This window comes from Hyperolius riggenbachi, chromosome 5 (assembly GCF_040937935.1).
Source record: "Hyperolius riggenbachi isolate aHypRig1 chromosome 5, aHypRig1.pri, whole genome shotgun sequence".
NCBI classification, from domain to species: Eukaryota; Metazoa; Chordata; class Amphibia; order Anura; family Hyperoliidae; genus Hyperolius; species Hyperolius riggenbachi.
Window position 1 is genome coordinate 376,548,737 of NC_090650.1, and position 288,358 is coordinate 376,837,094.

Sequence of the window (288,358 nt, forward strand, 5' to 3'; positions counted from 1 at the left end):
CAAATTCAAAATTAAAAAACAAAAACAAATTTGCACTAAAACAGCAGGGAACAACAACATCAGAAATCCCATCATGCTTTGCACAGCATCAGGGGAAAAATGCCCGGGCAGTTTTCTTGTGTGCAGCTACAAATGAGGCTTGGGTAAGAAAAACTAAGTTCTGATGTGTGAAACAGCAACAACAAAAGAAACACCAAGCCTTTTCAGTGCTGCTGAGTAGATTTTTAGTCTGGAGGTTCACTTTAAAAACTGGTATGTCTTCTGTTAGGGCTGGTGCACACCGAGCGGCTTTTTCAGCGTTTCTGCAGCCGCTTGCGGCTGCGGATACGCTTGGTCAATGTATCTCAATGGGGTGGTTCACACCAGAGCAGGAGATATTTTGCAGAAACGCATACTCCCGGGGTGAGGCATTTTTTGGATTGTGGATGCGTTTCTGCCTCAATGTTAAGTATAGGAAAAACGCAAACCGCTCTGAAAAACGGCAGTTCAGAGCGGTTTTGCAGGCGTTTTTGTTACAGAAGCTGTTCAGTAACAGCTTTACTGTAACAATATCTGAACTCTACTACACCAAAAACGCTTCACAAAACCGCAAAATGCTAGCTGGAACGCTACAGAAAAATAACAAAAAGCGTTTCAAAATCTGCTAGCATTTTGCGGATCTGCTAGCGTTTTTTGGTGTGTACCAGGCCTTAGAGAAGGATTAAAAAAAATATATATATAAAAAACGAGTGACATTTTTCTGTAAAGTACTTGTTAGTATAAAGATCTGCTATGGCTGCACATTTACAGTGTCAATTACTGTGGCAGTGCACATGGTAGAATGCAAACAATAGTTTTGAGTATACATACTCAGTTATCTCCCCGGGCTCTTTTAGCTGGGTGCTCCACCCAGCTAAAAGAGTATCATGGAAGTTTGATACCAAACTTTCATGAGTTACAGTACATTCTGACGTTTATAACTGGTGGTAACATCTTTAGGCCTGCCAGGTGCAATGTTCCCCCAGGCTCTTTTAGCCAGGTGTTGCACCCGGTTAGTTTTGGTGAGCACCCGGCTGTCATCAGCTCACCACCTCCTATGCTGTAAGCAGAATTGCACAGAGAAAAACCAGCCCTGCATTCTCTCATCGTGCCCCCGTGCCACCAGTCTACTTTTTCATGCCACTCGGCTTGGCAGTCCTGCTGATCGTCTGCCTCTAATGCTGGATACACACGGTGCGTTCCCACACTTGATGCGCCGCTCGATTCGCGGCGAATCGATTATTTCCGACATGTCCAATTCGGGTTTCGATGGATCGTTAGGTCAATTTGGCATACTTTACATGTGAATTGACCTAACAATCATCAAAATGCTCTCGGAGATGCTCGGAAATAATCGAGTCAACGCGAATCGAGCGGCGCATCGAGTGCGGGAACGCACCATGTGTATCCAGCATAAAGCTGCGTACACACACACACGACTGAGGCTGCCAATAATAACCACCTCAGTCAATAATCCAGCATGTGTACACCAGCCTCCGACAAACAACTGCCGCTTGGCTAGTGATCCTTCCTGCAGATTGCTTTGTCCGCAGCCCGCGCCGCACGTCACATGTGTGCACTTCATTGTCCCTTAGGCTCCCCCACACAGCAACAGAAAGCGTCGCCAGCTGTACAACTGACACAGGTCTGTATAGTCCGGCCCAGCTATGTTGCCCAGGGGTTTGGGGCCTGATCCCTGATGGGCAAGAACAGTCAGCCCATGTGTATGGGCCTTAAAGAGAACCCGAGGTGGGCAGATGGGACACAGAGGCATGTTCTCTGCCTCATGACATGCCTCTCTGCCCCCCCACTGCCACGCTATAGCACCCCAAGATTAGAAACAATATTTGTCGCCATCTTGGAGGTAAACACAAGGAGAGGGATTCCCTGTTCAAAATGCCCGCCAGGAGCATTCTTACAGGATTTCTCTCTCCCTGGCCGCGCCCCCTGCTGCTTCCCCGCCTCCATGCACGCTGTGAATGACAGAGTGAAGCTCTCATCCCAGCGTCATGACCCAGAGGTCACAAAAGTGAAAGTGGGACATTTTTTGAGCCCACGTCGAGCTCTCTTTAACCTCCTGAGCATTACGCCGCTCAGGAGGTTTTGCAGCTAGAGTCCCCCACAAAGATTCTAAAAGATTTAATGCCCCCAAAAGCTTTAGCTAGCATTAGGCTAGCTAGCAAAAGTAGCCTGCACCCTCCGATTGCCGCCGATCACCCCCCGATTATACTTTACCCAGCCTGGATCCAGCGATCAGTGCAGCCTCCCCGCACAGCTCCGGTCTCTCTATGGGGAGGATCATACATGACGTCATGACCCGATCCTCCCCATAGAGAGGCCGGAGCTGTCTGGGGAGGCTGCACCGATTGCTGGAGCCAGGCTGGGTAATGTATAAGTGGCTGGATCGGCAGCGATCGGAGAGTGCCGGCTACTTATACTAGCTTGCCTAGTGCTAGCTACAGCTTGTGAGGGCATTAAATCTTTTAGAATCTTTGTGGGGGACTTGTAATTCTAGCAAGCGGTATGCCCGACACAGTATCGGGCATACCGCTCAGGTGGTTAATAAATATCGGACAAGATTAGCTGCATGCTTGTTTCAGATGTGTGACTCAGACACTACTAATACTAAAGTGATCAGCAGGACTGCTAGGCACCTGGTATTTTTAAAAATAAATAAATATATTAGCCTTCATTTTCCTCTCGCTTCAGGTTTACTTGCATTTATCAACCCTTATGATTGTGAACTTTAGAAAAAGAAGCGCTAAAAAAAATAATAAAAAAAAAATACTAATATAAACAAAAAATAAATGTATCTGAAACAAGAAATGCTGTAATTTAAAGGGATACTGTAGGAGGTCGGGGGAAAAGGAGTTGAACTTACCTGGGGCTTCTAATGGTCCCCCGCAGACATCCTGTGCCCGCGCAGCCACTCACCGATGCTCTGGCCCCGCCTCCGGTTCACTTCTGGAATTTCAGACTTTAAAGTCGGAAAACCACTGCGCCTGCGTTGCCGTGTCCTCGCTTCCCCTGATGTCACCAGGTGCGTACGGCTCAGGCCCAGTATGGTCTGTGCCTGCGCAGTACGCTCCTGGTGACATTAGCAGGAGCGAGGACACGGCAACGCAGGCGCAGTGGTTTTCCGACTTTAAAGTCTGAAATTCCAGAAGTGAACCGGAGGCGGGGCTGGAGCATCGGTGAGTGGCTGCGCGGGCACAGGATGTCTGCGGGGGACCATTAGAAACCCCGGGTAAGTTCAACTTATTTTCCCCCGACCACCTACAGTATCCCTTTAAAGGGTGGACATAAAGTTTAAGGAATTATAAGTACTTTTCTACTTAGAAAATGCATTAAATCAGATGCACGGACCAGACCTAAGAGAGGGACAACTGAGGGGGACAGAAGCCCACATGGGGAACTGTTGCTCCAAAAAGGGACAAATAGGAACTACGATTAAACCTGGTCATTCAGAGAAGTAGGGGAGTTGCCTGCTGCAACCAAAGCCAGATGTTCACCTAGTGCAACCAAACATCTTAATAACTTACTTTCAATACCCTTAGCCATTTACATTTCATAAAAAAACAGAGTAATTGAACAGGTTTCACAAAACAATTTCAGAGTTGAAAGTAGCTAAAGAAAAAGAAAAATCAATAAAAATGCATGACTGTAACAATGCTGCCACCCAGTGGAAATAAATGACTGCTTTGAACTTAAAGGCTAAACCCGAGCTAAAAGAAAAAAAATAATAAATAAATAAAATAAAATTTAGAGATCTACTGGCAGCCTATCAGTCCCTCACCCCAGCTCCGGTGTCTTGGGAACCCTTTCATTGCAGATGCAAACCTCGCCATGTTGGCATCTACTGCGTCTGCGCTCACTTGTGGCTGCGCCACTCATGATCACACTCACGTGGTCTCATGGTTTTGTTTGTTTCAAAATCACTTAGGCCTGGTGCACACCAAAAACCGCTAGCAGATCCGCAAAATGCTAGCAGATCCGCAAAATGTTAGCAGATTTTGAAACGCTTTTTCTTCTTTTTCTGTAGCGTTTCAGCTAACATTTTGCGGTTTTGGTGTAGTAGATTTCATGTATTGTTACAGTAAAGCTGTTACTGAACAGCTACTGTAACAAAAAACGCCTGGCAAACCGCTCTGAAGTGCCGTTTTTCAGAGCGGTTTCCTGTTTTCCTATACTTAACATTGAGGCAGAAACGCATCCGCAATCCAAAATCTGCAGCAGCCCGGGAGTATGCGTTTCTGCAAAACGCCTCCCGCTCTGGTGTGCACCAGCCCATTGAAATACATTACCCTAGCGGATCCGCACCCGCAAGCGGATCGCAAACCGCAGCAGAACCGCTCTGGTGTGCACTAGGCCTTAGTGAATAGCAGTTTCTCTGTCTAGCTGCCAAAATAGTGTGCACCGTGCAGGGAGGATGGCCAGCAACACTGTATAAATGCTTTTTAGGTAGAGTGACCAGACGACCCGGATTGCTGGGGACGTGTCCCGGATTCGGGGTCCGCTGTCCCAGGCAGCATGAGGTCCCGGGAAACGTCCCGCTTTCAGCAGCGGGACGTCCAGGCCTCGGGACTCTGGCCACTCTATACTCATGAACTGGCAGCGGCGTCTATAGACGCCGTGCCAGTTCATTTCCCGCAGCCCCGCTCCAGCCTAACTGTCTTCCGGTGTTCCGACACCGGCAGGCGAGCAGGGCTACGGCAAGATGGCTGCTGGAGCCGTGTACTGGAGACTATTTGTGTCTCCAGTACAGGGCTTCGGGCGCCATCTTGCCGTAGCCCTGTCAGCGCGAGAGAGAAGATCAGCAGCAAGATGGTCCCGGGAGCAGCGCGCCAGAGGCCAGAGACTTCTGCCAGGTGAGTAAATGCTTTCTTTTCCAGGTGAAATGTTTGCCCGCATTGCGTTTTTTTTTTCCAGGTGAAATGTTTGCCCGCATTGCGTTTCTTTTCCGGTAAAATGTTTGCCCGCATTGCGTTTCTTTTCCGGTGAAATGTTTGCCCGCATTGCGTTTCTTTTCCGGTTAAATGTTTGCCCGCATTGCGGTTTTTTTTCCAGGTGAAATGTTTGCCCGTATTGCGTTTCTTTTCTGGTGAAATGTTTGCCCGCATTGCGTTTCTTTTCTGGTGAAATGTTTGCCCGCATTGCGTTTCTTTTCCAGGTGAAATGTTTGCCCGCATTGCGTTTCTTTTCCAGGTGAAATGTTTGCCCGCATTGCGTTTCTTTTCTGGTGAAAGGTTTGCCCGCATTGCGTTTCTTTTCCGGTGAAATGTTTGCCCGCATTGCGTTTCTTTTCCAGGTGGAATGTTTGCCCGCATTGCGTTTCTTTTCCAGGTGGAATGTTTGCCCGCATTGCGTTTCTTTTCCAGGTGAAATGTTTGCCCGCATTGCGTTTCTTTTCTGGTGAAAGGTTTGCCCGCATTGCGTTTCTTTTCCAGGTGAAATGTTTGCCCGCATTGCGTTTCTTTTCCAGGTGAAATGTTTGCCCGCATTGCGTTTATTTTGTACTGACATGTTGGCCGCATTGCGTTTATTTTGTACTGACATGTTGGCCGCATTGCGTTTATTTTGTACTGACATGTTGGCCGCATTGTGTTTATTTTGTACTGACATGTTGGCCGCATTGTGTTTATTTTGTACTGACATGTTTGCCCGCATTGCATTTATTTTATACTGACATGTTGCCCATTGCGTTTATTTTCTGGTGTCCGGGGTAACTGTTACTGCATTTATTATTTAAAGGGATACTGTAGGGGGGTCGGGGGAAAATGAGCTGAACTTACCCGGGGCTTCTAATGGTCCCCTGCAGACATCCTGTGCCTGCGCAGCCACTCCCCAATGCTCCGGCCCCCGCCTCCGGTGCACTTCTGGATTTTCAGACTTTAAAGTCTGAAAACCACTGCGCCTGCATTGCCGTGTTCTCTCTCTCGCTGATGTCAGCAGGAGCGTACTGCGCAGTCGCAGACCATACTGGGCCTGCACAGTACGCTCCTGGTGCCATCAGCGGGAGCGAGAACATGGCAATGCAGGTGCAGTGGTTTTCAGACTTTAAAATCTGAAATTCCAGAAGTGAACCAGAGGCGGGGCCGGAGCATTGGGGAGTGGCTGCGCGGGCACAGGATGTCTGCAGGGGACCATTAGAAGCCCCGGGTAAGTTCAGCTCATTTTCCCCCGACCCCCCTACAGTATCCCTTTAATGGTCATAGATGGCTATGTTTGCTGCTTTGTGGTTACAGTATACAATTAGCATCACGCAGTTTCTGCACACCCATGATGCAAAGTCTCGTTTGTCTTATGCCTCGCTGTTACATCAATACGTTAGCTCCGCCCATACAATGTCATGGCCATGCCCATTTTCAGTCTTCGTTGCTGCGCACTCCTCAGTCCTCCCCACTTTTCGTCGCGGCGTCGCCCCCGTTTGCGCAGGCGCAGTAGAGGACGGCCTCACTAGGTCAGCGTCTGCACCGGCGGGGAACCCGGGCTGGCAGCTGAGAGCGGAGCTGCGGCATGGGACATGTCAGCTGCCAGGGACTAGAGGAAGCCCCGGGTAATTTTTTTTTTTTTTTTTTTTAATCAAGCCTGGACATTCCCTTTAATGTTCAGCACAGCTAAATATGTTGGTGCTTTATAAACACAATAAATAAATAAACTAAAAATATGAAGATAAGGCTTTTCTTTGTCTGAAAAACAATGGACTTAAAGAGACGCCGTAACAAAAATTGCATCCTGTTTTTTATCATCCTACAAGTTCCAAAAGCTATTCTAATGTGTTCTGGCTTACTGCAGCACTTTCTACTATCACAGTCTCTGTAATAAATCAATGTATCTTTCCCCTGTCAGACTTGTCGGCCTGTGTCTGGAAGGCTGCCAAGTTCTTCAGTGTTGTGGTTCTGCTATGAACTCCCCCTTCCAGGCCCCTCTATGCACACTGCCTGTGTATTATTTAGATTAGGGCAGCTTCTCTCTTCTCTCTTATCTTTTACAAGCTGGATAAATCATCCTCTGAGCTGGCTGGGCTTTCACATACTGAGGAATTACAGACAAAGGCAAAGCTGTTTGCAGGAAGAAACGAGCAGCCTGAAACTTCAGTGCATGAGAACTGCAGGGGGAAAGAAACACACAAATGATCTCTTGAGATTCAAAAGGAAGGGTGTATACAGCCTGCTTGTGTATGGATGTATTTTCTATGTGTGGACATACTGTACATCAACCTACTTCCTGTTTTGGTGGCCATTTTGTTTGTTTATAAACAAACGTTTTAAAACTGTTTTTAACCACTTTGAATGCGGCGAGGAGCGGCGAAATTGTGACAGAGGGTAATAGGAGATGTCCCCTAACGCACTGGTATATTTACTTTTGTGCGATTTTAACAATACAGATTCTCTTTAAGTTGTGATTACACAAATTGAATTTGGACTTTTAGCGCACATTATTTTCTATTGTGTATTAGCGCTGTGATCTATTGCTATAGGGGAGTGATCAGTAATGATCGGGCATCAGGGGTTGTTAAGCATTCAACAGTGCTAAGTGGCCATACTGCGCCTTCACGACTATGGGCTCTATTCATAAAACTTTACCGCAAGTTTTCCTCTCAAAACAGCGGACTTTCCCGACCATTTAGCAAAGTAGGCATTCATAAAAGCTGTTTCCGCATGAAAATCTACAATCCCCCAGCAATTTCCGCCTTCTGCAGTGTTTTTCTAGATTTATCTAGAAAAAAAGTAACAAAATGGCCATTCATAAAGATTAGAGGAAGCGGTATGTGGACGGGAAATACTGCTTCCTCAAAGCCTGCGGATTACATACAAGTGAATGGGACAGACCTCCCAGAGAGAGCAGCGCACGGAGGGACTCTGCCGGCTTAAGTGTTTCCGCATGCCTTCCGACAGCCTTCAGCGGGAGATCTCCGCACTTGCATCGCAGCTGGCTAGATTTTTATGAATGACCACCCAGAAGTCTAAAATACCGCTGCGGTATTTTCCCATTTTTTATGAATAGAGCCCCTATGTGGGCAATCACTTTCAGCTTACTGTGCAGGTGTAGCTGAGCTCGTGTGTGAAGAGGAGTGCGGCCACGATTACATATCCGACAAGTTTTTGTCGGACATGTCATGAGGGTCTGTTCATGGCAATAGTGGTGGTGAGGGGGACAAGGTAAGTATAAAATTGCATTGGTATCAATCATCAGATTCTGTTATTAGATAAAGTACAGTAGCCATGCAGACAAGGGATCAGCATTTCATTCTTCAGCAGAAAAGTAAAAATCTATTAGCGTCCCAATGTCCCCTCTTATAGTTAAAGGACTTTTCAGAAAACGTTTCATCCTGCCTTCTTCCAAATGACTAAATTAATGAATCCACTTTAGGGCACCACCAGTTCTTTCGCTATGCCCAAAGTAATGATGGCGGCTGGGAACCCACATATACTACTGACAGCCTGTTGGTGATTGGTCGCCTTCCAGTCACGTGACGCAAGTTTTCCTTCGCCCTCCAAAGTTCCTCGTCAAACAGTTGCGGTTTTTTTTTTTTTTTGCGTGAAATTAGAGAATAACGCTGCAGATACAGCACAGGCTTATGTCTTACCCTGAGCCCACTCACTGCTCCTCCGCTCCGCAAGAAAGCCTTCCAGCCTAGCCCTGCCAGCAAACCCGCCATCTGCCCGTGACAGCTTCTCAATGATACGCCGATTCAAGAGCGGAGAACTTTATTAACACCAGTGTTTGCACTGACAGTGCTGATTTGAACTCACACTGTAGAGAGAAGTCCAAAGAGCAAGTTGCTTATTTTGCATAGTTTACCATTTTTTTCAGTGTTTGCATTTCTACATAAATAGGTGCCGCTGCCTAAATCTATATATTTTGGGTACACAAATCAGTCAGTAACGTTTGATATACAAACTAAAAAGAAAAAAAAATGAAGTTTAATATAAATGAACTCCTGGTGTGGTTAACCCTCCTGGCGGTCTATTAGACAAGGCTGTGGAGTCGGAGTCGTGGAGTCGGAGTCGGGGCAATTTTGGGTGCCTGGAGTCGGAGTTGGGAAAAAATGCTCCGACTCCTAATGAATTTAAACTGTAATTAAAATAGAAAATATGATAAAATATTCTATTTCTCAGATAATAGTTATCATACATAATTTATATATATCAGTGCAGTTTCTAGGCTAAAATGCACCCAGGGCGAGGGTGTAAAAATTGCGCCCCCCCCTAGGTTAGATAGGTAGGTGCCTCTCAGTATAGGTTAGATTAGGTAGGTGCCCCCTAGTATAGGCTAGATTAGACAGGTGCCCCCCAGAATAGGTTAGATTAGGTAGCTGCCCCCCAGTATAGGTTAGATAAGGTAGCTGCCCCCCCAGTATAGGTTAGGTAGGTGCCCCCCAGTATAGGTTAGGTAGGTGCCCCCCAGTATAGGTTAGATAGGTAGCTGCCCCCCAGTATAGGTTAGATTAGGTAGCTGCCCCCCAGTGTAGGTTAGATAGGTAGCTGCCCCCCCAGTGTTGGTTATATTAGGTAGCTGCCCCCCAGTGTAGGTTAGATAGGTAGCTGCCCCCCAGTGTAGGTTAGATAGGTAGCTGCCCCCCAGCGTAGGTTAGATTAGGTAGGTGCCCCCCAGTGTAGGTTAGATAGGTAACTGCCCCCCAGCGTAGGTTAGATTAGGTAGCTGCCCCCAGTATAGGTTAGATAGGTAGCTGCCCCCCAGCGTAGGTTAGATTAGGTAGCTGCCCCCAGTATAGGTTAGATAGGTAGCTGCCCCCCAGTGTAGGTTAGATAAGGTAGCTGCCCCCCCAGTATAGGTTAGGTAGGTGCCCCCCAGTATAGGTTAGGTATGTGCCCCCCAGTATAGGTTAGATAGGTAGCTGCCCCCCAGTATAGGTTAGATTAGGTAGCTGCCCCCCAGTGTAGGTTAGATAGGTAGCTGCCCCCCAGTGTTGGTTATATTAGGTAGCTGCCCCCCAGTGTAGGTTAGATAGGTAGCTGCCCCCCAGTGTAGGTTAGATAGGTAGCTGCCCCCCAGCGTAGGTTAGATTAGGTAGGTGCCCCCCAGTGTAGGTTAGATAGGTAACTGCCCCCCAGCGTAGGTTAGATTAGGTAGCTGCCCCCAGTATAGGTTAGATAGGTAGCTGCCCCCCAGCGTAGGTTAGATTAGGTAGCTTCCCCCAGTATAGGTTAGATAGGTAGCTGCCCCCCAGTGTAGGTTAGATTAGGTAGGTGCCCCCCAGTGTAGGTTAGATAGGTAGGTGCCCCCCAGCGTAGGTTAGATTAGCAGCTGCCCCCCAGCGTAGGTTAGATTAGGTAGGTGCCCCCAGAATAGGTTAGATAGGTAGATGCCCCCAATAATGGAGGGGGGAGCCGCAGGGAGGGCAGCCCGACCTCTCCCTCCCTCTCCTCTCCCGGGCGCCCTCCGTGCTCCCCCCTCAGATGCAGAGTCCGTGAGCAGCAGGGAAGCGCTGTTTACAACTCACCGGCTGCCTGGCTCCAAGCGCTGCTCTCTCGCCGCTGGTCTCCTCTCTCTGTATACATACTGATACACGCTGCTTCCGGCTACAGGAAGCAGCGTGTATCAGTACGTATACAGAGTGAGGGCTGGTGCACACCGAGCGGCTTTTTGGGCGTTTTCAGATCCGCTTGCGGCTGCGGATCTGCTTGGTCAATGTATCTCAATGGGGTGGTGCACACCAGAGCGGCAGGCGTTTTGCAGAAACGAAAAATGCCTGGGTGAGGCATTTTTTGGATTGCGGGTGCGTTTCTGCCTCAATGTTAAGTATAGGAAAAACGCAAACCGCTCTGAAAAACGCCTGTTCAGAGCGGTTTTGCAGGCGTTTTTGTTACAGAAGCTGTTCAGTAACAGCTTTACTGTAACAATATATGAAATCTACTATACTGAAAACCGCAGCAGCAATCCGCAAAACGCTAGCAAAACGCCTCATAAAAATAAAAAAAAGCGTTTAAAAATCTGCTAGCATTTTGCGGATCTGCTAGCGGGTTTTGGTGTGCACCAGCCCAGAGAGAGGAGACCAGCGGCGAGAGAGCAGCGCTTGGAGCCAGGCAGCCGGTGAGTTGTAAACAGCGCTTCCCTGCTGCTCACGAACTCTGCATCTGAGGGGGAGCACGGAGGGCACCCGGGAGAGGAGAGGGAGGGAGAGGTCGGGCTGCCCTCCCCGCGGCTCCGGCTCCCCCCTCCATTATAGCGCCCCCCTCCCAACAGCGCCCCGGGCGGCGGCACGCTCCGCACGGGGCAAGAAACGGGGCTGATATATATATATATATATATATATATATATATATATATATATATATATATACACACACACACAGTAAAAGCCGTGCTTAGTCCACAAAAATGAAATAAACCAAGCAAAATTAGTTACTTGTGCTGCTTCAACAAAGCAGTCCCCGTATTTTTAAAGTCAGATATACATATCTGATTGTGACAGTATATATGATGTGTACACAGGAATCTCTTATATATACTAAATAACACCTATGCTGTAAGAATAAAGCCTGATGTGTAGCCGTGTCACTAATAGAGATGGTCAATGAGATGGAAATAATTCTGCGTTGATGCTGATTTATACAAATGTATGCACTCCCTTTGCTCATGAAATCAAATACTTTGATATGTTGTTAAAATTTGGTTTGGTGACTACGAATTAAATGATACCTGAGACGGATGAAAAGAAAAGTTTTATACATACCTGGGGCTTCCTCCAGCCCCCTTCAGGCTAATCCAGTCACTGTCCTCCTCCGCCACCTGGATCTTCTGCTATGAGTCCTGGTAATTCAGCCAGTCAGCGCAGTCCGGCTACGTGCCGCTCCTACAGCCAGGTACATTCTGCACCTGCGCAATAGTGCTGCGCAGGTGTAGTACGCTCCCGGCGATGGAGTGTGTACATGCGCACTACGCCAGACTGGCTCAAGTACCTGGATTCATACCTGGATTCATAGCAGAAGATCCAGGTGGCTGAGGAGGACAGCGAGGGACTGATTAGCCTGAAGGGGGCTAGACTAGAGGAAGCACCTGGTATGTATAAAACTTTAATTTCATCTGTCTCAGGTTTACTTTGTTACACAGTAGTACTATACATATGCACTCCCCACAGAGCTGCAGGGAATCCACTGAAAATGTTGTGCACATTGAACAGAGGTGTTGTCTATCACCCATAAACCTGGTTCAGATTGTGCATGAAGAATGTGTAATAGAGGAAGAATCTCCTCATTCCCCTGCAGAGTACCTGCACATCATTCTTACATGTACCCACAGTCACATTGCCTAGGGCCTGATCCATGTTCAGATGTGTAATAGAGGAAGAATCTCCTCATTCCCCTGCAGAGTACCTGCACATCACTCTTACATGTACCCACAGTCACATTGCCTAGCGCCTGATAGATGTTCTTTGTTCCAGTCTGTACCTTTTACAAGTACTCTTACCAAGGACTAGTTTTAGTCTATGACTAAAGGGAATAAATATGGCAGTCTCCATATCCTTCTCACTTCAGTTGTCTTTTAACCACTTGAGGACCGTGGGCTTTACCCCCCTTAAGGACCGGCCACTTTTTTTCCATTCAGACCACTGCAGCTTTCACGGTTTATTGCTCGCTCATACAACCTACCACCTAAATGAATTTTGGCTCCTTTTCTTGTCACTAATAAAGCTTTCTTTTGGTGCTATTTGATGGCTGCTGCGATTTTTACTTTTTATTATATTCATCAAAGAAGACATGAATTTTGGCAAAAAAATGATTTTTTTAACTTTCTGTGCTGACATTTTTCAAATAAAGTAAAATTTCTGTATACATGCAGCGCGAAAAATGTGGACAAACATGTTTTTGATAAAAAAAAACCCCATTCAGTGTATATTTATTTGTTTGGGTAAAAGTTATAGCGTTTACAAACTATGGTGCAAAAAGTGAATTTTCCCATTTTCAAGCATCTATGACTTTTCTGACCCCCTGTCATGTTTCATGAGGGGCTAGAATTCCAGGATAGTATAAATACCCCCCAAATGACCCCATTTTGGAAAGAAGACATCCCAAAGTATTCACTGAGAGGCATAGTGAGTTCATAGAAGATATTATTTTTTGTCACAAGTAAGCAGAAAATGACACTTTGTGACAAAAAAAAAAAAAAAAAAAGTTTCCATTTCTTCTAACTTGCGACAAAAAAAAAAAAAAAAATCTGCCACGGACTCACCATGCCCCTCTCTGAATACCTTGAAGTGTCTACTTTCCAAAATGGGGTCATTTGTGGGGTGTGTTTACTGTCCTGGCATTTTGGGGGGTGCCTAATTGTAAGCACCCCTGTGAAGCCTAAAGGTGCTCATTGGACTTTGGACCCCTTAGCGCAGTTAGGCTGCAAAAAAGTGCCACACATGTGGTATTGCCGTACTCAGGAAAAGTAGTACAATGTGTTTTGAGGTGTATTTTTACACATACCCATGCTGGGTGGGAGAAATATCTCTGTAAATGACCATTTTTTTATTTTTTTTACACACAATTGTCCATATACAGAGAGATTTCTCCCACCCAGCATGGGTATGTGTAAAAATACACCCCAAAACACATTGTACTACTTCTCCCGAGTACGGAGATACCACATGTGTGGCACTTTTTTGCACCCTAACTGTGCTAAGGGGCCCAAAGTCCAATGAGTACCTTTAGGATTTCACAGGTCATTTTTGTTTCAAGACTACTCCTCACGGTTTAGGGCCCCTAAAATGCCAGGGCAGTATAGGAACCCCACTAATGACCCCATTTTAGAAAGAAGACACCCCAAGGTATTCCGTTAGGAGTATGGTGAGTTCATAGAAGATTTTATTTTTGTCACAAGTTAGCGGAAATTGATTTTAATTGTTTTATTTTCACAAAGTGTCATTTTCCGCTAACTTGTGACAAAAAATAAAATCTTCTATGAAATCACCATACTCCTAAAGGAATACCCTTGGGTGTCTTCTATCTAGAATGGGGTCATTTGTGGGGTTCCTATACTGCCCTGGCATTTTAGGGGCCCTACACCGTGAGGAGTAGTCTTGAAAACAACAATGTTGCAAAATGACCTGTGAAATCCTAAAGGTACTCATTGGACTTTGGGCCCCTTAGCGCACTTAGGGTGTAAAAAAAGTGCCACACGTGGTACCGCCGTACTCAGGAGAAGTAGTATAATGTGTTTTGTGGTGTATTTTTACACATACCCATGCTGGGTGGGAGAAATGTCTCTGTAAATGACAATCTTGATTTTTTTTACACACAATTGTCCATTTACAGAGAGATTTCTCCCACCCAGCATGGGTATGTGTAAAAATACACCCCAAAACACATTGTACTACTTGTCCTGAGTACGGCGATACCACATGTGTGACACTTTTTTGCAGCCTAGGTGCGCTAAGGGGCCCAACGTCCTATTCACAGGTCATTTCGAGGCATTTGTTTTGTAGACTACTCCTCACGGTTTAGGGCCCCTAAAATGCCAGGGCAGTATAGGAACCCCACAAGTGACCCCATTTTAGAAAGAAGACACCCCAAGGTATTCCGTTAGGAGTATGGTGAGTTCATAGAAGATTTTATTTTTTGTCACAAGTTAGTTAAAAATGACACTTTGTGAAAAAAAACAATAAAAATCAATTTCCGCTAACTTTTGACAAAAAATAAAATCTTCTATGAACTCGTCATACACCTAACAGAATACCTTGGGGTGTCTTTTTTTTCTAAAATGGGGTCACTTGTGGGGTTCCTATACCGCCCTGGCATTTTACGGGCCCAAAACCGTGAGTAGTCTGGAAACCAAATGTCTCAAAATGACTGTTCAGGGGTATAAGCATCTGAAAATTTTGATGACAGGTGGTCTATGAGGGAGCGAATTTTGTGGAACCGGTCATAAGCAGGGTGGCCTTTTAGATGACAGGTTGTATTGGGCCTGATCTGATGGATAGGAGTGCTAGGGGGTGACAGGAGGTGATTGATGGGTGTCTCAGGGGGTGGTATGAGGGGAAAATAGATGCAATGAATGCACTGGGGAGGTGATCGGAAGGGGGTCTGAGGGGGATCTGAGGGTTTGGTCAAGTGATCAGGAGCCCACACGGGGCAAATTAGGGCCTGATCTGATGGGTAGGTGTGCTAGGGGGTGACAGGAGGTGATTGATGGGTATCTCAAGATGTGATTAGAGGGGGAAATAGATGCAAGCAATGCACTGGCGAGGTGATCAGGGCTGGGGTCTGAGGGCATTCTGAGGGTATGGGCGGGTGATTGAGTGCCCTAGGGGCAGATAGGGGTCTAATCTGATGGGTAACAGTGACAGGGGGTGATTGATGGGTAATTAGTGGGTGGGAGAACAGATGTAAACACTGCACTTGGGAGGTGATCTGATGTCTTATCTGCGGGCGATCTATTGGTGTGGGTGGGTGATCAGATTGCCCGCAAGGGGCAGGTTAGGGGCTGATTGATGGGTGGTAGTGACAGGGGGTGATTGATGGGTGGCAGTGACAGGGGGTGATTGATGGGTGATTGACAGGTGATCAGTGGGTTATTACAGGGAAGGACAGATGTAAATAATGCCCTGGCGAATTGATAAGGGGGGGTCTGAGGGCAATCTGAGCGTGTAGGCGGGTGATTGGGTGCCCGCAAGGGGCAGATTAGGGTCTGATCTGATGGGTAACAGTGACAGGTGGTGATAGGGGGTGATTGATGGGTGATTGATGGGTAATTAGTGGGTGTTTAGAGGAGAGAATAGATGTAAACACTGCGCTTGGGTGGTGATCTGATGTCGGATCTGCGGGCGATCTATTGGTGTGGGTGGGTGATCAGATTGCCCGCAAGGGGCAGGTTAGGGGCTGATTGATGGGTGGCAGTGACCGGGGGTGATTGACAGGTGATCAGTGGGTTATTACAGGGAAGGACAGATGTAAATAATGCCCTGGCGAATTGATAAGGGGGGGTCTGAGGGCAATCTGAGCGTGTAGGCGGGTGATTGGGTGCCCGCAAGGGGCAGATTAGGGTCTGATCTGATGGGTAACAGTGACAGGTGGTGATAGGGGGTGATTGATGGGTGATTGATGGGTAATTAGTGGGTGTTTAGAGGAGAGAATAGATGTAAACACTGCGCTTGGGTGGTGATCTGATGTCGGATCTGCGGGCGATCTATTGGTGTGGGTGGGTGATAAGATTGCCCGCAAGGGGCAGGTTAGGGGCTGATTGATGGGTGGCAGTGACAGGGGGTGATTGATGGGTGATTGACAGGAGATTGACAGGTGATCAGGGGGGATAGATGCATACAGTACATGGGGGGGTGGGGGGGGTCTGGGGGGGGGGGGTCTGGGGAGAATCTGAGGGGTGGGGGGTGATCAGGAGGGAGCAGGGGCCAGGGGGGGATTAAAAAAAATAGCGTTGACATATAGTGACAGGGAGTGATTGATGGGTGATTAGGGGGGTGATTGGGTGTAAACATGGGTCTGGGGGTGGGCAGGGGGGGGGTCTGAGGGGTGCTGTGGGCGATCAGGGGGCAGGGGGGGGGTAAAATCAGTGTGCTTGGTGCAGACTAGGGTGGCTGCAGCCTGCCCTGGTGGTCCCTCGGACACTGGGACCACCAGGTCAGGAGGCAGCCTGTATAATACACTTTGTAAACATTACAAAGTGTATTATACACTTTGTATGCGGCGATCGTCGGTTTAACATACCGCCGGCGCTTCCGTATAGCCGGCGGGATGTTGCGGCGGGTGAGCGGCGTCAGGAGCCGGCGGAGGATCGCGTCACGGATGACGCGATCGCTCCGCCCATGCCCTTACAAGGACCGCCGCCTCTGTGGGTGAGCCGGTCCTTGCAGGGTACACTTCCCGGCCGCCGCTGTGTGTTAGGCGGTCGGGAAGTGGTTAAAATTCCTTGGCAGTTGGCAGTTAAGAGACGAATTTCATGTTACATACTTTCAATCAACAAGATTGTAATATGCAAATTAGAGGAGTCGGAGAAGAGGAGTCGGAGTCGGTGGAATCCTAAACTGAGGAGTCGGAGTCGGTGGATTTTTGTACCGACTCCACAGCCCTGCTATTAGAAACCGCCAGGGGGCAGCGCAGCAGTGTTTTTTAATTTTATTTTCCTGTTAAATCATGTAGCGAGCCTAGGGCTCGCTACATGATAGCCGCTGTGCAGCGGCATCCCCCCACCCGCTTCGATCACCTCCGGCGATCTTTGATCAGGAAATCCCGTTCAAAGAACGGGATTTCTTGGAGGGCTTCCCCCGTCGCCATGGCGACGGGCGGGATGACATCATCGGGGGGCGGCGCGGCGATCGGAATGCACACGCAGCTAGCAAAGTGCTAGCTGCGTGTTGCAAAAAAAAAAAATTATGCAAATCGGCCCAGCAGGGCCTGAGAAATCCTCCTGCGCGGCATAGCCAGAGCTCAGCTCGGGCTTACCACCAGGAAGGTTAACAATCAGTGGCGGCTCCAGGATTTTTTTTAGCGGGTGCTATGCAGGTGCTGGACCAATTTCCGGGGTAGCTGATCTGATGACCAGCATAAAAAATGGGTGTGGATACAACCTGCGACGCGGCAAAAAATGGCCGGATAAAGGCGGAGCTAACTAATTTAAAGTAAACCCGAGGTGAGAGTGATATGGAGGCTGCCATATTTATTTCCTTTTAAACAATACTAGTTGCCTGGCAGCCCTGCTGATCTATTTGGCTGCAGTAGTGAAGTGAATTACACCAGAAATAAGCATGCAGCTAATCTTGTCAGTTCTGACAATATTGTCAGAAACCCCTGATCTGCTGCATGCTTGTTCAGGGTCTATGGTTGAAAGAATTAGAGGCAGAGGACCAGCACAGCAGCCAGACAACTGGTATTGCTTAAAAGGAGATAAATATGGCAGCCTCAATATTATTCTCACCTCGGGTTCCCTTTAAAAGTGCAACACAAAGACAGTGGGCTCAAGTTTTGGTGACCCTTTCCCCAGAAAATTCACATAATTGTGCAGGTTTTCTCAAGAAAATACACGTAATGTGAGCAGATTTGCCCAGAAAATACGTTCAATCCTGTCGGCAGATTTGGCCAAAAAAAACTTTCAATCATGTGGCAGATTCGACCAGGAAACATGTTTAATCATGTCGGCAGATTTGACCAGAAAATACGTGCAATCATGTGGCAGGCGGACCTGGCCAGAAAACACTTCAATCATGTAACAGAGTTGCCCAGAACATACATCTGGCTGGCTGCCTGTCTGTAATAGAAAAAAAACCATTTACTCACCTGAGGAACTCCTGTCCCGCCCGGCCTCCGTCCGGCGCGCAGCTCCCACGATCCTCTGCGGCCAGCAACTGAAACTCCCGCGCTGAGCAGGGCTACGGGAAAATGGCGCCCGAAGCCCTGCACTGCAGACTCGAAGTCTCCAGAGCAGGGCTTCGGACGCCATTTCCCCCTAGCCCTGCTCTGCCGGAGCTGCAGGCTGCTGCGGCCGGTGATCATGGCCGGTGACCATGGCGTCCGGTTTTCAGCTGCGATCATATCTCCTAGAGGCTTAAAGCGGACCCAAACCAAACATTTTTCTAATTCAAAATATTTAGTTGCACCACTCTGACACATACACAGATAAATAAACACTCCTCAAGCCTATGAGCATTTCAGTGCATGCTTTTCACCCCTCTCTTTTCATAACTAGGGTTATACAGGTGGCAGCCATTAGTAATTCCTCCATTGCCGGACACCACCTACTCCAGCATTTTGCCGGATTCTGTCCCGGCAATTTGAAAGGAAGGGAGGGGTTTCTCCAATAAATGTAAAATATTTTATATTTGTCATCATGCAGCTGAAAAAAGGCTGCTATTTATTATTATAATTTAACATTTTATTTCTGAAATCTTGTATTTTTAATTTGGGTCCACTTTAATTGTATGTATTTCCCAGAGGAGGAATGTGGCAGACCCTCATGTCTATGGAGCTGCATAGTGTCAAACAAGTCATGGTGCCCAGCAACCCAAGCTGTGGGTCAGAGCAAGCCAACAGCAGGGCCGTGCTGAGGGTCCTTAGCGGTATGGACGAGCTCAGCTCGTCCATTACCGCCAGAGGGTGCCGCTCAGGCCCTGCTGGGCCGATTTTGATCAAATAAAGAGCAGCACACGCAGCCGGCACTTTGCCAGCCGCGTGTGCTGCCCGATCGCCGCCGCTCTGCGGCGATCCGCCGCGAGCAGCGGCGAAAGAGGGTCCCCCCAGCCGCCTGAGCCCTGCGCAGCCGGAACAAATAGTTCCGGCCAGCGCTAAGGGCTGGATCGGAGGCGGCAGACGTCAGGACGTCGGCTGACGTCCATGACGTCACTCCGCTCGTCGCTATGGCGACGATCTAAGCAAAACAAGGAAGGCCGCTCATTGCGGCCTTCCTTGTTTATTCTGGGCGCCGGAGGCGATCAGAAGAACGCCTTCGGAGCGCCATCTAGTGGGCTTTCATGCAGCCAACTTTCAGTTGGCTGCATGAAATAGTTTTTTTTTTATTTAAAAAAAACCCTCATGCAGCTGCCCTGGCGATCTTAATAGAACGCCAGGGTGGTTAAGTGGGAGGTGCTCAAATTTTAAAAAGGCCCTGATGCCCCCTGGAAATGCACAGTAGTACCTACAAGAGGTCAGGGAGCTTCCCGCCAACCCCCTTACCCTGCACTGACATGTGACCTTCCCTGAGACCCTCTGCTTTACACATACATTCAATCACAGGAGCGCTGGCTGCATTCAATGGTGTGGAGTACGTCGGACCTGTCACCGGATGTTGGAAGAAGTAGAAGTCAATGTGGGTGCTCCAGGGAGGGGGAAGTCATTGGGGGTGCTGGGGGAGAAAAGAGGTCACTGGGGGTGCTGGGAAAGGGAGGGGTCAGTTTAGGTGCTGACCTCTTCCTGGGTGCTGATGGGGACAGGATGGGTGCCGCTGGGGAAGGGAAAGGTCAATGTGGGTGCTGGGGGAGACAGGACAGGATCACTGCAGCGCTAATGCTGGGGAGGGAGAGGTCAGAATGGGTCCTAGGTGGAGGGAGAGGTCACTATGGATGCTGAGGGAGGGAGAGGTCACTGCTGTCAAGGAGACACAATCTTACCTGCTCCTGCACAGCTGCAGGGATAGTTACACTAGTGTTGTCCGGATCATGACCGATTCGGATCTTTGATCCGAATCTATTTTGTGAGTCGAATCATCCGAATCATCAAAATGAGTGATTCGGATCGCAAAAGGGGCGGGACCAGGAGCGACACGCCCCCTCTCAGCGGGCAGTGGGGTCCTGGAAGCAGAGCAGAGATGGATCGCTCTGTTGGAGGGGACTCAGGGGAGCCAGCCTTGCAGGGACAGGTAGAGAGGACATGGGTGCCACTGCCAGATATGTGTAGAGCACACATACTGGCTGCAATATGCTGCTCATTATAGGCTGTCTGTTCCGTAGTTGTGCACAGTGAACACATTGGAAGCAGGGATGCTCGGATGTGCCTCATCCACGAATTCGGCAATCCGCGTGGTTGCAAAAAAAAATCCGCATTCGGCCCCGCCGCATGCGGATTTTCGTCCGCATCCACGCAACCACGCGGATTTTTTCCCGTGAACGTTCCAGTCAAAATAGCAGCGCCAACAGGGTCCACTTGTAACCTTCACAGGACCTTTAAACATAAGCAGAGACAGAGAGGGGAGCCCTCATAGATAGTAACGCCTTATCACAACACCCTTGTGCTCAAAAGGTTAGCTGAAGTGATCAAGGCTATCACCAATAGGTCAGGAGGAAATCACACTCCCCCCCGTTTTACCCTGCTCACCAGATAACTGCTTGGGTATGTGGCATATCAAATCTCAGACGGTTTCTAGAGAGTGTAGACAAAACAACCTTGCATAGTGTAAAACAGTTTAATAAGGCGCCCAAGGCCCCCCTTTAAAATCCACGTACATAAAAGATTCTTGTATCAAAACATATCATAGTTACACATCCAGGAACAGCTCCGGTCGCCTCCTCCGCGTCCCTGGCCAGTCTCCTGTATACAGCGTGCGTGCGTCTCCTAAGCTCCGCCCTACGCGTTTCGTCACGGCTTGTGACTCATCAGAGCCCCTGATGAGTCACAAGCCGTGACGAAACGCGTAGGGCGGAGCTTAGGAGACGCACGCACGCTGTATACAGGAGACTGGCCGGGGACGCGGAGGAGGCGACCGGAGCTGTTCCTGGATGTGTAACTATGATATGTTTTGATACAAGAATCTTTTATGTACGTCACTACGTGGATTTTAAAGGGGGGCCTTGAGCGCCTTATTAAACTGTTTTACACTATGCAAGGTTGTTTTGTCTACACTCTCTAGAAACCGTCTGAGATTTGATATGCCACATACCCAAGCAGTTATCTGGTGAGCAGGGTAAAACGGGAGGGAGTGTGATTTCCTCCTGACCTATTGGTGATAGCCTTGATCACTTCAGCTAACCTTTTGAGCACAAGGGTGTTGTGATAAGGCGTTAGTATCTATGAGGGCTCCCCTCTCTGTCTCTGCTTATGTTTAAAGGTCCTGTGAAGGTTACAAGTGGACCCTGTTGGCGCTGCTATTTTGACTGGAACTTTGTGGGAATCATCTTTCTCTTTTATAGTGTGCCACCCGGAGCAGTGGTGATTATAGGACACTGAGCGCAATCTCATTTTGATAAGTAATCACGCGTGGATTCACGACCGGAGGCGGATTTTCTTTTAACGTTAATAACAAAGCCCCCATACATGCTACAGTCCCCCAAATAGCATGGATTATCGAGGTGATAAGGGGCAACATAACTTCAACATAAAAAATTCCCAAAATATTTTTTTTTCTAGAGAAAATGGATTTTAAAGTGAAATCAACACTTTAAATGGGGCTATTAATTGGTAATAAGTGGTTTTAAAAAGGGATATACGCGTTAAGCAGTCAAAGAGGTGAAGGCGAGTTCCAATGGCACTTGGCGGCGAAGGTACCGCTGGAGGAGGATGAGTGGCTGACGGCAAAAAGGCTCCAGAGAGGTTTTTGTAAAAAATTATTTTTTTTTTTTTTTTGCAGCAATTAGCAATGACATCGCAGCAGAGTTGTCAGTGGACACGGACAGTGTGAACGCAGAGTGCAGTGGTGGTAGCGACTGAGTCAGGAGAAGGACTATGCGGGCGGTCAGTTCAGCAGCACAGAAGGACCACGGCAACATACTGGTGGTAGTAGTAGCAGCACAGCGTCATAGTGCTGGCCAAAAAATTAAATGCACCCGGTGACCCGGGCAGTGTGAACGCAGAGTGTAGTAGCAACTGAGTCAGGAGGACAAAGCGGGCGGTCAGTTCAGCAGCAGCAGCACAGTAGTAGTAGCACAGCGTCATAGTGCTGGCCAAAAAATTAAATGCACCCGGCGACCCGGGCAGTGTGAACGCAGAGTGTAGTAGCGACTGAGTCAGGAGGACAAAGCGGGCGGTCAGTTCAGCAGCAGCAGCACAGTAGTAGTAGCACAGCGTTATAGTGCTGGCCAAAAAATTAAATGCACCCGGCGACCCGGGCAGTGTGAACGCAGAGTGTAGTAGCGACTGAGTCAGGAGGACAAAGCGGGTGGTCAGTTCAGCAGCAGCAGCACAGTAGTAGTAGCACAGCGTCATAGTGCTGGCCAAAAAATTAAATGCACCCGGTGACCCGGGCAGTGTGAACGCAGAGTGTAGTAGCGACTGAGTCAGGAGGACAAAGCGGGCGGTCAGTTCAGCAGCAGCAGCACAGTAGTAGTAGCACAGCGTCATAGTGCTGGCCAAAAAATTAAATGCACCCGGCGACCCGGGCAGTGTGAACGCAGAGTGTAGTAGCGACTGAGTCAGGAGGACAAAGCGGGCGGTCAGTTCAGCAGCAGCAGCACAGTAGTAGTAGCACAGCGTCATAGTGCTGGCCAAAAAATTAAATGCACCCGGCGACCCGGGCAGTGTGAACGCAGAGTGTAGTAGCGACTGAGTCAGGAGGACAAAGCGGGCGGTCAGTTCAGCAGCAGCAGCACAGTAGTAGTAGCACAGCGTCATAGTGCTGGCCAAAAAATTAAATGCACCCGGTGACCCGGGCAGTGTGAACGCAGAGTGTAGTAGCGACTGAGTCAGGAGGACAAAGCGGGCGGTCAGTTCAGCAGCTCAGAAGGAGGACCATGGCAACTTACTGGTAGTAGTACCATAACACCAAAAAATTAACCAAGGTAGGCACTAGGCAGGTAGTAAATGTCTTTATAAAGGCAGGCATAGTTAACAACAGCACATGCAGCAGCCACTTCATGTCCCCCTGTGTCCGACAATAGGGGCCAGGAACTCACCTTCCACCCAAGCCTGGTTGATTTTCAGGAAGGTGAGTTTGTCCACAGAGGCATGGGAGAGCCGAGAGCGCTTCTCTGTGACCACGCCACCGGCCGCACTAAAGCATCTCTCTGAGAGGACACTGGAAGGAGGGCAGGATAGGAGTTCCAGGGCGTACTGGGAAAGCTCGCTCCAGATGTCCAGTCTCTTGACCCAGTACTCCAAGGGGTCCATGGGGCTGTCGGTGTCATTGAGCCCGCTGGATGACCCCATATAGTCAAACACCATGGTGGTCAGTCGTTGCTTGTGCTGGTTGGTGGTGGATGCTGTGGCGGGCACCTCTGTTCTGGGCTGCTGCACTGCATACAGGCTCTTGCTTAGGCTCTTCAGGTCACCGGGGCGACAGTTGCTGCTGCTGCTGCTGGTGGTTGTTGTTGTGCTGCTAGTGGCAATGGCAGGCACCTCTTGCTGGCTTGGCAGAGCAGTTACAGTGGGGGTGGAAGGCTGGGGGAATGCTTCCAGTAGTCTGCGCACAAGGGCCTCCTTCAACTCCCTTGTGCGTTGCTCGGTGGTGGATGGCGTCATTAAGTCTCCCAGCTTCCCCTTCAGACGGGGATCAAGCATCAAGGTAATCCAGATGTCCTCCCTTGAACGCATCTGGATCACCCGGGGGTCCCTGCGAAGGCAGCGCAACATGTGCACAGCCATGGGAAACAAGTGGGCCCTGCCAGCAAGATCTTCCTCGTCCTCGCCATTGTCCCATAACGCATGCCTGTCCTCTTCCTGTGCCATGTCGTTGTCCTCCTCAAACCGCCATCCACGTACAACGCCTGCTGCACTCTGCTCCTCCTCCTCCTCTTCATTCAGGTTAGGGACCTCCAACTCTTCCACTACCTGCTGTGAGCCCTCCTCTGAGCTGGACTGTGCTGCCATCTGCTCCTGTTCTTTCAACTGCCTCAGGGCTTCATCCCCACGCTCAATTACATTGTCCATTGCCTGCTCCAGTAGACAAACCAAGGGCACCCACTGGCACACAGAGGCCCGCTCCTCACTGACCATCTTGGTTGCCTCCAGGAAGGGACTCAGCACCAGGCATACTTGCTGCATCAGTGTCCACTGAGTGACAGTAATCATGGGGACTTGCTGGTTGCTGGGGACACTTGGGTCTAGCATGTAGGCCCTAAGAGCCAGCCTGTGCTGACACAGCCGCTCCAACATGGCCAGAGTCGAATTCCAGCAAACTGGCATGTCGATGATCATCCGGTGTTGTGGCCTTCCATACTGCTGCTGTAAGGTGGACAAGAGTGCAGAGGCAGTGGCTGACAGGCGGAAAAAGCGTACCACCGCCCGGGCATCCTGCAGCAACTCGCTCATCCCCTGGTAGGTGCGCAAGAAGCGCTGCACCACAAGATTGAGCACGTGGGCCAAGCAGGGGATGTGCTGGAGGTTTCCCTGCTGCACTGCTGCCACCAGGTTGGCCCCGTTATCGGCTGCCACATACCCCACTTCCAGGCCTCTGGGGGTCAGCCACCTCCGCTCCTGCTTCTTGAGGGCGGCCAGGACGTTGGTCGCCGTAAGCCTCTCCTTCCCCAGGGTCACCAATTTTAAAAGGGCTTGGCAGTGCCGAGGCTTGGCGCTGCTGCTGCCGAGGCGGGCTTGCTTTCCGGGTGCTGAGGGAGTGTCGTGACAGGACCCTTCTGCATCCCCCCTGATCCCGCGTGGTGGCACCACTAGCTGGGCTGATGCGCTCTTGTCCTCCCTCCCTTCCATCAGTGTCACCCAGTGGGCCGTAAAGGACAGGTAGCGACCTGTCCCAAATCTGCTACTCCACGAGTCCATGGTCACGTGGACCCGCTTGCCCACAGAGTAGTCCAGGGAACGGGCCACGTTTTCCACCGCAAACTTGTGGAGTGCTGGGATCGCGCTCCTGCTGAAATAGTGGCGACTGGGGACTTGCCACTCGGGGATGCCAAATTGGAACAGCATCCGCATGGCGCTCCCCTCCTGCACCAGGGAGTAGGGAAGCAGCTGTGATGCCATGGCCCGGGCCAGCAAGCCATTTAGTTTGCGGATCCGCCTGTGGCTTGGAGGCAGAGGCTTGGTCAGACCCTGAAAGGTGTCGCTCAGCAGGGTCTGACGACGCTGGGATGCAGGGGAGACAGAGGAGAGAGACGAACACTGGCTGCCAGCCTCAATGTCTGTGTCCTGAGTAGCCGAGGTGGAAGAGCGCTTGCGTGCTACTACTGCTGCTGCTGTGGGGGATTCACGACCCTGAGGGAGGGATGATGCTGCTGCGCTGGTGGGCCTTCTGCTCTCAGGAACCCCTGCCAGCAGCGCCTGCTTCCTCTTAAACTCCGCATACTCGCGGCAGTGGCGGCTTCTCAGGTGGCCCTGGAGGGATGAGGTACCCATCTTGCTCAGACTTTTCCCACGGCTCAATCTTTTGCTGCATAACCTGCACACAGCATACCTTTTGTCATCAGTACATTCCTCAAAGCAATCCCACACTGGTGACTTTAATTTACTGCGGCCCCCACTAGCAGAGGGTGCAGCGGAACAATGTGTGGTAGTAGTTGCCGGGGGTTGCATGGTGGTGGTGCCAGCTGAAGCAGTGTCCTGTCTACTTCCTCCACGCCCACTGCTGCCGATGCCCCTGCCCCTGCCTGACATATGGCGATATCCTTGCCTAGGCCGAGGTGACTCGTCATCCTGCTCTGCCTCTGACCATTCTTCCACGGACTCAGCAGGCTGCACATAGTTAGGGTCCACAACGTCGTCATCAACAGCAGTATCTTCATAATCCAGCTCTTCCTCTGACTCCCCTGCCTCCTCTTCTGTCCCTACATCCCCAGACACAGACCCCTCTTCTTCATCATCAGAACTCAACAACGCTTGTGATTGTGGCCCGATCTCAATCTCTGCCACATCAGTCCCCAGTAAGTCCTGAGCTTCTTGCATCAGCAGGTTCCCAGAAGCCGGACTGAGGGACAGAACGCTGTCATCCTGGGAGGGCTGCTGACCAGTGGGTGCTGGGGTGGATGTCACAACAAGCGTGGGACATTGGCTGCTGCTGCTTGGAGTGGTGCTCACAGTAGAGGTCTGGGAGGAAGTCATGATGTCCATGAGTACGTCAAGTTCCATTTGCTCAACCACCACACGGGGACCAGAAACTTTAAAATATTTGGACAATGGCGTCCGCTGACTCGGCCCAGGCTTTGCTGCCCCCCTTTCTGCTGCATCACGACCACGTACAGCTGGGCGTCCTCTCCCTGGACGTGGAGCAGTCCCAGAAGTGGCTGAGGCAATTGAACTCCCTTTCCTCTCACCCCGCGAAACCCTGCCAGACATGTTGCTAGTAATGAATCACTGGATGCAGTGGGCACAGTACAAGGTCACTGAAGGATGCAGTGGGCACAGCAGTGGGCACTGGATATACAACTAGGTCACTGAAGGATGCAGTGGCCACAGTACAAGGTCACTGAAGGATGCAGTGGGCACAGCAGTGGGCACTGGATATACAACTAGGTCACTGAAGGATGCAGTGGGCACAGTACAAGGTCACTGAAGGATGCAGTGGGCACAGCAGTGGCCACTGGATATATAACTAGGTCACTGAAGGATGCAGTGGCCACAGTACAAGGTCACTGAAGGATGCAGTGGGCACAGTACAAGGTCACTGAAGGATGCAGTGGGCACAGCAGTGGGCACTGGATATACAACTAGGTCACTGAAGGATGCAGTGGCCACAGTACAAGGTCACTGAAGGATGCAGTGGGCACAGCAGTGGGCACTGGATATACAACTAGGTCACTGAAGGATGCAGTGGGCACAGTACAAGGTCACTGAAGGATGCAGTGGGCACAGTACAAGGTCACTGAAGGATGCAGTGGGCACAGCAGTGGCCACTGGATATACAACTAGGTCACTGAAGGATGCAGTGGCCACAGTACAAGGTCACTGAAGGATGCAGTGGGCACAGCAGTGGGCACTGGATATACAACTAGGTCACTGAAGGATGCAGTGGCCACAGTACAAGGTCACTGAAGGATGCAGTGGGCACAGCAGTGGGCACTGGATATACAACTAGGTCACTGAAGGATGCAGTGGGCACAGCACAAGGTCACTGAAGGATGCAGTGGGCACAGTACAAGGTCACTGAAGGATGCAGTGGGCACAGCAGTGGCCACTGGATATACAACTAGGTCACTGAAGGATGCAGTGGCCACAGTACAAGGTCACTGAAGGATGCACTGGGCACAGCAGTGGGCACTGGATATACAACTAGGTCACTGAAGGATGCAGTGGGCACAGTACAAGGTCACTGAAGGATGCAGTGGGCACAGTACAAGGTCACTGAATGATGCAGTGGGCACAGCAGTGGCCACTGGATATACAACTAGGTCACTGAAGGATGCAGTGGCCACAGTACAAGGTCACTGAAGGATGCAGTGGGCACAGCAGTGGGCACTGGATATACAACTAGGTCACTGAAGGATGCAGTGGGCACACAAGGATGTCACACTGTGTAATGAGATGCTCATATGCCAGCGAGCGAGCGAGCAGTGGGCACTGGGCACGGCACAAGGTCACTGACAGAATGAATGAACAGCGCTGGCAGAGAGTGGCGGCGCCGGCGGTGAGACTGGCTGCCTGCAAATAGTACAAGTGTATAACTGTCACTGGAATATACAAGTGAACACTGCAGCTGCACTAACCTGCCTGCCTGCACTCTACACACAGATAATCCCCACTCCCACTAGACTGCAGCACTGAACCTGCCTGCACAGCACTACACACAGTTAAATAATCACTAGACTCCCAAACTCCCACTACACTACACTGACTACAACTAACTACAGCAATCACTCATTGACTAGCTAACTGTGTACAGTATAAGAGCAGTGTTAGCAAAAAAACCGCTTTGTTTTTAACACAATAAATGCACTTGCTCAAACAACAATGGCCTGGAGATAATCCTCTCAGCACCACAGTCTAGCAAGGACAGAGCTTTTCCATCATGGCCGCCGCTTTATATTCAGGAGGGGAGGGCATAGCTCCCCTCCTGTGATTGGTTGCTAGGGCCTGGCTGGGGCACTCTGATTGGCCTGCAATGTGTCACTTCCGCATAGTTTGACGCATTTCCGCAAACCACGACTTCAGCGCCGTATTTCACGAGCGTGAATGCGGATTTCTGTCCGCATTCACGCGTAGCCGAAGCAGATTTTCGTGGTTGAAAATCTATTCACGGCTTCGCGTGTCCGAGGCGGAATGCGTCAAAATGGTCGTGAATCCACGCGTAAGCGTGATCACGACCTGGCGGTGAGCACCACTGGCCATGGCATTTTCCTGCATGAAATAGTGCAATGATCCTATTATTGAAGAAAAGTTACCTACAAATGTACTTGGCTAGTTTGCTGGCATGCTTTAATTTTTACATGTGTGGACAGATCACATACAAATCATTCCAGCCCCGAGCCTGCGTCTCACGACTCTACAAGCAAGGGGAGGTGAAAGAGGCAGGAAGGAGAGGAACACTGTGTGTGTAATTTCTTATATTAGTAGCTAAGCATTGCTATAGACTAGAGTTTGTATTTTACAGACAGGAAGTTTTGAATCAGGATTATTATCCTGATTGGCTAATTTAAGGGCCTGTTTCCACTTGTGCCACACGTGGCTGTGAGACATGCGGCGGCACTTTCTGGTCTGCGGGTATGCAGACGAATCCTATCAGCCATGCACGGCTATGGGATTTGCTGCCTCCCGCATGGAAATGGATGGCAATGTCGGCCAAATTGCTAGCAGAAGCGGTTCAGCCGGCGTAAACCGCGCTAGTGGAAACAGGCCCTAAAGGACAAACAGTAATCTTTCAGCTTGTACACCTTTTTCAGACTATTCCTGTTGAAATGACAATGTTAGAACAAACAAACAGAAGGAGGTAGAGAGGTGTTTTTTTTTTGCACATATAAGAGTCGTCCAGATACATTACAATCAGCCAGGATGTCTGGTCAAATGTAGGCAGTGGGCATGAGGACTGCTGCCCATACATGCCTGATCCCTCCATTTGTGCAAAGCAAGTCGTCTCGGGTATCCTTTAAAGGATATAAATATGGCAGCATATGTCTCTCACTTCAGTCTCCTTTTAACTTGTGTAGGATTATTAGGTCCAATGACAATTGATCAATGTACCCATTAAAACACTAAGGAAAATGTCAACATTATTTACATACATAAGAATAAATGATAATTCTAAAAAGATGACGAGAAAAAAATGCAAATAAGAAGATAAATGACAGGCAGAATTCAATTTTAAACTTTTTTTTTTTGTAATAACGGCGTCAATTCTCCTTTTATCTTTTCTAACTACAGTCAGAAAGAATTGCAATTGTAAGTTCATTCCATCTATGGCCACTATAGTGCACTGTTGTCTATGGTAATGTTCATGGGAGAGTTGGGCGGGAGAGAAGCGCTTACGTCATGGTTGTGCGCCTGCTTATACAGACCAGGAGACAGCTGTGCAATGTGGAAGTTGGTGAGGGAGATTGGTGGAGGAGGTAACGCACATGATAGCATGATAGTGTTATTATAGAGCAGCGCCAGTGTCCGCCATCCTCGTGCTTTAGGAAGTGATGATCTCCTCTGCTGCCCCTAAGCCTCAGTCTGCAAGTGCAGCAAAACCTTCACTGCTGTACTTACTGCTGCCCCGTTATTTACTTAAAAATAACTGTACTCTCTGCCCTGTATTTGAGTTACTGTGTGTCCTGCAGAAAGTGTGGCATGTTTATAAGCTTAATACTGTTGAGAAATTTGTCCTGTAATGGAATTTTGCACTTCTACATCTGGGAAACTTTTCATGTGTCATATATATCAATATATAGTCAAAAAAAAAAAAAAAAGTTAGCTAAGTAGAGGAAAGCCTCTGGATGTTCCAGAGACTTCCATGATCTTCCTACACACCTCCATTCTGCTGGGGCCCTCTGATAATACCCACTGCTAAGTATTGTGCATTAGGCTGCGTTTCCCATTATTGATGAGTGCTGCTGCATTGAATAGTTGCAAAGTATGGCCCGTGCCTGCGCATGAGTACAGAGCTGCTTGTGTAAGGCTTTTTCTTATGTGCATGAACAGCTCTGTACTACTGTGCAGGCGTGAACTGTATTGGCAGCAAAGCGCAGCCACAAAGAGGAATAGGGTCCCAGCTGGCACTCGAGGGGCTGTGGGCACCAGAGGATGCCTCTTAAGCCTCCAGAGGCTCACCTCTGCAGTAATTAGGACAGCGAAGTCCCAGTTATTCAGAATTCAGGCAACCAGAAGTCTCCACTAACTGGCATGCCGGTGGGATAATGGGGACTGCATTTTTGGGGTGTTTCATTGGGGGGGTGTGGAGGCATTTTAAATAGATACTGGGACTCGAGTGATGTCTGGCAGTCTCCCCGTACCTCCCTGTGTGGTCCTAGGGGCTTTCTGGCACGGTGCACAGAAGCCGGCTTGGCACATGACTGGATGCAGGACATGTGACTTGTCTTGCGTGTACGGAGGAAGCCAGAAAGCTGCTCTGAGCCCGTGAAGAGGTATGGTGAGACTGCCAGGCATTGATTGAGGCTTAGTATTTGCAGGGGAGGTTTGTGGCCTTTTTTTTTTTTTTTTTTTTTTTTTTTTTTTTAAGCCGGTTGCTCAGGCAACTGGCAAGCACATGTATCCGGCATCAGGTGATCCCCGCTAGTGCTGGATTGTTCATTTTCAACCTTTCAGAATTTCAGGAATCAGGAGTAGTTTATTTCGCCAAGCATGACTGGGTCATGCCCGGAATTGGGTTTGGCACAGTACATTTGGCTCAGAAGAGACATCAATCTATAGCATAGAGCAACAGGAGCAGAAATGCAGAAATTTACAATTACACATGTCAGTAGCAGACGGTTACATTTCAATTTCATTTACATTGTACATTACATTTCATTTGCATTTCCATTTTACATACTAGAGCAGCCGTTGGCTCTGTCCGTGACAGTTCTATATGTCATGGGGGTGCCCTGATGGGAGTATGTGGAGGGAGTTCAGGAGGCTGACAGCTGAGGGGAAGAAGGAATTACTGTGCCTAGCCGTCTTGGTGTAGATGGCCCGAAGCCTCCGTCCCAATGGCATCGGACTGAAGTAGCAGTGGCCCGGGTGAGAGGGGTCGTTAGCGATCTTCAGGGCCCTCGATCTCAGTCTTTTGTTGTGTAGGAGGGCAAGTGAGGGGAGAGATCTCCCAATGACCCTCTCCGCCGCCCTGATGACCCTCTGAAGTAGGTGCCTGTCGCTGGCGGTTGCGCCAGCGTACCAGACCAGAATGGATGAGCAGAGGATCGACTCAATGGTAGCGGAGTAGAAATTGGTCAGAATCTCTTGGGCCATGCCAAATTTCCTCAGCTGGCGGAGGAAGTACAGTCTCTGCTGGGCTTTTCTCTGTATCGCCGTGATATTGGGCCTCCAGGTGAGGTCACTGGAGATTGTGGTGCCCAGGAGGCGAGCGCAGGGTACTCTTGCCAACTTCGTACCATCGATGTGAATTGGGGGTGGGGTGGAAGCAGACCTTCTGAAGTCAACAAGAATTTCTTCAAAGAGTACCCAAGCCAAAGCTCGGGTACAAAATTAGATACTTACCTAAAGCTGCATTGTCACTAATCCTGTCAGGACCACACAGCTCTTCTTCCTTCAGCGTGGCTGCGCAATAGCTGACCCTCACATGGCTCTGTGCTATTGCGCACACGTAAGCATGTTCACATGGGTGCAGAGATTGTTCGCACATGGTCAAGATGTGCAGGAGGTTCTTGGGCAGTGTTGGAGAATGGTGTTTGAAGCCTCTGGAAGGTCCAGGGTCCCCTCTCCTTAGGTAAGTATTTATTTAATTTTTGACCTGGGATTCACCTTGAGTCGTGCAGGGGTGGCAGTGTAAAGACCTGCCCTTTCCTATAGGCATAGGGGATTTTTTAATTATTGTTCCAGTGCTGCACTTTATCATTCCTAAAATGCTCTTGTGTGGAATCCTAATTTATGGCAAAGTATCAGTATATAGGGGAGATGTTCTATTGTGAAAGCATCAAAGTAAATGCAAAGTGCTGCATCAAGGCATGTTTACTGGTAACAACTATGAATGGTCAATGTAGGATGCGCACAGCCAAGCCTGACTCCGGCGACCTGGGAGAGATGGGCTTTTAGGCATAATGTGGGGGCAGAAAGGAGAATGAGGGAGTGACAGGCATCAGGACAGGTAAGAGTGTATGCCTGCTCCACATGTTTTTGTTAATATTTTCACATCTGGGCCCCTTTGCAATTCACTTTTTCTCCTGAGTTTTCATTTGCATTTGAAGCCACCAGCAATCAAGACAATACTTAAAATACATTTTGTGGCACTTTCTCGCCAATTTTTGGGTACTTTTTTCAATTGTAAAATGCTGAAAAGTTAAATTAAAGAGAAGATGAAAATTATCTCCTGGGAGATAACTCAGGTGAAAAAGCTAATTGCATATGGGCCTTGGTATCCTTTAAGTTGGAAATGGTGTCTGAGCCAATCTTTTCCTGACACCTACCTCTGCTAGTTAGAGATTAACTCTTTATTTTGATAGTGCTGCAGTTACAGCAGTGCCTCATTGGTAAAAAAAAAAAAAAAAACCCTGTCATAGCTGCAGTGCTGCTCACAAAGAGGTAAACTGTAAGCAGAGGTAGCAGATGGGTAGAGTTGTTCTGTTCTTATCAGTGACAGCTGCTCTCTAGCTTGTTGAAAAACCCCTATCTTTGCAGCTGCAAGCTTTTGTGAATGGATCCTGGGACACAGAAATGCAGTAAATGGATCCTATGTGAAAAATAAGATCTGCTTTCACTTGCATTTTAAAACTGATGCGTTTGCTGTTTTTGGCAAATGGCTCGCCCTGCTGTGACAAATTTCCCAGTGGTGTTAATTACTATTCCCCCTCAAAGGAGCCATACAGTGAAGGTAAGATGCAATTCCGTTTCCAGCTATTGCTGGCGACCCAATTGTGCTGTCTTTCTTGTAATTTGGCCTCCATCTTTTGCTGGCACTGTAATTGCTCATTGAGCGCCACTTTAGCGTAATTCACATTACGGCCTATGGTGGCGCCCAAATGTCCTTGAAATGCACTGCACTTTTTGTATCTGACTTACTAAAATACAGCTTTGGCTGCAGGTTCATTCACTCATCTGCAATACAACAAACACAATCCTCTCTGTGGTCTGATTTGACCCAGGGGAGGCCAGTGAATAATGGATCTCCTATTTCTCTTTCGGGTTTTTAGAGATCGTTTATGTTCTGCATTTTAGTAAAAGATTCATAGATTGTCAGCCCATCTGTCCCGCAGATGATCTGTATCGGCGTTGTCAGACGTGATCTTCTTGTTAGGTGGAAATCTTAGGTAATTCCATTATAGCATTAGGCAGTCCGCAGATAAAAGGCTGCCTAGCCAGCTGATCATAACGCAGCTATATTTGTGTTCTTTATATTGCAGTGTTTATCTGTGTGAAATTGGTTTTGTGACAACAGAAGGTGGAGGTTATCCAATTTGCTTGACAAATGGAAAGAGGGAATATATAGTGTACTACTTTTTTTTTTTTTTTGTTGTATGTTTTATATAGTTAGATGAGGGGTAATACTCAACGGGGGTTACCTCAAACAGGGTGACTCTCTAGAGTGATTACTTGTGATTCAAATGAGGCTTAAAGAGACTCTGAAGCGAGAATAAATCTCGCTTCAGAGCTCATAGTTAGCAGGGGCATGCGTGCCCCTGCTAAACCGCCGCTATCCCGTGGCTAAACGGGGGTCCCTTCACCCCCAAACCCCCCCCCCCCCTGCAAAATCAACGACCAACTTGGTCGTAAATTTTGCTCTTCCTGGAGGCAGGGCTAACGGCTGCAGCCCTGCCTCTCAGCGCATCGCCGCCTCTCCCGCGGGAAGTGAAGGAAGACTGAGAGAGGCGGGGGAGAGGCGGAGGTACGCGTCTGATAGACGCGCGGGAGGCAGGGCTGCGGCGGTTAGCCCTGCCCCAATGCGGAAGCGCTCCCCGGCTGCACGGAGGGGATTTGGGGGGTAAGGGACCCCCGTTAAGCCGCGGGATAGCGGCGGTTTAGCAGGGGCACACATCTGCTATCTATGAGGTCTGAAGCGAGATTTATTCTCGCTTCAGACTCTCTTTAATTGGTGCAGGTGTGCGGCGGGGATAGAAGGGGTTAGTTACCCATAATTTCACTGTCCGTCCTGCGTTCCAAACAGCTTGCATGCGTCCTGTTGGTCGCGTTGCAAACACTACTACGTGCACTTCCTCCTTCAAGCCGGAAGAAGGAAGTGTGCCGGTGTGAGGCTTGCAACGCGACCAATAGAAATCGTGCAAGCTGTTTGGAACGCAGGGGGACGGCGGAATTATGGGTAACTAACCCCTGGTATCCCCGCCGCACACATGCACCAATTAAGCCTCATTTGAATCACGGGTAATTACTTGTGAGAGCAACCCTGACCTCAAAGGCAACTATTGTGTGGGGAGAACAAACACGACCACACTCAGGTTAAAAAGTTGCTCTTTGTAGAATCAGGAAAACGGGGTAGCACTCCTTCACCAAGGGTGGATAATACAATTCAAAGGAAAGTAGATAAAAAAAAGAGCTGCCACTTAGGATAAAATATACAAATCCAGTTAAAATGGATGTATCAGAAGACTTGCCTCTTGGTATATGATACAGGTACAGTAGAATCTTGTTATAGTAAACCTCTGGATATATAAACTCAGTCCTCAGGTCCCAGCAAATGCATCTCTATATAATATACAATGGATGACCAATTCTGATATAGAAAGCTACTTGTCCTGGTCCCTTGGAGTTTACTACGGTATAAAGGGATTCTTCTGTCAGATTTCTAGAATAGCTTTAATAAAGAACCATGATCGTAAAAAATTGTAAAATATAAAATGCATGTAAAGACATATAAATAAGAAGTATGTTTCTTCCAGAGTAAAATGAGGTATACATTTATTTTCTCCTATGTTGCTGTTACTCGCAGTAATTAGTAGAAATATCATGGAACTGACAAGTTTTGGACTAGCCCATCTCTTCATGGGGGATTCTCTATATTTTATTCATCACAAAAGTATTGCCTAGAAAGAATCTATACAAAGATGCCAGCAGACCTCCCTACCTGTTTGCACACTGTTGTGGCAGTTGGACTGAGCAACTGCCATTCACTTAGTGCTTTTGAAAATAAAGTCCTGAGAATCCCCATGAGGAGATGGGCTAGTTCAAAAACTGTCAGTTCTGTCAGATTTCTGATACCTACTGTAAGTGACAGCGACATAGCAGAAAAGTAATTTATAGCACATATTCATGAATTTTAAATTTTACAATTTTTAGTGATAGTAGTCCATTAAGACATGAAACACTCCAACTAAAACACATTTCACAGGAAATTTCCAGCGTTTTCTGGCAAAAATGTTAGTGTCTGTTGCCCAATAGGAGTAGGCTTGGTGCCTTGAAATGCGTTGGTATATTTAATGTCTTAATTAAAGGACACCCAAGGCGAAAATTAACTGATGTGATAAACAGTTGCATCTATTTGTTAGATATACCACAGATTTATTTTATATTTAAATCTACTTTTTTAAATTTTTAATTGTTTCTGCTCAATGACACATTCATCGAAGTATACCAGAGCTCAAATCTATGAACTATTGACCAGGGCTGTGGAGTCGGTACAAAAATCTTCCGAATCCAACTCCGACTCCTCAGTTTATGAAACCACCGACTCCGGGGTACCCAAAATGGCTCAGACTCCTCGACTCCAACTTTGACTCCATAGTCCTGCTATTGACCCCCTTTATCTCTTTTCTGCTCTCAGAAGCCATTTTCTGCTAGGAAAGTGTTTTATGGTTGTATTTCCTTATCCGTGAGGGATATGCTGTAGTCTGACCCAGACAGAAACTGTCACTTGCATACCTGATTTTTTTAAAATACCGTTCAGGCAGAGAAAGAATAAAAGCAGCACAGCATAGTTATTAGTGCGCTCGGCACTGAACATACCCATGTCTAGCTATGTTACACCTTGGTCACGTAACACCTTGGTCAAACTTCAAAGAAATTGATGAAGAAGTCACATCAAGCATCCTCCTTCACCTCCGCCTAACTACCTGTGACCTGGATCCTGGCCCAATACAGTTCATGTTAAACTGCCCCGACCTGTTCGTACCAGTATTCCCTTAAAATTGTTAACTGTTCCTTACAATCAGGGATATTTCCTGCTTTACTGAAGGAAGCAATCATCAGGCCTCTCCTCAAAAAACCCTCCCTGGACCCAGATGCAATGACCAGCTACAGACCTGTCTCTAACCTCCCCTTTCTGGGAAAGCTAATTGAAAAAGCTGTTTACCTCCAGCTACAAGCCAAAATCCTACAAAACAACAGTTATGACCCATTCCAGTCTGGCTTCAAGAAACACCACAGCACTGAAACTGCCCTCATCCAAATATGAAACCACCTGCTCATGGCAAGAGACAGAGGAGAGTGCTCGATCCTCATAGGCCTAGTGCACACCAAAAACCGCTAGCAGATCCGCAAAATGCTAGCAGATTTTGAAACGCTTTTTCTTATTTTTCTGCAGCGTTTCAGCTAGGGTTTTACGGTTTTGTGTAGCGGTTTTGGTATAGTAGATTTCATGTATTGTTACAGTAAAGCTGTTACTGAACAGCTACTGTAACAAAAAACGCCTGGCAAACCGCTCTGAAGTGCCGTTTTTCAGAGCGGTTTGCGGTTTTCCTATACTTAACATTGAGGCAGAAACGCATCCGCAATCCAAAATCTGCAGCAGCCCGGGAGTATGCGTTTCTGCAAAACGCCTCCCGCTCTGGTGTGCACCAGCCCATTGAAATACATTACCCTAGCGGATCCGCACCCGCAAGCAGATCGCAAACCGCAGCGGAACCGCTCTGGTGTGCACTAGGCCATACTGCTAGACCTTTCTGCAGCCTTTGATACAGTTGACCATGACATCTTGATAAACAGGCTACAGGAATACTGCGGCATTGATGGCATAGTTCTTCAGTGGTTCCAATCCTTCTTGAGTGGCAGAACCCACAAAGTCTATGGGGCCCTTCCTGTCCACCCCTGTATCACTTAAGTATGGGGTGCCCCAGAGCTCAATCCTCTCTCCCCTGCTTTTCACGATTTACATGTTACCGCTTGGAAAACGAATCCAAAAACATGGCCTGACATACCACTGCTATGCAGACGACACCCAACTATATCTTTCCTTCAAGCCTGGTGTGACAGACCCAACTCTAACTATAAACGCCTGCTTACGTGAACTACAGCGATGGATGAATGACAACTGGCTGAAACTAAATGCAGACAAAACTGAAGTCCTTCTGATTGGAGGGCAGAGCATGATAACAAAACAACTTAACTTGCAGTCTTCACCACTGGGAATAGGAGGCACGGATCTACGCAGCTCGGACCATGTGCGTAGCCTGGGAGTTCTAATTGATGGAGAGTTAAACTTCAGAACTCAAATCTCCGCTGTGGTGAAATCATCCTATTTTCACCTGAAGAACATTGCAAAAATCAAGCACCTCATTCCCCCCCCCCCCCCCCCCACCCCGAAGATCTGCCAACCTTAGTCCATGCCTTAATCACATCCCGACTGGACTACTGCAATGCTCTCTACACTGGCCTTTCCAAAAAAAGGTCTTGCACCGCTTACAGCTGATACAGAATACTGCTGCCAGACTGCTAACCAACCCCGTCATTGCCACATAACGCCAGTCCTGCCCTCCCTTCACTGGCTACCTATAGAATGGAGGGTCCTATTCAAGATCGGCCTACTGACATTTAAATCCCTGAATAATCTAGGCCCTGGATACATGAAAGATGTGTTGCAGCTACGTAGCAATCCCCGCATTCTCAGATCCACAGGTTCTAATAATCTAGTCATACCCAGAGTCCACTTGGAATCTTTTGGTCCCAGAGCCTTCTGTCCTGCTGCCCCTACGTTTTGGAACTCCTTACCTCAACAGATCAGGACAGCTCCATCCCTGGACGTGTTTAAATCCAGACTGAAAACCCACCTGTTCAGTTTGGCATTTGCAGAAATATAACTTTTGTTGTGTGAATACTTCATCCTACTACCAATTACTGAATCTGAGAGAGCCTAAGTGCTTTGAGTCCTATGGGAGAAAAACGCTATAGAAATGTTATTGTATTGTATTGTATTACATGTCACCTCAGGTATCCTTTAAAGCTGTTTTAGAAATCTGACTACACTTGTCATATACCCAGAGATAGGTTCACCTCTATGGGCTGGTGCACACCGAGAGGCTTTTTCAGCGTTTCTGCAGCCGCTTGCGTTGGTCAATGTATCTCAATGGGGTGGTGCACACCAGAGCGGGAGGCGTTTTGCAGAAACGAAAAATGCCGGGGTGAGGCATTTTTTTGGATTGCGGGTGCGTTTCTGCCTCAATGTTAAGTATAGGAAAAACGCAAACCGCTCTGAAAAACGGCACTTCAGAGCGGTTTTGCAGGCGTTTTTGTTACAGAAGCTGTTCAGTAACAGCTTTACTGTAACAATATCTGAAATCTACTATACTGAAAACCGCAGCAGCAATCCGCAAAACGCCATAGAAAAATAAAAAAAAGCGTTTCAAAATCTGCTAGCATTTTGCGGATCTGCTAGCGGTTTTTGGTGTGCACCGGGCCTTACTCCCTTTTTTAACTAGATTTAAGTGTATGTTATTGTTTGTGGCACCACTGTTTTACCTGCGTTCCTTGAAAAGGTTATCAATGATGTACTATTCATGAGTCATGCTGACCATGCTCTGCTTGTGGGAGGGTTTCTCTGGGGAATGCTTTCTTGTGTTTCCCGGTGCGATTCAGCTTATGGGATACAATAATTCCTGCCTGACTGACGTTCGTAATGGCGGCTCAGTGCTGTGAATTCTGATTGTGCTATCCTTTCTTGTCTTCCACAGGACAGTCTTATCACTTCCTTAGTGATACCGATTATGTAGTTGGGCGCAAGAACTGCTCCATATTGATTGAAGATGATCAGTCCATTAGCAGATCCCATGCGACTTTCTCCATCAGTCACCCCCTCTCCAGCCTGGTGAGTCTCCTCTGCTCTGCAGGACAGTATGGTGCTGGAGGTTTAACTGCTCATTAGCAGGGTCTCTTTTGTGTAAGGCCTCATTCACACCTTAAATCGAAAACTTTTTGTGGGCTTTTCTGCCCTAGCCCCCACCCCCTCCCGGCGCTCCACTGCGTGCTGCATTTCTCTTAAAATCGCTTTTCTAAGCGCTTTTCCAGAGCGGTTTTGTAATTCACTCCCTGACGCAAGTCAGGAAATGAACTCTTTGATCCGGAAAATAATAAATACAATGTATTTATTCTGAAAAAACTGAACGCAAGCACTGCGCAAAGCGATTTTTGTGAGCGTTTAGCATTTTCCTATACCTTCCATTGAGGCAAAATTACCCCAAAAATGGTACAGGCACCGCTTTGCTGCACGCACAGCGCACGAACCGCGTTGATATGATCCTTCTCATGGAGATTCATTGCACAAGCGTTTTGTGGGCGGTTTTAAAAAAAATCTCCTTCGCTTGGAAAAAGGCTGAAAACATAAGGCTGAAACCCATAGTCCCCTTCCCCAAACCTCGTTACAAAGTACTTTTATCCTAAATGTCCCCTTGTGAATGCCTTCAACTCCTCAATCCCCCCCATTTCACACACACTAGACAAGACACCACATTTATATTGTACGTTTCTTCTGGAGGATTCACAGCGTCCAGTAGGCCTGCACGATTTTAGGAAAACAATTAAATTGTGATTAATTTTTTTTTTTGATCAGGATTTTCTACAAATCAAGCTTTAGCCTTAAATGCACAATGTACAGTAACATTTACAAACATGCATTGACAGAAAATTACATCATACTATCAAATTTGACAGTATGATGTACATTTCTGTCATGTTTATACATTTTACTGCATTGTGAATGTATCAAAATGAATAGCAACTATTAATACATGCAAAGCTGAGTACCACAGCAGATCCTGGGCAGCGGCCACTCACTGGGCAGCGGTGGTGATCCAAGTTTTTTGCTCGACAGGATAGTGGAGAGATAACAGATCCTGGGCAATCAGCAAATGTACATTACACTGTGTGACCATGAGAGACAGGGTGCAGAACAGGAGTGCCTGATGTGTGGATCCTTCTCCTCCACAAGCAACGTGCTGGCCGCATTACACTACTTACTACCGCTCTGACTCCTTCCGGTGCCAACACAAACAAATTTACGCATAGAATGCTTAAAATGGTAAAAAGCCTGCAAGCTTGCTTAAAATTGTACGCATGGAAAAATTGCCACTTTGACAATTAGGAAATCTTCTTGCCGCAAAAAGCGATATCGATTTTAAAATATATCGTGCAGCCCTAGCGTCCAGGATAATTGGGGAGCCTTGCACAAAGACTACTTACTGTTTTATGTACTTGCTCGAGCTGAGATTTGAGCCCTGGTTAAAGGCTTAAAGGGAAGGTCCAAGCAAAATAAAAAAATGAGTTTCACTTACCTGGGGCTTCTACCAGCCCCATGCAGGCATCCTGTGCCCTCGTAGTCACTCACTGCTGCTCCAGTCCCCCGCTGGCAGCTTGCCGACCTCGGAGGTCGGCGGGACGCATTGCGTACATTTTTACGCATTCCCGCTAGTGCTGGAACATTAACACATACATTTTTACGCGTTAGTGGTTCAATGCGCAAATTTTTACGCATTGAACCACTAACGCGTAAAAATGTATGTGTTAATGTTCCTGCACTAGCGGGAATGCGTAAAAATGTACGCATTGCGACCTCCGAGGTCGGCATGCTGCCAGCGGGGGACTGGTGCAGCAGTGAGTCACTACGAGGGCACAGGATGGCTGCATGGGGCTGGTAGAAGCCCCAGGTAAGTGAAACTCATTTTTTTATTTTGCTTGGACCTTCCCTTTAAAGTGGACCTGAACTCTTGCACAGGACACAAGGGAAACAACAGAAATGCACCTTATATGTATTTAAAGTGAACCAGAGACGAAGCATTAGAGAAAACACCTACCCTGCTCTCTGTTTCATTCTTCACTGCTCTGACTGCTCGTTATCAGCCCTGATAAAATCCCCGACTAATCATTCAGGCCTGGTGCACACCAAAACACGCTAGCAGATCTGCAAAATGCTAGCAGATTTTGAAACGCTTTTTCTTACTTTTCTGTAGCGTTTCACCTAGCATTTTGCGGTTTTGTGAAGCGTTTTTTGGTGTAGTAGATTTTAGATATTGTTACAGTAAAACTGTTACTGAACAGCTTCTGTAACAAAAACGCCTGCAAAACTGCTCTGAACTGCCGTTTTTCAGAGCAGTTTGCGTTTTTCCTATACTTTACATTGGAGGCAGAAACGCATCCACAATCCAAAAAATGCCTCACCCCGAGATTATGCGTTTTTCCAAAACGCCTCCCGCTCTGGTGTGACCCACCCCATTGAGATACATTGACCAACGTATCCGCAGCCGCAAGCGGCTGCAGAAACGCTGAAAAAGCAGCTCGGTGTGCACCAGCCCTCAGTCTGGCTTTGCTCAGGAATCATTATAGCAGAGCCAGAAGGGGGCAGGCTTGGACTTGAAAAGACATCAGAGAAGACAGACTCAGCTGCATTCAGTCTAGCTTTGCTCAGGAGTCATTATAGCGCTGTCTTCTCTGAAGTCTTTTCAAGCCCAAGCCTGCCCTCTTCTGGCTCTGCTATGACTCAGCTATAATGATTCCTGAGCAAAGCCAGACTGAATGCTCAGTCGGGGATTTTATCAGGGCTGATAACAAGCAGGCTGAGCAGTGAAGAATGAAACAGAGCAGGGTAGGTATTTTCTCTAATATTCCCACTGATATATACTGTATGGTAAAATACATGAGGGTGCTTTGACTTTGGTTCACTTTAAGTCCGCTTTAAGACGATGCTGCAGGCATTGAGTGTTGTACAGACATGTCACACGCTATAGTCGAGAGGCATGTTCTGTTTCTATGGCTACCATTACCTGGTTAATAACTAATAATATTTATAATATATTTTAGAGCAGAGAGGAAGTTCTGAATTCATGTTCACTTTAAGCTATAAGATCAACATGACAGCCATGCTGTTGACATTTTAAAAAATAAACATGGCGGCCTCCATATTCCTCCCTATGTTGGTTTCCTATACCAGCCCTGATGCTTCTCAGCCTTCTACCACCTCCAAAAATGATCTCCCTAAAGTGTTCATGTAGATATTTGTAGCCTTTCTCTGTGTCTAACCAGGGCCAGCCAGACACGCTTCCTGTCCTGTCTGTTAAGGATTCCTCAAAGTATGGCACTTTTGTTAATGGAGAAAAGATGGAGAGTGCTACGCCCAGAAATCTGAAACCAGGTGACCAGATCACATTCGGAGTGTACACCAGCAAATTCAGGTAAGTCACTGCTTTATATTCTACCACATGAAATGAGTGCAAAAGAACCACTGCAGCATATAATTGCATATAGCAAAGTCCCAGTTGCTTTAGCTGTTTAGCCCATTTGTCATTCTGTTAATTTGCTTGCCATTTTTTATTGGTGTTTATTTACGGAGATTAAAAAAAGTAATTTTGTTGCCCATCCCAGTAGACTAATTTGATGCAGCGCTTGCAAATCTCTCCTGTGGTGATCCTAGTGGAAGTTCCACTATGCATCCAGAAGGTGTCAGTGGAGAACCAGTGTTGGTTTCTGCAAACCCCTAATCAGAAATACCGTAAAATAATTTTCGAGCAATGAGTAAGGTGCAGTTTTCATAGAAACAGTTAACCCAATTTGGTGTTTTTACACATTCAGGTAGACTAGCGCTTACTATTAGTCAGTCAATGTTTAAAGTACTGAATGTAATTTAACAATTAAAAATGTTTCTATTTTACAATATCTCACTAATATTATAAATGCGAAAGTTTGGATGTTAGTTAATAACGCAACAATGACTGAAAGGATTCGAATGATATTTGGCACACACATAGTACATTACCTGAAATAACATACCCCCCCCCCATAATCGAAAAGTGGTCAGCGACAAATACAAATTTCACTGGGGAAATGTAAACTGCAGCCATTCATACACTGTTTATGGTAGGGTTCTCATACTTGGCACAGTTGGTCACTGGTGATTAATATTCAGAAAAGTGGGTGGAGCCTACAAAAGTCAGTAAAAATTCACCTATTGATTTTCAAGGGGAATATTTAATTGCTGCCATTCTTGCACTGTTAATGGCACAAGCCTCAAACCTGGTACAGTTGGTCATTGGGTGACTGGGGTTCAAATTTAGAGAAGGGAGTGGAGCCACAAACCGCTAATCAGATTTGTTTCATTTCATTGCACATTATTGATGCCAAAGACCGCAAAGCTCACAAACTTGGTCATTGAGTAATTGTGTGTTAGGGCTAGAAAAAGTGGGCGGAGCCAACGCCAGCCAAATACATACCCGGGCAATGCCAGGCCATCATCTAGTTCATTTATAAATGATTTAGTCAGTGTTTGCTCATTGTAAAATCTTTCCTCACCCTGATTTACCTTCTCAACTGAAGTGTGAAGTATATGGGGCTGCCATGTTTATGAACTTTTAAACAATACCAGTTGCCTGGCAACCTTGCTGGGCTGCAGTAGTGTCTGAATAACTCCTGAAACAAGCATGCAGCTAATCTTGTCAGATCTGACAATAATGCCAGAAACACCTGATCTGCTGCATGTTTGTTCAGGGTCTATAGCTAAAAGTATTAGAGGCAAAGGATCAGCAGGACAGCCAGGTAACTGGTATTGCTTTAAAGCAGGGGTAAGGAACCTATGGCTCGGAAGCCAGATGTGGCTCTTTTGATGGCTACATATGGCTCACATACAAATCAGTAGAGGTTGATTCACTAAGCTACACTGCTCAAGCAGCGCAGCTTAGTGTGACAGCGCAAGTAACATTTTCAAAGTAGGCATGCTACTGATGTAGTGTGCACTACTAACTTGCTCACATTCCCCCCAAAACTAACGGCCACTCCATTTGTCCCACCCTGGATCCTGTCAGGTCCAGTGACTTTGTAGGACGAGGTCCCCACACTTTGATTGGCCCAATTGGCTGTCTGTTACTTGACAGGCAGCCTACTGGGCCAAAGTGCTGGGATCTCATCCTACAAAGTGAATCAACCTTCAAGTCAGCTAGCTAATTGTACGAGCTGTTAGTCGGTATTTCTCCTGTCTGGCTCTTGGGGAAATTGCTGATGTTGCTGAAACCCAGGAGAAGCTGAAGACGTGTCTGACACTTCCACTGCCTGGTGGCTCAAATGTGTACACATCACCATGGCAACAGGGACGTGAGCCCTCTGCTGCGCATGCACACTGTCTGTTTGAAACCTATTGTATTGAATTACATTTTTAAATAATTTAGCTCAGCCAAAAGGTTCCTGACCCCTGCTTTAAAGGAAATCAATATGGCAGCCTCCATATCCCTCTTTCTCCAGTTGCCCTATAAATCTATCACAAATGGTTACAGCTTTGCTGCTGGCAAGGTGTATCTGCAGAATGTTTGTTGTGCGTTCCATAGTGAGCAGAAACACCTGGTTTCCCAGAGTGCACTGGGAGGAGAAGACTGCATAATTAACCACTTCAGCCTACAGCTTCGAAAATCTTATGCATCCGAGCAATGTTCACCTCCCATTCATTCGCTAATAACTTTATCGCTACTTATCAAAATTAATTGATCTATATCTCGTTTTTTCCGCCACTAATTAGGCTTTCTTTAGGTAGTACATTTTGCTAAGAGCCACTTTACTGTAAATACATTTTAACAGGAAGATTAAGATAGAAGTGAAAAAAAATCATTATTTCTCAGTTTTTGGCCATTATAGTTTAAAATTAATACATGCTACAGTAATTAAAACCCATGCATTTTATGTGCCCATTTGTCCCGCTTATTACACCATTTAAATTACATCCCTATCACAATTTATGGCGCCGATATTTTATTTAGAAATAAAGGTGCATTTTTTCAATTTGCGTCCATCACTATTTACAAGCTTATAATTTTAAAAAATGTAATAAGATACTCTCTTGACATGTATATTTAAAAAGTTCAGACCCTTAGGTAACTATTTATGTAGTTTGTTTTTTTTTATTGTAATTTTTTTAATTTTTTTTTTAATACAAAACTGTATTTGGGTAATTTTAGTTTGGGAGGTAAATAGCCAATTTTAGATGTAATGTAATGTATTTTTTTTATTCAGTACAGGTATGTGGGTGCAGTTTACTATTTGGCCACAAGATGGCCACATTCAAAAAATTCCTAGATGCGAACGATGTCGCATCTAGGAACTAAAAAGAAGAGAAGAAGTTTCCTGGGGGCAGAAATACCACGCTCTCTGATGAGAAAGCGTCGGTATTTCTGCCGGGGATTTAGATCGGTGAATGGGAATTATATTTCCATTCACTGATCGGGGGGGGGCAGCGGGAGGCAGCGGGAGCGTGCGCACCACATGGCTGCAGCACCACTGCCTATCTGGACGGATATATGCGTCCAGATATGGCGAAGTGGTTAAATAGCGTAGGCTACACATCACTGGAAGGGTGGGACTACATACGAATATACAGCATAATATAGGTACAGGAAGTGCTTTTGATGCTGAAACCAAGATCATGAATGTAAAATTGGGTATCCTGAATACTGTAGCGTATTTTACTATACGTTGCTAAAGTGCCTCTTTTTAAAGTGGATCTGAGATAAACTTTTACTCATTGCATAGTTGTGTTCCTTTCATATAGTTTATAGGGCATTCCTCAAGCCAAATGTTTTTGTTTTAATACTCAAATTCCCTATACACTAAACAAGCCTCGCCCACAGCTCCTTTTGTGCCTTGGCACTCTTAGAGCAATGTAGCAAGGGCTTATGGGAGCTCAGTCTGGGCAGGAGGGGGAGATGTTACTAGCCAGAGATTTCAGAGACAGAGGAGGAGGAGGAGAGGGGATTGAGCTGAGGGCTGGAGATGCTATCAGCTTGCCTGTGTAATGTGACAAGCAGAACATGGCTGCTGTCATTGTATCACAGGGAGAAATAATCATATACAGTTGAAGCTGTTTGCAGCTAGATTTGCTGTGCAGACTATATACATTTTAGATAAGCTATATAGACAAGTTACTTGTTATAGTTAGTTTTTCACCTCGGATCCACTTTAATTTTTTTTATTTCTAGGTGCTACCAAACCATGGATATGAAGAGACAGTTGTTTTAGACCAGTGGTCCTCAAACTAAGGCCCGCGGGCCGAATGTGGCCCCCTGAGGCTTTTTTATTGAGCCCCACACACAAAATGTATTACTTATAGATGCGATCAGCTACATCTTTAAATATTGGTGGTCCGCATATAGAATAGCAGTGCTGGCACCACCCATCCACATGGAAGCCAGAAAGCAGTAATTTGCTGGTTTCCAATCAAATTCAATATCAGGTGACACTGCTGTCCAATTGGACTGCAGGTTGTCACCTGGGTATGCTTCACTGTCTGGCCCGCAAAGACTTCTACATCATTTTATGTATACTCCGGCCCCCCAGCAGTCTGAAGTATGTTGACCCGGCCCTCGACCTAAAACGTTTGGGGACCCCTGTTTTAGACAGTTGTTTTAGAGTTTTTGACCGTAGAAGGATGTTCTGTAGCAGACATTCACAAAACTCTTGGAAATGTGTTGGAGAGAACGACTGATGAGAGTGATAAGTAAAGATGAGTGAAAAAGTTTGACATTGAATCCATTGTTGAAGAGAGACAGTGTAGTAGAAGGCCATTGACAGCGGTCACTGAGGGACCATACTGTAGCATTCTTCGGGCAAGAAGTCAATGACTGCTGTTTCTGCTTCATATCCAGAACACAGAGAAATACAGGCATTCTCAGTACTGCAGTAAAGCTGGCCATACACTTACAGAATTCAACCAAATGTTCCAAAATGATTGATTCCTTTTTGAAAAGAATTGATTCCTTCCATGCACTTCACATCAGTTTCCAATAGATTCTGGCAGGGAATCTATTGAAAAATCGATGGAACTGCAGAGTTGGATGCAGTGTATAGCTATAGGCCATTGATCTGCCAATGCTCTTGCTCCGCCCCAAACTGTTTTTAAATTTTCCCTCCCATCCAATTAATTTTTTAGACAAAATTGATCAACAATTGATTGATCTGATATTTTGGGGAATCTATTCCCAGCAGATGAATTAAATCAAATAGGACCATTGATGATTTGTATGGCCACCTTAAAGGACAACTGTAGTGAGAGTTATGTGGAGGCTGCCATATTTATTTTTAAACCATACCAGTTGCCTGCCAGGCCTTGCTGATCTATTTGGCTGCAGTCGTGTCTGAATAACACCAGAAACAAGCATGCAGCTAATCTTGTCAGATCTGACAATGTCAGAAACGCCTGATCTGCTGCATGCTTGTTCAGGGTTTATGGCTAAATGTATTAGAGACAGAGAATCGACTGGCTAGCCAGGCAACTGGTATCGCTTAAAAGTAAATAAATATGGTAGGCTCCACACACCTCTTGTCACAGTTGTCCTTTAAAGGAATAGTATCAAACTTCATCAATTTCTGGCAGTAGCATAAATCAAAATTCAATCAACAGTCTGACGGAACACAGTATATCTTTTTGCTGTGCAGTGTCTCGGGCTGCCGCCGCCGCCGCATCGTCATTGCTGTTTGCTACAAAACGGCAAACACAGCTGGAGGAGGGCGTGTCATTGCTCCTGAAAGCATTGGAAGCAGGAGCGGAAGGGGAGGAAGGCTCATGACACGCCCTCCTCCAGCTAATGTGTTTGCCGTTCCGTAGCAAACAGCAATGACGATGCGGCGGCGGTAGCCCGAGCCCGACACACAGAAGCCTCCTGGGGCAGATTGGCTGGGCAGAGTAGGAGCGAGAGAGGTTGTCTTGTCTCTCGCTCCTCATAGCAGGCTACTTAGGCGGGTCATGCGCTGAATAATGCGCTATGATGTGGGGAAAGTAGGATAGGCACTGCTACACTGTCATAGAGGAATCCCCTCTCATATAATGAGCTGCCCCATTCCCCGTCGTTGTCAGTTTCTCAGGGGACGCAATCTATATGGTAAAATAAATAAAATAAGACACTGCACAGCAAAAAGATATGCTGTGTTCCATCAGACTGTTGATTGAATTTTGATTTATGCTACTGCCAGAAATTGATGAAGTTTGATAGTATTCCTTTAAGAGTTACTCTATCAGAAAAAAATCACAGTTAGATTGATGTTTTGAGGAAATGGTAAATTGGTTATTATTTTCAGTACAACTAGAATATGCATATGTATGTTTGTGTGTATAAGTCTGTATATATGTCTTGTACTGCAGACTTGTGCTTTCTCCCCACCAGGGTGCAATATGAACCGTTAGTGATTTGCTCATCCTGTTTAAATGGCTCAGAGAAGAGTTCTTTAACCAAAGCACTTCAGCTGCTAGGCGGCCATATTGTCAACAACTGGACAGAGAAATGTACTCATCTGGTTATGACTTCAGTTAAAGTGACTATTAAGGTATGTGATCTGCGCAGGTATCAATGGAGAGATGCCTCTAAATGGTTTGCTTGTAATCTTCAATTGCAGTTCACCCCAGAAAGACATTTTTCCAGCAAGGAATCCTTTGACCATTGCTAAGGCAATCTTGGTTGGGATCTTGACATTTAGGTAGGCTCTGCTTAGACATTACCATTATTGGATTTTTTTTTTCTAAGTTAGGCCTAGTGCACACCAAAAACCACTAGCAGATCCGCAAAACGCTAGCGGTTTTTGAAGCAGTTTTTCTTATTAAGAAGCGTTTTGCGGTTTTGTGTAGCGGTTTTACTTAACGTGAAGCCTTCTTGGTAGCGTTTTTGTGTAGCAGATTACAGATATTGTTACAGTAAAGCTGTTACTGAACAGCTACTGTAACAAAATCAGCTGGAAAACCGCTCTGATCTGGCGTTTTTATCAAGCGTTTTGCGGTTTTCCTATACTTAACATTGGAGGCAGAAACGCCTCCGAAATCCAAAAAATGCTGCAGCCCGGGAGTATGCGTTTCTGCAAAACGCTTACCGCTCTGGTGTGCACCAGCCCATTGAAATACATTACCCAAGCGTTTCCACATCCGCAAGCGGTTCTAAAAATGCTACCAAGACCGCTCGGTGTGCACTAGGCCTTACTGAGCAGAGACAACAGTTAAGGATTTAGCTCTTTTCAATGGTCTCTGGGATTCATGTGAATTGTACCTCTCTCTTTTCAGGCTGGCTGAAGGGCAGGGCCACAGAAGAGGGGAAAAGTGTAAGCCAACCTAGTATGATTTTTGTCAGCAGCAAACAGGCGAGAGGCAGACATGTGGGACCTTAGCTAGAAGCTTACTGTCAGCATGTCTAGCAGGTTGGCATTTTGTGTCTATAATGTGGATCTGCTCTCAGAACTTCCTCTCTGTTCTAAAAGATAAGCAACTGGATAATGACCTTAAGTCTATTTCTCCCAGAGAAAAATGAGCCATACATTACTTTTCTCCCATGATCCTGTCACTTACAGTAAGTAGTATAAATCTGTCATTACCAACAGATTTTGGACTAGCCCATCTTCTCATGGGGTTCTTAGGGCTTTCCTTATTTTAAAAGCACTTTGTGAATGGCAGTTGGTCCGACCAACTGCCAAAATAGTGTGCAGCGAGCAGGGAGGCTGGCCAGCATCTTTGTATAAATCTTTTTCAGGGAGTGTCTTTCTAAAGAATAAAGGCCATGCTGAGAATCCCCTATGGAGAGTTGGACTATCCCAAAACCTGTCAGTAATGTCAGATTTCTACTACCTTTTGTGACAGCAACACAGGAGAGAAGTAATTTATGGCTCATTTTACTTCTTATTTGTATGTTTTTTAAATTGTAAGATTTTCGCAACAGTTCCTCTTTAAAAGGAAGGTCCAAGCAAAATAAAAAAACGAGTTTCGCTTACCTGGGGCTTCTACCAGCCCCATGCAGCCATCCTGTGCCCTTGTAGTCACTCACTGCTGCTCCAGTCCCCCGCTGTCAGCTTGCCGACCTCGGAGGTCGGCGGGTCGCATTGCGTACATTTTTACGGATTCCCGCTAGTGCAGGAACATTAATACATACATTTTTACGCGTTAGTGGATCAATACGTAAATCACGGGGATTGGACAGTGGGGAAAGGGAGGGAGGAGGGAATATAAACAGATTAAAAAAAACAGCAAAATTTTAAAAATAAACAATCTAACAATAAATAAATAAACATCCGGGGGGCGATCAGACCACACCAACACAGAGCCCTGTTGGTGGGGGGGAATCACTCGTGTGCTGTGTTGTGCGGCCCTGCAGCTTGGCCTTAAAGGGATACTGTAGGGGGGTCGGGGGAAAATGAGCTGAACTTACCCGGGGCTTCTAAAGGTCCCCCGCAGACATCCTGTGTTGGCGCAGCCACTCACCGATGCTCTGGCCCCGCCTCCAGTTCACTTCTGGAATTTCTGACTTTAAAGTCAGAAAACCACTGCGCCTGCACGCCCGTGTCCTCGCTCCCGCTGATGTCACCAGGAGTGTACTGCGCAGACACAGACCATACTGGGCCTGTGCTGTGCGCTCTTGATGACATCAGCGGGATCGAGGACACGGCAACGCAGGCGCAGGGGTTTTCTGACTTTAGAGTCTGAAATTCCAGAGGTGAACCGGAGGCGGGGCCGAAGCATCGGTGAGTGGCTGCGCCAACACAGGATGTCTGCGGGGGACCATTAGAAGCCCCGGGTAAGTTCAACTCATTTTCCCCCGACCCCCCTACAGTATCCCTTTAAAGAGAACCCGAGGTGTGTTTAAAGAATGTTATCTGCATACAGAGGCTGGATCTGCCTATACAGCCCAGCCTCTGTTGCTATCCCAAACCCCACTAAGGTCCCCCTGCACTCTGCAATCCCTCATAAATCACAGCCGTGCTGTGAGGCTGTGTTTACATCTGGAGTGTCAGTCTCAGCTGCTCCCCCGCCTCCTGCATAGCTCCAGTCCATGCCCCCGTCCCTTCCCTCCAATCAGCAGGGAGGGAAGGGATGCAGGCGGGGACTGGAGTTCTGCAGGAGGCGGGGAGAGCAGCAGACTGACACTATAGAGATAAACACAGCCAGCTCTGACAAGCTGTTTGTCAGCAGCGTGGCTGTGATTTATGAGGGATTGCAGAGTGCAGCGGGACCTTCGGGGGATTTGGGATAGCAACAGAGGCTGGGCTGTATAGGCAGATCCAGCCTCTGTATGCAGATAATAATCTTCAAACCCACCTCGGGTTCTCTTTAAAGCTGCAGTGGCCATTTTTACAATAATGTGCCTGGTCTTTAGGGGGGTTAATCGCTGCATTCCTCAAGTGGTTAAAGTGGACCCAAATTTAAAAATACAAGATTTCAGAAATAAAATCTATTTTCTAAATTGCAACAATAAATGGCAGCCTTTTTTCAGCTGCATGATGATAAATATAAAATGTTTTACTTTTATTGGAGGAACCCCTCCCTTCATTTCATATTGCCGGGACAGAATCCGGCAGACTGGTGGAGTAGGAGGTGCCCGGCAAAGGAGGAATTGCTAATGGCTGCCACCTGTATAACCCTAGTTATGAAAAGAGAAGGGTGAAAAGCATGCACTGAAATGCTCATAGGCTTGAAGGAGTGTTTATTTATCTTTGTATGTGTCAGAGTGGTGCAACTAAATTATTTTCACTTCTGTTTACAAATGTTATGTTGACATTATACAGGGTTTTACAAAATTCAATAAACATTTTATTGGAAACTTCCTGTACTGGAAACAATATTCGACTTCTAGCTCTGCTCCTAATGTTTTATTTCTTAGCTGTACTACATAGAAAAATCCTACCATAATTTTTTTTTTCGCTTCAGTGTCTCTTTAAGGGGCCAGAGACTGCTGGTACGGAAGTGGTTAATATGTTTTGCACTGTACATAAATGCAGCGTTTCGTTTTCCACTTTTTTTTTTTTTTCCTTGTTTTCCTAGCATCCAGTGAAGATCGCATCAAAATCACAGTATGATTTGCAATGTAAAAGAAGCCTTAAACTGAATTGATCAATCAATCTTTTGTAGACCACAGTAGCAGTTCCCACACTTTGTCTCATGACAGGGATTCTTTATGAAGTGTGTGTCTGTGCAGCATGCCTGTGCCTTGTTTCATCGTGTGCGGCTTGTAGTACATCATGCAGCCATGTACAGCCGTGCCCAGTGTTGGAAGTCTCCTCTCCATTGAAAGCCTCTCATTGTGGCACTGTGCTTGTCTGCAGGCAGTGACATAATTATGAATGCACAATCCCCACAATCCTTCAGGGCAAGGTGAGACGTCGCCCCTCCCAGACGCAGGAACAGACAGCACTTCCCCTATAAAAGAATCAAATGGTTAGTCCACCCTCAGTGCTGTTTGTTCCTGCGTCCAGGCAGGTCGGCATCTCCCCTTGGGATTGAGCCTGTGTGCTGGGCTGCAGGTGTCATTTCCTAGGGTGGCGGAGACGACGGTACTGAGGTCGTCTCGCCTTCACCTCACACTGGGCTGTGTCTTTGAGGTTGCCTACCTTTCTCAGCCGAATGTGGTGGAGCAAGAGTGAAAGGCACGGCTTTCCTTTCCGCCTACGGAGGAGTCGGAGCGGGAGAGGACCGGACGCTGGTGAGTCACGCGTGTGTTGGATGCGGAGGTAGATTCGCATGAGGCTGGTGGATGCGTAGTTTCCGGCGGGTATGCCGGAGACTGCCTCTTGAGCCTGTTGGTCCGGGTCTTCTGTCACTTCCGGTTCCGGCTCCAGTTCCGCCTTGCGTGACGTCCGTGGGCGGAAGTGTTTAAAGGAAAGAGCGCGTGCAGGCTGGTGGCGGCGGTTTTTTGTTACTCTGCAGTGGACAGACTGCAGTCCTTGGGCAGGATATCGTTGCATAATGTCTGCCTCAGATAAGACTGAGGGTAATCCAGCCGCCCAGAAGGTGAGGCAGAGGGTCTCTTTCTGGGGATTGCATGCATATTTATTGGGCTATCTGTATCTTATACTGCTTTGTATGTTATTGCAGGCCAAAACAACTGAAGCAGTGAGGCCTCCTCCTACTTATAAGAGATGCCCTGTATGTAATGTGAAATTGCCATTGCCCTATGCCAAAACTTTATGTCAACAATGCACTGAAAAGATTTTGGGGGAACAAGGTGGGCCTTCGGTCCAAGAGACCTTGCAAGCTTTTAGGGAAGAGATAAATTCCTCATTAGCTTCATTTAAATCCTCTTTGTCTGTAGCTGCAGCTCCTACATCTCAGAGTACTGTATCTGTGACTCCAGCGATTGAGGGGGAAGGTCAGGAGCAGTTGGATGTGAATGAAAGTTCAGCTGATTCAGATTCAAAAGAGGTAGAAATTGATACGCCGTCCCGGTTCAGGTTTCGGGTGGAAGATACCGAAGCTCTGATCGCGGCGATTAATGAAACACTGGAATTAAACAATGAGGCAGCGGTTTCTTTATCCCTTCATGACCAATTATATAAAGGTATGGAGGAAAAGAAAGGTCTCACGTTTCCGGTGCATAATGCTATCAAACAGACAATTCTGAAAGAGTGGAAGGATCCAGAAAAGAGGCTGTTTATTTCCAAAGCATTGAAACGCAGATTTCCTTTTACGGGTGAGGATTCGGCTTTATGGGACAAATGTCCAAAGTTGGACTCTCCTTTTTCGCAGGTGTCGAAACAGGGTGATTTAGCATTTGAGGATCTAGGGGATCTTAAAGATCCTGCAGACAAAAAGATTGATGCCTACCTTAAAAGAACATGGGAAGCGAATGCGGCTACCTTTAGACCAGCTATAGCTTCAACATGTGTGGCTAGAACATTGGAGCTGTGGATTAACCAGCTCAAGGCAAATATTTTAGCAGGAGCTTCAGTAGAGCAGCTGTTGGAATCAATTACGATTCTGAATAAGGCGGCAAATTATCTGGCGGATGCTTCTGCAGAGACTATTAGATTTACAGCCAGGTCTACTGCCCTGGTAAATGTTTCTCGGAGAGCTTTGTGGCTCAAGACTTGGGATGGTAATTTAGCATCCAAAAATAGATTATGTGGAGTCCCCTTCTCAGGAGATCTGTTATTTGGGCCGGATTTAGATCTAGCGTTGGAAAGAACTTCTAATAAGAAGAAGACATTTCCAAAGAAACAAAAAGTGTCTAATAAAAAATATTTTCGCAAGCCAGTGGCAAACCAAAGAGAGTCATACAAAGATCAAAAAGGGAATAAAAGGTGGTTTAGTGATAAATCCAGAAGAGGAGGATTCAGATCGAAGCCATCAGAGGGGCAGTCAAAACCACAATGACTTGTGTCTGGCGGTCGGGGGAAGACTAAAATATTTTTGCCACACTTGGTCAAAGTGGGTGAAAAGTCCATTTATTCGGCAAACAATCAGATTTGGTTACCAAATCGAGTTTGCCTCACCCCCTCCCTCAAGGTTTGTGATCTCAAGACCGCCAAAAGACTCAAGTTTAGTTCCAGAAATGTTGAACATTATAGAGAACATGTTAAAGCAAAATGTAATTGGCAGGGTTCCAAAGAAGGAACAAAGAGAAGGGTTTTATTCAACGATTTTTCTGGTGAAAAAGCAATCAGGGAAATATCGTTTGATTCTAAATTTAAAGAAACTGAACCCGTTTATCAGGAAGAAGAAGTTCCGGATGGAATCAATATTCACCATAAGGGAACTATTATTTCCGGAGGCATTCATGGTCTCATTAGACCTCAGGGATGCTTATTGGCATGTGCCAATTCACAAACGATCCCAAAAATTCTTAAGGTTTGCCCTTCAGGTAAATGGAATACTGATGCAGTTTCAATTCCTATGCCTCCCGTTTGGGATCACTTCCGCACCAAGAATGTTCACAAAAATTCTGGGGGAAGCTTTGATTCCTCTAAGAGAAAGGTCGATCATGGTAATTCCTTATCTAGACGACCTTTTGATAATGGGCAATTCAGTGGCAGAATTAAAGAATCACCTGCAGGCGGTTTCAGATCATCTGCAGTCATTAGGTTGGATAATAAATCAAGAAAAATCATGCCTACTACCAAACCAAAGAATGTTGTTCTTGGGCATTTCAATAGATGCGCTGGATCAAAAGTTCTATCTTCCAAAGGAAAAAGGGGAAAAATTAAAAAATGCAATTCTGACCCTTCAAAAAGAATGGCAACCTTCATTAAGAATGATTTCACAGGTGTTGGGAATAATGTCATCAACAATGGTGGCTGTACCATGGGCATTGTCGCTTCTCAGGAAGCTTCAAATTTCCTGTTGGAAAATTGGGATGGACAACCTCGGAGTCTGGACTTCAGGGTGTCCATTCCAACACTAGTGAAGTCATCACTGCAGTGGTGGTTGGAGGACTCCAATCTACTGAAAGGCAATCTGTGGAAATATCCAACAGAGAAAATTCTAACCACGGACGCAAGTTCGTGGGGATGGGGGGCCTCATGTGGACCATGCAGCATTTCAGGGCACATGGTCAAGGCAGGAGTCCCAGAGCTCTTCGAATTGGAGAGAATTGAAAGCTGTGGGTTTGGCACTGACTCAGGCAAAAGAGATAATATTCAAGACACATGTATTAGTGCAGTCAGACAATGTTACGACAGTAGCATTCATAAACAAACAGGGAGGCACGAGGTCCCGGTTATTACAGGAAGCTGCGGCAGAGATTTTATTCTGGGCAGAAGAGAATGTGTTGTCCTTGAGAGCGGTTCATCTCAGGGGCACTTTGAATTTAGATGCGGACAAGATGAGCAGAAACAAAATTCTAGCCTCAGAATGGTCACTGAACAAACAAGTCTTTCTGCTGATCACGGAAAGATGGGGTGTTCCGTCAGTAGACCTGCTAGCATCTCAAGAGAATGCACAGACACAAAGCTATTTCTCGTTGAATCCAATGGACAATGCATTAGGGATAAATGCGTTCAATTACCAGTGGGACTTTCCGCTGATTTATGTTTTTCCTCCCCTGAACATGATCCCGGCAGTGCTGGGGAAGTGGAGGAAGGACCGAAGGAAAATGATTCTGATAGCTCCTGTGTGGCCAAGAAGATCTTGGTTTGCGGTAATGAAAAGGTTCACGGTGGGACAACCGTGGTTACTGCCCCTCAGACCAGATTTATTGGTCCAAGGAGATCTTTGGCATCCACATCCAGATCGACTGAATCTGGCGGTATGGATCCTGAACTGACTTGGTTAAAGAGCATGGGGGTGTCAGATAAAGCAGCCTCAACATTGATTGGAAGTTGCAAGGAGGTAACAAGGAAAATTTTTTTAAAGTATTGGAAAGTTTTCCATGTCTGGCTGAAGAAGTCTAAGTTTGATAGCATGTCTATCCCAGCAATTCTGGATTTTCTCCAGGAAGATTGGGAAAAGAACGTGTCGGTCAGTACTCTGAGTACAAATGGCAGCGCTTACCGCGTTCTCTGGTGTGCCTATTTCTACCTCTCCTTTAATTGTAAGATTTATGAAAGCAGTTTCAAGAAAACTTCCCGTTTTCAAACCATACGTGTCTCCTTGGGATCTGTCTGTGGTTCTGCAGGGTCTAGTCAAGGCTCCTTTTGAACCACTAAGAGATTGTACGCTTAAAGTTCTTACTTATAAGGTAGTTTTCTTAATAGCAATTACTACGGCGAGGCGAGTTAGTGAGATTCAGTCCCTGTCAGTTAAAAGTCCTTACTTTCAAGATTTTCGGGACAGGTTGGTACTTCAGACAGATCCAAAATTCTGTCCTAAGGTGATGTCAAAATTTCACAGGTCCCAGGATATTGTGTTACCAACCTTTTGTGTGAATCTGAGGAATGAAAAAGAACAGAGTTTCCATTACTTAGATGTTAGAAGATGTGTATTAGAATATCTGGCCAGAACGGCGGATATCAGAAAGTCAGATGCATTATTCATTTTACATACAGGTAAAAATTCAGGCCAGGCAGCTTCTAAATCGACTATAGCTAATTGGATTAAATTAGCAATTATTGAGGCTTATAAGGTTATGAATGTTGATCCGCCAGCTTCCTTTAAGGCACATTCGACTAGGGCCATGGCGGCTTCATGGGCAAATAGAGCAGGGGCATCTCCTGAACAGATTTGCAAGGCGGCAACATGGTCAACGTTCTCTACGTTCATTCGCCACTACCGGATTGACGCATTATCTGCTCATGACCAAGCGTTTGGGAGAAAAATTCTTCAAGCGGTGGTCCCACCCTAAGGTTATATTACTTGTTTATCGTCTCACCTTGCCCTGAAGGATTGTGGGGAAAAAGCAGAGTTAGTACCTGCTAACGATGTTTTCAACAATCCTTCAGGGCAACGATCCCACCCGGGTGTTGTTGTCTTGTCAGATAGTAGCACTGATTGTGGGTTAGTGGATTGTTCACCTGTCGGGTACTTGTCTAAACGCACTGAGGGTGGACTAACCATTTGATTCTTTTATAGGGGAAGTGCTGTCTGTTCCTGCGTCTGGGAGGGGCGACGTCTCACCTTGCCCTGAAGGATTGTTGAAAACATCGTTAGCAGGTACTAACTCTGCTTTTTTCCTTGCTATAATTAACTCTCAAGGAATGCTCTGGAGCAGAGAGCCAACAGACTTCAGTACAGAACAGAACCAAAAGGGGTGCTCTGACTTGTTTAACCTCCCTGGCGGTACGCAGTTTGAGGCTGCATCCGCGGGAGGGAATTTTAGAATAAAAGTCGTTTTAAAGCTTGTAGCTAGCTCTAGGCTAGCTACCTGTGTCCCCTGGCACCTATCTGCTCCCCCCGATCGCTGCCGGCAATAATTACGCAGCCGTGATCCCGCGAGAGCCGCAGCTTCACCATCTAGCTTCAGTCGTCGCTATGACGTCATGCGCAGTCCCGATCCTCCCCATAGCGAACCCTGGAGCTGATGGGGAGGCTGCGCCATTGCAGGATCCCTGGGGGGTATGTATTACGGCGGTGATCGGGGGGAGAGCAGAGGCACTTGGGGGGCATAGTTAGCCAAGTGCTAGCTGAAGAACATTCAGCAAATTTTATTTTAAAAAAAATCCTCCCGGGGCCATGCGGTCCCCTGCGGCGGGTAGCCCGACAATGTATCGGGCTTACCGCCAGGGAGGTTAAAGAGAACCTGTCGCCTATATAAGTTTTTTTTTTTTATTTTTTTTTTTTTTATTTATTTATTTTCAGTTATTCAGATTTTCTCATCTTCAGCAAATAAAAAGTGTGTCTGTTGATATGAACACTCAGGCCTCTTGCACACTGCAAGTGATTCAGATTCCGCTTTTTAATCAGTTTTTATATGCGATTCAGATTCCGATTTGCAGTGTGCAGGGAGCAAACTGCAAATCGGAATCTGATGTAAAAACTGATTAAAAAGCGGAATCGGAATCACTTGCAGTGTGCAAGAGGCCTATATGTGGAGATATGTTTGCTTTCTATGCTGTGTTGTAAAGTTAGGTATTAAAAGGCCAAGCACAACTGCAAGGGTTTGTTTGTCTGTTTATTGCTGAAGATACTATTTAGATGGCAGTATTGGTATTGCTTTAGGGCTCATTCACACTATGTGCGGTGAGTCATGACAGACAGCACCACACATAATGCCTGCAATGCAGGAAGCAGGAATGTCTATAGACTTTCATGTTACCATTCACACTACAGTTTGTGTTACCGTGTACTGCGTTGTAACTTAGCCAGGAACATCATAGCACAGAACGCATGCATTGTCGTCATGCATTTTTTTTAATAGAATGGAAGCTGCCGACCTATGCAATTTAGCACATTGCAATGCATGTATGAAATTGCGTTCATGCATGCGTTGCCTAGTGTGAATGAGCCCTTTGTATCACTTTGAAAGTTTTGTAAAAACTGGGTACTAGCTGTTCCTTTTACAGAGGAACGGGTCTTTAGATGCCAAATTCTTTTGTCCCTTTTCAAGCCTTGGAACTGATGTACTGATCTATATACTGACAATATACAGTGGCTTGCAAAAGTATTCGGCCCCCTTGAAGTTTTCCACATTTTGTCATATTACTGCCACAAACATGAATCAATTTTATTGGAATTCCACATGAAAGACCAATACAAAGTGATGTACACGTGAGAAGTGGAACGAAAATCATACGTGATTCCAAACATTTTTTGCAAATAAATAACTGCAAAGTGGTGTGTGCATAATTATTTGGTCCCCTTTGATCTGAGTGCAGTCAGTTGCCTATAGACATTGCCTGATGAGTGCTAATGACTAAATAGAGTGCACCTGTGTGTAATCTAATGTCAGTACAAATACAGCTGCTCTGTGAGGGCCTCAGAGGTTGTCTAAGAGAATATTGGGAGCAACAACACCGTGAAGTCCAAAGAACACACAAGACAGTTCAGAAATAAAATGATTGAGAAATTTAAAGCAGGCTTAGGCTACAAAAAGATTTCCAAAGCCTTGAACATCCCACAGAGCACTGTTCAAGCGATCATTCAGAAATGGAAGGAGTATGGCACAACTGTAAACCTACCAAGACAAGACCATCCACCTAAACTCACAGGCCGAACAAGGAGAGCGCTGATCAGAAATGCAGTCAAGAGGCCCATGGTGACTCTGGACGAGCTGCAGAGATCTACAGCTCAGGTGGGAGACTCTGTCCATAGGACAACTATTAGTCATGCACTGTACAAAGTTTGCCTTTATAGAAGAGTGGCAAGAAGAAAGGCATTGTTAACAGAAAGCATAAGAAGTCCTGTTTGCAGTTTGCCACAAGCCATGTGGGGGACACAGCAACCATGTGGAAGAAGGTGTTTTGGTCAGATGAGACCAAAATAGAACTTTTTGGCCAAAATGCAAAACGCTGTGTGTGGCGGAAAACTAACACTGCACATCACTCTGAACACACCATCCTCACTGTCAAATATGGTGGTGGCATCATGCTCGGGGGGTGCATCTCTTCAGCAGGGACAGGGAAGCTGGTCAGAGTTGATGGGAAGATGGATGGAGCCAAATACAGGGCAAACTTGGAAGAAAACCTCTTAGAGACTGGGGCGGAGGTTCACCTTCCAGCAGGACAATGATCCTAAACATAAAGCCAGGGCAACAATGGAATGATTCAAAACAAAACATATCTGTGTTAGAATGGCCCAGTCAAAGTCAAGATCTAAATCCAATCGAGAATCTGTGGCAAGATCTGAAAACTGCTGTTCACAAACGCTGTCCATCTAATCTGACTGAGCTGGAGCTGTTTTGCAAAGAAGAATGGGCAAGGATTTCAGTCTCTAGATGTGCAAAGCTGGTAGAGACATACCCTAAAAGACTGGCAGCTGTAATTGCAGCAAAAGGTGGTTCTACAAAGTATTGACTCAGGGGGCTGAATAATTATGCACACCTCACTTTGCAGTTATTTATTTGTAAAAAATGTTTGGAATCATGTATGATTTTCGATCCACTTCTCACGTGTACACCACTTTGTATTGGTCTTTCACGTGGAATTCCAATAAAATTGATGCATGTTTGTGGCAGTAATGTGACAAAATGTGGAAAACTTCAAGAGGACCGTATACTTTTGAAACCCACTATACATACATACATACATACATACATACATACATACATACATACATACATACATACATACATACATACATACATACATACATACATACATACATACATACACACATACACACATACATACATACACACATACATACATACATACACACATACATACATACACACATACATACATACACACATACATACATACACACATACATACATACACACATACATACACACATACATACATACATACATACAGTGATGTGAAAAACTATTTGCCCCCTTCCTGATTTCTTATTCTTTTGCATGTTTGTCACACTTAAATGTTTCTGCTCATCAAAAACCGTTAACTATTAGTCAAAGATAACATAATTGAACACAAAATGCAGTTTTAAATGATGGTTTTTATTATTTAGTGAGGAAAAAAACCTCAAAACCTACATGGCCCTGTGTGAAAAAGTGATTGCCCCCCTTGTTAAAAAATAACTTAACTGTGGTTTATCACACCTGAGTTCAATTTCTGTAGTCACCCCCAGGCCTGATTACTGCCACACCTGTTTCAATCAAGAAATCACTTAAATAGGAGCTATCTGACACACAGAAGTAGACCAAAAGCACCTCAAAAGCTAGACATCATGCCAAGATCCAAAGAAATTCAGGAACAAATGAGAACAAAAGTACTGTAATTGAGATTTATCAGTCTGGTAAAGGTTATAAAGCCATTTCTAAAGCTTTGGGACTCCAGCGAACCACAGTGAGAGCCATTATCCACAAATGGCAAAAACATGGAACAACGATGAACCTTCCCAGGAGTGGCTGGCCGACCAAAATTACCCCAAGAGCGCAGAGAAAACTCATCCGAGAGGTCACAAAAGACCCCAGGACAACATCTAAAGAACTGCAGGCCTCACTTGCCTCAATTAAGGTCAGTGTTCACAACTCCACCATAAGAAAGAGACTGGGCAAAAACGGCCTGCGTGGCAGATATCCAAGGCGCAAACCACTTTTAAGCAAAAAGAACATTAAGGCTTGTCTCAATTTTGCTAAAAAAAATCTCAATGATTGCCAAGACTTGTGGGAAAATACCCTGTGGACCGCCGAGAAAAAAGTTGAACTTTTTGGAAGGTGCGTGTCCTGTTAAATCTGTCGTAGAAGTAACACAGCATTTCAGCAAAAGAACATCATACCAATAGTAAAATATGGTGGTGGTAGTGTGATGGTCTGGGGTTGTTTTGCTGCTTCAGGACCTGGAAGGCTTGCTGTGATAGATGGAACCATGAATTCTACTGTCTACCAAAAAATCCTGAAGGAGAATGTCCGGCCATCTGTTCGTCAACTCAAGCTGAAGCGATCTTGGGTGCTGCAGCAGGACAATGACCCAAAAGACAGCAAATCCACCTCTGAATGGGTGAAGAAAAACAAAATGAAGACTTTGGAGTGGCCTAGTCAAAGCCCTGACCTGAATCCTATTGAGATGTTGTGGCATGACCTTAAAAAGGCAGTTCATGCTAGAAAATCCTCAAATAAAGCTGAATTACAATTCTGCAAAGATGAGTGGGCCAAAATTCCTCCAGAGCGCTGTAAAAGACTTGTTGCAAGTTATCGCAAACGCTTGATTGCAGTTATTGCTGCTAAGGGTGGCCCAACCAGTTACTAGGTTCAGGGGGCAATTTTTTTTCACACAGGGCCATGTAGGTTTTGAGTTTTTTTTTCTAACTAAATAATAAAAACCATCATTTAAAACTGCATTTTGTGTTCAATTATTTTATCTTTGACTAATAGTTAACGGTTTTTGATGAGCAGAAACATTTAAGTGTGACAAACATGCAAAAGAATAAGAAATCAGGAAGGGGGCAAATAGTTTTATACATACATACATACATACAATATTTTTCGGACTAAGACGCTCCTGACCATAAGATGCACCTAGGTTTAGGAAACAAAAATCAGGAGAAAAATGTATATACTAAACCTGATATCTTGTGGATTGTGCCCCCTTGTACCTTTTGTGTCCTCCAGTGCCCTTCTCTGTCCCCCTTGGGTCCTCCTTATGCCCCTTTGTGTCCCCCCTGCGTCCTCTGCATAGGTACAGTACAGGGAGTCCCCGACATTGTGGCGGATTGGAGGTTCGGATTGGCAGGCTTTCACAAGTCAGGAACTCCCTGCATTTGGGCTATAAGATACAGTGACTTTTCCCCTATTTTTTGGGGAGAAAAAGTGAGTCTTAGAGTCCAACAAATACTATAGATAGAGATATATATCTCTATCTGGTGGCTGATTTAAAGGTGCCCATTAATGATACCATGTGGATTGTACTATCTTACCAAATATATTTGATAGAAGAGTAAACTGAATAATTATGCTTTGAATGGCTGCAGTCCCTCATATTGCACAGATGTGGTGAGATTGTGTCATTGATGGCCATTAGCCACTTCAGGACCATAGGCTTACACCCACCTAGTGACCAGGTTATTTTTTACAATTCAGGGCTCTACAGCTTTAAAAGCTTGCTGCAGAGCCATACAACAGAGCACACAAGCGAATCCCCCCCTTTTCTGCCCACCAACAGAGCTTTCTGTTAGTGGTCTCTGATCACTCCTGCAGGCGCAGGACACTATTGCGGACAGGAACACATAGAAGGCTACGCATGGCCAGACCTGTCAGCGAAGTGAAAGTAGCTGGCGGCGGAGACAGGATGATCCGATCGTGACTGTGAGGGCACAGGACAGCTGCAGGGGGCTGGTAGAAGCCCCAGGTGAGTAAAACTGATTTTTTTTTTTCTTTAAAGAGTAACTGTCGCAAAAATCTTAACATTTAAAACACATACAAATAAGAAGTACGTTTCTTCCTGAGTAAAATGAGCCATAAATTACTTTTTTTCCTATGTTGCTTCCATTTACAGTAAGTAGTAGAAATCTGACATTACCGACAGCTTTGTGGAGCAGTGCTTTTCAGCGCAGGAAGACGGCGCCACCATAGACCGTAATAGGAATTACGGCTATACCGACGCTCAGTGAGTAACTTCGGCGCCGGCGAAAACACTAATTCAGCCGCCAGCAATAGCTGGAAGCCAAATTACATCATTCTCCTCCCCCCCCCATCCATGTGGACCTAGAGGGGGAATTGTAATTAACGTCGCCGGGAACTTATGCAGAAGCAGGGTAAGCCATATACTGGCTGTATCCTGCGCCCAGGTCTCCCGGCGCCGATTTTAAATGCCAGGTTTTGGGCTGGTTCATCTCTCCATAGGGGATTCTCAGCATGGCTTTTATTCTTTATAAAGACATTCCCTGACAAAGATGTATACATGCTGGCCAACCTCCCGGCTGACCGTCCACTTTTTTGGCAATTGGATGGAGCAACTGCCATTCACTAAGTGCATTTTGAAAATAAAGAAATTCCTGTGAACTCCCCATGAGGTGATGGGCTAGTCCAAAACCTGTCGGTTCTGTCAGATTTCTACTACTTACTGTAAGTGACAGCAACATAGGAGAAAACTAACTTATGGCTCATATTATTCTGGATGAAACGTACTTCTTAATTGTATATGTTTACATATATTTTAAAATGTTAAGATTTCCGCGACAGAGGCCCTTTTCTTAACCCAAGATGTAGCCTGATGTCAGAGGAAGGGATTCGCTAGGCCTTGCCCAGCTTCTTGTGCAATCTTCTGTATCATCTGCCTTTCAGTACCAACTAAAAGTTTCTGTACAACACAGAGCAACCTATTATGTATTTACCAGTAATCCTCTGATTCTTGAAATAATCCTTCACTGCACAGCCGTCCATGTGTGCCCCCCCCCCCCCCGTTGGCAGTTGGAATATGTGTGTGCAGCTCTGCACCACACCATGCATATTACAACTGAAAACCTTTTTTATAGCTTCTGTATCCAACAGTAAAAATGAAACTTAAAGAAAACCTGAACTGAAAATAAAAGTCAAAATAAACATACACAAGTCATACTTACCTCCTGTGTAGTCTACTGCTCAATCTATTTTTCCTCTCCTGCCTCCTGTTTGTCCACTGTGATCAAGAGAATTCTCCGTCCTCCATTTTGAAAATGGCTATTACCCTATAACAGCTTCCTGGTCAGCACACTGTTAAACTGTAACATCGCCCACTTCAGCCATAGGGAAACATGCACACATCAGTTCTCCTCTCAGCTGTAACTGACAGCAACTGATACATAACTGACAGCAACTGATATATTTCAGTTCTGACAAAATGTTGTCAGAACTGGAAGGGATCATTGTCAGAAGAAAATGGTGAGCTTCTGAGAGGAACTGATGGCAAGGTAACTATGTAATGTTCATTTGAAGTTACCTCATGTGTTTATTTTAAATAATTTTACTCAGTACAGGTTCTCTTTAAAGAGGAACTCCAGTGAAAATAATGTAATAAAAAAAAGTGCTTCATTTTTACAATAATTATGTGTAAATGATTTAGTCAGCGTTTGCCCATTGTAAAATCTTTTAAATCCCTGATTTACATTCTGACATTTATTACATGGTGACATTTTTACTGTTGGCAGGTGATGTAGCTGCTGCTTGCTGTTTTGGTAGTTGGAAACAGCTGTAAACAGCTATTTCCCACAATGTAACAGGGTTCACAGACAGGAAACTGCCAAGAGTACGAACTCAGATTTTCTTTCTGGGAAGGATTTCACCACAATATCAGTCATACAGCGCCCCCTGATGGTCTGTTTGTGAAAAGGAATAGATTTTTCATGTAAAAGGGGGTATGGGCTACTTATTTGTTCAATTCTTGGTCAGAGTTTCTCCTTAAATGAAAATGGGAAGTGGCTGTGATCCACTGATAAGACACTGTACTGATGGTCATTTAGAGCACATTTGCACATGCAAGTGTACTGATCTTCACCTCCTTGTTTTTGGCTGTAAGGGGTTAACGAGGACTCCCTCCTGTATCAGCGGCACCCATTGTGTACAGCTATACATTGCATTTTCCTGACCGGATATCAGCCACTGTGTGTTATAATGCAAGTTTCCTCTGTCATTATTTCCCTTCCCAGCTGAGCATATAGGGTATTTCACAGCAGATAACCAGAAGTTCCTCATCTGTTCAGTCTCTGACCTCATTCACACATTCATGGCAGCTGTAACATACAGTCTTCAGAATGAATGTACTGCTACATCTCAACATCAACAACTCTTATTTAAAGGGACTTTATAGTACATTTTCAGTTCTTATTAGGTTTAGTACTATATTGTCTTTATTTCTGTGTTTTATCATGAGGTGTTTTTTTTTTTTTTTTTTTTTTTTTTTTTTTTTTAATCCGACCAACACACACTGCCTCCCCCACCTCCCTTTTTTTCCATGCTTGGCAACAATTGCTATGATTCCATAATACTATATAATGGCACCTCATTTCATCTACTAGCTGGTAAGCTATTATTACTCAAAAAGCAGTAGCCAAACTATTGCCAATCCATTACCACTAGCCTATTGGGTGCCAAATTCATCTCCTTGGCCCCATAGGAACCGGTCTATTGAACACCTGCCGAGACCGATGCCCTAGCCAAGTGATCCCGGTCATTGCCGTGTCCTCTCTGTGCTATCCAGGCTGTATGATTTGACATGGGAAGACCAACAAGCAATGAATGAGTATATTGTATTCATACTTACCTTTTTGATTGTATTCATGCTCTTTTGGTGCATTTTTGCGCATGCATGTTGTGTATGTGACTGAATTCTGTTGTTACCCCACAACATAAAATGGTTGGTATTTCTGAAAAAAAAAAACACACGGAAAAAATACATAGCACTGCTATTGTAGTGGAAATGGTTTAACATGATTTACATTATGGAGAATGTTTTTGGTCCTTTGCAGAAGGTATACATTCAAGAAATTGAATTGAATCATGTACAGAATGAACAGGGCATGACCTTTTTGTTTAATAATGAAGAATAGTGGCTGGATAGTGTAATGGTTAGTAGCTCTGCCTCTTACACAGGAGACTGGGGTTCAAATCTTGGCTCTTCCTGTTCAATAAGCCAGCACCTATTCAATAGGAGACATTGGGCAAGACTCACTAAGGCCCAGTGCACACCAAAAACCTCTAGCAGATCCACCCACAAAACGCTAGTGATTTATTATTATTATTATTAATTTTTTTTTAAGCAGATCTTCAGAGCGGTTTTCGTCATGTTTAGAGAGATTTTCTAAACATGCCTAGCGTTTTTTGGAGAGTTTTTTTTTGTAGCAGATTGCATAAATTGTTACAGTAAAGCTGTTACAGAACAGCTACGGTAACAAAAACGCCTGGAAAACTGCTCTGATCTAGCGTTTTTCAGAGCGGTTTGAGCTTATCCTATACTTTATCTTGAGGAAGAAACGCATCTGCCCACCGCAAAAATGCTGCAGGAGCCACGTTTGTGGTGTGCTAAAAACCTCAAACCGCCAGTGTGCACCATCCCGTAGAGATACATTAGCCAAGCGTTTTCACAGGCGGCAGCGGTTTTGAAAAACTACCAAAAATGCTTGGTGTGCACCAGGCCTAACACTGCTGCTACCTATAGATTGCGCCCTAGTGGCTGCCTTGCAAGCACTTTGAGTCTGACAGGAGACTCAAAGTATACAAATACTGGAATTATTATTAGCTGTAGGTCTTAGCTTATCAATGCTTTTTTACTGTGCGTTTAACATCACTGTGAACCCCTGAATCAGTGTTTTCTTATTCCTTTCTAGACAATATGTGCGCTGATTTGCTGCAGGTCCATTGTGAAGCCAGAGTACTTCAGTGATATGATTAAGGCCATCCAGAACAAGCAAGCTCTCCCCGCTGCCGCAAGGTAAGTTCCTGACACACACACACACACACACACACACACACACACACACACACACACACACACACACACACACACACACACACACACACACACACACACACACACACACACACACACACACACACACACACACACACACACACACACACACACACACACACACACACACACACACACACACACACACACACACGTGTTTTAAGTGAGTGGAATATGGAGGCTGTCATCTTCATTCCATTATAAGCAATGCCAGCTGTTTGACTTTCATGCTGAGAGCTTTAGTTTTTTGAGTCACGCTGCACCAAATCACACCAGAGTCAAAGCACCTGATATGCATGCACATTCTGGGCCAGTGACTTAAAGAAGAACTGCAAACAAGGATTGAACGTCATCCCAATCCGTAGCCGATGTCGCCTTTCCCACAAGAAATCTTTATTTTCTCAAACGGATCATCAGGGGGGTCTGTATGGCTGATATTGTGGTGAAACCCCTCCCACAGTGTGATGTCAGCACCTAGGTACTGACATCACACTGTGGGAGCCTTGTTGCATTGTGGGAAATAACAGCTGTTTCCAACTGCCAAAAATGCAGCATTTCCTTCCACAAACATCACCTGCCAGCAGTTAAGATGTCGCCATGTGATCTGTGCACGCGATCCTCGCTAATCTCCTCCCCTAGGACTTGCGCCTTTCGGCATTAGGCCCCGTTCGTTAGGCCTTGCGTTTTGGCATGCAAACGGACCGGATCCGGATCGGATTAGGACCTGATCTGGATCGGAACCATACGGTTCCGATCCGGATGCGGTCCGTTTGCATCAGGCATGCATCAGGCTGCCATCCGGATCCGTGTGGTTAAAAACAGCGAAATATAATAAAAAATTGTTGGGGTCAGCAGAAGGTGCACCTGTAGAATCAGGTCCTCCGCTGTTAGGCCTCACCTCCACCTCCGACATACTGCCAAACAGATCCAGCACGTAAGGTCATTGCTGCTCCACTGCTGCCCATGTGTCCCCATCCAAAATGACCGCTAGAATACGCTTAGGAAGTGGGGTAGAACGTCAGGTGTTTGTATCATGTGTGTTCTGTGCTTTCCGTTCCCCATAGGTTTCTATTTCCGGATGGTGCAGTCAGGCTCCGGTCCGGGTGCGTGGGCCGGATGATCCGGACCCGAAAAATAGCGCATGTTGGAAAAGTGTCCGGATCCGATCCGGCTCCGTTCTGTACGGAACGTACGCGTGTGAGCGTCCGCATAGACTTTGCATTGCTATGCAGAATGTACGTTCCGTTTGTACAGTATACGGTCTGGATCCGATCAGGCGGATCCAGACAGGGAACGCTAATGTGAACCGGGCCTTAGGCGGTCCTGGGGGAGCCACAGCCAATCGGTGTTAGACGGTCTTAAGGTGGTTAAAGTAGGAGAGGCAGAGCAACAGCATAGAAGTCAGGCAACTGTATTGTTTATTAGGGAATGAAGATGGCAGCCTCTGTATTCCTCTCACTCCAGGTTCCCTTTAACACAGAGAAGGATGTCGGAAGGAATTCCAGTTTCAGAAAGTTTATAAAATGAAGCAAAGTGTAGCACTTTCATGTTATCTTCTCATGTGGATTTCCTGGTTCTGTTTCTGCTGAGTTGAATACACATGGCTACAGGAATATGAGTGCATCTCCAGGGGAATGGAGTGACTGCTGTATATTCCTCCTAGCGGAAATGGAGATCAAACAAGTAAAATTGTTTCTTGTTTGGCTTGTTCTCTCAGTACATTGGTAGGATGATGGAGACACTGACTGACAGCTGCTATTCATAGCTCTGTGTGATTGATGACTTTCCAATGCACTAAGGAGCTACTACAAGGAGCAACATCAGCTTGTTTATACTTGTATCTAAATACGTAACAAAAGTCTTAGGGCTCTTTCACATCAGACAATGCGAACAGGAGCCGTTCTTCTGCACGCGTTGTCTGCCTGCGGCGTGTCGTCGGGTATCTGCGGTGCGAAGCAATCAGCGGCGGTAGCTGGTAATTAAACCCGACGGAAAACGCCGGCTCGCGGGTGCGTTGGAGGAAAAACTGCGCCCGGGTGCGTCGGAACCGCAACGCATCGAAACGCAGCGTTGAGTGTGAAAGGTAAAATGAAAGTCTATGGACTTTCATCTTACCTTGGTTAACGCAAACAGCTTCCGTTTGCGTTAACGCACAAAGTCTGCCCTAATGTGAAAGAGCCCTTACAGTACCCCTGAACTGCTTTATTATAAACATACCTTTAATGTTTTATGTGTGGTGCTATGACATGCACACTATCGTTCTGCACTCAGTTACCACAAGCCCACACACGGTGCAGCTCCTCAGCACGCTGTGTACTGCAACAGCACATTAGCAGTTAGTGGAGGGGGCGGGACTAAGGATGCGCAGAGAGGAGGAAGGACTGACACTTCCTCCCCGCCCATCATCGATGTTCTGCTCAGTGAAATATTTCAGCTGAGCAGAACGTGGAGCGCTGGAGAGGGAGGATGAACACACATAAAACCGCATTAAAAGTATGTTTGCAATAAAGTGGTTCAGGGGTACTTTTAAAGCATACGTATGAAATCGGCGCCGGTAGACTTGGGGGCAGGATAGAGCGGTATATGGCTGATCCTGCTTCTGCACAAGTCTGGGCCGTGTTAATTACTATTTCCCCTCCAGGTCGCCATGGCTAGTGGGGGAATGATATAATTCGGCTTCCAGCGATTGCTGTAGGCCGAATTATTGTGTTTTTTAAGCAACCTCAGCTCCGTCTTCTGACGGTGCCGTCGTTACTCACTGAGCTCTGCTCGGTTGTGATTCCCATTATAGTCTATGGAGGCGCCGGCTGCGCCCAAATCTAGCAGCGCCGAAAAAGCACTGCTCTGACTTTAAAGGATAGGTGTGATTGTAAAAAACGCTATCCAAAATATATCTTGTCAATACCCACACTGGCACATGGTACCTGCTTCCACTTATCTGCATCTTTGCTTTGACGCCATCCAGCCACTAAGTGGTGCTGTACATGAGATGGGATCCTCAGCAGTTTGATTGGAAAGATAATCTACAGTCCAGAAGCACAGCAGTTTAATAGAGCAGTGACAATGAGAGAATTCAAACTCTGCCCTGGCCACTTTGAGTCTGAGGCCTCTGATGTGAACAGTCTGCGGGTGGGAACTGATACTACAAGCCTTTGTCATTTAAATAATGATTTAAAAATGATTAGCAGAGCTCTCCCGGGGCCACGGGAGTGTAATCGAGGCTGATACGCAGCAGGGGCCGCACATGTGCAGTTGAGTGCGACTAGGTCACTATGGAATTTTACTGGAGAAGACTGGGAGAATGGATCGGTTTGAGAGAACGGCGAGGGAGTCCACAGACTACAGGGGGCTGGAGGAAGCCCTAGGTAGGTAGAAATGCTTGTGCTACGTTAAGGCTGAGACACACTGCAGAGCGCTTTACTGACCGTCAAGCGCTGCGTCTGCGTTTAACAAAAGGCTCCCATTGAGTTGCATTAAGATCACGGCAAAAATCGATTTACTGGGGTTTTAATGTAAGTCAGTGGGTGCGTTTTTAAAAGGCGCAGTGCTGACGATCAGCAAAGCGCTCTGCCCTAAATCTCAGGTAAACTTTTATCCTCTTTGGAATTACAGTATATATTTTTTTTATTTAACACTTTTTTTATGTTGGACTTCCTCTGCATGCTGGAGTTAGATGCCAGGCAGTGCTTACCAAAGCTCTTTGTTCTATAATTAAAATCTTTCTCCTTCTACATATTTTAACGTGGTCTGCCTATAACAGCACTGAGTGGCTTTACGTTTCTGAAGCTCTACAGAATTATTAAACCTGTTTCCCATTTATTTCCCCCCAGCTTTCTTCCAATAATTGATGAGCCCTCTCTGCAGTCTGAGTCATTAGAAATCTCACCAAACGCAAAAAGGAAAACTATCTTCAAAGACAAGACTTTTCTGTTTCTGAGTGCCAAGCAGGTGCGTGATTCATTTTACATGCAGGATTTATTCCGTATCTGTTCCTAGACTCGCATTACACTGACTGTTGGATGACATCTGCTGAGTGCTCCCCAGACTGAACAGCATTCGCACTGCGTGCTCATAGCTATAAGCGGAAAACAGATTATGTACAGTGTAAAAGGTATGGCATCTGGACAAAGGCTCATTCATGAAACGGTTTGCAGTGGTACACGTTGTGCTGCAGCAATTAGATCAGAGCGAATGATCAGGTAGCAGCATCTTCCGAGTACAGACCTGATACTGTTGCCTGTACAGCACCCATTTGTCGCCTCATGTCTGTTGGAAGCCTAATGGGAAAGGTGGATGACCCAATACTCATCCAAGAATCGGATTGATCATTCGTTTTAACTGTTCATTTTCTAGCAGGTTATAACCTTATGAGAAAAATAATTGTATCTGTAGAAGTAATCCTCTATAGAACTTTGCGGGAGTCCCATATTTTTATTTTTGGTTTAAAAGAAAGTACACCAGAGCTGCAGCATATAGTAAAAACAGAGGGAGCAGGCATGTATATGAAGCAGTCTTCATGGCCCCCGCTTCACCCCCCCCCATCCCATCTTTTCTCTGGCAAATGCCCCCCTCAGCTACTTCCTGGTCGGCTGGGTTGGGCATTAGTGCGCTGGCTTGGCTGCGTGTGTGATCCTGCGGCCAGGAGCGTTACGCACATGTCACGACCATGTCCTTCTTTTGCTCATGGACTTTGTCTTAGGGCAAGTACACAGCAAAAAGCGCTAGCATAAAAGCAAACGCTAAGCGTTTGTTTTTAGTGATTTTTCTAAGCGATTCTAGGCATGTACCTAGCGATTTTCTAGTTTTGCCTAGCGATTTTTGGAGCGTTTCGGTGTAGCAATTTTTTTTCTTTTGTACAGTAGAGCTGGAAGTGTACAGCTTTTGTAAAAAAATAAAAATAAATAAAAAACCTGTAAAATTGCTGTTATAGCGCTTTTTTGAGCGATTTTCCACTTTCCTATACTTAACATTGAAGCTGAATCGCCTCAGAAATGCTGCAGGACCCGCGTTTGCGTTTAGGGAAAAAAATCGCATCACTCTGGTGTGATCCATCCCATACAAATCCAAGCATTTTTCAAAGCGCTAGCGGTTTATAGAAAGTGCTCAGAAGTGCTCTTGGTGTGCACCGGCTCTTACAGTGCTTTCATCTGTTAATTTCATAACCTGCACATTTATTCAGGGTCCTACTATATCATAGGATTAATATATTCTGCAGCTCTGCTCACTTCTGGTATTGCTATTCTGGCCCTTCAGTGAAAGGTGTTTTTTTGTTTTTTTTTTTGTTCTGTTTTCCAGCACAAGAAATTAAGTTCAGCTGTTCAGTTTGGAGGTGGTAAAGCCAGATTGCTCACCGGAGAGTTGGATGACCATTCCCTGCTGGAAAATCCCACTACTTGTGTGATCGATGTGGGGACAACAGACTCTCAGCAGTCTGAATCTCAGACTCCAGCCTGGATCACGTCTTTACTGGATACTGTTCAGAGGTGAATCTGTCTCATGTCACTACATGTATTTTCTTAAAGGGAAATGCCAGTCAAATGATTTTGCTTTGGGTAGAAGGGGGAAGTTAGACCATCGGCCAGGATTGTGTTATTGATACTCATAGGGAGGTTCTCTTGTACCCGATGACATTCTAGGAAATTGTGAGAATCTGTCAGGGAGGACTCAGACCAGCAAAATCCTGAACATTTGGGAACCTGTCCCCACACTATTACTGGAGTGTGTGTCCTGGTTGAAGCGTTCCCGTTACTTCTGTCTCTGAGACCTTAACCACTTGAGGACCCAGCCTTTACCTCCCCCCCCCCTTAAGGACCAGCGCTGTTTTTTATGATCTGTGCTGGGTGGGCTCTGCAGCCCCCAGCACAGATCAGGGTGCATGCTGAGCGATCAGATCGCCCCCCCCCTTTTTCCCCCCCTATGCGGATGATGTGCAGGGGGGGTCTGTTCGCTCAGGCCTGCCTCGGTGTTGCGGGGGGGGGGGGGGGGGCGGGCACCTCAAAGCCCCCCTCCGCGGCGAATTTCCCCCCTCCCTCTCCTACCTGTCCCCCCTGGTGATCGGGGCTGCACAGGACGCTATCCGTCCTGTGCAGCCTGTGACAGGATGTCCTCTGTCACATGGCGGCGATCCCCGGCCGCTGATTGGCCGGGGATCGCCGATCTGCCTTGCGGCGCTGCTGCGTAGCAGCGCCGTTCAATGTAAACAAAGGAGACATACGTCTCCTGCGTTTACATTTCGTCTGCGAGCTGCGATCAGCGGCTCGCAGGCTATTCACGGAGACCCGCTCCGTGCTCTAACAGGAAACAGCAGCTCGCGCGAGTGGCCTTTCCTGATTAATTAGGGAGGCACCTGGCGACGCAAATCTGCGACGCTGGTCCTCCAGCTACCACTTTGCCGCCGCACGGTATGAGTGTGCGGTCGGCAAGTGGTTAAAGCAGAAAAGTCAGCCATACTATCCCAGGAAAAAAAAAAAACACATATATAAGTAGATAAATGCTTGTTCTACTTGCATAACATGTATTGTACTGTCCATGTTTTTGATTTCAGTGAATTTTCTACAGTAGAGAGAAAACTGTTCCAGGCATTTTCCATCTTTACTACCTCTGACTGAAGCCAATCCTGATGTAATTTCCTCCCTTAATGTTTTTTTTCCCCCTCCTAGAAACTGCACTATTATATCTAGCTTGCTTTGTAAACACATGTGAGCACAGCATACAGTGGAGGAAATAATTATTTGACCCCTCACTGATTTTGTAAGTTTGTCCAATGACAAAGAAATGAAAAGTCTCAGAACAGTATCATTTCAATGGTAGGTTTATTTTAACAGTGGCAGATAGCACATCAAAAGGAAAATCGAAAAAATAACCTTAAATAAAAGATAGCAACTGATTTGCATTTCATTGAGTGAAATAAGTTTTTGAACCCCTACCAACCATTAAGAGTTCTGGCTCCCACAGAGTGGTTAGACACTTCTACTCAATTAGTCACCCTCATTAACCACCCTGGCGTTCTGATTAAATCGCCAGGGTGGCTGCGGGAGGGTTTTTTTTAAATAAAAAAAAAACTATTTCATGCAGCCAACTGAAAGTTGGCTGCATGAAAGCCCACTAGAGGCGCTCCGGAGGCGTTCTTCCGATCGCCTCCGGCGCCCAGAATAAACAAGGAAGGCCGCAATGAGCGGCGTTCCTTGTTTTGCTTACATCGTCACCATAGCGACGAGCGGAGTGACGTCATCGACGTCCTGACGTCAGCCGCCTCCGATCCAGCCCTTAGCGCTGGCCGGAACTTTTTGTTCCGGCTACGCTGGGCTCAGGCGGCTGGGGGGACCCTCTTTCGCCGCTGCTCGCGGCGGATCGCCGCAGAGCGGCGGCGATCAGGCAGCACACGCGGCTGGCAAAGTGCCGGCTGCGTGTGCTGCTTTTTATTTGACGAAAATCGGCCCAGCAGGGCCTGAGCGGCAGCCTCTGGCGGTGTTGGACGAGCTGAGCTCGTCCAGACCGCTCAGCAGGTTAAGGACACCTGTCTTAACTAGTCACCTGTATAAAAGACACCTGTCCACAGAATCAATCAATCAAGCAGACTCCAAACTCTCCAACATGGGAAAGACCAAAGAGCTGTCCAAGGATGTCAGAGACAAAATTGTAGACCTGCACAAGGCTGGAATGGGCTACAAAACCATTAGCAAAGAAGCTGGGAGAGAAGGTGACAACTGTTGGTGCGATTGTTCGAAAATGGAAGGAGCACAAAATGACCATCAATCGACCTTGCTCTAGGGCTCCACGCAAGATCTCACCTCGTGGGGTGTCAATGGTTCTGAGAAAGGTGAAAAAGCATCCTAGAACTACACGGGAGGAGTTAGTGAATGACCTCAAATTAGCAGGGACCACAGTCACCAAGAAAACCATTGGAAACACATTACACCGCAATGGATCAAAATCCTGCAGGGCTCGCAAGGTCCCCCTGCTCAAGAAGGCACATGTGCAGGCCCGTCTGAAGTTTGCCAATGAACACCTGAATGATTCTGTGAGTGACTGGGAGAAGGTCCTGTGGTCTGATGAGACCAAAATAGAGCTCTTTGGCATTAACTCAACTCGCTGTGTTTAGAGGAAGAAAAATGCTGCCTATGACCCCCAAAACACCGTTCCCACCGTCAAGCATGGGGGTGGAATCATTTTGCTTTGGGAGTGTTTTTCTGCTAAGGGCACAGGACAACTTAATCGCATTAACTGGAAAATGGACGGAGCCATGTATCGTGAAATCCTGAACGACAACTTCCTTCCCTCTGCCAGGAAACTGAAAATGGGTCGTGGATGGGTGTTCCAGCACGACAATGACCCAAAACATACAGCAAAGGCAACAAAGGAGTGGCTCAAGAAGAAGCACATTAAGGTCATGGAGTGGCCTAGTCAGTCTCCGGACCTTAATCCAATAGAAAACCTATGGAGGGAGCTCAAGCTCAGAGTTGCACAGAGACAGCCTCGAAACCTTAGGGATTTAGAGATGATCTGCAAAGAGGAGTGAACCAACATTCCTCCTAAAATGTGTGCAAACTTGGTCATCAATTACAAGAAACGTTTGACCTCTGTGCTTGCAAACAAGGGTTTTTCCACTAAGTATTAAGTCTTTTATTGTTAGAGGGTTCAAAAACTTATTTCACTCAATGAAATGCAAATCAGTTGCTATCTTTTATTTAAGGTTATTTTTTCGATTTTCCTTTTGATGTGCTATCTGCCACTGTTAAAATAAACCTACCATTGAAATGATACTGTTCTGAGACTTTTCATTTCTTTGTCATTGGACAAACTTACAAAATCAGTGAGGGGTCAAATAATTATTTCCTCCACTGTATATCATTTTACAGCAGCTTTTGCAAAGGGGTGACGTGTATTTCCCTTCTTAGACTCCCATCACACTGAACTGCCCTCAGCAAAGCAATGAGGAGCAGGAATGTGGGAGCGGAGATAAGCTTCCATCATCTCAGCAATGTATTAAAGAGCCAGGCTGACGGAGATAACATTCATTACAGCTGAAACATTTATGATTGTGTTGGAATGTTTGCAATGCATGGTCAGGATTTAAACTGCATAATAAACGCAGAGCAGTGGGTAAATGGAATTTGATTTTGGGGCTGACAATCCCTCTTCAATAAAACGGATGTCCTCACTATGATCTAGCCATAATGTAAGGACAGATTTCCTCTCTAGCGGCATGACTAGTATTTCCAATGTGCTGTGGGTGTTTGGAGGCTGGTTGTTTTTCTCTGTGGTGAGGCTTGCGTAAATTTATATCCACATACGTCAGGAAATGTTTCTAGAATGCGTTGAGCTGCTGTTTCCCTGGCTAGTGGCTGCCTTCTTGCATCTATTTGTACATGTCTTTATGAAAGCACTTTGCCCTAAGGCCCTTACTCTATTCACTTTTTCTCCTAAGTTTTCTCCTAGGTGATCTTTTTACACCTTACTAATAAAATGCCTTTTAACCCCCTTGGCGTTCTGATTCTTTCTGGATTTTACGGTATAAATGCAATGCAATTTTTTTTGCATGCGTTCAGACCCTAAAACCTGGAAAAAAAAAATCATGCTCCTATGGAGATCTGCAGCAGCCCCAGCAATCACTCGCCTCTCTGGGATCCAGTGCTGCAGTTTTCCCTCCATCCTCTGGGTGGCGCTGTAACCCTATAGTGAGATTGCTGGCTGTCATCATGACGACAGACTACGATCTCACCAGGGCGAAGCAGAGCCTCAGAGGAGAGGAAAAAGAATGGCGGCCGACATCGAGATCCCCGGGAGGTGAGTTAAAACGTCTGCTGCAGGTTTCCTGGCTGCCCTGCTGATCCTCTGCCTCCAGTATATATGGCCATAGACCCTGAACAAGCGTGCAGATCAGATGTTTCTGACTGAAGTCTGACTGGATTAGCTACATGCTTGTTTCAGGTGTGTGATTCAGATAGTACTGCAGCTCAAGAGATCAGAAGTACTTCCAAGCAACTGGTATTGTTTAACTTCTCTGGCGGTACGATTATTTCTGGATTTTAGGGTCTTTTCAGCACGTTTCATACCCTAAAATCAGAAAAAAAAATCAGGCCGCCAGAATGCCTGCAGCAGCCCCAGCACTTACTCACCTCCCTGGAATTCAGCAATTTTCCCTCCATCCTCCGGGTGGTGCTGTAACTCTGCAGTGAGATAGACTAGACCAGTGGTTCCCAACCGGGTGGGCGATTTGGGTTCTAAGGGGGGCGGTAAATTTGTGGGGGGCGACAGGGGGGCGATCAGTATGAAAAGGCAGAAAAAATAAAGTGTCGCAGTGTCACTCGTTTTTAAGAACATCATGGGCAAAAAATATGATCTGTATAAAATATGCAAGTGTGCATGATAGAGTTGTGTAATTCCTCAGGGCTCGTTGGTCACGCGCCGGTGTAATGTCAGATATTGCAGCCCGGAAGCAACCTTTCTCACTGAGTATCGCGCATGCTCAGTGGGAAGTTAGATATTATTTACCTGAAATATCTCCGCTTCCGCACCACGTACACTCCCAAAATCTTCAGGGGAGGGAGGGGACCCCCAGATCTAGCTCTGTGTCGAATTGCAGCCCCTGAGCCCTGCTAGTTCCCGAGGTAGGTTTGCTGCAATCAGTCTCGGGAACCAGCGGGGCTCGGGGGCTGCAATTCGGCACAGAACTAGATCTGGGGGTCACCTCCCTCCCCTGAAAATTTCGGGAGTGTACGTGGTGCGGAAGCGGAGATATTTAGGATGTTTTAAGTGGCTGCACAACTTAATGGGATGCAGGCTCCTCCTGCGCATGCGGGGCTGCACAACGTGCGGGGCTGCAATAGCTGACATTACACCGGTAAGGGAATTGGCGCAAAGTAGTTGAGTCACCGGCTATTTTTAGCTGGCAAGGTCACAGCGCTACCCCCTCCACTGACACCACCACCTGGCGTAAGGGTATACCGTACTAAGAGAAGGGGGGCGACAGGGGTGAGTCATCTTCCCCTAAGGGGCGATACTTCATAAAAGGTTGGGAACCACTGGACTAGACGCAGTGATCTGCAAACTTGGCTCTCCAGCTGTTAAGGAACTACAAATCCCCCAATGCATTAGCCTTTTTGAATCATGCCTGTGGCTGTCAGATTCCTGCAATGCATTGTGGGACTTGTAGTTCCTTAAAGGGAACCTTAACTGAACGGGGGGTATAGAGTTTTACTTACCTGGGGCTATTACCAGCCCCCTGCAGCAGTCCTGTGCCCTCGGCGCCGCTCTGGAATCCTCTGGTCCCCCGCTGTCACTTAGTTTCGTTTTTGACGACTCACCAGTCGCCGGCCGCCATGCGTATTATTGGACGCATTCACCAATGCAATTAGTGCTATTGCGGACCGCAACGCGTACAAAAATACGCGTGCGGAATGCGGCAACGCGTATTTTTGTACGCGTTGCGGTCCGCAATAGCGCTAATTGCATTGGTGAATGCGTCCAATAATACGCATGGCGGCCGGCGACTGGTGAGTCGTCAAAAACGAAACTAAGTGACAGCGGGGGACCAGAGGATTCCAGAGCGGCGCCGAGGGCACAGGACTGCTGCAGGGGGGCTGGTAATAGCCCCAGGTAAGTAAAACTCTATACCCCCCGTTCAGTTAAGGTTCCCTTTAACAGCTGGAGAGTTAAGTTTGCAGATCACTGGACTAGAGCGATCCCATCAGAGTGATTCAGAGCCTCCAAGGACAGGAAGGAGAATGACTGCTGGCGTGTGGATCCTCTGGTAGGTGAGTAAATAGGCCCGCTGTGCGCCATTGCTCTGCATTAAGTGTAGTTCGGGCTTACCGCCACGGAGGTTAAAGGGGGATAAATATGGCAGCCTCCATATCCCTCTTAGTTCAGATGTACCTTAAAGAGAACCCGAGGTGGGTTTGAAGAATATTATCTGCATACAAAGGCTGGATCTGCCTATACAGCCCAGCCTCTGTTGCTATCCCAAACCCCCCTAAGGTCCCCCTGCACTCTGCAATTCCTCATAAATCACAGCCACGTTGCTGACAAACAGCTTGTCAGAGCTGGCTGTTTATCTCTATAGTGTCAGTCTGCTGCTCTCCCCGCCTCCTGCAGAATTCCAGTCCCCGCCTGCATCCCTTCCCTCCCTGCTGATTGGAGGGAAGGGACGGGGGCAGGGACCGGAGCTATGCAGGAGGCGGGGGAGCAGCTGAGACTGACACTACAGATGTAAACACAGCCTCACAGCATGGCTGTGATTTATGAGGGATTGCAGAGTGCAGGGGTTTGGGATAGCAACAGAGGCTGGGCTGTATAGGCAGATCCAGCCTCTGTATGCAGATAACATTCTTTAAACACACCTCGGGTTCTCTTTAAAGAGACTCTGAAGCGAGAATAAATCTCGCTTCAGAGCTCAAAGTTAGCAGGGGCATGTGTGCCCCTGCTAAACCGCCGCTATCGCGCCGCACAAAGGGGGTCCCTTCACCCCCAAACCCACCCCAGCACGACTTGGTCGAGCATTTGGTCGCTCCTGGAGGCAGGGCTAACGGCTGCAGCCCTGCCTCCAGTCACGTCTGTCAGCGGCGCATCGCCGCCTCTCCCCCGCCCCTCTCAGTGAAGGAAGACTGAGAGGGGCGGGGGAGAGGCGGAGATACGCACTGACAGACGCGCGTGGGGCAGGGCTGCGGCGGTTAGCCCTGCCCCAACCAGGAAGCGCTCCCCCGCATTACGGAGGGGGATTTGGGGGTGAAGGGACCCCCGTTAAGCCGCACTATAGCGGCGTTTTAGCAGGGGCACACATGCCCCTGCTAACTCTGAGGTCTGAAGCGAGATTTATTCTCGCTTCAGTCTCTCTTTAAAGCGAGTCTGAAGCCATTAATTTTAACTTTTTTTTTTTTTTTTTTTTTTTATTGCGCAGTTACCTTAAGCATTAAGATTCAAGCTGAATCGCCGCATCCCCGGGGCAAAACGAGGTATTTAACCCCCTGAAATACCAGAGCAAATTTCCACTACTTTACAAGTGGCAGATTTTGCTGCTTGGGGGAGGCAGAGCTGTGCGCAGTAACTCTGCCTCTTATCCAGTCAATCTCTGCTGATCTCCGCCTCTCCCAACCCCTCTCAGTGAAAGAAGACTGAGAGGGGTGGAGATTGACTGGAGAAGAGGCAGAATTACTGCGCACAGTTTGCCTAATCCAGGAAGCAAATTTCTGCAAAAGCAGAATTTTGCCCCGGGATTTCAGGAGTATAAATACCTCGTTCTGCCACGGGGATGCGGCGGATCAGCTTGGATCTTAATGCTTAAGGTAACTGCTCAATAAAGAGAGAGAAAATAAATGGCTTCAGACTCTTTAAAGAGGAACATCAACGAAAAGGGGAAAAAATAAATGAATACATTGCAAAGTGAGAAGCAAAAAAATAGGAGAGATCAATAAAATGATATTCCCCATGTAATTTGTTAATGTTCTTTGATGAACAATGAGCCAACACGTCATCATCTTTACTACTGGCAGACAAGAAAAAACAGACAGCACCAATTGCCATTAGCTATAACCACACACCCTAACAATGAGAGAGGGTAAAAGGTTTATTTATTTTATAGATCTACATATGTACAGAGGGAGATACTGCTTGCTTGGCAGTCGGAAACCGCTGTTATTTCCCACAATGCAACAAGCTTCACAGACAGGAATCTGTCAAAACCTAGTTTCTGACCTCATAGTTTAGGAGTGGTTTCACCACAATATCAGCCATGCATATTCCCTGGTGATCTATTTCAGAAAAGGTAAAGATTTCCCATGAGAAAGGGAGTATCAGCTACTGATTGGGATAAAGTTCAATCCTTGGTTACAGTTCCTCTTTGAGATAAATCTATTTTCCTTCTCTGAACTCCAAAATGAAAATATGCATACATTTCCAGATTTGTCCAGGAGGAAGAAGATTGGCGTTGCATGCAGTACTTTTCCTTGACTAAATAAGCACATTTTTTGAAGGAAGCTTTGGCTGAAGAAGTGAACTTAGTTCTTGAACTCCAACTTCCAAAAATATATTTTAGTTAGCCAAGTTAAGCCATGGCTTCTGTCTTCTGTAATCTGCATCTGACACCTTCTACTAGAGATCCTTTGGCTGCCCCGGTTTGCATTGCTCACTTGGAACAAGCAGCAGATCACTTGTTCCAGCTTTCCTGATCTGCAAAGATATTCCAGCTGTTTTATGCAGAACACATTACAGACCTGCAACTAAAATTCTCTAAAGTAAGCCAGCAGAGGCAGCCTCAATAGCTGACAAGTTTGCTTTATTTGAACTCCCTTTAAGGACAACTGTAACGAGAGATATGGAGGCTACCATATTTATTTCCTTTTAAACAATACCAGTTTCCTGGCTATCCTGCTGAACCTTTGCCTCTAATATGTTTAGCCATAGACCCTGAACCAGCATGCAGCAAATCAGGTGCTATTGTCAGATCTGACAATATTAGCTGCATGCTTGTTTCTGGTGGTGTTCAGACACTACTGCAGCAAAATAGACCAGCAGGCCTGCGAGGCAACTGGTATTGTTTAACCCTCCTGGCGGTAACCCCGCGAAGTAACGTAGCTCGGGGTAAGCCGCGCAGCAGGATTTCTCAGGTCCTGCTGGGCCGATTTGCATAATATTTTTTTTTTTTTTGCAACACGCAGCTAGCACGTTGCTAGCTGCGTGTGCACTCCGATCGCCGCCGCTCCACGCCGATTAGTCGCCGTGGTTCCGCCCTCCTCTTCCTCCCCCCCCGCTCTGAGGCAAGAGGCCTCAGAGCGATATAGATGCTGAATTACGGTATTTATTTCCTTTTAAACCATGCACATTTCCTGGCGGTCCATGTGCCTCCAATACTTTTTTAGCCATAAACCCTGAAAAAGCATGCAGGTCTGATGTTTCTGACTAGATTAGCTGCATGCTTGTTTCAGGTATGTGAATCAGACACTACTGCAGTTGAAGAGATCAGCAGGATGCCAGGCAACTGGTATTGCTTAAAAGGATATAAATATGCAGCCTCCATATCCCTCTTCCCTCGGGTTCCATTGAAAGCTTGGCACTATGTATTTGCTGCATTGAGTGTCTCAGGCTTGCAGTGTACATTGAAGGTACAGCTTACTAGGTTCTTGTTCAATTGAAAGCATAGCAGAAATACTCTTGAAATTCTGCTTGTGACATTAACATTTGCAAAGTGTTACAAGAAATCCTAAACCTAGCTCTTGTTTTACAGTAAAGGTCTGCGAGCGATTCCAGAAGCTGAAATTGGTTTAGCGGTTATGTACATGTCAACAGAAACCTGCTGCAACCCTCAGCACCGTGCAGCGACTAGGAATGAGAACGGTATGGCAGTACTTCATCTACTTTATGTGATGGGAAAGTCAGTAAATGATGATTTATAATGCAGAGAATCTGGGCTATTGGCAGCCATGCTATTTTTAGTTCTGATTTTCTAGCTTGTAAAATTCCAGCTCCAGCTCTAAATATTCAATGTAATTTGTATAAAGCCTCGTGTACACACCTGACTTAAAGAGGAACACCAGTAAAAAATAATGTAATAAATAAGTGCTTCATTTTCACAAGAATTCTGTATAAATGATTTAGTCAGTGTTGGCCCATTGTAAAATCTTTCCTCTTCCTGATTTACAGTCTGACATTTATCACATGGTGACATTTTTACTGCTGCTGCTTGCTTTTTTGGCAGCTGTAAACCGTTATTTCCCACAATGCAACAAGGTTCTCAGACCGGAAACTGCCAGGACCACGGTCCTCAGAGTTTCTTGTAGGAGGGGTTTCACCACAATGTCATACAGCGACCCCTTATGGTCTGTTTGTGAAAAGGAATAGATTTCTCACATAAATGGGAGTATCAACTACTGATTGGGATAAAGTTTAATTCTTGGTCACAGTTTCTCTTTGTCTACTAAGGCGGCTGATAATCACCGCCTCAGCTGGCAATCAGGTGTGTACGGCGACGCCCAACCCGCGAGTAATCCACTGGATGTATCTATTCATGTCCAGCAACGTCGATCCCGTTGTTTGTGTCTTTACCCCAGCCACCATGTGATGTCAAAATGCGCCACTTGTTGTTCCTTATTCAGCTATACAGCTGACATGCGTGCATGCAGCCCGGCCCAGCGATGTTGTCCATGAGGATCAGCGCCTGATCCCCGACAGGCGACATCCGTTGGGCATGTATACACCACTTAAGAAGGATGCTGCAGTTAAATATCCAGTCTTAACGTTTCCTGCAGCTGAGCGGGAGTTAAAGAGGAACTCCAGTGAGAATAACATAATAACCAGAAGTGCTTAATTTATACAAGAATTATATATAAATGATTTAGTCAGTGTTTGCCCATTGTAAATTCTTTCCTCTCCCCCTTATTTACATTCTGACCTTTATCACATGGTGACATTTTTACTGCTGGCAGGTGATGTCACTGGAAGGAGATGCTGCTTGCATTTCTGGCAGTTGGAAACAGCTGTTATTTCCCACAATGCAACAAGGCTCCCACAGTGTGATGTCAGGACCTCAGAGCTGTGAGGTGCTGACATCATTTGTGGGAGAGGTTTCACCACAAAATCGGCCATACAGATGGCTGGAGATGGAGCACAAAGTTGAGCACATCGGCCTGAGGTGGTGACAAGGGGGAGTTGATCTTTGGAATCCACCAGTATGACCTTGGCTGCCATGTGCCTGATTAGATGAAGCCCTATGGTGACTAGTCACCAGAATGTCAGGTATGAGTTCCAGCAGCCAGGATGAAGCTTATATGGTGTTGGTGTGTTCTGTGTATTTTTCCTGCAGAGACACTGATTACATGCCACAGTCTAAAGCCCCATCTACACGATACGATTCTTTGTGCGATTCGATTACGATTCTATTTACGATCTGAATAAATCCGACATGTCTGATCGGGATTTGATTTGCCATTGTTTTGCAATGGCAAATCGAATTGAATCGAATCCTGGTCGGACATGTCGGATTTAATCGGATCATAATCGAATCGCACAAAGAATTGTATTGTGTAGATTGGGCCTAAAGGCAAGTACACACAGACAAACCTGCAGCCTGATTGTCGTCTGAATTTAGTCTGTTGGACGATAATCAGGTGTGTGTGTGTGTGTGTGTGTGTGTGTGTGTGTGTGTGTGTGTGTGTGTGTGTGTGTGTGTGTGTGTGTGTGTGTGTGTGTGTGTGCGCAAACGACTTGACGAGCGACTGATAACAAGTAGTTTGCCCAATCCAACTATCGGATCTATTTACACGACTGTCAGTCTGATATTGTGCAATTGATGCGTGTGTACAAGTCATTTGAACGACTTGTACTTGTTTTGAATGCATAGACCGTCATTCCGCTTGCGTGCACAATATGTAAATGAGTTGGTCGTTTAACCGTCTAGACATGTGGACATAAAGGTTGTGTGGTTGGTCATTTGCATGTTGTGTGCTTGTTGGATTTGTGTACACCAGAGACGAAGCACCCTCATGTATTTTACCATATATATCAGTGGGGACATGACAGTAAACACCTACTCTGCTCTTTGTTTCCCTTTTAACTGCTCAGTTTGCCTGTTATCAGCTCTGATAAGAATCCTCGACTGAGCATTCAGTCTAGCTTTGCCCCATAATGATTATAGCTGAGTCAGTCTTCTGTGATGTCTTTTCAAGCCCAAGCCTGCCCCCTCCTGGCTCTGCTTTCTTGCTACAAGGATACATAGCAGGATGTGGAGGGGAAATGACATTTAATTTTCACTTAGCAAAAGTTTTTTTTTTTTTTTTCCCCCTTAGAAAATGTCAGCCATGTATAAATGAGTAATCGTTATTTTTATTTATTTCTATTTTAATTCAGTGAATGCTGCACGAAGCAGTATAATTGGATCTACACTTTCCTGCAGCCTGGCTGTCAATGAGACTGTACTTCCACCAACCACATTCAATACAACGGCTTATGTGGCAAATACAGAACAACTGGACCCGCCTGATAACTGGTATGTTGACACTAGTGACTTTGCACTGTAGTTTGTAATACGTGTGAAATGTGTTTTTTTTTTTTTTTTCCATAAGAGTGTTCATTCTGCCTAGCCGGTCATGTGATTTCAGGTTATTGCAGACCTGACCTGACCTGATCGTTGGCTGGTACACTACAGACAATGTGAAGTCAGGGCATGCAGGTTGGTACACGCTATACAAACACTCCTGACAATGAAAAGTCAGGGTATGCAGGTTGGTACACTCTATACACACACTCCTGACAATGAGAAGTCAGGGCATGCAGGTTGGTACACTCTATACAAACACTCCTGACAATGTGAAGTCGGGGCATGCAGGTTGGTACACTCTATACAAACACTCCTGGCAATGAGAAGTCAGGGCATGCAGGTTGGTACACTCTATACAAACACTCCTGACAATGTGAAGTCAGGGCATGCAGGTTGGTAAAAGCTATACAAACACTCCTGACAATGAGAAGTCAGGGCATGCAGGTTAGTACACTCTATACAAACACTCCTGACAATGTGAAGTCAGGGCATGCAGGTTGGTACACTCTATACAAACACTCTTAACAATGAGAAGTCAGGGTATGCAGGTTGGTACACTCTATATAAACACTCCTGACAATGAGAAGTCAGGGTATGCAGGTTGGTACACTCTATATAAACACTCCTGACAATGAGAAGTCAGGGTATGCAGTTTGGTACACTCTATACAAACACTCCAGACAATGAGAAGTCAGGGTATGCAGGTTGGTACACTCTATATAAACACTCCTGACAATGAGAAGTCAGGGTATGCAGTTTGGTACACTCTATACAAACACTCCAGACAATGAGAAGTCAGGGTATGCAGGTTGGTACACTCTATATAAACACTCCTGACAATGTGAAGTCAGGGTATGCAGGTTGGTACACTCTATACAAACACTATAGACAATGAGAAGTCAGGGTATGCAGGTTGGTACACTCTATATAAACACTCCTGACAATGAGAAGTCAGGGTATGCAGGTTGGTACACTCTATACAAACACTCCAGACAATGAGAAGTCAGGGTATGCAGGTTGGTACACTCTATATAAACACTCCTGACAATGTGAAGTCAGGGAATGCAGGTTGGTACACTCTATAGAAACACTCCTGACAATGTGAAGTCAGGGCATGCAGGTTGGTACACTCTATACAAACACTCCTGACAATGTGAAGTCAGGACATGCAGGTTGGTACACTCTATACAAACACTCCTGACAATGTGAAGTCAGGGCATGCAGGTTGGTACACTCTATACAAACACTCCTGACAATGAGAAGCCAGGGCATGCAGGTGGGTACACTCTATACAAACACTCCTGACAATGAGAAGTCAGGGCATGCAGGTTAGTACACACTATACAAACACTCCTGACAATGTGAAGTCAGGGCATGCAGGTTGGTAAAAGCTATACAAACACTCCTGACAATGAGAAGTCAGGGCATGCAGGTTAGTACACTCTATACAAACACTCCTGACAATGTGAAGTCAGGGCATGCAGGTTGGTACACTCTATACAAACACTCTTAACAATGAGAAGTCAGGGTATGCAGGTTGGTACACTCTATACAAACACTCCAGACAATGAGAAGTCAGGGTATGCAGGTTGGTACACTCTATATAAACAATCCTGACAATGAGAAGTCAGGGTATGCAGTTTGGTACACTCTATACAAACACTCCAGACAATGAGAAGTCAGGGTATGCAGGTTGGTACACTCTATATAAACACTCCTGACAATGAGAAGTCAGGGTATGCAGTTTGGTACACTCTATACAAACACTCCAGACAATGAGAAGTCAGGGTATGCAGGTTGGTACACTCTATACAAACACTCCAGACAATGAGAAGTCAGGGTATGCAGGTTGGTACACTCTATATAAACACTCCTGACAATGAGAAGTCAGGGTATGCAGGTTGGTACACTCTATATAAACACTCCTGACAATGTGTAGTCAGGGCATGCAGGTTGGTGCACGCTATACAAACACTCCTGACAATGTGAAGTCAGGGCATGCAGGTTGGTACACTCTATACACACACTGCTGACAATGTGAAGTCAGGGCATGCAGGTTGGTACACGCTATACAAACACTCCTGACAATGAGAAGTCAGGGCATGCAGGTTGGTACACTCTATACAAACACTCCTGACAATGAGAAGTCAGGGCATGCAGGTTGGTACACTCTATACAAACACTCCAGACAATGAGAAGTCAGGGTATGCAGGTTGGTACACTCTATATAAACACTCCTGACAATGTGAAGTCAGGGCATGCAGGTTGGTGCACGCTATATAAACACTCCTGACAATGTGAAGTCAGGGCATGCAGGTTGGTACACTCTATACACACACTGCTGACAATGTGAAGTCAGGGCATGCAGGTTGGTACACGCTATACAAACACTCCTGACAATGAGAAGTCAGGGCATGCAGGTTGGTACACTCTATACAAACACTCCTGACAATGAGAAGTCAGGGCATGCAGGTTGGTACACTCTATACAAACACTCCTGACAATGAGAAGTCAGGGCATGCAGGTTAGTACACTCTATACAAACACTCCTGACAATGTGAAGTCAGGGCATGCAGGTTGGTGCACGCTATACAAACACTCCTGACAATGAGAAGTCAGGGTATGCAGGTTGGACAAAAGGAGTCCAGTGAATGTAATTCTTATCAAACTTTTACCTTTAGTATTACCACTTCTTACAATATAGACCTTTATAAACGTCCTATTTGCGCACCTTTAGTGCAAATAGGCCATTTTTATAGTTACACGCGCTGGGGGAGCGCACATTCACGTGCTTGCGCACTTGTTCCCTTCCACTCAGGGCATGAAGTGGTTAAAGGGTACCTGAACCGACAGGTGACATACAAAATGTCTATGTACAGTGCCAAGCCTAGATAGAGCTTCAGTGCCGAGTGTTGTACAAAGGTGTCATGCGCTGCAGCCTCGTTATGCATTCTGTTTTTACTGGGGGGGGTTCCACAGTGCACGACAGAGCGACTTCCGGTTCCAGCTATCTGTAAGAACAGTGTGCCTGGCTAAGACGATCCAGCACTCCAGATCTTTCATGTCATGACAGGCCCTGTCTAAATGATGATGGGGGGATAGCTAGGGCTAAATACTCACCAGGTCCAACGTCTTTTGGTCAAAGGCGATGCTCCACCCGCTCCTTGCCAGTGCGGTCACAGCCATGTTTACGAGGACTGCCAAAACTCTTCCAAGGCCTCTGCTTGCGCGGCCACAGCCTGACACCAATCAAGCTGCATCTGCTGAGCTGGGGACCAGCCACGGTCACGCTGGTGGCTGTGGGCAGAGCCTTGGTGGTTAGTTTAAAGAAAAAAATTGCCCGGGCCCAACTCCGGGGAGAAGCAGCGCACCGCCTGCTTGGAGGGATAACCCAAGGACAGGTAAGTATTTAAAGAGAACCAGAGATGAAGCAACCTCATGTATTTTACCTTATAAATCAGTGGGAACATGACAGTAAACACCTAATCTGCTCTTTGTTACATTGTTCTCTGTTTAATTTGCCTGTTATCACCTCTAAGATAAGAATCCCGACTAAGCAGTCGGTCTGGCTTTGCTACAGAATAATTATAGCTGAGACTGTGTTCTTTGCTGTCTTCAAGTCCAAGCCTGCCCCCTGCTGGCTTTGCTCAGGAATCATTATAGCTGAGTCATTATAGCAAAGCCAGACTCAATGCTCAGTCCGGGATTCTTATCTCAGCTAGATAACAGACACTTTTAGCAGTGAGGATGGAACAGAGAGCATGGTAAATGTTTTCTCTAATGTTCCCACTGATTTCTATGGTAAAATACACAAGGGTGCTTCGTCTCTGGTTCACTTTAACCCTGCAATAATCCTCTATCATTTTGATAGACTTTGTCAGTTTTACCGCAGGTAGGCCTAGTTCACACTACAAGTCGCAAGCCCTGAGCACATTTGTGAGTGATTATGTTAAGCGATTTCTGGCATTTTTAGTTTGATTTGCGGTTTTTTTTAATCGATTTTGTATGCTTTTTTGCTTGAAAAAAAAAGCTCACAAAATCGCGGTACAAAATGCTTTTAAAGCGATTTGCAATTTTTCTATGCCTTGCTTTCAAGCAATATCGCCCAGAAAATACCGTAATTTTTGCCTTATAAGACACACCGAGAAATGCCTCTTTTCCATGCATTTTCATTTTGCGATCACGTAAACGCATACGCATTTTTTTTTCAATCGATCCACAAACTGCAACACACACACCACACACACTTTTGGGGATGAAAAAGTGTGCAATTGGAAAAAAACACTCACATTGGATTTCATTACACAAGCGCTTTTACAGCTAGCGATAATAAAAAAATAAACCTCAAAACACTGTGTGAACCAGCATGCACGGTTTAAGGCAAAAGTAGTGCAAACTGAAGAAACTCTGTGGCTAGGGTGAACTTGTGACTACCGTAGTTACTTTTATGCTTTTGTTTTTTAATTATTGATTTTTATACTTGATAAAGTAATTTGAACAATTTGTTTTTATGGTACCGGTATTTTTTTTTTATGGTTTTCCGATTTAGAAAAACCTGTTTAACAGCATAGTGTAGGGCCAGTGGCACAGTTGTATGGCATGACAAACTTGTAATTTTGTTTGTCATTTGTTTTACGTGATTTTTCAGGATGGAGATCAGTGGAGTTCGTGAAGTAAAAGAGACTCCTAAGAGCTTGGTTAGAAATGGCAGTAAACAGGATGCAGGTGCCTCTGGTGACTCGCCGTCTGGCATCAGTGGTGACTGCAGAGCTGCTTTGTTTCCGGAGGACCCAAAGACAACAGAGGTGAAGAGACCCCGAGTCCCGCCCACAGACACAACTACCTCACAAAAGGAGAAATCCTCACAGAAGATGGGTTCCTCTAATAAGATCCAGAATTATTTCCAGCCAGTCACCAAGAAACGGTACGTGCAAAATATGGTCCAGTTAATAAGTAGAGCAATCTGGAATAAGACTATAGAACAGGTCGAGTCAGGCAAAATCGGGGCTGGAAGTTTGGGACGCACCAGGCGCCGCCATAGGCTGTAATGTGAATTACGGGTATAGCTGCACATAGTCAGTAATTTGGGCTCTGTCAAGAGACTGAGCCCAAATTATGTTAAAAACAGAGTAATTCGGCAACCAGCAATATAGCTGGCAGCCGAATTACATCTTACCATAGAGTCCACAGTGGCCGGGAGGGGGGGAATAGTAATTAACACCACCGGGACTTTTGCAGGAGCAGGGTGAGCCATTTTTCGGCTTTGCCCTGCACCCAAATTTCCTGTTGCCTTAATTACAAGTACAAGGACATGTAGCTCTTATAATATAGTAGACAATATACGAATTTGGACCTATGGCCAAAAGTTTTTAAACCTAGGTGTTAAATAGCTGAAGCAACAAATGTGACCTCTGTCAGGTCTTTTATTGCTAACTTAACAAATTGCTAAATAAAAAGATTTCCTTCATTTCATGTCATCTGTGACTTATGTGCTTTTTCCCTGCCTCTAATACTTGCCAGTTGAAAACTGACCCGGACTAGTAGAAAACCTGGAAAAAAAAAAAAGTACTACTTGATCAGGGGGTTCCCGGAGCCAATTACCATCTAACATGCCTCTGTGTCCTGATTGGTGTGACTACACTGGCTGCATGGTTGTTGCAGGAGTGTGACTCAAGAAAAAAAAACAACTAAAGCTAAAAGCTCAGCATGACAGCCAGGCAACTGGCATTGTTTATTAGGCTCGGTCCACATTAGTGCGGTTGCAGAACGCAATCTGTGCTCCTGGCTCCGGTTTTCAAAAACCGGAACGCAAACAGATCTGTGCTGCCCTGTTTGCATTTTTAAAAATGTGCCCCCAGCTCTGTCCATGGAGGAGCCGCTGATCTGAAGAGGGGCAGCGGGCACAGCGGATGGGGAGAAGGAAGCATTGCAGGAAGTCACGCGGCGAGCAGAGGGAGGAAGGTAATTGCTTCCCTGTTCACTGATTACCTTTGCAGATTACCATAGCGGACATAGCTGAATGGGGACCAGGGATGGGGGGGGGACCCCCCCTCCCCACCGCTGTGTCCATTGCCCCCCTTCTTGGCTGCTACCCCCTCAGGCTACATGGGGACACCTATGGGGCTGACGTTAAAGGGGAGGAGCAAGCAGTAGGCAATCCGGATCTCTCTCCGTTTCTGTGTGCAAAATAGCCTGTGTAGAGGGAGATCCGTTCTTGTATTGCCTTTCATTGCCCCTGCGTGTATCCGGGGTCCATGAAAAACCTGCAAATCTGGACTCTCCATTCAGTTTTCTAAACAGGATCCGGTTTTTGAAGTGTGTGAAGATGGCCGCTATTTTAAACATTGGTATCCGTGGATCTTGTTTTGATCTGGGCCAAAAAAATAAGTGTGAACCGATTCTCAGGGCCTGAGCCCACTAACAGTTGTGCGCTGTGTCCGCTTTTCAGCAACACATCAATGTTACAGATGCTGAAAAGCGCACACAACTGCGTTAGTGGGCTCAGGCCCTAAGGGAATGAAGACGTAGCCTCTGCATTCTCCTCACTTTAGGTTCCCATTAAAGCCTATAACTGCTCATGGTCACTTGCGTAAATGTATTTGTTCCTGATTGTAGTTGTGCTTATACAGTGCCACTCCCATACTGTGATATTGGATATAACGCTCACCATTTCACTGGCAACTTATTTACAACAGTCATTTCAAAATGATTCAAGTTTAAAAACCCTTCTTATAGAGCCCGTGTTTACTGCTGCCATCCTTGTTTGGCTTTAGTTCTGCTGTCGTTTGTGTAGTTTTGTCTGAAGTTGCCACTAGCCATATTGCCGAGAAGAAACACACTTCCTTTTTCTGTGGTCAAAACAAATGAATGGTGGGAATGTTTTCATGTATTTATTCATTCACGAAAATTTTCAGAGAAAAGAATGTGCGCTGGTCTACACACTAAAAATAAAAACGTAGAATAATGGAATAATCAGTTTGACCTAAAAGGAATCATCTGACACAATCCAATACAAAATATTTGCCTGTAACGTAAAGTGAACCAGAGACGAAGCACCCTTGTGTATTTTACCATAGAAATCAGTGGGAACATTAGAGAAAACATTTACCATGCTCTCTGTTCCATCCTCACTGCTAAAAGTGTGTTATCTAGCTGAGATAAGAATCCCGGACTGAGCATTGATTCTGGCTTTGCTATAATGACTCAGCTATAATGATTCCTGAGCAAAGCCAGCAGGGGGCAGGCTTGGACTTGAAGACAGCAAAGAACACAGTCTCAGCTATAATTATTCTGTAGCAAAGCCAGACCGACTGCTTAGTCGGGATTCTTATCTTAGAGGTGATAACAGGCAAATTAAACAGAGAACAATGTAACAAAGAGCAGATTAGGTGTTTACTGTCATGTTCCCACTGATTTATAAGGTAAAATACATGAGGTTGCTTCATCTCTGGTTCTCTTAAAGATTGACATTGAAGGGCCTGTATGTATTGCTGGAACAGTTCAAGTCTCACACTCTGATCACCCAACCTTGTGTTTTTATGCCATGCAGAGGGAGGGGGTGGGGCGAGTCAAAATCTCTGTTTTGCTCCGTGTGAGAATTTTATTTAACTGCTAAGTTCTGACACATTCCAGAAAGTTACATTCTTTCCATTGTGAGAGGAAATGCAACCTTGATAGTTGCCACTGCAGTGGTTTGTGGTGCCCTTTTTTTTTAAATAGTACCTAAATTATAAATGACAGTTTTCTTTAAACCTAGTAAGTTGCCAAGATATATAAAATCACACATGCTAAAGTGTGATTTTCTGACCCCCACATATGGTTTTTAAATCCCTGCCCCCAGTATGAAATTGGGCCCTGGCATTTTTTTTCCCTTTCCAAACCATAGGTGCAAAGGATGTTGGGGGATTGATGTCATAACTCCATCCCTCATTTCCATGTAATCTAGGCAGGCAGACAGACATCTGAAATAAGAATTCTAGCAAACAGGCATGCTAAGACAGACTGCAGCAGTTTTCCGGTGTCTCCTCTCTGTTACACACTGTGAAAAGATCCAGGCTTGATCCAGGCAGACAGACAGCAGGGGAGGGAGGGGCAGGGGACTTAACCAGGCTGAAGAGGTGGGCACAATGCTTTCAGCTTTCGGAGGAATCGGTAAGTGCAACTTACAGATATCATTGTGAGTCTGTTCTATCCAATATGGTGTACCAGATGTAAACTTTATATGTTCATCTAACTCTACACAGTGAATAGACTAAATATTTATTACAAAAATAAACACGGGGGAGGGGGGCTTGCAAACAGACCCCACCAACAGAGAGCTCTGTTGGTAGGGAGAAAAGGGGGGGGTGGGTGGGATCACTAGTGGGCTGTGTTGTGCGGCCCTGCAGCAAGGCCTTAAAGCTGCAGTGGCCAATTTTAACAAAAAGTAGCCTGGTCTTTAGGGGGGGGGGGGGGGGGGGTAGCACTGTGGTCCTGAAGTGATTAAAGATCTAGCTTTAACATATGTTTATATATACAGTAAAACCTCCATTATCCGGCACAAACTGAGATTGGCTGATGCTGGGGAAGTGTAGTTTCTGGTTGCCTGAGAGTCAATGTTAAAAATAGGCCTAGCTTAAAAAAGAAAGGAAAAAAAAAAAAGTACCCCACTGTATACTTTATACTTACCATAAACTCCGTATTAATGTTACAATAATTAAAACAAAGGACAAGCTTAACTCACTGTAACAGAGGTTTATTACTGAATAAAGAAGTGTAAAAGTAGATGTAAACATCCCGCAAGACTAGGACTTATGGTTATGGTTGCTTGAGATTTCTGGTAAACTGAGTTCTGGATAAGGGGAGATGTATATGTATATGTATATGTGTGTATACATAATTTTTTTTTTGATGCAGATATTTAGCTGGTGTTTCGGAACTCACAGGTCCCTTCCTCAGGACAAAACAAGGTCTGCTGTCAGATTAATCAATGGTAATTACAGCCATCACTTTTGCCATTCCACTCGCTAAAAGCGTTGTGTCCACTGGCTGCAAAGGCAAAAGTGCCGGGCTTAATTGCTTGGACAGACCTGTTTTGCACTTAGGAAGGGCCCTGTGTGTCCTGAAACGTTGGCTGTTTGCTTCAATAACAATTCTCTGAACATTAAAGAGAACCCGAGGTGGGTTTCTGACATGAATATGTGGATACAGAGGCTGGTTCTGCATACTATCACCAGCCTCTGTGTCCGTATAGTGCGCCCCCAGCCCCCGCGCTCTGCTGTCCCCCAATATAAAAACCGCCATGCTAGCGACATACAGCTTGTCGCTAGCTGGCTGTTTACCTTCTGCTGCCATTCACCCGCCGCTCCCCCGCCTCCTGTATAACACCGCTCCCCGCCTGCGTCCCTTCCCTCCCCGGTGGGGGCAGCAGGGGTTAGTGTAGTGTAGCCTAGCTGGTGGGGCAGTAGGGATTGGTGTATGGTAACTGGTGGGGGCAGCAGGGGTTAGTGTAGTGTAACTGGGCTGAATAGCTTAAAGAAAACTTGGGCGGGGGGGGGGGGGGGGGAGTTTAAGGTCCATAAGACGACCCTGCATCATGGACACGTCAGGTTTAGGTTTTTTTTTTTTTTTATTCCCTGTGATTTCTGCCCTCTAAACCTAAGTGTTTCTTATAGTCTGGAGCATCTTTTAGTCTGAAAAATACGGTACGTCATGGTTTCCTTTAAAGCAAATCTGAAGTGATAGTGGTGGCTAGGGATTGGGGTTCTTGCTTGTCAGGGAGGGTTTGCCGTATCACAGCCATAGACTGCCATTGCCCCGCTCCCTTCTCTACCTCCTGGTTTCATTACATAAGCGACCAACACTTGCAAAAGTGTCAGACAATGCAGAACTAGCAGCTGCATGGGTGCAGTTGATACTGGGAAGAATTTTAGCTCAAATCTTTCCTAATATCTAGTTACTATGGATGTGCATACAGCCTAATAAATCTATCTATTCTGCACTTAAAGGGACAGAGAAGATGAGAGTGAGCTGTTTACTGCCAAGGTAGCCAGAAGGGAAAATGGCCACTCCCAACGTTCAAATACAGCCGTGGATCTCTTTTCAGGAAAGCAGAAGAAAACAGACAAGATGTCTTCTATAGACATGGATTTTGATACAGAGCCTAATGATGTATCTAAGGACAAATCAGATTTCTCCAGCAAGTGGTCTAGTGATAAAGAGGAGGCCGCTACATCCACTGCACTGAAGGAGGTGTCTATGAAGAGGAAGGAGCCTGATGATGATGTGGTGGAAGAGTCTGATTTAGAAAGTGACAGAGAAGTCGCTGATCAGGACCAAAGAAAACAAAAAGATACTTCAGTAACTATGAAAAGAAGAAGAGTTGATTTAGAGGGAGATTTTGAAAGCGGAAAATCAGAATCGCAAGAGAAGAAAAATGACACTAAAGTAAGAAATCTATTTAAGTGGTGTTGTCATCATTATTTTTTTCCCTCTAAAACATTAAAGGATATCCAAGGCGAGCCATTATATCTTTCCTTACCTTGGGCTTCTTCCAGCCCCTAGAAGTCATTTGTATCCCTCGCCACAGCGCCAGTCTTCTCCAGGGTCATGATGGCAGCCTCCAAGGATCTTCTGTGCATGCCTGCCCAGCGTGAGAACGTGTCCTTGTCACCAGGAGCATACTGCGCCGTATGTTCCTGATGAAGTGGGCGTGCTTGTGTGCACCAAAGACGCTGATTCATCAGGGGTTGGCAATCCTTACAGGCTGCCAACGGGACCCCAGTGAAGAATGGAGCTGCGGCGAGGGACAATAATGACTTCTAGGGGCTAAAAGAAGCCCCAGGTAAGTAAAGATATGCTTTAAACACACTAAAATATGAATATAAAAACTGAGACTGCTCTGATGTCTTTTGAATGCCTCTTCGCACCTCACTGAAGCTGACTGATATAATTGCTGGCTGTAGGACAAATTATCACATGCACTCCTAGAAGTAATTAGTGAGCAAATAAAGGGAATAAAGTTCTCTACTAAAGCTTTACTAAATCAGGGAAAGGAATAAGTGAGGAAAGATTTTACATTGGGCAAACACTGACTAAATAATTACATAATTTACAAATAAATATTGTGGATAAATAAAATTTTTTATGAATTACGTTTTAAATAAATAAAAAAAAAATGCACATTTATTTAAAAAAAACAAACAAAAAAAATAATAAACAAACACAGGCGCAGCGATCAGAGCCCACCAACAGCTCAGTTGGTGGGCAGAAAGGGGGGGGGGGGAATCACTTGTGTGCTGCGTTGTACGGCCCTGCAGCGAGCCATTAAAGCTGCAGTGGCCTGAATTGTAAAAAATAGCCTGGTCATTAGGGGGTGTAAGCCTACGGTCCTGAACTGGTTAAAGAGGAATCGTAATCAAGGATTGAACTTGATCTCAAATCAAGCGGATCATCAGGGGGCTCTGTATTGCTGACATTGTGGTGAAACCCCTCCCACAGTGTGATGTCAGCACCTAGGTACTGACTTTACACTGTTGGAGCCTTGTTGCATTGTGGGAAATAACAGCTATGTCCAACTGCCAAAAAGGAGCATCTCCTTCCACAGACATCACTTTTGCTGAAGAAATACAAGCACTGATCCAACTATAAACCAGGGATTTGCATCCACCAGCAGCTCAGGTCACCACATCCACAATGGCATCAGAAGTATGTAAAAAGATCCTTAGTGCTGGACATTATCTGTACTATCACCACAGTGCTCAGAGAAGCATAGCGTAAGTGACCGTCACCAGGACAAAACAAGCATAGTGGTCACTACTAGCTTCACATAATAAAATCACTTCATTCTATTAAAACAAGAGGAACACATATACAATGACGGTATACCGAAAACAGTCTGGACTGGAGACTGGGCATTGGTATTTACATCTGAAACAAATTGTGTACTGTGTATAGTATACACGATATGCGCTATTGCACTTAAGTGTCCCTGTTGTAAGAACCCAGAAAGTAAGTCATTGTATATCTGTTCCTCTTTTAAAGAGAATCTGTACTGTGAAAATCTTACATAAATAAATGTACTAGCCTGTTTGTTGACTTCTCCTAGCCCCCTCCGTGACATTTTTGCTGCTCCCTGCTGCTTTCTTGTTGATAAAATCACTGTTTTATTCATTGTTTTCGTAAACCATGAAGATGGCCACCAAACAGGAAATACATCATCAGAGCAGGTGCCTGTTTGCAGAGGCTCCTTGACTGCTGGAATGTTACTCTACTTGTTGCCTTAGCTGCTTGTATGTGCTCTGCAATGATCCTCTGCACTCACAGCTGTTTGAAATGTCACAACTCCATGAGCCTGCAGACAGGCTGGCTGTGAACAGAGACCTTGCCTGTGACTCATACACGCAGGAGAGCAGAGGGGGGCATGGAGGGAGTGTGCATAACATCTCCCTATCACAGCAGAGGCAGCACATTCCTCCCTGAGTTGACAAAGAAAAGAAGATTAGCTATATTACAGAGAGAGTGCAACTAGAAAAGGCTGCAGTAAGCCAGACCACATTAGAACAGGTATAGGAACTTATAGGATAGAAGAAATAAGGCTTAAAATTTTGATACAGTCTCTTTAATAGAATAAAGTGATTTTATTATGTGAAGTTAGTAGTGACCACTATGCGTGTTTTGTCATAGTGACGGTCACTTGCTATGCTTTTCTGAGCACTGTGGTGATACTACAGATACTGTCCAGTGCTAAGAATCTTTTTACATACTTGCAGACCTCACCTGCCAGCAGTAGAGATGGCACCATGCAATATACATAATGTAAATCGGGGAGAGGAAAGATTTTACAATGGGCAAACACTGACTAAATCATTTATAAATAATTATTGTAAACATTAAGCACTTTTTCATTACATTATTTTCACTGCAGTTCATCTTTAGCTAAACCTGCTGTTTAAAAATATCTTTATTGTCAGTACAGTTCAGCGTCAAGCTGTGGAGTAAAAGTTAATTGGCAGGAACCCTGATCAGACTTAAGTAGTTTTATTGTCCTGGAACATTTAATATTAAAAACATCAATCAGTGTTTGTCCCAGAGTCTCAGGTCATTGTGACCCAGTTATGCTGCTGAGGGATTAAGATGGAAGAGAGAACAGTGAGGCGGCTGTGCTATGGAAAAGCACAGGCGGCATAGAGAAAGACATCATATCACTTCTGCAGGGAGGAGAGAGTCATCCACTCAAGCTGACCACAGTATTACTGTAACTACAGCTAACCTAGTGCTAACACTGCCCATTACATAGTCTTATATAACCCTCCCAAGGCTCACTTCTCCCAGGCTTTGTTTGTGTACTATGAAAAGCAGATTGTCCTTATCTAAAGGCGGCACTGTTTTTTCTTCATGTGACAACTATATCCTCACTTTCACACATCTAGTTCATAGGAAACATTCAGGCTAAGGGCCGGGTCGCTCTGCAAGTGCTTTTAAAGGGCCAGTGATTTAAAAAAAGGTATGCTAATGTAATGCTATGGGTGATTTAAAAAATAATCACATCCCCACACATAGCATTACATTAGCAAGAGCTTTTTAAATCCCTGCTGCTTAGAAAATTCACTTGCTGTGTGAACCAGCCCTAAAAATTGTGTAAAACTCAAACTTCAACTATTGTTTAAAACATTAAACACCGCATAAAACAAATTGCAGGGAAAAAAAAGGTAAACATTTTTTCCAAGTTACTGGAAGGGTTAATATGCAAACTACCTTTTCACTTAGAAGCTAATTAATAAGATTGCCTTACCTGACAAATTATTTTGGTTGACTTGAGCTACACTAAGCTGAGTAAACCATGCGGCGTGGCTGCTGGATCCAGGGGGGGCGCCCACAGCTTTTATTGCATAGAAAGGAGTTGCAAGGTGACATGTATTTTATTTAATTTTTTTTACATAGCTTGGGCTTCTTCCAGCTCCTAGAAGTGTCTGTGTCCCTCGCTGCAGCTGTGGTCTCCTCCTGCGTCCTGCTGTCAGCCTGTAAAGGATTGTCGACCCATTGGGGTCGGTGGCTTCTGTGCATGTGCTGACACCGATGGGTCAGTGGTCCATTACAGGACACAGGAGGAGATCGCAGCTGCAGCGAGGGACACAGACACTTCTAGAGGCTGGAAGAAGTCCAAGGTAAGTAACAAAAAAAAAAAAAGCTTATACCGTATTTTTCAGACTATAAGACGCTCCTGACCATAAGACGCACCTGGGTTTAGAGGACAAAAACCGGGGGGGGGGGGAATATATACTAAACCTGGTGTATCCATGGTGAAGGTGCATCTTGTGGATTATGTCTCCTTTGTACCTCATGCCCCCTTTTACCTCCTGTGTCTCCCTGTGTCCCCCATGTGTCTGCCTCTGTCCTCCTTGTGTCTCCTCAATGCCTCTGTGTCCTCCTCTGCATGGGCACAGTACAGGGAGTCCCGACATTGCAGCGGGTTGGAGGTTCGTATTAGCAGGCGATCACAAGTCAGGAACTCTCTGCATTTAGACTAAGATGCAGTAACTTTTTCCCCCCACTTTTGGGGGAGGAAAAGTGAGTCTTATAGTCCAAAAAATACAGAAATGATTTCACCTTGCAACTCCTTTGAAGTCTACCCAAGCCAAAGCTTAGGTCTATTGCTTGCCACAGTTCCCCCTGCTGCTATTGTGTGTGTATAATAGCAGTACTATAGTAGAATGTTGTCATACGTTTAGAGCTCTTTTACACTACATAATAATAAAAATAAAATAACTACATGTGATTCCAAATTTTGATGTGATTAAAAAGAGTTCTGCATGCTGTTTTTTTTTTTTTTTTTTTTCGTTTTTTTTCCTGCATTTTTCTTCTGGTGTTGCCAACATCCAGTGAAAATCGCAAATCACACATCTGAATTGTGATTTGCAGTGTAAAAGAAGCTTTGCAGTGTCTGCCTACCTGCCCACCAACATCAGGAACTGGCAGCTACTGGACTGTTTTGCTCTACAATAAGCTCTGTGGCTTTTGCTTCACCTCATAAGGTCAGCTCATAATGAGTCTGTCTGTGTCCTGCTTTCTTGGCTCCGGCCTCACATGCCAGCCCATTTCTAACTGATTTCATGGTCCTGTCCATTCTCACAAGCTCCGAATGAATAGCGGGGAAAACAAGCTGCCAGCTTTACATTCCAGCCATTGTTGGGGGATGTTTCAGAGGATTAATTATTTCCAATTAATGTGGCATATTTTGTTCTCCATTGATTGAAAATTCCACACTTAGATTAGCCCCATTCACTGGCCAGCAGAGGAATCCTGTGCAGGGTGCAGTTTACTTTTGTCTTCCGCCCTCCTCTAATTTTCCTTTTTTCCCTTCTTTAGAAAAGTGATCCAAAGATGAAAACAGAGCTTGTTATAAAACAGGAACCAGAGTCTTCATTTAAGGACAAAAAGGTAATAAGCACAGCCCCCCCCCCCTCCTTATTCCAGCAATGCAATAAATATTTTTTTCTTTAATATCTGTAGTACAAGTTTTAATCAAGCATATTACCTTCAAAGTCAGGGCTAGTGTACACCAAAGATCGCTAGGTGTAATCGCAAACGCTCAGCGATTTTTGTAGAGATTTGCAGTAGCGATTCTGGGCATGTGCCTAGCGATTTCCTATTTATGCCTAGCAATTTTGGAGAATTTTGTTGTAGTGATTTTGTAATTTTTGTAGACTTTGACCTGAAAGTGATCAGCCATTAATTTAAAAAAAAAAACACTTTGAATGTGGTTTTGTTAAGCGCTTTTTAGAGCGATTTTCCACTTACTATACTTTGAGGCGTAATGCCTCCAAAATGCTGCAGGATCTGCATTTGTGAAAAAAATCACATCACTCTGGTGTGAACAAGCCCGTGGCAACACATTAGCAAAGTGTTTTTCACTGGGCTCAGAAGCGCTCTTGGTGTGCACCAGCCCTCAGGGTTCTTTCACATCAGAGCTTGCATTTGGGAAAGCTAAAAACATGCGTTTTGCCGTTTGAATTTTGCTGCGTTTTCAATGCGTTTTCTAACCGTTACAGCACATGGGAAAAGGCAGGTGAAGTTATTGGTTTTTGACTTTCAACTGTAACTGTGTGTTGACACATTTTTTAAAAATGTGTGCTCTTCTTGGAGCTTGCGTTTTACATTGATTTACATTGTAACGCAAGCATCGGACAATTAAAAGCTCCTGGGAGCGTTGAAATGCAAAACACAAAAATGCAGCGTTAGATATGAAAGTCTACGGAATTTCATTTTACCTTGGAAAACGTAAACTATCGACATTGCATCAAAATGTCCAAAACCAGCTCAGATGTGAAAGAGCCAACGCACTGTACACTGATTTTCAATCGATTTCATCATGAAATTGATTCAAAATGTTTGGAGCCACCTGCTGGGCCACCCAAGTCTCCACCCTCATCTGTGCTCCCCCCAGGTGTTTGCAGCAGAGCTCTCACCTTTCCCAATAGTGTGTTTCCTCCTGTGTCCAGTGTCTTTTCTCACTGTGCTTGATTCAAAAAGGCATGCCTTATCAAAGTTAACACACCTTATCAGAGTAGCATAGCGAGCGCTACGAACCCGCAGGGGCTCAGGGCAGGACGAGTGGAGCTCTCGTCATTGCCAATTAGCAGGCATAAGTTCGCTATGCTATGCTGATAAGGTGTGTTAACATTGATAAGGTGTGTTATCTCTGATAAGGCATGCTATATGTCTTAGTGAATCAAGCCCACTGAGTCATGTGACAAAAGCTGGAGCTCAAAAACTAGAGGTCCAGGGTGTATGTAGCCGGACCTTTAGTGTTTGACCGCTAGCTTTTGTCACATGATACAGGGAGGGGAGACACTGAGGAGAAGCACCACGGCATGGAGAAAAGACACCGGACATGAGAAGAGCCACGGTGGCAGGATTGATTAAAACTGGCTCGTCATTTGCAGCATCGGTTTCTAGCAGATTCAAAGTAAAAGTACATATAAACGTAGGAACACATTTTATTGTCTGAGATAAAGCTGAGTTGAGTTTTTGGGAAATGCTTACAGCCAAAATATATACAGTGCATTAAAGACCCCAGTGTCTGGCACAGGCATGATACTGGATATGCCAGATATGTGTTCCTTCCGGTTGCTAACCCTAACCTCCACCCACAGAGCAAGATACAGAGCAGTACGCAATGGAAACTACTTACAAAAGCTTGCCTGTGCTCTTCACGCCTTGCAGTTCTGAGCTGCTTTGCTGCAACTGCTCTGTATGGTTCCCGATAAGTCACGTTACCCGATGTGGGTCAGGCGACATATTGGGAGCCGTTTGAGGAGACAGTCAGCAAAGCTACCAGAAGAGCTCTCTCTGCTTTGTATTCACAGCGGGAGCAGCAACGGAGAACAACTCATTGCGCTAGTGTGAAAGGGACCTTAAAAAGAAAATAAATATGGCAGCCTCCATATCCCTATCACTTTAGGTGTGGTTTAAGGTATGCCATACATTTTTACTCTCAACTCCCATCCTATTGAGATGCTGAGGAGATGGTTTAGAGTTTGACTTTTATGATCCTTTTACAAACTGCCTGAAACTAGTTATTCCAGAAAGTGATTTAGTCTTTAACCACTTTATCCACCACTACAGTATATCTATGTCCTCTGTAACTTCATCTAAGCCACAAGTCAGTAGATATACGTCTTGTAGCAGAAGCAGTGCTGTGCAGGATTGGGCTTGCGCCTGTGCACATTTCTGGCAGTATTTGTTACAGCAATTGATGAACGGGAATATATGTTTCCTGAGCTAATGAGATTTTTGCCATTAAAAATACTTTTATTTTCCCAGTTCATAGTGAAAAATACACACTGTAGCATTATTTCAGAATCCAATATCTTCACCATAAATTGAGAAAAGAACATAATCTAAGTTTTGTGATGTGGTAAGAATAGCCAAACAATTTGTGTTTATCTACAGTAGCACTTTTCATTTTTAAACTGAAATTAGTAAAACTGAGAAATGTGTTTTTCTATTTTTTTTTCTTTGTTTTCCCATTAAAATTCATAAAGAAAATTGTTTGAGGGAAAAAAGGCATACAATGAAAGCCTAGTTTGTCTTGTAAAAAAAAACAAAAACAATATATATTTAATTTGTGTCATAAGTAGGGTTAGTTATTTCTGATTAAATAAGGACATAGCTAAACTGTCAAAATTGCTCTGGTCCATAAGTGGGAAACCAGGTCTGGATGCAAAGTGGTTAAAAAAAACTATTGTGTTTTTCTGTGTGTCCATCGTATATCTATATGTACTTCTGTCAATTCAAACTTTCTTTCCCCACAGACTCCACTGGCGATCGGTCACTTAAAAGAAGAAACTGACGATGGAATTCCTAGAAGACTTTTGCTGTCAGAGTTTCGGTCACTAGTTGTCAGTCGGCCAGTAAGAGACAATCCTCGCACAGCCAACGCTAACCATGGAAATGGACCTAACTTCAAGAAATTCAGAAAGGTAAACCATGCCTGGGGTTCTGACTTGATATTTTACTTTGGTGGCTATGGAGGCCCATAACATGTACAGTACAATCGTGCTGAGTGATGGACCTGGAGAAGAGTTCTTATTATATCTACTATTATTCCGGTTACAAAATAGGCCAGATATACTCCTAGCCTCGAGAACAGAGGTAAACCGAAGTGACTTAATACTTTATTTTTTCTGGACTCCTTATTATCCTCAACTTTTTTTTTTGAGTTTTTCCCTCCCCTTCCCCAAGAGGTTTAAATACTTGATCCCTCTCCTCCCTATGCCAGTTTATAGACTGTTGAGTGGCATGTAGAAAAAGTGTGACTAGAGAGCTGATGGTGTATTGTAAAACCACCGAAACTACTTGGCTTCCTAAAACTAGAATGCTGTGTTGTCGCAAAAAAAGTATGTAATTAGATAACGCCCCTATTATCGAGACACTAACTTTACTCTATCCTACAGGAGGGCGTATTGCGAGGTCTAGTTGGTCTGTAAGGTATTCTGTAATGTACTGTTTAATGATGTGTTTAGTTTTGTGTTTGTTTCATTCTAATTATACATTTCGCTCAAGATATATTCCTTGACATAGGAAACAATCATGCCCTATTGGGCACAACATAACATTATTAGGAAATATATCCAAGGTTCTCTATATGGACATCATTCTTTTTATGACTTTGATCATACTAGAATTATATCTTTGTATAAGAAATGTTTTAGTCAACTGTTGACTGTTCTTATGTAAGATGTTACTACTTTTTTTGCCTCATTGTTAAATAAAGAATATTTAAAGAGACACTGAAGAATCTTTTTATTTAATAAATTTGTTTAGCCTAATAGCCCTAACTAAACCGCCGCATTCCCGCGGCTGTAAGCTATCTAAATCTTCCCTAACTCCCCCCTCCCTCTCCCCTGCAAAATCCATGACTTTGTTGGTCGTGGATTTTGCTGCCCTGTGCACTTCTGTGTGAGGCAGGGCTATGAGCTGCAGTCCTGCCTCACACGCGTCTGTCAGCGGCAGATCTCCGCCTCTCCCCCGCCCCTCTCAGTGAAGGAAGACTGAGAGGGGCAGGGGAGAGGCGGCGATCCGGGCTGACAGACGCGTGTGAGGCAGGGCTGCAGCTCATAGCTCTGCCTCACACGGAAGCGCTGCCTGGATTGCCCCCCGGGGAGTTTGGGGGGATTTAGTTAGATTAGAGCAGTGGGAATGCGGCGGTTTAGTTAGGGCTATTAGGTTAACACTTTTATTAAATAAAAAGAAGCTTTTTTTGAGACTTCAGAGTCTCTTTAAAAAAAAAAAAGAAAGTGTGACTGGCTATTGTTGACCACAGCCGGTGAGGGGGAGGACTGAAGGTTTTTTTTTGTACCCCTGGAGTCCTATCAGTGGTCGCCCAAATACAGAAAAACTGAGTTCAATATACCGATAAACTGAGCTTCTATGTTTTGTGATGAACACAGAGCCAAGCAGCTCGGTGTGACCCAAAACCACAAGTAGAGTATAGGGGACTTGAAGAGACCGAAAAGCCCTCCTACTAAAAAGCAATGCTTAGCGTGGTTTGCCTTCTTAAAACAGAAGGAATTTGCGATAATTCAGCTTAAAGTGTACATCTGTGGTTACCCACAATGCACCACTGCTAATTATGCAAATTATCTCTTTATGCCCCTGAAGCCAGGCTTGCATCCAGAACCGCTGGTGTCTAGCAAGCCTATAGCTTTAAATTTTACAGAACCACAACAACCCCACATGCAGACAGCCTGTTTCAGACTTTCGGTCCTCATCCGTGCATAGCAGGGATTGATATGGCTCTATGGGATAGGGCTTGAACCGGTACAACATTTATTTTTATTTTATTTTTTTGTGATAAGCGTAACCAAGCCACAAGCATCGACTGATGTTAAATATTGTTCAGAGTTTGTCTTAAATCATTTATATGATAGTTATCATGAAAAAAAGTATTCATTTTTCTATATTATCAGGTTGCTTTTCCAGGAGCTGGAAACTTTCCTCGCATCATTGGAGGCTCTGACTTGTTTGCTCACAACAAGAAGAAGAATTCCGAACTGGAACAGTGGTTACGCCAGGAAATGGAGGTACAGTCAGAAAGACTGATATACATAAGCATGCACATATACATATGCATGCATGCATACACATATACACGTATACATATATACAGTGGGATGCGAAAGTTTGGGCAACCTTGCTAATCGTCATGATTTTCCTGTATAAATCGTTGGTTGTTATGATAAAAAATTAAATATATCATATAGGAGACATACACAGTGATATTTGTGAAGTGAAATGAAGTTTATTGGATTAACAGTGTGCAATAATTGTTTCAATAAAATTAGGCAGGTGTATAAATTTGGGCACTGTTGTAATTTTGATTCCAAAACCTTTAGAACTAATTATTGGAACTCAAATTGGCTTGGTAAGCTTGGTGACCCCTTACCTACATACACAGGTATATTTAGTTATGAGTAAGAGTACTTAAAGGGGTCATTTGCAAGTTTCCCTCCTACTTTTAATCTTCTCTGAAGAGTAGCAATATGGGGGTCTCAAAACAACTCTCAAATTATCTGAAGACAAAGATTGTTCGCCATCATGGTTTAGGGGAAGGATACAGAAAGCTGTCTCAAAGATTTCAGCAGTCAGTTTCCACAGTTAGGTACATATTGAGGAAATGGAAGACCACAGGTTCAGTTCAAGTTAAGGCTCGAAGTGGCAGACCAAGAAAAATCTTGGATAGACAGAAGCGTTGAATGATGAGAACAGTCAGTCAACCTACAGACCAGCACCAAAGACCTACAACATCATCTTACTGCTAATAGTCACTGTGCATCGTTCAACCATTCGGCGCACTTTACACAAAAAAACAATAATTTAAAAAGGGGGAAATTTAAAGAGGAACTGTCGCGAAAATCTTAAAATTTAAAACCCATACAAATAAGAAGTGCATTTCTCCCAGAGTAAAATGAGCCATAAATTACTTCACTCCTATGTTGCTGTCACTTACAGTAGGTAATAGAAATCTGACATTACCAACAGGTTTTGGGCTAGTCCATCTCTCCATAGGGGATTCTCAGCATGGCCTTTATTCTTTATAAAGACACTCCCTGAAAAAGATTTATATAAATATGCTGGCCAGCCTCCCTGCTCGCTGTACATTATTTTGGCAGTTGGATGGAGCAACTGCCATTCACTAAGTGCATTTAAAAATAAAGAAAACCCTGAGAACCCCTCTATGAGAAGATGGGCTAGTCCATAATCTGTCGGTAATGTCAGATTTCTACTTCTTATTGTAAGTGACAGCAACATAGAAGAAATGGCTCATTTTACTCTGAGAGAAATGTACTTCTTATTTGTATGTGTTTTAAATTTTAAGATTTTCACGACCATTCCTCTTTAAAAAATGTCAAATACATAAAAAAACCATGCCCACAATGATCAGAGCCCACCAACAGACAGCTCTGTTGGTGGGTAGCAAAGGGACAGGGGAATCACTTGTGTGCTGAGCTGTATGGCCCTGAAGCGAGGCCTTAAAGCTGCAGTGGCCTAAATTGTAAAAAAAAAATAGCCTGGTCACTAGGGGGGTGTAATACTATGGTTCTCAAGAGGTTAAGGATATACTAAATAGATTTCGCTTAGATTTTAGACACACGCACCTCTGCATTGGTAATCTATTTGTTTTTATTATGTAAGTGAATGCTGATTGGCCATTTTAGCTGTGAAATTGGCACTTTTTGTGAAGTTTCGCATGTGCAAGGGTTCAGGAGGATATTGCAAATGTGTATTTCAGAACTCTCTTCTTGCATTTCCCAGAAGATTCTCTTCTTGCCTTCCCCATGATTTTTGTGGTTGCACAGATTCTGGTAAAGTAACACGTAGTGGGTGGTCAATGAGATGCTTATAATTTTGAGTTGAGGCAGATCTTATGCAGCTCTGTATTATTAGCAACCTATTGAGCATCTCCAGTAAGGAGCAGCCTGCTGTGTGATGTGAGTGTGACGTCTCCCTCTCTCCACAGGAGCAGACACAGCAAGCCAGAGAGCAGTCCCTGGCCGAGGATCTGTTCAGGTCAGTATACACAGGAGGGAAAACCATCTAATGGCAACGTGTGTCACAGGTTGTGGTTTCTCCATCTTATGCTGCACTGACTCGTGAAATGATTTATACTGCAGTCAAGAGTCTGGAAGTGCTTCTTTGGTACTGGTTGATGCATGTTATAGATCCAGCAGTGGCTGGATAGTGTAATGCAGGGGTCTCAAACTCGCGGCCCGCGGGCCATTTGCGGCCCTCGATACAATATTTTGTGGCCCTCGCCGGCAAAAGCTTCCTTATAGTTCGCTTCAGTGCTCCCAAGTAATCCGCCGCATCCCCGCCGCTAAACGAGGGCTGCAGAGCCCCCAAATCTCCCGGTGGGCAATCCGCCGGCATTTCCTGGAAGGGGCAGAGCTTTCAGCTTCAGCTCTGCCCCTCCTGACATCAATCGCCGCACGGATTGGCGCCTCTCCCCGCCCCTCTCTGTGAACGAAGAGTGAGAGGGGCGGGCAGAGGCGGCGATGCGCCGCGATTGTAAAATTCTTTATGCGGCCCAGCCTCATCCTGACTTTGCCTCCTGCGGCCCCCCAGGTAAATTGAGTTTGAGACCCCTGGATGGTTAAAGGCTCTGTCTCTGCCACAGGAGACCTGGGTTCAAATCTCGGCTCTTCCTAATTCAGTAAGCCTATTCTGTAAGGAGTTCTTGGGTGAGACTCCCTAACGTTGCTACTGCCTACTGAGTACGCTCTAGTGAATGTCGCTCTAGCGAAGTCATTTCCCTTCCAGCGCCGGTTGCCATGCCCGCTCATCTTCCTCACTCGCACTGCGTCATGTGACTTCGGGAGCTGGCGGTACGCTAATGCACGTACAGCCGGCTCCCGAAGTCACATGGCGCGGTGCGAGTGAGGAAGATGAGCGGGCATGGCAACCGGCGCTGGAAGGGAAATGACTTTGCTTCTGCTGTGATATTTCGCTGCATTCAAGTACACACGGGGAGGTTAGTGAGAGGCGGCTGCACTTTGGGTGATGAAGGGAGGGAGGATTAAAGTCCCCGGCAACCACTTCACTTCTGCTGCGGGGATTACAGAGGACTTCAATACCCGGCCACTAGTGCACTGCAGGGAGGGAGAGCGAGAAAGGTGCCCTCTCATTTTGGTTATAAGTTGTTAAATTTAGGACTACTCATGTATAAGTCCACCCCCCACTTTTATACTATGAGCTAGTCCTAAATTTCTCTACTTGTATCCTAGTATATACGTTATATAGCTGGCGATTTAAAACAGAACATTCCCCCATTAACCACTTAAGGACTGCAGTCATAAAACCCCTTAAGGACCAGAGCCTTTTTTTCCATTCGGACCACTGCAGCTTTCACGGTTTATTGCTCAGTCATACAACCTACCACCTAAATGAATTTTACCTCCTTTTCTTGTCACTAATACAGCTTTCTTTTGCTGCTATTTGATTGCTGCTGCGAGTTTTACTTTTTATTATATTCATCAAAAAAGACATGAATTTTGTCAAAAAAATGACTTTTTTAACTTTCTGTGCTGACATTTTTCAAATAAAGTAAAATTTCCTATACATTTGAGCGCGAAAGTTATTCTGCTACATGTCTTTGATAAAAAAAAAAACCATTCAGTGTATATTTATTGGATTGGGTAAAAGTTATAGCGTTTACAAACTATGGTGCAAAAAGTGAATTTTCCCATTTTCAAGCATCTCTGACTTTTCTGCGCACCTGTCAGGTTTCATGAGGGGCTAAAATTCCAGGATAGTACAAATACCCCCCAAATGACCCCATTTTGGAAAGAAGACATCCCAAAGTATTCAGTGAGAGGCATGGTGAGTTCATTGAAGATTTTATTTTTTGTCACAAGTTAGCGGAAAATGACAGTTTGTGACAGAAAAAAAAAAAAAAAAAGTTTCCATTTCTTCTAACTTGCGACAAAAAAAAATGAAATCTGCCACGGACTCACTATGCTCCTCTCTGAATACCTTGAAGTGTCTACTTTCCAAAATGGTGTCATTTGTGGGGTGTGTTCACTGTCCTGGCATTTTGGGGGGTGCCTAATTGTAAGCACCCCTGTAAAGCCTAAAGATGCTCATTGGACTTTGGGCCCCTTAGCGCAGTTAGGCTGCAAAAAAGTGCCACACATGTGGTATTGCCGTACTCAGGAGAAATAGTATAATGTGTTTTGGGGTGTATTTTTACACATACCCATGCTGGGTGGGAGAAATATCTTCATAAATGACAATTTTTTTATTTTTTTTACACACAATTGTCAATTTATAGAGATATTTCTCCCACTCAGCATGGGTATGTGGAAAAATACACCCCAAAACACATTATACTACTTCTCCTGAGTACGGCGATACCACATGTGTGGCACTTTTTTGCACCCTAACTGCGCTAAGGGGCCCAAAGTCCAATGAGTACCTTTAGGATTTCACAGGTCATTTTGAGAAATTTCGTTTCAAGACTGCTCCTCACGGTTTAGGGCCCCTAAAATGCCAGGACAGTATAGGAATCCCACAAATTACCCCATTTTAGAAAGAAGACACCCCAAGGTATTCCATTAGGAGTATGGTGAGTTCATAGAAGATTTTTTTTTTTTTTGTCACAAGTTAGCGGAAATTGATTTTAATTGTTTTTTTTCACAAAGTGTCATTTTCCGCTAACTTGTGACAAAAATAAAATCTTCTATGAACTCACCATACTCCTAACGGAATACCTTGGGGTGTCTTCTTTCTAAAATGGGGTCATTTGTGGGGTTCCTATACTGCCCTGGCATTTTAGGGGCCCTAAACCGTGAGGAGTAGTCTTGAAACCAAATGTCGCAAAATGACCTGTGAAATCCTAAAGGTACTCATTGGACTTTGGGCCCCTTAGCGCACTTAGGGTGCAAAAAAGTGCCACACATGTGGTACCGACGTACTCAGGAGAAGTAGTATAATGTGTTTTGGGGTGTATTTTTACACATACAGATGCTAGGTGGGAGAAATATCTCTGTAAATGACAATTTGATTTTTTTTACACACAATTGTCCATTTACAGAGAGATTTCTCCCACCCAGCATGGGTATGTATAAAAATACACCCCAAAACACATTATACTACTTCTTCTGAGTACGGCGATACCACATGTGTGACACTTTTTTGCAACCTAGGTGCGCTAAGGGGCCTAACGTCCTATTCACAGGTCATTTTGAGGCATTTGGATTCTAGACTACTCCTCACGGTTTAGGGCCCCTAAAATGCCAGGGCAGTATAGGAACCCCACAAGTGACCCCATTTTAGAAAGAAGACACCCCAAGGTATTCCGTTAGGGGTATGGTGAGTTCATAGAAGATTTTATTTTTTGTCACAAGTTAGTGAAAAATGACACTTTGTGAAAAAAACAACAAAAATCCAATTTCCGCTAACTTTTGACAAAAAATAAAATCTTCTATGAACTCATCATACACCTAACAGAATACCTTGGGGTGTCTTCTTTCTAGAATGGGGTCATTTGTGGGGTTCCAATACTGCCCCGGCATTTTAGGGGCCCTAAACCGTGAGGAGTAGTCTTGAACCCAAATGTCTCAAAATGACCTGTGAAATCCTAAAGGTACTCATTGGACTTTGGGCCCCTTAGCACAGTTAGGCTGCAAAAAAGTGTCACACATGTGGTATCGCCGTACTCAGAAGAAGTAGTATAATGTGTTTTGTGGTGTATTTTTACATATAACCATGCTGGGTGGGAGAAATATCTCTGTAAATAACACATTTTTGATTTTTTTTTTACACACAATTGTCCATTTACAGAGAGATTTCTCCCACCCAGCATGGGTATGTGTAAAAATACACCACAAAACACATTATACTACTTCTCCTGAGTATGGCGATACTACATGTGTGACACTTTTTTGCAGCCTAGGTGCGCTAAGGGGCCCAACATCCTATTCACAGGTCATTTTGAGGCATTTGTTTTCTAGACTACTCCCCACGGTTTAGGGCCCCTAAAATGCCAGGGCAGTATAGGAACCCCACAAGTGACCCCATTTTAGAAAGAAGACACCCCAAGGTATTCCGTTAGGGGTATGGTGAGTTCATAGAAGATTTTATTTTTTGTCACAAGTTAGTGAAAAATGACACTTTGTGAAAAAAACAATAAAAATCCAATTTCCACTAACTTTTGAAAAAAAAAAAAAATCTTCTATGAACTCATCATACACCTAACAGAATACCTTGGGGTGTCTTCTTTCTAAAATGGGGTCACTTGTGGGGTTCCTATACTGCCCAGGCATTTTACAGGCCCAAAACTGTGAGTAGTCTGGAAACCAAATTTCTCAAAATGACTGTTCAGGGGTATAAGCATCTGCAAATTTTGATGACAGGTGGTCTATGAGGGGGCAAATTTTGTGGAAACGGTCATAAGCAGGGTGGCCTCTTAGATGACAGGATGTATTGGGCCTGATCTGATGGATAGGAGTGCTAGGGGGGTGACAGGAGGTGATTGATGGGTGTCTCAGGGGGCGGTTAGAGGGGAAAATAGATGCAATCAATGCACTGGGGAGGTGATCGGAAGGGGGTCTGAGGGGGATCTGAGGGTTTGGCCGAGTGATCAGGAGCCCACACGGGGCAAATTAGGGCCTGATCTGATGGGTAGGTGTGCTAGGGGGTGACAGGAGGTGATTTATGGGTGTCTCAAGGTGTGATTAGAGGGGGGAAATAGATGCAAGCAATGCACTAGCGAGGTGATCAGGGCTGGGGTCTGAGGGCGTTCTGAGGTGTGGGCGGTGATTGGGTGCCCGCAAGGGGCAGATTAGGGTCTAATCTGATGGGTGACAGGTGGTGATAGGGGGTGATTGATGGGTAATTAGTGGGTGTTTAGAGGAGAGAAGAGATGTAAACACTGCACTTGGGAGGTGATCTGATGTCGGATCTGCGGGCGATCTATTGGTGTGGGTGGGTGATCAGATTGCCCGCAAGGGGCAGGTTAGGGGCTGATTGATGGGTGGCAGTGACAGGGGGTGATTGATGGGTGGCAATGACAGGGGGTGATTGATAGGTGATTGACAGGTGATCAGTGGGTTATTACAGGGAATAACAGATGTAAATATTGCACTGGCGAATTGATAAGGCGGGGGTCTGAGGGCAATCTGAGCGTGTGGGCGAGTGATTGGGTGCCCGCAAGGGTCTAATCTGATGGGTAACAGTGACAGGTGGTGATAGGGGGTGATTGATGGGTGATTGATGGGTAATTAGTGGGTGTTTAGAGGAGAGAATAGATGTAAACAATGGATTTGGGAGGTGATCTGATGTCGGATCTGCGGGCGATCTATTGGTGTGGGTGGGTGATCAGATTGCCCGCAAGGGGCAGGTTAGGGGCTGATTGATGGGTGGCAGTGACAGGGGGTGATTGACGGGTGATTGACGGGTGATTGACAGGTGATTGACAGGTGATCAGGGGGGATAGATGCATACAGTACACAGGGGGGGAGGGTCTGGGGGGGTCTGGGGAGAATCTGAGGGGTGGGGGGGGGTGATCAGGAGGGAGCAGGGGGCAGTTTAGGGACTAAAAAAAAAAATAGCGTTGACAGATAGTGACAGGGAGTGATTGATGGGTGATTAGGGGGGTGATTGTGTGCAAACGGTGGTCTGGGGGGTGGGCAGGGGGGGGTCTGAGGGGTACTGTGGGCGATCAGGGGGCAGGGGGGGGCAGATCAGTGTGTTTGGGTGCAGACTAGGGTGGCTGCAGCCTGCCCTGGTGGTCCCTCGGACACTGGGACCACCAGGGCAGGAGGCAGCCTGTATAATACACTTTGTAAACATTACAAAGCGTATTATACGCTTCCTATCCGGCGATCGTCGGGTTAACAACCCGCCGGCGCTTCCGATTGGCCGGCGGGTTGACGTCGCGGGTGGGCGGAGCCTATTGCCGGCGGATGCGCGCGCATCCCAGCGCGCGATCCCCGGCCAGAGAGTGCCCCAGGACCTGACGCCAATCTGCGTTACGTGGTCCTGGGGCTGCCACTTTGCCGCCGCCAATATGAAGTAGGCGGTCGGCAAGTGGTTAAAGGGAATCCGAGGTGAGAATAAAAAAAAAAAAAAAAAGTTACCTGGTCCGTGGGCTGGCCGGATCAGGTAGCCACAATTCCTGCCGCTCTGCGCTGCTCCTGTGGCCAGATAACAGCCACCCTCACTTTCTGTGACCTCGGTGGTCACACCTGAAGCACTGCTCTGTGTGTCTCATCGCTAGATGACATGTTTGTTTCATTTTAAATAATACACATCTCCTGCCTGTCCTGCTGATCATCTCATGCTTTAAGCCATAGAACCTGAACAAGCATGCAGATCAGATGTCTGATGAGATCAGCTGCATGCTTGTTTCAGGTGTGTGGTTTTAGTCCCTACTGACCAGAAAGATCAGCAACACTGCCAGGCAACTGGTATTGTTTAAAAGGAAACAAAGGTGGCAGCTTCCATAGGTCTCTCACCTCAGGTTCCTTTTAAGGGCCCAGAATTGTCCAGTCCCGAAAGGGTTAAAAAGCACAGGAACCCAGTCACCTTGGCACCCCTTTTACAATACAGCTGTATTCTAGTGATGAACATGCTCTTTATCTTGCATTTGTGCTTTGCAGTGTGGGCTGCCTTCCACTGCAATGCACATTGATTTCTGGGCCTTCTTCCTATAAATCTGGTCTCTCTGACATCTCCATAATGAATATTGTTGCAGATAGCAGTATATATGCGATGCATACGGGAGCTGAGAAATGATACATTGTTCTGTGTAACTAGGCACAGAGCTACGGCAATGTGTACTTTTAGGGTTGGCCTTCCATGTTATTTTCAGTCGTTTGTGTGCTTTTTTCCTTCCTGTCTTCTATGAAGGATAATCAAGAGTTGCCTGGAAACAGCAGCCATCTGCAATTATATTCCCAGCTAAGTGATGATGCAATTTGGCTGCAGCATTTGCCTGCCTAAGCAAATAGGGCTCAGTAAACGTGATTTAAGGGGAGTGAAGCATGTTTAACCACCCTGGTGTTTCTGAAGCATTTAGAAATCCAAGCATTTTCTTTTTTTCTTCTACTTTTTACATTTTACTATTTACAGTTCATGAGACGAAGCAGTTGTTTTATTATTTTACGTATACTAAAATATAGAGTACTTTTAGTATTGCTGGTCATATTCTGAGGCAGATAAAGGTAACATGGGTTCTTAAAGTGTACCTCAGACTTTAAACACTGAAGCATTTATACTTAACCCGGGGCTTCCTCCGGTCCCTTGTAGGACATAGGCTCCCACGCCGTCCTCCCAGGCTGCTCTCTTGTCCTGCAGGGAGCCCCGATAAATTCTTCAGTCACCTCGATCGCAATCCTGTGGCCGGGAGCCAGGGCTGTGTACTCGCTTCAAAAATCATCCAACTCCTCAGTTTATGAAACCTCTGACTCCAGGTACCCAAAATTGGTCAGACTCTGACTCCTTAGTCTAATACTTACCAGGGCTGTAGAGTTGCTGCAAAAATCATCTGACTCCCCAAGTTAATGAAACCACCGATTTCTCAGGTACCCAAAATTGCTTTGAGCTGCGTCTTATTAGTTGTTGGTCGCCTCTTATCAGTGATAACGCCTTGACAAAAGTTGTCCAACTTCTTCAAGTTGTTTGATAATTTTGCATTTAAAAGACTGTTGTTGAGTGTGTGTATGAGCCGAAGTGTCCCAGAGTTAAAATACATGAACTATCAAACTTTCTCTATCTCTCCCCTGAGCTCAGGAGTTGTATTCTGCCAGAAAAACTTTTATGGCTGTAATTTGCTGATCAGTGATATATTAGCAACAAGGTACCAACAAGACAGAAGCTGTCAGTTCCATGCCTAGAAATGAACTCTTTCAGGCAGCAAAGTAAACAAGTAAAACAGCCTGGTTATTAATGTTTTGCACTGTACATAAACATGTTTATCTCATAATGTCACATGTTGCCTCGGGTACACTTTAAGGTACATCTGAGTTTATATTCCATTTCAAGAAATATTTGCACCTGTCAACTCTCCCATGATGAAACACAGTAAATTGACTCGATTCACAAAGCGGTGCTAACCCAGTTAGAGACTTTAGGCGTGATAACCATTGCACCACGCTGGTGAAAAGCCAGTTTAGGCGTGATAAGTTTAGATAAGTTTAGATCGCGCGCAAAGTCCCGCACGCAAAGCAGCGCCATTAAACTCTATGCGAAGTGCACCAGACTTTGCTAGCGAAAAACTTTTCATCAGCTGTGCACTGCGGTGCTAACCCAGTTGGTGCTATAGTTATGACGCCTAAACTTATCACACCTAAACTTATCACGCCTAAACTGAGTTTAGGCGTGATAAGTTTAGGTGTTTACTTGAAAGCCGATTTACTTACCTGGGGCTTTCTCCAGTACCTTGCAGCTGACATGTCCCATGCCGTAGCTACGCTCTCTGCCGCCAGCCCAGGGCCTGCGCACGGTGTCTCGCCAGGCATCCTCTATTGCGCCACTGTCAATCAAGCACATGTTGTCCGTGACATACTGCGCAGGCATAGAACTGCTGTGCTTGCGCAGTACGCCGCGTACAACATGAGCTTGATTGACAGCGACACTTCACGCAGGCACAGTAAGGACGACCTCGAGGTCGTCCCCTTCACCGTGCGGGGACCCCGGGCCGGCAGCTGCGAACGGAACTGTCAGCATGGGACAGTCAGCTGCAAGGGGCTGGTGAAAGCCCCAGGTAAGTAAATCGGCTTTTAAGTACTTTGCCTGATGATTCCTTTAACGCAAACCTGCTATCTACCTTCCTGCATGTAATGCTTTTATGATCAAGATATATACCAACAAGAAACGGTGTGTTTTATTAGAATGCAGCAGTCTGGTGCTTCCATCAGAGGCTTTTTCCTGATGCAGGGAACAGATAATGCATACAATTATTTTTAAATAAGACTATGGGATTCCAGGAAAGTTTTATTTAGGAGAAAGACTGTAGTTCTATTTAATATCATGTTTTTTTGTTTTTTCACTTCAGCTGTTCTTCAAAGGGGGCTTCTTCCAGCCCCCTGGACTCCTACTGTGTCCACGACATCCTCCTAATCCCCTCCGGGCAGCTTGGCTGGACTTTGTGGGGGCCACCGCCGCTGCCCGGAGGGGATCAGGAGGACGTCGTGGGCACAGTAGGAGTCCAGGGGGTTGGAAGAAGCCCCAGGTAAATATATATGTGTGTGTGTGTATGTGTATGTATATACCGTAATTTTTTTTTCACTTAGACCGTGACCAAGACTTAAACCTTATCCCAATCAGGAGCTGATATCCCTTTTTGCATAAGAAATCTATTCCTTTTCACAAACTGATCATCGGGGGCTTTGTATGGCTGATATTGTGGTGAAACCCCTCCCACAGTGTGATGTCAGGACCATGGTCCTGACACTTTCCTGTCTGTGAACCTCATTGCATTGTGGGACATAACAGATGTTTACAGCTGGGTCCAACTGCCAAAAAAGCAAGCAGCATCTCCTTCCACTGACATCAACCCTCTGGGAGATACAATTACATTGCCCAGGAGGGGGCAAGTCACTTTTAAAAAAAAATAAAACATTTTTTAAATCATGTAGCTAGCCTAGCGCTAGCTACATGATAGCCGCTGTGCAGTGGCATCCCCCCACCACCTCCGATCGCCTCTGGCGATCAGCGCAAGCAGGGGATCCCGTTCAGAACGGGATCTCCTGCTTGGCTTCCCCCGTCGCCATGGCGACGCTCGCGATGACGTCATCGACGTCGTGACGTCAGAGGGAGTCCCGATCCACCCCTCAGCGCTGCCTGGCACTGATTGGCCAGGCTGCGCAAGGGGTCTGGGGGGCTGCGCGGCGGATCGGCGGCGATCGGAAGTTACACGCAGCTAGCAAAGTGCTAGCTGCGTGTAACAAAAAAAAATTATGCAAATCGGCCCACCAGGGCCTGAGAAATCCTCCTGCGCGACATACCCCGAGCTCAGCTCGGGATTATCGCCCAGGAGGTTAATGTCAGAATGCATATCAGGGAGAGGAAATATTTTACAACGAGAAAACACTGACTAAATCATTTATACATAATTATTGTGAAAATGAATAACCTTATTACATTATTTTCACTGGAGTTCCTCCTTTAAGATTCCCTTTAATGACAAATGCACAAACCCTTTTCTTTTTTTATTACAGGTATAATCCAAAGACCATGAAAAGGAGACGATAAGAAGTTATTGAAAGGAATGTTTCAGTTCTGTATATAAAAGCACCTAGTTGATTATGTGTATTGTAGAAGTTATCATTGAAATACTGTAGCTTTATCTACAGCAGACAAGAAATATGCAATGGTCGATGTAATACTGAGCACTACAACCGCTGGGCGAAGGAGGGGTCCATTCACTCACTTGGCCTGAAAAGGATTAAAGCACACTTGAACTGTCCACCTTAGTGTAAAATGTGCCCCCCGGTGCCTGTGTGTGAATACTTTACCTGTGACTGTCCATCTCTGGCTTCGTTTTCTTCCTCACACACATGCATCCTACGTGGATGCCGGTGTAGCGTGGGCACCTGTGTGAGGACAGATAAGGTATTCATGCATGGGCTCCAGGGGCACATTGTATACTAGGGGGACAGCTCCGGGGGTTCTGTCATGTTTGTCGCGTGTCCCGATGTTGCACGCCATTACCATCGCACACCCAATTGGGCATACTCTTGGTGTCACCGATTTTTCATCCAAATCTATTACTATCATGGAATTGAATGGTCCATCGGCCACCAAGCCGTCTGAAGTATGGGCAAGATAAGGGACTTTTTTTTTTTATAAAGCTGTAGAGATCTGCTAACAGCCTGCCATATTTATAGAGGGATTATGTGGTTTGTTATAGTGGCAATCTGTTCTTTGATTGCTGTATTTACCCCGGTGTGGGGATCTGCTGCCCCATCACGTTATTGGAGCCTCTGATCGGAAGTGGCAAGTCGCTCTCCTCCATCTTCCTGTAGCCTTGGCATTACACGTTACATTTCTTACTAACTTCATGTTTCATGTTTATGAAAAAAAATAAATATGTATATATGTTTTGTTCTTGACTAAATATTGTTTGTTCCAATTCTTCTATGTTATATTGTGATCTGACTCTTCAGCGGCCGTAGATAGTCCACAACAAACAGTCTTGAAGCCAGAGTTCATAGTCTAAAGCCTGGTACACACCATACAATTTCTCTTCAGATAGATTGGTCGAATAGATTATTTCCAGGTGCGATCTAATTTCTGATCATTTTTCTGATCACTTCGATACAAAATTGATCAGAAAAACGATTGGAAATCAGATCGGACCTGTTGGAAATGATCTATTCAACCCATCTATCTGAAGGGAAATTGTATGGTGTGTACCAGGCAGGCATAAGTGCTCATTTCCACAGGCAGTTGACCGGTGTGCTCATTGGGCAGCAGCCAGCAGTTGTGAGAGTTTGAGAGGCTTTTCACTGCCTATCAACTGCTTGTGGAAAAGAGGCCTAAGAGGGCATCTAAGGGCTCTGTAAGGCCTCTTCTCCATGGACAGTTGAACTATGTGCTCAGCAGTTACCAGACAGCAGTGAGCAGTTACCAGGCTTCAGCCAGTAGTTGTGAGAGTTTGAGAGGCATTTCACAGCCTATCAACTGTCCATGGAAACTTTCATAGCTAGCTTGCTTAGTAAACACATGAAAGCACAGGATAAATCAAGTTTCAGTTTCACACTGCACTGCCCTAGGCCAATCGGTGAGGTGCAGGAATGTGGTGGGGGAGATGACCAGCTTCCTTCTCGTTGGCAATGTACCAGATAGAGCCAGGCTGACTGAGATAAGATTTATTACAGCAGAAACACTTATGATTAGATTGGAATGCTTGCAATACAGGGTAAGGTTGCAGACTGCATAATAAACACAGAGCAGTGGGTAAATAGAATTCGATTTTGTGGATGACAATCCCTATTTAAATGCAAAATAGCATCTACTCATCAACCTGTGTGTGTTTGCAGAGAACACCGTCCAAAGCCTCATACCCATGCATGACTAAAGTCAGGCTGAGGAGGCCGATAACGACCGCCTCAGCAGATAGGTGTGTGTACAGTAGCCAAGCAACGCCAACTCCTTCGGGCATGCCGCTCCCCTACCCACCGCGTGACATCACATATGCTCTAGGAATGGCCTAGAGCAGTGATGGCTAACCTTGGCATCCCAGCTGTGACAAAACTACAAATCCCATCATGCCTCTGCCTCCCCAAGTTATGCTTAGAGCTGTCAGAGCATTGCAATGCCTAATGGGACTTGTAGTTCCACCACAGCTGGATTGCCAAGGTTAGCCATTACTGACCTTGTATAACTCCTCACCTATCAGTGCAGAGCATGACAATTGCCAAACATTGCTGCTATGTCACGCTGTATTTTGCCTTGCCTCGCAGGCTTGTACATTGTGCTTTGTGATCATCTGATGCTGCTTGGTATGAGGCCAGAGGTGTCAGCGTAGCTATAGAGAGAAATTGTCTGTGGGTCTTCATCAAAAGATCCCACAAGCCAGAAGAGTGTAGAGTATATCGGTGGTTAGATGAAACTAGAGTAAAGAGTAACGTTTTTGCGGTGGCTCCATGCAATGTGTGGTTGGTGACTTTAACCATAAGTTTATTTTATAAATGGGATGACCAAGATCTATAACATTGTATAACTCCTCACCCATCATAGCAGTACACATGACAATTGGCAAACATTGCTGCTATGTCATGGTGTGTTGTTTCTTGCCTCCAGTACTTCTTGTGTTGCTTCCCTGTGGTGCAGTAGTCCTGCATGTGGAGCTGTCTTCCTTCGCAGACTTGTACATCGTGCTCTGTGATTATCTGATGATGCTTGGTATACACTGTATATGGGGATGTAAAATTGCAGCAACCCCCTTTTTTTTTTTTTTAAATCGCTGCAGTTTTAATTCTCAGAAAGCTCTGATGGTCAGAAAAGCTCTCGGAAAGTGCTCATAGTGTGTGCACAGGGGCCTTAGATTGTAATTTCATTTTGCTGAGCTTCACTCCCTTGGCACCAGTGCTTGTTGTGTTTACTAAACATGGAGAGCATTACTTGAATGCCTCCTATGGAAAACCAGAAACGCATGCATTATTTAAAAAAAATATATATATACATATTTTCAGTTATTGGAAATGAAAATTCATTAAAGACTGAAACGCACAGCAGGGTGAGTGAACTGCGGCAGGTGCAGAGATGCGAGATCGGTGTTAGCGGCGGGACCACGCAGCATACTAGTTGAAATCTATGTCCTGTTAGAGCCGTGCAGCCACCTGCTGGACGTAGATGTCAACGAATGTGGTACGGAAGCAGTTAAGATACCGCCTGATCCCTACTCAGGACAGCCAGGTAACTGGTATTGCTTTAAAGGAAATAAATATGGCAGCCTCCATGTCCCTCTCGTTACAGTTGTCCTTTAAAGAGACTCTGAAGCCTCTTAAAAATCCTTTTTTTATTACACAATCCTGTTTAACACATTAGCCCTACCTAAACCGCCGCATCCCCGCCGCTGTAATCTATCTAACTCCCCGGGGGGCAAATCGGGCAGCGCCTCCGTGAGAGGCAGAGCTATGAGCCGCAGCTCTGCCTCTCAGGGCGTCTATCAGCCCGGATAGCCGCCTCTCCCCCACCCCTCTCAGTCTTCCTTCACTGAGAGAGGGGGAAATCTGCCGCTGATAGACAGCGCATGGAGGCAGAGCTGCTGCTCATAGCTCTGCCTCCTAGAGCACCAAAATCCACGACCAAGACAGTTGTGGATTTAGCGGGGGATTTAGATAAGTACAGCGGCGGGGAAGCAGCGTTTTAGGTAGGGCTAACGTGTTAAACAGGATTGTGTAATAAAAAAAAGATTTTTAAGAGGCTTCAGAGTCTCTTTAAGGCCCGGTTCACACTTGCGGTGGCCCTCCGGAATCGCCGTGCCGGAGCCGCACCGCCTGCAGAACGGACGGAACGGACGCACGGCATAGCAATTAAAGCCTATGCGTCCGTTCACATGGGTCCGTTCTGCAGAGCCGGATCCGGACTCCGGCCTCCGTTCCAACATGCGCTATTTTTTCATCCGGCCCCTCCGGCAGCCGTATCCGGGGCGGAGCCGGACTGCACCATCCGGCCAATACAAACAAATGGGAACCGGAGGCCGCACAACACACTGGCTGAGAAATCCGGATGTTCTACCCCACTTCCTATGCGGATTTTTGCGGCGATATTGGCTGGGGACACATGGGCAAGCATTTTGGAGTGGAGCAGCACGAGCTGGAGGTGTTGGCAGCATGTTGGCAGCATGTCGGAGGTGGAGGTGAGTGCTAAACAGCAGAGGGCCTGATTCCACAGGTCCCCCTTCTGCTGACCTCCCAGACCCCAACATTTTTTTTTTTTTTTTACGTTAACTTTGCCAAACGGATCCGGATCGCATCCTGATTACCACCTGATGCAACCTGACCGGATCCGGATCAGAACCGTACGGTTCCGATCCGGATCCGGTCAGGTCATCCGGTCCGTTTGGCAAACAACCGCTAATGTGAACCGGGCCTAAAGCTTTGAAATTGCAGATGTGATTAGCTTTCTGCTGAATGGAGATATAATGAACCAACTGTGATTGCTTGTGGTAGTGTATAGGAATCTTGGTTTTCTAGGGTGCCTGATCACTAATGAACAGTCAGTGGACAATGCTACACAGCACACACAAGGCTTCCTGTCATTGTGCAGCAGCGCCCCTCTCATTCATGTGTAACATCCATTTACTGTAGCTCCTTTCTTTCACATACACCACCCTTGGGCATCATCTCTCCTTTTTCATGTGTTAATGTTCTATTTCTTAGCTGTACTACACCAACAGATCATTATCTCATAAGTTTATTTTTGTTTCAGGTTTGATTGTACTAAATCTGAGTATCCAGACTGCACAATGCTACATTTCTTCAAAAGGAGGTGAAAGCGACACTCGCTGGATAAGCAGTAGCGTATTGTACGGTGTTAGCCATCAGCAAAAGCAGACGTTTTGAATCTGGATGATACTATATATTGGTTACTTAAAAGAAAAAGAGTAAGCTTTTGACTAATAAGCCTTCTTCACACTCTGGAACTGGATACTGGAATTCATTTTGAGGCCCCGTTTCCACTATCGCGAATCCACATGCGTATGCGGATTCGCATAGACCATATAAGTGAATGGGCCTGTTTCCACTTATGCGTCTGCGGGAGCGTTTTATTGTGCGGAGAAAATCTGCACGGAACACCCTGCAGAATTTGCCTGCGTGTGGAATGCAGGCGAATCGCACACAATGTATTTAATAGGGAAATCGCATGCGGTTTCCCCATGCGTTTTTGCTGCGAATTCGCCTAGGTACCAATGTAAATTCACACAGGCAGTGACATGGTTAAAATCGCATATACCCTCACCTATGCAAATTCGCTGCAAAAAAACGCATGCGGAATCGCATCCGCATGTGATTTCATCAGCGGTGGAATCCAGGCGATTCTGCACCACAATAGTGGAAACGAGCCCTCAATCTGCAGAAGGCTTATAAGCCGAAAGCTTACTTTTTTTTTCTTTTATGTAGGCCAATAAATGGTATCATCCTGATTCAAAATGTCTTGCTTTCATTGGATGAGTTCCTTGTAAAAGCCACAAATAAAGGTTAGGCCAAGCCAACAGATAGCAATGCGTCTGTTATAGTGAAAGTATTTTTTTTTTACTTTACAGAATACAGTAGAGTACTTTGTATTAAATGTTTTTGGATTGTGGAACGAATCAGTGTAATAGTGTAACGAATAATTTGAACATCTGAGTTTCCATTAATACTTATGGTAACATTAGCTTTGATATAAGAGTGCTTTGGATTACAAGCATGTTTCCAGGATGATTTATGCTTGCAGACCAGGGTTTCACTGTACTGATCTATTCATGAGGCAGAGCCAGTAAATACAAAGGAAATTGATGCTGAAAGACACACAATGAGCAGTAGACTAGAATGACACATAAAGCTGGATGGCTGCCACAAGGTGTTGGAGGAAGTTGACAAGAGTATGTTGCCAACGTGGGCTTGATTCACTATGCGGTGCTAACCTACTTAGCATGTCTAAAGTCTTTAGGCACGCTAACCAGGGTGCTAAGTAGGTTAGCACCGGTTTTCTCAATCGGATCGCACGCTAAGTACCGCGCGCAAAGTCCTATGCGCGTGCTAAGTCCCATAGGCTTTAATGGGCACTTCGCACGGTGTACCCTGTGCAGAGCGTGCGTAAAGTTTTACCCGCATAAAGTTTTGCGCACGAAAAGCTCGTTTAGATGTGCTAAGGGGGTTTTCACAGGTGTGCTAACAGTTAGTACCGCTTTGTGAATCAAGCCCATAGTCTCTTACCTAATGAAGGATGTGAAACTGGACATGCAGGATGTGTGCCATTTATTTCACATTCGTTTGCTCAATCGACACTGCCCACTGCATTCACACCATTTAGCTTTTTGGCAGTGATTTTTATTTACTAGAGCTGGAAAACATGTGACCAAAACAAGATGGACAGGCCTTGTAACAGTAGTGGGTCACTGTGCTCTCCGGAGATTGAAGCCATTCAGCATACTGAGTGCAGTAACCAATAGCAACCAGTCTGGAAAAATGTCTAAACTAAAAGGAGACGGCTGTGAACTGATTGGTTGTCATGGAAATATAACATATATAGTGGAACTTTGGTTTGAAAGCATAAATCTTCTGCAAACTTATCAAAATTGAGCTCAGGTGCCTCCCGCTTCTCTTGACCTTGAGATGTTTCTGCAGCTTACTGGAGTCCACTCTGGTAAATTCAGTTGATTGGACAGGATTTGGAAAGAGACACGTCTATATAAGGTTCCACAGTTTGTTCATGTCAGAGCACAAACCAAGCATGAAGCCCAAAGAATTGTCTGTAGACCTCCGAGACAGGATTGTCTCGAGGCACAAATCTGAAGGTTACAAATTTCTGCTGCTTTAAAGGTCCCAATGAACACAGTGGCTTGTAGTAGGTGGAAAATGTTGGAAACCACCAGGACTTTTCCTAGAGCTGGCCGGCCACCTAAACTGAGCCATCGGGGTATAAGGGCCTTAGTCAGGGAGGTGACCAAGAACTCAATGGCCATTCTGTCAGAAGTCCTCTGTGGAGAGAGGAAAAAAACCTTACAGAATGGCCACCATCTCTGCAACAATCCACCAATCAAGCCTTTATGGTATACAGAAGCCACTCTTTAGTAAAAGGCACATGGTAGCCCACCTGGAATTTGCCAAAAGGACTCTTAGACCATGAGAAACAATTCTCTGGTCTGATGAGACAAAGATTGAACTATTTGGTGTGAATGTCAGGCATCACATTTTGAGGAAACCAGGCACCGCTCATCACCAGGCCAATGCCATCCCTACAGTGAAGCATGGTGATGGCAGCATCATGCTATGGGAATGTTTTTCAGCAGCAGGAACTTGAAGACTAACCAGATAAAGGGAAAGATGACTGTAGCAATGTACAGACACATCTTTGATGAAAACCATGCGTGATGCAATTTTATGCTGCTAAGTCTTTTTGCCTATACTAATTTGCGTGAATGGAAATGGATGGGGGTTGCAGCAGTGTAAACTTTAGTTACTTGCCCAGGAGGAGCATGCAGATCAGATGCTGTCACTCTGGTGTGACTCTAAATACCAGTTGCCTGGCAACCATGCCTAGGGAATAAAGATGGCAGCCTATATATTCTTTCTCAAGGTTTCCTTTAAGAGTGTAAATTCTAGATTGTTCCACTAGATCAGGGATCTCAAACTCGCGGCCCGCGGGCCATTTGCGGCCCTCAATACAATATTTTGTGGCCCCCGCCGGCAAAAGCTTCCTTACAGTTCGCTTCAGTGCTCCCAAGTAATCCGCCGCACCCCCGCCACTAAACGAGGGCTGCAGAGCCCCCAAATCGCCCGGGGGGCAATCCGCCGGCATTTCCTGGAAGGGGCAGAGCTTTCAGCCTCAGCTCTGCCCCTCCTGACGTCAATCGCGGCGCTTCGCCGCCTCTGCCCGCCCCTCTCACTCTTCCTTCACAGAGGGGGAGAGGCGGCGATGCACCGCGATTGATGTCAGGAGGGGCAGAGCCGAAGCTGAAAGCTCTGCCCCTTCCAGGAAATGCTGTCGGATTGCCCCCGGGCAATTTAGGGGCTCTGCAGCCCTCGTTTCGCGGCAGGGATACGGCGGATTACTTGTAATGGGAGCACTGAAGCGAACTATAAGGTAAAATATGCAAAATAGTTTGCTTCAGTGTGAATTTGATTTTGAAATAAAAATCAATGCAAGGGGCGGGAGCTGCTGATTGACTTATTTTATGAAATGCATTATGCGGCCCAGCCTCATCCTGACATTTCTTCCTGCGGCCCCCAGGTAAATTGAGTTTGAGACCCCTGCACTAGATGGTAAGCTTACAAGGGCAGGGACCTCCTCTTATTGTTTCTCTTTTGCTGTAATTAATTATATGAACCAGTATTGGTGATCTCAACCCACACAATAACCATGTATGTATTTGTACTTGTATTGCTAGATGTTCTGATTGTACAGAGTTTTGAACTTCTCATGTATCTGTGCTCCGCAATATTTGATTTGTACCATGTACAGCGCTACGGAAGATGTAGGTATAATATAAAATGAATAGTAAGGGAGAGATAAAATTTTACAATTGGCAAACATTTACTAAATGTATAAATATTGCAAAACTATTATACACCAAGTTAGGGCTGTGGAGTTGAGGATTCAGAGCAATTTTTGGGAACCTGGAATTGGATGATTTTTAGACTGATTCTACAGCCCTGCGAGTTATATGTAGTTCTGTTCTTCAGCTACAAAGCAGCACAATGCAGGATGTTCCCAAGACCCCAGCCTCCGAATCAGAAGAAAAACCGCTCCACCTTAGGCACCTATTGTAAAAGCTGTGGTTTGCGGCAAAGGAAAAAAAATTGTCTGCAGAGCGGCGCCTGCTATCGGGCATCTCCTGGGGCCAAAATTTATAATGGCCGCAATATGCATCAAGGAAGGTAAATTTTGGAGACGGGAGGGGCCTTGTTAGCAGCAATGACCGTACATTTCAGCGCCCAATAGCATCGCGGGTGCAGAAATCCTAATTGCAGCATTGCATATTGGGTGTGGAGGCTCTTAATTTTAGGCACCACCAGGGTAGGGTTTTATGGTTAACCACCACCAGGGGTGGTTAGGCATCAGTAGAAGGGAGGGTTCGGTGTGAGATTCGGGTTAGGTTAAGCTATAGTTAGTGGCGTAGCAATAGGGGGTGCAGAGGTAGCAACCACTAGGGATGATCAATAATATGCACATTTTTCTGAAATTATGCATGTTTATGCAAATGTATGCAAGTTTAAATTGATTGGTACATTTTCAAGCTGCATATATTTGCATGAAAATATGCATACATTTGCATCAACTTGCAAAAAATTTTACACATTGGTGATCATCTCTAGCGACCGCATCTGGGCCAGAGGGGCCCATCGTAAACCACAGTATTAGCTCTCTATTGGTCCTATGCTGGTAATAATCGCTTCTAGGGGTGTTTTATTAGTAGTAATCATTAACAAAGTGTTCCCCATCCCCTCCTTGCACCTCTGACACGGGATATCCTTGGCAGGTTTTGGTGCGCTGTATCAATTGTTATGTATAAAACGCTTGGGATGACCCAACATCAACCTTGCACCAGGGCCCATAGCTCCTTAGCCACTGGTTATAGTATAATATCAGTAAACAATACCAATATTTTACTATGGAATCCAGCAGTAGAATATCACCAATTGTAGCGATATTCTACTAGCGGCAATCCCCTGCGCCCCTTTTTACAGGCGCCTTTATTTCATGTGTACCCCAGGCTTTTCCCAGCATTCAGTGAAACAGACAAAAGAAACAGTTCAGGCTCAGCAGTTTTCTTCATCTGAATTTTATATTGCATAATATAAAGTTGCATTTCAACAACCATATTTTGCACAGCAAATTGTTACATACAGCATCTGAATAGATTTTCTTCAGTTACACAGTATTATGTGTGATTAATGTAAGATGTTTCACAGAGAAACCATAAGGACTATGGCAGACGCACACTCTGGGCTCTGAGGTTACTCCAGCTAGAATGAGTCAGACATTCTACAAAGTGCTTCCTGCAATACAAAACAAGGAGCAGCGTACATACAGAAAATGCTTCATCTGACAGAGAAATCGCACAACCGAATAATGGAATCTATGCAGCAAAAGCAATATAGATCATATGTAATGGAACTGAACTGTAGCACAGAAAGATTGAGGTACATCGTACGAATGCAGGGCAGGATTATCCACCAGGCAACCCAGGCAGGCGCTTGGGGCCTAGTGGGTGACAAGGGGTCCACCTGCCACCTTCTTTGACTTCTCTCCACTTCAGCTTACCAAAAGGGCCACAAGGGGGCCCCAAATGTACTACCATGCCTAGGGTCCCATTACATCTTAAAGAGCAACTGAATTGAGAGGTATATGGAGGCTGCATATTTATTTCCTTTTAAACAATACCAGTTGCCTGGCAGCCCTGCTGATCTATTTGGCTGCAGTAGTGGCTGAATAACACCAGGAACAAGCAGCTAATCTAGTCAGATCTGACAATAATGTCAGAAACGCCTGATCTGCTGCATGCTTGTGCAGGGGCTAAGGCTGAAAGTATTAGATGCAGAGAATTAGCAGGGTTGCCAGGCAACGGCTATTGCTTAGAAGTAAAAAAATATGGCAGCCTCCATGTACCTCTCACTTCAGTTGTCCTTTAATCCATCTCTGTATGAATGGGCATTGGTGTGGTTACCCATTGCCCTGACACCCCAGGTAACTGCATCAGGGTAACCCCAAACCAGAACCATCGGAGCAGGCGATTCACAATCTACAAGAGTTGTTCCCAAATCGGGAATAATGGGAACCAAGTTTTAAAGGAACAGAAGTGAGAGTGATATGGACGCTGACATTTATTTCCTTTGAAAGAGAACCCGAGGCGTAGTTTCTAAATCTTAATGTTACATACACACTTGCGATAATGATAGTTTACAAGGAACGATAGTTACCAGACGAACAATATTGGAATGCAGCAATCATACACATTTTAGCGATCGTTCACGCAGAAAAGAACGAACAGAGGGAAATGTTGCATACATATTTATATAAATTAAAAAACAAAACAAAAAAAACCTCAAACTTGGGGTTACAATAGATACAAATATGATAGTTAACTTGCAAATAAAGTTTATTTGAAATTTGTAATGTAACAATCTTTACAGGCTGCACTACACAGGAAGTGCGGAAGCTGGCCAAAATACAACGCAGGCGCATCGGCCCTTGTAACGATCGTGCTCGGCAGATAAGCTGCTGTTTCAAACGACCATAGTCACAAGTGTGTACCTACCATAAGACACAGAGGCGTGTTCTCTGCACAATGAGATGCATCTGTGTCCTGCTGCCACTGCCAGTTTCCCCTCCCCCCCCCTGAAAAATACGGACAGGCTAGTGACTGATTGGTCTATTTTCAAACTGCATACATTTGCACAAAAATGTACATAATACTGCATCCTCAAATATGTGCATCTGATTGATCATCCCTACTACCCATCAGACAGGTCAAACCGAGCAGCTGCACAAGCAGCATCCGCCTCTTGAGTCACATAAACCCCACCCTGAAAAAAAGTGTTATAACCGGCAGAAAAATGGATTAATTGTCCCATTATACCTTCATGCCACTGGTCGGTCATCCTGTAAAGCTATGAAAGCATGAAAAGGAGATATAGTATTGCTAATCTTACAAAGATATGCTCTGAAATAGCCCAGACATTTGTTGGTACCCTCAAAAAGTATCATAAATAAGTATAAGAGTGAACTTTCAAACTAGTTTACTTGACCTTATATCTTGTTTCAACTTCTCTTTTCCAAATATGCCATCGTTCGTCATGTAATCAAAGAACTAGCAGCTGTGCCCAATACACTGATCCGCTCACACTTCGCAATGAATGGCAATCCTGTACCACCTATGGAAAGTTATGCAGCTAAAGCTTCATATACACTCAGAGGCCTGTGTCCCCCAAACTAGGAGGTCCTGATCTCTGTGGGTGACGGAGTGCTGTACAGACACTTTGCTAGCCTGTAGGCTACCCACACACTCTGTTACTATGGATGGGGGAGGGGGGACAATGGTTCAGCACAGAAGCAGCAGGAGAAGTTAGGGGAACAACAGCCTCTGCCTGTCCTTAAAGTGAACCTCCGGACTAAAAATCTACTCAGCAGCACTGAAAAAGCTTGGTGTTTCTTTCACAGTTTCACAGCATCAGAACTTTGTTTTTCTTACCAAAGCATCATTTTTAGCTGCATTTTTACCTAAGCTCCACCCATCAAAGAAAAAAAGCCCGGGTTTTTTTTCCCTGATGCTGTGCAGAGCATGATGGGATGTTGTTATCCACGTTGCCTAGCAACTGGGAGAGGTGCTCAAGACTCAGGACAGTTGGAACTGTGTCTCATGCTCCGTCACCTCCTTTCAACCAAAAAGATGGCTGCTCTCATGAAATCAAACATTTGCCTGTTCTTTTAAAACAGTGTGGGTAAGAGATTATATTACCTATCTATTTTAATTAACATAATTAATGTAACTTAATGACAGTATGTTGGTTTAGGCGGCCGTTCCTCTTTAAAAAAAAAGATGATCCAGCAATCCAGATCTCTTGTACACACATTAGAGCCACCTCTGCTGACAGTATAGCGCTTGTCCACAAACAAGCAGGGGTCCACAAACTTTTTCAGTCAAGGGCCAGGTCAATACACTTCCGACTACTGGTGGGCCAGAACATACATAAAATGATGAAAGACATATCAAATCTCAGTATTGATTCCCCCAATCATGCCCGGAGGAGAACTCCCAGCAGCAGCCATTTAGTCATGCGAAGCTTGAAGAACGTCTTTGTGCACCAGACAGTGAAGCATACCCAGTTGGACAGCAGTGTCACCTGATGCAGAATTGGATTGGAAGCCAGTGAATAACTGCTTTCTGGCTTCTACAGTATGTGGGTGGTGCCAGCACTGCCATTCTATGTGCAGGACACTGATATTTAAAGGTGCAGTGAGCCACATCTAAGTTATACATTTTTGTGTTTGAGGGCCAGCGAAAAAGCCTCAGGGGGCCGCATTTAGCCTGTGGGCCTTAGTTTGAGGACCGCTGAACTAAAGCATTGTATACATGCACGGTCACTCAGAATTACATACGTTTATATCGGGGGGCACACAGCACAATATTCCAGTTGGCGGTGTTAATAGGAGAATGCACTTTGTTGGGTGGTAGTCGCTGAAGAACAGGCACTGCAGACCTTTAGGCAACTTAAAGAGGGGCTCCTGTACATACACTGGAATCTTGGCCAAGTTGGTCCTTAATGGACATCTCGGCAGAGTTTAACCTAGCAAGTGTACTTTTTCAGACAGTCGACTGAACAGCACACTTGCAGTCTTGTCTGCCGTCCGCAACATATCACGTCTGCGCATGGCTGCGGCAGCCCTCAGATGTAACACTATAGGGGGCCGCCTGTCTAGCGCCGGTACCAAGCATCCACAAGCGCCCAGCCGGGGCAGGAGAGCAGCTGACAGGTGGGGAATTCACGTCCTGTCAGTTGCCTGTCTGAAAGAGGCCTAATAGCACAAATTCTGATTGGTTAAAGAGATTGATCTGCATCATCTGTCAATATAATAGTTTGATTTATACATTTGTAAAATGACTTCTATGTACTAATGCACTAATTTAAAATACCCATCTGCCAGATCAGCCAATTGCTTGAATTACACAAGTTAGACCAGTCTACCGAGGGTGCTGAATTCTGGGGAAGAAGAATGTGTTTCCCATTCAATTCTATTGCTGGGCTGCATTTAAAAATATTCAGACTAAGTTCACAGTGGGGCGTTAAAGTCGCACGTGAAAACAACATTTAACGCAGAATAACTCACTGCAATGAAAAATCAATGCCCCATTCACAGTGCACACGTTGCGTTGGTGACTAACACTGCACGGTAAGTGAAAGCATTGCATGCTGTGCGTTATACACGTTATTATTTTGTAACAGTTTGTGTCGGCATCAGGGCTAGTTGTACCATGTAGATAGGTTCCACTTCTCTGTAACCATTCACAGAGGAATGATTTACTGTTTGTTTCTGCACTGCCCACACACTGCTTTTTCACAGATCATATGAGAATAGCTGAGAGATTTTTCAGCTACAGAGAAAGGATCTGAAGAGAAGGAGGCTTACTTTATTCCCGATTTAGCATCCGGGCTGTAAGGAGTGAGTGAGTGAGTGAGTGAGTGAGTCAAAGTAACAGCTGATGGACCTATTAGAATTTTACTGCCTACTGTAAGTGACATAAAATACATTTGTCAAGCATTTTACTCTGGGAGATATCTAGATTGTATATGCATTTTACTTTTTTTTGCAATAGTTGTCCTTTCTGAAGGTTCCATAGAAGCAGTATAGGCACAAATAGCCACTTCTCAGGTGTGGCAACCAATCACAAGTACTGTTCGATAGCAAACATACATAGGTTCAAGTAAATCTCCGCTTCACTCCTCTACCATTGCCCCAGAATATCAGTCTGTTCATGAACATACAACTCCATGGCGGACATGGACAAATTGAGGAAATCCTATCAAAACCTGTACAACGAAAACTGGAGTAGATCCCCAGAACAAGGATTCTGATTGGTCACAGCAAGTGCTTAATTTCTTTTGTACCAGTTTTGCTCTACTGTTAGATAAATCTGCCCAGGTTCTCCTTAAAATAGTAGCAAAAGACGTGGTATTCAGAGCTCACTTTTTCTAGTATTTAAAATCCCCAGTAAGTAAGCCAGATTCACAGCAATAACACTGACACCATCTGCTATTCCTCCCGCTAGGGCCCATTTCCCACTAGTAAACTGTGCGTTTCACATCCAATATTGCACATGCAAATTCAATGAGATTTGGAAAAGGAATGAGTTTGTGTGATTTAAATGCAAATGTTTGCATCTGATTTTTAAAAATCTCCATAGCAACATGATATCACTGACTACACAGGAAACAAGAAGAAACATGTGACATGGGTAAACTGATGCAAACATTTGCATGTCAAACACAAAAGTTTGCATTCACATGCGGAACCAACAACTTTCATTAATCGTGATTTTTTTTGTGCATCACAATATATTTGAAAAAAACACACTGAATGGAAGCAACTTCATTGAACTGCATTGGTTTCAGCGTTAATGCGAACATTTGCATTACGATTTCACACTTCTGGGAAATGGGCCCTTACAGTGAACCTAAACTAAAGGAAAAAGACTAACTTACCTGGGGATTCTACAAGCCCCGTGCAGCTGCCATGCGCCATCACTGAATGGTCCTTGGGTCCCCCGAAGTGACCCTCATTTGGATGCACGGCCCTGGTCTGCAGGACTCCTGATTGCACTCCCATGGACGGGAGTGCTCTGCGCAATATGAAAGAATCTCTAGTATGCATGCGCAGAACACTCCTAGCGACAGGAGAGTGATCGAGGATCGCATGCACAGTGGCTGTCGAATCGCCAGTTGGCCGACCAGAAGAGGGTCGCTGCAGGGGACTGAAGGATCACTAAAGTGACAGCATGGGCACAGGGCAGCTGCAGGGGGTTGGTAAAAGCCACAGGTAAGGTAAACTTTTTTTTTTTTTTTTTACTTCAGTTAAAAGTTCACTTTAATGCAACATTCAAAGTGTAACAACATTCTATTAAAAACACAACACATATACAGAACACTCCATATGCATATATTCTATACAACATGCCTTCTAATAAGGCAGCTGACAATGCTATAGCGCTGCACGAGGTGCAATCAGCATTAGCCAAGTCTATGGTAAAGTATCAAGTCATAAAGGGAAGACTGCTGGCTTCTACAGATAACTGCATGTCACACAGCCTCTTCAGTAAACGGGCCCAGTCACCAGCTTCATAAAGCATCACATTAGTAAAACGTCTTTTTATAAGAGCACTTTAAAGCGTCTGTATCCTGGGAACCAGAACAAAGTACTATTGTACAGTAGCCAGGCATGAATGGTATTCTTACTGAACATCAGAAGAACTGCAATAAGCCAAACAGAATGTAAACAGAAAGCAAAAGCAAGCAATCTGATAGAAGAAAAAGGTCATTGTGCAGACCAGGTTACACTGTACACACTATTGAATAGGCAAGTGTACATTTATAAAAGTGTTAGGCCTCATTCATACAAGAGCATTTTACTAGCGATTTCAGCAGCTTTTTAAATTGCTGACGATCGCTATTGTTTTGAAACACGCTGCTACAATGTAATATGTATGGCAGTGTTCATACATCGCCGCTACTATGCGGCCACAGGAGGTAAATTGCAGCCACTATTGTGCCACAGCTGACAAGGTTGTCCTCTTATTTTCGGGGGCTGCCAGCGCTGGATCCTGGAGGTTGAACAGGATGAGGAAAGCCTCATTAGGATCCAGAAGTTTCCCCCTCCCGGTGTAAGTACCCCACAGTGGCTTTTTTTGGTTACAGATTCACTTTATTAAATGCCCACCGCATTGCACAAGTTCCTGAGCAGGAACAGATCTAAGCTAAACCATATCAATAGGATTTTTCCTCTGCAAAAGGTAGGGTACTGTATAGGCACACTGTAAGGACTTGGGTTAATTAGTGCCAACCTGGATATCCGCACATGTACCAATTAAGAGTAAAAGCCCAATTAGACTCCTTAGAAATGACCTAACAACAACAACAAAAAAAAGCTTGGCAAAGTAGCTTTTTATCCCTGGACAGGACAGGAACGCATGCACTGTGTATGGAAGAAAGGAGAATTTACCACCCACTTACAATAGGGTTCTTTAAATAAAGATGATGATATGTGGAGTATCTTACCATATGCCAAACACTATGTTTGCATTAAAAGGACAACTGAAGAGAGGTACATGGAGGCTGCCATGTTTATTTCCTTTTCAGCAATACCAGTTGCCTGGAAGCCTTGCTGAACCTCTGTCTGTAATACTTCCAGCCATAGACCCTGAACAAGCATGCAGCAGATCAGATGTTTCTAACAATTGTCAGTTCTGACAAGATTAGCTGCATGCTTGTTTCTGATGTTATTCAAACACCTCTGAAGCCAAACAGAACACCAGGCAACTGGCATTGTTTAAAAGGAAATAAACATGGCAGCCTCCATAGTCTTCTCACTTCAGTTGTCCTTTAAGAAAGGCTTGGATGCTTGCCTTACTGTGAAGGGAATCCATAGCTTTTACTACATGTAGGAGGAGGATTCTTTGATTTAGTCAAGGAGATCATTTTTACTACATTTTCTCATTTTCTGTGTTAATGTGTACCAGAATTGACATACAAAGATTAACATGTATACATAGTGCTAATCCCAATTATAACTTGCCTGCGTTCTCCTTTTTACACTGTAAAGCCCCTTTCACACTACGCAAACATACGAAAAGTTGCATTGTGCAGTATCACTGCAGTGCAACCATACAGTGCATCGAGTACAATGAAATGATGCCTCACAGCCACTGTAAATGCACACGGTGCCCTGTAAATTGCACTGCATGTTGTGCATTCTTGATGGAACGCGAAACACCGCAATCAATGCGATACCCCCATAGGAATATAATTGCATTGTATTATGATGCAATTATATTGTCTATTGAGATACAACAGACCTTAAATAAAAGGGATTTTGCCTAGACAAATATCAGTGTCTGCCTCGCAAGAGCACTCCTGGCTACAGGAACACGTACTAGGATACGCACGGCCAGGGCTCAATGGAGGTTGACTTACAAGTCAATCTCCATTACAGGGGGGAAAAAAAGTGAGCCGTGGCGGGGGAATGGAGGATCGGTCCAGGACTGCAAGGGCACAGGTCGATTACAGGGGGCTGGCAGAAGCTTTTTGAAACTTTTTTGTACAGTTCACGATTCCGCTTTAACTCCTGCCAGTCAAAAATGTTACTTCTGGCCATGAGCAGAACCGCAGATGAGCATATCCAGACTGGACATGCACAAGTAAGGTCCACCCATGTCCAGTACAAAGAATTTCTCATGTTTGGAGGGAAAAAGTCCTCCTTCAGCTGCTACTGGGAATTTGTGGACCTTACTTGTGCATGCCCTGTCTGGACACTCATTTACGCCCAGGAGCACTGTTGGAAAATTAAGAGGAACCCTGCACTGGAACTGTGGGCTCTACACGGATCCAGTAAGCCTCTGGACTACGGAGGTGTCCAACTTTATTTATTTTACTCACTTCAGGTATGATTTAAAGCATGCTTGGTAAGTCACCCTGGTAGGCATTTGGAGCATTAGGCAGTATTGTCCAAAGACTAATTCCTGGTTAGGTACTGGTTTCAGCCAGGATTAAAACCCTGGACTCCTACATGAAAAATGTAGTGCCCATAACCAGTGCACCATCTCCACCATGTTTAGTTTCACATGTAAAAATCACAGAATACCGATAGAAGGGAGCGTTCTTCATGGGGTGGTGCTGCTTTCGTATTTACGAGGCTCAGAGGATAGTTTATGAACAGCTAAAATATTTTCAGCTGGGTCTTTTCAACAAGTGTGAATTTTATCTTCGTTAAAAATGAAATTTAAACCCATTTTAAGACTTCAACCTGTGGCGTAGCAATCAGGGATGCAGAGGTTGGGGCCCTTGGACCAGAAGAGCCCACTAGGGGCCCTCTCTCAAACACAGTTTTAGCTATTCAATGGAGTTATGCTGGTAGTCATCACTTCTAAATATGCTATGAATAGTGGGAATCATTAACAAGCTTTTCCCCTCCTCTGCTTGCACCTCTCATACTATGAATGTAATTAGCAGGTTTTTGGGTCATATGAATGGTTAGGTTTAGAATGCTTAGGAGGCCCAGTAAAAAACCCAAAGCTCCTTAAATATGCCACTGACTTCACCCTATGGCTTGTGGTGCAGGAAGTGTCTTCTGACCAGGTATTTAACATTCGTCAACCAATGTACTTGCGTACACTTCTCTGTTTGGCAGAAAGGAGTATATATGGACCCCACATTCAGGTACGCGAAGAGTCATTTACAATACAGTTTTTTGTAAGTAGCAAAGAATTGCAACAGGAAATAACTATTTCAGAAGAAATTCCCATTTCATAATTCCCTAAAAATACAAGAGCATTAGTGTTTTGAAACAAGATAAATACAGGCGCAACATACAAGAAGCACCACCTTCCATTTTACCAATCTGTACATCCCAAAGGTAGCTATATATAAAAAAAAAAGTTGGTATAATGGAATCTGATGCTGGAAATGCAAATGATAAGACTAACAAATTAAATATTCTTTGCTGTTAACAGCAAATCTGGTTAGTCTTCTAGGATCTTCAACAAAAAAGCAGCAGAGGTTCTCTTCACTTTTTCCATAGGTTATGAAATACATTGCACTGTGCAAAAACACATACTGGTGGGATCTGCCCATTTTCAGATCACGAAAGGGTGGTAGGGGAGACTTTCAGAGAAGCAGATGCCACATAGAGCTTAGGTGGCACAGTGTCTTTACGATACGCCATCATCGTTCCCACTTTCGACAAGTTGCTGTTTTTTCTTCTTTCTCAGCTCCAGACATCGCGTTATGGCTAGTGCTCCGCCTTTTAGAAACCTGATGAAGTTGTCCCCGACAAGTGGGCCAAGAGCAAAAAGATTAGGTTCTTTGGAGCATTCATACGTATATGGATCAATTTCCACGGGATTACCCTTACAGGTGATGGGCTGGCTGGGATGATGCCCCAAATTCCTTCCTTGATCCTTCAAGAAAAACAGATTTGGATGTGAACCTATCAAGACTAAAGCCTTGGATATCTTGATGCCTTTTTTAAGTCCGTTGGCACTTTGAAGGACGCACTTCATATCAGGCTTAAAACAAAGTACTAGGTGCTCAGGGTAACTCGTATAAGGGGGATACAAGTTGGAGGCAACAGTGCTGAGTTGAGTACACATCATGTGATACACCTTGTGGTATTCTGGGTACAGTTTTTTTGGCAACTGCTTGAAAATTAAATTTGGATCATTGAGCCTTCTGCGGAAGACATGGATGACCGGAATGTTATTGTTGTGCGCGCATAAGATGGCATCTGCTGCCGTCAGCCCAGCCCCAACAATTAAAACCGGGTCCACTGCCCCATTTAGTCTCCCTGTGCCCACAGCTTCTTCAAACTCTGCAATGGAATGAGAAACAAATGGGAGGTCCTCTCCAAGGATGTCTAGCCGAGCAGGTGCATCAAATGTTCCTGTGGCAAGAACAAGAGTTTCGGCAAAGAGGCAAAAAGGCTGATGGGAGCCATCGGATGCCCTCCGATAGCCATGGACTTCCCAGTTCTTCTTCAGTAAGGGTTCTTCGTTGTCCTTATCAATGCAAGACTCTTCCGGGGCCACTTCTTCAGAATCCTGACCATCCGGCTGCTCCTGATCTCGGTAAGGTCTTGCCACAGATGTGATGTAGGTGTTGTCCACAAAATTCCTCTTCATGCCCATAATTTTCACAAAATGTTTGTAATATGCCGCCACTTCTGCCGGGGTAGCACGGTCACTTTTGACATTTCTGTAATGAATAAAAACAATCAATAAGGGTTAGATACAAAAAGTAGGTCCTCATCTGTCTTCCGTACCTATGAACATGGATCAATTCAATACTCAATCATATCAGCACATTTGGGCTTTTTACCACCAAGAGATTCATTCCTTAACAAAGAAGCATTTAGCACAATCTCCATTCACCTCTTATATAAATATTTAAAAAGGCCCCGTAGTGACAAAATAGAATGCAGTTAATTATTCAGGATACCCACTTTTACAGTAATATTCCTAGATTCAGCGTTCAAAACACTTCCTATATCTATACATAGCTGTATATTGTATGTAGCCCCACCATCCCAGAGGTGCTTAGCCTAAGCTGATTAGCTATGTGGAATTCCCTCTCCCAGAGCATTCTGGGAGAGCAGGTATTGCAAGCATGCATAATAGGTTTAGTACATTTCTCACGCAATGATGATATATTTTACAAAAATATGTAAAAACATGCCATAGGGAGAGCAGGAGAGAGTTACATCCCGAGTGAAATGGGTTCAGATACTCTGACATTGTGCTGCCATACTAGCGTCGTCACCCTCTTTATAATCATACCAGTAAACTCAGATTCTCAAAAGAATCTCACGCCACAAACTCCGCAGAGCCCCCGTTGCGCAAAGTTTGTGCGCCCAACATTGCTGCCGCACTAAGCCCCTGCCCACAACAGCACCGCCTACTCTAAAAGGTGCCCATTAACCGTATAATTTTTTCACTAAATGCGATTTTTACAATTGAAAATAATATGAAGGTAATAATCGATTGTTCAAATTTAATAAATGATTCTTTCTTCAAGTTTGATCATAAAATCCAACTCGGATCAATTGTATCCTATTTAGCAATCAAAGGATCGTTCCTTATCGATTGCCTTCATAAAACGACAAATTTTCAGGTTAGAGGAAATATGGAGCTAGTGTGTGCCCCTAAATAGCGATCAGGCCCCCGCAGTCTGAACTCGGCTGCTCCCGTTGAAAACACTGTAGTGGAGATAGAAGGAAAAGAGGGGCGCTCTAAGTCCGCTGCACCACTATACTATGCATCAATAGGACAGGTCTCACCTGTTTACGATGGGGCTGGCACAGCGTACACAGCCCGGATTCGCCTTGTCCCTCTTAGCCGAGCCGGGGACTGAGCTCTAGCGCGGGGCGGAAGTGACGTCACTCGCTCCAGGAAGTGGTGGATCAATAGCCAGACGACGCTAGGCAGCTCTATACAGAGCTTCTGGTGCTGGAAAGCGTGTGTCACCGAGTTATAAACTTCACAGAAGTGAAGATATATGGACAGGGAAGTAGTTAGGATATAAAATTTTATTAAAACAACGCGTTTCGCGGAGATACAGTCTCCGCTTTTTCAAGTTAATGCTTACTTTTACTTTTAAATTTTCAGGTTGACACAATGATGTCACCCCACCTGCAGCACTCTAAAAAATGCATCTGCAGTCTTCACAGCTGAAACGCAATTCTGATAATTTCAGCCTCAAGTTTGTATACGCTTTCAGTTACGGTTGCATGCAGGGATTTGCATGCTATCCCTCGGGCACCAGTTCAGGGCAGACTTCAGTACAAATGGTTCACTAGCCTAGATGCACAAACCTTGTGATCCAACTTCCAGACTGAGTCCAGCAGACACCCCGATCCACCAATAGGTGTCAAAAGTCTAAAGCAAAATGAAAGGCCTGTTGATGCAAGTCTTGTAACTGGAAATAATTCCTGCTCATTGAGTAACCATGTGAAGAACATAACATTTTACACTGCATTACTCATTGAATAAACAGGGATTATTCCCAATTAGAATGCAGAGTTCTGGAACATTTGTTTGCTTTTCCAGGAGAGTCTCAGACTGGACGTTATACAGAAAGTAAAGTTGGTAGGGTTAGTGGTTATATTTCCAATGCTTCCCTGACTCCCTCTCCAGTTATTCCATGGGAGAAAGAGCAACATGGTGCCAGGGCAGCAAACTTGTGAGGATACACCCTCAACCCCAGGAAAACACTGCAGCAAATTCACACAGCATGCTTTCCTCAGTCATACATGCACAGAAATAAACTGGGGCTTATCTGCACAGCAGGAAGACCAGGGAGCAGAACTGGACAAAGAGATGAGGCTAACAATGAACATTGCATATTTAAATTTAGGGCCGTGTCAGCACACACAGACTCACAGCAGGCAAACTTTGTGAGTCAGGCAGAAGCAGCAGAGCAGAGAGGGAGACTGAAATAGATTAGCTGAGTGTAGAGCTGATGCTGCCCCCTACAGCCTGCTGCCCTGAATCACGCCATTCAGTCAGCTTCATGGTAGGGTCGCCCCTGCATGGGGCATATTATTTTAACAGAATAGTGAATGCCATTAGTAGCTTTTAAAATGACTAAAACCTTTAACAAAGCTTCAGTTTGGGTTTTGATTTTATAAATAGTTTAACCACTTCAGGACTCAGCGTACGCATAAGTACGCCCCTGAATCCTGAAGTGGTTTCCATGGAAAGAGCGGCAGTTCCATGTCAGTTCACAGAGGGTGTCTCCGTGAACACCCTGCGAGCCTCCGATCGCGGCTTGCAGGGTAAATGTAAACACGCGGGGGGGGGGGGCAGGGGGTGGAGTCTGATCGCCCTGGCTGCTATCTGATCTGTGCTGCGGGCTGAAGAGCCCCCGCAGCACAGATCAGCAAAACCACCCGAAACCCGGAAGTGGTTAATTTTGTCTTTAACCTCTTTACGACCGCGTCATGCCAATTGGCGTGAATGCGGCGGCTTCCCCAGGACCGCGTAACGTCAATTAGCGTCAAGTCCTGGGGGATCATCCCCGCTTGAATGACCGAGCTCTGCCTAGTCATCAGTCTCCCCGCGGCGATCACCGCTAGGAGACTGTTAGATGGCAAGACCGCCGTCTATTTACACTGTATAGCGCTGTAATCTATAGCAGCGTTGAACTGGGGACAGCTGTGTCACTCGGCTGTCCCCCTGGGAGGCTCAGAGAGCCGTTGGCTCTCATAAGCTGATGTCTATGAGAGTCAATCGCTGTGATTGGCTGGTGGGAGGGGGGAGCACCATTTTTATTATAAAAATGCAGAATTAAAATAAAAAAAACAAAAAAAACACAACCACTGCCTGCAACAGCACAAAGATCTTGCCATTAGATGGGCAGCCATATACAACTTAAATATGAGAGTCCTTCCTACTGAGGGCACGCCTACCGTTTGCCCCAAAACAAAACAGAACAGAAAATACAAGTCTCTTACATCACAAGTAAAGGCTGGTGCACACCAGAGCGGTTCTGAAGAGTTTTTTTTTAAAAAAAAGCTTGCAGGGGGAAACCACTTGACTAATGAAAGTGAATGGGATGGTGCACACCAGAGAGGTTCGTTTTTTCCACAAATGTAAACACGGTGGCTGCAGCATTTTTTAGATTTATGAGGAGTTTCTGCCTCAATGTTAAAGAGTAGGAAAGTGGAAAACCGCTCTGAAAACGCTAGATCAGAGCAGTTTTCCAGGCGTTTTTTGTTACAGTAGCTGTTCAGTAACGGCTTTACTGTAACAATATCTGTAATCTGCTACACAAAACCGCTCCAAAAAACGCTAGGCATGTTTAGAGAAAGTCTCTATACATGCCAAGAATCGCTCTGAAATCTGCTTCAAACACCTCTAGCGTTTTTCAGATCTGCTAGAGGTTTTTGGTGTGCACTGGGTCTAATACATTTTTGGTCTGCTCAGTCCAGTACACCATGTGCTTCCCAGAGTAGGACAGGTGTGGGCTCAGCTGATGATCCTTTTATTTCTCACCTTAGCACCGCTCTCAGGGCTCGTTTCCACTATTGCGGTGCGGAATCGCCTGGATTCCACCACTGATGAAATCTCATGCAGGTGCGGGTTTTTTTACGCGTTATTTTACGCGATTACGCATAGGTTAGGCTATATGCGTTTTTTAACCATGTCACTGCCTGTGTTAATTTACTTTGGTTCCTATGCGCAATTGCGTAAAAAAACGCGTAAGAAAAAAACGCATGCAATTTCCCTATTAAATACATTGCCTGCGATTCGCATGCATTCCACTCGCATGCAAATTCTGCGGCTCTTTTGGCCGTTTTTTCACAGCTGAAAAAAACGCACCTCAACAACGCTACAGTGGAAACAGGCCCATCCACTTGCATTACATGTGCGAATCCGCATGCGTTGGACGCATGCGGATTCGCGATAGTGGAAACGAGCCCTCAGGGTGAACACCAATTCCAGGAGTGGATTTGTTAAAATGGCAGCGCAGAGGAGAGAAATCTTGCACCTCTCCTTGCCTGACTCTCTCCCTCCCAGACTCTCTCTACCTGCCACACTATGTACAAGGAGGTGATACAGTGGCTACCTAACAACATTCGTAATGTGCAATACATTTTTTAGAGGGATCCTGAAGTGAGAGGGATATGGTGGCCGACATATTTTTAAACAATTCTAGTTGTCTGGCTGTCCTGCTGATCCTCTGCCTATAATACTGTAAAGGTGGCCATACGCGTATAGATTTGCAGCAGATTCGACCATCCGATAGATTTCTATCAGATGTCTGTCAAGTCGAATCTGACAGGAATCTGATGTTTGCCACACACTAGATTTCCAATAGAGTTCAGAATGAAATCTATTGGAAATCGATCTAAAAGCATTATTGGACCATTAGATCCAATGCAACTCTATGGGCCGACTATCTGCTTCTAGCAGATCGACCTAGATTTTCCACCCTGTCAGATAGTTCAAATCGATCGAAATCGGCTACAAATTGATCAATGGATTTGATAGAATTAATTTCCGATCGATCGATTCCATAGAATCGATCAATGGCTGAAATCGACCAGTTTATGAGCTGCTTTAGCCATAGATCCTGAACAAACATGAAGGTCAGTGGTTTCTGACAAAAATTTGGCAAAATTAGCTGCATGCTTGTTTCAAGTGTGTGAAGACGCTACTGATGCCGGCATGATTAGCAGGACAGACAGGCAACTGTTACTTTAACCATTTTCGCCACCCGGACGTGAAGGTCACGTCCGGGCGGCTGCTCTGCTGCAGTGCCACGCTCGATCGCGGGCGCTCCCCCGTGCTGTCCCCCGATAGCCCTGGGATCAGTGAACGGGAACATGGTTCCCGATCACCGATCCGTGTCCCCAGCAGAAAAACCGAAGCGATCTTACTAGAGGCTTCAGTCTTTCTGCACGTAAAATTTTTCGCGTTCCCCTTGTGCTTCCGCTTAGCGAGAAGCACAAGGAGAAAAAAAAAACTCAAGGTGGCCATCTTGTGGCCAAATAGTAAAACTACATCTACATATATTTTTTACATTACAATTTACACATATATTAACATTAAAAATTAACTGTTTATTTCCCACACCAAAATATTACCCAAATTAAAAAAAAAAAAAAAAAAAAAAATTTGACCATCTAACTTCTATTACAACATTTTAAACATTCATACAAATACAATCTACAAGAGATGAGAACTTGTTTACCACATGGCCTCAGTCGCTTACCTCCTCTTACCCGAAACCCAGTCTTTAAAACTAAGTCCAGGTAATTCCATCCAATCACCAAGGCTAAGAGTCAGAATGGATCCTTCCATATCCTGGGGGGGGAAAGTAAAAGTGATTTGCATGAGAAAATGTAGGCCCCTGCAGTATTTCACATAACTTCCCTAGTCACCACCTTCTGTTCAGGTGCATTGCGAAAAACACTGAAGTACAACTCTAGCACAGTGATTGATGCAAGAAACAAGCTGTGACCACGTGTTACCATAGCAATCACTTTAATAGACATTTCACACCATATGCTCGTTTTACAGGTACATGAAGAGAACATATGGCTTTTATTTGCATTAGTTACAGGTATATTTTGTGTTACCTTACTAAAGCAAAGAGCGTTGATGTGATGAGCAGTAACCCATCACTAATGAATTTTCCTATTTAGGAGTTTAGAAGACAACAACAGAACTTGGTTAAAGGAACATTCTAGTTTTGCAGAAAAATTATAAACTCTGTGCAGTCAGTTGTGATAAACACAGACCAGTCGTTTTATTATTTTGTGGTATTAAAAAATAATCTTTCCAGTTTACTCAGCAGACAGTTAAACATTTCAAAGATGGACAGAAAAGTCACAACACTATGTGCAAACTGGAAAGCAACAAACTGTCCCCCAGTCAAGATCCCCCGACTTTCCTATCTCAATTGCCTCTTTATGTACAGTTCTGGGCAAATAGAGGCCAGATGAGCAAGGTGGGAAAAAGGACTCTAAAGCTGGCCACTAACGGTCCAATTTCTAGCGAAAAATCGTTCGAGCGATCAGAAATTCTGATCGGATGGGTTGTAAATAATCTCCATTTGTGGACACAATTGATTATGAACGATTGAAAAAAATGTCGCCCGAATGAATTTTCGTCTAACGAAAATTTGGATTTTCTTGGTGGTCGTGATAGATAGGAAGCAATGATTGGTTAGGTGATGGCGTAGTGAACGATTTTTCGTCCGATCAGAATTTCTGATCGATCGAACGATTTTTCGCTAGAAATTGGACCGTTAGTGGCCAGCTTAAAACTAAAGGTGCATACACCTGCACAATAGGGGTCACAGAAGGACCGGGGCTTGATCCCTCAAGTGACAGCGTGGGGTCTGAGTGCTATACAGAGCTATTGCTGAGCTATAGTTAAAGGGAACATGAAGTGAGTAAAATTATTTTTAAATAAACACATGACGTAGCTGCAAATGAATATTACATATTAACCTCACAGTCTGTTCCTCGCAGAAGCTCACCATTTTCTTATTACAGTGATCCCTTCCACTTCTGACAATATTTTGTCAGAACTGAAATATACCAGTTACTGTCAGTTATACATCAGCAGCTGTCAGTTACAACTGAATGTGCAAGGTAATGTCCATGTTTCCCTATGGCTCAGGTGGGCGATATTACAGTTTAACAGTGTGCTGACCAGGAAGCTGTTATGGGGTAATGGCCATTTTTAAAATGTAGGATGGAGAATTCCATTGATCACAGTGGGCAAATGGGACACAGGAGAGGAGAAAAAGATTGAGGAGTAGACTACACAGGGGGTAAGTATGACCTGTGTATAGTTGTTTTGACTTTTTATTTTCAGTTTAGGTTCTCTTTAAGCTATGCATTCTGTTGCTATGGATCGAGGAGGAGCAATGAAGGTGTAAGTCATGATAAAACTACCTCAGGCGGGCCGGGTTAAGAATGGGGAATGATGCACTTGCCCAAGATGTTCTAGAATTCTAATCTTTCATCAACACGTAGAGGCAGGAGTACACATTTTAGATTCTCAGCAGAGGCCACCTCTGCCATGTTTAGCCTAGTGTGTAGGAGGCTTACAGGATGTCCTAACTTAAAAAAGGCAGAAGAGAGGGCCGGGAGGACATTGGAACTTTGCCTTCTCTGCGCTTGTTAACGGTTGGTGCAGCCATGGCGCCAACAGGGAACCTATTGAATTTGAAGGATGACCGATTCTGCTCCTTTGGACACTGATTGACATACTGGAGAGGTGGGTGAGCGCTCTACATAGCAGCATCTAGCTATGATTTTAGCACCTACACGGCTTTACATGTATATGCAAGATAGGGGTAACTGTATTATTTATGCTGACATGTTGATTATCTGATGTTTAGAACAGTTTTGTGCATTGTTTACTCAGTTAATTGAAGGTGATGCAAGGAGAAGGGGAGGTTCTGGGTATCTATGATTGCCATGGGTGGATATCCACCTAAGAGTATATAATTGATGTGCACTTTGAGGTGTATTGTAGGCCCCGAAACAATTGTCACTTTTATGTGCTGATGTAGCAATAAAGAAGACCATTGCAACTTGAATGGTGTGCTAGCCTGGATTCATACTTGGCTAACTTAAAAAAGGAGGAGAACTTACTTTTGTCAGAAATGTTATCCAGTGGAAGAGCGTGTTCTCTCCCCCCCCCCCCCCCCCAGTCACCAGTTTTCTAGAAATAGTTCTCGACAATGCCCAGACCCTGCTCTGGTTGGGAATTTTGACCCAGATTTTGTATTCCTTTCTATGCCCTGAGCATGTGCAATTCAGTCCTGTACGCGACTGTGGCCATGCTCCCAGCCGCCAGCCGGGACTATTTCCAGAGAAACTGAGGCTCACGGGGGGGCGGGGGGGGGGATGCAGCCCTCCACAGTATAACATTGCTGACAAAAGAAGGGTGTTAAGAGCTTCAAACAAGGCTGCTGCTTTTTGAACATTATCTAAAAGCTCAAACAGGAAAAACGCATGGTGCAGGGCGTACCTATTACATAGCCGCCAAGAGATTTCAGGAAAGCTGATAAATGGTGTACCCTGCTCCCGCACAAGTCCTGGAAGTAATTATTATTCCCCCTACAGGCCGCCATGGATAGTGGGGGAGAGAAGCAATTCGGTTTCCAGCTATTGCTGGCGGCTGAACTACAGTGTTTTTATAGTCATTTGTGCTCCGTCTTCTGACAGCACCCAAATCACTCACTGAGCGCCGCTATAGCCGTAATTCCCATTACGACCTATGGTGGCGCTGGCTGCGCCGAAATCTCCTGCGCGTTTTTTACAGCGCTCTTGCTGCAGGGGAGAGATTAGGACAATGTGGACAGACAGAACACATGGAGGACCTGAGCAGCAGAATCTATTCTGAAATCCTTGGACTTCATGGCAGCATTCCTAGAGCTGTACAAGAGGTTCTAAGCTTGGCTTCTATACAAACACTTCTATGAGCACTTCCAATGTGAGGACAGTTGTAACGAGCCAAGAAAACAATGGACCTCTCTTGTGACTCCAGTCATTCTACAGCTACACCTTGAGGGCATCTGACCGACTACCTCATTCTCAGCCCAGCTGCCTTATAAATGAACACTGGCCACTCACATGCCATGCTCCACCAGGAGGCCCCTTGCCGAGGAGTATATGAGGAATATAGTGTTCTTGTTCCAGCTTCCACTGTAGAACAGATGGGTAATCGTACCCAAAGTCTGCATTGGGATGAAGGAGTGTGTCGAACAATACGGCCACAGGATTAGAGGAGCGTCCTTCCAGTCCTTCACACAAGTATTCCAGATCCTACAAAAACACCATAAAAGATCAGAGATTATTATTATTATTATTTAGTATTTATATAGCGCCGACATATTACGCAGTGCTGCACAGTGTATATATATATATATATATATATATATATATATATCTTGTCACTAACTGTCCCTCAAAGGAGCTCACAATCTAATCCCTACCATTGCCATATGTCTATATTATGTAGTGTAAGTACTGTAGTGTAGGGCCAATTTTTTTTTTTAGGCGGAGCCAATTAACTTATCCGTATGTTTTTGGAATGTGGGAGGAAACCGGAGTGCCCGGAGGAAACCCACGCAGACACAGAGAGAACATACAAACTCTGTGAGATGAGACAATATGACCAGTGGAGAAGTCCACAGATGAATAGTTTGGCAATTTAATTCATAAATGAACTGCTGGGATGTCGTGGGCAATCCTGGATTGTGTACAACAGATCATATGTTCCCAGAAAACTACAGTTTACTAATATACTATTGAAGGAAAAGTTGAGGCACTGTGAAATGCAAAAGTACCTATAAATCACAGGATACAGACACAAGACTATTAGCTACATGTCCTTTACTATAGTCTATACAGGTCCAATCAGGTCCTTTGGGTGCTGTAATCGTAGGCGTCTAATAGACACCTGTGTACATTTCAGCTATCAGTTGCCCAAGTGGTGATTTGATCACCCAATGCTGCTATGTATTAAATGGATATAAACAATTGTAGTCGATCAGCTACAACTATCATTATTTAGAGAGTGCAAGCTATTAAATGAATAACATTCCAAGACACAAAAGGGTCGTTCTGATTAAACATTAGGGTGTGTGTGGTGTGTGTGTCATGGGGGGCTTAAAGTGAAAATAAATGGATTAGAACGTTATATAATTATATTTATCCTACTCCTAAAATGACTTTAAAGAGGAACTCCAGTGAAAATAACGTAGTGAACAAAAGTGCTTAATTTTTACAAGAATTATGTAAAAATAATTTAGTCAGTGATTGCCTATTGTAAAATATTTCCTCTCCCTGATTTACATTCTGACATTTAATCACATGGTGACATTTTTACTGCTGGCAGGTGATGTCAGTGGAAGTAGCTGCTGCTTGCTTTTTTTTGGCAGTTGGAAACAGCTGTTATGTCCCACAATGCAACAAGGCTCCCACAGGGTGATGCCAGCTCCATGGTCCTGACATCACACTGTGGGAGGGGCTTCACCTCAATATCAGCCATACAGAGCCCCCTGATGATCAATTTGAGAAAAGGTAAAGATTTCTCATGGGAAAGGGGGTATCAGCTACTGATTGGGATGAAGTTCAATCCTTGGTCACAGTTTCTCTTTAAGTATCCCATGGTTTTCTTTTAAATTTAAACATTCAAATGTTTTACGGTCTATAATCAGTAGCAGTCCATTAAGTGTAAAACAGCCTGGTTATTAATGTTTTGTACTGTACATACACACGTTTATCACATATGGTACATTAGGGTGGGGTGAAGGGATTGTGGTTAGGCACCAACAACAGGGATGAGTTTCATACACGAAATAAAGAAAATCTCTCATAAGTGAGTCTTAGTGTAGTCAACATTGGGCGTGGTCTGCACTATGCGATTTTGTTTCCCAGTTCTCTCCGTAGTTTTGCAGTGAGAGAGGCAGGCAGAAAAAGGGAGACACAGCACGTTCCACATGCCAATAGGAAGTGCATTGCCATGAAGGGCGGAGGGAGCTGGAGCTTGTTGGAACTAGTGTTTTAAATCTACCGGTGAATAGATGCCGGACTGAACTGGTGATAGCAATGGGGGGGGGGGGGGGGGGGGGGAGAATAGCGATAACTTTGCATTTTTTTTTTTGCTTATTAGCCGACTGACCTGTATACTGGACTTTAGGGTTGATCCAGGTATTTCTCCCCAGGCTGCTGCATAATTGTATCCAGTGCCAGTATGGTTTCTACATCATTTTTTTAGGCACCAGCAACAAGGTTTAGAGCAGTGATGGCTAACCTTGGCACTCCAGCTGTGGTGGAACTAAAAGTCCCATGAGGCATTGCAATACTCTGACAGCTCTAAGCATAACTCAAGGAGGCAGAGGCGTGATAGGATTTGTAGTTTTGTCACAGCTGGAGTGCCAAGGTTAGCCATCACTGGTTTAGAGTAATATATAGTAAAAAAGACTGAGAACTTACATTACCAATATTTTACTATTTGCAGCTTCTCCTGGAGCCCAGCTGATGAGGTGACACCTCTATTTATACTCCCAAATCTTGGCTAGGGCACAACCTGCACCTCTGTTTGCATGGGACACTCAGTTTCCTCATATAACCCCCCCCCCCTTCCCGCAAATAAATAAAGAATAAAGCTAACAAAAAGTAAACTGAGCTGAGCCTGATAGTTAAACTATACTACAAGTATAGCAGAGATTAGTTTGCTAGCGCCTCTGAGGGACAGTTAGGGCCATGACTGCAGACTCTGTAGAAGATGTCAGAACTTTACAAATAGTACAGTAATGAAAAAACTCCATATCTGATACTAGAAGGGGTATAAGTAAACTCATGGCATTTACTAGGGAGGATTTTCAGAGATCTCAGTATACTGTTATAGCTAGACATGCAGGAAATCGGTCACAGGGCAAAATGATAAGCATCTTCAGTGTCCTGCTCCACCTAGTGAATTCTCCAAAGTAAATGTTGGAAGAACTCAGTCCACTGTGGCAAGAACCACACCTGTCGCAGCCACACCAGGAAGGAGCACACTCTGCTGAGCTTATGAGGAGAGGTTAGAAGATGGAGGAAAGGGCCTCACTGGCCAAGCAGGTAACTTCGGCGCACAGTGCTGAACCTGGGTACCCTCACAGCAGCAATGCTATGATGTGCACCCCACACAAGAGTAATTCAGGGATCCGGGTATCGCCAGACCCAGAATTACATCTCCCTCTGGAGTTCCTATAAGGGGGAATAGTATTTAACACCGCCGGCATTACAGGCAGCAGTCATTCGGCTCACCCTGCGCCCCAACATATACGCATGCTTCACTGGGTCACACAAAGGAAGATGTTCCGGGTTCTACAGAAGAGCTCCACACCTCAGAGGTCTGAGCAAAGGAGAATTGTAGGCAAGAAAACAAATCCTCAGCTGGATTCCTTCAGAAGCAAATTGGTCTCTATTCCCCAGTTATTTGTGGGAATCTCTGGATAGACTCTCTTACTAAAGTATTCTTGAAAGCAAGCAAGAGACTAATTGGTCCCATAGGTGCATCAGGTCACAGTAGCCAGACACATTACAGGCAGCCATGTTCCTCCACCTGCGCTGACTGGAGTCATATTGTAACGAAAAATCCGCATCGCCGGACGGAATGCGGAAATACGGTCCAACGCGGGATGCGGAAATTCGTCCGCATCAGTTGCGCAAAACCATCCGAGCACATAGTGCCAAACTCACCAGCATGCTGCTCACCAGGGCTCTGTCAGTGTGCCTCTAGGGGGTGCGCGCGCACGCCAGACACGCCTTTATGCTCCCAGAAAGCGGGTCAGCTGACCTGGAGGTCAGCTGACGTTTTAGCCTGCTCTGATTGGTTGCTGCTTGGGTGGAGACTCCTTTCCCAGGCAGTATTTAAGGAAGTGCTTTTCAGTAGCACTTCGTCTGTGTTTGCGATACCCAGTGTCATCACTCAGACCTAGTCAGTTCCCCTGTGATAATCCGGCAGGACCCCGGCTCTTGTCACATCTAGTCAGCCTTGTATTTGATATTGTGTTATATATTGGTTCATCGCCAATATATACACATATTATACTGTCTTGATTTACTGTGTATGATTCAGTGCCTGTTTTGACTATTCTTCTGCTTCCTGATTCTGTACTTCGCCAGCGCGTACCGTTATCAACTATTGGCTTGGTTTACGACTATTCTCTTGTCTCACGTTTCTGTACTGCTGCCGCCTGATCTGTTGCCGAACCTCATTTTGTCTGACCTTTCTCCCTTCAGTGGAACGTCTCCCACTGTAGGGTTCTATCAGAGGCTTGCCTCTTTGAGACGACCGCCACTAGCAAACCCTTGCTGCTAGAGGCTGAGATTCCTCAGTTACATCTTTTGGAGGATCTCACACACGGGGTTCCCATTCAGAGGTAACCACACCTCTGAGGAATTACTGTGTGGTGGATCTTTCCACAAACGTGTGATTCATACTGTATATCATTGTTGTCCGCTGTTCCAGCTTGCTGGAGCTTGCATTTCTGTGCCCTAGAGTTACTTTGTTGCACCAAGCACCTTCTTGCATCCGATTATTCCGTGTCACGCTATACTTGCATTATTGGTGATTCTGCAGATCACCACATAATCAGGTATAGCATCTGTATTATTGGTGATACTGCAGATCACCAATAATCAGAATATCGGTGCTTGCTGACACCTATCATTACACATATTCTCCAAACAAGAGAAACATTTCAGCTCATTTATAAAAAGACAGACAAAACACAACTCAAGCGACTGCATTCCAAGCTGGACTGAATAATGAAACGTCCAAAAAGGAAGCGGCGAATTAGATTGGCTGTTAGAGGGTGTCAGACAGTTCTCAGGTTACTTACCAAGGCACACTGGCCCTGATTTACTAAGGTTATTATTAAAGGGACACTGTAGGGGGGGGGGGTCGGGGGAAAAGGAGTTGAACTTACCCGGGGCTTGTAATGGTCCCCAGCAGACATCCTGTGCTTGCGCAGCCACTCACAGATGCTCTGGCCCCGCCTCCGGTTCGCTTCTGGAATTTCAGACTTTAAAGTCTGAAACCCACTGCGCCTGCGTTGCCGTGTCCTCTATCCCCAGTATGGTCTGTGTCTGCGCAGTACGCTCCCGGTGGCATCAGCGGGATTGAGGACATGGCAACGCAGGCACAGTGGTTTTAAGACTTTAAAGTCTGAAATTCCAGAAGTGAACCGGAGGCGGGGCTGGAGCATCTGTGAGTGGCTGCCTGGGCGCAGGATGTCTGCAGGGGACCGTTAGAAGCCCCGGGTAAGTTCAACTAATTTTCCCCCCCGACCCCTACAGTATCCCTTTAAAGAGACTCTGAAGCGAGAATAAATCTCGCTTCAGAGCTCATACTTAGCAGGGGCATGTGTGCCCCTGCTAAACCGCCGCTAAACGGGGGTCCCTTCACCCCCAAACCCACCCCCGCAAGACTTGGTCGTAGTCTTGGTCGTAAATCTTGTCTTCCTGGAGGCAGGGCTAACGGCTGCAGCCCTTCCTCCAGTCGCGTCTATCAGACGCGCATCGCCGCCTCTCCCCCGCCCCTCTCAGTGAAGGAAGACTAAGAGAGGCGGGGGAGAGGCGGAGATACGCGTCTGACAGACGCGCGTGGGGCAGGGCTGAGGCGGTTAGCCCTGCCCCAATGTGGAAGCACTCCCCCGCTTTACGGAGGGGATTTGGGGGTGAAGGGACCCCCGTTAAGCTGCGGGATAGCGGCGTTTTAGCAGGGGCACACATCTGCTATCTAGGAGGTCTGAAGCGAGATTTATTCTCGCTTCAGACTCTCTTTAAGCATTGTAAGACCGGGCATATCTCTCGCCTTTCTTCAGCCTCTATACGCCAAATATCACACTCTTCACCTGTACGCCAAGCCACCACGTGAACAGGAGACCAGTACGCCTAGTCAACTATGGTTACCCCGCAGGACTTCAGCGTGCAAGGTATAGGGGCTGAGGCTGGTAAGACAGGAGTACAGCCAGAGCCCAATAAGCTAGACAAAGGTTGCTGGGTAGTATCAGGCAATAGTGCCGATGCACTTGTGGAGGAGACTACACAGATCACAGCAGGAGCAGTAGACTAGAGTCCGGGAGCAAGAGTGCTAAGAGCGACCGCAACTCTGAGCTTCCAATAACCGCCAGAATAAACAAGACACAATGGTTGCTCAGAGCGACCGCAGCTCTGAGCTTCTGCTGTTCACCACACTGAATAAGACAACAGACGAAGGAAGACAGCTGCAATAAGCCATAGGTGTATTCATGACAGTATCCTAAGCTGCTCTAAACCTCAGAGTGAGTGCAGATGGCAATGACACTTATTGCAAATGCAACAAAAAACTATGCAATTGAATGCATGCAGAGAAATCAGAACTGCCAGGTTGCAGTTCCACTGCAACCAACAGGACTCTCTACAAGAGAGATCCTGACATCTTCCGCAGCGCTTCACAGTATCACTACTACAATCATACATCCACCAAAATCTAGGACCAATTTAGACCCAATTAACTTATCTGTATGTTTTTGTGATGTGTGAGGAAACTGGAGTGCCCGTAGGAAACTTACGCAGACACAGGGAGAACATACAAACTCCATTCAGATAGTGCCCTGGCTGGGATTCAACATGGACATTTTTTGGGAAAATGACCCAAAGTGGATCAAGGATTCTATTCTGTTGCCATTACATGGAAGTCAATTGTGTTACTTTAGTGATCCTTTAAGCCTCATTGATAGCACTTCCTGACATATTACAGGACAGGTGTTATCATGTGACCATTGCTTGTACCTGTTCTGGGATGGAAAGGTGCCGCGCCTCCTCTAGCTTGCTGTGGAGGATGGGATTAGGGTGTAGAGCATCAGGACACAGGTATGGCCGGTAACCAGATAACATGTAGGACAGACAGATGCCAGAAGGTCCATTCCCTGCAATACAAATTTACAAAAAAAAAAAAAAACAAATATGGTCTTCCATAGATTACAAAAAAAAAAAAAAATGTAAATAAGAGACTATAAACAAAGAATATATAGCTAGTGAAGCACTGGGTGATAAGTGATGCATGGTGCTGAATTAAGCTCAGAAAAAGTAATTAAAATGGACCACCCAGTATGCCTACACATACTGCACACTAATACATTAGGTGAGTTACAAATCACACAAGCATCGCAAGTGTTAAAAAAGTGACAGTTGGATCAGCTGATAAACTGTGCAAGGATCATGGAAAATTCACACGCAGCTAGTTTAAAGGACAACTGAAGCGAGAGGGAAATGGAGGCTTCCATATTTATTTCCATCTAAGCAATACCAGCTGCCTGGCAGTCCTGCTGATCCTCTGCCTCTAATACTTTTAGTCCTAGACCCTGAACAAGCATGCAGCAGTTCAGGTGTTTCGGACATTATTGTCAGATCTGAGAAGAATAGCTGAATGCTGGTTTCTGGTAATAGACACTACTGCATCGAAATAGACCAGCAGGGTTGCCGGGAAACTGGTATTGTTTAAAAGGAAATAAATATGGCAGCCTCTGTATACCTCTCACTTCAGTTCCACTTTAATAACATCAAATAAATAACTGTTACGTGTACTGTTATGTAACAAACCCCCGCCCAGTCTAAATGGAGGGCAGATTTGGGAGATAGGGTGGTTATAGGGTAAAATACTCACCTGTCCTGGCGTCTTTGCAGTTGGCGGTTTTGAGAATTTTTTTTTAAGAAAAGAGTCTGTTCTCAGAGGAATGCACTCTACCACAAGGTCATATGAAGAAGGTGTGTGATGCCGTAATCATTGTGACCAGGAAGAAAAAGAACAGAACATCCGGGCACCTTCCGTCCTCAAATTTATTGCCAAGTGATCACATCAATTCGGGTAACATACCACTGGTGCGTACAACTGGTGGTCAGTTTGGTGGTGGCGAGTAGGAGGTGGGGGTGCCGGGCATCAGTTGGGGCTCGCGACGGCCGTTTCGCGTCTTGCTAGACGCTTGGTCACGCTGTGCTCCACTGTTGATCCGATGTGCACACGTCTGAGCCTACTGCATCAGAGGGATACCGGAGGAAGGGCGAGAGAAATATTTTATTTGCCTGTCAATTTTTTCATTTTGCACCTGCAGTCTGTATGATAGAGAGTGCCTCTCCAAACGCTGTATCTCCATGTGAAAATTGATGCAGTAATCATCACGGCACCAGCATAGTGTTAAACCGGCCTTAAAGTTCTTCTGCTGCTCTGTCCCTACTGGTAATGTTCTATCACTTTCCTTCACTAGGAACTTCATTAACCGCTTCAGGACTGAGGTAAGTAGAACTGATGTGGCGTAGATTAATCGCGGTCCAAAGCCAATCGCTCTTCCTGGAGGAAGTGAACGAGCTTCTTCCTATCGGTCAGGAGCAATTGTCTGACCTCCTAATCGCTATTAGCCAATCACAGTGATCAGGACATGGGAAGGAAGAAAAAAGGTCTCTGGCTCTCAAAGGGGCCAGAGGCTGTGGTCCTAAAGCAGTTATCTTCCAGGGCTTTCTTTATAATTATATAATTTTTTTTTTTTTTATTATTTTTTATTTTTTTTTACACATAAGAGTAAAAACAGATATCCAGCTTACCACTGCTAAAATCCCTGTGTAGAATAAAAAAAATGCTGATGAAAAATATAAAGCCCCTCGTTATTAAAGTCATTTTGCTTTCTTCTCAAAGAACTGAATTTCATTTCCCTTCTGAACTGATAAGAGATACCTTAGATATCAAGGTGTGCAGATTAAAAGAGCACATGATTATGCAAAGATGCTGTACATAGTGCTGCCATTCTCGGTAAGATGGCAATGACCATGTGGGTAACGAGTAATCCAGCAAAACTCAACTATGAGAAAGGAGGAATAATGGAAATATAGTGTGGTAAGCAAGTCTTCACATAAACAGACAGTATGAAGAATGTTGAAGTAGAAGAAGTTTAAAAACGTGAACTAAACTTTCCTTCACTAATCTCTGCTATGTTCAATATACTGTACATTAATACCATGGTTTTACTAGTGCACACGGTTATCTAACCTTGCTGACCTAAGCGGCACTACATGTTGTCCATTTCATGGGGGCTACCATCTTGCTTCCTGAAAAACTTCCATACAACACCTCCTGTATAGCTCAAGATTCTAAGGCCTCATAAACACATTAGACGGAGCTGGACTGGAATAATCATTTGGAGAGGAGTTAGCTTGGAATCTGGCAGGAAAGTGAATGAAGGAAGTATACCTGGCACTGTTGCTTGCTGTTTATTCAAAGATGCTGATATTCAAATTTAGGAAAGAGAAAACATCACATACAAACAGAGCGTTGCTGGTTAGTGCAGTCGGTGCAGGCACAAGGATCACAAGGAGCCTGACGGCCATTTTGAGCCACCCGGTGTTTCTTCCGAGGCTGTGTCGCTCAGCTAAGACTCTAGCACATGTGCAGATGCCCCTCTCCTACCCACCAAGCTTCTTTTAAGATCTGAAAACATCAATGACCAGACTCCTTGTTCTCCTCTTTACCCTACCCCACAGAAGACACCAATTCATGCACCACACTGGGGTCCCTCCTTCACAGATATGGTGCAAGACGCTCTATTGTAAGTGAGAGATGTGTTGATATGCGCTTGTGCACAGAACTGTCGCACTTGCAATCTGGTCTCAATTGCTATGGGTGACATTAATTAACCTCCTAAGTGGTAACCCCGAATCAGGCTCGGGGTGGAAAAAAGAAGCCAGGACCGGAAATCCCGAACCTGACTTGGGGTAGCCACCAGGAGGTGTAGAGAGACGATGCAGTGTGTGCATATGTCAACTCACCTCCCTGGTGAATGCAGCCATTCTTCCGATACTCGGAGACTCTGGATCCCTCGGGTGAGACCGCCATTTGTTGTCATTATGACACAATGCGATCTCGTTATAGGAGCATAGCACTGCCCGGAGGATGGAGGTGCTGGATCCAAAGGAGGTGAGTAAGTACAGGGGATGCCACAGATATCATTGTAGTATGCTTTTTTTCTGCTTTTAAAGGTCTAAAAGCTTGTGGAAAATAAGTAAGTACCACTTGTAGACCCAAAAACAATCATACTGTCAGGGTGGTTAACAGTGTGCACATAGCTTAAATAACCTGGTCTACATTAAAGGTAACTGAACAGACTGCAGCCATAAGTGGCAAGCAATGCAGATTAGTAACCCCCTGACCAGTGACGGCCACTGTAAAGTAGCTTTTGTTCCAAGCATATGCAAATCGCTTGTGGTTCTGATTAAATTTGGTTTTTGGGTTCTGGAACCAATGACCTCACTCTCCAGGATCCTGCATGCATCTGGCTTAGTTCAGCTATGATTGAACAGAGTTGGATTACATCTGTCCAAAGGGCAAAAGGGGGCATCATTACTTAAACACACAGATATCTCTTGTATCACTCAATCCACAATGTTTTCTTTTGTTCTTTTTTAGAGTTTATCTACCACTGAAATCTATTCATCAGTTTGGTTCAAGTTATGGAATGCTCTACTACGGTCTATGCATGGAGAGTTTTTGTATTCCTGACTGGTCTTTTCACGTTATGTTCTGTGAAAGATTTTGTCTATATTTGGGCTGGTGCACACCAGAGTGGTTATGAAGCGTTTTTTTAAAAACGCTTGCAGAGCGGGAAAACCGCTTGGCTAATGAAAGTGAATGGGCTGGTGCACACCAGAGCGGGTCATTTTTCCACAAACGTGAACTCGGGAGCTGCAGCATTTTTTGAGATTTCTGAGGCATTTCTGCTTCAATGTTAAAGATTAGGAAAGTGGAAAACAGCTCTGAAAAATGCTAGATCAGAGCGGTTTTCCAGGCGTTTTTGTTACAGTAGCTGTTCAGTAACAGCTTTACTGTAACAATATTTGTAATCTGCTACACAAAAACGCTCCAAAAACGCTAGGCATGTTTAGAAAAATTCTCTATACATTCCTAGAAATGCTCTGAAATCTGCTTCAAAAACCTCTAGCGTTTTGCAGATCTGCTAGAGACTGTTGGTGTGCACTGGGCCTTTCTTTGTTTGGGCATTCCCTCCTGCAGACCAGTCAGTGTGGCAATATCTTCCCAGTGCAATGTCTATTATGAAATTTTCTGCTGTCAAAAAGCCTATATTTAAAGCTTCCTCTTTCCACAGAGGCAGCTGGTTAGTCTCTCAGCTGAGCCCGGCTTACGCTGCCTATTTAAGGACATTCCTCCTACATACTGCCCTCCTAATCATATATTCTTCCAACTTCCTTTATCTCCTAGCATAATCTCAATTTTCTCTCCCCGTGTGGCATTTCATCTAGTGGGATAGACGGTGGAAGAGGTTACAAGTAATCTGACCACACGTGAAAAAAAAAAAAAAAAACGCATGAACTACAAAAACATCTACACGTGCTCTTAATACCTTTGGAAAGCACTATTAGGGTACAATATTTCCTCGGTGAACTATGATAGTCAAGCACCAATAAGGAAGCTTGTGAAGTCAAAAAGGACTTGCTCATGGCACTGGGGGATTTTCTCTTGACACTCTTGGAAACAGTAATTTTTTATTATTTTTTTTAGATATAGCTCTGGGGAAATAAATATTTACACTAAATACAGCTGCTCCATCATCTAGTGTTGAGTTTACAATGCTCATGTTAGCAGGGTCATCTCTAGAGAGAGTGTACTAGTCAAGGGCTCTGCCTCTGACATGAGACCAAGGTTCAAATCTCAGCTCCTTCTCATTCAGTAAGCCTGCACCTATTCAGGAGGAGACCTTGGGCAAGACTACCCAACACTGCTACTGCCTATAGAGCGCGCCCTAGTGGCTGCAGCTCTGGCGCTTTGAGTCCGCCAGGAGAAAAACACAACATAAATGTTTCTTGTCCTAAAGTGTAGTGATCTTCATATATTTACTGTGATCTTTATTAAAACCAACTGCTTGATCACCCCTTAGACATGTCGGGAGGATCAGGCTGACATTGTGGCGGTCTGAGGCCTGGAACCCACTAGGAGCGCTTTTCTGAGTGCTTTGTGATTTGAAAAGGTCTTGCTAATGAAATGCTATAGCTGTGATCACACTTCAGTGATGGAATTTTATAAAAAGCCCCCATAGCATTGCATTAGAAAGAGCTTTTTCACATCACTAGTGCTTAGAAAGGCTTCTAAGCCCTTAGACAGACAACCCTGGGAATAGGTGGACTTATTGAGTTTGACATGTCAAATATGGGGAGAGGTACATTGGTAGGTTTGGAGGTTGTGAAGGTCAGTGACCAGAGCACATGAGGGCACCCTGTGCAGGGGCAAACCTGGGATTTTCAGGGGGGGGGGGGGATTCCTAAAAGGTCTCCCTCAGCCATGCACAATACAGTATAATAATATGGTAGGACATCATGCTGGGTACCCATAATGCAAATTCCCATTGGACCAACCGACAATGGGATCAATCAGGAGCAGTTTGGATACAGATAATAATGAGGACAGCCGACATTGGTAATGAAGGATGAAGGGGAAAGCGAAGCATTCACACAGCAGGACACAGGGCTGTGCTCACACCTGACTGTTAAGTTCCCCAGAGCTGCTCCATGCTCTGTATACATGCTGCTGCTCCATGCTCTGTACACACACTGCTGCTGCTCCATGCTCTGTACACGCACTGCTGCTGCTCCACGCTCTGTACACACACTGCTGCTCCATGCTCTGTACACACACTGCTGCTGCTCCACGCTCTGTACACACACTGCTGCTGCTGCTCCACGCTCTGTACACACACTGCTGCTGCTCCACGCTCTGTACACACACTGCTGCTGCTGCTCCACGCTCTGTACACACACTGCTGCTGCTCCATGCTCTGTACACACACTGCTGCTGCTCCACACTCTGCACACACACTGCTGCTCTACGCTCTGTACACACACTGCTGCTCCACGCTCTGTACACACACTGCTGCTGCTGCTCCACGCTCTGTACACACACTGCTGCTGCTGCTGATCCACGCTCTGTACACACACTGCTGCTGCTGCTGATCCACGCTCTGTACACACTCTGCTGCTCCCCGCTCTGTACACACACTGCTGCTCCACGCTCTGTATACACACTGCTGCTGCTGCTCCACGCTTTGTACACACACTGCTGCTACATCCAAAGTCTAAACTGTAGCAGGGGAAAGAAAGGGGTAGTGCTGTGAGCTGCAGGGTGCCTGCAGATATTCTTGTGTCTGAACTTGTGCCTGTCCCCAGACACTGCATTGGCCTTGGTCTGAGGGAGGGGGGGGGGAGGGAATTTTGGGCAGCTGTAATTCCCCCCCCCCCCCCCCTGCATTTGCCTATGCTGTGATGGATGCATCCTTTGCATACTGTTCATCCAATCAGCTTACCAAGGTTGTAGGAGCTGCCAGGCTCATATGCAAGCATATATGTAAAAGTGTATCCACTTCATCCAAGCCCATCTGCATGTATATACACATACTGTATATACACATTGTCCCATCTACTGATGCCCACTACTTGTCCAAGTATACAGATCCCAGTGAAGGTCAAGCTAGTCCACTTCCCCTATTCCTGGACTGCCCTCCTCCCTGCACTAGTCAGACACAAGTCAGCAGAGGCCTTTGATACAGACAAAAATGATGTGTTAAAGGCTACTGAGACGTTGAAAAGTTTAAATAGGTCTTACCTATAATAACCACGGGCAGAGTTAGCGGAGGGTCGCTGGACAGACAGTTTTCTTCTGCTAATGGCATTGCTGCAGGTCGCAATATTATTGCTGCAGGGCAGGTAGCGAATCACAGTCTTCTATGAGGACTCCTGGTGTGGGAAAAGAAAGACAGGAGTTATTCCATATATCTAAGCATGCTGCACCTCCTACACTCTGAACACTGGGCTAATTGCAGTCTCCAGCCTCTTGTCCTTTGTTACTTTCATAGAGAACAGCTCCTTACAGATCAGCCCAGGATTCAGCACAGAGTGGAATCTCAAGGTCGCTTGTATATTATCTGTTACAAAGAAATTCTCTGGTATGTTTATGCATCAGACAACCACATGGACTGCTCCTGGTAATATACTGCTGTTCAGTTCATTGTCAGCACTTGTCTGCTCTTATTGTTTAAAGTGGACCTGAACTCTTGCACAGAACAGTAGGAAAACATAGAAATGCCTCTTGAATGCATTTAGGAAGATTAGCCTGTCTAATTCTCCCTCCTCTGTGACTAAGCACAAGTTGTAATTTAATCCCTCAACTGTGTCATCTGACTGCCATGGCAGAGAGGTAATTGGTAACCACAGGATGTTCGCAATAGGTCTGCTACCATGAAAGCAGGAAGTAAACATGGTGCAGATTTATGACAGGATTTCTATCAGCTGTAACGTGTTTCTTTCAAGGTAATTATGCGGTTGAGTATCTTTTAGAGCAGAGAGGAAGTTCTGAGTTCAGGTCTGTTTTAGAGAGAATCCGTGAGGATACAGACCTAGGTGCTGGCATCAGTGAACTGGTTTGGAAAGTCTAAACACAATGTCTGCTTTATTCTTCTTCACTCACTAGACTTATATAATGCAAAAATAACATACAACGCACATGGCCAGATTTATCAAAGCATTACCGACAGTTTTTTCTTCTTAACCCTCTGGGCGATACAATTACATCGCCCAGGAGGGGGCGCAGCACTTTTTTTAAAATTTTTTAAATCGTAGCGAGCCCTGGGCTCGCTACATGATAGCCGCTGCGCAGCGGCATCCCCCCACCCACTCCGATCGCCTTCGGCGATCAGAGTAAGCAGGAAATCCCGTTCAGAACGGGATTTCCTGCTGGGCTTCCCCGGTCGCCATGGCGACGGGGCGGGATGACGTCACCGACGTCATGGACGTTGTGACGTCAGAGGGAGTCCCGATCCACCCCTCAGCGCTGCCTGGCACTGATTGGCCAGGCTGCGCAAGGGGTCGGGGAGGGCTGTGTGGCACGGCGGGTAGCGGCGGCGAGCGGAAGTTACACGTAGCTAGCAAAGTGCTAGCTGCGTGTAACAAAAAAAAAAAATTATTCAAATCGGCCCACTAGGGCCTGAGAACTCCTCCTGCACAACATACCCCGAGCTCAGCTCGGAGCTCAGCTCGGGATTATCACCCAGGAGGTTAAACTGTTCTAACCAGCAGGGGAACTGTTCTGCATAACAAGATTCTTAAATCTTAATAGTGACAGTTAAAGAGAACCCGAGGTGGGGTTCTGAAAATGCTATCTGCATACAGAGGCTGGGTCTGCCGATACTGCCCAGCCTCTGTTGCTATCCAGATCCCCCTTAAGCCCCCCCTGCGCTCTGCTATCCCCCATAAATCACAGCCGCGCTGTTGACACGCAGCGTGTCGCAGTGGGCTGTGTTTACCTCTGTACTGTCAGTCTGCTGCTCCCCCCGCCTCCTGCATAGCTCCGGTCCCCGCCTGCGTCCCTTCCCTCCCCGCTGATTGGAGGGAAGGGATGCAGGCGAGACCGGAGCTATGCAGGAGGCGGGGGAGCAGCCGAGACTGGCAGTACAGAGGTAAACACAGCCCGCACAGCGCAGCTGTGATTTATGGGTGATCGCAGAGTGCAGGGGGGGGGAATCTGGATAGTAACAGAGGCTGGGCGGTATAGGCAGACCCAGCCTCTGTATGCCGATAGCATTGTAAGAACCCCACCTCGGGTTCTCTTTAAGTGTGAATTTCTAGAGCTGCACTACAGTTAAGAAAAGTGCACATCCATTCCTAAACTGCTGCAGATTACGAAGTGCTTATTAGCAGTTTTACAGATAGTGCAGGCTATAGATGATTAGTGAAGGGCTCCTCCCCATGCTGCCAGGTGTCCTGTGAAGCTTTCCTGTGCTTAACCCTTCCAGTGCTGGGCATTGATACAATACAGCAGATGTATTGGTTACCTCAGCAACAGCAATTTCCCCTCACACACTGCACTGTCTGAGAGATCTTCCTAACTCCTCCTATTTTAGAACACCTTAAGAAGGAAACTGCACTATGTAATGGGTTCCTAAAGAGAAACTCCAACCAAGAATTTAACTTTATCCCAATCAGTAGCTGATACCCCTTTTACATGAGAAATCTATTGCTTTTCACAAACAGACCATCAGGAGGCGCTGTATGACTGATGTGGTGAAACCCCTTCCACAAGAAGCTCTGAGGACTGCTGTACTTTTGACAGTTTGCCACAATGTAACAAGGTTCACAGACAGGAAATAGCTGTTTACAGCGGTCTTCAAAGGCCAAAACAGCTAGCAGCAGCTACATCACCTGCCCACAGTAAAAATGTCATTATGTAATAAATGTCAGAGTGTAAATCGGGGAGAGGAAAGATTTTACAATGAGCAAACACTGACTAAATCATGTATACATAATTATTATAAAAATTAAGCACTTTTGTAATTACAATATTTTCACTGGAGTTCCTCTTTAAGATGCCTGAGACAGTTCTGCACGGATTTCCAAAATCCTACCGATTTTTTGTCTCAGACACTCTTGATAAATGTCCCCCACCGGCCCTTGTTCAATTCACTTTTTCTCCTAGGTAATATTTGCACATCTTATCAATAAAATGCTTTTTAAGCCACCGACAAGCAAGAACATGCTCTGATTAATTTTGCCAGTAATTCTTCACCCACTTATTGGTAATTTCAATTGCAGAATTCTGAAAAGATATTTTTGGTTTCAGCATTTTATTAAACGGTTTCAATAAAGTACAAAATATTGTCGCTGAAAAGTTATTTTAAACAGAAGATGGAAAAATTGTCTTCTAGGAGAAAACGAAAACAGCAGCATCTGCAACATCTTCATCAGCAATCACCTGTGGATTTTTCAATTTAGTGGACCATTTAAGAGGAAGAGAGACTCGAACCTTTATGTTACAGAAGCTGTAATATTCAAATGATATGGATGTATGTTTTATGGTTTGGTTTGCCTAGACATGCCAAACCTTTCCCCCATTTCCGACCACCTCACGCCGATAGGCGTCAGGAAGGTGGCTCCCCCAGGACCACCTAACGCCAAAAGAAGTCAAGTCCTGGGGGAGGAGATTAGAGGGGAATCACACGGATGCGCTGGCTATCACGCCTATGTGATATTTTATTGGAAATCATGCTGTTTGCAACATTCAAGAATAGGTTTGGTAAACATGGCTCTATGCCCTTTAAATGAGACCAAATAGGGCCACCCTTAGTTAGGAATGTTAAGTGACTGGGCTTGCTTAAGATCTGAATTGCAGTGACTGTGCAATCCATAAACAGGGACGTTTGGCAAGTCAACTAAAGTAGGTACAGATTACAATCTCTTCTTGTTGCCATCCAAAAGAAAGAGCCCATGGGCTCTGTCTACTTATTTTGTAAAAGCCAAGCATTAAAAGGAAAATAAAAATATTCAGTTTGTTCATTGCCAGATCTTAGAGGCATGTAGGCGAGCTGGGGGTACTCCAAGAGATTTTATGAACAGATCCACACTGCGTAAATACGGGAGTAAAAATAAATAAATAAAAACAGTTTTAAAAAGCAACAAACATAAATCACTGAAAGGCATTGTATCCAACTTCTGCCAGGCTGCGTTCTGAGATTTGCTGCAGAAGATTTAAAGGATACCCGGGGTGACATGATGAGATACACATGTGTAGGTACAGTGCCTAGCACACAAATAACTATGCTGGGTTCCTTTTTTTTTTATTTGCCTGAAAGAGGTAAACACCTGGTATGTAAGTGGCAGTTCCTGTCTGAGTCAGGAAAAAAAAAAAAACCTTAAAAAGTAATATAAAATCAAACTGTGGAATATCTTAAGTCGTTTTTATGAGAGGGAGGATAGATACAATTGTTTATTTCATTAGTTTATTTTTTTATTTTCACCTCAGGTGTCCTTTAAAGGACACCTGAACAGAGATATGAAGGCCGCCATGTTTATTTCCTTTTAAACAATATCAGTTGTGTGGTTGTCCTGCTGATCATCTAACTCTAATACTTTTATCCATAAAACATAAGCAAGTATGCCGATCAGGCTTTCTGACTGAAGTGACTACATTAGCTGCATGCTTGTTTCAGGTTTGATCCAGATACTACTAAAGAGATCAGCAGGTAACTAGCATTCTTTAAAAGGAAATAGATATGGCAACCTCCATACCCCTCTCAATTCAGGTGTCCTGTCCTTCAAGTATTATTACAGGCAAGAATGCAGTGCTCCAAACCACTTGCACATCCCTTCTAAATCTATTTCTGGTGTTCACCATAGGATTGACTACAGGTCAATGTTGTTCGTTCCCTAACCAGATATATGTGAAGCCTAAATTGTGGCATAATAATAAAAAAAAAATAGAGATCATTTAGGTACGATAAGTAGTGATAACGTTATTGGCAAATTTATGGGAGGAGCACTGAAATGCAAAAATTAATCTGGTCCATGAGAGGAATTCAACCTGTAGTGGTCTAGTGGTTCAAGTGAACCTCTGGTGTGTAAAATTAATATTATATTGAATTAAAGTTATATGAACGTTGCAGCTGTGTTTTGTACACCCATGTCCCACATTTCCATCCTGTCTGATCATTGCTCCACCTCATCAAGAAAAAGGGCCTCAGCCTTTTCTCCTTATTGAGTCTGCAGAGGATTGTGGGATATCACGATGTATGATCCACTACCCTCTGCTAAAGTTTGTGCCTGTGTACAGCCTGTAGTTAGAATGCTCAGAATTTGCCTGGCCCGCATTCATGAAGAAAAATGGCACAAAGGAAGCAAAATGGCAGCTCAAGAAATATCTTCATCTTTTTCAAGACCGGGTAACTAGGGTGTATGTCAGTTATTTTACATGCAATTAGGTGTACACAATAGAGGGGCTCTATTGAAATGTTTTGTAAGAAAAATAGCTGGCCAGAAGGTGTTAACAATGCATATTTTGAGATGAAACCAACACAAACATATGGTATCTCCATTATAGTATTTTTTGTGTGGGGATTTTAACCTGGAACTTCATACCTGCAACACCAGAATGATAACCACTGTTCAATAATTCTCTGATTTGGCTCATGCACAGATTGGGAAAAAGTGACACTACAGTCCATCATTTAACCAGCAGAAAGGATTTTTGGCCACAACCTGCCTTCCTTACAGGACTTCTACAGCAGAAACATGAAAAAAAAAAAAAAAAAAAAAGGTACCGGTATATAGAACATTCAGTGCTCTTACTAGATCTGACCTACAAACGTTTTGCACAGTTACTTTAATTGGTTAATTAGTGGGACATTTTACTTTTGGAGCAGCACCATAAGGAGGTCACATACTTTCAGTAATCTTGGCTGGTGTTCAACTAAAGAGCAGCAAAACTAGTTAACCAGTTTTCCTGCATAAATTAGGAACAGTGCTCCAAGAAAAGATGTGTATTGGGCAGTGTCAGGAATATATTGGGGTGCTCATGCTGTTAAGGATAATACAGTAATATATTTTCATTTTCCCATTTTTATATCTGCTGTGGTATGTCAAAGGTGTAGATATGCAGGCTAGATTCATGGACTGTTCATGTATTTGTGTGGGTGGGTCACTAGACCTACATTTGCATCTAAAGAGGACTTCAGTGAATAGAGCTTGGGTAATCAGACAATGGCAGAAGTGAAGTGTTGAAGTCCTTGACACTTGAAACATTTACACTTCTGTTGAGGAAGTGAAGAACTCTAGACTAAGTCAGGAAGAGTCGCTGCACCAAAAGTTGACATGTGTGTTAAACACTATTTCATTGTGAGGAAATTGAATTATTGGTGGAGGTGCCAACTATACCCTGTAAATCACATCTATAGGAAGGGGGTGGAAATCTCTGCAGACTAAAAACGGAGACAAGAAAAAGCCTTAATCAAGTTTCCACCTGGAGTTGAAAGCCTCACTTCACAATCTTTTGATGTATAGACTTTTACCTGGAAATGGAATATGTCGGAGATTTAATTAAAAACTAGTTCCTCCCCTCCCCAAGGAAGTTGCAGCCTCCAGGCGTATCTCACAGTATAAAATAGCAGCTAGGATAACCACAATTTGTAGTTCTTGGAGGTAGCTCACACGGCTAGAAATAGCCTGGTTCCTGAGCAGAAGTGCGTACTCCCGCAACAACGCCAGATCGATGCGCTGGTACGTTTATTTCCCCGTTTATTTTGGTAAGCAAAATCGCTTTGTGTGTATTATTGTAACTTTTATCTTTGTAATTTTTTATTTTGTTTTTTTGTAATCTTTTGTATATCTTCTGTTCTGCATTGTTCTACCTTTTTCCCTGGAATATTAAATTATTATTTAATAAGCTTGACTTCTGCCGTACTAAACTAACACTCATAGCCTAGAAGAGATTGAAGGGTGTATAAGTCCATGCCGAATTGTATGCTTGAGGTGTGTGTGTGTGTGTGTGTGTGTGTGTGTGTGTGTGTGTCGTTCCTGTATTTGGCCTAAGCACAAAGCTGACCCGAATACGAAAACGCCGAGTGCGCGCTGAGGACTCGACAGCAGAGTGGAAGTGTCTAGCGAACAGCTAGTGGTGGCAGTGAGAGGTGTTCTGAGGGGTCCCAGCCTTGTTTTAGCTTGACTAAGGCTGCTTCCCCTCTCGATCTGGTCAAACCCGCAGTCGGGAACCGTATACGCAGGCGTGCCGCGGGCCGGTTCCTGACAGGCAGCATGTAACTCTTGTTCACATTGAAAAAAGGAAGCAATGTAGAGCGGACAAGAGGCACAGCAGACTGTCAGACAAACTGCAAGCCAGGGAATATAAAAAAAAAAAAAAAAGACGAAAAAACAAAAGGCAAACTTGCAGTCAGTTATCGGTGTTCAATGTTTGTCATAGGTAGTATAGGGCAAGCACTTACTGCAGCTACACATCAAGAATCTGAGGGGTTCATGTTTGGCGCCAAAGCAGTAAAGTGAGCTCCCGATGCTGGACGTCACTAGGCGACGGGACACATGACCTGGGAGGGGTATAAGGAGCCAGAAGGAGATAGGTCACCTCAGGTAAAGGAAAAGCAGAAGAGGGAGGAAGGGACAACCATTTCAATACAATCAAGGACTGAACCCACCCACCATTCCCTTGTAGATTAATAAATTGCCTGTTGGATTGATAATGGCAGCGGCAGGACTTTTGGAAGCAGTCAGGCCTCATTCACAGCTAAAAATCAAAAAAGTTTTGTGTTTTGTGCGCCCCCCCCCCAGCACTCTACTGCGCGCTGCATTTCTGGTACAAGCGCTTTTCTAAGTGCTTTTCCAGAGCGGTTTTGTAATTCACTCCCTGACACAAGTAAGGAAGTGAACTCTTTGACCCAGAAAATAATAAATACAATGTATTTATTCTCAAAAACGTGAATGCAATCACCACAAAAAGCGGTTTTGTGAGAGTTTTGCATTTTTCCTATACCTTCCATTGAGGCAAAATCACCTCAAAAATGGTACAGGCACCGCTTCGCTGAGCGGATCGCAAACAAACCGCTCAGATGTGAACTCTCTTATAGGGAATCATTCCACAAGCGTTTAGGGCGATTTTGAAAATCACCTGCGCTTGAAAGAAGAGGAAAAAACGCCCTAAGTGTGAACGAGCCCTTAGTGTACCCACCAAGCTAAGGAAAGCAGTGGCTGGTATGGTGGTTAGTTGTGATAAAAGAAGACTGGGGGATTGTCATGAATGTAGTTTGAAAATGACTAACTATAACTTTTAAAATAAATAAGATGTTGAGGTTATGCAAATTGAAGTGTCTTTTAATAAAAGCTGTGGCCTTTTCAATTCCAATGGGGTCATCAGTTTTTTTCTCGTTATTACTACAAGGGAAGCTACATAATGAGCCCTCCCCAGGTCAAGTGTTGTGGTTCAAGCTATGTAGATAGAATCAAGCACTTGTATGTAACGATTATAGAGTTGACCACAACAGTGAGAAACATTGTGACTCCTCCACAACTGGCCCTTATCCCACCCCAGGCACACACGTCAGTCTGCTTTATTTCCACATTTTGCACTTGTATAATGATTGTTATTGAGCGTATGCGCTACAAAATGCCCAGACTGACCAGTCAAATCCACAGCTTAATCCCCAGCATCAGCAGAAATCACACTGGGCTAAGTGTCCACTGTACTGAGACAGTGTTTACCCTACAGTTCAATGCACCGCATTTTCCGCAGCCAATCACATTGGAGTAAACAAAGTTCCACAGGACAATGCAATGAGTGCATGGCCAGCATAAACAAGAGCTTTGATAAGGCAAAACATTTTAGATGGGCTTTTATAACTTTCAGTGTAACCAGATTAGTACATATTTTGTCACAAAAAGAAAAAAAATGTAAAAAGGAGAAGTTGCGGAACTGTTTTGTACTTCTATTGAATGATTATTCTTGCTCTTATAAAAAGGAGATATGGGAAAATGTATACTATACAGCAGGGAGAGGTGGCAGTGCTTCCCAAGACAGGCTGCATCTGAATGACCAGCAGCATAGGTGTGCAGAACCTAATTATAGGCAGAGTACACAACTTGCATTCAAAACAGGTGCACATAATGGAGGATGCTAGCTTCCAAAAACAGTTTGCATTGTTCCATACTGGACCCCTTCACCACAATGGGGTTATTCTTCATGGAATGGACCCTAACCTCTAATTACCAAATAACTATAGTGTGAACCTGGGCCATAAAAATAAAAAGGGATAGAGATATATAGATATAGATATATAGATATAGATATATAGAGATATATACACACACACACAAATACACACATACATACATACATACATACATACATACATACATACATACATACATACATACACGGAAAGAATTGGCAGCGCTCCTAAAAAATGTATACTATGCTAGCACTCAAAAATATGCAGGTGCAGCACAAAACATTGTCTGCAGTAGCAGTGCTTTGCTACACGGGCACTATAGGTTCATACATAAAGCCAGCAAAGATTTGTGCACAGTCCCTAACAGTGTGAATCCCGAGCGAACCAAACCTTTTGGAAACAGAGAAAAGTCAGGGACAATGATCATAGGACCTTCACAAGGTCCTAACCATCAGCCTAGGGTGCCTTGTGGGTGATCTAGCTCTTTGCACATCACTCAGCACCTTTCCTCAAACCACTGGCGAATAGGCTCCTCTAGTCATGTTTCTATTGCCCCTTTACAGCAGGGTGGTAACTAAGGCACATAAGGTTTTAGCCTGCAACATTTATGTTTGACGGATGCATTACCTTATTCTGTTATACTGAATATCTATGCACAGTACTTGATGTAAGTAGTGTGTACTGTTCATCTCCATGTGCAGAGTGAATAAGCCCCAACATAACTATCCTAATAGGCTCAACACACCACTTTCATGTAGTATAAGAGCTTATCCAATCAATCATTCCAGGTATTTTCAATCTGTTGCCCCTTATACTACATAGATTTGGTAAATCTGTACAACCATAGGACAGCCTTTTCAAGCACCCTTCATGAATATGCAACCTTATCCTCTACCAGGGACTGGTGTTGGCAATTTAGTTATTGACTGATTATGGGGCATCTCACATGTTCATTCATCGCAACCTCCACATTCCTCTCGCTACAGAGTCACTGTGAAGCATAAGTAAGGAGACTCCTTGCACAAATTGGGGAAGCTGCTAATTCAAAAGATAGAGGAACCTGCTGCAACAGCTGGCTTTGTGGTCAGAAGGATGTCGCACTCTGCAGACCTCACAGCACATCTTACTCCAATACCTCCTGTGCCAGATACAATAATTCCCTATCTCGGAAATCAACAGGGCTCGGGGACTGCAGTTTGGCACAGAGGAAATTTGAGGGGTTTGATGCAGTTCAAGGGGTTCCCTCCCTACAAACATGGGGGGGGGGGGGGAATGAGTCCTACCAATGAGTTGAAGTGACCCTGTAGCTTGCTGATGTCTCACGGTCTGAGCTGACTGGCTCTCACAGCCTCCAGCATCTACGCAAGTCCACACTCGAAGGCACATCCTGGGACTGGGCCACATGCTGGGTAGCTGGGTTATCACAGAGAGTTGGCCATGGCTCCAGATCTGAAGACTTTTGGACTGTCCCTTTCTGCTGTTGCGCTAAGGGTGACAATACATTGCTTGATTTTGAGGGCCAATCAACTTTCCAATCCAATAAGTCTATTGAACCAGACGTGAATAAGTACTGCCAATCTTTCAATCAATTCCCGGTCAAGGGGATCAATCTGGAATGCTGGAAAGTCCTTGTCACAAGGGCCCAACTCTATATCGTAACAGACTGTTGTCCTACCAGGTGTATAGGGGTGCCCCCTAGAACCCCCCTAACCACCTGTATGCAGTGTTGAAGGTTCACCTGCCACACACTAGCGAGGTCCTGGCCTCCTCTAGTGTCCAGCACCACCACGAGCACTTGTACCATGTGACACAGGTGCTCGCTGTGACGCTGGACACCTGAGGAGGCCAAGATGCACAACGGTGTGACAGATGAGCCCTCAACACTGCAAATGGGTACAGTGGTGGTGGTGGGGGGGAGGGCAGCAGGAGGATTTGAAATGGAAATCGCTGTGGGTAGGCAATAGATCTCTCTCTTATTGAAACTGATCAGAGAGGGGTCTAGCTAATGCTTGGTCTGGTAGCAGATCAACTAATGTATGGCCACATTGACAGGAGAACAAACGCTGGTGTTGTGTCTGATTGTGCTGCCTGTAAATTTACGCTGCCCCGCATGCACAGTGCGATCCTGTGCTGCCACATTTCCTATTCAGCGATGCTGCTGGTGTTAAACACCCCAAATATCTCCGCAGCCACACCTCCTACACCCCCCAATTTTCAGGGTAGAGAGGGAACCCCCTGAACTACCTCTGTGCCAAATAGCGGCTCCCGAGCCCTGCTGGTTCCAGAAATAGATTACAGAAACATATCTTGGAAACCAGCGGGGCTTGGGGGTAGCCAGCCAGAGGTAGTTCTACCCTGAAAATGTGGGGAGTGTAGGAGGTATGGCTGCGGATATTTCAAGAAGACTGTATTAAAGTTCCCACTGAGCATGTGCGATGCTCAGTGAGGAAAGCAGCTTCTGGACAGCAAGATCAGACATTACACCGGCTGTCCTGCCATCTGACATGAAAAGAACTCTCCAGCCCAGTGATCCTACTCCTGAGTGGCATCCATTAGCTAATTTGAATATTTTATTCTCCTTCCTATCCAGATGGGCGTAGAAGAGTCATCTGTCATTGGTGCTGTCCTGAGATGACCTGGGAAAATAACACTGCTATGCTAATTATTTGACAAACAAAAAACGAACAAGCACTACAATGCAACCAAACTCAGAGCATCCCTCTACAAGGCAAAGCATCCCTCTACAATGCAACCAAACTCAGAGCATCTCTCTACAAGGCCGAGCATCCCTCTACAATGCAACCAAACTCAGAGCATCCCTCTACAGCATAAATGAAATAATTTGGGTAGTTTGGAATGACTGAGATGCCACAAGTTCCAGAGGTCTGCCTAGTGCAGCGGGTACGTCTCATTCCCACATGCAGAGTCATTCCTACCAAAACTATTTTACACACCAATGAGTGATCTGTATACGCAGACGTCAGAGAGAAGCAGCGAGAATAAACATCCCCTTCAGAGAAGCACATCTCTCATCCAGAGCATAATATCCTGTATTCATTCACTGATCAGCGTGAGACAAATTCTCACAGCAGAGGAGACCATGAGACTGCGTCACTAGAAAAGATAGCAACTATAAATAGAGAAATGTGACTGAATCACACAGCCACGTCACTTCCAGAGAGGGGCTTCATTAAATGCACGCTACGTCGCAATGATCGTCACGGTGACGCAAAGCTCCAGACTAGGGCAGCTTTACATGGATTTGAAAGAACATTTAAATATAATAAAACCCCTGTCCCTGTGTCCTACTGTGTCCATGCAACCCTTGTGCTGTGGCTGCAGAACGCTCCTGGCCACAGGAGCGCACACAGCCGGGCATGCCCGGTATGCTCGGACCCGTTGGCTTTTTGGGGCCAATTACAGAAGATCCAGGGGGCAGAGGAGGACAGTGAGGGAGCAATAAGCCTAGAGAGCCATTTCCTTGCCTCCTAATGGCTTACATATTTGTTGACTGGTTCACACTATGGGTGATTGCGCTCAGTTTGCCAATCTCCGGCGATCGGCACAGCACTACAGCAAAGTCACCCTATGAGGGTGTTCTCATTGCAGCGCTCTGATTTTAACAAAATCAAAAACGTGCCCTACCTACCATTTTTTCTTAAGAGCCCTTTCACACCGGGGCGCTGCAGTATTTTTTACCTTACCCCACCACCGTGCAATGAAAGTGTATAGACTTTCATAATTTGACATTACGGCGTGACGTAAGTGACATTTTCGCAACATCCCTGACGCAGGTCCAAAACTATGCTACCGCGCGACTTCAGCACCAACTATCAGTGATCTTCGTCAGCCCAGAAGTCATGCTAGTCTATGGCGACATGAATTTTAAAACAATTTACTTCTCGATGTTGCAGCGCACATGCGCGGAAGTGTATTTTTACACTACGCTTCTGTGCACTTCCGCACACACCGAAGGAGGAAGTGACCGCAAGCACGCCAGACAGGGAACACCGTGTACTAAAGCGGTGTTCTCTGAAGGCTGATTTCTGGCGGAGCGATGCAGTGTGGCGAAAGAGATGCATCGCATTGCTAACGCTGGTTTACAGTGTGAAACCAGCATAAAAGGATTGTGCAAAAATTGTGCAAAAAGTCACATTCCTTTCAAAAAACAAAACCTCTGAAAATTGAATTTTTGTAGTGTGAACCAGGCCTTAGTGTTGGTTCACAATGCAAGAGCTTTTTAAGCAATATCGATTTGAAAAGCTCTTGCTGGTGTGATGATTTAGGCAATTTTTATAAAATCTACAGTGAGAACACAAACATAGCACCCATGGTAATAAGAAAAGGATACATGCTTATATCTGAACACACACACAGCTGGCCGACCCCTGATGACAGCCACTTCCTGATAGAGGCTTTGCACACAGTGCAGACTGAGGTCAAACAACGCAGGCATGAGAATTTATGGAGTCACGGTTATATATAATTTTGTACTGCTCAGCATACACGATAATATGATGGAGATAGCAATCCCAACTAAGTTGTTCTCATAATCAGGTCACTTAAACTGATGAATTTGGAGTAGAAACTGAAGATTAGGGCCATATTGTGTGAGAATTAAATGAAATCTGCCCAATATAAATGTCAACTGAAGAGAGAGGTATATGGAGGCTGCCATATTCATTTCCTTTTTAGCAATACCAGTTGCCTGGCAGCCCTGCTGATCCTCTGCCTGAGGCCTTGTTTCCACTTAGTGCGCTTCTATCCGCTTTTTATCAGCACATCAATGTTACAGCCATAGACCCTGAACAAGCATGCAGCAGATCAGGTGTTTATGAATAGATTAGCTGCATGCTTGTTTCTGATGGTTCAGACACTACTGCAGCCAAAGAGCTCAGCAGGGCTGCCAGACAACTGGCATTGATTAAAAGGAAATAAATATGGCAACCTCCATATTCTTCTGACTTCAATCTTCCTTTAACATAACTGTTCCTAACCTGTTGCTGCCATGAGGGATTAACACAGAGCTGGTTAAGATAGGCTTCTGCTTGGCATCTTGTTAGAATGCTGTTGAATTTCCAAACAAATGGCAGCCATTTTCGGTGAAGCTTTTAACGTCATTTAAAGTCGTTTGAAAGCGTTTTTGTTTGCCATCACATGCTGTTCTTGCGTCATTTCCTGTAGAACAGCATTGTGGTTCTTCCTGTTAGTCTCCGCCAAACGACATTAGCAGCATTTTTGATCATTTGATATTGTTTGTTAGCATTTAACTGTAAAGCCAGGAAAAGCAACAAACCTCTAGATGCTACATGTAGTGTACTAGATGAGACAAGGGAATCCACCACTGTGTTTCCACAGATACCAACTGCTGTCACCATCATTTAAAATAACGCTCCCATTAATTTGAATGGGACGATGGCAGGTAGGCCACAGTTCTTGTTACGGTTTTGATTTGTTCTTGACTGCGAGCACGAGAAGGCACAAGACAAGAGAAGCCTCATTAAGAACCAGAGGCTTCTCCATCCTGAGGTATCAGGGTTTTTATTTGTTCAAACTCACAGGTTTTCTTTAATATTGTACTCTAGGGCTAGGTTCACACTTGGGACGGATGCACGGTGCATTACAGCATATCCTGAGTGTATGCACTATGCCACATTGCAGCATCCGACGTTACGATGTCCCTGCTTCCATTCCAGTCACCCCGCCACAATAACCTGTCTTCGGTCACCATTCAGGTCCTCAACACACAATGACACCGGTGTAATGTCTGATTGCGCAGCCCGGAAGCTCCCTTCCATACCGAGTAGCATGCATGCTCAGTGTGAAGTTAATTATGCTGCTGGTGGTAAAATACTAAATATCTCCGCTTCCACACCTCTTACACTCCCCAAATTTTCAGGGTAGGGAGGGAACCCCCCGAACTACCTCTATGCCAAATTGCAGCCCCCGAGCCCCACTGGTTCAGGAGATAGATTAGAAAAACCTATCTCCTGAACCAGTGGGGCTCGGGGGCTGCAATTTGGCATAGAGGTAGTTCGGGGGGTTCCCTCCCTACCCTGAAAATTTGGGGAGTGTAAGAGGTGTGGAAGCGGAGATATTTAATATTTTACCACCAGCAGCATAATTAAATAGGAACTGTGGCCGCACAGTCTCCTACTGCACATGCGGGTCAGCGCAAATTAACAGGCAGCGTAGTCAGACACAACACCGGTATTGGGCTTGGGACAAGTACCAGTAGGCTCAGAGCCCCAGCAGAAACAGGGCCTACCATTGGCTGAGCAATGAGATTCCACCTAGAAACAGGAAGAATTCTCATTGGTTCACCACTCGTGGCGGATTCGCCACCGCGCTATGGCGGATTCTCATTGGTCTTTTGCGCTGCAAGGATAGCCCTGACTGTGCCGTGACTCGGATAAAGACACATGTCACAGAGCCCAGCAGCAGTCAGCAGTGAGGGGGACCTGAATATGTCTGGAGAAGACATGTGTTTTTCCTGGAACGGAGGAGAAAAACAGCCTAGTAGTAATAGACACTGTCCATTCCCCCAGGCTTGCACAGGTTCCGTGACCATCCACAGTGTATGTTAGAAAGTAGTTTCAGTCGGGACTATAAATTCCACTCTCACTCCATTGCGCTGTTACAGTTTGCAAGTGTGAATGGACCCTATGCTTAAAGGAGTACTATCGATTGAAACGACTTTTTTTTTTAATACTGTATATTAGTGTACACATTACCACTAGTGCTAGGGGCACTTTATTTATTCACCCAGGTCTCTCTCTTGCTATCCCTGCTTAAAAATTCATTTCTCACACAGCTCACAGTAGTTTGGATCACCCTGAGCTGCTTGGTTACTCTGTCACACAGCTCACAAATATATTTCACTGTGTCACTCACAGCATGCAGGAGACATGAGGAGAAATAGGCTGATCTGAGGTGGTAACAGGTAACTAAATGAGCTGGAATATTGCTGGAATATAACTAGCTATAAACAATAGTCTGTGTTTACACTCAGTCTGGCTGCCTGCTTGTGGTGATTCACTCCAGGCTGCATCCACTTTACAAGCTGCTGAGAGGGGCAAACCACTGTTTACAATTAGCATTATTAGTATCTTTAGCAGTCAAGAGAAGCAAAGATAATAAACACACATTGCTAGAATCTTTAACCCCCTATCAATAAGATTCTTTCAGCAAGGTGATAATTAAACTATAAACTGAGGAGTTGATAGCAACTCCCCTGTGCAGACATGGGCTTAGCCCTCTGGGAGCCCTCAGCATATAGATACATTTGTATCAAGCACTGACGGCCAAAACTGACGGAGGATTTTACAGCTGAGAGGAACAGCTGTGTGAGGAATCAAATTGCTCCTAGTACTTGTCCTAATGTGTGCTACAACATACAGCATTTAAAAATAAATGCATACATCGATAGTATTCCTTTAACATAACATCAGTTTACACATGTGCTTCTGTCTCCCTGGATCGGAGCGTTTTTTGACAAGTGAACAGGCCTTAATTGTGGCTCCGATCTGTACATGGGTAAAAATGAATAAACAAAAAAAAAAGTCTCAATCTGTAAACCAACATTCGGTGTCGGTGGTTTCATAAACTGAGGAGTCGGAGTTGAATGATTTTTGTACGGACTCCACAGCCCTGATTCTATCTACTGAGAAACTAAATTGGGGAATCGCACGCAAACAACATTATCCGGCAACAAACAAATTAGTGTAAAAACGAAATTGTTCACACACCCATATTCCAAACGATTATAGGTTTTGAATACTGCGCATGCAAGTGACATTTCCCACGACATATGCACACATGCTTGCTTTAGAACAATGTCATCTGAACAACATTGTACACACACACACACACACACACACACACTGCCCGATATGTGTCCAATAGTTGTCAGAATTAATCAGCCAGAAAACACAGTATCAGTCATTTGTTGTCGTTTAAAGGACAGCTGTAGCGCTAAGTATGTAGAAGCTGCCATATTTATTTCCTTTTCAGCAGTACCATCTGCCTGGCTATCCTATTGATCCTCTGCCTCTAATACATCTAGCCACAGACCCTGAATGCAGCAGATTCAGCCGTTTCCGACATTGTCAGATCTGACAAGATTAGCTGCATGCATGTTTCTGGTGTTATTCAGACACTACTGCAGCCAAAGAGATCAGCAGGCCTGCCAGGCAACTGGTATTGTTTACCAGGAAATAAATATGGCCGCCTCCATATACCTCTCACTTTAAGTTCCCTTTCCTAGGGAAAAAAAAAAAAAAAAAAAAAAAAAACACTTATCCAAGAAGAGTGAAGTCTCTGGATCCTGCACATCGTTCTGACCCTCACTGATGCCACACCAGGGCTGTGGAGTCTGTGCAGTTTTGGGTACCCGAGTCCGTGGTTTCAATAAATTGAATAGTCTGAGGATTTTTTAACCAAATCCATAACCTTTGTAAAAAATTAAACTAATGGCCCATTCACACTTAAAAATCGCCAAAACGCTAGCGCTTTGCGCAAGTGATTTTACCATGATTAGCTCTGTAAAAACCACTGGACACGTCCGCGACTTCAGAACGATTGCAGTCAGCGCTTTATAAGCACTGTACTGCAATTGCTCCAGAATCGCCTCAAAAACTGCTGCAGGTAACGCATTTGCAAATAAGCGCTAATTGCAAAACGTCTGTGATCGGTGCCAATCGCAGCAGTGAGAACACTGCCATAGATTAACAAAGTACTAGCGCTTTAAAAAGCACTAGTGGAAATCGCCCAGGTGTGAATGGGCCCTTAGGAGTCGGAGCAATTTTGAGTACCTGGAGTCGGACGATTTTTGTACTGACTCCACAGCCCTGTGCCACACACAGACTACCGTAACATACTCAAAAGAGAGCTTGTTGGATCTGTAACATGGTAAGTCTCCTCTTCCTGCATGAGTACAGCCGTACCTGTGCAGTAAGTCAGAGCTACTCTTCCATAGGAGGCTCCGTGCTACTGCAAAGCACATCTGCATTTGCATGGGACAGCACGGCCGCACTCATGCATAAAGAGGAGCACAATTTACAAGAGGGTCTCAGGTGTGGCGGTGGTCTCCTGGAGGATTAAGAAAGCCTCTGCAGGATCCAGAAGTTTCACTCTAAGGGCCCATTCACACTTACGCGGTTAGCGGGCTCTTCTCGCTAATCGCTAAAGCACTAGTGCTATGTAACCCAATGGCAGTGTTCTCACTGCCGCAGATCATGGGCGTTTTGCAATTAGCGCCAATCACGTTACCTGCTGCAATTTTGGGGCGATTCTGGAGTGATCGCTGAACAGTGCTGTTAAAGTGCTGAGGGCCTTTTTCCACTACACAGCTGAATCGCAAATCGTTAGTAATTCTTAAATCGCTAGTGATTCTTAAATTGCTAGGGTTGTTACTTTATCATAGAAATATTTTCCCCTATAGTGATTCGATTTGGAAATCGCAATCGCTTTCTGGAGCGATTTGAAGAGTAATAATGCAATGCAAATAAAAAATAAATAAATATTGCAATCGCATAACAGAATTAATGAAAAATCGCAATCGCTGGCATTTGTGATTGCGATTGCTAGTAGAAAAGGGCCCTACCCGAAATTGCTCTGGAATCACAGAAGTTTCATGATTTTTACCGCGCTAAGGGCTCTTTTCCACTATGAAATGCGATCGTGATCGCGTTTCAATTTCCACCATGCGATTGCAATTGCGATTGAGCTACTATACTCATTATATTCCAGCTCAATCGCATACAAAACACGGCAGGACAACGATTGCGCTTTGACCAAAATCGCATCGCAATCGGATCGCACTAATGGAAATTGCTGCTGCAGTTTCCATTAGTTTAATGTACCTTGCGATTTGCGATCAGAAGCAAATCGCAGGCTAGTGGAAAAAGGCCCTTAGCCCAGTAAAATCGTTCAAGCAAAACGTTTTACAATTTTAAATGTGAATGGGCCCTTAGGGGAGCGTTTTGATTTGTATTATTATTATTATTATTATTATTATTATTATTATTATTTTCTTTTCAGGTTTACTTAAACTTTGTTTGCCCAAACGTCTGTTCGGACATTTCAAAGTACTTTTACACAACGTGTGTACAAGGCAAAACAGTACAGGAAGGAAGTGACATTTCCGAGTTCAGATTCAAGCAAGCAGTATAAAAATAAATAAATACAAAAAACACACATACACACAAGGGGGGAAAAAAGTGACGTTGCATCTGTATAGAATGAATGGCTCTATGCAGTGATCCCTATAGGGGAGGCCGTGTGAACACTCCGATCTCTGAGCACTCTCCCCTTTTCTGATGCAATAGGCAGATGCATCCTTCTCTGTAGTGCTGCAAGCCGGGAGATCCGCCCAGAACATCTGCTACCCACACCGGCAACCTGGAGGAGCTCAGCTTCCTTCCAAGTCACTGCCAAGTCCTTCATCATCATCACCACTCCAAATCACTGCCAAGTCCATCATCACCACTCCAAGTCACTGCCAAGTCCATCATAATCATCAGCTTCACCCTAAAGTCACTGCCAAGTCTATCATCACTACTCCAAGTCACTGCCAAGTCCATCATCAGCTTCACTCTAAGCCACTGCCAGGTTCATCATCCTCAGCTTCACTCTAAATCACTGTCACTGCCAAGTCCATCATCCTCAGCTTCACTCTAAGTCACTACCAAGTCCATCAGCTTCACTCCAAGTCACTGCCAAGTCCATCATCATCAGCTTCACTCCAAGTCACTGCCAGGTTCATCATCATCATCATCACTCCAAGTCACTGTGCCAGGCTCATCATCATCACCGCTCCAAGTCACTGCCAAGTCCATCATCACCACTCCAAGTCACTGCCAAGTCCATCATCAGCTTCACTCTAAATCACTGCCAGGTTCATCATCCTCAGATTCACTCTAAGTCACTGTCACTGCCAAGTCCATCATCCTCAGCTTCACTCCAAGTCACTGCCAAGTCCATCAGCTTCACTCCAAGTCACTGCCAGGTTCATCATAATCATCACTCCAAGTCACTGTGCCAGGCTCATCATCATCACCGCTCCAAGTCACTGCCAAGGCCATTATCATCACTCCAAAGCCATTATCATTTTAAGTCCATCATCATGACTCCCAAGCCCATTCTCCTCCTCCTCCTCACCGGAGCAGTAAAATCTCTCCAGTGAGGATCAACCTGGCAGTGTGCACTGTGCAGTAGTTGAGCTGCTGCGGATGATGATGATGATGCTCCTGTACCCGGCAGTGCAGTCGGTACCTACTGCTGCTGCTGCATTTCATACATTACATAATGCACACTTGGCATTGCTCAGCCAGCAGGAAAGAGAATGAGAAGGTTGCAAGGAAAGCGCAGACACCGCATCCCCGCCAGTCACCAGACACCTGCCCCGGCACCGCCAGCAGCATGCAGGAGATACCCGGCTCAGTGCCCCCGCCCCCCATTCACCCTCCTCACCGCAAGGTCTCCCGCCTTGTGCCGGCCGCCAGCACGTTCTCCTCCCGCTCTCTCCGCCGGCCCGGCGATTTAAAGCCCGCTGTGTGGGAGGGCGGAGGCAGCACAGCGCCGTGTGTCATGCGGAGGGCGGGGACACGGAGGCCGCCGATGGGGAGACACAAGGAGCCTCGCATGCCGGAGTCCTGGGCGGAGTCACGGTGACGGGGGGCGGGGTCACGGTGACAGGGTAGCAGGGGGCTGCCTGCGCTCTCTCTCACTCGCCATCCACTGCATCCAGCTTCTCTTCCAGGATGCGGGAGGGAAGGAGATCTCATGCTGTGTGATAATAATGCACCTATTATTATACCTGTGTGACATGCTGCAGCATCTGCAAGCTGCTGGGTTACCTGGCAATCCTACAGAGCTCATGGTGACCCACAACCACCAGAGTATTCAGGATATGCTTGAAACCTCATCTGGGTGTTCAGTTAGAAAGGAACAGTAAAGTGTTGTACCGTGTTAGCCATGAGTAAATGCAAGAAGTTTTGAATCAGGATGATACCATTTATTGGCTAACTTAGAGATGGATAAACAGTGAGCTTTCGACTTATAAAAAGCCTTCGTCGGACTCAGTGGCACTGGTCGGACTGGTTCCTGACCAAAACTGAAAAACACAGCTTATATACACTGACATACAGAGGAGAAACATTCTTTAGCAAACATAAATGTAATTAGATGCCTTAACTGTTACTGAGGAAGCTTTCCCAGGCATCCTATCTAAATTGATAAGATCGATAGAATCCTCAACATGACATAAAGCAGACTCTAGTGATGAAGAGACATCGTAAATTCCAAATTCAAATGGTAACTGGCCTGGTTACATGCACCATTCATTCTAAGCTTAAGATAATTGTGGCATTTAAAGCCAGCACCTGAAAGCAAATAAAATGAATAGTGACAGTGAATTCCATCTTACACAGCATATGGCACAAAAATGAATGAAAAGATAGAAAAATTTAAATTAAAAGAATTGTGGCATTTAAAACCCATCGTACCAGCACAAGACGTTAGAGTCCTTGTTTAACCACTTAAGGACCGCCCCCAGCCGATGGGCGGCGGCAAAGTCCGGGCCCAAACGACCGCAATACGCCCATCGGCGGGGGCAGCTGCGGGAGTGGCTATGCGGCGATCGCGTCATTTGTGACGCGATCAGCCGCCGGGGACTGGCTCCGCCCACCGCTCGCTGTAACCCGCCGGCCGTTCGGAAGCGCCGGCGGGTTACTAGCTGCCCGATCGCCGCACGGAAAGTGTATAATAGGCTTTGTAATGTATACAAAGCCTATTATACTGGCTGCCTCCTGCCCTGGTGGTCCCAGTGTCCGAGGGACCACCAGGGCAGGCTGCAGCCACCCTAGTCTGCACCCAAGCACACTGTTTCCCCCCCCCCTGCCCCCTGATCGCCCACAGCACCCCTCAGACCCCCCCCTGCCCACCCCCCAGACCACTGTTTGCACCCAATCACCCCCCTAATCACCCATCAATCACTCCCTGTCACTATCTGTCAACGCTATTTTTTTTTTTAGTCCCTAATCTGCCCCCTACTCCCTCCTGATCACCCCCCCACCCCTCAGATTCTCCCCAGACCCCCCCCCCCGTGTACTGTATGCATCTATCCCCCCTGATCACCTGTCAATCACCCGTCAATCACCCGTCAATCACCCCCTGTCACTGCCACCCATCAATCAGCCCCTAACCTGCCCCTTGCGGGCAATCTGATCACCCACCCACACCAATAGATCGCCCGCAGATCCGACATCAGATCACCTCCCAAATGCAGTGTTTACATCTCTTCTCTCCTCTAAACACCCACTAATTACCCATCAATCACCCCCTATCACCACCTGTCACTGTTACCCATCAGATTAGACCCTAATCTGCCCCTTGCGGGCACCCAATCACCCGCCCACACGCTCAGATTGCCCTCAGACCCCCCCTTATCAATTCGCCAGTGCAATATTTACATCTGTTATTCCCTGTAATAACCCACTGATCACCTGTCAATCACCCATCAATCACCCCCTGTCACTGCCACCCATCAATCACCCCCTGGCACTGCCACCCATCAATCAGCCCCTAACCTGCCCCTTGCGGGCAATCTGATCACCCACCCACACCAATAAATCGCCCGCAGATCCGACATCAGATCACCTCCCACATGCAGTGTTTACATCTCTTCTCTCCTCTAAACACCCACTAATTACCCATCAATCACCCATCAATCACCCCCTATCACCACCTGTCACTGTTACCCATCAGATTAGACCCTAATCTGCCCCTTGCGGGCACCCAATCACCCGCCCACACGCTCAGATTGCCCTCAGACCCCCCGTTATCAATTCGCCAGTGCAATATTTACATCTGTTATTCCCTGTAATAACCCACTGATCACCTGTCAATCACCCATCAATCACCCCCTGTCACTGCCACCCATCAATCACCCCCTGGCACTGCCACCCATCAATCAGCCCCTAACCTGCCCCTTGCGGGCAATCTGATCACCCACCCACACCAATAGATCGCCCGCAGGTCCGACATCAGATCACCACCCAAGCGCAGTGTTTACATCTATTCTCTCCTCTAAACACCCACTAATTACCCATCAATCACCCATCAATCACCCCCTATCACCACCTGTCACTGTTACCCATCAGATTAGACCCTAATCTGCCCCTTGCGGGCACCCAATCACCCGCCCACACGCTCAGATTGCCCTCAGACCCCCCCTTATCAATTTGCCAGTGCAATATTTACATCTGTTATTCCCTGTAATAACCCACTGATCACCTGTCAATCACCCATCAATCACCCCCTGTCACTGCCACCCATCAATCACCCCCTGGCACTGCCACCCATCAATCAGCCCCTAACCTGCCCCTTGCGGGCAATCTGATCACCCACCCACACCAATAGATCGCCCGCAGGACCGACATCAGATCACCTCCCAAGTGCAGTGTTTACATCTCTTCTCTCCTCTAAACACCCACTAATCACCCATCAATCACCCCCTATCACCACCTGTCACTGTTACCCATCAGATTAGACCCTAATCTGCCCCTAGGGCACCCAATCACCCGCCCACACCTCAGAACGACCTCAGACCCCAGCCCTGATCACCTAGTCAGTGCATTGCTTGCATATATTTCCCCCCTCTAATCACACCTTGAGACACCAATCAATCACCTCCTGTCACCCCCTAGCACACCTACCCATCAGATCAGGCCCTAATTTGCCCCGTGTGGGCTCCTGATCACTCGGCCAAACCCTCAGATCCCCCTCAGACCCCCTTCCGATCACCTCCCCAGTGCATTGATTGCATCTATTTTCCCCTCTAACCGCCCCCTGAGACACCCATCAATCACCTCCTGTCACCCCCCTAGCACTCCTATTCATCAGAACAGGCCCAATACATCCTGTCATCTAAGAGGCCACCCTGCTTATGACCGGTTCCACAAAATTTGCCCCCTCATAGACCACCTGTCATCAAAATTTGCAGATGCTTATACCCCTGAACAGTCATTTTGAGGCATTTGTTTTCTAGACTACTCCTCGCGGTTTAGGGCCCCTAAAATGCCAGGGCAGTATAGGAACCCCACAAGTGACCCCATTTTAGAAAGAAGACAACCCAAGGTATTCTGTTAGGTGTATGATGAGTTCATAGAAGATTTTATTTTTTGTCAAAAGTTAGCGGAAATTGGATTTTTATTGTTTTTTTCACAAAGTGTCATTTTTCACTAACTTGTGACAAAAAATAAAATCTTCTACGAACTCACCATACCCCTAACGGAATACCTTGGGGTGTCTTCTTTCTAAAATGGGGTCACTTGTGGGGTTCCTATACTGCCCTGGCATTTTAGGGGCCCTAAACCGTGAGAAGTAGTCTAGAAAACAAATGCCTCAAAATGACCTGTGAATAGGACGTTGGGCCCCTTAGCGCACCTAGGCTGCAAAAAAGTGTCACACATGTGGTATCGCCATACTCAGGAGAAGTAGTATAATGTGTTTTGTGGTGTAATTTTACACATACCCATGCTGGGTGGGAGAAATCTCTCTGTAAATGGACAATTGTATGTAAAAAAAATCAAAAATGTGTCATTTACAGAGATATTTCTCCCACCCAGCATGGTTATATGTAAAAATACACCACAAAACACATTATACTACTTCTTCTGAGTACGGCGATACCACATGTGTGACACTTTTTTGCAGCCTAACTGTGCTAAGGGGCCCAAAGTCCAATGAGTACCTTTAGGATTTCACAGGTCATTTTGAGACATTTGGGTTCAAGACTACTCCTCACGGTTTAGGGCCCCTAAAATGCCAGGGCAGTATAGGAACCCCACAAGTGACCCCATTTTGGAAAGACTACACCCCAAGGTATTCCATTAGAAGTACGGTGAGTTCATAGAAGATTTTATTTTTTTGTCACAAGTTAGCGGAAATTGATATGTATTGTTTTTTTTTCACAAAGTGTCATTTTCCGCCAACTTGTGACAAAAAAAAAATCTTCTATGAACTCACCATACTCCTAACAGAATACCTTGGGGTGTCTTCTTTCTAAAATGGGGTCACTTGTGGGGTTCCTATACTGCCCTGGCATTTTAGGGGCCCTAAACCGTGAGGAGTAGTCTAGAAAACAAATGCCTCAAAATGACCTGTGAATAGGACGTTGGGCCCCTTAGCGCACCTAGGCTGCAAAAAAGTGTCACACATGTGGTATCGCCGTACTCAGAAGAAGTAGTATAATGTGTTTTGGGGTGTATTTTTATACATACCCATGCTGGGTGGGAGAAATCTCTCTGTAAATGGACAATTGTGTGTAAAAAAATCAAATAATTGTCATTTACAGAGATATTTCTCCCACCCAGCATGGGTATGTGTAAAAATACACCCCAAAACACATTATAATACTTCTCCCGAGTACGGCGATACCACATGTGTGGCACTTTTTTGCACCCTAACTGCGCTAAGGGGCCCAAAGTCCAATGAGTACCTTTAGGATTTCACAGGTCATTTTGCGACATTTGGTTTCAAGACTACTCCTCACGGTTTAGGGCCCCTAAAATGCCAGGGCAGTATAGGAATCCCACAAATGACCCCATTTTAGAAAGAAGACACCCCAAGGTATTCCGTTAGGAGTACGGTGAGTTCATAGAAGATTTTATTTTTTGTCACAAGTTAGCGGAAAATGACACTTTGTGAAAAAAAAAATTAAAATCAATTTCTGCTAACTTTTGACAAAAAAAAAAAAAATCTTCTATGAACTCACCATACTCCTAACGGAATACCTTGGGGTGTCTTCTTTCTAAAATGGGGTAATTTGTGGGGTTCCTATACTGTCCTGGCATTTTAGGGGCCCTAAACCGTGAGGAGTAGTCTTGAAACCAAATTTCTCAAAATGACCTGTGAAATCCTAAAGGTACTCATTGGACTTTGGGCCCCTTAGCGCAGTTAGGGTGCAAAAAAGTGCCACACATGTGGTATCGCCGTACTCAGGAGAAGTAGTATAATGTGTTTTGGGGTGTATTTTTCCACATACCCATGCTGAGTGGGAGAAATATCTCTATAAATAGACAATTGTGTGTAAAAAAAAATAAAAAATTGTCATTTACGGAGATATTTCTCCCACCCAGCATGGGTATGTGGAAAAATACACCCCAAAACACATTATACTACTTCTCCTGAGTACGGCAATACCACATGTGTGGCACTTTTTTGAAGCCTAACTGCGCTAAGGGGCCCAAAGTCCAATGAGCATCTTTAGGCTTTACAGGGGTGCTTACAATTAGGCACCCCCCAAAATGCCAGGACAGTGAACACACCCCACAAATGACCCCATTTTGGAAAGTAGACACTTCAAGGTATTCAGAGAGGAGCATAGTGAGTCCGTGGCAGATTTCATTTTTTTTTGTCGCAAGTTAGAAGAAATGGAAACTTTTTTTTTTTCTTTTTTGTCAGAAAGTGTCATTTTCCGCTAACTTGTGACAAAAAATAAAATCTTCTATGAACGCACCATGCCTCTCACTGAATACTTTGGGATGTCTTATTTCCAAAATGGGGTAATTTGGGGGGTATTTGTACTATCCTGGAATTTTAGCCCCTCATGAAACCTGACAGGTGCGCAGAAAAGTCAGAGATGCTTGAAAATGGGAAAATTCACTTTTGGCACCATAGTTTGTAAACGCTATAACTTTTACCCAATCCAATAAATATACACTGAATGGGGTTTTTTTTTATCAAAGACATGTAGCAGAATAACTTTCGCGCTCAAATGTATAGGAAATTTTACTTTATTTGAAAAACGTCAGCACAGAAAGTTAAAAAAAATCATTTTTTTGCCAAAATTCAGGTCTTTTTTGCTGAATATAATAAAAAGTAAAAATCGCAGGAGCAATCAAATAGCAGCAAAAGAAAGCTGTATTAGTGACAAGAAAAGGAGGTAAAATTCATTTAGGTGGTAGGTTGTATGAGCGAGCAATAAACCGTGAAAGCTGCAGTGGTCTGAATGGAGAAAAAGGCTCTGGTCCTTAAGGGGCGAAAAGACTGTGGTCCTCAAGTGGTTAACCACTTCCCGACCGCCCACTACACAGGGGCGGCGGGGAAGTGGAGCCCTGCAGGACGGCCTCACCCACAGAGGCGGCGGTCCATTTAAGGGCATGGGCGGAGCGATCGCGTCATCGCCGCAACATCCCGCCGGCTATACGGAAGCGCCGGCGGGATGTTAACCCCGCGATCGCCGCATACAAAGTGTATAATACACTTTGTAATGTTTACAAAGTGTATTATACAGGCTGCCTCCTGCCCTGGTGGTCCCAGTGTCCGAGGGACCACCAGGGCAGGCTGCAGCCACCCTAGTCTGCACCAAGCACACTGATTTTCTCCCCCCCCCGCCCCAGATCGCCCACAGCACCCATCAGACCCCCCCCCTGCCCACCCCCCAGACCCCTGTTTGCACCCAATAACCCCCCTAATCACCCATCAATCACTCCCTGTCACTATCTGTCAACGCTATTTTTTTTTTATCCCCCCCCCCTGCTCCCTGCCCCCTCCTGATCTCCCCCCACCCCTCAGATTCTCCCCAGACCCCCCCCCCCCCCCTGTTTACTGTATGCATCTATCCCCCTGATCACCTGTCAATCACCTGTCAATCACCTGTCAATCACCCGTCAATCACCCATCAATCACCCGTCAATCACCCCCTGTCACTGCCACCCATCAATCAGCCCCTAACCTGCCCCTTGCGGGCAATCTGATCACCCCCCCACACCAATAGATCGCCCACAGATCCGACATCAGATCACCTCCCAAATCCATTGTTTACATCTATTCTCTCCTCTAAACACCCACTAATTACCCATCAATCACCCATCAATCACCCCCTATCACCACTTGTCACTTTTACCTATCAGATCAGACCCTAATCTGCCCCTTGCGGGCACCCAATCACCCGCCCACACGCTCAGATTGCCCTCTGACCCCCCCTTATCAATTCACCAGTGCATTAATTACATCTGTTCTTCCCTGTAATAACCCACTGATCACCTGTCAATCACCTGCCAATCACCTATCACCCATCAATCACCCCCTGTCACTGCCACCCATCAATCAGCCCCTAACCTGCCCCTTGCGGGCAATCTGATCACCCACCCACACCATTAGATCGCCCGCAAACCCGCCGTCAGATTACCTCCCAAATGTATCGTTTACATCTGTTATCTTCTCTAAACACCCACTAATTACCCATCAATCACCCCCTATCACCACCTGTCACTGTTACCTATCAGATCAGACCCTAATCTGCCCCTTGCGGGCACCCAATCACCCGCCCACACGCTCAGATTGCCCTCAGACCCCCCCCCCCCCTTATCAATTCGCCAGTGCATTAATTACATCTGTCCTTCCCTGTAATAACCCACTGATCACCTGTCAATCACCTGCCAATCACCTATCACCCATCAATCACCCCCTGTCACTGCCACCCAACAATCAGCCCCTAACCTGCCCCTTGCGGGCAATCTGATCACCCACCCACACCAATAGATCGCCCGCAGATCCGACATCAGATCACCACCCAAGCGCAGTGTTTCCATCTATTCTCTCCTCTAAACACCCACTAATTACCCATCAATCACCCATCAATCACTCCCTATCACCACCTGTCACTGTTACCTATCAGATCAGACCCTAATCTGCCCCTTGCGGGCACCCAATCGACCGCCTACACGCTCAGATTGCCCTCAGACCCCCCCTTATCAATTCGCCAGTGCAATATTTACATCTGTTCTCCCCTGTAATAACCCACTGATTACCTGTCAATCACCTATCAATCACCCATCAATCACCCCCTGTCACTGCCACCCATCAATCACCCCCTGTCACTGCCACCCATCAATCACCCGCTGTCACTGCCACCCATCAATCAGCCCCTAACCTGCCCCTTGCGGGCAAACTGATCACCCACCCACACCAATAGATCGCCCGCAGATCCGACATCAGATCACCACCCAAGCGCAGTGTTTCCATCTATTCTCTACCCTAAACACCCACTAATTACCCATCAATCACCCCCTGTCACTGCTACCTATCAGATTAGACCCCTATCTGCCCCTAGGGCACTCAATCACCCGCCCACACCCTCAGAATGCCCTCAGACCCCAGCCCTGATCACCTCGCCAGTGCATTGCTTGCATCCATTCCCCCCTCTAATCACACCTTGAGACACCCATCAATCACCTCCTGTCACCCCCTAGCACACCTACCCATCAGATCAGGCCCCAATTTGCCCCGTGTGGGCTCCTGATCACTCGGCCAAACCCTCAGACCCCCTTCCGATCACCTCCCCAGTGCATGGATTGCATCTATTTTCCCCTCTAACCACCCCCTGAGACACCCATCAATCACCTCCTGTCACCCCCCTAGCACTCCTATCCATCAGATCAGGCCCAATACAACCTGTCATCTAAAAGCCCACCCTGCTTATGACCGGTTCCACAAAATTCGCCCCCTCATAGACCACCTGTCATCAAAATTTGCAGATGCTTATACCCCTGAACAGTCATTTTGAGACATTTGGTTTCCAGACTACTCACGGTTTTGGGCCTGTAAAATGCCAGGGCGGTATAGGAACCCCACAAGTGACCCCATTTTAGAAAAAAAAGACACCCCAAGGTATTATGTTAGGTGTATGACGAGTTCATAGAAGATTTAATTTTTTGTCAAAAGTTAGCGGAAATTAATTTTTATTAGTTTTTTTTCACAAAGTGTCATTTTTCACTAACTTGTGACAAAAAATAAAATCTTCTATGAACTCGCCATACACCTAACGGAATACCTTGGGGTGTCTTCTTTCTAAAATGGGGTCACTTGTGGGGTTCCTATACTGCCCTGGCATTTTAGGGGCCCTAAACCGCGAGGAGTAGTCTAGAAAACAAATGCTTCAAAATGACCTGTGAATAGGACGTTGGGCCCCTTAGCGCACCTAGGCTGCAAAAAAGTGTCACACATGTGGTACCGCCGTACTCAGGAAAAGTAGTATAATGTGTTTTGGGGTGTATTTTTACACATACCCATGCTGGGTGGGAGAAATTTCTATGTAAATGGACAATTGTGTGTAAAAAAATCAAACAATTGTCATTTACAGAGATATTTCTCCCACTTAGCATGGGTATGTGTAAAAATACACCCCAAAACGCATTATACTACTTCTCCTGAGTACAGCGGTACCACATGTGTGGCACTTTTTTACACCCTAAGTACGCTAAGGGGCCCAAAGTCCAATGAGTACCTTTAGGATTTCACAGGTCATTTTGCGACATTTGGTTTCAAGACTACTCCTCACGGTTTAGGGCCCCTAAAATGCCAGGGCAGTATAGGAACCCCACAAATGACCCCATTCTAGAAAGAAGACACCCAAAGGTATTCCGTACGGAGTATGGTGAGTTCATAGAAGATTTTATTTTTTGTCACAAGTTAGCGGAAAATGACACTTTGTGAAAAAAAACTATTAAAATCAATTTCCGCTAACTTGTGACAAAAAAATAAAAACTTCTATGAACTCACCATACTCCTAACGGAATACCTTGGGGTGTCTTCTTTCTAAAATGGGGTCATTAGTGGGGTTCCTATACTGCCCTGGCATTTTAGGGGCCCTAAACCGTGAGGAGTAGTCTTGAAACAAAAATGACCTGTGAAATCCTAAAGGTACTCATTGGACTTTGGGCCCCTTAGCGTACTTAGGGTGTAAAAAAGTGCCACACATGTGGTACCGCCGTACTCAGGAGAAGTAGTATAATGCGTTTTGGGGTGTATTTTTACACATACCCATGCTAAGTGGGAGAAATATCTCTGTAAATGACAATTGTTTGATTTTTTTACACACAATTGTCCATTTACATAGAAATTTCTCCCACCCAGCATGGGTATGTGTAAAAATACACCCCAAAACACATTTTACTACTTCTCCCGAGTATGGCGATACCACATGTGTGGCACTTTTTTGCACCCTAAGTGCGCTAAAGGGCCCAAAGTCCAATGAGTACCTTTAGGATTTCACAGGTCATTTTGAGAAATTTCGTTTCAAGACTACTCCTCACGGTTTAGGGCCCCTAAAATGCCAGGGCAGTATAGGAACCCCACAAATGACCCCATTTTAGAAAAAGACACCCCAAGGTATTCCGTTAGGAGTATGGTGAGTTCATAGAAGATTTTATTTTTTGTCAAAAGTTAGCGGAAATTGATTTTAATTGTGTTTTTTCACAAAGTGTCATTTTCCGCTAACTTGTGACAAAAAATAAAATCTTCTATGAACTCGCCATACTACTAACGGAATACCTTGGGGTGTCTTCTTTCTAAAATGGGGTCATTTGTGGGGTTCCTATACTGCCCTGGCATTTTAGGGGCCCTAAACCGTGAGGAGTAGTCTTGAAACGAAATTTCTCAAAATGACCTGTGAAATCCTAAAGGTACTCATTGGACTTTGGGCCCTTTAGCGCAGTTAGGGTGCAAAAAAGTGCCACACATGTGGTATCGCCGTACTCAGGAGAAGTAGTATAATGTGTTTTGTGGTGTATTTTTACACATACCCATGCTGAGTGGGAGAAATATCTCTGTAAATGGACAATTGTGTGTAAAAAAAATTAACAAATTGTCATTTACGGAGATATTTCTCCCACCCAGCATGGGTATGTGTAAAAATACACCTCAAAACACATTATACTACTTCTCCTGAGTACGGCAATACCACATGTGTGGCACTTTTTTGCAGCCTAACTGCGCTAAGGGGTCCAAAGTCCAATGAGCACCTTTAGGCTTTACAGGGGTGCTTACAATTTAGCACCCCCCAAAATGTCAGGACAGTAAACACACCCCACAAATGATCCCATTTTGGAAAGTAGACCCTTCAAGGTATTCAGAGAGGGGCATGGTGAGTCCGTGGCAGATTTCATTTTTTTTTGTCGCAAGTTAGAAGAAATGGAAACTTTTTTTTTTTTTTTTTTTTCCTCACAAAGTGTCATTTTCCGCTTACTTGTGACAAAAAATAATGTCTTCTATGAACTCACTATGCCTCTCAGTGAATACTTTGGGATGTCTTCTTTCCAAAATGGGGTCATTTGGGGGGTATTTATACTATCCTGGAATTCTAGCCCCTCATGAAACATGACAGGGGGTCAGAAAAGTCAGAGATGCTTGAAAATGGGAAAATTCACTTTTGGCACCATAGTTTGTAAACGCTATAACTTTTACCCAAACCAATAAATATACACTGAATGGTTTTTTTTTTTATCAAAAACATGTTTGTCCACATTTTTCGCGCTGCATGTATACAGAAATTTTACTTTATTTGAAAAATGTCAGCACAGAAAGTTAAAAAAATCATTTTTTTGCCAAAATTCATGTCTTTTTTGATGAATATAATAAAAAGTAAAAATCGCAGGAGCAATCAAATAGCACCAAAAGAAAGCTTTATTAGTGACAAGAAAAGGAGCCAAAATTCATTTAGGTGGTAGGTTGTATGAGCGAGCAATAAACCGTGAAAGCTGCAGTGGTCTGAATGGAAAAAAAGTGGCCGGTCCTTAAGGGGTAGAAAGCCCTAGGTCCTCAAGTGGTTAAACCATCTTCTACAGTTTTTAACCAATGTATAAACTTACTTTCTTGTGTTAGTCTCATGTTTCCCGATTTGAAGCCACCCATTAATACAGTGACGCGAAAATCGCTTAAACTGTGTCCAGGTAAACAACCATTTGAATTCGGAATTTACGATGTCTCTTCATCACTAGAGTCTGCTTTATGTCATGTTGAGGATTCTATTGATCTTATAAATTTAGATAGGATGCCTGGGAAAGCTTCCTCAGTAACAGTTAAGGCATCTAATTACATTTATGTTTGCTAAAAAATGTTTCTCCTCTGTATGTCAGTGTATATAAGCTGTGTTTTTCAGTTTTGATCAGGAACCAGTCCGACGAAGGCTTTTTATAAGTCGAAAGCTCACTGTTTATCCATCTCTAAGTTAGCCAATAAATGGTATCATCCTGATTCAAAACTTCTTGCAGTTAGAAAGGGTGTGGGAAAGTCCTTTTTAAAGGAAACCTGAACAAACTTAAAAAAAAGAGCTTCACTTACCTGGGGCTTCTGCCAGATCAGCCCCCCTTCCCCGCATCCACCCTATGCCTGCGCCCTCATGGAACGATCTTCCGGTCCCTTGCCACAGCTAACTTTTGTTACCGCTCACTTGCAAGTCGATGGGGATTGTGCGGCCTTGGCCACGCACATCCTCGTTCGCGCTCCTGTAGCCGGGAGCGTCCTGCAATATGAGAAATCTTCAGTGGGAGTGTGAACAAGGATGCAGGCGCCCAGGGCTGCACAATGGCCATCAATTTGCAAGTCAGCGGTAACGAAACTGGCAGGGGACCAGAGGATTGATTGTTGATTGCGCCGGCATAAGGCATCTGCAAGGGGCTGGCAAAAGCTGCAGGTAAGTGAAACTTTTTTTTAAAAAGTTTGTTCAGGTCTCCTTTAACTGTTAATGTTTTAAAGGGGTTCTCTGGTATGTTTGAAAAAGCTAAAACTGACACCTACCTGGGGCTTCTATTAGCCCCCTCTAGCTGTCATGTCCCGCGCCGTCCTCCTCCGATGCTCCGTTCCCTGCCACCAGTAACCTGATAATTATTGGTTTAACTAGACCGCAGTTATTCGTCTAACTAGACCGCAGTTCTCCGATGCTCCGTTACCCGCCACTGGTAACCTGCTAATTATTCGTCTAACTAGACCGCAGTTCTATTCGTTTAGTTAGACGAATAATTAGCCGCTGTAATCTCACTAACTCCCCCCTCCCTTTCCCCCACAAAATCATCAACTTTCTTGGTCGTGGATTTTGCAGCTGTTGGAGGCAGAGCTATGAGCCGCAGCTTTGTCTCCTTACGCGTATATCAGCGGCAGATCTCCGCCTCTCCCCCGCCCCTCTCAGTGAAGGAAGACTGAGAGGGGCGGGGGAGAGGCGGAGATCCGGGCTGATAGACGCGCTGAGAGGCAGAGCTGCGGCTCACAGCTCTCTTTCTCACGGAAGCGCTGCCCGGATTCCCTCCCAGGGAGTTTGGGGGGATTTAGTGAGATTACAGCGGCGGGAATGCGGCGGTTTAGGTAGGGCTAAGGTGTTAAACAGGATTGTGTTATAAAAATAGGATTTCTAAGAGACTTCAGAGTCTCTTTAAAAAGGATCCCTGCAGAAATGATAGCATGGGGCCTCCTTGGTCGCTAAATACCATGCGGGTCACATGATCGGGAACCAGCGAATGCCAGCAAAGAGTGTTTTGCTGTGAAGCAGCATCTGGAAGCAGGTAATAGTACACAAAGCAGGAAATAGTACACATGCTACTGTACACAGTTTTTGTGAACCAAAAGGGATTTTGTTTTAGCTAATTGGCTCCACTCCCATTTAGGGAGAGGGAGGCGGAGGGGCCCCCAAAGCCTCTAGGCCCCCCTGCAATAGCAGGGATCGCAGCGGTGATTGCTACGCCCATGCTGTCAGTTCAAACATTAGAGACACCCTCTCATAATGAGTTGGTCCACCTTTAGCTCTGATCACAGCCTATATTCTCAGCAAGGACTCAAGAAGATGCATATACCGTTGCTGAGGAGGAATGTTGGCTTATGATGACATAATGGCAGTTCTGAGTTAGGTGAGATTGGATGGTGGCCTTTCCAAGCTTTGAAGTGATCTTTCGACTTCATCCCACAAATGCTCAATAGGATTGAGGTCAGGGGACTAAATGCCAGAGTGTGCATGTTGGCATTCCCTCTTCTTTCCCCTGCCACTAGCACAGTAAGCAGCAGCTGTAATATACCTGTATGCATGCAGCACTGCATCCACATCATATTACTGCTTTATAATATATTAGGTAGCACCAGGTTGTATACGTAAACAGTATAAGAAACATAATAATGTGTTTCAGAGATCCAGCAATTTAAGTCAGTTATTCCATGGGAAGGGTGTCATTGGCGGGGTTCAAGATCAAGCAAGACAAAGGAAGGGGGGTGGGTGAGGTATTACCTGCCAAGGGCTTTACATTTAAAGGTGGGGGGAGGAAGGACACACTAGGTAGGGCTGCAGAATAGGTGCTCAGCTGAGGTAGTTAAGGTGCTGTGAGGGGGTTGGTAGACCATCTTAATGAGGTGTGTTTTGAGGGCTTGCTTGAAGGTCTCGACAGAAGGGGGGAGTCTGAAGAAGGGCGGGAGGGAGTTCCATAGGGTGGGGGAAGCTCTTCAGAAGCCTTGCAAATGCGCATGGGATTGTTAAATGAACAGGGCGGTCAACACTTTAGATAGGGTCCCCTTGTAAAACTTTGGATGGCCCAAATTACCAGTACTAGGTAAACTTGGGGGGTTCAGATATCACTATGCATTAACCTTTATGCTCCACTCTCTTATTTCTCCCAGATTTGGGCGTGAGTGGCGCCTCGGAAGTTTGGCCCCCACCATAGGAGTCTATGCCAAAAGGGGCACATAATCCCCCCCCCCCAATCAGAGGCCCCTTCTCCCATTATAATAGGTAGCCAAAGGTGCCCCCCTCCCCCATAGGTATTTCTCCAGTATAACTGTAACAATCGGTGGGCGCAGAGAGTATCTGATTACCGGTGATCTGCAGTATCGCCGGAAATACAGATATATACCAGATTATAAGTGATCTGCAGTCTCACCGATAATCCGATATACAAACTAACCTCTGTTCGCCTGAGTAGAGTGTAGTGTTTTGGTGTAACAGTAACACTAGGAGGCCTAGGCCTCAGTGCAGCAAGGAGAACTGCACGGATTCCTTCCGCAGACCTGAGCTCTCCAAGACGGGAGGAGTCAGACTGACAGTAGGAAGGAAAGTCCGAGAGTGACACTCAGGAAGAAGTGTCACTAACAGGACTGGGAACCGCCTCCAATCGTGAGGTCGGTTCTCGAGGTCAGACAAGCCAGGTCGTACACACACGGACAGATAAAGTACAAATACAGTAGGCAAAGGCGGAGTCAAAGTACAGGCAGGGTTCAGCAACGGGGTATCAGATATATCGGGGTACAAAATCAGGAGGCAGAAACAGAGTCTAGGAACGAGCCGAGGTTCGGCAACAGAGTATCAGAAATATCGAGGTACAAGGTCAGAGTTCAGGAGGATAGTCGAGGCAGGCAAAAGTCATAACAGAAAATCACAATCAAACTAGTACTTTAGCTATCAATAATCTAGCTAAGTGTAGGATTACAGCTCCAGCTGGTCCCGGCACACTTAAGGATCTGACTACGGATCTGGGTGCTCCCACATATGTGATCGCACGCCAGACAAAGAGCAAGTGAACAACCAGCAGTATATATACTCTAGGACCTTTCCAGGACCTCCCTAATTGCTGGTCCAATGAGAGCAGTGGAATTTGTCAGCTGCCCCAGCTGGTCAGCCGACACCCTTCTAACTGCTATTTAAACTCTGCCTCTCTGCTCGCGCGCGTGTAAGTCTGAATCTTGGTGGACTATCAGTCCCAGCCACACCAGTACTGTCATGCAATGTATCTAGTGCGGGGGCCGCCTCTGATGCGGATTCCGCCGCACTACCTATGCGGCATGCAGCGTTTTTTCCGCGTTGTGACGCCATGCTGGACGCGGAAACAGCCGCCTCACCTTGAGAGACGGCGGCATTTCCGCGTTTCCTTACAGTACCCCCCCCCCGAGGAGTGGACTCCGGACAACTCCTTCCAGGCTTTTCTGGATGTACCGTATGAAATTCCCTCACTAACTCATCCGCATGCATGCGGTTCCCAGGTACCCATTGCCTCTCCTCAATGCCGTACCCCTTCCAATGTACGAGATACTGCACCGAGTTCTGTACAGTACGTGAATCTATGATTTTTTCCACCTCATACTCGGGTTGGGCATTGACTAAGACAGGAGGAGGAGGAGTGGGACCCAGCTGGACTGCGGGTTTGAGAAGTGATACATGGAAAGACCTCACTCCCCGCATGCTGGTGGGAAGATCAACGGTATATGTGACATCGTTGATCTTCCTAGTCACAGGGAATGGGCCCACGAACCTGGGACCAAGTTTGTCAGAAGGTTGTTTCAGAGCCAAATGACGTGTAGACACCCAAACCAAGTCTCCAGGTTGGAAGCTCCACTCTACTGAACGTCTCTTATCAGCTTGACCCTTTTGATTAACAAAAGCTTTTCGTAAATTATCTCTCACCGTGCGCCAAATATCTTTAAAAGATCTCTGCCAGGCTTCCAAAGCTGAAAACGGAGAGGAGGCCACTGGCAATGGTGAGAACTTGGGCAATCTTCCAGACACCACCTGGAATGGAGAGAATCCGGTGGAGGAGCTTTTTAAATTGTTTTGTGCGAACTCCGCGAAAGGCAGAAATTTGACCCAGTCGTTCTGTGTTTCTGCAACATAGCACCTCAAGAATTGCTCCAAAGACTGGTTGATTCTCTCCGTTTGCCCATTGGTCTGTGGGTGGTAGCCCGATGAAAATGACAACTTCATGCCCATTTGTTGGCAGAATGCCCTCCAGAATTTAGAAATGAACTGGACTCCCCGATCCGACACTATGTTTTCCGGAATGCCGTGCAGCCGGAACACATGTGTGATAAACAGGTCAGCCAATTCCTGGGCCGAGGGGAGTCCTTTCAAGGGCACGAAATGGGCCATTTTACTGAAGCGGTCGACTACCACCCAAATGACCGACATGCCTTCTGACTTGGGAAGTTCACCTACAAAATCCATGGATAAATGGGTCCATGGCTCACTCGGGGTGGGTAAAGGCTGCAAGGTACCCACAGGTGCCAGCCGGGAGGGTTTACTCTTAGCACAAACCGCACATTCCCTCACGAATTCCTTGCAATCAGCTGCCAAGGAAGGCCACCAAGCACATCTAGCTACCAGATCCTGTGTTCTAGATGCTCCAGGATGCCCAGCATTTTTATGCGTATGGAACATCTCTAGAACCTGGAGACGGAACGGTAGCGGAATGAACAGCACCCCTGCGGGTTTTCCTTCTGGGATGTCTTGTTGGAAGGGAATTAAAGTCCCCTTCCAATCCTCCCAAGTCTCTGTTGCGGCCAGTACCAACCTCTGGGGAACAATAGTCTCTGGAATGGAGGGCTGTGCTGTCTCTGACTCAAAGCACCTGGACAAGGCATCCGCCTTAGTGTTCTTGCTACCCGGTGTATACGTAATAATGAAAGAGAATCGAGAAAAAAATAATGACCAACGAGCCTGGCGAGGGCTCAACCTCTTAGCTCCCTCGATGTATTCTAGATTTTTATGATCAGTGTAAACCGTGACCGTATGCTCCGCTCCCTCTAACCAGTGTCGCCATTCCTCGAAGGCTAACTTAATGGCTAAGAGCTCTCTGTTGCCAATATCGTAGTTCCTTTCCGCAGGGGAGAATCTACGGGAGAAGTAGGCACACGGGTGCAATCTACCCTGCAAGCCAGATCGCTGAGACAGCACAGCCCCCACCCCGACCTCTGAGGCATCCACCTCAACAATAAAAGGAAAAGATGTATCCACATGCCTGAGGATGGGTGCAGAACAAAATAAGCCCTTCAGGGTGGCAAAAGCCTGTAACGCCTCGGGAGACCAGTGAGTGGTATCTGCACCCTTCTTGGTGAGACTGGTAAGTGGAGAAATCACCGTAGAGTACCCCTTTATGAACCTCCTATAATAGTTGGCAAAGCCAAGAAACCGCTGAAGCGATTTCAAGCCTACCGGCTGAGGCCATTCTAACACAGCGGAGACCTTGGCCGGATCCATGGACAGGCCAGTAGTAGAGATTATGTACCCCAGGAAAGCGACAGATGTTACCTCGAAGATACATTTTTCTAACTTAGCATACAATAGATTCTGCCTTAGTCTGTTCAAAACGAACCTCACATGGGTCCTATGTTCAGAGAGACTGTTGGAGAAGATAAGAATATCGTCTAGATAAACTAGAACAAATCTTCCCAACACCTCTCTGAAGACCTCGTTGATGAGTTCCTGGAAGACGGCCGGGGCATTACATAACCCGAAGGGCATTACCAGGTACTCATAATGCCCGTCTGGTGTATTAAAGGCCGTCTTCCATTCATCGCCCTTTCTTATGCGTACCAGGTTGTACGCACCTCGCAAATCCAGCTTAGAAAAGATTTGGGCGCCAGTGATTTGTGTAAAAAGATCGTCTATCAAGGGTAGCGGATAGCGATTTTTTACTGTAATCTTGTTGAGACCGCGGTAGTCAATGCAAGGCCGCAGACCTCCGTCTTTCTTTTTTACAAAGAAGAAGCCTGCCCCAGCAGGCGACCGGGACGGCCGAATAAAGCCTTTGGCCAGATTCTCCCTAATGTACTCCTGCATCGCCAATTTTTCGGGCCCCGACAAATTGTACAAACGACCCCGGGGGGGTACACAACCAGAACGGAGATCAATGGGACAGTCGAAAGGGCGATGTGGAGGCAATTTATCGGCAGCTTTAGGGCAGAAAACATCAGAATATTCAGCATACTGGTCTGGTACCCCTTCCACCTGAATTCTGGTTTGCCCCAATGTTAGCTTCCCCAAACACTGATGAAAACAATGGGGAGACCAGGAGGTTAACTGACCCGTGGCCCAGTCGATGTGCGGTGAATGGACTTGCAACCACGGCATGCCTAAGATAATAGTGGAGGTTGACATGTGCAGCACAAAAAATTGTAATTCTTCCCCATGCAGAACCCCTATGGTAAGTCTCACCATCGGAGTCTGTGACAGGGCACGATTCCGTTGCAGAGGGGAATCGTCCACTGCCGTAACCTGAATGGGGGGCCTCACAGGAGTGAGTGGGAGGCCCAACTCCTGAGCAAATTCGAAGTTCATAAAATTAGCCGCTGAGCCAGAATCAATAAAGGCTTCAGTGGATACAGATTTATCCTCCCATGTAACCGTACAAGGGAGAAGTAATTTTTTCTCTTTAAGGGGTGCAATTTGCGTGCCCAGGGTGTCACCCCCCACTACTCCTAGGCAAACTCGTTTCCCGACTTGTTAGGGCAGTTTTGCACTCTATGCCCTGCTGCTGCACAATACAGGCACAGCTGTTCTGTCATTCTCCGCCTTCGTTCCACCTGGGTCAGCCTTGACCGACCAATCTGCATTGGTTCGGGCGGTGGCAAGGCCGGGGAGGGTGAGACAGGCGGAGAAGGTGTCACTAGGGGTGTAGCGGATGGTGCCGCGTACGATGTCACCCTGACACGGTGACTGCCCCTAGCCTGCCTCTGGTGGCGCAACCTGCGATCCACTCGAATGGCCGATGATATGGCTTCATCAACCGTCTTGGGCTCAGGCACGGTTAACATTAAGTCGGAGACCTCCTCTGACAACCCAGACAAGAAGTAATCCATTAAGGCAAAGTTGTCAAATCTAGTAGTGACTGACCACCTGCGGAATTCTGCCGCATAATCCTCAACCGAACCTCTGCCTTGCCGCAAAAGTTTGAGCTTCCGCTCAGAGGATGCAGCAAGGTCAGGGTCGTCATAAATTACGGCCATAGCCTTAAAGAATTCCTCTACCGAGGTTAGAGCTGTATCGGTAGAAGGCAGGTTATATGCCCAGGACTGGGAGTCGCCAGTCAGCAGGGTTTTAATGAAGATGACCCGTTGGGCCTCAGTCCCCGAGGATCGGGGTCTCAACTCGAAATATGACAACACTCTACTCCTGAAATTCCGGAAGTCAGATTTGTGGCCGGAAAACTTATCAGGTACAGGCATACGTATGTCATCACTAGGAGGGGATCGCACTGAATCAACTGACGTCTGTAGGGTTTTCACAGAGCCTGATAAGGCATCAATTAAGGCTTTGTGCTGGCCCAGTGCTTGATGAATGTTATCCACCGAAGTGGCAAGCACAGTCAGAGGATCAGTGCGTGATTCCATCGTTTTTGTGGTCTGGCGTTCTGTAACGATCGGTGGGCGCAGAGAGTATCTGATTACCGGTGATCTGCAGTATCGCCAGAAATACAGATATATACCAGATTATAAGTGATCTGCAGTCTCACCGATAATCCGATATACAAACTAACCTCTGTTCGCCTGAGTAGAGTGTAGTGTTTTGGTGTAACAGTAACACTAGGAGGCCTAGGCCTCAGTGCAGCAAGGAGAACTGCACGGATTCCTTCCGCAGACCTGAGCTCTCCAAGATGGGAGGAGTCAGACTGACAGTAGGAAGGAAAGTCCGAGAGTGACACTCAGGAAGAAGTGTCACTAACAGGACTGGGAACCGCCTCCAATCGTGAGGTCGGTTCTCGAGGTCAGACAAGCCAGGTCGTACACACACGGACAGATAAAGTACAAATACAGTAGGCAAAGGCGGAGTCAAAGTACAGGCAGGGTTCAGCAACGGGGTATCAGATATATCGGGGTACAAAATCAGGAGGCAGAAACAGAGTCTAGGAACGAGCCGAGGTTCGGCAACAGAGTATCAGAAATATCGAGGTACAAGGTCAGAGTTCAGGAGGATAGTCGAGGCAGGCAAAAGTCATAACAGAAAATCACAATCAAACTAGTACTTTAGCTATCAATAATCTAGCTAAGTGTAGGATTACAGCTCCAGCTGGTCCCGGCACACTTAAGGATCTGACTACGGATCTGGGTGCTCCCACATATGTGATCGCACGCCAGACAAAGAGCAAGTGAACAACCAGCAGTATATATACTCTAGGACCTTTCCAGGACCTCACTAATTGCTGGTCCAATGAGAGCAGTGGAATTTGTCAGCTGACCCAGCTGGTCAGCCGACACCCTTCTAACTGCTATTTAAACTCTGCCTCTCTGCTCGCGCGCGTGTAAGTCTGAATCTTGGTGGACTATCAGTCCCAGCCACACCAGTACTGTCATGCAATGTATCTAGTGCGGGGGCCGCCTCTGATGCGGATTCCGCCGCACTGCCTATGCGGCATGCAGCGTTTTTTCCGCGTTGTGACGCCATGCTGGACGCGGAAACAGCCGCCTCACCTTGAGAGACGGCGGCATTTCCGCGTTTCCTTACAATAACTAAGTAGCCTAGGGTACCCTTCCCCCCCCCCCCCCCGCCCCATATAAGTAACCACCCCCATTGGTAGTAGCCCAGGTGTCCCCACAGTATAGATAGCCACCCCTTGTTTAGGTTGCCAGTGTTTCAACTGACAGTTTATCGGTAGCAGCAACCAACACCATCTCTCTTTCTGCAAATGCAACAACTTTTACCTAAAAATGTACACAAGCTGCTGCACAGAAGTTTGATTTTGCTAGGCAGTGTTGCTAAGCAACCCTATGCTCCTCAAGTTCTGCAATCTCTGCCTGTTCATAGGCTGATGGGAAGTTAAACACTTATAAATAGCATCTGTTATTAATCTGTCTGGCTCTGCAGCACTATGCTAAGGGACCACATAAAAGAGAGGTGTCACTTGAAAGGCACTTCTAATTTTACTTTTCTGTGGTGAAAGGCTGGTAAAGCTCTGTCCCTTTATAAAGAAGCCCCCATATTTTAAATGCAATCAGGCTATTTCCTGCTTGTAATATGCTGTTAGTGAGGGGGACACCTAACAACCCTGTAAGGCTGACAGCAACAATGCTGCACTACTTCCCTGTTCCAGTCTGTGAGCTGCTGTGCTGTCTTCCCCCCTGTAGTCCGTCTGCTTCCTCGATGTTCTCTCGGTCCCCTCCGCTATGTCGCTGTCAGCCCTGCCCAGGAGCATTCTGCACAGGTGCAGTTTGTTAAAGAGAACCTGAACGGAAAATTAAAAGTCAAAATAGCCATACACAGGTCATACTTACCTCCTGTGTAGTCTACTCCTCAATCTCTTTTTCCTCTCCTGTGTCCCATTTGTCCACTGTGATCAATGGAATTCTCCATCCTCCATTTTGAAAATGGCCATTGCCCCATAACAGCTTCCTGGTCAGCACACTGTTAAACTGTAATATCACCCACTTGAGCCATAGGGAAACATGGACATTACATGCACATTCAGTTGTAACTGACAGCTGCTGATATATAACGGCAACTGGTATATTTCAGTTCTGACAAAATATTGTCTGAACTGGAAGGGATCACTGTAAGAAGAAAATGGTGAGCTTCTGAGATGAACTGACAGCGAGATAAGTAATAATATTCATTTGCAGCTACGTCACGTGTTTATTTTAAATAGTTTTACTAACTTCAGGTTCCCTTTAAGACTGTAAGTGTGCTTGTGCAGAACATTCCCGGCCACGGGAGCGCAATGGTGAAGACATGCGGAATGGGACAGTGCATGGGAATGCATTTGACAATATTATCTTATACCATCTTTACCATTAATAACAGGTTAACTTTAATAAATAAAACACAAACCACATTTTGGCGTTTTAACAGGACACGGCCATTGTTTATTGGGGGGGGGGGGGGAATAAACACAAACAACTTTATTAGTATAACACCAATAGAGACCATTTTAAACTTTTCTTCCACTGTAACACCATACAGACTTCATGACCAATAAAAGATTGTGATTGATGGTCTGTGGACCCGTCTCCATCACCAACTTCACTCAACACTTCCTGTGCACTGTTGACAGTACACAGGAATTAAGTGTGGTGCCATCTTGTGGCCAAAAAGTAGAAGTATACCCACATACACTATTATATATAAAAATAAATACATTTTTATTCGTTTTTAACCTCTTCCATCCCTACCCCATAGTTACCAAAATAAAAAACTTGTAAAAAAAAAAACAACAACATTTGAAAACAAAAATACATAAATAGTTACCTTAGGAGCTTTTTTTAATATGTATGTCATGAGGGTACATTACTATTATTTTTGTTAACAGTTTCTGGGTGTGAGGTTTCCTTAAAGGAACACTGAACACAATTAAAAAATGCAATACTGAACTTGTCTGGGACTTCCTCCAGCCCCCCATAGTCCGTGAGGTCCATTAGCCTCCTCTGGGTACCCTCCGTTCTCCCGCTAGCGTCTCCGTTACCTGCGCCACGTGGCCGGGAGTCGTGTGCGACTGAATCTTGATCGTACGCCCTTTGCCGTGAGAGTTCTGCACATGTTTTGTTCCTTCTTTCAAGAACAGTGCATGCGCAGAACGCTCACGGCGATGGGCACGTGATTGAGTCAGGTGCGTGGACGTGGGGTGCATGCACAGGTATGCATGATCAGGGGCTCCTCTTGCCATTTTGTCACTCCAGGCGAGAAATCCTGTGGCGCTCCCCATGGTTGCCCCCCAGCCCCATTCCCCCAACTCTTGGTGAACCCCACCCCCAAGCCCCCCGAAAATAATCGTAATGCAGCAGGGTTTCATCAGAAAATACACTTATTGCGACATGGGTTCACCAGAAAATAGTTGTAATGCTGCAGAGCGTTTCATCAGAAAATACACTTATTGCGGCATGCACTCACACACACCACACACAGTACACACACACCACACACACAGTACACACGCACACACACTATATACACACACACCGCACACAACACACATACTATACACACACACACTGTACACACACAGTACACACACACTATACACACATCACACTATACACACACACACACAGTGCACACTATATACACACACAAACCGCACATTACACACACACTATACACATGCACAGTACACACGCACAGTACACACACTACACACACACCACACTATACACACGCACACACACACTATACACGTGCACACTATACACACACTACACACACACACACAATACACGTGCACACTTTACACACACTACACACACACACTATACACACGCACACAGTACACACGTACACACACACACACGCTATACACACGCACACACCACACTATACACACACACTATACACACGCATACACACAGTACACACACACTATACACGCTCAGACACACTATACACGCGCAGACACACTATACAATACAATAATACAATAACATTTCTATAGCGCTTTTCTCCCATAGGACTCAAAGCGCTTAGGCTCTCTCAGATTCAGTAATTAGTAGGATGAAGTATTCACACAACAAAAGTTATATTTCTGCAAATGCCAGACTGAACAGGTGGGTTTTCAGTCTGGATTTAAACACGTCCAGGGATGGGGCTGTCCTGATCTGTTGAGGTAAGGAGTTCCAAAACGTAGGGGCAGCATGACAGAAGGCTCTGGGACCAAAAGTTTCTAAGTGGACTCTGGGTATGACTAGATTATTAGAACCTGTGGATCTGAGAATGCGGGGATTGCTACGCAGCTGTAACATATCTTTCATGTATCCAGGGCCTAGATTATTCAGGGATTTAAATGTCAGTAGGCCGATCTTGAATAGGACCCTCCATTCTATAGGTAGCCAGTGAAGGGAATGCAGGACTGGCGTTATGTGGCAGTGACGGGGTTGGTTGGTTAGCAGTCTGGCAGCAGTATTCTGTATCAGCTGTAGGCGGTACAAGGCCTTTTTTGGAAGGCCAGTGTAGAGAGCATTGCAGTAGTCCAGTCGGGATGTGATGAAGGCGTGGACTAAGGTTGGCAGATCTTCTGGGGGTATGAGGTGCTTGATTTTTGCAATGTTCTTCAGGTGAAAATAGGATGATTTCACCACAGCAGAGATTTGAGTTCTGAAGTTTAAATCCCCATCAATTAGAACTCCCAGGCTACGCACATGATCAGAGCTGCGTAGATCCGTGCCTCCTATTCCCAGTGGTGAAGACTGCAAGTTAAGTTGTTTTGTTATCATGCTCTGCCCTCCAATCAGAAGGACTTCAGTTTTGTCTGCATTTAGTTTCAGCCAGTTGTCATTCATCCATTGCTGTAGTTCACGTAGGCAGGCGTTTATAGTTAGAGTTGGGTCTGTCACAGCAGGCTTGAAGGAAAGATATAGTTGGGTGTCGTCTGCATAGCAGTGGTATGTCAGGCCATGTTTTTGGATTCGTTTTCCCAACGGTAGCATGTAAATTGTGAAAAGCAGGGGAGAGAGGATTGAGCCCTGGGGCTCAATCCTATACACACACACACACACACACACTATACAACACGCACACACTATGCTGCTACATTCAGTCTCTACATCCACGCAGCTACCAGTAGCCGAGAGAGAGGGGAGTTTAGAAAGGCCAGCAATACTAGTAGGGGAAGTGCATGCAACCAGGCTAGCTGTCTGACAGCTCTGCCTCTGTGAATACTAGGTATGAGTTACTTGCTTGAAGGAACTGTTCAGAATGAATGAATCAGTTATGAGTCAAGACTAAAGGCTCATACACACATCAGACCATAGTCTTTGGAACATGAAAGACCACAGACCAATTTTACCCCCTTCCATGTAGTATGAGAGCCATACCTACACAGTCTATTCAATGGAGCTGAACTCCCCATCAGACAGAAATCTTTGCAAGGTGCTTCACACAAAGATGCTGTAGACATTCAAAAGATCAGTATCTGCAAAAGATCTGTTCCTGCAAAAGATCCGTTCCTGCAAAATGCATTCATAGTCTATGAGATCTGCAGATCATCATACACAACAGACATTCATCTGCAGATCAGATCCACCAGGATGGATTTTCAGATCTGCAGATGATTGTCTGATCTGCAGATGAATGTCAGTTAAACAAGGTGTGTATGATGATCTGCAGATCTCATAGACTATGAATGCAATTTGCAGGAACGGATCTTTGGCAGGAACAGATCTTTTGCAGTCTTGCAGATACTGATCTTTTGTGTCTGTACAACATCTGTGTGTGCAGCATCTTGCAAAGATTTTTTTCTGATGGGGAGTTCAGCTCCATAGAAAAGACTGCGAAGGTATGGCTCTCATACTACATGAAGGGTGGTAAGATTGGTCTGTGATCTTTCATTTTCCAAAGACTATAGTCTGATGTGTGTATGAGCCTTTACTCATTACTGTGGTTCCTTCTTTGAATCATTGAGCTGAAAGCACTGAATGAATCAGTGAATCAGTTATGAGTGAAGAGCCAGGACTCAGGAGCTGCTGCTGTAATCTGATCCCTGAGTAAGCTGGGACTCATTACTGTGGTCCTTCTTTGAATCAATGAGCCGAAGGAAATGAATGAATCAGTGAATCAGTTATGAGTAGAGTCAGGCGCTGCTGTTGCTGCTGCTGCTGTAATCTGATCCCTGAGTGAGCTGGGAGGCATTTCTTCTCTCACTACTCAGTGCAACTGCCCCACCCTCCTCCTGTGCTCCAGGCAAACATTTGTACTTGAGTATAAATCAAACGGGACCACAATTGCGTTGAAAAACTGTGTATTCAATACATCTCTTTTACACACATGCAATCCCATTTTGCACTTTCCCTTTAAAAGACACATTAAAGGAAACATCCAAGGTGTAAAAAAAAAAAAGATCCACTTACCTGGGGCTTTCTCTAGCCCGTGGCAGCTGTCCTGTGCCCTCGCCGCAGCTCCGGAGGCTCCCGGTCTTCTCTGCTGCAGAACCCTACCTCGCCACGACGCGGGTCCCATAGTCCGGCCCACGTCCTCAGGACGGTACTGCGCATACGCAGTAGTTCTGCGCCTGCGCAGTACCATCTTGATGACGTCGGCCGCACCACGCACGGTGGAGCTCAAAAGACGCCGACCCGGAACCCGACCTGGCAAGGTCGGGTTCTGCAGCGGAGAAGACCGGGAGCCTATGGAGCTGCGGTGAGGGCACAGGACAGCTGCCACAGGTTGGAGGAAGCCCCAGGTAAGTTTTTTTTTACTCCTTGGACCTTTACTTTAAGTTATTAGGCCGCATTCAATTTTTCTACTGTGTCCATAGCTCAAACTGCCACGCTCTCCAAACGTGGCACCTGCGCAGTCTATCCACGGATGGTGGCTTCCCAGGATCAAATTAGGTCTACGCATTTCACCACTTTCAAGTGGTTTCTTCAGGACCACAACAATGGCACCATCTAGTGGAGGCTTATATGCTAGCATGGCTAATTTTCGCTTGAATAATTGGCAAAGTATTATCAATGGGCCTTTCTGTGTTATATCGCCATCTTGTGGACCTTCTTTTAATTACAACCTTTTGAAAAATCCCACATATTACCAATATAAATGCAAAATCATGCAGCCTACTCTCCAATTTTACCACCAGTATTACATTTCAAGAAAATTTCTAATAGCCGGAGGGGAGGGGACCCGAGGAAACAAAAAGCAGCAGCAAATGCAGCCCCACATGTGGCACGGGTAAGAAACATAACTCCCAGAAATGTATTTTCATTTGGCCATTAAATGCTGGAGGTATTCATTACACCACCTTATTATGATAAAGGACCAGAACACTTCTAAAGGAACACACCCAAATTCAAATCCACATTTGTACTTGCCTGGAGGTTGAGACGGCAGTGTGCATGACTCCCTGCCGGGTGGTGCAGGTAACTAAGCCATCAGCCTTAGAGTGGAGCGGACCCAGATGATGCCGATGGACCTCACAGGCTACAGGGGGGACTGGAGGAAGCCCAAGGTAAGTTCCGTATTGCATTTTTTAGTTGTGGTCAGTGTTTCTTAAGACCTAGAGATGGGGAAGCCATCCAAACTTTTTAAAACATGGTGGACCACTGCTTGTCAGTAAACATGACCCCCAAGTCTGTGTCCCACTCCTGCAGGTATCTATGTTTGGAACTTAGTTGCCAATGACACCTCATGTCCTCATAGAGCAGGGGTGTCAAACTCAAATACAAAGGGGGCCGAAATTGTACACTGGGACCTAGTTGCAGGCCAACCTCAATGTCTACTGGCCACCTTCCACCTTATAAGGTTCACAGGTGTCTAATGACCCCCCCCCCCCACCCCACCTTTAACTGCTATACAGTTTCATTTTGTCTAGTAGATCTCCTTCCCCTATTGAGTTCCCTGGTGTCTAGAGGCCTCCACCCTCCCCTACACAGTTCCCTAGTGTTAGGTGCTTTTTCCCTACCTCCCCCATACGGCTTTCCTGGTGATCTAGGGCTTCACCTCCAATATAGCTTCTCTGGTGGTATAGAGTGGGCCAAACATAATGCAAAGTGGGGAAACCACTTGAGGGCCAAATTTAATGGCTCTGAGGGCCAAATTTGGCCCGTGGGCCGGAGTTTGACATGTATGTCATAGAGGGAAGAGATATCCCCTTTACCAACAGCGCCCTCCCCACAAAGATGTTCAAACGAGGATTGGGAATCTGCTCTCCAACTGAGGCCCTCGGCTGTAAATAAAGTCTGATTTGCAAGTACCTGAACCGCTCAAATTTAAGAATAACCCTGGTAAAACTCATTTGCTCAAAGGAAAGGATATGAATAAGTCACGTATCGAAAATTTCTTAGCATGATGTTAATTATTTGTGACCCAACGTGAGAATAACATGATGTCAATTATTTGTGACCCAACATGAGAACGACTCAGGGTCAGGGCAGGGATGAAGTCAGAGTTGCCTACCAAAGGGATATGGGACAAGGTGACAACATCTGAATGTTCGTTTACTGAGAGTTCTGAAGCCAGTAGAAAAGATCTCTGGTCTCCCACAATGCTCTGGTGGGGATAAATCCTGCATAATAAATAGCTTAGGCTAAGCCTCAGTAGGAGGGTGGGGCTAAATACCAATATACAACAATATATAGCTGTAGGAAGTGTTTTTGATGCTGAAACCAGAATATTTAACATAAAATTGGGTATCCTGAATAATTTAGTACATTCTACTATATGTCACTTTAAGCCCAGTACACACTGGGGGATTTCTGTCACTAGCCATTTTGTCACTCCAGGCGAGGAAACCTGTGCCCCTCTCCCCCCCCCCCCCCCCCCCATGAAAATAATTGTAATGCGGCAGAATTTCACCAGAAAATAATTGTAATGCAGAAACGATTCACCAGAAAATAATCATAATGCAGCAGCGTTTCACCAGAAAATACATGTATTGTGGCAGCATTTCACCAGAACATAATCGTAATGTGGCAATGTTTCACCAAAAATTAATCGTAATGTGGCAGTGTTTCAACAGTAATTACACTTGTTGCAGCAGCGCTTCACCCAAAAAATTCATGTAGATGCGACATCGCTTCACCAGAAAATACGCCATGCGGGCAGCGTTTCACCAGAAAATACACATAGGCAGGGCTCCACTTTCATGAGGCACAAAGGGGGACAAAAGGAGGCACAAAGGGGACAGAAGGAGGCACAAAAGGGGGACAGAAGGAGGCAGAGGTGGATGTAAGGAGACACAGGTAAACAGAAGGAGGCAGAGGGGGACAGAGAAAGGCGCAGGGGACAGAGGTGACACATGGGGACTGAAGAGGCACATGGAGACAAAATGAGACATAAAGGGAGACAAAAGGAGGCATAGGAGGACAAAAGGAGGCATAGGAGGACAGAGAGCAGAGTGGGACTGAAAGAGGAACAGGGGGGCAGAGGTAGCACAAGGGGACAAAGAAAGGCACAAGGGGACAGAAGGAAGCACAAAGGGGCAAAGAAGGAGGCACAGGGGGACTGAAGGAGGCACATGGAGACAGAAGAAGGCACAAATGGGGAAAAAAGCAGGCACAGAGGGACACAGTGGCAGCTGCCTGCAACTTACGCTAAGCAGATGCAGCAGAGGCAAGTAATAGAACACCCATGGGGGTGAGGCTTAGTCAGGAGGTGGGGCTTCATTGAGGGGGCATGGCTTAATCCAGCAGCATGGCGCCCCCAGGACCAATGACACTCTAGGCAATGGCTTGTACTGCCTATGCCTGAAAGCACCCTTGGGGACTTGATCCCTTGGGCGCTAAGGCTGTGCTGCTGCTGTACAGATGCATCACTAGCAGGCTCTTTAGCAGACAGTGGACTGCCACTGTAAACATATGCTGGAGTCACTCACGATTCTGTGTGAATCCATGGCAACATGATTGGGTTTGGTATGCTGAACTACCCATAATCCTCATCTCTCTGTTTGTGGCTACAATTAAGTTCAGAACAAATTGTTGTCTTATGCATCCTGCAGTAACCCATATATTATACAGGGAAGGAGAGAGCATATCCGTGAGGAAGCCAGGGACACTGAGTTAGAATACTAAGGGTACCCTATTACATAGGCGAATGCTGGGGGGATTACAGCTGCCCAGAATCATGGAGCAGCAGTGTGTGTACAGAGCATGAAGCAGCAGCATGTATACAGAGCATGGAGCAGCAGCGTGTGTACAGAGCATGGAGCAGCAGCGTGTGTACAGAGCATGGAGCAGCAGCGTGTGTACAGAGCATAGAGCAGCAATGTGTGTACAGAGCATGGAGCAGCAGTGTGTGAACAGAGCATGGAGCAGCAGGGTGTGTGTACAGAGCATGGAGCAGCAGCGTGTGTACAGAGCATGGAGCAGCAGTATGTGTACAGAGCATGGAGCAGCAGCGTGTGTACAGAGCATGGAGCAGCAGCGTGTGTACAGAGCATGGAGCAGCAATGTGTGTACAGAGCATGGAGCAGCAGCGTGTGTACAGACCATGGAGCAGCAATGTGTGTACAGAGCATGGAGCAACAGCGTGTGTACAGAGCATGGAGCAGCAGCGTGTGTACAGAGCATGGAGCAGCAATGTGTGTACAGAGCATGGAGCAGCAGCGTGTGTACAGAGCATGGAGCAGCAGGGTGTGTGTACAGAGCATGGAACAGCAGCGTGTGTACAGAGCATGGAGCAGCAGCGTGTGTACAGAGCATGGAGCAGCAATGTGTGTACAGAGCATGGAGCAGCAGCGTGTGTACAGAGCATGGAGCAGCAGGGTGTGTGTACAGAGCATGGAACAGCAGCGTGTGTACAGAGCATGGAGCAGCTCTCGGAAACTCAGGTATGAGCACAACCCTGTGCCCTGCTGTGTGAATCAGTGGTGCTCAGCAGAGCTCGAATATTCGAGTAGCCCGAATATTCAAGCTCTTTTTCAGCTATTCGAGCTCGGTATTCGAGCTCCGAATAGCTGCAGCTATTCGAATGGGCTATTCGAGTAAACGCGAATAGCCCATTCACTATTCGAGCTATTCGAGCAAACGGCGCTATTCGAGCTCGGGTACCGAGCTCGAATAGCGTCATAGCCCAGATTGATGTCCTTAGAGCCAATCAGAGGGCTCCCAGGCCCTCTGACGGCAGCCAATCACAGAGGGGGACCCTGGCCAGCCCCTACCCTATAAATAGCGGCCGCCATGTTAGGTTTCTCCGTCCTTGCCTGAGACTTGCATAGAGAGAGAGTTGCTCCTTTGTGCTTTGGCTTAGCAAGAGCTCTATTGTGGTCATTTACCTAGCGTTTTTGCTCACATACACCTCCTATACACACCTATATTGTTGTTAGTTAGATAGACATTGTATTTTAGTTAGTAGCTTTTGTGTTACATAGACAGAGACAGCTGCTGCAGGCAAGCTTACAGCTTTAGGCCTCAGGGCCTGCCTGTGTGGGCAGCTGTTCTCTCCTGTCCTCTGTTAGTATATTTCTCTCATCTATACCAGTATTTCTGCTGTCCTTTACTACTGATTGATTCTGTATTTAGTATTGTAGTTATACTGTACTAGGACACTCACTGTCACTGTTCATAGGCTAAGGCTAAGGCTACTAGCTCCTGCGTGTGTGCACTCACAGTCTTGTACACACACACTCTATTTCCTTCTGATTACTGATTGATTATTGTAATTAGTTGTACTTACTGTTACTACGTACTTACTCTTACTGTACTAGGAGTCTAGGACACTCAGTCACTGTTCATAGGCTACTAGCTCCTGCGTGTGTGCACTCACTCACTGTCTGTGTACTGTAGTGTACACACACACTCTATTTACTTCTGATTACTGATTGATTATTGTAATTAGTTGTACTTACTGTTACTACTTACTCTTACTGTACTAGGAGTCTAGGACACTCAGTCACTGTTCATAGGCTACTAGCTCCTGCGTGTGTGCACTCACTCACTGTCTGTGTACTGTAGTGTACACACACACTCTATTTCCTTCTGATTACTGATTGATTATTGTAATTAGTTGTACTTACTGTTACTACTTACTCTTACTGTACTATAGGAGTCTAGGACACTCAGTCACTGTTCATAGGCTACTAGCTCCTGCGTGTGTTTGCGCGTGCGTGCACTCACTGTCTGTAGTGTACACACACTAAATTTACTTGTGATTACTACTGATTATTGTAACTTCTAGTTGTACTTCCTGACTGTTACTACTTACTTACTGTACTAGGGACACTCACTCAGTCACTGTTCATAGGCTAGCTCCTGCGCGTGTTTGCGCGTGCGTGCACTCACTGTCTGTAGTGTACACACACTAAATTTCCTTGTGATTACTACTGATTATTGTAACTTCTAGTTGTACTTCCTGACTGTTACTACTTACTTACTGTACTAGGGACACTCACTCAGTCACCTCACCCACTAACCCACTCCATTAAAGTACCCCACTTTTAACCCGCCCTTTTAAAAAACTTTTGTCTTTACGCCCAAAACATCGAAGATGTCTGGAAGTGGCAGCCAGCGCGGTTTGGGCAAGGGGAAGGGCAGCAAGGGAATCAGGAGGAGAGGGAGCAGCATTGTGGCAGGCCGCGGCCGCGCCACCATGCACAGTTCCGCAGCAGCAGCAGCAGCGTCAGTGGCTAACATTCCTCCCATAGCCACTGGCCGTGGACGCCTTGGGCGCCGCCCAGCAGGAGCATCTGCAACTCACGCTGCAGAGACACAGCAGCAGCAGCGTGTAGCACCTGCTCCGATTTTCCTCCAGCCGGGTCGGAAACGTCCCATTGAGGAAAAGCATGCAGACACTGTGGTGCAACTCATGACGGAGGATGAGCAGCCCGCCATCAGCTCTGCATCCGAGGCCTCCACCCTCACCACCACCACCCCTGTTCGCAACAGCCGCCCAGCAGGGTCTGGGGAGGAGGCCAGTTCACCGTCACAAGTTGGCGACCTGTCACTCAGCAGTATTTTTACCCCAGGCACCATCAGGGTATTGTCTGCTGTTGTTGGCGATTTGGAGGAGGAGATGCTGATGGGCACTTTGGGGGATAAGGGATTGGACAGCAAGACTGTGGCGACAGTCAAGCAGCCCATCCATGCATCAGGAGAGGAGTTTGGGGGGTCATCATCCCAGCAGGACATGTTTCAGGAGGGGGAGGATGAAGATGACCCGGTGACAGACAGAGACTGGGTGCCACCACCTCCAGGGGATGTCGTCCTCAGCAGCTCTGAGGAGGAGGAGGAGGATGCGCTTGTGGGCCTTGCAAAGAGGCGCATCATTGCAAGCATTGGCAGCAGTAGGCAGGTCCCACAGCCTGCTGGTGTCTCAGGCTCAGCAGCAGCAGCAGCAGCATCTGCCAGTACCACCACCAGCCGCACCCAAGCCCCCCCCCCCCAACCACCACAGGGAGACAGGCGGCAGCAGCGCTTCCATGCCGTAGGGGGATGTTTCTGTCACCAATCTGGCGATTTTTCACCATGCCCACTGTGTACAGCAAGTACGCCACTTGCAACCACTGTCAGCGGAAGTTGAGCAGAGGTGCAGACCCCTTAAAGTTCAGCACCAGCTCGCTCATCAACCACCTTGCTGCGAAACATTTCCACCAGCATGAGGAGTTCCAGAGGCTGAAGGCATCTGGTGCTGGCAGTGGCACCACACCCATCACTGCACAGCCTTCAGCTGCAGCAGCAGCAGCAACAGCAGCCACCCGCCCTCCTGCTCCTCCAGCAGCACCAGCAGGAGTGCGGAAACGCACTGCTCCTCCCCCCTCTGCAACTCCTGCCGCCGACACTGAGGCCTGTTCTGGCAGCCAGTCCTCAGTGGCCTCCTCCGCTGTGTCTGCTGATTCCCGTGCCAGCAAAAGGCCACGCCAGAGCCTTTTGAGCGAGTCCTTCCAGGGGGTGGTTAGGGCTCTGCCTCCCAGCAGCCGTCGCGTGCGGCAGCTGAACGGCTTGCTGGCACGGGCCATGTGCTCCCAACTCCTGCCGTACACGCTCGTGCAGGAGGGGAGTGACATTCGTGCGCTGCTTGCTTGCGCAGCCCCAGACTGGCAGCTCCCCAGCAGACACTTCTTTGCCCGCAAGGCCATTCCTGCACTGCACCGCTTTGTGATGGCCAATGTGGAGCGAGGGCTGGAGCACGCGGTTGGTTAAAGGGTCCACGTCACCATGGACTCCTGGAGCAGCCGCTACGGGACAGGCCGCTACCTGTCCTTCACTGTCCACTGGGTCAGCTTGGTGGAAGGGGGTGAGGATGGGAGAGCAGCAGCGGGCACAGCAGCAGCAGCAACACAGTGGGTGGTGCCACCCCGCAGGGTCAGGGGAACTGCAGCAGGTTCCTCCGATCCTCTGCCATCCTCCGGCACACCTGGCCAAACCCCCCCGCCTCAGCAGCAGCGTGAAGGCCCGCCACTGCCAAGCGCTGCTGCACTTGGTCAGCCTTGGGAAGACCAAGCTGACGGCAACCCATGTGTTGGCCAAACTCCAGGAGCAGGAGAGGATTTGGCTGACCCCCAGAGGCCTCAGAGTCGGAGAGGTGGTGGCCGACAATGGGGCCAATCTGGTTGCCGCAATAGACAGGGGAAACCTGACCCACATCCCCTGTCTTGCCCACGTGCTGAACCTGGTGGTGCAGAAGTTCTTGCGCACCTACCAGGGGATGGGCGAACTGCTGGAAACGGCAAGGAACGTTGTGCGTCACTTACGGCGCTCGGCTGCAGCCTGTGCGAGCCTGGAAGACGTGCAAAAGGAGCTGGATCTGCCACGCCATCGGCTGATCCTTGACGTTCCGACTCGCTGGAACTCCACCCTGGCGATGTTGGAGCGTCTGGTTGAACAGAAGCACGCTGTCAACCAGTACCTTGCCCTGGCCACTGTTTCCGCCGCTCAGAGAAGGGACAAGACCAGCAACATCCCGTCCATCGTCCCCGATGATGACTGGAGGCACATGCAGCAGGTGTGCTTAGTGCTGGCTCCCTTTCTGCAGGCCACTAACATGGTGAGCAGGGACCATGCTATGGTCTGCGAGTGGGTGCCCCTGGTTTGTCTGCTGAACAGGGCCCTCGATGCTTTGCTGGAACAGGGAGCGGCAGCCTTGGACCAGCAGGAGCGGCAAGCAGCTGCACAGTCCACCTCTGAGGGGGAGGAGGAGGAGGACTTGGTGGAGGTCCCTGACCTTGCTGCTGATGAGGGGGAGCAGCACAGTGCAGCTGAGTTGGTGCGGGGGTGGAGAGAGGATTAGGCTGACGAGGCAGAGGAGGAGGATGAGGACAGCAGCACTGCCGTCGATGTGCCAGCAGACGTGGCCCGCCTCTTCCCAATGGCAGCGCACATGCTGACGTGCCTGCGCAGGGACCCCAGGGTGATCCAGATGAAGCAGAGGGAGGACATCTGGATCAGCATGATGTTGGACCCACGCCTCAAGGGGAAGTTGAGCCAGTTCCTGCCGCCTGCAGGAGGAGACCCAGCGCAACAAATAAGGAGCTTGCAGCAGGCCCTTGTTGAGCGCTTGGAGGAAGCCTTCCCCCAGCCTTCCACCCCCACTGTCCAGCAGCCAGCACAGAGGCAGCAGCAGGTGCCTGCATCCAGCAGCAAGCGCCCCACAGACCTGCTGTCTCTCAGCCACGAGCTCTACAGGACTGTAGAGGCTCCGGCAGCAGTGACTAGAGAGGAGGTGCATGCAGCAGCATCCTCCTCCGGTCACAGCCAGCGCCTGACCCGCATGGTGGCTGACTACATGGGGTCCTACAGCGGGCTTGACAGCGATGCCCCTGTTGATCCCATGGCGTATTGGGTCAGGAGCGAGCTGGCGCAGTACGCCCTGGAAGTGCTGTCCTGCCCCCCTTCCAGCGTGCTGTCCGAGCGCTGCTTCAGTGCAGCTGGTGGTGTGGTCACCGAGAAACGCTCACGTCTGTCTCACAAGTCTGTGGACAGACTGACGTTTCTCAAGATGAACCAGGCGTGGGTGGAAGGCGAGTTCCTGGCCCCTGTTGTCGGCGAGAGGGGGACATGAACTGGCTAAGAACCATCGTTAATGTGCCTTACCACCCTTTACCACCTCCTGGCTCCTGCTCACTAAGCCAGCCTGGTTCACTTTGACTATTATGTCGCCTGCAGCCACACATTTTACACCTACAGTGGGCTGCTGTGTACTGCCCTTCTGCTGTCTGTCTGTGTTTCCCACTGCCAGGGTACACAGATTTACCTTCTGCTGCCACTCTGCCACCAGCTATTACGTCAAACAATAGCTATATATCTGTGTAATTTGTTTTACAAACAAAACCAAAAAAACAAAAAAAAAAAAAAAAAGGTTTAATTTTTCTGAGGTGCCCGGGTTGAAAACTGTGTTGTCCCAGTTGTGTATTGGACACAATGTGGGCTGCACGACCGCTGTCTGGGACCTCCTGTTGTGTTTATTTACGGCCTGGTATCACCGCTATTTACCAGGGCTATTATGTCACGCTGCCTACCTGCTGCCACACTCACACTACTCCTCCATTCCTCCTGCTGATGCTGCTGTCTGTCTGTGTTTCCCACTGCCAGGGTACACAGAATTAGCTTCTGCTGCCACTCTGCCACCAGCTATTATGTCAAACAATAGCTGCTCACATAATTACTCCTCCATTCCTCCTGCTGCTGCTGTCTGTCTGTGTTTCCCAACGCCAGGGTACACAGATTTACCTTCTGCTGCCACTCTGCCACCAGCTATTACGTCAAAAAATAGCTATATCTGTGTAATTGGTTGTAAAACCAAAACTACAAAACCATTACAAAAAAAAAGGTTTAATTTTTCTGAGGTGCCCGGGTTAAAAACTGTGTTGTCCCAGTTGTGTATTGGACACAATGTGGGCTGTACGACCGCTGTCTGGGACCTCCTGTTGTGTTTATTTACGGCCTGGTATCACCGCTAGGTACCAGGGCTATTATGTCACGCTGCCTACCTGCTGCCACACTCACACTACTCCTCCATTCCTCCTGCTGATGCTGCTGTCTGTCTGTGTTTCCCACTGCCAGGGTACACAGAATTAGCTTCTGCTGCCACTCTGCCACCAGCTATTACGTCAAACAATAGCTGCTCACATAATTACTCCTCCATTCCTCCTGCTGCTGCTGTCTGTCTGTGTTTCCCAACGCCAGGGTACACAGATTTACCTTCTGCTGCCACTCTGCCACCAGCTATTACGTCACAAAATAGCTATATCTGTGTAATTGGTTGTAAAACCAAAACTACAAAACCATTACCAAAAAAAAGGTTTAATTTTTCTGAGGTGCCCGGGTTGAAAACTGTGTTGTCCCAGTTGTGTATTGGACACAATGTGGGCTGTACGACCGCTGTCTGGGACCTCCTGTTGTGTTTATTTACGGCCTGGTATCACCGCTAGGTACCAGGGCTATTATGTCACGCTGCCTACCTGCTGCCACACTCACACTACTCCTCCATTCCTCCTGCTGATGCTGCTGTCTGTCTGTGTTTCCCACTGCCAGGGTACACAGAATTAGCTTCTGCTGCCACTCTGCCACCAGCTATTACGTCAAACAATAGCTGCTCACATAATTACTCCTCCATTCCTCCTGCTGCTGCTGTCTGTCTGTGTTTCCCAACGCCAGGGTACACAGATTTACCTTCTGCTGCCACTCTGCCACCAGCTATTACGTCAAAAAATAGCTATATCTGTGTAATTGGTTGTAAAACCAAAACTACAAAACCATTACCAAAAAAAAGGTTTAATTTTTCTGAGGTGCCCGGGTTGAAAACTGTGTTGTCCCAGTTGTGTATTGGACACAATGGGCTTGATTCACAAAGCGGTGCTAACCTACTTAGCACGTCTAAAGTCTTTAGACGTGCTAACCAGGGTGCTAAGTAGATTGGCACCGGATTTCTCAATCAGATCGCGCGCTAACTTTGCGCGCGCAAAGTTTTACGCGCGCAAAGTTTTATGCGCGCTAAGTCCCATAGGCTTTAATGGGCACTTCGCGCGGAGCGCCCTGCGCTCTGTGCAGTGCGCGCGTAAAGTTTTATGCGCATAAAGTTTTACGCGCATAAAGTTTTGCGCGCGAAAAGCTGGTTTAGACGTGCTAAGGGGGTTTTCACCGGCGTGCTAACAGTTAGCACTGCTTTGTGAATCAAGCCCAATGTGGACTGCACGACCGCTGTCTGGGACCTCCTGTTGTGTTTATTTACGGCCTGGTATCACCGCTAGGTACCAGGGCTATTATGTCACGCTGCCTACCTGCTGCCACACTCACACTACTCCTCCATTCCTCCTGCTGATGCTGCTGTCTGTCTGTGTTTCCCACTGCCAGGGTACACAGAATTACCTTCTGCTGCCAGTCTGCCACCAGCTATTACGTCAAACAATAGCTGCTCACATTACTCCTCCATTCCTCCTGCTGCTGCTGCTGTCGGTCTGTGTTTCCCACTGCCAGGGTACACAGAATTACATTCTGCTGCCACTCTGCCACCAGCTATTACGTCAAACAATAGCTATATATCTGTGTAATTTGTTTTACAAACAAAACCAAAAAACCATTAAAAAAAAGGTTTAATTTTTCTGAGGTGCCCGGGTTGAAAACTGTGTTGTCCCAGTTGTGTATTGGACACGATGTGGGCTGCACGACCGCTGTCTGGGACCTCCTGTTGTGTTTATTTACAGCCCTGGTATCACCGCTAGGTACCAGGGCTATTATGTCACGCTGCCTGCCTCATTGACTGCCTGCTGCCACACACTCATCCTCCTCCTCTTGCTGCTGAATTTACCTCCTGCTGTCTGTGTGTTTCCACTGCCAGGGAGCACATACAATGGCGCTTCCAACATGCGTGCGCCACCAGCTATTTGTTACGCTCAAAAATAGCTGCATTTCTTTAAAAAAAAAAATTGAAAAGAGAAATAAGTGAAGAAGAAGACGATATAGAAGAAGATGAAGAAGATGAAGAAGAAGAAGATGAAGAAGATGAAGAAGGAGAAGAAGAAGATGAAGAAGAAGATGAAGAAGATGAAGAAGATGAAGAAGAAGATGAAGAAGAAGATGAAGAAGATGAAGAAGAAGATGAAGAAGAAGAAGAAGATGAAGAAGAAGAAGATGAAGAAGGAGAAGAAGAAGAAGAAGATGAAGAAGAAGAAGATGAAGAAGATGAAAAAGATGAAGAAGAAGATGAAGAAGATGAAGAAGAAGATGAAGAAGAAGATGAAGAAGATGAAGAAGAAGAAGATGAAAAAGAAGAAGATGAAGAAGAAGAAGATGAAGAAGAAGAAGATGAAGAAGAAGAAGAAGACAATATAAAAGAAGAAGAAGAAGATATAGAAGAAGATATAGAAGAAGAAGATATAGAAGAAGAAGATATAGAAGAAGAAGAAGAAGATATAGAAGATAAAGAAGAAGAAGAAGAAGTATATACAGTACTGAACAAAATTCTGGACACAACTTCTCTTTTCACCTTTTTTTTTTTAAAGGAACATCCCCACATAATCACTTGCTGTTGTTACTTGGAAAAAAAGATGTTTCTTGCATCATTCACCCTCAAAACAAGTGTAGGAAGCTATTTAAGGCCAATTCGAATAGTCAGCTCGAATAATGAGCTCGAATACCGACTCGAATAGTGAGCTCGAAGTCCGAGGTCGAATCGAATAGTAAAATTTATTCGACTCGAATATTCGACTGACCTCAAATAATTTACTATTCGAATTCGACCAAACTCGAATTTTGAAAAGGGGTATTTGAGCACCACTGGTGTGAATGCTTCACTTTCCCCTTCATGACCAATGTCGGCTGTCCTCATTATTATCTGTATCCAAACTGCTCTTGATCAATCCCATTGTCAATCATGAGCAGATCGGACATTTAGGAAATAATTGGACAGGAAATTGCTTTATGTGTACCCAGCATGATGTCCTACCATATCATTATACTGTATTGGGCGTGGCTAAGGGAAACCTTTCAGGAATCCCCCCTGAAAATCCTGCTATTATTCTGTACCCACCAGGGGTGTAACTATAAATCACGGGGCCCCAGAAAAACTTTGCTGGGGCCCCTAATAATGTTTACACGTTTTCACTTACCAACCCCTCACAGATTGAGACCCATCATACAAGGGTCATAAAATAAGTGTGGCCATTGTCTTTTTCACACCCATAACAAATGTAGCCACAAAAACACCTGATCTGTAGGATGGACCCTTTTATCATGTGGTATGAAGTGGTAGTTGGGGATCCTTTACAGCTCTGCTTGGGAAAGTGATAGGATAATGGAAAAGTACTGACCTTGTAATTGAGCAAACAAGCTCTTGCTAACATTTGCAAAATATGCCAATAGGAAAAAATCAGCCAGCGAATCGGTGGAAATCAATGGGAGCTGACAGTCCAGTGTTGGCTCATGTGAGTCTGTGTGCTGCAGGCACTATGGAGAAATAAGATTTCTATATAGATAAGGCAGCTTTATGGCCATTCATCTTACACAGGCTGAATGAGGAACTTGTGTCATGTGCTGGGTGTAGTAGCCTGGCAGCCAGTGCGGCTGCAGAGGTCACTATGCGGCCACTTCCTCTACAGTGCACATTGCTGTGTATATTGTTTATTATGTAGGGCTACTTCACATAGACGTACAGTGTGCGTTTATGAGGTGTGGTTATTATTCTCGGAGCAAATTATAGCATCTAAAGAGGAACTGTAGTAAAAATAACGTAATGGCTAAAATTATTCAGACTGTATTTGTCCATTGTAAAGTCTATCCTCACTCGGATTTCTTTTCTGCAACTTACCACAGGTGGCAACATCTTTAGTCCTGTCGGATGCAGCTCTGCGGAATGTTTGTTTCTAAGAATAATTAAAGGAACACTATCAATTTACATATTTTTTTCAATTGAGATAGGAATTGTTTGGGAAGTGCTGCTAAGTACTGGTGTATACATTTCACTAGCAACCTCTTCATTTACTGTTATCAAAATACTTTCAAACTTTACTGACGCCAAAACTGATGGCAGAATGAACCATGAGGGGAGGGGAAATTCCCCTCACACTTGATGAGTTAACCCTGTGTGTAACTCTGTGTGTGTGTGAGAGAAAGCTCCCAACAGCTGCAGCTTCTGTGTCCTGTGTTTCTGACTGAAGTGTCTGAAGAGAGCAGATGAAACTTGTTATGAACATTTGTAATTGTCACAGCTTTTCATACTGTTTTTACTTTCTGAGAAAAATACTCTGTGGTCTGATATGCAACACTGGCTGTGCATTGAAGCAGACACACCTTCTGCAATTGATTTGTCCCAATATAGGTAAATCCTACACTCAATAAATTAAAGCTTTTGCCACTGATATTTAACTTGAAAAGTAGGAACATGTTTACACAGCTACTTAGACATTATTTGTACACTGTCACTTTAGAACACTTGGGCATTGACAGTATTCCTTTAAGCCAGTGAAAATAATATCTGGTCTCCCAGAATGCTTCCTCCAGGCTCCAGCCCCCTCTGGCATGATCACTCCCACACCGTCCTCTTCTGACTGCCCGTTCACCCGCTACTGGCCCTGAAAAATCTGTCAGTCAGGGCCAGTTGGCGCATGCGCAGTCTGGCCAGATGCGCTCCCCTGTTTCACTCCCGTCGCTGGGCCACGCATGCGCAGTTGGCCTCGGAGTGGAGGACTTTCCAAATGAGGAAGAATGAAGAGGAAGAAGAGGAGACTGCGGGAGCAATTAAGCCGGAGGGGGCTGGAGGAAGCCCCAGGTGTGTATATTTTATTTATGTGGCTCCATCTCGGGGTCACTTTAACTTACCTAAGGCTTCTACCAGCCCCTGCAGCCGCCTTGTGCCCGGCCATTACGGAACAATCCTCCGGTCCCCTACAGCAGCTGTGCATCCTCGATCACGCTCCCGCCGCCAGGAGCATCCAGCACATGCGCAGGACAAGAGAATGGCTGTGTGATTCTTTATTGAAGAGCTCAGATCTGTACACCTGCTGTAGCCATACAATTACCCACACATATTTCTGTTCTGGATCTTTAGTTCACATAACTGTGAATACAAGACATGAGGTGAGAATACACAAAAACTTGATATTGTATGGGAACAGTACCCAGAACTATGCTGGAGGGATCATACCGGTTAAATTCCTTAGCACTGTCAACAACCAACAGCTGACCAAAATCACCAGATTCCGCTGCAAGTGAAACAAGAATTGTTGATGAGTCAAGCTCACATTCTACTGTGTGATGCCCGTGTGTGGTGACTGTGCTGTTCCTACAAGTGTCTCCCTTCCAAAAAGGGTCAGGTCTAGGTAAGGACATGTTTGGGAACATCTAATGCGTACAGTTGAAAGCCTTGTGAGTTACAGTAAGCAGATCATCCCCTAGTATTGTTAGGCAGCGTCTGGTTTTGGAGGGTGATATTTCACAGTCTGATAAGCTTGTGGAGTTTGAAATGGTAAGCATTTCTGCAATTAGCTTGAAATAAATCTGGACAATATTCAAGGGAACGATTTATTTTACCAACTGTCAGCCTGATTAACATTGCAGTATTTAATTCACAATTTCTGCCAGAATTTTACCTTGACCACCCCTCTTGTAGATATATGATAAATATATATATAATGTATATATATATATATATATATATATATATATATATATATATATATATATATATATATATATATATATATATATATACAGTGCTGTGAAAAACTATTTGCCCCCTTCCTGATTTCTTATTCTTTTGCATGTTTGTCACACTTAAATGTTTCTGCTCATCAAAAACCGTTAACTATTAGTCAAAGATAACATAATTGAACACAAAATGCAGTTTTAAATGATGGTTTTTATTATTTAGTGAGAAAAAAAACTCCAAACCTACATGGCCCTGTGTGAAAAAGTGATTGCCCCCCCCTTGTTAAAAAATAACTTAACTGTGGTTTATCACACCTGAGTTCAAATTCTGTAGTTACCCCCAGGCCTGATTACTGCCACACCTGTTTCAATCTAGAAATCACTTAAATAGGAGCTATCTGACACAAAGAAGTAAACCAAAAGCACCTCAAAAGCTAGACATCATGCCAAGATCTAAAGAAATTCAGGAACAAATGAGAACAAAAGTAATTGAGATCTATCAGTCTGGTAAAGGTTATAAAGCCATTTCTAAAGCTCTGGGACTCCAGCGAACCACAGTGAGAGCCATTATCCACAAATGGCAAAAACATGGAAGAGTGATGAACCTTCCCAGGAGTGGCCGTCCGACCAAAATTACCCCAAGAGCGCAGAGAAAACTCATCCGAGAGGCCACAAAAGACCCCAGGACAACATCTAAAGAACTGCAGGGCTCACTTGCCTCAATTAAGGTCAGTGTTCACGACTCCACCATAAGAAAGAGACTGGGCAAAAACGGCCTGCATGGCATATATCCAAGGCGCAAACCACTTTTAAGCAAAAAGAACATTAACCACTTCACCACTGAGGGGTTTTACCCCCTGACCACCAGAGCAATTTTCACCTTTCAGCACTCCGTCCATTCATTCGTCTATAACTTTATTATTACTTATCGCAATGAAATGAACTATATCTTGTTTTTTCCGCCACCAATTAGGCTTTCTTTAGGTGGGACATTATGCCAAGAATTATTTTATTCTAAATGTGTTTTAATGGGGAAAATAGGAAAAAATGTGGGAAAAAATTATTATTTTTAGTTTTCGGCCATTATAGTTTTTAAATAATGCATGCTACTGTAATTAAAACCCATGAAATTTATTTGCCCATTATTCCCGATTATAAAACCGTTTAAATTATGTCCCTATCACAATGTTTGGCCCCAATATTTTATTTGGAAATAAAGGTGCATTTTTTTCAGTTTTGCGTCCATCCCTAATTACAAGCCCGTAGTTTATAAAGTAACAGTGTTATACCCTCTTGACATAAATATTTAAAAAGTTCAGTCCCTAAGGTAACTATTTATGTTTTTTTTTTATTGTATATATATATATTTTTTTTAAATTACAAAAAAAAAAATTGGGGAGTGTGGGAGGTAATGAGTTAATTTATTATGTAAAACAATTTATTTGTATGTGTAAAATGCATTAGGGTGTAGTTTACTATTTGGACACAAGATGGCCACAGTGAGTATGTTTACATGCGACCTGTAAGCGACCGGAAGGACGCTTACAGGAAGCAGTAGGAGGCTGGGAGAATCACAATGATCGCGCTGTTTCTGAAAGAAGCAGCAGATCATTGCGGGGGCTTAGATCAACGAACGGGAATGGATTTTCCCGTTCATTGATCTCCGGGCAAGCGGGTGGCGGCGTGCACGAGCGGCGGGTGCGCGCGCACGAGCGGCGGTAGCGCGGACAGCGGCGGGAGCACGGAAGGTACGGATTTCTCCGTCCCTGGTTTTTTAGGAGGGAAAAAAGGGACGGAGAAATTCGTACCGCCGGGGGTAAAGTAGTTAAGGCTCGTCTTTTTAGCAGTTTTGCTAAAAAACATCTCAATGATTGCCAAAACTTTTGGGAAAATACCTTGTGGACCGACGAGTCAAAAGTTTAACTTTTTGGAAGGTGCGTGTCCCGTTACATCTGGCGTAGAAGTAACACAGCATTTCAGCAAAAGAACATCATACCAACAGTAAAATATGGTGATGGTAGTGTGATGGTCTGGGGTTGTTTTGCTGCTTCAGGACCTGGAAGGCTTGCTGTGATAGATGGAACCATTAATTCTACTGTCTAGCAAAAAATCCTGAAGGAGAATGTCCGGCCATCTGTTCGTCAACTCAAGCTGAAGCGATCTTGGGTGCTGCAGCAGGACAATGACCCAAAACACACCAGCAAATCCACCTCTGAATGGCTGAATTAAAACAAAATGAAGACTTTTGAGTGGCCCAGTCAAAGTCTTGACCTGAATCCTATTGAGATGTTGTGGCATGACCTTAAAAAGGCAGTTCATGCTAGAAAACCCTCAAATAAAGCTGAATTACAACAATTCTGCAAAGATGAGTGGGCCAAAATTCCTCCAGAGCGCTGTAAAAGACTTGTTGCAAGTTATCGCAAACGCTTGATTGCAGTTATTGCTGCTAAGGGTGGCCCAACCAGTTATTAGGTTCAGGGGGCAATTTCTTTTTCACACAGGGCCATGTAGGTTTTGAGTTTTTTTTCCTCACTAAATAATAAAAACCATCATTTAAAACTGCATTTTGTGTTCAATTATGTTATCTTTGACTAATAGTTAACGGTTTTTGATGAGCAGAAACAATTAAGTGTGACAAACATGCAAAAGAATAAGAAATCAGGAAGGGGGCAAATAGTTTTTCACAGCACTGTATATATATATATATATATATATATATATATATATATATATATATATATATATATATATATATATATATACACTGTATATATACACTGTATATATATATATATATATATATATATATATATATATATATATGTATATATATATATATATATATATATATATATATATATATATATATATATATAAATATATATACATATTGTTAGGCTTGGTGGTGTATTCTCCACAGTCAGCATGCAACGCATGAGCTGGCGTGGAGGAGGTACACACACTAGCACAAGGAAACAGGCTATCCCTAGTATAGTGGAGGGGAGGACTGACTCCAATAGGAGATTGTGGCGCACAGAGCCGGTGCAGATCTGACAGCCACAAACAATGCTTTCGTTATAACGTCTCAGCGCAAAGTAGCGCTGAGCGCATAAACCAGAACTGAGGAGATCAGGACAGGTAGACAGAATGAACGCTTGCTAGCTAGCGGCTACTTAGCGACAGCAAGCGTCCAAAACCAGACAGACTGGAATGAGGCAGCCAATGCGATGCGGCGATGGCGTGCCTCACAAAGACAGGACAGGATAGTCAGAAAATAGCAGGATTAAGATAGATGAACGTAACACAGATAAATATACAATAAGTATGTTTTCCTAGCGTATTACAATTACAGCTATCAATGAAACTATTTGTAACGTCTGACTAACATATGTATATATCGGCAATGAACCGATATATGACATAAGCAGGAACGCTGACTAGGAATGGAGTAACACAGGGAACAGGACTCAGAAGGATTCGCTATCTCTTCGCAGAGATCAACGCAATCCACAAACGGCAACAGAACAGGACTCAGAAGGATTCGTTATCTCTTCGCAGAGATGAACGCAATCCACAAACAGTAACAGAACAGGATTCAGAAGGATTCGTTATCTCTTCGCAGAGATGAACGCAATCCACAAACAGAACCAGGAGCAGGGTAACTACCTCAGCACGGGTGGTCACGGTACGCGCAACCTACCAAAACGTGCTGGAAAGCTGACTAACTGCACACAGGATATAAACAGTTCGTGTACGTATACATCAGCGACACTGATGTATCAACGTAACACAAATACGAGGAAAATAATAAACGTGCTGGTATGCATATATATTGGCAATGAACCAATATATGATGCAAAGACCAGCAAAGTATCTTTATAACAAGAAACACGATCGGGGGCTAAAGCGACAGCAAGGCAGGCTTAAGCTGAAGCTATGAAAACCCAAGGAAACCCTGCAGGAAGCAGATCTTTATACTGAGGTCATCCAATGGAAGCAGACATGCAGATTCCCACACAGGTGAATGATAATCAGTCACAAGCTGACAGCAGGGAAAGACAGACAAAGCTATGCAGCTTGCATGGAAATAGATCAGAACTGCCTGAGCTGCAGCACTACTACTTCCAGCAATAGCTGCTGCAGCAGCGATCATTACACACATATATATATATATATATATTAAGCATATAAGACACACTTTTTCTCCCCCAAAAATGGGGAGGAAAAAGTCCCTGCGTCTTGTATGCCGAATACAGGGAGTCCCCACCTTACAAACGCCCGCTGATAGGAACCATCGATCCGCTGCATGTCAGGGACTCCCTGCATTTCCCATGTGCCTCCAGGCTCCTGTGGTGTGTCTCCTAGGGATGGTCGGAAATGCCAATTTCCGATTCCGCGGTAAATCCACATTCCACCATTGCCAATTACCGATTCCTCCTTCCGCTACCAATTTCAGCATTCAATTGTGGAATTTCCGCCGGAAATCGCGGAAATTCTGCCCAACTTTAACATTGATTTTCTCAAAAACTATAAAGTCTTTTTGAAAACTTTTTTTTGCATCTTGTTCAGAAGTTTCTGTTTAATAAACCCTGAAAATGTGGTGTTTCTAGGACTTACGGGGGCTTTGCTATTAACCGCTAAAGTCGGCGGATTTTTACTGTAATGTAAAATGCAGAAAATAGGCAGATGCAGAATTTCTGCATTTTACATTTTACATTAGGCCCCGTTCACATTACAAATGCGGACGGCCACGCGTGCGGAATGCAATGCAGGCGAACGCACGCCATCCGCGTTTGTATGCGTATCACTGAAAAGGAAGGGGACAGCCACGCGTTTTGGCAAAGAGTGCGTGCAGCATGCATTCCCGGACCGCACAGGTCCGGAACGCATGCAGTGTGAACATCAGACAGTGCACTCTATGCACTGTCTGATGTCGTGTGTGTCGGCTATCTGCACGCGTTTCCAAAACGCGGCTGGAAACGCGTGCAGTGTGAACGGGGCCTTACAGTAAAAAAGTTTGATTTTTCAAAAAGACCTTATAGTTTTTGAGAAAATCGATGTTAAAGTCAAATGGAATTTCCGTGATTTCCGGCGGAAATTTCCGCGATTTCCGGCGGAAATCCGCCTACCGCACTTGCATTGCCGATTTTCGGAAATTGCATTTCCGCGGAATCCGAATGAGCATAGCTAGTGTCTCCTGCTCCCCATGTATGTTCCACCACTGTCGTCCCCCCCCCGGGAATTATCCTCCACCCCCCCCCCCATGTATTCCCTGACAGACATTTCCCCCCTTTCCTAAAGCAGCATTAGGGACACATTTGTTGCTGCCTAATTTCCCCACCCCCTCAGGGCCCCAGAGCCGGCTACTGCCCCTACCCTCCAGGTCTCCCTAAACTTACCTGTGGTTCCTCTGGTGCCTGCAGAATCTTCAGCAGAATAGCAACTCACCTGTCCCGGCCATCCTGGTGCAGCAGCAACAACTTGGAACTAAACGCTCTCAAAACTATGGAGATGATAATAGACTTTAGGAGATCTCCCCCCAAGCACCTCCCCTTAACCATAAATGGATCCACAATAACCCAGGTAGAGTCATTCAAGTTTCTTGGGTCCACGATCTCAAATGACCTAAAATGGGACAACAACACTGCCACTATTGTCAAGAAATCGCAACAGAGGATGTACCATCTACGGCAGCTGAAAAAGTATGGCCTACCTCAAAATCTAATGGTGCAGTTCTACACTGCAATCATCGAATCCACCATAACATCATCTATGACTGTATGGTTCGGCTCCTGCTCAGCATTAGAAAAGGGGAGGCTGCAGCGCATCATCCGATCAGCGGAAAGGATAATTGGCTGTAGCTTACCTCCCCTGCAGGATCTTTACGCTAGCAGGTGCAGAAAGAGAGCAACCAAAATTGCCTCTGACCCCTCTCACCCAGCTCACTCCATCTTCCAGCGCATGCTTTTAGGAGTAAGATTCCGGCCAATCGCTACCAAAACCTCCAGACACAGGAACAGCTTTTTTCCTTAAGCGGTAGCCATACTTAATGCTGAACCACGTTAGAGCTGCTAGGACTTGAAAGTAATCAGCACAGAACTGAAAATGAACAAATCTCACATTGCTTACTGCCACTATACTTATAATGTCCTTGACTTGTAATATACACACTGTCTGTCCTTGTATTGTTTTTGTTTGTGTTTGTTAAGCAACTGCCAAGACAAATTCCTTGTAGGTGCAAACTTACTTGGCGAAAATAAATTGATTCTGATTCTGATAATGGCTCCATACGTTGCCTTCTGCATCCTCACAGGGGTGCCTCTCCTCCTTGACCCAGCGGCATATTATGTAATAACATGCGGAGAGTCACCCTTGCAACGATTATGAGGGCAACGCACGGAGTCACAAACCAATGGAGGAGAGGCCGGCTGGGGCAGGTGAGTTTCTACACTGCTGAAGATTCTGCAGGTGCCTTGGGGTCCACAGTTAAGCTGTAGGGTGACCTGGAAAGAAGGGACAGCTGCCAGCTCCATCTCAGGGGCCCCCTGGAGGGGGAAATTTGGCAGAAACAAAAGGGCCCCTAATACCACTTTAGAGGGAAGAGGGATCAGGGCTGTCGGGGGCAAGGGGCCCCCAAATTTTTCCCTGGTGGCCCCATTGGATTGCTGCTAAGAACAGTTGCAGTGTCAGGAAGGTTTAGGTAGAGAAGGAAAACAGTTTGCTATTTATTACCACTATTCAAATTCAAATAATATATAGAGATTATCATTACCAGCATAGCATCAATAAAGAGCTAATATAATAATAATAATAATAATGGCAGTATTTGTATAGCGCCTTTCTCCTGTCGGACTCAAAGCGCTTGCGAGGCAGCCACTAGAGCGCACTCAGTAGGCAGTAGCAGTGTTAGGGAGTCTTGCCCAATGAACTCCTTACTGAATTACTGGCTTACTGAACAGGCAGAGCCGAGATTCGAACCCAGGTCTCCCATGTCAGAGGCAGAGCCCTTAACCAGTACACCAGTACACCATCCAGCCACAATATAGTGGTTCCAGGAGGAGCGTACGTACGAAAAGAGCGTCGGGAAAAAAGGGCGCGTGGTATAAACGTTAAATGGAAATATCGTTTATAGAAATATTGTGTAGAATTTCGTTTTCAAATAGTGTTTTAAGAATTTATAAATCACTAAATAATGTGTATGAGATCGGCAATTCTTAAAACGTTAATCTTCCCTGTTTGTAAAGTGAAACTTATATTTACGTTTATTAAAACCCCTCCCTGTACCTATCCCTAACCCCTAGACCCCCTGTTGGTGCCTAAACCTAAGACCCCCCTGTTGGTGCCTAAACCTAAGACCCCCCTGTTGGTGCCTAAACCTAAGACCCCCCAGTTGGTGCCTAAACCTAAGACCCCCCTGTTGGTGCCTAAACCTAAGACCCCCCTGTTGGTGCCTAAACCTAAGACCCCCCTGTTGGTGCCTAAACCTAAGACCCCCTCAGTTGGTGCCTAAACCTAAGACCCCCCAGTTGGTGCCTAAACCTAAGACCCCCCTGTTGGTGCCTAAACCTAAGACCCCCCTGTTGGTGCCTAAACCTAAGACCCCCCAGTTGGTGCCTAAACCTAAGACCCCCCTGTTGGTGCCTAAACCTAAGACCCCCCTGTTGGTGCCTAAACCTAAGACCCCCCCTGGTGGTGCCTAAACCTAAGACCCCTATGGATAATAATGTTTTACAGACATTAATAAATAAAAAATGTAAATAAAAAAATGTAAATAATTTTTGGGGGTGGATAAAAATGTTTTAGAAATGTTTTAGAAATAGTGATTTAGTATCTTCATAAACGTTATTCGTCACAGGCTCATTTTGTAAAGTTAAATCATCACAAACATAGTTATAAATCCTTAAAAATCTCCGGGCGCCTTTGTTAAAACGTTAATAATCTCCGGCGCCTTTTTTTCCCTGTTCGGCGCCCATTAAACGATATTTATAATGGAAGTGAATGGGGCGCCCTTTTTGTCCACTTGTCTCATGCGCCCAAATCTACTGCTTCCCCAGGAGGACCCTAGTGGGCCCTTCTTGTCCAGGCACCCTGGTGCAGTTGCAACGTCTGCATCCCCTATTGCTAAGCCACTGGCAGGCGGCAGCTGCATTCTGGGTGCGGGCGGGATGCAGCTACTGCAATGAAGTGGAAAAGGACCTGCTGCCTCCAGAGTACTTACAGGTGAGTAATGCTCACTCAGAGGCGTAGCTAGGGCTTTCAGCGCCCGGGGACAAGGACTATTTATGCGCCCTCTAAGGAGAAACCTGTGCGCTAAACCAAAAAGAGGGAGAGGCCACATAATCGAATGTGGAAGCCAAATGGGGTGGAGCCAAATGTACAGGAAGTTAGCAATAGTGTAAGCAGACCTGCCAAGCAAGCTGTTGGATGAAGATCCTTCTCCTTTAAACATACATTACTGGGTACTCCGTAAAGTGCTGAAGAAGATGTTAGTGCTATATAAATACATAATAATGATATTGGAGGACATTAGACTAGGAGTATGGTACGATTAGAGTGCAAGCTCCTCTGAAAAAACTCTGACATTACTGGGGTAATTCCTGAAGTGCTGCAAAACGTGTCAGTGCAGCATAAATGCATAATATTTATAATAAAAAGGTAGTACATTAGACTATGGCAGGATTAGATTGTGCGCTCCTCTGAGGACAGTCTGTGACATGACTATGTACTCTGTACAGTGCTGCAGAAGATGTCAGTGCTATATAAATACATAATAATAATATGGTAGGATATTAGACTAGAAGATTCTGATCCTCTGTGGGCACTCAGTGACATGACTATGTACTCTGTAAAGTGCTCCAGAGGATGTCAGTGCTATATAAATACATAAAATATGGTAGGGATTAGACTGTGAGCTCCTCCAAGGACAGTCAGCAACTTGACTATAGTCTGGTGGGTCGGGTCTGGTGACTGGAGGCCTCTGGCTCAGGCATGGAGGTGGTGTTTTCTGGGCTTCGGCCTAGTGGGGTCCCCTGCTAGAGGCCTCAGGCCTGCCTGATGGTATGGTGGGCTGGAGACCTTGGTCAGCAGTGAATGGGGGTGGGTGAGCATTTGTGTGGGGGGAGGGGGCTGGTGTGTCTGGGAATGAGGGTTCCGCAATAGCCAGGCAGTCTGAGGCAGAAATCAAACAGCAGCCAGCCAGGTTGCAGCCTACAGCACTTGTGCGCTGCCTAAAAGGCGCTGGCTGGCTGGCTCTGCGTGTGTTCCACCACTATGCACACGGCGCAGCAGCAGTGACGTCACACACGCAGGGCCGGTTTTGTATCTTTCATCACCCTAGGCCCATTGTTACTAGCCACTTATCCACCGCCCTCCCCCCCTCCCCTACCACCACCACTCACACAAACACACAATGATCAATTTCCCCAAAAGTAAAGACCGTTGTCTTCATTTAATCAATTAATGAGACATTTTGTTTTGTGAGGGTCTTCCACAAGGTAACACCAGCTTGCTTGTATGCTTAAAGAACTCCTGAAGTGAAATTAAAAATGTAATCCACTAATTCACATACTCCTGAAACTCTTCATGCTGGTTGTTGACTTCAACGAGGTCCCTCCTGTTCCCTTTAATACACAACTGGCCCATCAATCCGATACACTCTGTAGGGAGTGACTGTGGCCGTGCACAGGAACATCTGAACTGGGCATGCACGAGTCTTGTACCAGGCATACCCAGAAAAGGAAGCACTTGTGCATGAAAGAAAGAAGATGTGCACAAATGCTTTGTCACGGGGCATGCAATGTTCGGAACTAGTGCATGCCCAGTTCAGATGCACTTGTTCACAGCCCAGTAAACTTCTGGGACACTGAAGAGTTATAATGAAGACAAAGACAAGCAGGAAGTGTGTCAGCAGCAGTAAGTACTCTGGCCCCTTTAGATTTTTATTTTCACAGCGCTGTACAGATTATATGGTCCTGTCAGTTAACTTTCCCTCAGACGGGCTCACAATCTAGTCTCTACCATAGTCACATGTCTATGTATGTATCGTGTAGTATATGTATCCTAGTCTAGGGCCAATTTAGGGGGAAGCCAATTAACTTCTCTGTAGGCTTTTGGGATGTGGGAGGAAACATGAGTGCCCAGGGGAAACCCATACAGACCTGGTAAGAGCATACAAACTCCATGCAGATAGTGCCCTGGCTGGGATTCAAACCAGGGACCCAGTACTGCAATGCAAGAGCGCTAACCACTACACCACCGTGCTGCCCAGTTGCTGGGGGGAGACTTCTTCCTTTCCTCCTCTCATGCCTCCATAGCTGTTGCCACTCATCTTCCCTTTAACAGACCCACAGATTAGTTCAGTGATAGTGGTAAGGCAGAACAGTGTGAGATGGTGATAGGGAAGAAATAGTTTATGGTAGCAGCTGATAGTGGGAACATCAATAGTAGCAGAGCTAAGCCTACACCACATCAGACCTCAAAGCAGCTGGAGATCAATAGGTGACACACAGAGAGTTACAGACTATGTACAGAGAGACTCACTGACTGTCCCAGGTGCTGCATCTGTGTCCCTGGCTGTCCTGCACTGCACTTTCAACTCTGCACATGGATTCCTCTGTTCTGCCTTCTTTTCTGCTGCCTTTCCAAGCAGATTAGGAGCAAAGCATAACGGCGGTGGGGGGCGGGGCCACCCGCTGTGCATTACACAAATGCTAACAGCCAGTGTGTACTGTGTCATTAGGTGGTCACAGAATCAGCCAAGGGCTGTGCGGGGCAAGGAAGGAAGCAAGTAAACTGACCTCCGTGGCCGCACTGTTTATTTCCTGATGTCATGTCATCTCACCCTGCTCTGCAGCGATAAGCTGGAGCTTGAGAATGGGCGGAGAGATAATGCAGCAGGGTGCAGTGATTGGCTGCTGCACGCTACGACAAGGCCCCCTGTTTGAACTGCTGCCGCTGAATATTGGTTCTGTCTCTAAATGTATACAGTGGCATGAAGCGGCAACGCGGAGCAGGACTGATGCCCGCCTGGTAATGGCATGGGCTGCATGGTGGGTGACAGGACACACTCTCTGCTTGGCAATGCGCAGTCCTCTTCCGGCCATGCACACACAGGAGCTGCAAGGCAGAGGCGGCAGAGGGGAGGTAAAAAAAAAAAAAGACAACGTGCGGCTGGCTGGGCGCCCTTGGGGAGTCAGCGCCCGGGGGCACATGTCCTACCCCGCCCCCACCTAGCTACGCCCCTGTGCTCACTCCCAGACAGCACTCTGCCACTTATAAAGTTTGCAAACTGTCCGCCAGTCAGCCAATAAGAAGTGCAAATAAATTACACCTAGTCTGCAATACTCAATTAAGCAGAGGCTGAGCAATACAGCCATATGCAGGAGAGGGTTCAGTTGCACATAGTCATAGACTACATGACCAGCAGGGGACAGGAAATTCCCTGTCATTCCCCCTGCATGTTGGTGCTGCCAGCTGTATTGTTGAGCCTCTGCTTAAAGAGACTCTGAAGTCTCCTAAAAATACTGTTTTTATTGTAAAATTATAAAGAGACACTGAAGTCTCCTATAAATTGTGTTTTTATTTAAAAAATGTGTTTAACGTTACTGTCCTACCTAAACCGCCGCATCCCTGCCACTGTACACTAACTAAATCCCCCCTAACTCCCCGGGGGAAATCCAGGCAGCGCTTCCGTGAGAGGCAGAGCTATGAGCCGCAGCTCTGCCTCTCAGCACGTCTGTCAGCCTGGATCGCCGCCTCTCCCCCGCCCCTCTCAGTCTTGCTTTACTGAGAGGAGCGGGGGAGAGGCGGAGATCCGCCGCTGACAGACGCGTGTGAGGCAGGGCTGCAGCTCATAGCTCTGCCTCTCACGGAAGAGTAGAGTGCAGCAAAATCCACGACCAAGAAAGTTGTGGATTTTGCGGGGGAGAGGGAGGGCGAGTTAGGGGGGATTTAGTTAGTGCACAGCGGCGGGGATGCGGTGGTTTAGGTAGGACAGTAATGTTAAACACATTTTTAAAATAAAAACACGATTTATAGGAGACTTCAGTGTCTCTTTAATTAAGTATTGAAGGAGTGGTGGGGGTGAGTACCCAAACACACACAAGAGACGGCACACCAATGGCTGCAAACAAATTTGCTGTATTGGATCAAGTACACTACATGTTACGGATCTTTACATCCTTCCTCAGGTGTCAAACAGCAAATGAAACATACACCATTATATATCATCAGGAGAGCAACCACACCCATCATGGCTAACTCCACCCTCTCCCATGATCACCAATGTCCATCTCTCACAAAAGTCTTTGCGGTCATCTGGCACTCCCACAGGCTACCACTAATACATAAACACTGACCGTCATAAAGGCACTTCCACCGATGGACTGCCACTACTCCACCTAAAAAATGACATACAAAATAGATAACATGTATACTGGCCACATTATAACAGCGTCTTGGAATTGTGCAAACATCTTCTATAAAAAGCATTTGAGAGGTAACCTCTCGTTCATACCTCTCGGGGCTACTACATCCAACATATGTATCCATCTGGATTCCTTTTGTTTAAGTAATTTCTCTAAATCACCCCCTCTATTCGATGGATTTAGTGCCTCAAGAACACACCATCTCAGCTGTGCTGCGTTGTGTCCCATAGCAGCAAAGTGTCTTGCTACCGAGGTGTCATAACCCTTTCGCTCGCCTTCAGCATACTTGTTGATGGCCCTCTTGTGCTCCTGTATCCTGGTCCTCACTGCTCTCGTGGTCTCTCCCACATACATTAGCCCACATGGGCACTTAAGCCCATAGATAGCCCAAGGTGTAGAACAGTAGTGTCTACCTTTGATGGTTATTCTGCGCCCAGTGTGTGGATGGCAAACCCTCTCCCCTTTAATAATGCCACTACATACATTACAATTGAGACACGGGTGTGTCCCTGGTTTACCCGTGTTCACTTCTTCTCTCCTGGGGGCGGTGTCTGTGTGCCTAACACTGTCCTGAATGGTCCTACCCCTCCTAATCGAAAATATGGGTTCCTCTTTGAAAAGTGTCCCAATATCTTTATCAGTGCTTAACAGGGGCCAAAATCTACGTATGGACTCTTTGATTAATGTGGTGTTTTTCCCCAAGTTGGTGACTAATGGTATCCCCTTGGAGCTGCTTTTTCTAGTGGAACTATGCAGTAAGGTGGACCTATCAATAGCTCGCACTCCCTGTCTAATCTTTTCAATTTTAGAGACATCGTACCCTTTCTGTTTGAACTTAGTGCGAATGGACAGGCTGGCCCGATCATAATCATCCGTGTTGGTGCAGATACGTCTGGCCCTAAGGAACTGCCCCCTTGGTATAGCCTTAACTATATGACAATTGTGATGGCTATCATATCGCAACAAATTGTTGCGATCTGTGGGCTTGCAATACAGTTTAGTGACAAACCGCCCTTCTGATGCCTTAATGGATACATCAAGGAAGCTCACACCTTCCCCAGATGCCTCCATGGTAAATTTGATGGTAGGATGCATCCTGTTTGCCTCCTCAACCATCTCAAGGAGCAGTTCCCCAGGGCCTTTCCATAACAATAGAATGTCATCCACAAAGCGGAAGTACTGCACAATATATTTTTCATACAACGGATTTTTCAAAAACATGGACCGTTCAAGAGATTCCACAAAAATATTTGCAATGGACGGGGCTGCCGGAGATCCCATACTGGCTCCCTGGCGCTGCAAATATATATCATCATGGAATTTAAAATAATTCGATCTAAGGACCAACTCCAATATATCAAGTAAAAAATATACCAGTCCATTAGACAAATTGGTCTCAAGTAGCCTATCCTCTATTACAGAAATGGCCTCATCCTGGGGGATGGCTGTAAACAGACTCTGTATGTCCAAACTACAAAAAATAATATCGTTGGGTATCTCTGAGAGACTTTCCAGTCTCACTAGCAAATCTGTAGTGTCCTTGAGGCAATGTGGAAAAGATGCCACAATCGGTTCTACACCTTGGGCTATCTATGGGCTTAAGTGCCCATGTGGGCTAATGTATGTGGGAGAGACCACGAGAGCAGTGAGGACCAGGATACAGGAGCACAAGAGGGCCATCAACAAGTATGCTGAAGGCGAGCGAAAGGGTTATGACACCTCGGTAGCAAGACACTTTGCTGCTATGGGACACAACGCAGCACAGCTGAGATGGTGTGTTCTTGAGGCACTAAATCCATCGAATAGAGGGGGTGATTTAGAGAAATTACTTAAACAAAAGGAATCCAGATGGATACATATGTTGGATGTAGTAGCCCCGAGAGGTATGAACGAGAGGTTACCTCTCAAATGCTTTTTATAGAAGATGTTTGCACAATTCCAAGACGCTGTTATAATGTGGCCAGTATACATGTTATCTATTTTGTATGTCATTTTTTAGGTGGAGTAGTGGCAGTCCATCGGTGGAAGTGCCTTTATGACGGTCAGTGTTTATGTATTAGTGGTAGCCTGTGGGAGTGCCAGATGACCGCAAAGACTTTTGTGAGAGATGGACATTGGTGATCATGGGAGAGGGTGGAGTTAGCCATGATGGGTGTGGTTGCTCTCCTGATGATATATAATGGTGTATGTTTCATTTGCTGTTTGACACCTGAGGAAGGATGTAAAGATCCGTAACATGTAGTGTACTTGATCCAATACAGCAAATTTGTTTGCAGCCATTGGTGTGCCGTCTCTTGTGTGTGTTTGGGTACTACCTAAAGCCGTGGGAGCAATCCGGCTGGGACAAGGCACCGGCATCAGTCACAGGCCAGGTTGACCTGTGAGACGCGCTCTCTGGGCATCTATAGTGTGTGGTGGGGGTGAGTTCCTGGTGGTGGCAGCTCCGGGGCTCGCCTGCGCTCCCCCATTGTGTTACATGCGGGTTTGGGGGTCCCGAGTGGTGGCAGTGGTCGGGGCCCCCGCTTGTCATGTGCACTAGTGTTTGCATATTTACAGGTGAGATCAGTCCCAGGATAAGCGAACTTGACATACAGCCACGACGCAGAAGTGGATTAAGATGAAATGGAGCCCTAAGCAAGATAGCAGTTTTTGCCCACCGCTCAAGGTCATATAGCTTTTTTTTAGTAAGATTTGGTGGTAGCATCTACCAGGCCCCTAGACTTTCTCCAGGCCCTAGGCAACATGTACATGTCACTTCGGCGGCGGGACTTTTTGGCGCAGGGTGAGCAGAATTACTACTATAGCCGTGCCAAGCTTCAGCACTACATGGAGTGAAGCAGGCGCCAAAAAGCTCTTCTTCGCTAGGCAACTGCATAGATTTCCCTTGTGGAGGATCCAGCTCTGCAGTCACGGATCCAATTAGAAAATGTCTATTTGTAGGGTCTTATTGTCCGGTTACTTGGACACAGATAAAGGGCTCAACTTTTGTATCCTGTGAAATCATCCGCTACAAGTTCAGAGTTCAGCCAGGTTTGCCTGTGACAGGATATTAGCTCACTTCTTCTAGTCAGGAATGGGCTTCACACTGGCACTTATGTTAATCTAAATCCTCATAAGATTGATGTATTATCTCTCAGAGACCTCTGGCGCTGCCTTTTATTACCTTGTCAAGCCTCCTATCATTCGGCAGTACCAGGAATTGTGTCCTGAGGAGAGAATATCACATTTAAAAAGAATATATATAAAAAAAACTCAAAACTTTTTAACGGGAACCTTAAGTGAGAGGGTTATGGAGGCGGACATATTTATTTGAATTGTAAACTATACCAGGGATGTCCAAACTTTTTTTAACTTTTTAGATTAAGGGCCATACCATCATTCCCTGGGGGGATTGGGCAACCAGCAAAATTAAACTCAACTTTGGGCCAATTTGCCTCTGATTCCTGCAAAAGGAACCAAAGTCACTGGCCGCAAATGACCGATCCTCAGGCATGCCTTGCCAGCCACATTATAGCAGCTTCATTAGTGCAACGCATTGCAACAGATATGGCGTGAATGCAAGAGTCCAGAGTACACAATGACGGTTTCTATGCAGTTGAAATCTAACATCTCTCCCTGCTAATTAATCAGAGGTCATAAAACTCCTGTGTGGTTAGCAAAAACACTTCTGAGTGCAGTGAGTGCACACCTGTGAGTTGCATAAACATAAAAAAAAACTGTCCTCGTGGACCTGAAACAGTCAAAACATAACATTAAACCTAAATGTTTAATTTTTAAAATAAAAACATGACTATGGAATTTTGGGAAAGTTTTATATAGGAGTAGGTCAATAGATATTTTTTTCCTCCCCAGCTTATTTTCGCCTTAGATTTGCTTTAATAAAATAAACAAAAGACTTGTGAAACACTCATCCACATTTTAAGACAATTTCCTAATAAATGTAGAATTTCTCTTTAAAGCGGAACTGTAGATACAAAATAAACACATTGTTTCACTCACCTGGGGCTTCCCCAAGCCCCCAGCAGCCGTCCTGTCCCACGCCACTCCTCGACGAGCCTCCGTTTCGGTTTCGCCGCCGGGCCACTGCGCCTGCGTGGCTCTGGCCACGCGTATCCTTTCTTCGCGTTCCCCGCTATTGCAGAGGGGAACGCGTAGAAAGGATACGCTTGGCAGGGCTGCGCTGGCCGCGACTTACAAGTCGAGGTACGGGACGGAGCGGCGGTGGGGGAACGGAGACTCGTGGAGACTCGGCGCGGGACAGGACAGCTGCTAGGGGCTTGGGGAAGCCCCAGGTAAGTGAAACAATGTGTTTATTTTGTATCTACAGTTCTGCTTTAAGCTTAATTTCCTGGGTTTTGTTCCATGTGTTAAAGTCTCGGCTCGCTGCATTTTTCTCCTTCATCAAATGCCCATTTCCTTTCCTTGTTCCAATGCTTAAATGCTATTCATCCATATCAGCTGCAGTGTGACTCTTCATTACTGCTGCTGTGTGATAAATATAACCTTACTTAAAGAGGAACTCCAGTGAAAATAATGTAATAAAAAAGTGCTTCATTTTTACAGTAATTATGTATAAATGATTTAGTCAGTGTTTGCCCATTGTAAAATCTTTCCTCTCCCTGATTTACATTCTGACATTTATCACATGGTGCCATTTTTACTGCTGGCAGGTGATGTCAGTGAAAGGAGATGCTGCTTGCTTTTTTGGCAGTTGGAAACAACTGTAAACAGCTGTTATTTCCCACAATGCAACAAGGTTCACAGACAGTAAACTGCCAGGACCATGGTCCTCACAGTTTCCTGTGAGGGGGTTTCACCACAATAATAGCCATACAGAGCCCCCTGATGATCCGTTTGTGAAAAGGAATAGATTTATCATGGGAAAGGGGGTATCAGCTACTGATTGGGATGAAGTTCAATTCTTGGTTACGGTTTCTCTTTAACTGCTTGCCGATGGGCGTGGCCGTGGCGGCTGCCCCAGACCTGCCTAGGATCGGCGTAAAGTCCTTGAGGCTCGCAGTGCAGGAGATCGTGCGCAGGCTGCGCACGCATCTCGTGTTCGGGGGCGGAGCTCCGCCCCTCCTTTAGTCTCCGAGTGGCCATTGCCTCTCGGGAGGCTGTTAGACGGCGAAACCGCCGTCTAATTACATGGCACAGCGCTGCGATCTGCAGCAGCGCTGTACTGGGGACAGCCATGGGACACTGGAGGGCGATCGGCTCTCATAGGCAAAAGCCAATGACAGCCGATCGCCATGATTGGCCAGCTGTGGGGAGGAAGGGAAGGAGGGAAAATATTTAAAGAAACACTCTTTTTTATTAAAAAAACAATAATACAAATATTGGTATAAAGAAAATAAATATGGGGGAGCGATCAGACCCCACCAACAGAGAGCTCTGTTGGTGGGGAGAAAAGGGGGGGGGGGGCTGCAGCTTGGCCTTAAAGCTACAGTGGCCTATTTTATTAAAAATGGCCTGATCACTAGGGGGATTTAGCACTGCAATCCTCAAGAGGTTAAAGAGGAACTATAGTGAAATTAATGTAATTAATAAAATTGCTTTTTTTTTACAGTAATAATTTATAGATTATTTAGTCAGTTTTTGCACATTAAAAGTCATTCCTCTCCCTGATTCATATTCTGAAATGTATTGCAGGTGGTGACATCTTTAGTTCTGTTCAAGAAGTGTGTGGTCTGCCGGCACTACAAGATTTACAGTCCTTCAAATGGCGGATCTGGTATGAGGGTATTAATTCATAGGCGGGAGAAATTAAATATACAGACACCACCTTGATAAAATTTACGGCGTGCTCATGATGTTAGTGGCCGATACAAAACATGGATCGATGAGGGAAGAAACAAGTTCCATCAAGCATGCAGTTGATTCAAATGTATTCACGGTTCAAATATAGTGTGAACCACAACGTGTACATTTCTTACATTCACTGGTAGGTGCATAAGTCATCATAGGCAAACAACTCGTGCTAAGATGACAAAGTCAATATTTCTGAATAAGATGGATGGTGGTGGGTGCAGGGCAAAAGCAGTAGCCTAACAGCCGTTTAGCACGGCAATGCTTCTTCCGAGGCTGATCCACATCTTTAGTTCTGCCAGGTGATCTGTACGGAATGTTCGTTACTGAGAGTTCTATTCACAGAGGGAGATACACCTTACTTGTTATTTCCCACAATGGTTCACAGACAGCAAACTTTCAGGACCATGGTCATGGCATCACACTGTGGGAGGGGCTTCACCACAATTTCAGCCATATAGACCCCCCCCCCCCCCCCCGATGATCTATTTGATTGAGGGCCCGTTTCCACTTGTGCGGTGGGAATTGCAGCGGAAAAAATTTGCATGCGGATTTCGCATGCGGTTGTATGCGAATTTTCATGCAAATTCGCATACGATTTTGCATGGATGACTATGTATGCGAATTTAACCATGGCAGTGCCTGTGTACTTTTCCATTTTTTTATTCGAAATCGCATGCGAATTCGCATGAAAATTCGCATACCAAAACCGCATGTGAATTTCCTATTAGATACATTGTATGCGAATCACATAGCGGTATGCAGTATGCGAATTCTGATGGCTCTGCCGTGCAGATTTTTTCTGCACAGAAAAACGCTCAGAAATCCTGACAAGTGGAAACAGTCCCATCCACTTGTATTGTCTATGCGCACCTGCATACAGGAAACACATGCAGATTCGCTCTAGTGGAAACGGGCCCTAAAGGTAAAGATTTTTTTGTGGGAAAGGGGATATCAGCTACTGATTGGAATGAAGCTCTATCCTGGGTTACAGTTCCTCTTTAAGCTTTATAAACACTTGATTATCCTATAAAATTGAAAGGTGGTTAGGATAGCAATTTGACATGAGGAACCTGAGGTTATTTACGGAGGTCAGTGGAAATTGTAACTGCTGGAAGACACATGTATTATTATCTGTGGAGATAGAGGAGGAGGTGAGAGAGTGGGCAGATTAGAGGATGAATTCCTTCTTGGCCACATTAATAGCAGATTAATTGACTGGACCACTCTCATGATAATCCTTCTAATTATAGCCAGAGATGGCATTTCCACTAAGAAGTTACACATTTTCTGGCCATCACCACCTTCTTCCCCTCACAAGTCAAGCCTGCTCACCCGCTAGTTGACCACGTGCATTGTCTAAGTTTAGTAGCTGACCAGCTTTTGCCTGCAAAGTACAATTCAGCGTGTGAACTGCTAAAGGGTCCCTAAAAAGGCACAAGTTGATTGAGCACCTGATATGACTATGCTTCTTCATCTTTTGGCTAGGTGGTGAAAATGCTGGTTTTCCAGCTATAAGTCATTTTGCCAGGGGTCATATAACAAGTGCTGCCACCATGACCCACCCGTAACAATGTGGTCGCCATGTCTCCCCCATCTGTAACAACTGTAGCCACAACAACACTTGCTCTGGAGGGGGTCTCAATCCTGGATGTTAAGTGAGACATTGGGGTTTCCCTGTGGCAGCTGGGCTTCTTTCCCGGTAGTTATGCCATTGCCGTTAATACAGTGGGTTGGTTGCAAAAGTATTCGGCCCCCTTGAAGTTTTCCACATTTTGTCACATTACTACCACAAACATGCATCAATTTTATTGGAATTCCACGTGAAAGACCAATACAAAGTGGTGTACACGTGAGAAGTGGATCGAAAATCATACATCATTCCAAACATTTTTTACAAATAAATAACTGCAAAGTGGGGTGTGCGTAATTATTCGGCCCCCTGAGTCAATATTTTGTAGAACCACCTTTTGCTGCAATTACAGCTGCCAGTCTTTTAGGGTATGTCTCTACCAGCTTTGCACATCTAGAGACTGAAATCCTTGCCCATTCTTCTTTGCAAAACAGCTCCAGCTCAGTCAGATTAGATGGACAGCGTTTGTGAACAGCAGTTTTCAGATCTTGCCACAGATTCTCGATTGGATTTAGATCTGGACTTTGAATGGGCCATTCTAACACATAGATATGTTTTGTTTTAAACCATTCCATTGTTGCCCTGGCTTTATGTTTAAGGGTCGTTGTCGTGCTGGAAGGTGAACCTCCGCCCCAGTCTCAAATCTTTTGCAGTCTCCAAGAGGTTTTCTTCCAAGTTTTCCCTGCATTTGGCTCCATCCATCTTCCCATCAACTCTGATCAGCTTCCCTGTCCCTGCTGAAGAGATGCACCCCCCGAGCATGATGCTGCCACCACCATATTTGACAGTGGGGATGCTGTGTTCAGAGTGATGTGCAGTGTTAGTTTTCTGCCACACATAGCGTTTTGCATTTTGGCCAAAAGTTCCATTTTGGTCTCATCTGACCAGAGCACCTTCTTCCACATGGCTACTGTGTCCCCCACATGGCTTGTGGCAAACTGCAAACGGGACTTCTTATGCTTTCTGTTAACAATGCCTTTCTTCTTGCCACTCTTCCATAAAGGCCAACTTTGTACAGTGCATGACTAATAGTTGTCCTATGGCCAGATTCCCCCACCTTAGCTGTAGATCTCTGCAGCTCGTCCAGAGTCACCATGGGCCTCTTGACTGCATTTCTGATCAGCGCTCTCCTTGTTCGGCCTGTGAGTTTAGGTGGCTGGCCTAGTCTCGGTAGGTTTACAGTTGTGCCATACTCCTTCAATTTCTGAATGATCGCTTGAACAGTGCTCCGTGGGATGTTCAAGGCTTTGGAAATCTTTTTGTAGCCTAAGCCTGCTTTAAATTTCTCAATAACTTGATCCCTGACCTGTCTGGTGTGTTGTTTGGACTTCACTGTGTTGTTGCTCCCAATATTCTCTTAGACAACCTCTGAGGCCCTCACAGAGCAGCTGTATTTGTACTGACATTAGATTACACACAGGTGCACTCTATTTAGGCATTAGCACTCATCAGGCAATGTCTATAGGCAACTGACTGTACTCAGATCAAAAGGGGGCCGAATATTTATGCACACACCACTTTGCAGTTATTTATTTGTAAAAAATGTTTGGAATCATGTATGATTAAAATTAAAAATTGATTCATGTTTGTGGCAGTAATGTGACAAAATGTGGAAAACTTCAAGGGGGCTGAATACTTTTGCAACCTACTGTATGTCTTTCTTTAAGCAAAATCCCCTTGTTTCAGTCCAATCCCCCATACGTAACCCTAACTAACTAATCCTTCATCTACTTGTCTATCTATTGTCTAACTCTAACCTCTCACCGTTAAACAATATCCTTTTCTAATGACTAATTCCCCTACCCCACGCTCTTCAATAATGCAAAACCTCAACCAATGATGCAAAGCCTAATCCACTGATACTTTCCTATCAATTATTTCTTACTGGGATTAGCACTTTGGGCTTATTAGTGTATGATATCCCCATTGGAGATCTCTGGAAAAGTCAGGTCCTTTTGTAAAAATCAAGGTTGAGTCTAGATGTGAACTTGTAGACGGGTCAGATGGAACCCCTACCAGTCCATTATCCTGCTCCTAAAGCGGAGCAGCTGCAGCTGAAGGCCATTTCTGGTATGTCCTCCAGTCACCCATATATTGCTATCACTGGCAGCTTTTTATAATGACAAGAAAGCGCTGCCCCTCTTATTGTGTACAAATAATAACCCAACACACAATAGATCAGACAAGTAATGTCAGGTTATATATTATGGAGCGGATAGATTTGTAGTATTACACTCTGGTTGGATACTTGATAGAATTACTTTTTTTTATAGTATTTCCTTATTTTTTTGACACTCAAAAATTTCTGGATAAGCTCTAACCTTTGTTGCCAATTTTTTGTAGTCTGCAATTTTGCTATGTTTCCAAGACAACCAAACCTATACATATTTTCAGTTTACTGCAGCCTTTATGCTAGTTGTGAAGCTGTGAATATCATAGTCAACTTGTGCAAAAACAGTACTTCAAGTGGAACACTAAGAAGCCCAGGTTCCCCCCCGCCCACCTTAAACCTACCACAATGAACATATGGATGAATTCTGTTATAGGCATAGGATCCCTTTAGACATGTGCTGACATATCCACTTTATCCATTGTCCGTTGTGTTTGCTGAAGTGACGGAATGCGAGGTCCCAATCTGCACAAGTCTTTCAGATACCAGATGGAAGCCTGACACGTCATAGATAGCATTCTCTAGTATATACATCCTGCCCTTTGCAACAAACTCTCAACAAAAGTATTGAGAACAAGGGGACATGCTGTGGCCAGTCACATCATTCATTATATACAGATCAAAAGAATCAATCAGTTCACGTAAATGAAAAAACGGACCATAAAAACAATTGAATGACAAACAGAGATTCTTCTCACAACCCTGAAAATCTTCTGAAATGTTAGGTGTACTAAAAAAGTGTGTATAACGCAAATACACATTAGAGCTTCGATCTACTAGGCATGCACAGACCTTACTCGCACATGCCCAGTCTGGATGTGCTCACCCGTGACCAAATACACATTAGAGCTTCGATCTACTAGGCATGCACAGACCTTACTCGCACATGCCCAGTCTGGATGTGCTCACCCGTGACCAGAAATAACCTATGTGACAAATATTCCAGATACATTTATAGGGACCTTTTGCTTGAAGGAGGATCGAGAGTTGGCAGCTATACTGCAGATGTGTGGCACTGAGCTGCACATACCCTGATTGCATTCCCGCGTACTCTTATTGCGTTCCCGTGTACCCTGATTGCGTTCCCGTGGCCGGTAGCATTTTGCACATCCACAGTAGCCGCCAACTCTCCCTGCAAAGCTGGCTGGTCGCCACTGCTGGCCGGAGGAAACCAGGAGGATGTCGTGGGCACAGGCTGAGTCCAGGGGGCTGGAAGAAGCCCCAGGTAAGTTAAAATTATTTTTTTGCTTAAAGAGAACCTGAACTGAAAATTAAAAGTCAAAATAACCATACACAAGTCATACTTACCTCCTGTGTAGTCCCCTCACCAACCTCTTTCTCCTCTCCTGCGTCCTGTTTGTCCACTGTGATCAATGGAATTTTCCGTCCTCCATTTTGAAAATGGCCAGTACCCCATAACAGCTTCCTGGTCTGCACACTGTTAAACTGTAATATTGCCCACTTGAGCCATAGGGAAAAATGGACATTACCTTGCACATTCAGTTGTAACTGACAGCAGCTGATATATAACTGATAGCAACTGGTATATTTCATTTCTGACAATAATTCCGGGTGCTACTCTTGTTGCACTCGGCAAATAAACTATTCTGATTCTGATACTGCCAGAACTGGAAGGGATCACTATAAGAAGAAAATGGTGAGGTTCAGAGAGGAACTGATGGTAGGATAAGTATGTAATATTCACTTGCAGCTACATCATGTATTCATTTTGAATAATTTTTCTCAGTTTGGGTTCCCTTTAAAGAGACACTGAAGCGCAAAAAAAAATTATAATATAATGATTTTTATGTGTAGTACAGATAAGAAATAAAACATTAGGAGCAGAGACATAAGTCTAATATTGTTTCCAGTACAAGAAGAGTTAAGAGAAACTCCAGTTGTTATCTACAGCCATTGAGCTCCACAACTTTCAAAGTCGCAGAGAGCTCCTCTTTAGAAGCTTGTTATCTCAACTGTCAGTTGGACAGGTCAATAGTTTGCTGGGCTGCTCTGTAAAACCTTTTGGAATGCTGAGTAGTGTATAAACTGCAAATATTAGAGAATGATTCAATGTTATAAAAAAAAACACTATTTCACTAAAAATAAAAGTATGAGAATATTTTCTTTGCTTCTAATGTACTAGTAATTATCCGTACTACACAACCAATTAATTACATCATAATTTTTTTCTGCATCAGTGTCTCTTTAAGTATTGCTTTAAGAGCAAAGGGGAGAAATAAAGAGCCACAAATTACGGTAAAAGAGAAAGAAGAGAAGAAGATAAATTATATTTCCATTAGCTTTGCGCATGTGATTCATTTTTCTGCAGTATTAAGACAACACAGTAAATCCATGCCATGATACTTGCATTGCAACACCAACTTTTGTCTATAAAGGAGACATAAAAAGCTCATTTATAACAAAGTGCAGAGGTTAATAGAACCAAGCACTTTATTGTAAATAGCAGCTTCTCCATTTCTCAGGGGACCACCCAGAAAGCAAATTCTTTTTCCATTCATTATGTAAAGCCACAATATCCACTCCCTGTATTACTTTGCCGGAATGTAGCCGCTAATTAAATGTAATTTTAATTTGTAGAAAAGGGAAACTGACACACCCTCGCGTGTTTACTATTTTACAAAGTGGCCTTTATGGAGTTCAGATTGCATTAGTCTACAAAGTCAAAAAAACATCTTCGGAATCTAAATTCAATTCCAGCATCCCTGCTATTTTCATCTCTTTCCAAACGTAAGGATGAAAGCAGTAAGCTTAGGCATAAACACTGGAAGAAAGTACAAGTGTTGCCTGAGGGGTGAGGGCCTAATTTAAGATATTAGTGGGCCTGGGCCAGAGATAGAATAAAGTTACTGAAACAGCATGCATGCTTTGATTGGTGGCGTTACATAACTCCCAACTGTCCCTCTTTTGGAGGGACAGTCTCTCTTTGGCAGGCATGTCCAAAGTCCAGCCGGGGGCCAAATGTGGCCCACTGAGCCATTTCTGCTGGCCCCCAAAGCTCTCTACAGTTTTTTATTCCATGTGGCCCGCAGGCTGTAGCTGCAGTGCAGCATGCAAGGGCCAGCAGCAGAAACAGACACTGATCAGTGGCTGCAAATGTGCTAACTGCACATGGTATATGAGTTATTTCCTGTGGAAATGTTTTATTTTACAAAATGTCCCAGACACAGTGTACCCCACAGCAATTGTGCTTAATTTTGCTAGTTTGGTACCCTAGCACTCAAAGAAAACCTGAGGTGGGTTTGTAAAATCACATTAGGACACAGAGGCACGTTCTGTATACATGAATCACCTGCCTCTGTGTCCTTACAGTGTGCCCACAGACAGAAGCATTTCTAGGGAAAACGACGCCTATGGCAAACACTGAAATCCGCCTCCGGGGAAGGGGGCGCACTCTCCAAATATTTATTCTTAATTGAATTGGTTGTGTCTGAGTTAAGGTGAAGCATGGCCTGTAAGAATGGAGTATCGCAATAGGTCAGCCAGTAAATATTCCCCAAATAACAGTTGGGCAGCTTGTCCTGCGAAAGATGTAACCAGGCAGTAGAATGTCCCCCAGATAAAAACTAGAATCTGTATGAAGCAAACCAAGGATACTACAGAGCAGTGCACCAGTAAGTGGCGCCCATGGCACATGCCATACCTGCACCCCTGTAGATACGCCTCTGCCTCCAGGCTCCCCCGAGCACTGCTGTCCCCCAAAGCGCCAGGCTAGTGACATGCAGATTGTTGCTAGCCTGTTATTTACCTTTGATTGTCAGTCACCCCCGCCTCCTGTGTAGCGCGGCTCCCCGCCTCTGTCTCTTTTCCCCGCCTCCATAAGCCGATTGGAGGAAGCTTACGGAGGCAGGGAGGGAAGGGACAGAGGCGGGGAGCCGCACTATACAAGAGGCGGGGGAGCAGCGGTGACTGACAGTCAAAGGTAAATAACAGGCTAGCGACAATCTGCATGTCGTTAGCCTGGCACTTTTTTTAAATGGGGGACAGCAGAGCTCGGGGAGCCTGGAGGCACACTGTAAGGACACAGCGGCTGGGCATTGTATACAGAACGTGCCTCTGTGCCCTAGTGTGATTTCACAAACCCACCTCAGGTTCTCTTTAAGAACGACGATATGGCCCTTGGCCTAAAAAGTTTGGACACCCCTGCTCTTTGTGAACCCAATCCCTCTGTCCCTCTTCCTTACTCATTTGTCCCTCTTTCAAGACTGATGTACAGATATGTATTTTTCTACTGAAAAAAATATGTTTGACTGATTCTAAACTTTATAACTATCAATTAAATTAATATATTTCTTATTTTCAAATGTTAAAATAAAGAAACACTCATGATGATACCGTAGAAAGGACCAGTGGGATTTGAATGATAAAACTATCTTTTGATTCTGATTTCTTTGTGATATGCATGGTGAGGGGTGAAGTGGGGGCGTGGCTAGAGGTGTGGACAGAGTGTGTCTTAAAGTGTTCCCCTTTCTTATCCCAAAAAGTTGGGAGGTATTAAATTAAGTTATCATGACCACATTTCTTGTATGGGTTCTGAGAAATGGAGTCACCATGAAGATCAAGGTAAGGCCCCATTCACACTTGCGTTTTCAAAACACCGGCAATTTTTGCCGTGGTTTTGCAGGAGTGATTTTTCCGTGATTTTACGCGGAAAAATCACTGAACATTGCGGCGGTTTTGGCGTGATCGCGTTTAGCGCTTCTATAGCACTGAAACGTGATCGCCGGGAAATGGCCTGAAAATGGTGCAGGTGACGTGTTTGCATTTCGCGTTTTTGCCCGTTTTTGGGTGATTTGCGGCGATTAGCACATATGGCCCAAGTAAGAACGGGCCCATAGGGTTTCATTACGCTAGCGCTTTTAAAAAGCACTAACGTTTGAGAGTTTTGCTGAAATCGCGGCAAAATGCTCTAGTGTGAATGGGGCCTAAGAGAGTGTGAATGTGGGGGATGGGGAGGGGGGAAGGGGGGTGATTTGCTTAGGTGGCTCCATACTTTTTAGTTTCACCCATGGCTGGAATTCTACAATGATACAAGGAAGACGCCTAATCGATCTGCATCTACCCCGAACTATGCTTTCACAAACGGGGCTTTTGTGTGTTTTGTGAATTCCATGGCTGATTTTGACACCACATATGCAATAAACATTGAGGGGGCATTTACCCTCTTTAAAACATTTCCATGTACCAACCCACTCTCCCCTATAGAGCCCAAAGAATTCCCAGTCTCCCAATGCAGAAGGAAGTGTTAGTCTTAGGGCCCGTTTCCACTAGAGCGAATCCGCATGCGTTGTCTGCATGCGGATTCGCATAACCAATACAAGTGGATGAGACTGTTTCCACTTGTCAGTTTTTTGGTGCGTTTTTCTGTGCAGGATTTTTCTGCACGGTAGGGCCTGCAGAATTCGCCTGCGTGAGGAATGCAGGCGATTCGCAGGCTATGTATTTAATAGAGAAAACGCACATGCGTTTTTTGCCGCGATTTCGCGTGCGAATTCGCACGAAAACTAATGCAAATTGAACCAGGCAGTGACATGGTTAAATTCGCATATACCCTGCCTATGCGAAATCGCATGCGAAATCGCGGCAAAAAACGCACGCGGAATCGCATCCGCATGCGATTTCGTCAGCGGTGGAATCCCGGTGATTCGCACCGCACTAGTGGAAACGGGCCCTAAATGTCTGCCTTACTTCTTTAACATTCTATAAAACAACTTGCACTATGTAGGATAAGGATATATTTACTCTGCAGTGGCTTCTGCTTGATTTGTTAAAGGACAACTGAAGTGAGAGGGATCTGGAGGCTGCCATATTTATTTCCATCTAAGCAATGCCAGTTGCCAAGCCCTCCTGCTGATCCTCTGCCTCTAATACTATTAGCCATAGCCCCTGAACAAGCATGCAGCAGATCAGGTGTTTCTGACATTAATGTCAGATCTGACAAGACTAGCTGCATGCTTGTTTCTGGTGTTATTCGGATACTACTGCAGAGAAATAGACCAGCAGGGCTGCCAGGCAACTGGTATTGATTAAAAGGAAATAAATATGGCAGCCACCGTATACCTCTTACTTCAGTTCCCCTTTAAAAACTGAGTTGCCATACATTGCACATTGCATCTAGAATTCCAAAACAAAAGGTACATACACACATTAGATAAAAGTCCTCCGAAAACAGCTGATAACAACTGCTGTAGCTGTACAGCCAATAATATAAATTCCTTAAAGAGCAGCTATTAGGTATAGGGTCTGTGAGAGATCGCGGAAAAGCCGCCGCGAGTGCTACTGAGTGGGCGGCTGATTCCGCGTCCAGTGCGGCAGTTTGCATGCGGAAGCGTGTGTCTGGTGGCAGAGCGGGACGCGGAAAAGCCGCCGCATACAACAACAGTCAGGCGGCTGATTCCGTGTCCAGCGCGGCGGTTTGCACACAGCAGCGTGCAGCTGGTGTGGCTGAGCCTGTTAGTTGACACAGGTTTAGAGCTACACACGCGCGAGCCAGAAGTCAGGACCTTTATGCCAGCAGTCAGCTGATTCCTGCTGGACTTCTGATTGGCTGAGTGGTTCGGGCTGAGTGGTTCGGGCAGGGCGGCAGAGTCCTGCAACTATATATACAGCTTGCTTGTCAGTTGCTGGTTGTCTGCCGTTGCGATCACTACGTGGAAGCACTCAGACCTTTAGTCAGATCCTACAGTGTGTTAGAACCAGGTGGACCTGGGAATTCACACTTAGCCAGTTTACTTGTACTGTTAATCTGTGTTATTATTCAGACTAGTTCCAGGGTGCTTAGACCATGGACCTCGCACTCAGACTAGGCATTGTTTGATATCTGTTATGACTTATTGCTTTCCTGACTACTCCTCTGTCTTCTGATTCGGTACCTCGCATATCTGATATACCGTTGCCAGACCCTGCTTGCCTTAGATACCGAATCAGCCTTCTGTCTTTGTACTTTATCTGTCATCTTTGTTGCTGAACCTCTGCCTGTCTGACCATTCTCCCTTCAGTGGAACGTCTCCCATTGGAGGGTTATCTCTGAGGCTTGCCTCTCCGAGACGCCTGCCCCAAGCTGACGATTACTGCTAGGGGTCGAGATTCCTCACTCTGCCTGGTTAGAGGATCTCACGCACGGGGTTCCCATTCAGAGGTAACCACACCTCTGAGGAATCGCCGTGTGGTGGATATTTCCACACTTCTGTTATTTATATTACTGTCTTTATTGTGTTCCTTTGCTGGTGCCCAGAGGTTAGCAATATATCGGATTATCGGTGATACTGCAGATCATCAATAATCGGGTATATATCTGCATTCTTGGTGATACTGCAGATCGCCAATAATCAGATTCTCTCTGCGTGCTGACACAGATCGTTACAGGGTCTCAGAGAAAAAAAAAACATATATCAGTAGCTAAATATTGGCTGTACTTACATTACATATGCATTTCACTATCCACGTTTGGATTTCACAAAATCTTTATATAGTATTTGCAGAGAATGATGCTCCTGACAGCTCATGGCAGGTTCCATGTTTGTCTGTCTCCTATGAAGCCAATTGTGATGTCATATCCTCCCTGCTTCCTGATGATTCGACTCACAAAAAAGATCCTAATGGACAACACTACTGTGCAGTGAATATTAATTAGCCATGTGGCTAGGAACAATAGCGAACTCCTGCAGTATACTCTAACGGAACATGTGCCCTGTGATTTTTCAGTGCTGGCTGCTGTTACAAGCTGCTGTAACATGAGCCTGTAACATCTCACTGAGAAAGCAACCTTAGGGCGTGATAGGGAAATGAAGGGGATGACCCAAGGTACTGCAGTGGGGAGAAGAGGCAGCCCCAGAATGCTTTGCAGTATCTGTTATGCGTCCTGCCGGCCTCCTTCAGAGCTTGGGAATAACCAGCCTTGCTGTTCAGCACACATCATAGTAAGAGAGATTTTTAACTTCAGTATTGCCTTTTTGGCTTCCTTCTAAACTGTTTAACACAGGAGAATAGAGGTTTAAATTCGCTTTTGCAGCCTGACAGTTACTCTTTAAATGAACACTATCAAACCAAATGTTCTAAAATGACAATGTACAAATACTGCCTAAGTAGCTGTGTAAACATTTTCCTACTTTTCATGTTAAATGTCAGAGTCAAAAGTTGCATTGTGTGTAGATTTTGGAATGTTTCATTTGCAAAGGTGAATCTCTGTTTTAATATTGCACTGTTTTTTTGCATTGCAGACTGCAGACTGCAGTTACAGTATATGAAAAGCCTCTGGTGTCAGGTTTCACACACAATTACAAATGTTTATGTTGCACATAAGATACATTTCCACTGCTCTCTGCAGCGAGCTCATTCAGAGACAGGCAACTGCCAGTGAGTGTTTTCTCACACACACGGTTAACAGATGTAGTGTGAGAGATTCCCCTCACCTCATGGTTCACTGGTCCATCAGATTTGGCCAGACTTGCCCTCAGTGAAGTGTGAAAGGAATTTGATAACACTAAACAAACAGATAAGCATTAAAATGTATACACCCGTACTTAACAGCACTTCCCAAACTGTTCTCATCTCAATTGAAAAAAACATGTTCATCGATAGTGTTCCTTTAAGGATCTAACGTGTTAGATCCTAAATGACCACTGGGGCCCAAGTATATACTATCACAAAGTTATTTTGCCACTCTCCCTGCCCACTCTTGCGCAGACTGGCTGTGACTGGCTGAAGTAAAGGGACCCGGTATCGGAGTTGGCGGCAGTGGAGGACGGCGACGTGTTAGCGATCCGTGCAGAGGGGGCTGGAGGAAGCCCCAGGTATGTATAAATATTTTATTAATTTTCAGCTCTGGTTTCCTTTAACCAGTACACTATCCAGCATGTGTGTACTCAGCTTAATCCTGCGAACAGACACCTCAGCAAAATAATCAATGGAGAATTTTACATGAAATGACAACATTTGATTATTATTGTTTAGTATTTACATAGCACCGACATCTTCTGTGATGCTGCACAGAGTATATTGTCTTGTCACTAACTGTCCCTCAGAGGCGCTCACAATCGAATCCCTCCAATTGTCATGTATCTATATCATGCAGTGTATGTATCATAGTCTAGGGCCAATGTAGAAGAAAGAAGACAATTAACTTATCTGTATGTTTTAGGGGAGATGGGAGGAAACTGGAGTGCCCGGAGGAAACACACACAGACATGGGGAGAACATACAAACTTCACGCAGATAGTACGCTGGCCAGGATATAAACTGGGGACACAGTGCTGTAAGGCGAGAGTGCTAACCACTACGCCACTATGGGCTTGATTCACAAAGCAGTGCTAATTGTTAGCACGCTTGTGAAAAGCCCCCCTTCACGCCTAAAAAATCAACTCACGCGTAAAGACAGTAAAGTCGCACCCCATGCAACCTTATAGGTGCATCGGATGCAACGTTAAAGTTGCATCACGGTGCAACGTTTCCTGCGCACCGCGCTGTGCACGCACAAGGTTTTACATGCGGGACTTTGCGCGCGATCTTATTGTCAAAACGGTGCTAACCTACTTAGCACCCTGCTTATCACGCCCAAAGGTGCTAAGTAGGTTAGCACGGCTTTGTGAATCAAGCCCTATGTGTAAGGAGCAGGGATAGAAGATGAATTGTTATTCATGCCTATTTTTTTAAGTGCATCTCTGGAAATGCTAACCTCTATGCCCCCGTGCTAATTTTTTCCATATTAAACCAGAAAATAAAAAATCTTACTATATGTTAAAAGGGTTTGGCTTTTATTTTAATACAGATTACGGTTTGATTATGGAGGAAACTAAAATACATGTAATTTAGTTTGACATGTTCATGGAAAACATACTTGTTTCAACAATGTGAAAATAACAAAATGCTGGACTGAACAAATAATAAACATTTGTGTGCACGTGTGTGTGTGTGTGTGTGTGTGTGTGTGTGTGTGTGTGTGTGTGTGTGTGTGTGCGCATGTGTTTGTGTATGCGTGTGTGTTTGCGTGTATGTGCGTGCGTGTGTGTATGCGTGTTTGCATGTGTGTGTGTGCGTGCGTGTGTGTATGCGTGTGTGTGTACATGCATGTGTGTGTGCATGTGTGTGTGTGCATGTATACGTGTGCATGCGTGCGTGTGTTTGTGCATGTGTGTGTTTGTGTGTGTGCATGTGTTTGTGTGTGTGCATGTGTGTGCCTCTGTGTATACAGGAAGAACAGCAAGTGCGGTGCATGTGTATACAGGAAGAACAGCAAGTGCGGTGCATGTGTATATATGGGAAGAACAACAAGTGCGGTTGTGCACTCACATACGTCACTGCTGTGGGCTCACTAGTATGTACAGGGAACAACATGTTCCTTATGCAGGATAAACTACTCACTGTCTTTAGAAACTGATTGATTCTTTTTACATTAGTGCCTACCAGGACAAAAAGCTATTCACGCAAACAGAGATGACACATCACATGGAAGACTCATGACAATTACGATATCTGATTCATTTTCTGGTTTTATAATAAAGAATGCCTTCGAATTTGTTTTCGATTTAAAACTGAGACCAATGAAGCCCGCATTTTAACAGCTAGCTCCACAACCACGAACACTGCAGAACTGTAATTGTACGGCTGTATATTATAAATACGTTATTTACTATAACATAGCAGTAGTCACGTGACCATTGCATTCCTCTTCTGGCAGCCCCCTCCAAAAACGGAGGCAGGACCCTGTCTTATGTTAATGTGGACCTGAACTCTTGCACCGGACAGAAGGAAAACATAGAGAAATTCACTTTGTATGTATTTAGAGAGTATAGCCCAGGCATGGGCAAACTTGGCCCTCCAGCTGTTAAGGAACTACAAATCCCACAATGCATTTGCCTTTATGAGTCATGACTGTGGCTGTCAGGCTCCTGCAAAGCATTGTGGGACTTGTAGTTCCTCAACAGCTGGAGGGCCAAGTTTGCCCATGCCTGGTATAGCCTGTCTAATTTCCCCTCATCTGTGATCCAATCACAATTGTAATTTGATCTCTCAGCTGTGTAAGCTGCCTGCCTCAACAGAGCAGCTAAATTGTAAACACAGGATGGTAACCCTATGTCTGCTTTCAAGAAAGCAGGAAGTATACAAACTGCACATTTATTGTATCAAGTGTAACAAAGACATGTTCTTCTTTAACGGTTATTATGCTGTTGCTTATCTTTTAGAGCAGAGGAAGTTCTGAGTTCAGGTTCTGCTTTAATTACATGGTGACCCTCTCTGCAGTACTTTATGGGAGGGGGCGTGGCTTGGCACTGGCAGATTGCATCAGACCTTACCTGGCAGTCTGGCCTGGGGAAGGCTAAAAGTGAGAGAAGCCTTCATATAGTCACATTTACACTGTAGAATAAAAGTATAGCAAAGATTTATGCCACAATTCATTCTAGACAATGCAGTTATTGGAACTCTCCCATCTATATAGCTAAGTATCGCTAATGTATCATGTTAGGGAGTTCAATTATGTTATGGTTTGGGGTTCAATTATGTTAGGTGTTGTTAGTTTAGGGGCAGATTAAGGATGAGCATCCGAATGTGAAACACTGTTCTCAATACTTGGAACAGAACTAGAACCTTTACATATACGGGCCATTGAGGGGGGTTCACCCTTATCATCGCCTCGGCTCTGCCTGCTGCGCTTAACATTGCATTCCATCTCTTTAATACTGTATATATTCGCGTATAAGCCTAATTTTTCAGCACAAAAAATGTGCTGAAAAGTTACCCCCTAGGCTTATATGCAAGTCATTGGAGAAGAACAAATGGTGGAGCAGAATTTATTACTGGCAGAGGAGCATAAGGATTGTGCACTAGTGATCCTGCTCTTGTCAGGTGGCTTCCTGCTGTGTCTGTGCCCCCCATCCCCTGCAGCATGGTGTGCAGAATGTGCTGCTGAAGACTATCTGTGTCCCCTGGCTTGTGGAGCGGAGCGTGCAAGCAACGTGTTAGTGGTGCAATGATCGGGAATTCTTCCTGTGTCTCATATCTATGACGCTATCTAGTGGCGTCTTGATACACAGCTGTATCAACCTTGAGACACATCTGGCTATAGGGAGGGGGGCTGATTTGGGGGCACATCTGACTACTGTGGAGGGGCTATAATGGGGAGCTTATATGCGAGTCAATCACTTTTTCCTGGTTTCTGAGGGAAAAGTGGGTACCTCATCTTAAAAGCGGGTTGGCTTATATGCGAGTATATGCAGTAATTCCTACTTTACAGCCAGAAGGAAGCAGTATCAGAGAGATGGAACACAAAGTGGAGCGCAGCAGCCAGAGGCAATGCCAAGGGCAAGTTAACTTGTGAATTTCCAGCTTTGTTTAACCTCCTTGGCGGTAAGGGGTAAGCCGCGCAGGAAGTTTTCTCCGGCCTCGCTGGGCCGATTTGTTTAATTTTTTTTTTGCTGCACGTAGCTAACACTTTGCTAGCTGCGTCAGCACACCGATCGCCGCCGCCCCGCGCTCGATCGCCGATATCCGTCGCGCCACGCGCCCCCCCCCCCAGACCCTATGCGCTGCCTGGCCAATCAGTGCCAGGCAGCGGTGAGGGGTGGTTCGGGACTCCCAATGACGTCCCGACATCGGTGACATCGGTGACGTCATCCCGCCCGTCACCATGGCGACGGGGGAAGCCCTCCAGGAAATCCTGTTCTTTGAACGGGATTTCCTGATCGGAGATCGCCGAAGGCGATCGAAGCGGGCGGGGTGATGCCGCTGAGCAGCGGCTATCATGTAGCGAGTAGAGATGTTGCGAACTGTTCGCTTGGCGAACATCTCTGGGGCTTTTACTACTTCCGGGTTGCTCTGACCCGGAGCAGTACGCCTGGGCTGCCCGGCGAAGCGCGTCCTAGATTGCGCTCCTGTTGCCGGGCACTCTCTGCGCATGAGCGTGACGTCGTTCATGACGTCACACACATGCGCAGAGAGTGCCCGGCAACAGGAGCGTGATCTAGGACGCGCTCCGCCGGGCAGCGCAGGCGTACTACTCCGGGTCAGAGCGACCCGGAAGTAGTAAAAGCCCCATGTATTCAGAGATGTTTGCCACATCTCTAGTAGGGAGCCCTGGGCTTGCTACATGATATAACAAAAAAAAAAAAAAAACTGCTGCGCTGCCTCCTGGCAGAATTTTTTATACCGCCAGGAGGGTTAAGTATTACTCTGTATCATTAGTACAAAGTACACAGATACAGTAGCTCATGGTGACCCAGAGCCACTAGGATAACATAGAGCTCTCAAAGGAACCTTTAAGCTTTTTTACTCAAAAATCACAAAATGTCATAAAGCATTAGACACCTTTGCAATATTTGATTAATTTTAAAATAAGATAGATAGATAGATAGATAGATAGATACTGTAGATAGATTACCAGCATTGCACAATGAAAAGCTAATTAGATGGATGAAGTAGGGCCTCTAGTTGGCCCGGGTCCCTCTGGTCCGAGGGCTCCCAGTGCGGTCACTATGTCTGCTATTGCTGCGCAACTGGGGCATCCATTTACAACATCTTACCCCCTTGTGAAGGCAAATATATATCTAGTATAGCTTTTTTAGCGATTTTTTGGGGTTAATTCGATCCTCTTATAAAATCCTAGTGGTTCTGGATCCCCATGGGTCACCTGGGTACAGTACTCTGTAATACTTGACTGCCCAAGTGCCACCTCTAGGGTGATGCTAATCCAGCTGTGTGCATGTTGGTTTAGTATGTCTCTGTAAAATCAATCTATCCATCCACATCTCCGATAGCGAACTACATTCACCCAGAGACCAGCTTGACAAACGAAGGTGACATTTGGGCAATCTGCTTACTTAAATATCAAACGATATATGTAGAACTGGGGAAGTCAAACCAAGTTTTCAATAGCAGCCAAACCCAGCTGAAAAATAGAACCCTGCAAAATAAAACAAATATGAGAACAAGCAGAGAATTCCAATTTCTTAAATCTGCAGAGATAAAGTCTCGGGGAGGTATGTTTTCCTAGACAGTCTTAAGAGGCTTTATACTAGTCTCTCTGGAACGTATTGCCCAGAGCAGTGTTAAATGGAGGTCTTACGGAACGCAATCGTTCAGCATGCCAATGGCTGTCTGTAAAACCCCACTCAAACTCCTACAAATGTGCTGCAATTACGCTAACCCTTTCATAGGAGTCCAGGACTCTGTGCGGTTCCAGCTGATATAGGCCAGAGCTATAGACTTTCTTGTTTTTCTGCTCTGAAATGAATTTTGTGTCGGTGATCATTCCTTTACCGTTCATAAAGCCAATCTAAACTGCTCTTTAAAAAATTCAAATCATGCAGCCAAGATTATGATTGCATGGAACACTTTTGTGATCTTTGTCCAGATTTCTGCCTGACGGGATTGTTCATATGTGAGTAATTATGTTTATAAGAGGCTTCCAGTTACTTCAGATCACATTTTAATACAGGGAGAAATAGGAGCTGGCACTGAAGGCTTCTCACTCTTGTATGCTACATTTCTAAACAGGTGCGTCCAGTGGGAGCCATACAGTGTTATGTGTCGTTGGCTGGCAGCAGATGGCAGTGAAGAGGAGAATAGACCCTGCACTGGATCGGGTAAATAGCCTCTCTGCTCCACAACATTAGTCTTCAGTTGTGAGTCTTAAGGTGGCCACTAACGATCCAATTTCTAGTGAAAAATTGTTCGAGCGATCAGAAATTCTGTTGGGAAGTGAAATATTGTAATACATCGTTCACTACACCATCAACGAACCAATCTTTGTTTCCTATCTATCACAACCAACAGGAAAATCCAAATTTTGGTTCGATGAAAATTAATTCGGACGACATTTTTTTCACTTGTTCATAATCGATTGTGTCACCCAACGGAGCTTATTTACAACCAATCCGATCAGAGTTTTTGATTGCTCGAACGATTTTTCGCTAGAAATTGGACCGTTAGTAGTCACTTTAATGCTAGGTACACACTATGAGATTTTCTGTCAGATTTACTGTCAGATCGATTATTTCCAACATGTCCGATCTAATTTACGGATGATTTCCGATTATTATCAGATCGATTTCCGGCCGTTTTCCATTCACTCCTATCGGAAATCAATTAGAATACGATCGGAACATGATCAAAAATTGATTGGAAATCAGATCGGACATGTTGGAAATAATCAATATGACAACAATTCTCACAGTGTGTACCTAGCCTAGCATAATGCACGATACGTTCTTCCGCTCGATCTTCCATCCGATTGTTTTTTCCGCCCGATTCTGCACTATTGGATCCATCTATCGAGTGGAAAAATGTATTGTGTGTACCCAGCATTATAATAAGTCCGGAGTTCGATAAGGGGTGACAGGTAAGTGTGATGTGAAGCATTCATCCAATCTGTTAGACGCTGCGGCCAATTGAACACCTGGCTGGGGGGTCTCAGAATTGGGCGGGCAGCAGCGCTCCCCCCGCACACCGCTGGCGGGCCCCAGAGGCCCCCCCCCAAGAGGCTGGCGGGCCCCCCTGCGGCTGATGGGGTCGCATCCCTGGTAGGTACGCCGGTGCTTACAGCATGCAGTCAGAGTAGAAGTGAGAAGACAGTGAACGAGATGAAGAGGTCATCATTGGGGAAAAGCAGCTTGTTGTGCTATGTGAGGAGTCTGACGTTGAGTGAGGAGGGTGAGAGGCAGGAGAGCAGCAGTGTTTCATTTGACTTGCACAGTAGAAGGGAGGAGGTGGCTCTTCTGTACTGGCTAAGGTGGAAAGGAGGACGGCCAACTGGCTGAGGATAAGCAGTTTGTTTGTAACAGGCTCGCAGCCAGCCAGCCAGTGTGTTGAGCTGCAGCATGTCATGTGAACATCAAATGAAGCAGAGTAAATTGTCAGGTGCTGTGTGGTCATTCCAAATCGAGTGGGGGGAGGGAGCAAAAAGTCTAGAGCCGGTCCTGCAATTGGGGGATACACTGGAGAGAGGAGCCTGGTGGCCATACACAGCTGCACAGAAGAGAAACACCATTTGGGGGACCCTTCATATCTGATTGGGGGAGGGAGAGGAGGAGGACAAAGTAGAAGAAGCTCCGCTGTGGTTTCTGCAAAAAGGACACTCACGGCAGCAGATGGGGCGGAATGCTAGGTAAGAATGCTCTGCCGGGGTTTCTGCAATGTGGGATGCAATTGAAAGCAAACAAAGGGGGACCAACATACTGCTGTTCAGTGGTGGCTCCATCTTTACATTTTTTTTTGGGGGGGGGGGGGGAGGCACAAACAGGGCACGATGACCATATGGCTGTTCAAAAAGTTTGCATGGCAAGATTTTTTTGCCTTGCTTAGGTAAAAAACTAGTAAGGAGGAGTCCATGCAGATTTATGCAAATTTTTATGCAAATATATATGAAAATATAAATAAAATATATAGAAAAATATACGCAGCTTGAAAAGGGACCAATCAATTTAAACCTGGGTGGGACTTGATTGGTCCATGTTCAAGCTGCATATATTTGCATACAAAATTGCATAAGCTTGAAATATCTGCATCTCATTGATATCTGGTATCATCCCTAGTAACTAGTTCAGCAATAATAGGAACCAAATGTAAACATTACAAACAGAACTCGGGGGCTTTTGAGCATAACAGATTGTCCAAATGATGGTGCTTTTAGGGAAGAAAAGTTACCTACAAATGTACTTAGCTAGTTGGCTGTCATGCTTTAATCCTTACTTGCTAGCAAGCTGCTCCTGTGTGGACAGATCGCAGACAAATCATTCCAGCCTGTATGTGACAACTTTATAAGCAAGGGTAGGGGGAAGAGGCAAAAGGAAGAGAAATACTGTGGGCCATATGCAATTCACTTTTTCTCCTAAGTTTTCTCCTAGGAGATAATTTTCATCTTCTTTTTAAAATAACTGTATTATTATTCTGAGTATTTTCTTATTTGCTGGTAGCTTAAAAGGCCTTTTATTACAAGGTGTTAAGAAAATCACCTAGGAGAAAACTCATGAGAAAAGTGAATTGAATAAGGGCCTGTGTGTGTAATTTCTTATCTTAGTAGCTAAGCATTGCTGCAAATTAGAGCTTGTATTTTACAGGCAGGCAGTTTTGAATCAGGAAAATACCATTTATTGGCTATTTTAAAAGAAAAACAGTAAACTTTCATTTAGTAATCATTCTTTAGACTCTATTCCTGCTGACTACAATCAGAAGGCAATTTTTTTGCAAACATAAGTGTCATCCTGATACACTAATTTCAAGGGATCTTGCAAGGATTGTGAGGTATTTATGGCAAATAGATAAGACCCTTGGTTTACTTAACGCCTACATAGACTCCAGCTTACATGGAGAGTTTTTTTTACAGACCCTCTCCTGTTCAGTGTATGCTCCTGGAGCCTGGAAACAGTTAACGGTATATTACTGAACGGGAGGGAGGGGCACAGTGATTCCTGGGGAGGGGGCAGTACCCAAGCGTGCCCCAGTGTAGTGCTGCCACCGCTGCAGATAGGGACAACACTGGACTAGTGATGCTTAAGTAGATGCAAATAACTCAGAGTTGATGCAAATGTATGCACATTTGCATGCAAATCCATGCACCTTGAAAATGAACCTATGAAATCCTAAAAATTTGATTGGTTCATTTTCAAGCTGCATACACTTGCATCAACCCGAAGTTATTTGTATCTACTTGACGATCACTACACTGGACTGACTGAAAACTTTTTGTCAGCAGAGTGATGGTGGGGGTATAACTGTTTCCAAGTATTAGTGAAGTTGCCCGTGTTGCATGTTCTTGGGTAAAAAAAGGGGCCCACAGTTTATTCTGCAATCAGTTGATATCCAGCTATTTACAGAAATTGCAAACTATAATATAGCCACTAAAGTTGAAGCAACCAGCATTTGTGTGCCATAGTTGTTAGCAACTGCATTGAGTGGCAGCTGCTTAGCATGTTGATGACATGGCTCCCCCAAGTGTTAAAGAGTAACTGTTAGCCCCAAAAATGAAATTTAAATCTCTATTGCAATGTTTTATTTACTTTTTAAGGGAGCCAAAAAGGCAATGCAGAAGTTAAAAATCAATCTAATTTTTTTACTATGTAGCCTTTTCCCCAGGACGCAAAGCCGCATAACAGATACTACTGAGCATGCAGAGCATGCCCATGTCTGCCCGACCCCCCCTCTCCCCCCCAGGACCAGGTGCCGATATATTCTCACCCCAAACAGCTGACCGCTCTGACACGGAGAGAGAGCGGGAGCACTTCCAGCGCCGCCACCGCAGAGCAGCCGCCGCCGTGCATCTCTCTCCTGCTCGTGATTCTCTCACATGTGACTCGGCGGCGGCTGCTCTGCGGTGGCGGTGCTGGAAGTGCTCCCGCTCTCTCTCCGTGTCAGAGCGGTCAGCTGTTTGGGGTGAGAATATATCGGCTTCTGGTCCTGGGGGGGAGAGGGGGGTCGGGCAGACATGGGCATGCTCTGCATGCTCAGCAGTATCTGTTATGCGGCTTTGCGTCCTGGGGAAAAGGCTACATAGTAAAAAAAATTAGATTGAGTTTTTTCTGCATTGCCTTTTTGGCTCCCTTAAAAAGTAAATAAAACATTGCAATAGAGATTGAAATTTCATTTTTGGGGCTAACAGTTACTCTTTAAGCTGTGACGAGTGATGGCGTGTGGAGTATTAATGGAAAGCACTGGAAAGCTTCATGCTGAAACCAAGCACTACATTTCTGTAAGATGGACACTGCAAGAGACATGGCTTTACTGAACAAACAAACATACAAATGTATTAAAAGAAAAGAAAGCATGTTAGGTACATTGGTGAGAAGCAGATAAATTCACATGTTATTCTTTCCAAAATAATACACACAGATTTGATTACTGTATAGCTTTGGTGTACACAGCTCAGTGCTAGTGGATGGACTATAGGGAATAGGCCTTAAAATGGAACTGAATTCAGTTTATTATATTAACATAGTTTTTCTATGAGGGCACAGCTGAGCAGGGTCATCCAGAAGGCAGCCTAGGCAGGTGCTTGGGGCCTACTAAGTGTTAAGGGGTCCAGCTGCCACCTTCTCTGGCCCTTCATCCACCTCTGTCGGCCAAAAAGACCATAAGGCCCCTTTTACACTTGCCTAGCAAGTGTGTGTTGTGTTACCCTGTTTTGCCACAAGGTAACGCAATGACAATGGAAGGCAATGGGGCCTAGCACACTTGCCACATCACATTGCGCTGGAAGTTTCACAATCGGCCACTGACCTGCCGCAAAGTCAATAGCGCGTTCCCGCGGCAACACAGCGGAATGCTTGTAAGCCAATGGGTGACGCAATGCAGTGCACATGCATGGATTGACACAAATATGACGGGGAACCTGGGAATCCTGGGAATCCCAGTGACATACTTCCTGTCCAGCAGGGTGTACACCACGCGGCTAGGGGCTGCGATGGGTGGTGAAGGTCATGCAAAGGGCTGGTGGGGGGGCGGGCGGCCCTATGCATATGCCCGTGTCAGCACACTGCCGCAGGGTCATATGAATGAATGAATTCTTTCATGTTGCTGTGTGATGGGGTGGAGTATTGCACCACAGCTCATTGCCTGGTTGTAAAACTGGCCTAAAGGAAAGCTAAAGCTTTACTTTACCTAGGGCCTCGCGTCATCTTAATCCATCTCTGGGGCACAGTTAATGACTTACACATAAATCAATAAAGAATAAATGTATTTTTACTTAAAAAAAAATCTAATTTACAGCTTTGGCCCTGTTACCTCTCTGTCATCTGCGGCCCTGAAATATGATGGTATTAAAGTTACTTTAGTGGTAGATAAGATAAACACACATTACAACTGGAGAGCAATAAGCACCACCCTGTGGTAAGCTGGAAACATAACATATACTAACACAGTTGTAACTGAAGAATGATTTTATTACAATAATAAATGTGGGTTCAAAGCCACTAAAATAAATCAGCCTCGAGCACTTGTAAGCCACTAGTTACATTGATGGGTAAAAGTTTAGGTTTGATTTCCTAAAAGTTGTGTCTTCTACTACTTCTAATTCGTCCACCCTACCATAACACTAACCTAAATGATGGCCATTTCACGTACAAGCGCTTCTTCAGAGGCTATTACACAGGGAAGTTAAGCACCGTTGCCGACCACCTTCTCTCCTTTTTGACATATGTATTGCTGTGCATTCTGTATGTACAGTTACCTAACTTGAACTGTGTGCATAATTTAATAAAGAGCCTGTTCGTGTATACAGAGTGGGTGAGCAATGCTCTACTTGCACTGCTGCTGGCTGCAATGCTGTATGATATGAAACAGACCCATTCTATGCAAGAATGCACTCTACCAAAATGCTGTCAAACTACACTGCCATCAAGATTAAAGAACAGAAGACGAGAAGCAAGAACACTCTAACACAAATAAAAGATAGAAGAAGAAAATTATGATAGCAGAAAGAAGTAAACCGGAAATGTCACTACAAACAATCATCCTATACTATAAAATCCCTGTGTCGCTGTGTCCGTCAGTGCTTTTTAGCACTGTGCATGTGCATGGATGCAGAGACACCACTGAGATCCAAAGGAGGACGGGGCCAGGAGGGGCGGGCGTGTGTGTGTGCACGGCGGGTGCGCGTGCGGCGCATTAAGAACGGACCTAGCCCATTTTAAAATGGGCTTAGGCCACTAGTATATGATAAAACCAACCGTAAGTGTCTCTGCGTCATCCTGTCCCTGTGTTCGTGCGTTTGAGCTACCACCGCGGGAGGGCATGTGCATGGGCAAATGGTTGCATGCACGGCGGGGGTGCGCGCACATGCGCACTGACATGCGACGTTGGCGGCGGTGTGACAGACCTAGAGCCCGTTTTTAAATGGGCATAGGTCAACTAGTATACAGAAGATTTCACTACATGCAAGTATATTGGAGAATATGTCACTACGTGCAAGTATACGGATGAAGATGCCACTACATGCAATGATGCAAGTATACAGAAGATGTCACTACTGGCAAGTATACAGAAGATGTCACCACATGCAAGTATACAGAAGATGTCACTACCGGCAAGTATACAGAAGATGTCACTACCGGCAAGTATACAGAAGATGTCACCACATGCAAGTATACAGAAGAAGATTTCACTACATGCAAGTATACAAAAGATGTCACTCACTCACTAAAAAATACACTGTGAATTAGACGTATTATAAGAAAGTTGCAGAAAATATTGTCACTACGTAGTTTTTTTGAACTCCTTTAGGGAATGTCCTGAAGGCGTGGGAAAAAGACCTTTAAACAGAATTAAGTCCAGATGATTGGATAACTATTTGGCAAGCAGCATTTAATTGTGAGTATAATAAAATAACACTAAAAAGAAAAGATGTGGAATGAAGCTTTCTACATTAAGGTAACTAACACCTAATTAGATACACACATAAATCCTGCGTGAGACAGGAGAGTCTTGGGAGCCACACATACGGCCCGCACTCGCTTACAGGGGCTCAAGATGCAATTGTAATTATCTGCTCTACACACTGCAAAAAAATAAAAATAACTGGACAAGGATTAGCAGAAATATGCACTACCAATATGCAGTCTGTAGAACTGTTGCAAAAAGGGATAAAAAATAATTCAATACATTGCAAATTGAGCAATTAAAAAATAGAAGAAAGATCAAGAAAGGATTGATATTCGACATATAATTTGTGCATATTGCTTGATCCCCAATAAACAGAGCCCCCAACCGCCCCGATTTCGTCGGGACGGTCCCAATTTTGGGGGGCCGTCCCGCGCTGCCCCCCCTGGTCCCGGCCGCTGGGGAGAAAGGGGGAAAAAAACGATCGAGGTACCAGCCCGGTATGCTGCATGGATGGCCGCCGCCATTAAGCTTCTCCCTCCCTCCCTCCTAATATGCCCCCCAGTGTCCCCTTCCCCCCGCAGAGTAAAATGGGCAGCGGAGCAGGCTGTAAATCTTACCACTGCCGTACCGGGATCTCATCTGGTCTTCTTGCTTCCTGTGACGTCACAGGAAGCAGGAAGCCGAGAAGACCAGATGAGATCCCGGTACGAGAGGCAATGGTAAGATTAATGACAGCCCGCTCCGCTGCCCATTTTACTCTGCAGGGGGAAGAGGACACTGGGGGGCATATTAGGAGGGAGGGAGGGAGAAGCTTAACGGCAGCAGCCATCCATGCCGCATCCCGGGCTGGTGCCTCGATCGTTTTTCTTCCCCCTCTCTCTGCCCACCCACGGCCACCCTCACCCTCCTCCCCACCCACTGGCACCCTCACAGCGCCTCCCCTTTCAGGAGTAATTAACATTAATTAATAATTATTTTTAAAAAAACTTTTTGTGGGGTGGGCGTGACTAGGGGGTTGGGGGTGTGGCCAGGGGTGTGGCCTAAGTGTCCCATTTTGTAACATTAAAATGTTGGGAGGTATGCAATAAAGCCTGCATTTCATTATCTTTACTACTGGCAGACAAGAAAAAATCCAGACAGCACCAACTGCTATTATTTATAATCACACCCCCTAACAATGCGATAGGCTAAAAGGTGTTTTTTTTTTAATATATAGATATACATATGCAAAGAGGGAGATGCTAGTTACTTGGCAGCTGTTATCTCCTACAATGCAACAAGGCTCACAGACAGGAAACTGTCCGGACCTAGGTGCTGACATCACACTGTGGGATGGGTTTTACCACAATATCAGCCATTATCAGCCATACAGAACCCCTTGATGATCTATGCCACGCAGCTACCAGCGGTGTGTGTGCATACATACGTGTGTGGGGGGGGGGATAAACAATGACACCCACCTAGACAATGAAAAAACTGTAGTAGGTTGTTTACATTTCTGTTTTTAATTGAATAAAGTATGCAGTCTATACGACTTATGTAATACATGCATGGTGACACTTACCACCACTCCTGTACTATTTAGGAACTTTGAGCCAATATTGACTCCCGTGTGGCATTATGTAGTTTTATGCTGTGTGGATAAACACTACAGTGATCACCAGCAAATAGCTGGCAATGGTCTTTTTCACCCGTTTTTTTGTTTGGTAATTTTTTTTAAATGTGTAAACGAAGGAAAATGACATTTCGTTTCTAGATTTTTCAAATTAAAGGGTACCCGAGATGACATGTGACATGATGAGATACTGTAGATATGTGTATATACAGTGGCAAGCATACAGACACTTATGCTGTGTTCATTTTTTTCCCTGCCTAAAAAAGTTAATATTCAGCTATGGAACTGACAGTTTTTCTCCAGTCGGGGCCAAGTCGGCTCACTAATAACAAATTACAGTTATAAAACTGTCTGCAAGAGAAAAAGATAAAAAAGATCAATAGTTCATGTATTTTTACCCTGGGACTCTTGAAACACTGCAATTGATCAGAAGCTAAAAAACATTAAAGGCCCTGTCACACTGAGGCGGTAAATTTACCGCAACCCACCGCAGCCTTATGTTAATCTATGGGGGAGTTCACACTCCGCACGTTGCGGTACGCTGCACCGGAAGTGCCCTATCTAACGCACTTTAATACCTACATTACCGCATGGCTCCAGCAGCAACCTGTGGTGATCTTTGTCGGGCTGCCATGTAAGCCTATATTGACGTGTGTTCATTTTGAAAATTTGCCGCAGTTATCCGCGCCGTGCATGCATGGAAGTGTATTTTAGAAATGTGCTTCTGCGCACATCATCGATTGCCGAACAGGAAGTGAGCATCACTTCCTTTTTGGGCAGATGCCTGACAGGGATTGCCGCATACGAACGTGGTAATCCCTGAAGGCCTGTTTTTGGCTCTGCAGTGTGAAGCTGGCCTAAATCTGCTTTGTAAATATTTATTCATAACATTAAAGAGAACCCGAGGTGGGTTTGAAGAATATTATCTGCATACAGAGGCTGGATCTGCCTATACAGCCCAGCCTCTGTTGCTATCCCAAACCCCCCTAAGCTCCCCCTGCACTCTGCAATCCCTCATAAATCACAGCCACGCTGCTGACAAACAGCTTGTCAGAGCTGGCTGTGTTTATCTCTATAGTGTCAGTCTGCTGCTCTCCCCGCCTCCTGCAGAACTCCAGTCCCCGCCTGCATCCCTTTCCTCCCTGCTGATTGGAGGGAAGGGACGGGGCAGGGACCGGAGCTATGCAGGAGGCGGGGGAGCAGCTGAGACTGACACTACAGATGTAAACACAGCCTCACAGCACGGCTGTGATTTATGAGGGATTGCAGAGTGCAGGGGGACCTTAGGGGGGTTTGGGATAGCAACAGAGGCTGGGCTGTATAGGCAGATCCAGCCTCTGTATGCAGATAACATTTTTTTTAAACACACCTCGGGTTCTCTTTAAGCCTTACGATATCTAAAAAGTCATTTTTAGGAGTAAGAAGACAGATTACAGACAGACCAATTGTTTATCTCATTAGTTTGATTTCATCTCGGGTTCACTTGAAAGAGAACCCGAGGTGGGTTCTAACAATGCTATCAGCATACAGAGGCTGGGTCTGCATATACTGCCCAACCTCTGTTGCTATACCGATCCCCCCTAAGCCCCCCTGCGCTCTGCTATGCCCCCATAAATCATCAGCCGAGCTGTCGACACACAGCGTGTCGCAGCCGGCTGTTTATCTCTGCATCTGTCAGTCTCGCCGCTCCCCCGCCTCCTCCATAGCTCCGGTCCCTGCCCACGTCCCTTCCCTCCCTGCTGATGGGAGGGAAGGGAGGCAGCCGGAGACCGGAGCTATGGAGGAGGCGGGGGAGCGGCGAGACTGACAGATGCAGAGATAAACAGCCGGCTGTCACACGCTGTGTGTCGACAGCTCGGCCGATGATTTATGGGGGGCAAGCAGAGCGCAGGGGGGCTTAGGGGGGATTGGTATAGCAACAGAGGCAGACCCAGCCTCTGTATGCTGATAGCATTGTTAAAACCCACCCCGGGTTCTCTTTAAGTTCTTTAGAATAGCCACCATGTTTACCTGCCTAAAATTGTTTTCTGCAGCCACTGTAGCAGAGGCCTGAAATATATGGCATTTACCTGCCTAAAAACCTGTTAGTTGCAGCCACTGTAGAAGAGGCCCGAAATATAGGGCATATACCTGTCTAATAAATTGTTAGTTGTAGTCACTGTAGAAGAGGCTTTAAATATGTGGTATTTACCTGTCTAATAAATTATTTTAATAAATAGGACCATATTTTGTACTAGTGGTTGTGGCAGAGGATAGCTGTGGGCGGGCATGAGGAACTGCAACTAACAAACACAGAACACTTATATCGCGCATTTCTCCTGGCGGATTCAAAGCACCAGAGCTGCAGCCACTAGGACGCGCCCTATAGGCAGTAGCAGAGTTAGGGAGACTGGCCCAAGGTCTCCTACTGAATAGGTGCTGGCTTACTGAACAGGCAGAGACAAGATTCGAACCCTGGTCTCCTGTGTCAGAGGCAGAGCCCTTAACCATTACTCCATTTAGCCACTGCTGTCTTCATACGTGCTGTAACCCTCCAAGTTGCAGAAGCTGTATCAGAGGTCTGAAATATATGGCATTTACCTGCCTAATAAATTGTTAGTTGCAGCCACTGTAGCAGAGTCCTGAAATATGTGGCATTTACGTCATAAATTCTTTAAATAAATAGGATCATATTTTGTACTGGGTGGTGGAAGATAGCTGTGGGCAGGCTGAAACAATAACAATTTTTAACATACAGCATGTGTGAAGCTTGGTGTAATTGCCTTCTTAAAACAGAAGGAAATTTGCAATAATGTGTGAAGATGTGTACTTGTTAGTTAATACATTGCCTAATACATTGTTAATTGCAGTCACTGAAGCAGCTACACAGCACGGCACACACAGAACTACAGTTACATCAAGCTATCTGTATGTCCCTCAATCGGCAGCTCAGACTCCAGGGCAAACTCTAAAATGACTGCCAGATTTGTTTTTTCTATAGGGGAGGTGGCCATGTGGTAAAAATGCATGACCGACTGTCCTGTCCTCCTCCGCGTCCATGTGGCCGCCCGCAATGATGGCGACCCACCAGCGTGGTCAGCTCTTCTGTGCCCACGTGCAACTACTGCGCAGGTGCACTACGCGCCAAATGACATGGACACACAGAAGCTATGACCCCTTCAGCCATCATTGTAGGTGGCATGTGGGGAGACGGAGGAGGACTGGGGCTGCGGAGAGGGACTGAGACAGCTGCGAGGGGTTGGAAGAAGCCCCAGGTGGGTAAAAAATAGATGGTAGACTTTGCCTCGGATTTCCTTTAAGGGTGAAGTGTAAAAAAAGCAACATGGGACAGTGTGGGGCAGATGTGAACATGGCACAATGTTCAGGGTAAACGCAAACGGCAGACAGCATACGTTTGTCATGAACTGTCCACTGGGGATTGGTAACATGCCAGCGAGTCACGTGTGAGACATTTATTGGAGAGAGAACAAATGTACAGCAGCGGCTGATAGAGATGGAGGGGAAGAGGAAACTGGTGACGAGTGGAGAGGTGAGTGACACTGATGGCTGCTGCGGTGTGGAGTCATCTGGCTACCTATACTGGAGAAGGAGGGGGCAGTGGCGTAGCTACGGAGCTGGGGGCCCCAGTGCGAGTTTTACATTGTGGCCCCCAAAGCACTCTATACATAAGAATTGATACAGCACACCAAAACCTGCCAAAGACAACCTCAGTGTCAGAGGTGCAAGAAGGGGATGGGGAACAGTTTGGTAATGATTACTGCTATTCAAAGCATATATAGAAGTGATTATTATCAGCACAGGACCAATAGAGAGCTAATATGGCAGCTGAGGGATGACTCCTCGGGGCCCTACGGAGCCCCCTCTGGCCCAAGGTCCCCGGTGCGGTCGCAAACTCTGCAACCCCAATTCTACGTCACTGGGAGGGGGGTCATCAGGCTACCAATTGTTGGGTGAAGGTGGAGGGGGGAACATCTTGCTCCTTATACTGGAGGGAAGGGGGGGGGGGGGGGTCATCTCACTACCTATACTGAAATGGGTTGGCTGATGACAGTGGCCTAGGGCGGTAAAGAGTACAAATCCGGTCCTGACTGTGAACACATTAATGTAGGCAAATGGTGAACCATCAGCACTACTATCTGTATCTAAGAATGCATTTGATCATTCACAGTTAAATACATATCTATTGAATGCAAAGATTTTTTTAACTACACTTTAAGTTCATCTTTATCTTCTTTTTTCTTGAATAAAATAAGTAAAACCCGAAGATACAAGCTGAGGACTAGCAACTGCCTGTTACACAGAGATGTTTGTGTTTGAGATCTACAAAAGGATGTGTGTCTGAGCCCAGGTCACATGGGTAGAAGTTGTTTATTTGTGTTTGTGTACACTCAGCCAAATCAGCAGCCACAGAACGCATTGCGATGAAAGTATGCGTAGCCGTGTGATCTTCACAAGCCCCGCAGGCAAAACTCTCAGCCCAAGTTTTATTTCTGAACGGGCAGCTGCCAAAAGAATCAAAGGCAGATCGAAATATTTGGGGACACTTCCCTGAGATAACAATGCTAATATATGTAGAAAGCATGGTCATATTTTAACTTTGATAACAAGATAGTAACAACGTTAGCCATAACCAGGGGCGCCTCTAGCCAATTTGTCACTCCAGGCGAGAAAATCTGTGGCGCCCCCACCCCATGGCGCCCTTCCATGAAAATAATCGTAATGCAGCAGCGTTTCACCAGGAAATAATCATAATGCGGCAGCATTTTTCTTCAGAAAATTTGCAATGCGTGCAGTGTTTCACCAGAAAATACACGTAATGTAAGGCTGCAGAAGTGAGCTTACGGGCTGCAGGCCAGTAAACTGACGCGGCGTCTATTAGATGCCACAAGCCTGTTCACCACCTGGGGACACATCATCTGGCGGGGGGGGGGGGGGGGGTATGACCACTGTCCCCCCTGCACAGCACTCATGACCGACTGGTCGGCCCGGCACCCTCCACAATGGGTCAGAATGAGGCACAAAGGGGGACAGAAGGAGTCACAGGGGGACAGAAGGAGGCACGAAAGGGGAACCGAAGGAGGCAGAGGGGAACAGAGGAAGGCACAGGGGACAGAGGTGGCACATGGGGACTGAGGAGGCACATGGAGACAGAAGGAGGCACAAAGGAATACAGAAGGAGGCACAGGAGAACAGAAGGAGGCAGAGTGGGACTGAAGTAGGAACAGGAGGGCAGAGGTAGCACAAGGGGACAAATAAAGACAAAGGAGACATAAGGAGGCACAGGGGGACAGAAGGAGGCACAAAGGGCACAGAAGGAGGCAGAGATGGCACAAAGGATGAAAGAAGGATGCACAAGGCACAGAAGTGTCAGCTGCCTGCAACTTACGCTAAGTAGATGCAGCATAAGCAAGTAATAGAACACCCACAGGGGTGTGGCTTAATTTTGGGTGGGGCTTAATCCAGCAACATGGCGCCCCCCAGGACCAATGGCACTCCAGGCAATGGCCTGTACTGCCTATGCCTAGAGGCGCCCCTGGCCATAACTACCGTATGTTGTACAAAGCATCAATGCCCAAGACAGTTGGTATCACACTAAATATAGATTGGTGACTTGCAGAAACATCATCATTGTTTAGTAGGTTGTCGCTCCAAACATGACCAGGCATAAGTCAATTTTCGCAAACTCCATTTTAGATTGAGTTTCAGATGTAAGGCATTTTTTTTAAGATATTTGAATTAGTTCTTCAATAACAAAAAAGAGAAATAAACAAAATATGAACTACAATACTTATTCCCTCAAAGGGATAGGCCCCTGAATGCACTAAAACTTAACTTTCATTTAGATACCAATATTATCCATAAGTCTGAATAGGTAAAAACATGTTGTATGTCTAAAATTTTAACCACTTCAGCCCGCAGGTGTTTTCACTTCTAGGACAGAAGTGTAACGATCGGTGAAGCACAGAGAGGATCTGATTACCGGTGATGTGCAGTATCACTGGGAATACACATGTATACCAGATTATAAGTGATCTGCAGTATCACCGATAATCCGATATACCAGCTAACCTCTGTTCACCTGAGTAGAGTGTAGTGTTTGGTGTAACAGTAACACTTAAGAGGACTAGGCCTCAGAGCAGTGAGGAGTACTGCACAGATTCCTCCTGAAGACCTGAACTCTCTAAGACGGGAGGAGTCAGGCTGAGAGTAGGAAGGATATCTGAGAGTGACACTCTGGAGGTAGTGTCACTAACAAGACAGGGAACCGCCTCTAATCGTAAGGTCGGTTCTCGCGGTCGGACAGGCCTGGTCGTAAACACACTGACAGATAAAGTACAGAATCAGAAGGCGGAGGCGGAGTCAAGGTACAGGCAGGGTTCGGCTACAGGGTATCAGATATTACGAGGCACAAAATCAGGAGGCAGAAGCAGAGTCTAGGGATGAGCCGGGGTTCGGCAACAGAGTATCAGAAAGGCAAGGTACAAGAGCAGAGTTCAGGAGGATAGTCAGACAGGCAAAGGGTCATAACAGATAATCACAATCAAACTAGTACTTTAAGCTATCAACAGAATCTAGCTAAGTGTAGGATTACAGCTCCAGCTGGTCCCGGCACACTTACGGATCTGACTACAGGTCTGAGTGCTCCCACGTATGTGTTCGCAACGCCAGACAACCAGCAACTGAACATCCTGCAGTATATATATACACATAAGGACTGCCCAGCACCTCCCAAAGTGCTGGACCAATGAAAGCTGAAGCCAGTGTCAGCTGACCAGCCTGGTCAGCTGACTACTTCTGGCTGTCATATATTCCCTGCCTGAGTGCGCGCGCGTCACTCTAAACCTAGAGGGACTATGTGTCCCAGCCACACCAGCACCGCTCTGCGGTGCCTCCACAATGGGGCAATGCGCTCTAACCGCCGCGTTCCGCGCTCCGCCATGCCCTGCACGGGGACAGCCGCCTCAGACTGAGTGGAGGCGGCTGCCTCCCCGTGCTCTGTAGCGCTATGCGCGGAAAGAGCCGCCTGCCGCTGACTCATGGCGGCGGCTCTTCCGCGTTTCATGACAGTACCCACCCCTCCCCCCCGAGGAGTGGACTCCGGACAGCTCCTTCCAGGCTTTTCCGGATGTAAGGCATGAAACTCCTTCCTCAATTCGTCCGCATGCATGCGACTCCCCGGTACCCATTGTCTTTCCTCAATGCCATACCCTTTCCAATGCACCAAATATTGTACTGAGTTTTGTACAATGCGTGAATCTAATATCTTTTCTACCTCGTACTCAGGTTGGTCATCTATCATCACAGGAGGAGGAGGAGTAGGGCCTACATGAACTGCCGGCTTGAGCAGGGACACGTGAAATGATCTCAACCCACGCATGCTGGCGGGGAGATCAATGGCATAAGTTACGTTGTTGATTCTCTTACTCACAGAAAATGGACCCACAAACCTGGGGCCCAGTTTGGCAGATGGCTGCTTCAGGGTCAAGTGACGTGTGGACACCCAGACTAAATCCCCTGGCTGAAACTTCCATTCCAAGGAACGTTTCTTGTCCGCTTGACCCTTTTGACTTTGAAATGCTTTCTGCAAATTCTCGCTAACCATTCCCCAATTGTCCCTGAGTGACCTCTGCCAATCCTCCAGTGCTGGAAACGGAGTGGAGGCCACTGGCAATGGGGAGAATTTAGGCAACCTCCCGTTTACTATCTGAAACGGAGGGAACCCTGAGGAGGAACTTTTTAAGTTATTGTGTGCAAACTCCGCGAAAGGCAAGAACTTGACCCAATCGTTCTGTGCCTCAGCAACATAACACCTCAAAAATTGTTCCAAAGCCTGATTGACCCTCTCCGTTTGACCATTGGTCTGTGGGTGGTAGCCCGACGAGAATGACAGCTCCATGCCCATTTGATGACAAAATGCCCTCCAAAATCCAGACACAAATTGGACTCCCCTATCTGACACAATGTTTTCCGGAATGCCATGCAACCGGAAGACGTGAACGATGAACAATTCGGCCAGTTCCTGAGCCGAGGGAAGTCCTTTCAGGGGCACAAAATGGGCCATTTTGCTAAAGCGGTCGACCACCACCCAAATGACCGACATGCCTTCAGACCTGGGCAATTCTCCCACAAAATCCATGGACAGATGTGTCCATGGCTCACTCGGGGTGGGCAAAGGCTGCAACCTTCCCACAGGTGCCAGCCGGGAGGGTTCACTTTTAGCACATACCGCACATTCCCTGACAAATTCCTTGCAGTCTGTTGCCATGGAAGGCCACCAAGCACACCTGGCAATCAGATCCTGCGTTCTGGCAGCACCAGGGTGACCAGCATTCTTATGGGCGTGGAACATTTGTAACACCTGTAGACGAAAAGGCAGTGGGATAAACAAAACCCGCTCGGGTTTTCCCTCAGGGACATCGTGCTGAAAGGGACCCAAAACCCCTGCCCAATCCTCCCAGGTCTCTGTGGCTGCAAACACTAACCTCTGCGGGATGATGGACTCAGGAGCGGGGGGCTGTGCTGTCTTTTGTTCGAAACATCTGGACAGGGCATCTGCCTTGATGTTTTTGCTGCCTGGAGTGTACGTGATTATAAATCTGAACCTCGTAAAAAATAAAGGCCAACGGGCCTGACGGGGACTTAGTCTCTTAGCCCCCTCGATGTATTCCAAATTCTTATGATCAGTGTAAACCGTGATCGTATGTTCTGCCTCCTCCAACCAATGGCGCCATTCTTCAAATGCCAATTTAATGGCCAGAAGTTCCCGGTTGCCTATATCGTAGTTTTTCTCTGCTGGAGAAAACCTACGGGAAAAATAAGCGCATGGATGTAATCTGCCCTGCAACCCTGACCGCTGAGACAGCACCGCCCCCACCCCAACCTCCGAGGCATCGACCTCCACAATAAAGGGAAAGGACGTGTCCACATGTCTCAAAAAGGGTGCTGAGCAAAACAATTTTTTCAGGTGAGAAAAGGCTGCCACAGCCTCAGGGGACCAGTGGTTGGTATCTGCCCCCTTTCTTGTGAGACTGCTAAGGGGGGCAATTATCGTGGAGTACCCCTTTATGAACCTCCTATAATAGTTCGTAAACCCTAAAAATCTCTGTAGGGCTTTCAACCCCACCGGCTGTGGCCATTCTAAAACAGCTGTGACCTTGGCAGGATCCATTGACAGGCCCGAGGTGGAAATCACATACCCTAGGAACGTGACAGTGGTCACTTCAAAAATACACTTCTCCACCTTGGCATAAAGCATATTTCGTCTCAATCTTTCCAATACAAATCTAACGTGGACCCTGTGCTCGGAGAGGTTGTTGGAGTAGATTAGTATATCGTCGAGATATACCAACACAAATCTACCCAACACCTCCCTGAATACCTCATTGATTAATTCCTGGAAGACGGCGGGCGCATTGCACAACCCGAAGGGCATCACTAAGTACTCGTAATGCCCGTCGGGTGTGTTAAAGGCCGTCTCTTTCTAATGCGGATCAGGTTGTATGCACCCCTCAGATCTAATTTTGAGAAGATCTTAGCGTCTGTGACCTGCGTGAATAAATCGTCTATCAAGGGCAACGGATAACGATTCTTCACCGTGATTTTATTCAGGCCACGGTAATCGATGCAAGGTCGAAGACCTCCGTCTTTTTTCTTAACAAAATAGAAACCGGCCCTCGCAGGCGACCGGGAGGGGCGGATGAACCCTTTGGCTAGATTGTCACGGATGTACTCCTGCATAGCCACTTTTTCTGGTCCAGACAAATTATACAAGTGACTCCTAGGAGGCATACTACCGGCACGGAGATCGATGGGGCAATCGAAAGGGCGATGAGGAGGTAATTTATCAGCAGCCTTAGGACAGAACACATCCGAGAACTCAGAGTATTGCTCGGGAACACCCTCCACATGAATCTTGGTCTGACTTAATGTCACTTTCCCTAGACACTGTTGGGAACAGAAGTCTGACCAGCTGGTTAGTTGTCCTGCCGCCCAATTAATCTGTGGCGAATGGAGCTGCAGCCAGGGCTAGTGTTGGGCGAACAGTGTTCGCCACTGTTCGGGTTCTGCAGAACATCACCCTGTTCGGGTGATGTTCGAGTTCGGCCGAACACCTGATGGTGTTCGGCCAAACCGTTCGGCCACATGGCCGAACTAAGAGCGCATGGCCGAACGTTTCCCGAACGTTTGGCTAGCGCTGTGATTGGCCGAACGGGTCACGTGGTTCGGACCCGAACGCGCTCTGATTGGCCGAACTGTCACGTGGTTCGGGTAAATAAATACCCGAACCACGTCATATTTCCGCCATTTGTCTGTGGGTTTAGCTTTGGGTAGGCAGGCAGGGTAGTTCGCTCTCCAGCCACGCTAGCCAGGGTCCCCCCCAGTCATTGTGTGTCGCTGCTGGGAATAGTAGTACACCGCTCGCTCAGCATTCTGTTTACTGCCACTCTGTGTAACTCGCTCAGCCACACTATACAGCATTCTGTTTACTGTTCTGTGTCTGCTGGGAATAGTAGTACACCGCTCGCTCAGCCACACTATATAGCATTCTGTTTACTGCCACTCTGTGTACCTCGCTCAGCCACACTATATAGCATTCTGTTTACTGTTCTGTGTCTGCTGGGTATAGTAGTACACCGCTCGCTCAGCCACACTATATAGCATTCTGTTTACTGCCACTCTGTGTACCTCGCTCAGCCACACTATATAGCATTCTGTTTACTGTTCTGTGTCTGCTGGGAATAGTAGTACACCGCTCGCTCAGCCACACTATATAGCATTCTGTTTACTGCCACTCTGTGTACCTCGCTCAGCCACACTATATAGCATTCTGTTTACTGCCACTCTGTGTCTGCTGGGAATAGTAGTACACCGCTCACCCGCCACTGTATAGCATTGTGCTCTGTGTCGCTGCTGGGAATAGTGGTACACCGCTCACCCGCCACTGTATAGCATTGTGCTCTGTGTCGCTGCTGGGAATAGTGGTACACCGCTCACCCGCCACTGTATAGCATTGTGCTCTGTGTCGCTGCTGGGAATAGTGGTACACCGCTCACCCGCCACTGTATAGCATTGTGCTCTGTGTCGCTGCTGGGAATAGTGGTACACCGCTCAGCCACACTATATAGCATTCTGTTTACTGTTCTGTGTCTGCTGGGAATAGTAGTACACCGCTCGCTCAGCCACACTATATAGCATTCTGTTTACTGCCACTCTGTGTACCTCGCTCAGCCACACTATATAGCATTCTGTTTACTGCCACTCTGTGTCTGCTGGGAATAGTAGTACACCGCTCACCCGCCACTGTATAGCATTGTGCTCTGTGTCGCTGCTGGGAATAGTGGTACACCGCTCACCCGCCACTGTATAGCATTGTGCTCTGTGTCGCTGCTGGGAATAGTGGTACACCGCTCACCCGCCACTGTGCTCTGTGTCGCTGCTGGGAATAGTGGTACACCGCTCAGCCACACTATATAGCATTCTGTTTACTGTTCTGTGTCTGCTGGGAATAGTAGTACACCGCTCGCTCAGCCACACTATATAGCATTCTGTTTACTGCCACTCTGTGTACCTCGCTCAGCCACACTATATAGCATTCTGTTTACTGCCACTCTGTGTCTGCTGGGAATAGTAGTACACCGCTCACCCGCCACTGTATAGCATTGTGCTCTGTGTCGCTGCTGGGAATAGTGGTACACCGCTCAGCCACACTATATAGCATTCTGTTTACTGTTCTGTGTCTGCTGGGAATAGTAGTACACCGCTCGCTCAGCCACACTATATAGCATTCTGTTTACTGCCACTCTGTGTACCTCGCTCAGCCACACTATATAGAATTCTGTTTACTGCCACTCTGTGTCTGCTGGGAATAGTAGTACACCGCTCACCCGCCACTGTATAGCATTGTGCTCTGTGTTGCTGCTGGGAATAGTGGTTCACCGCTCACCCGCCACTGTATAGCATTGTGCTCTGTGTCGCTGCTGGGAATAGTGGTACACCGCTCACCCGCCACTGTATAGCATTGTGCTCTGTGTCGCTGCTGGGAATAGTGGTACACCGCTCACCCGCCACTGTATAGCATTGTGCTCTGTGTCGCTGCTGGGAATAGTGGTACACCGCTCACCCGCCACTGTATAGCATTGTGCTCTGTGTCGCTGCTGGGAATAGTGGTACACCGCTCACCCGCCACTGTATAGCATTGTGCACTGTGTCGCTGCTGGGAATAGAGGTACACCGCTCACCCGCCACTGTATAGCATTGTGCTCTGTGTCGCTGCTGGGAATAGTGGTACACCGCTCACCCGCCACTGTATAGCATTGTGCTCTGTGTCGCTGCTGGGAATAGTGGTACACCGCTCAGCCACACTATATAGCATTCTGTTTACTGCCACTCTGTGTCTGCTGGGAATAGTAGTACACCGCTCACCCGCCACTGTATAGCATTGTGCTCTGTGTCGCTGCTGGGAATAGTGGTACACCGCTCACCCGCCACTGTATAGCATTGTGCTCTGTGTCGCTGCTGGGAATAGTGGTACACCGCTCACCCGCCACTGTATAGCATTTCTGTACTGCCACTGTACTGCTGCCAGTCAGCGTGTACTTTAAGGATAAGTGAAATGAGGAAGAAATCCGGTGAAAGAGGGAGGGGCAAGGGAAGAGGTGTTTCCCCTGACGGTTCACGTACAGGCCACAGGGGAGCACCCAAGAAAACCCACTCAATACCGCCCATGTTGTCCAGGACAACAACCCTCACAAATCCAAAAGAACAGGACCAGATAATTACTTGGATGACCTCTCAAGCGTCCAGCAGTGGGTTAAGCAGCACCAGCACATCACGCACGAGGTCCGAGTCCTCAGCCAGTTACAAGGAGCCAGTGGGCACAAAGCTGACACAACCGGCAGCGACACCACGCACACAACTGCCAGATATCCAGTCCGATGAATTACCTCAGGACACAATGGGGTATTCGCAGGAGCTATTCCCAGCCCAACAAACTTCCACCTTTCAAAGGTCAATGGAGGAACAACCAGAAATGTTGTGCCCGGATTCACAACCATTAACTGTGGGAAATGCACCGCGCACTGAAATACAAGGCGGGTCCGAGGAGGACTCGGAAACCCAAATCCCAGAGCAAGTTGGGCAGGAGGGGTTGCAATTGCAGGAGGTCGGCCGACAAGATCTGGAAGACGACGTTGGAGTGAGCTGCGCAGAGGTTGTTCTGGGGAGCTCTACTCCACGGCGGCGGCCCCCCACAATGACATATGACGAGTTTCAGGAGATGGAAGAGGAGGGTATGGACAATGTGGACAGAGACCCAGATTTTGTTTGTGAACGAGAACATCGCCGTCGTAGCAGCAGCACAGATGAGTCTGTTGAAGAACCCACTGCTGCACGAGTTCGCCTTGTGCCACAAGGTAGGCGGCGCGCAATTTCAGGCACCACAAGCGTGGAAGTTCAAGTGAGAGGCAAAAGAGGAGCAAACAGAAATCGCCAGCAAGGCAGGTGCTCCAAAGTCTGGGCTTTCTTTGAAGACTGCAGTGAGGATGTTACCATGGCGATTTGCAAGGTGTGCAAGACCCGCCTGAGCAGGGGGAAAAGTATTAACAACCTCTCCACCACCAGCATGAGCCGCCACATGCTATCCAAACATCCCACTCTGTGGGCAAATGCGGCAGGACAGGGTACCAGCAACACTGCCTCCCTTGGGTTCACCAGACTCACCACCAGACCCGCCTCAGCAGCAGCAGTAGCCCAGCCATTGCGTGGTTCACAACATTCACAAACATCAGACGACGCTGACACTGTCACTTTCCGGAGTAGTGCTCTTGAGGTCTCCCAGTGTTCATCAAACACAACAACCAACAGCCCTTCCGTGTGCAGCGCTACGGTTCAGTTGTCTGTGTCGGAGATGTTTGAGCGCAAGAGGAAATTGCCAGCAAATGACCCCCGGGCCGTGGCAGTAACAGCCAGCATAGCCAAGCTTCTGGCCTGCGAAATGCTGCCATATCGAGTGGTGGAGACAAACAGCTTCAAGGGCATGATGTCAGTGGCCATCCCACGTTACGTGGTTCCCAGCCGCTACCACTTTGCGCGCTCTGCAGTGCCTGAGTTGCATGAGCACGTGGTCAGCAAAATAACCCGAAGCTTGAAGAATGCCGTTGCCTGCAAGGTTCACCTCACCACTGACACCTGGACGAGTGCGTTCGGCCAGGGTCGATACATCTCCCTTACCGCGCACTGGGTGAACCTTGTGGAGCCTGGCAGCGATTCCTCACCTGCTACGGCACGGGTGTTGCCCACGCCGCACACAGCTGCACCGCCGTCCCTCCCACTGGATAACAACAGCAGCACCTACCTCTCTGACTCCTTCTCCTCCAACGCATCTCAAAGCTGTACCTCATCCGGAAACGCTAACCCAACAGCAGTAGGATCGTGGAAGCAGTGCAGCACAGCTGTTGGCATGCTTCAGCAAGCGTTGCTGAAGCTGATCTGCCTTGGGGATAAGCAGCACACAGGGGAGGAAATTTGGAGGGGAATAAAGGAACAGACGGATTTGTGGCTGGCACCGCTGGACCTGAAACCGGGCATGGTTGTGTGTGATAATGGGAGTAATCTCATTCGCGCTTTAAGGTTGGCTAAGCTGACACACATCCCTTGCCTGGCGCACGTGATGAACCTAGTAGTTCAGCGGTTCCTGAGGACATACCCAGACGTGGCCGATCTTCTGTTGAAGGTGCGACGAGTGGCCAAACATTGCAGAAATTCCAGTACTGCTTCGGGGGCACTCGCCAAGATGCAGGAGCGCTTCAATCTCCCCCACCATCGCTTGCTGTGTGATGTCCCTACGCGCTGTAATTCTACGCTGCACATGCTAGCCCGCTTTTGCGAGCAGAAGAGTGCAGTGGTCCAGTACATGACGGCGCAGTACCGAGGCGCATCCGGACAGCTGCCAAGCTTCTGTGGATCCGATTGGGCCAACATGTTGGACCTCTGCCAAGTCCTCCAAAATTTTGAGCAATCCACGTTGCTTGTGAGCAGTGACAACTCTTCAGTCAGCATTACCATACCACTGCTGTGTTTACTGAAGAGGTCGATGTTGAAAATCAAGGAAACAGCTGTCATGATGCAACTGGGGGAATCTGAGGGAGAAAACGATCAGCGTGATGGTACCAACATCAGGCCATCCGCCTCAGGAAACGCTGGCCCCAGCAGCTATGACGAAGAAGAGGAGGAGGAACAGCTGGAGTTGGAGCAGGAATTTCCTGCCACCACTGATGAGGGCCAGAGCGGTGCACGTTGGACTTCCACAATTCAGCGCGAATGGTCAGCAGAAGCAGACCAGGAAGAAGGTGACGACTATGATGCATCACAACAACTATCACAACGCTCACAAGAGGATGATGAGGATTCTGGCAGGACTCTGGCACACATGGCTCAATTCATGCTAGACTGCATTGAACGCGACCCACGCATTGTGCGCATTCTGGACAACACCAATTACTGGGTTTATACCCTTCTGGATCCACGGTACAAACACAATGTTCCAAAACTGCTTGAAGAAAGAGTCAGACAGGTCAAAATGGAAGAATACCAGCAGGCCCTTGTGGAGACTTTAGAGAGGAGATTGACATCCTCCCCCTCCTCTAGCCAGTTGTACTCCGACAGACTGACTTCCGCAAACCCAGGACGACCAGGAGGGCAGCAAACAACACAAGCCGCAGCTAGTGCCCAAAAGGGAATGGTATCGGCAGTGTCCTTGGAGTGGGAAAATTTAATGACACCCATGCAGCAGCCCACAGAACAGCAAGCGTGCAGATCCACCTCCAACACCGATCGCCTGGAGAAGATGGTCAAGGACTACATGTCAGATGGCATAGCTGTGTTGAACAATCCATCTGCACCCTTCAATTATTGGGTATCGAAGCTAGACACCTGGCACAAACTGGCAATGTACGCAATAGAGGTGCTGGCTTGCCCGGCAGCCAGCGTTATGTCGGAACGCTGTTTCAGTGCTGCCGGAGGCATCGTCACAGATCGGCGTATCCGCCTCTCCACAGAAAATGCAGACCGTCTGACTCAAATTAAAATGAATCAATCCTGGATTGGAAACGACTACGCAACACTCCTGGACCCCAACCAAGTAACATGAACAATGACCATCTGTGATGGGTTAGCGTTTCCGGTCCCTGTTTATTGAACCTCTCATCTTTATTACATTTATGACTGCATGGCGGCAAAAAGCATTGCTATATCCGCACGCTATTTGTCCTCATGCAAGGCCTGGGATGTTGTGTCTCAAAAAGCGTGGCCTTCTCCTCCTGCGGCTCCTCCTGTTCCCTCACTTGTGCTGCTGCTGCTGGGTTAGCGTTTCCGGTCCCTGTTTATTGAACCTCTCATCTTTATTACATTTATGACTGCATGGCGGCAAAAAGCATTGCTATATCCGCACGCTATTTGTCCTCATGCAAGGCCTGGGATGTTGTGTCTCAAAAAGCGTGGCCTTCTCCTCCTGCGGCTCCTCCTGTTCCCTCACGTGTGCTGCTGCTGCTGCTGGGTTAGCGCTTCCGGTCCCTTTTCCTGGAACCTCTTCTCTGTATTACATTTATGACTGCATGGCGACAAAAAGCATGTTACCTGTGCAAAGAAACATGGCATTTTCCACATTTAAAAGACAGTTTTTCCTTTGAAACTTTACAGTCAATTTTCTCAAAAACTATAAGCTCTTTTTCAAATATTTTTTTTCCTCTTGTACCCACTCCCAAGGTGCACATACCCTGCAAATTTGGGGTATGTAGCATGTAAGGAAGCTTTACAAAGCACGAAAGTTCGGGTCCCCATTGACTTCCATTATGTTCGGAGTTCGGCGCGAACACCCGAACATCGCGGCGATGTTCGGCGAACGTTCGCGAACCCGAACATCTAGGTGTTCGCCCAACACTAGCCAGGGCATACCTAGGACAATTGTGGAGGTAGTCATGTGTAACACAAAAAAACTTAAACTCTCTTTATGCAGAACCCCAACAATGACTCCCACCTCTGGTGTTTGAGACAGCGGACGGTCCCTTTGTAGCGGGGAGTCGTCCACAGCAGTAACCTGGATAGGTGGTTTTACTGGGGTGAGGGGAATGCCCAATTTCTCTGCAAACTCTGAACTAATAAAATTAGCCACAGAGCCTGAATCAACAAAGGCCTCCGTGGCTTTAGATTTGTCCCCCCACGTAATCGTACAAGGGAGGAGCAAACGGTTTTCTTTTAGGGGTGTGAGTTGGGTGCCTAGGGTGTCACCCCTTACAACTCCTAGGCGGTAGCGTTTCCCGGCGTATTCTTATCTGGCTTAATAGGACAGTCTCGTACCCTATGCCCCCCTTCACCACAGTACAAACATAATTGTTCAGACATTCTCCGTCTTCTCTCCACTTAGGTCAGCTTAGACCGACCGATCTGCATCGGCTCAGGTGGAGGCAAGACCGGGGACGGTGAGACAGAAGGAGATGGAGTTACTAGGGGTGCAGCGGAGGGTGCTGCGTAAGAAGTCAACCTGAGCCGATGACTGCCCCTAGTCTGTTTCTGATGGCGTAGCCTACGCTCGATTTGAATGGCAGATGAGATGGCCTCATCGACTGTCTTGGGCTCGGGTAGACTTAACATTAGGTCGGAGACCTCATCCGACAACCCGGACAGGAAGTAATCCAACAGGGCATAGGTGTCAAACCTGGCCGTAACTGGCCACCTACGAAATTCGGCCGCGTAATCTTCGACTGGACCCTTGCCTTGCCATAAAAGCTTGAGCTTCCGCTCAGAAGTCGCAGTAAGGTCTGGGTCGTCGTAAATTACTGCCATGGCTTTAAAGAATTCCTCTACCGAGGTCAGTGTTGTGTCTCTAGGAGATAGGTTATATGCCCAGGTCTGAGAGTCACCGGCCAACAAAGTCTTGATAAACGTGACTCTCTGGGCCTCAGTACCAGAGGATCGGGGTCTCAATTCAAAATATGATAACACTCTACTCCTAAAATTGTGGAAGTCAGATCTGTGGCCAGAGAACCGTTCAGGAACGGGCATACGTATGTCTGCGCTAGGAGGGGATCACACTTCATCCACTGACGTCTGGAGGGTTTGAACGGACCCTGTCAAAGCCTCAATCAATGCTTTGTGTTCACCCAGCACTCGATTGACATTATCCACCAAAGTGGCGAGTTCACCCAGAGGACCAGTGCGTGCGTCCATTTTGTTTTAGGTCTGGCGTTCTGTAACGATCGGTGAAGCACAGAGAGGATCTGATTACCGGTGATCTGCAGTATCACTGGGAATACAGATGTATACCAGATTATAAGTGATCTGCAGTATCACCGATAATCCGATATACCAGCTAACCTCTGTTCACCTGAGTAGAGTGTAGTGTTTGGTGTAACAGTAACACTTAAGAGGACTAGGCCTCAGAGCAGTGAGGAGTACTGCACAGATTCCTCCTGAAGACCTGAACTCTCCAAGACGGGAGGAGTCAGGCTGAGAGTAGGAAGGATATCTGAGAGTGACACTCTGGAGGTAGTGTCACTAACAAGACAGGGAACCGCCTCTAATCGTAAGGTCGGTTCT

General features: G+C 45.8%; 3 protein-coding genes across 4 annotated transcripts in view; 1 reads left to right on the forward strand and 2 right to left on the reverse strand.

The window, feature by feature from the left end:
* DECR1 (2,4-dienoyl-CoA reductase 1) overlaps positions 1-8,719 on the reverse strand; it is a 76,533-nt gene extending 67,814 nt beyond the window's left edge. Inside the window, exon 1 of the mRNA XM_068234871.1 lies at positions 8,609-8,719. Coding sequence (XP_068090972.1) covers positions 8,609-8,680 — 72 coding nt within the window. The 5' untranslated portion in view covers positions 8,681-8,719. The remainder of the gene's footprint in view (positions 1-8,608) is intronic.
* A 21,033-nt stretch (positions 8,720-29,752) lies between these two features.
* NBN (nibrin) lies at positions 29,753-119,368 on the forward strand. 2 transcript variants are annotated; one of them, XM_068237607.1, is made up of 16 exons: positions 29,753-29,827; positions 39,269-39,402; positions 42,609-42,757; positions 48,719-48,878; positions 67,597-67,700; positions 71,570-71,687; positions 73,035-73,222; positions 82,960-83,069; positions 85,578-85,716; positions 90,416-90,691; positions 95,754-96,192; positions 101,113-101,184; positions 104,061-104,228; positions 106,218-106,331; positions 108,269-108,318; positions 118,470-119,368. In XM_068237607.1, the coding sequence occupies exons 1-16, from the start codon at positions 29,794-29,796 to the stop codon at positions 118,501-118,503; spliced, it is 2,289 nt and encodes a 762-aa protein (XP_068093708.1). In that variant the 5' UTR covers positions 29,753-29,793; the 3' UTR covers positions 118,504-119,368. The 2 variants fall into 2 exon arrangements, with proteins under 2 accessions (XP_068093708.1, XP_068093709.1); XM_068237608.1 differs by having other exon boundaries at positions 29,785-29,805.
* Positions 119,369-128,232: 8,864 nt separating this feature from the next.
* OSGIN2 (oxidative stress induced growth inhibitor family member 2) lies at positions 128,233-181,871 on the reverse strand. The gene is made up of 6 exons (XM_068237609.1): positions 181,755-181,871; positions 161,390-161,520; positions 154,525-154,661; positions 147,829-148,020; positions 144,447-144,538; positions 128,233-138,926 (listed from the first exon to the last, which is right to left on the reverse strand). The coding sequence occupies exons 2-6, from the start codon at positions 161,454-161,456 to the stop codon at positions 137,885-137,887; spliced, it is 1,530 nt and encodes a 509-aa protein (XP_068093710.1). The 5' UTR covers positions 161,457-161,520; positions 181,755-181,871; the 3' UTR covers positions 128,233-137,884.
* Between the last annotated feature and the right edge of the window lie 106,487 nt (positions 181,872-288,358).

Excerpts from the sequence above, each read along its gene's own strand:
- NBN (XM_068237607.1), top strand. The coding sequence starts at position 29,794 with ATGTGGAAGTTGGTGAGGGAGATTGGTGGAGGAG. Across the intron at positions 48,879-67,596 it reads CAGTTAAAGTGACTATTAAG|ACAATATGTGCGCTGATTTG; the intron begins GTATGTGATCTG and ends ATTCCTTTCTAG. Across the intron at positions 73,223-82,959 it reads TTACTGGATACTGTTCAGAG|TAAAGGTCTGCGAGCGATTC; the intron begins GTGAATCTGTCT and ends CTTGTTTTACAG.
- OSGIN2 (XM_068237609.1), bottom strand. The coding sequence starts at position 161,456 with ATGCCATTAGCAGAAGAAAACTGTCTGTCCAGCGACCCTCCGCTAACT. Across the intron at positions 154,662-161,389 it reads TCTGCCCGTGGTTATTATAG|GGAATGGACCTTCTGGCATC; the intron begins GTAAGACCTATT and ends TTTGTATTGCAG. Across the intron at positions 138,927-144,446 it reads TGGGTTTCGGGTAAGAGGAG|AAATGTCAAAAGTGACCGTG; the intron begins GTAAGCGACTGA and ends TATTCATTACAG.